This window comes from Erinaceus europaeus, chromosome 16 (genome assembly GCF_950295315.1).
Source record: "Erinaceus europaeus chromosome 16, mEriEur2.1, whole genome shotgun sequence".
In the NCBI taxonomy this organism is placed as follows: Eukaryota; Metazoa; Chordata; class Mammalia; order Eulipotyphla; family Erinaceidae; genus Erinaceus; species Erinaceus europaeus.
In genome coordinates, this window is record NC_080177.1 from 44,482,223 (window position 1) to 44,770,580 (window position 288,358).

The window sequence follows — 288,358 nt, forward strand, 5'->3', positions numbered from 1 at the left end:
TTCAAAAGTAAAACTATTGGGAGTCCAGAGATAGCGCAGCAGGTTAAGTGCACAAGGACCAGTGGAAGGATCCAGGTTGGAGCCCCCAGCTCCCCACCTGCAGGGGAGTCGCTTAACAAGTGGTGAAGCAGGTCTGCAGGTGTCTATCTTTCGCTCTCCCTCACTGTCTTCCCCTCCTCTCTCCATTTCTCTCTCTCCTATCCAACAACAAAGACATTAATCATAACTTCATAACTACAACAATAAAACAAGGGCAACAAAAGGGAATAAATAATAATATTAAAAAAAAAGTAAAACTATCAGGGGCCAGGAAGTGGCGCACCAGGTTAAGTGCACATAGTGCTAAGCGCAAAGACCCATGCAAGGACCTGATTCAAGCCTTCGATTCCTCACCTGCAAGGGCATTGCTACAATTGGTGAAGCAGGTTTGCAGATGTCTATCTTTCACCCTCTCTATCTTCCCCTCCCCTTTCAATTTCTCTCTGCCCTATCCAATAAAAATGAAAAGAAAAATGACGGGGGGGACTCCAGGAGCAGTGGATTCTTAGTGTCAGCACCGAACCCAGTGATAACCCAGGAGGCAAAAAAAAAAAAAAAAGTAAAATAAGCTTTACCTTTTTAGCAGTTCTTGTAGAGTGCTGGGTCTATGTTTTTTCTTGCTTTTATCATTTCTATTAGTGTCACACTTCATGGCTCTTATTAATTGTGAAATAATTGTCTTCCTAACTCTCAAACCTTATCTTCTCTACTTTGTTAATGTCACTGCCTCTGCAGTCACCCACTAGCCTCTTTTATTTTATAATTTAGAAAATGTCCACCTACATATTGCACCTCAATTGTGTCATCTGCCAGAAAGCAAGATGATTGGGAAAGAAAATCTTAAAAATACTTCCTACACATAAACACATTGCAGAGTCTTTACATCACAGGCATTTGGGAGTTTCACTGTGACTGGGAGAACTTTAGAACAATTCATACAGGAAACAACTTAGAGAAAAATGAATCTGAAAGATTCTCTTAAGTAGAAGCATTTCCTTTCTGATTTATGTAACAACTGAAATACTTAGAATTCTCTCTTTCCACATTTTATCCATACACACTAACATCTCATTCACTCACTTAATTCACTCATTCAAATGGTAACAAATACCTACTGTGCACAAGAAAGCAAAGATATATTTTTAGTCAACAAAAAGCAGTTTTTGTACAGTTAACAATCAATGATCATGATGACAATAAAACAGGAAAATATATTTTGTCTTTGTAGCTATATATGTGATTTCTTTTGTGTTGTTTTCTGTACTGCCAGATAGAACAATTTGACAAGAATCTAGAAAGTTTCAAGTAGAGCTGTACTTGTGATTTATATTTTCTGTCTGTAAATGAATATCTTTATAAATTGAATTGGAATTTGCTACAAATGCAAGGTGAAAGTTGGCAACTACTCAAGGATTATTTCTGAATTTTCCTTCAAATTATTTGTAAATAATGCCAAAATGTCAAGACATATTTTCTAACACTGAACCCCTTATATCTTTCCTATACCAGTATCTGTTAATAGTTGAAACATCTTAAGATGACAAGTAAGTATGTAGCATATTGATAGGGTTTAAATATATCTCTTAAAATATGTTTTTGAAATCTTATATACATGTTATTAATAAATGAGTAACACATAAAAGGACTAACTGATCGGTACTTCTCATTTCTGCAAAATGTAATACTTTTGAGGTTGACATTTCAGCAACTGAGCTATGTCTTTGAAGACAAGTGTTTGAGCCAGTACTGTATTAAAGTTTCAAATTTAAGTTGATTTTACATCTTGCTTTCTTAGAGTCAGAGAATAATAAAAGAACAGATAAATGCCTAAGTATTGAAGTTTTGATTATAGAAATAAGAGTAGAGCCCGAACAACTCAAATAAGGTAACTGGCATAGGTCTAGGAATAAATTTATCCCATATAAACAATATGCTTGTGGGCTGGGGAGATAGCACAATAGTTATGCAAAAGAACTTTCATGCCTGAGGTACCAAAGGTTCTAGGTTCCCCAGTACCACCATAAACTAGAACTGAGGAGTGTTCTGGTAATAAATAAATAAATAAATTAATTAATTAATTAACTATATGCTTGTCACATTTAATGAGTACTTAAAATTCAAATAGGTATAGCTTCAACAATTCAGTTTTAATATAAGTATTGTTTTAAATAGGCAATACTTGTATCTTAAAAATAGATCTGCTTGACTGAAAAATTGTGCCTTCTCAAGTAAACATTGTCAAGAACAAGCCAAGTAGTTAAATAACTTGACAACTAGATTTCTGAAAGTTATATGAGGCCAAAACTGTTAACTTTTAAGTGACAAATATATTTTTTTTCATAGTGGCAAAACAGTGGCTATCTGTGTTGCATATTGAATACTGCAAATAATTTTATGACTGTGTTAGCAATCTACAGGCAGATTTAGAGATCTGAATAACCAATGAGAATGTCTGATGGTTTCACATGAGTTGTTTGTCCTGGTATTTACTTTGCAAAGCAGGAGCTATAGTGAGTCTAAGAACTTAAGAACTTCAGGCTTCATATTTAGAATATGAATGATCTTGGCTAGTTTCCATAACCCAGGTCATTTTTTTTCAAAATGTTTAATAAAATAAATAAACATAGGGTCAGGATATAGTTTATCTGATAGAGTACACACTTTACCATGCCCATAAGGATCTGGTGTGAACAGAAATCATATAGGAGAACTATGCACTGAACTAGAAAAGCAATGTCAATGGTGTGGCAGTGCTGTGATGTCCCTCCTCTCTTTGTCTTTCTCTCCCTCTGGATCTCAACTAAAAAATGAAAGTCCACCAGGAGCAGTGGAATCACACATATGCAAAGCCATAGCACTTTTTTTTTTGTCACTGGAACTTCATTTCTCTGTAATGGTTTTTTCAGATAGAAAGATAAAAATAGAAAAAGGGAATAAGAGAGGGAAAGATACCAAAGGACCAAAACTTTCTCCAATGTGGTGGGATCCAGACTTAAACCTAGATCATGCACATGACAAGGAGCAATCTTGCTGATGTCCGCAGTGCAAAATTTATTAACAAAAGAAAAAGACAGAATATCACTGAGGCAAATGCAAAGCTAAGGATTGATCTCAGATCCCATACTTGAGAGATGACTGTTCTATGCACTGCACCACCTTCTGGGCCAACCCTAGTGCTAAGTTAATTAACTACTTAAAATTAATAAATGTAACCGATAAAAATAGAAGTACTTCTCCCATAACAATATAAAATACTTGTGTCAAACCATGTGCTCAGAAATATTCTTGGTAGAAAGCAAGGCCTCTATAAATGAGAGGCCTTTGTATTGCCCTTCTGATTTCTGCTTTGTTTTTACTTTGCCTCATAGAAGAGGTCACCATTAGAGTCTATAGTGTCAGATATGAGAATAGATGTTCCTGCCCTTTTCTGTGGTCCATTGACTTGTATGATAGTTTTCCATACTTTCACTTTGAGTCTGTGTTTGCCTTGTTGAGTTAGGTGGGATTCCTACAGATAACATATGGCTGAATTGTATTCTCTGTTCCATCTTCCTACTCTGTGCCTTTGAATAGGTGAATTCAAACTATCAACATTTATTGATGTTATAGAATAAAGATATTTTAACACCATTATCATAGATTTTTTAAAAGTGTCTGATATATGGCATGTTTATGGTGATCTGATTGTTTATAGGAAACCTTTCAGAACTTCTTTCAAGGCAGGCTTGATGATAGTTGATTGCTTCAACTGTTGATTATCTGAGATGATTTGTATGCCTCCATCTAGTTTGAATGACAGTCTAGCAGGATACAGTAGCCTTGGTTGAAAGCCTTTATTACTGAGCGCTTGATAGACTTCCACACCCCAAGGATCCAAAGCCACAGACTCAATTCAGCTGCTTCACCAGAAGCAGGAGCCAAGATAGGAAGCACTATTTGGCCCTGTGAGTTTCTAAACAAGTCCCGTTTATAATCTGTGGGTTCTGAGGCAATTATTCACTATATTCTTATCAGGAGAACAATGTGGAAAGGCTCCCACTATACAGTCCCACCTCTAGACCACCAGGGTGTAGATCTTCTTCTGAGTTTCCCAGACAGTTCTTTGCCCCCAGTGCCAACACAGGGCCTCCCCACTGCTGCTCCAACCTCCGAGGGGCAGCAACAATGGAGACTCACAGTTGCATTTGGTGAGCCTTAGGGGAGTACTCTCCTCCCTTCAGCAGTCTTTTTGTTGGTAAAACAGACTGGAAGTGGCACCTCAACTGACAAATTGCTGGACTGTTACCAGCTGTTCAGGAGTAGATATGGACTTTAGCCCTAGGAATATCTCCTTAGTCTCCTCTCTGTTCAAGAGCCACATGTGTTTGTACTCACCAGTGGCTTGGTGGGTTCCCAAAGTAGTCCTAGACTTATCTTGTTGCAGTCTCAGGTGATCTTCTTTGATATTCCTAGTCAACCAGTGAGAGGAGAGGAGAGAAATGTAGCTGCTGCTACTCTGTAGCCCCACCTCCCCACGTATCTCTCTCCCTCTCTATCTCTTCCTACCATCTAAATCTCTGGATGTCTCTATCCAATAAATAAAGATAATGAAAGTAGAATTGTATTAGGGCTAAAGAAGGGAATAGCTAGTTATTGCTGTAATCAAATTTGGCAATTGGGTTAACTTTGAAAATCCCACTGTTAGGTTTTCATGTATCATACACTATCTAACCATAATTTATGTCCTTTGATGTTATTTATATATAGTTACATCTTATAAAGTAACACCACCAGTTGCTTCTGTTCTCCCTGGTCTAAGCTTTTAGGAGGGTAAACATTTCAGAAAACATAGAATTGTGCTGCTATGAACATAGCTATACATACGTCTCTTGTAATAGTGTTTTGATTTCCCTTAGCTAAATCTCAGGGGATAAAATTTCTTGTTCATAGAACCGGTCCAATCTAGTGTTGTGAGATATCTCCACACTGTTTTCCACAAGAATTGGACCAATTTACATTCCACCAGGCAGAGCAGAATGTCCTTTTCACCCACATCCTCTCCAACATTTCTTGTTTCTCTCCTTTCTAATGTATGACATTCTCTCAGGTGTAAATTAGTATCTCATTATTGTCTTTATTTGCAAAAATATCCTTTTGAAGGAGTTACCAAGAAAGAGAAACAATGTTCCTCAGGAGGACCAGCTGAGGGCAAAGATGTGTGTTCAGTTTTTCTTGGTCATCTGAGCTACTTCTGTGTGACCATGTGTTTCTCACCAAACAAGCACTTTTCTTACTATGGATTGGATTGAGAATCTATGAACTCAGATCTTAGACAGGACTTGATTATCTTTTTCATCCCACTGACCTTCATGCTGAAAGTATTCATTAGAAACTTTGTTACCCATGTCAGTTCTCCTCAGTGTTTTCTTTTTCCTTGGCTTCTCTGATGGAATGGACAATATGATTGTCAAATATATCATTTTTGTTGCTTATTGCTTATTTCCTCTAACTGGAATGTCATATTTTTGGAGTGATAAATGTTTTTTTTGTGTCTGAGCCACTGGATAATTCTTGTTTCTTTTTTAAAAATTTTTTTATTTAAGAAAGTATTAATTAACAAAACCGTAGGGTAGGAGGGGTACAATTCCACACAATTCCCACCACCCATTCTCCATATCCCACCACCTCCCCTGATAGCTTTCCCATTCTCTATCCCTCTGGGAGCATGGACACAGGGTCATTGTGGGTTGCAGAAGGCAGAAGGTCTGGCTTCTGTAATTGCTTCCCCGCTGAACATGGGCGTTGACTGGTCGGTCCATACTCCCAGTCTGCCTCTCTCTCTCCCCAGTAGGGTGGGTCTCTGGGGAAGCGGAGCTCCAGAACACATTGGTGGGGTCTTCAGTCCAGGGAAGCCTGGTCGGCATCCTGACAACATCTGGAACCTGGTGACTGAAAAGAGTTAACATACAAAGCCAAACAAATTGTTGAGCAATCATGGACCCAAAGCTTGGAATAGTGGAGAGGAAGTGTTAGGGGGATACTCACTGCAAACTCTAGTGTACTTCTGCTTTTAGGTATATATTTTGCAGTAGTTTATGGATACATGTGAATGTATGCTCTCTGTCACAGAACCTGGTGTATATCGAGGTTTTGGGACTTTGTTAGAAAGTGAACCACCTGAGATGGAATTCGAGTATACTATGAAAGGAAAGGTCTCACCTGAGTAATGAAGCTGAAGGGTTGTCATTCCACACGTGTAGTCTCTGGACACAGTCTGAAGTGAAGCATGTTGAGGTGGCAATCGTTGTGTTGGTTAGGTTGTGATCGGCAGATGCAATATTATTTGATATGGATTGGGAGAGGCATACGGGAAAGTGGGCCCTATCCAATGGTTCCAGGACTGGGGGAAGTAGGGGCTCTATAGTGGAGATGTGAGGTTCCTGCTGTCTTAGGGTTCAAAAAGACAATCGATAGTTAATGTTATCATCACATTATTTGGTAATTGGGTTAACTTTGAAAAGTCCTTTTGTTAGGGTTTGCTGTACAGTACCCAGTATCTTGTATATAGCTGTGCTATTGGTTGCTTCTTATCTACTTGGTCTAGGCTTTTGAGAGAGTCTGCATATGAATTACACTGCATATATTGAGAAGATTCAGTTTGTGTTTTGAAAAACTTCGAGACATACAATTAATTTTCCCCCTCTCGTATAAATTAACTAGTGATGTATATGACTACATTTTACTAGAAGTGTACATAAACACCATTCCCACCACCAAAAGACTGTGACCCATCCCTCCAACCCACTCCCACCCCCCACTGTCCCAGGAAGCTGCCTGTCTACCCCTCACCTCGGGGTTATTACTTTGGTGCCCTACTTACAATTTGGTCAGATCCTGCTTTTAGTTTCCCTTTCAGATCTTTTTCCTCAACTTCTGTTGATGAGTGAGATCATCCCATACTCATCTTTATCTTTCTGACTTAGCTCACTTAACATAATACCTTCTAGCTCCATCCAAGATGGGTCAGAGAAGGTGGGTTCATTGTTCTTGATAGCTGCATAGTATTCCATTGTGTATATATATATATACCACAGCTTTCTCAGATACTCATCTGTTGTTGGGCACCTGGGTTGCTTCCAGGTTTTAGCTATTATGAATTGTGCTGCTATGAACATAGGAGTACACACCTCTTTTTGGTTGGGTGTTATGGAGTCCTTGCGGTATAACCCCAGGAGAGGAATTACTGGATCATATGGAAGGTCCATGTCTAGCCTTCTGAGAGTTTTCCAGACTGCTCTCCACAAAGGCTGTACCAATTTACATTCCCACCAGCAATGCAAAAGGCTTCCTCTGTCCCCACAACCTCTCCAGCATTTGTTGCTGCTGTCCTTTTTGATGTATGCCATTCTTACAGGAGTGAGGTGGTATCTTAGTGTTGTCTTAATTTGCATTTCTCTGATAATCAGTGACCTAGAGTAGTTTTTCATATGTTTGTTAGCCTTTTGGATCTCCTCTGAGATGAATGTTTTGTTCATATCCTCTGCCCATTTTTGGATGGGGTCATTTGCTTTTTTGGTGCTAACTTTGCTGAGCTCTTTATATATTTTGGTGATTAGTCTCTTGTCTGATGTCTGGCATGTAAAGATCTTCTCCCATTCTGTGAGGGGTCTCTTTGTTTGTTTAATAGTTTCTTTGGATGTGCAGAAGCTTTTCAATTTGATGTAGTCCCATTGGTTTGTTTCTGCTTTAGTCTTCCTTGCAATTGGGTTTGATTCATCAAAGATGTCCTTGAGGTGTAGGTAGGAAACTGTTTTACCAATGTTTTCCTCTAAGTATTTGATTGTTTCTGGTCTGACATTAGGTCTTTGATCCATTTGGAGTTGATTTTTGTTTCTGGTGAGATAAAGTGGTTCAATTTCATTCTTCTGCATGTTACAACCCAGTTTTCCCAGCACCATTTGTTGAAGAGAGCCTCCTTCTTCCATTTAATTCTTTGGGCCCCCTTATCAAAGATTAGATGTCCGTAGGTGTGGGGATTTATTTCTGGGATTTCAATTCTGTTCCACTGGTCTGTGTGCCTATTTTTGTTCCGGTACCATGCTGTTTTGATGATGATGGCTTTATAATATAGTTTAAGGTCTGGGAGTGTGATGCCTCCATCTCTGTTTCTTTTCCTTAAGATGGTTTTGGCAATTCTAGGTGTTTCTTGTTTGTTTCTTATTGCCTATTTCTTCTAACTGGAAAAAATTTTTGGAGTGAGGAATCTCTGTTCTGTGTCTGGGCCACTTGATAATTCGTTAAATGAACAAATAAACACAGACATATATTCATATTTGCTTGTTCATCTACAGAGAAGTTCTGGAGAACTTCCTGAGAAATAATACCAGTTATTGCTTGGGAAGAAAAAGTGGGTGAGGTGATTTATATGAATTGATAGCATATGTGGAACAACACTACTGAGTGTGTTCCCAGATCCAGTTCATTCACTTTTTTCAGAGAGAGAGAGAGGAGAAAGGAGAGAGAGAGAGAGAGAGAGAGAGAGAGAGAGAGAGAGAGAGATGAAAGACACCATGACATTGCTCCATCATCCATTGAGCTTCCTCACTGTCCCTTGTCATGTCACTGTTTGAATTCAGGGCCTTATTGATTGTAAGACCATGCTCTACCAGGTGAGTTATCTCCTGGATACCTTAGTTTAAAAGTTTTGAGCGATGATTTTGTTTTTATTATTATTTCTTTATTGGGGTATTAATGTTTTACAGTTGATAGTAAATGCAATAATTTGTACATGCATAACATTTCCTAGTTTTCCACATACCAACACAATCCCCACTAGGTCCTCTACCATCCTGTTCCAGGACCTGAACTCCTCCCCCCACCCCACCATTGACCACAGAGTCTTTTACTTTGGTGCAATACACCATCTCCAGTCCAAGTTCTACTTAATGTTTTCTTTTCTGATCTTGTTTTTCAATTTCTGCCTGTGAATGAAATCATCTCATATTCATCCTTCTGTTTCTGACTTATTTAACTTAACATGATTTCTTCAAGCTCCATCCAAGGTGAATGATTTTCCAATTATATTACACATCTCACTTAACTCATTTATTCCTTGTCATCAGCCATCTTTGACAAACCTGCCTTCCTTCTCTCCACATTCTCAAAAAAGACCCTTCTTTCTGCTTTTTTTCCCTATACCTTTAAAATTCTGCTGTTAAGCCTCAAAATAGCAACTTTTCTTTCTGCTACACAAGTGCATGCATGTGTACATATTCTTTCTGGGAAAATGAATATTTTAAGAAAAATATGAAATTGAACTTCATTTTCAAAACAGAGGTATTCTGCTGAAATTCAGAACAAATCCAAAGGGCTTTAGCAAAGTCATACTGAATAAAAGCTGCAACAAAATGTTGAACCCAAAGAGGAAAACCAAACATGAAAAACAGTGGTGATGTTTGAGGGTTTGATAAACTGAATACGCAGGCTCTGCCGATTATTATATGATCACAGGTATCATATAACATTAGGTTAATTATATCACAAGTTAAATGACTGGAAGCCTGGTAACAGGCTGGCAAAAGATTGGGAGTATACTCTCATCAGAGAGAATTCCCTCGTCCACACACCCCAAACAAGAAAATCTGCTCCTAGGCTCTACTGTCTACCATTCTGATCCAAGGATACAGTGGTGTTATGGCATCTGAGGCAAATGCCTCAGAGACTGAGAGAACACAAACAAGCAGTTCTACTGCATGGTGTGAAGAAAACAGAAGGGGCACATGAGCTGAGATGTGCTAAATATTCAGGACTCATTGTCATGGTCACCAGAAAAACAACACTAACAGCATGATCTCCAGTGTGTTGGAACATAAGTAAAAGACATTAAATATAGAGTATTTTGTTCTTCCCATCCAGATTATTTTCCTCTTCTCTCCATGTTTTCCAGTTAGTTTCAGGCAAATAAATTATTATTCTAGCCAGATTTCCTTCAAAAGAAAAGAACAAACTTAATCCATCTTCATTTCTCTCTTTTTCACAAAAAAAGTGAGACAGTGATAATATTGGTTCCTTAACTCACCGAATTATCTCTGGCATTTAATGAATATTCATTAATGCAATGTAATAAGCAACACATACACACACACACACACACACACACAAAGAAGAAATGAAGCACAGCAAAATGGTGAAAAGTAAATTAAAGATTCCTAAAGCCTTTATTTTCCAAAAGCTAATTTCTTTCTATCTCACTAAAATCCAACCAACCTTAAACCCAGAGCCATTTATATACTTCCATAAATGTTCATATGCAAACAATTAAAATCCAAGAAAAAGGAGTCATTTTTAAATATAAGGAATTATTTCTAATTTCTCACGTTATTTCTCTTTACAAAACGTGTTAGTGGTAAAAGTCCTCTGGCACTGAAAATTGTCACTTACATACCACAATGGCATGCATGCTATATTAGAACAAGGCGTAAAATGATTTTTAATTGGCTTGTTAGATTGTGTAATTATTTGATCCACAAACCTAGAGAATCATGTTAATGCAATTAGAAACTGAAAGCAGTCATTTCTAGTGTTTTGTGCTATTTGTCAATGTTGACTTTTGCTTCTACCCTGAGGCATTATAACGATACTACCTTTTGATATCATTTGGCAGGTCCCCAAAACAAAACTCTCATATGATTCCAGAGCAGCAAGTAGTTAGTTGCATATCATCCTTTGATTTTCCTCCTACCTAATCACCACCACAACCGTAGTTGTTGTTTTTTCTCTCTCTCTCTCTGCAGGATGGATACAGTGAAAGAGGATCAGACCCCTTCATATCTCTAAGTACCCAGCCCAAAGGGAGCAACCCAGATCCTGGGAACAGCACTCTCCGATAGAGGGCTTCATGCCCCCCAAATATCACTTTTGCTCTTTGAAGCAAAGCAAAGCTGCAGTATCATTTATGATATTCAGAGATTGCAATACAGCCTAATTGGCCATTCCTGGAGCAGTAAACAGAAGTCACACTTTGATGGCCAAGTGCTGAGGAAGGGCAGAGACAAAACCCCAGAGCTCTAGCAGTTACCATGGCAGCAGCAACAGGACTATGAGAGGTTTCCAAAAGCATGTCTGTCTCAAGATATAATGCAATCACATATTATCTGTGTTTAATACAAACTGAATGAAGATAGTCTGTTTTCTAATTCCCTTAGTTTGCATTAAGAGTGTCTGAGAAATTCTGGAGAGACAAATGGGATAAGTTCATTGATCCAGATATTTCAAGGCTAACTGCAACAAAGAAGAGCAAGTCTTCTTCCCAGCTTGTTCAACAAATGCAGCAGTAAGCCAATCAATGACATAGAGTTAACTCCATTGGCTGAAAATTTCTGGTCTTCAACTAAAGAGCAATTGATTTAACAGCAACACAGAAATTTGGAACACAGCAAAAGAAGAAAGGCCATGAATCAGAAATTTCTAAACCCTTATTATACAGCAAACTAATTTTTACTACATTAAGACCTAACCAGCCCTAGACTACTAGAATCTGATTTGATCTCTTTAATATTACATGGAAATATTAAAAGCTAATTCAAATGGTGCAGGGAATAATATTTGAATCTAAATTAATTTCAGAAATGGCAACAAGAGCATCTTTCTTTTTCTGTTTATTCTTCTCTGTAAGTAATTTGCAGAGGAAATTAAATTCAGATTGCAGATGTCTGCTTTTTTTTCCTGGGACAAAAAGCCATACCCCAGATGTAGGTCCAAATGTAGATAAATTCAATCTTTTCTAAATTTCAGGGGAGACCACATCCACATTACTTTATATATATGGCAAAGCACATGTAAATTAAAATGTATCATTTTGAGGAATACTATGCTTCAAAATATGGCAGACTCTTGCCTTTGCTACAACATGGATGGAACTAGAGGAGATTTTCCCAAGTGAAGCATACCAGGAGGAGAAAGACAAATATTGGATTTAGGAAGCAAAACAAGAAAGTAGACTGAGTGATACCCATGTCTATATATCTGGGGTCACTAAGGGGAGCCAGTAGCCTCCACTAAAAGAAAGGCATATAGGTGGTGGGCAATGAAGTAAAGTCTCACTGCTACCTACACTCAGACACAAGTTTACTCAAATGAACACATATACAGCACTGCTTCATGAGTCTTGAAATTCCCTCCTATAGGTGGGGGCTGGGGTTTTGAACCCAGGTCTTTGTGTATTGTAACATGTATGCTCTACTGGTATAACAGCACCACAGTTATAGCTTGTTAAAGGACTATGTGACAATATCAGCATTTGTAAAGTTATTAACAGTACTATTTATGAGAATGCCCCTACAGAGAAAAAAATAAGATCACTTTCATTTTGTTGATTAAAAAGAGGAAAAGAGTTTTTATTGATATGTTCATCATGGGAACTAACAACAGAAATGATTGTATCATTATTTATTTATCCTCACAGTATAGTTTTTGCTTATTCAAAACAAATGTTTATGTATTCTTCTTCAGGAAGCTTTCTTAGGTTATTCTGGTTTGGGGACTTTTTTGTTTGTTGTTTTGTTTTTTGCCTAGAGGGTTATTGTAGGGGCTCAGTGCCAACACTACAAATCCACTGAAAAGTTCTGAGAGAGGGACCTCCTAACATAATATATAAAAAGGTTAAACCAACAAGAAGAAATGTTGGAGAAACATTAAGGTTATTAGTCCAGCTAAAGCCCCCAAAGGTTGAAGCACAAAATAATGAGGTCAACATCCAAACACTAGTTAAAGAAATAATCACAGGCTTGAGTAAAGCATTTGAAAGAATTCTCATCAGAAATAGGGAAACAACAAATGAGATGCTGGAAGAAAACACTAATTATTAGTGTTATTAAGGTTATTAGAAAGCTGAAAGCTGAAAGCTGAAATAGCTGAGCTAAGAACAAAACTAGCTGAACAAATTAAAACAGTATCATAACAGGGTAACAAATAGTTGAACTACAGAAAACAGTAGAGGGGTGAGAGAATAGAATCAATGAGGCTGAAGACAGAATTAGCAAGATCGAGGACTAATTAGAGACAACTAAAAAAGAAGAGATCTCAAAAAGAGATTAAGAGATACTGAAAACAACAACAGAGACCAATAGGATGACTTCAAAAGAAATGATATATGCATTATTGGCTTACCAGAGGAAGAAACAGAGGGAGGGGAAGAAAGCATTCTTCAGGCCATAATAGCTGAATACTTCTCTAGTCTAGACAACATCAAAGACATCAATAAATGTCAATAGCCTAATTTGAGTTCACCTATTAAAAGACACAGAATAGGAAGACAAAACAGAAAGCTCAACCCAACAATATGCTGTCTACAGGAAACCCACCTAACTCAACAAGACAAACACCGACTCAAAGTGAAAGGATGGAAAACTATCATAAAAGCCAATGGCCCACAAAAAAGGGCAGGAACAGCAATTCTCATATCTGACACGATAGACTTTAAAATAGATGAGATTAAAAAAGATAGTAATGGACACAACTTAATGCTCAGAGGATCAATCAATCAAGAGGACTTAACAATTATTAATGTCTATGCATCCAATGAGAAGTCATCAAAATACATCAAACATCTACTGAAAGAGCTACAGCAATATATTAACAGCAACCCAGTCATAGTAGGGGACTTTCATGCCACACTCTCTCAACTTGACAGATCATTCAGGCAGAAAATCAATAAAGACATGAGGGAGCTAAATGAGGAGATAGATAAACTAGAACTATTGGACATTTTCAGAGTCATTCATCCCAAGAAACTGGAATACACATTTTACTCAAGTCCACATGGCTCATTCTCAAGGATAGACCATATGTTAGGCCACAAAGACAGCATCAGCAAATTCAAGAGCATTGAAATCATCCCAAGCATCTTCTCAGACCACAGTGGAATTAAACTAATACTTAACAATCAACAAAATATTAGTAGTAGTCCCCAAATGTGGAGGCTCAAAAGTACACTACTTGACAACTACTGGGTCAAAGAGGAAATAAATGAAGAAATCAAAATGTGTTGAGAGTTCAATAAAAATGAAGACACAAGCTATCAAAATATTTGGGACACAGCTAAGGCAGTACTGAGAGGGAAGTTCCTTGGGTGATCACTGTGGCAGAGGGGGAGGCTTTGGCCTCTCACAACACCCACTGACTTCTGGGAAACCATGCAGTCGCCAAGCCTTTCATAGTGATTGATTAAATCATCGTTTGTGCTAGTCTAAAACATACATAAGTCCAGAATATCAAGATACAGTATATATTGTATTAGATGTTCCCCAGCAAGGAACATTGCAGACAGAACTCATTTCAGGACCAGTCTTTTTTGAGTGGCAGGGTAGGATACCCTCAGCCTCTCTTGAGAGACTGGGGCTATCCCTACCATCATTGCTTTATGGTAAAGCCAAGGTCCTAGGGGGAGGTGGGCACAAGACACTGTTCCTTATGGAAGAGACCAGTGGTAGTGGAGAGAGGGACCTTTTAGAGATCTATGCCCATCATACATGTATGGCAACCCAAGGATTCCTTAACTTGGGCCCCAGATGATCAGGTGGTGTGATATTGACCAAATGGGGCATTTTTAAGTGGGCCAGTCTCTTGCCCTTATCCAACTTTTGTAGTCCTCTCTTTATCTATAAATCTTAGATTTTTCTCTCAGTTGATTAGGCATTGAGTATCATTTGTTGAGCCCAGCCAGAGTTAGGTTTTGGGAATATGTCTTCTGTGGGCCTTTCTGTTAGGCTGTCCTGCTAATTTGGTCTAAGTCCAGTCAGTTACAGAATTTATGATGCCTTCTTTAGGCACTTCAACCATTTTTGAGTGCTTTGACTTTGAGTTATATGACTGCCCTTGTTTATGTATCCAGTCTTGGTAATAATCAGTTAGGTAGGAGACTGAAACCATCTAGAGTATGATGGCCTAACTGGTTTCTCTAAATTTAAACTAGATCACCTATGGTATTTGAAACATACCCTCCCTTCTCCTGGAAATTGGGCTGTATTCCTTTTTTTTTTTTTTTTTTTTTTTGCTATTTGACAATGACCCCCCCACCAAAAAAGAAAAAAGTAAGTAAAAAAGAAGGAAAGACACTAATACTCAATGCAGGATGCTGATATTAAGAAAATAATCTCTCTGTCTCTCTCTCTTTGCCTCACTAATCTCCTTTAAACTAGTTTAGATTTATTTATTTTTATAAGAAAGAAAAAGAAGATAGTAAGCATGAGAAGGAAAACCAAAGTTTCACTTAATTGTGGTATAGTTGGTATCAGAGGTTGAGTCTGGGATCTCAGATGTGACAATCCATCCCATGCTCTAACACCACACTATCTCCCTGGCCCTTGCTTTCATATTTTTAGTCTTTTTCTTACCTGTCTGGGCAGGTTACAACAAAATATCTTATTTATTTTTCAATATAATCATATTTATGTTGTGGTTCTTTGAGTTGTTGAAAAACTTTCTCTTCTATATTCACTGAAGAGAGGTGTTATTTAAAGAGAGCTAACCAATCAATCATAACTCAGTCAATGGTAGAGCACCGAACTTACATGCATAAGATCCCAGGTTTAGTCCCTGACACCTCCTATGTGAGAGTGCTCTGGTCTTTATCTCTTTCATTAAAAAAAGAAGAAAAGAAAAAAGGAAGGAGGGAGAGAGGAAAAGAAGAAAGAAAGGAAGGAAGGAAAGAAGGAAGGAAGTCTTTAGAGGCCCAGAAGTTAGCACAGTGGCTAGAGTATTGCATTCTCAAACGTGAGGTTCCAGGTTTGATCCCCACCACTGTGTAACTGTGTAGCCCTCTCCTCTCTCTCTCCCTCTCTCTCCTCTTTCTCTCTCTCCCCTCCTACCCCCTCCCTCCCTCATTAGTGAATAAATAAATTATAAAAATATTTAAAATGAAGAGAAGGATTTCATTTCATAGTAACTATGAGCTATGTGCTTTACAAATGTTACCTGTTTGACAGTCCTCAAAATTACTCTGTAATTTCAGTTTTAGTACCTCTGTTTTGTAGTTGAGGAAATATAGACTCTTTAATAGATGAGGTAATGTTCCCAGGGCCTCATATGGAACCAGGGTTCGATTCCTCTAGGTTTAGACTCAAAGCCCAGTGGTCTTTCTCTTTCATCTAGTTATTCATTTAAGTAGTACCTAATTAAATGACATGCATAAGAAGACACAAAAATTAATCTCAAAAATGCTTGTATTTGGGCTTATTTTATATATTTTTTAAATTTTTTAAATTTAATAATAATCCACAAGACCATAGGATAAGAAGGGTACAATTCCACACAATTCCTACCACCAGAGTTCTGTATCCCACCTCCTCTATTTGAAGCATTCCTGTTCTTTATCCCTCTGGGAGTATGGACCCAGGATCATTATGAGATGCAGAAAATGGAAGTTCTGGCTTCTCTGCTGGACATGGGTGTTGGCAGGTCGATCCATACTCCCAGCCTGTTTCTCTCTTTCCCTAGTATGGAATGGCTCTGGGGAGGTGGGGCTCCAGGACACATTGGTGACATCATCTGCCCAGGGAAGTCAGGTTGGCATCATGGTAGCATCTGCAACTTGGTGGCTGAAAAGGCATTAAGACATAAAGCAGAACAAATTGTTTAATAATCAGGAACATAAAGATAAGAATATAGAAGATTAGATTTGAAGTCTCCATTTTAGAAAATAAACTAAGAAGTCTATTTTATGTATATTCCAAGGGACCCATGACTTTACTAAATTTTGCCTAAGCCTATCAGCTTACATGCAGGTGGGCTAAAGGTATCTGGGGAGATGTTATAGGTGAAAAAAGAACTAGGAAACTGGATCAGGGAAGAGAGTAGCTCTCAAATATGGGAAAAGGGAATAGTATATAAATATTATTAACTGTAAACCCCATCAATCTGACCTGGGGGCCTATATTCAGCACAGGAGTCTATATACTGTATCCCTGTAGGTCTGAGCTCATATTCTGTGGTCACAGCTAGGGACTATCTAGGTTGCATTCATTTCAAGACTCATCTTCCTCAAGTGGCAAAGTATGTTGACCCAACCTCCCTTCAGAGAGTGGGACAGTCCCTATCATTGTTGTTCCACATTGAGGGTAAGGCCCTGTAGAGGCCCACAAAAGTATCCACTGTGTTGTTCCTAATGGAGATGACCAGTGACAGTGGAGAGAGGGATCTCTTAAAGGTCTAGGCCCATCAAGTCTATGTGGGAATCCATAATTCCCTGACTAAGGTCCCAGATGATGGGATGGCCTGGTAATAACCAAAAGAGCTATCATTAAAGTATGTTGGCCACTTATCCTTATCCAGCTTTTGTAGTCCTTACTTTGTCTGGCAAGGTTAGCCTTGGAGTGATTGAGGGAAATGAAACAGGAAGTAGATGAGGAGGGTATCTAGGTCTAAGTAGAAACTATATAATTAAGTACTTTATGGTGTCTTTTTTAGGTCTTTCTACTGGCTTGCTGCACTTAATTGAATCACTGCAAACTATTGTATTAGGCATATTTTATCTTATTTACTCTACAACCTGATTATATTTATTTCATAAAGTCAGATTTGTTGTAGTTGTCCAAATTGTTAATACAATTAAACTATAGTCCTCTTTTACAAATACCAAAACTAATCTGACTTATAGGCAGGAAGTTACACAGACTCCTGTGCTGAACATGTATATATGTGAGCCCTGGGTCAGGTTGATGGGGTAAACAGTTAATCTATTCATAGATTTTCTTCAAATTTGGAAGCTATTTGCCCACCTCCAAATTAGCTATCAAACTCAAACAAAGGCTACAGAAGTCACAAGCCCCTAAGAACATACCTAAAATGGACTTCCTAGCTTTCTGCCACCCTAAGATCCTTATTCTCATCTGCTCTATTCCTACTTTTTGGTTCCTGTTCATTAATCATTTTGCCCTGCTTTATATCTTACTGCCTTTCAGCCACCAAGTGGCAGATGCTATCATGATTCCATCCTGACTTCCCTGGACAGACAACCTAGCCAGTGTGACCCAGGACCTCACCCCTCCCAGAGTCCTACCCCACTAGGGAAAGATAGAAACAGGCTGGGGATATAGGACAACCTGCCAATGACCGTGTCCAGTGGAGAAGCAATTATAGAAGCCAGCACTTCCACCTTCTGCACCCCAAAATAATTTTGACCCATACTCCCAGAGGGGAAGAAGTGATAGGGTAAGATGACCATAGGATTCTGAACTCCAATTCTATCAGGATCTGGAAAGAGAAGAGGAAAAAAAAAAGAAGTCCATCCCACAGTAGTTATAGATGTAGGTGTGATTTATAAAGGAAGAGATGTCAGGGCCATAGAAAAAACAAGGGTGTGTGTGTGTGTGTGTGTGTGTGTGTGTGTGTGTAGATAGTTATAGAAATAATAGTCAACACATATCTACAACCTTGAGAGAACTACTGTAGCTTCCATTGGAGGGACTGAGGATACAGAACACTGGTGGTGAGAATGCTGCACAATAACAATACCCCTGTTATCTTATTATTTTGTAAATCAATATTAAATCACTAATAAAATTTTAAAAATTAAATTCTAAATAAAAAGAGAGAGAAGTTTGCAAACATCCTGGTTCAGACTCCTGGTTTTATCACCAAGTAAACCTATTTCCAAATTCTCATCAGGTTCTTTAGAGACTGAATAAAGTAATGTAAGCAAGCATCTGATAGATGCATAATAAGCAGTAGTTTCATTTATCAAATACTTACAGAAGCACAAACAAAGCTGATCTTACTCCCATCCCAGTTAGGCCTTTGAAGAGGAAAAGGGGCATGAAAAGTGAAGAGAGATGTGGTTTAGGTGGCAGTGCACTGGGTTAAATGCACAAACACCCTTGCAAGTATGCTGGTTCTAGCTCCCCACCAGAGCTAACCCCAGAGGGGTTAAAGCACAAGCAGTGAAGCAGGTCTGCAGGTGTCTATCTTTCACTCTTCATCTCTATCTCCCCTCCCCCTCTCAATTTCTCTGTCCTATCCAGCTTGTGAGAGACAACTCTCATGACAGAGTGGCAGAGCCCAGAGGTGACAGTTGCACCCCAGGACAGGCTGGGGGCATCATATATAGGGTCTTAGTTGGATTTATGGTATGTCCAGGAGTATTTCTGGTGACTTGGGAAGATTGATCTTGAGGAAATCTCTCAAATGTATGTTTGATGCAAGCAGGAGCAAGGTAGTTCTTCCCATATGGGTGAGGGCTCTGCCTGGTTTTGAGCACATCTCTCTCAGTTTGTTTGAGCAAGATAAGTTCTTTCATATGGGTAAGGGGTTCGGGCCTCAGCATATTTCCATCAGAGAGAATAGGCAAAAATGCAAAAGACTTTAGGGTTGTGTCTCAAAATACAGCTGAGAACATACAGAGACACAACCTTTCACTTTACAAAATCAAGGACTATGACTTTTAATTATATCTGAGGCTTAGTCAAGCATTCTTCTCCTATTAGAGTTCCAATTCCCACTTGAGATAGAAATGATCAGAGTTGGCAGATAACACACAGTTCTATGATGACAGCAGTGCCCAAACAACAAGCTTGTTGACAGAACAAGCTGACAGGGTCATACCCTCTACGCAGGATTACCACCTTTAATGTGTCTTACCATCTTTAAGTGTGGACAGATGTCTTTGGAAGAAAATGACTTCATTACAAATTGGATTTTTTCATGTTACTGAGCAGCACCTGCACTTTTGACAGGTACAAGAGAGGTGGTGGAGGTAGGTTTGTAAATCTGACCACTGTGCCTCCCCCAAGCAAGTGAGATGAATGATCAGTAGCATGTGCATTTAAGTTCCTGCTGACATTTGTTCCATCAGGCTTCAAGTGGCAGTACTGCTTGGAGGAAGTCTTTATAACTAATTACTTGTTCCACCTCCATTGTTTGTCACTTATGGGTCACTTATGGTGAATACATTTAGGAGCATACTGTGTGCCAAACACTATTCCTAGTACTATTTAGGTAATGAGTCATTTTATCTTCACATCGCCAGTGAAGTAGCCACACCACTTATAAATGTCCAATTTACAAATGTGGAATCAGACACAGAGCATCTAAGACATGTGCCCTTAATCATTCTTATAAGTGGCTGGGACTTTTTTTTTTTTTAACTTTTTATTTATAAAAAGGAAACATTGAGAAAACCATAGGATAAGAGGGGTATAATTCCACATAATGCCTACCACCAGAGCTCCATATCCCATCCCCTCTCCTGATAGCTTTCCTATTCTTTAACCCTATGGGAGTATGGACCCAAGGTCACTGTGGGATGCAGAAGGTGGAAGGTCTGGCTTCTGTAATTGCTTCCCTGCTGAACATGGGCGTTGACAGGTCGATCCATACTCCCAGCCTGTCTCTCTCTTTCCCTAGTGGGGAAGGGGTCTGGGGAAGCAGAGGTCCAGGGCACATTGGTGGGGTTGTCTGTCCAGGGAAGTCAGGCCACATCCTGCTAGCATCTGGAACCTGGTGGCTGAAAAGAGAGTTAACGTACAAAGCCAAACAAATTGTTGAACAATCATGGACCTAAAGGCTGGAATATTGCAGATGAAGTGTTGGGGGGTCCTCCATTTTGTAGATAGCTAGTAGGCATATTTAGTTATATTCAAATGGCCTGTAGTTATACTAGTGTTGATTGTTTGTTTGTTTTTGCCTGAGCCTGAAATCTGATATGCAGGTGGATCCTAATTATTGACTGGTATAAGGACCAGAAAGCTGGACCAGGGACTAGAGTAGCTCCCTAATATGGAAAAGGGGTATAAATATTGTTGACTGTAAACCAGTGGGGACTTGATTTGAATCACACTACTTTGTAATTGAGAGGCTAGAGATGTTGGGATTCATCCCTGGCTTCAAGTAGCAATGGCTACATTCTTTGTGATTTTATTGCCTGTCTACCGCAATTCTGGCATTGCTCCTCTAAGGACAAGAAATTCAGCTTCATCCCTAATGTTTGGCACAGTATATGTTCATTAAATATGTGTGCAGGAGACTGAACTTGGGTCCCATATATGCAAGTTCTATACTCTAAATACAGTTATCCCTTGCTCCTTTGACCCTCTGGAATGGGTGCCTTGCTCAAATCTCATTGTTAACAAGTGGGTAGTAAATATTTTTAAATAAATTATGTCTTCTTGTGAATAAGCTCATAATTCTCTCATAATTTCTGATATTTTAACTACCATTATAGAGAACCAGCTATTTTCAGAACCACAGAGAAACATTTCTTTCAAACAAAAAACTCATATTACAGCTAATTTGAATCTGTAAGATTATTAAAAAGGGTATTCACTCAATCCATAAATAATTATTTGTTCTCTGCCTTGCACAGGGAATTATTTTAGGAGAATTGAAGGTCATGACAAAGAACCTAGTTTACATCCAAATTTGTGGAATGTTATTTAAATAACTAATCAATTTAGAGGTGACTGTAAGCAGTTCCAAGAGATTTTAACCACAGATTTGCACCAGAAAATTATCTTACTCATTGAAGCTCTCATCAGAAGTAATATTGAAAAAGCTAGGTACTCATACAAAGTAAGAACTACAAAAGCCAAATAAAGGCAAGAGACCGACATACTTTAGTAATGACTCTTTTGTCACTACCAGGCCACCCCATCACCTGGGGCCCTAGTCTGGAAGTCCTGGGATTCCCATACAGATACGATGGGCCCAGACCTCAAATAGATCCCTCTCTCCACTACCACTGGTCATCTCCATCAGGAAAATCATAATGGACCCCACTGTGGACCCCTATAAGATCTTGCCCTCAATGTGGATCAATAATGGTAGGGATTGATCCATTCTCTGAAGGGAAGTTGGACAACATACTCTATCACAAGAGGAAGATATGTCCTGAAATTAAAGCAGCCTGGAAAGTTCCTAGCTGTGACCACAGAACGTGAGCTCAGACCTACATGGATATAGAGGTTTCATAGGCTTCTGTGATAAATATGGGCCCCAGATCAAATTGATGGGGTTTACAATTAACAATATTTACATACTTTTCCCATATTTGGGAGTTCCTCTTTTCCCTAATCCAACTTTCTTAATTTTTTTATTTACTTATTCCCTTTTGTTACCCTTGTTGTTTTATTGTTGTAGTTATTATTATTGTTGTTACTGATGTCATTGTTGTTGGATAGGACAGAGAGAAATAGAGAGAGGAAGGGAAGACAGAGAGGGGGAGAGAAAGATAGACACCTGCTGACCTGCTTCACCGCTTGTGAAGCGACTCCCCTGCAGGTGGGGAGCCGGGGGCTCAAACAGGGATCCTTATGTCAGTCCTTGTGCTTTGCACAATGTGCGCTTAACCCGCTGCACTACCACCCGACTCCCTCCTAATCCAACTTTCTAATCCTTTCTCCAACTATGACACCATCTCCCCAAACAATAACCTGGGCCCACCTGCATATTAGCTGTCAGGCTCAGGCAAAAACTATTAGGGTCATGGGCTCCTTGGAATATAACTAAAATAGATCTACTAGCTTTTTCCAAATGGAGACCTCAAAGCTTCATCTACAGTATTCTTGCCTTTAGGTTCATGATTAGTCAACAATTTGCTCTAATTTATATCTTTTTCAGCCACCAGGTTCCAGATGCTACCATAATGCCAACCAGACTTCCCTGGGTAGATAACCCCACCAATGTGTCCTGGAGCCCCACCTCCCCAAACCCCTGCCTCACTAGGGAAAGAGAGAGACAGGCTGGGAATATAGATCAATCTGCCAGTGCCCATATTCATCATGGAAACAATTACAGAAGACAGACCTTCCACCCTCTGTACCCCAAAATGATCCTGAGTTCATACTGCCAGAGGGATAAAGAATAGGAAAGCAATCAAGGGAGAGGATGGGATACAGAGTTCTGGTAGTAGGAATTGTGTGGAACTATACTCTTCTTATCCTATATTATCTTCTTATCCTTACAAATATTTCCAATTTTTAAATTTTTTTAAAAAGAAAAAGCGAGGTACTTAAAAACATAAATATAATGAAACTATCCCCAAATCTTTTATTTATTTACTTATAAAAAGGAAACATTGACAAAACCACAGGATAAGAGGGGTACAACTCCACACAATTCCCACCACCAGAACTCCGTATCCTACCCTCTCCCCTAATAGCTTTCCTGTTCTTTAACCCTCTGGGAATACGGACCCAAGGTCATTGGGGGATGCAGAAGGTAGAAGGTCTGGCTACTGTAATTGCTTCCCCACTGAACATTGGTATTGACAGGTCGATCCATACTCCCAGCCTGCCTCTCTCTTTCCCTAGTAGGGTGGGACTCTGAGGAAGTGGAGCTCTAGGATACATTGGTGGGGTTGTCTGTCCAGTGAAGTCTAGTTGGCATCATGGTAGTATCTGGAACCTAGTGGCTAAAAAGAGAGTAAACATATAAGGCCAAACAAATTGTTGATCAATCATGAACCTAAAGGCTGGAATAGTGTCGTATGCTTTACATTGGTTTGTTCTAGCCCTCCCCCGCCAAGAGAATTGGATCAGTCCAGTTAATTTTGCGGGCCCGCTTGGCCCCGCCCCAAGGAACCCCGAGAGAGGGTTCCTGAGTCCGAGAGTTCCTGAGTTCCTGAGTTCGAGAGTTTCAGGGTTACAGAGTAAGAGAGAGTTCCAGTGTGCCAGAGTTTCAGAGGGTTCCCCAGTACGAGAGTTCCAGAGTGCCAGAGTTGGAGAGTTCCTGAGTTCCAGAGTAAGAGAGACAGTGCTTGTGCTGCCGCAAAGAGACAGCAGAGTTCTGTTTGGTGATTAGTTTGTCTTGGTTTATGAATCGTTGTTCCTGAATAAAGAAATACAGCTTCCCTGCCCAGCCGTTGTCTCCGCGTCTCTGTTACCCGCCGTGAAGCAAGCCAGGCCGGCCAGAGCCACCGAAATTTTAACAACAAATGGCGCCCACGTGGACCTGACCTGCGCATCTCTCAGATAAGTAAGGACAATTTGGCTACCTATGCACTATGGCCTTCTCTTCTGCTTGTGAAGAGATCTCCAAAGGCCTCTGCTCTTTCTTCACGAGACTGTTTTGCTGTTTCTGGAACATTTATCTCTGGACCACTCTGTGGTTTCCACTCGCTCGGGCGAACTCAGAACAGCCAGCGGGAAGAGCCAGCGGGAGGGAGGCGAGGCACAGAGCTGCCGTTTCCACCTGGTTAAACAGCCAGCCAGCCGGCTGCGCCCAGATAACCCCGCGCACCGCGCCCGCAGCCCCGCAGCCCGCAGGAGGCCGAAGCCAACACACAAGAGCCCCTGGAGCCCGAGGCCAACATGCAAGAGCCCGAGGCCAGCCCACAAGAGCCGGCTCTCCACCGCGTGGTGCAGGGCACTGGACGCGTGATCCCTCCATGCTGCTCGGCCACTGCGAGCAGGGCAGCAGACATGGCAGGGCCATGGGGCAGGGCCGCGGCGGCCTATCATGGCCACCACCCCTGGGCACCTAGGCCCACGCCTTCTACAAAACTGGCCTGCCTGCCCTTTTGCTATAAATTCTGGAACTATCCCAGGCCTCCCGGACCCCCGGGCTCCCTGCCGAAACTGGGCACACGAGATCTCCAGCCGCTGGTCCGGTCTGAAGGCAGACAAGCTGGAGTAGGCAGATATTTGTGCAGAGATCGCAACCTGCAATTCCTAGAAGTAAAGCTGCGCGGGAAGCCACCTCCGGATGGTGAACCCCCCCCAACAACTAAGACAGTACAGATATAAATTCATGTTTAAAACGACATGTCTTCGTAACAAAGGTTTCTCTCCTTGTGTATTAATGACCATGTTTATGTGTATGTTTAAAGTTTGGTAAACAGTAGCTTTAAGGCTAAACTCTTACTAGTCAAAGTTAAATGAAAAAGGTTTTCAATGTAATTCTCATAAAGATAAAAATTAACTTACATTTAAAGTCTAAGGTAAAAATTAGTTAACAATCAATATATTTTAACTAAGTTGGTCTAAACAAAAGGTTAAATAGACTTGTTGATATGTAAAACTCTCCATTACCTTCTCTATTAGAAATGGTAGATCGCACAATGGCTATGCTAATTATTCTCATGCCTGAGGTTTCCTCTCCGGCCCACACCTAGGGTGTGTCTCCATCTTGAATGGGTGTAACAAAAGGTTAAAAGACATTCTTGATATGTAAAAGTCTCAAATTCCTTCTCTATTAGAAACGTTGGATCGTGCAGTAGATATGCTAATAACAAGTTTTGTTTCATAGTAAGTAAGTTGCAGCCAGCTGCCTTTGGGACTCTAGGCCGTTCTCCGCCCCCATGCAAATGCCCGTCGAGGCAAGTAGCCCCCCAGAGGCAAGAAATGTTTTTTTTTAAGCTGATAGTTTAGTTTGTGCCAGTTTCTTTTTTAAAAAATGCCTGTACGATATAGGTTTCTGTTCACCCCACACCCTTGATACTGTAGCCATTTAGTTAAAAGAAAAGGGGGAATTGTCGTATGCTTTACATTGGTTTGTTCTAGCCCTCCCCCGCCAAGAGAATTGGATCAGTCCAGTTAATTTTGCGGGCCCGCTTGGCCCCGCCCCAAGGAACCCCGAGAGAGGGTTCCTGAGTCCGAGAGTTCCTGAGTTCCTGAGTTTGAGAGTTTCAGGGTTACAGAGTAAGAGAGAGTTCCAGTGTGCCAGAGTTTCAGAGGGTTCCCCAGTACGAGAGTTCCAGAGTGCCAGAGTTGGAGAGTTCCTGAGTTCCAGAGTAAGAGAGAGAGTGCTTGTGCCGCCGCAAAGAGACAGCAGAGTTCTGTTTGGTGATTAGTTTGTCTTGGTTTATGAATCGTTGTTCCTGAATAAAGAAATACAGCTTCCCTGCCCAGCCGTTGTCTCCGCGTCTCTGTTACCCGCCGTGAAGCTAGACCCACCCGGCAAGAGCCTCCGAAATTTTAACAACAGAATAGTGCAGATGAAGAGTTGGGGTGTACTCCATTTTGTAGACAGCTAGTAGGCATATTTTAGTTATATTCCAAAGGGCCTGTGGCTATACTAGTTTGTTGTCGTTGTTTTCCTTGAGCCTGAAATCTGATATGCAGGTGGATCCTAATTATTATCTGGGGATACGATGTCATGGATGGAAAAAGGACCAGAAAGCTGGATCAGGGAAGAGAATAGCTCCCTAATATGCAAAAGGGGTATAAATATTGTTGACTGTCAACCCCATCGATTTGATTTGGTCTAGGACCCATATTCAGCTTAGGAGCCTATGTGACCTCTGCATCCCTGTAGATCTGAGCTCACATTCTGTGGTCATGTGTAGGAACATTCCAAGCTGCCCCAATTTCATGACCCATCTTCCTCAGGTGTAGTAGCATAGAGTATGTTGTCCAGTCTCCCTTTGGAGGATGGAACATTCTCTACCATTGTTGATCCAAGTTGAGGGCAAGGTACTCTGACTATCCCAACACTAGCTGTATGATGCTGGGCACTCTGACATTTAGAATCTCTGTTTCTATAATATTAGGTTACTTATACTCACCAAGGTTATGAGGATCAAATGACATCAATAATATGAAAGTTCTAGTGAAGAACTATGTATATCATCAAAGATGCTATATATTCTCTAAGCTGCTATCTTATATTAAATCTATATTTTAAGGCATAGATAGACATTTTATTCTCAAAAAATAAACACTATTCATAGTAAAAGACAAAATTAATAAGATGGGTAGAAATTGTATAGTCATATTGTAGCAATTTTCCTATCTGGATGTGTTTAAGCTCTATTTCATCCTATTTAGATATTGTCAAGTAACAAATGGTTTTGCCCTTTCACTTATTTCAAGAAATTGTACAGGACACTGGAAGTATTCACAGCTTACCCATAGTCTTATTCAAGATGTGGAAAAAGTAACCTAATTTTTTTCTTTGGGAAATTAAAGAGCAGATTATCGTCTCCTTCCTCCTCCTCTTTCTTTATCCCTTATTCTTCTACTCCTCCTGCTCAGAAATTCTGACCATAGTCAAAATTCATAGAACTTCAGTGACTCCAAAGGTATCTTAGACAAGGCTGCCATAACAAAATGTCTCAGACTGGGTAACAGGTTTGATACATGGAGAGAACCTACATCAATATAGGTTATCTCACTGTAACCTCATTTGGTGAAAAGGGGCAAGGAGAACTTATAAGGGTGATAATTCCACTTGTAAAGGCTCTGCTCTTATGACAATCACCTCCCAAAGGTCTCATCTTTTTGTTTGCTTGTTTTATTAGTGCTATAATAATAATTTACAAATTTATAAGATAACTGGGGTATATTTCCACACCATTCCCACCACCAGAGTTCTGGTCCCCATTCCCTCCACTGGAAACTGCAGTAGTTTGCCCAGCCACAGATATGGGTTGACCATTATTTATATATATATATAAATAATATATATATAATATATTATATAAATATATATATTTTTCCCCCATTTTTTCCCCTATGGTCTTGGCTTTTATTCCTTTCTAAGTCACGCCTATACCTTTTACTACTTCCAAATATCTTTTTTACTTTTTTTATTCTCTTTCCAGGACCTGATGGAATTGGAGTTCAGAGCCCTCTTGTCATCTTCCCCTATCATTTCTCACCCTCTGGGAGTATTGACAAAAATTATTTTGGGGGTACATAAGGTAGGAGTTCTGGTTTTTGTAATTGCTTCTCTGATAGATATGAGTGTTGGTAGGTAGATCCATACCTCAAGCCTGTTTCTGTCTTTCTCTAGTGGGATAGGCCTCTAGAGAGGTGAGATTCTGGGACATATTTGTAAGTTCTTCTGCCCAGGAAAGTCAGGATGGGGTCATAGCATCTTCAATTTGGTGGTTAAAAGGCAGTAAGATATAAAGCAGGAAAAAATGTTTAATAAACAGAAACCAAAAAGTAAGAATAGAGAAGATGGGACTGGGATCTTAAGGTAGAAAGAGCTAGGAAATCTATTTTAGGTATGTTTCTAGAGGTCCATGACTTTAGTAATAGTTGCTTGAGTTTGATAGCTAACACGAAGGTGGACTAAAAATATCTGAGAAGATGATGTCAGAGTTAAGAATAGGGCTAGAAAACTGGATTAGAGTAGAGTGCCTCCCAAACTTGAAGAATGGATATGAATACAATTAACTGTTTACCCCATAGATCTGACCAAGGGCCCATATTTAGCACAGGAGCCTGTGTAACCTGAGTCAGTCTGAGCTCACAGCCCATGGTCACAGCTAGGAACATTCTAGGTTGCACTCATTTCAGGACCAGTCTTTCTCAAGTGGCAGAGTAGGATAACCCAGCCTCCCTTCAGAGAGTGGGGCAGTCCCTACTATTGCTATTCTACAGTGAGGGCAAGGTCTTTGAGAGGCCCTCAGGAGGGCTTATGATATAGCATTCCTGATTGAAGTTATCATTGATGGTGGAAAGAGGAATTTATTAGTGGTCTGGGCCAATCATATCTATACTGGAATCCAGGGATCCCCTGACTAGAGCCCGGATGATGGGGCACCCTGGTAATGGCCAAAAAGGCCATCATTCAGCCAGTCTCCTGCCCTTATCCAGCTTTTGTAGTCATTTCTTTTTAATTTTTTTAATATTTATTTTATTTATTTATTCCCTTTGTTGCCCTTGTTTTATTGTTGTAGTTATTATTGTTGTTGTCATTGTTGGATAGGACAGAGAGAAATGGAGAGAGGAGGGGAAGACAGAGAGGAGGAGAGAAAGATAGACACCTGCAGACCTGCTTCACCGCCTGTGAAGCGACTCTCCTGCAGGTGGGGAGATGGGGCTCGAACCGGGATCCTTATGCCGGTCCTTGTGCTTTGCGCCACCTGTGCTTAACCCGCTGTGCTACAGCCCGACTCCCTGTAGTCATTTTATCTACTAAGCTTAGACTTTCTCCCAGTTGTTAAAGTATTGAGTGCCATTTGTTGTATCCAAACTGGTAATAGGTTTGTGAGATCTGGCCTCAAGTTAGAAAGGAATACACCTATGATTTTAGGGGGGGGTCTAAAAGTTTAATTTCATTTAGTCGTTTGATGATTCTGATAAAGGTTGTCATAGGGAAAGTAATTATCCTTTAGTTGATAGAGATTTTTGTCTTTTCTTCTTTTCTAAGTCACACCTACAACTATCACTACTTCTGAATATCCTTCCTTTTTCTTTCTTCTCTCTCTAGGTTCTGATGGAACTGGAATTCAGAGTCCTCTGGTCATCTTCCACTATCATTTCTTCTCCTCTGGGAGTATGAACCAAAATAATTTTTGGGGTGCAAAATGTGGGAGTTCTGGCTTCTGTAATTGCTTCTATGCTGGATATAGACATTGGCAAGTCAATCCTTACCCTCAGCCTGTTTCTATCTTTCTCTGGTGGGGACAGATTGGTGACACATTGGTAAGGTTGTCTGCCCAGGTAGTTTAGGATGGAATCAAAAGTCTCATCTTCTAATAACACCATCCTGAGGATTAGAATTTCAATATTTAATTTTTTGGAGATCTCTAAATCCATGTGTAGCAGCTGGTAGACTGTGATAAACAGAATTTAAACTCATGAAAATATAATAGCTGTTTACTTTGGGATGTCTAAAACCCTACTTCAAGGATGCTTTGACTTAGGGTCAAATGCATAAAAGTCATGGAAAATATTGTAGATTCTGAGTAGCCCTGGCACTCTTTTCATGCCATTTTAAAAATAATTATTCTTAGCAAATTCCATGTGGACCAAACATTAGATATATCTTGAAGATATAATGTTCCAGTCACAAGAGGAAATTTATGTAAACAATATACATCTGTATTTCTTTGCTCTGGATTCAACTAACTGAAATCCAAGTTAAAAACATATCACATATTATCTGAGTTTGGTGTAACTTCAAGTAAAAGGAGAGCAGTTTCCCCTAATAGTGATCAAGTGTTTTTTTTACTGCAACTGAAGGTGTTATTTCTCTATAACAGCATTATAAAAAGTCCACTCCCCCATATAGTTTTAAATACTAAATGTAGTTACAAAACTACTGGATGGTTTCATTCATATTATTATCTAGAGAATTATATGAATTAGCAATAATAATAATAATAAGCAAACAAAGACTTAGTGATAACTGTGTTGGTTATCTTTGTTGTAAATGACATCCAATTAAAATCACTTATCAAGGCAAAAAATAAGAAGTTGAAACAAGGCAAAAGGGTGTGCTGCCAACAGTGGCTTCAGTCTTTTCCCATCTTTTATACCTGATGCAGAACTGTCTCACCTCCACTGAGGGGGCTGGGCTTCAGAGCTCACAATCTCCCTAGTTGCCTAAATAAGGAAAGGAGGAAGAGAGTTTGAGGGTCTCTGCTGGAGGATTAGCAAGCACTACAAGGAAACATGATCTGACCTAAAGAACACAAAAATACTGGCCACAGGTGGTCATAGATAACAATTTCTAAAAAGAATTTTTGTACTAAACAGTTATTCTATTCATGTTCTTTTGAAGAGAAGACCTAACCATCTATCACATTTGATAGGTGGGAACACAGAACTTTGGTGGTGTGTAACTTTACAATCTCATATCCCACTATGAATCACAAATAAAAAATGAAATAAGTGAATGTAGTTGTATATAATCAAACTATCATCTTTTTTTTGGGGGGGGGAGGTAGAAAATTGGAAAGAGGATTTGGAAAGAATTTTGCCATTTACTACTCAGGGAAAAAAAAAAGCCAAAGAACTAACTCACATATTACTGGTCTCAATATCACTAGACTTAAAACATGTTTTTCTTTTGTGACGATCCACCATCAAATCAACATTTCTGCAGGTAAGGGGCTGGACTAGTTAGCCTCCGCTATGTTTGTGGAGAGAGAGAGAGAGAGAGAGGGAGGGAGGGAGGGAGAGAAGGCTCTTAATATACAAGAACTAATACTAGAGCCACACCCCATACACACCCCACTCCACCAACTACTTTCATTGTCACCCATCCCCACACATCTCACCGGAAGAAACAGAAAGAACCCTACATTTTGAAAGCTGTGGTAGATGGTCAGGCCACGTGTCACTGAATGATGCTGTTTGGAGCCAAACACAGACTCAGCAGTGACACAGTGATTCATCCACAGAGCGAGTCACTAAAACGTGGGCGCTTAGAATTAGGCAACCCATTCCTGCCTCAACTGAACCAAGGGTCCTGCTTGTCTCTTGAAGGCGGAGAGCTGGCTGACAGCAGGTTGGAAAGGCAGGGAGAACCAGGACGCAGAGACAGGTTCACACCGTAGCGTAGGCCCTGAATTTGAAGCATAAAATAAACAGGGCATGCATTTCAAGTAATAAATGGAGCTTTTATATCAGGCAGCTAGTTAAATCTCAGCCCATTTGGTAACGGGGTGCGGGGGTGGGGCTGAGAGAAATGAGGTTCTTTAAGGGGCCCACTCCCGGGGGGATGCCGGAGGCCCAGTGACTGGCTTCTGCCATTGGAGGCGAGAGCCCAAGTGTCCAACACAGAAATCTAGGCCTGAGGCGGTAGGGGAGGGGGCTGTGCCGCTGCGCGCAGCTCTCACGCGGGAGGGGAGACTAGCTGGAAGCCAAGTGCAGACTGTAGTCGAATAATGTCAGCCCCCTCGCTTCGCGGAGGGCTTTCTCACGCCCCCTACTCTTGGGTGACTGCACCGGAGGTCGGAAAAATGCATGGCAAGGGATGAGTCATCCCGCCTAATTTCCCCAGTCCCATTCACCTCCGCATTCCAGGCCCCCTCCCGAAAGGAAGCTGTCGAGAGAGCCAAGACTTCCCCCAGCTTCAGAGCAGCTCCGAAGCCCCTGCGGCCTCTGGAGAAGAGAAGGACGGGAGGTGTGGCCAATGAGAGCCTTCCTCTCGCGCCGGACGTCCAATAAACTACTGTTTACATACGGGGGCGGGACTAGGCGGGCAGGAGGGGGCGGATTCGGGCTGGCGCGCTGCGCTGTGGTTTAGGAGCTCCAGGCAAGAGCACCTCGGAGGGACTCAGTGCTTGGGCTGGCGACGCCGGAAGGCGCCACCGCCGCCGCCAGCACCGCTGTTGCCTCAGCTGGTCAAGGTGCTGGACACGAAAGGCTGGTCGGCCTCTTCACCCGCTAAGGCGCCCGCTGCAGCCACCGCTGCCTCTCCCCACGCGGTCCTCATGGAAGAGATGGAAGAAGAGTTAAAATGCCCGGTGTGCGGCTCCTTCTATCGGGAGCCCATCATCCTGCCCTGCTCTCACAATTTATGTCAGGCGTGCGCCCGCAACATCCTGGTGCAAACGCCGGAGTCTGAGTCCCCTCAGAGCCGACGGGCCTCGGGCTCTGGGGTCTCTGACTATGATTATCTGGACCTGGACAAGATGAGCCTGTACAGCGAGGCGGACAGCGGCTATGGCTCCTACGGGGGGTTTGCCAGCGCCCCCACTACCCCGTGCCAGAAATCTCCCAACGGCGTCCGTGTGTTCCCGCCGGCTATGCCTCCTCCGGCCACCCACCTGTCACCGGCCTTGGCCCCGGTGCCTCGCAACTCCTGTATCACCTGCCCCCAGTGTCACCGCAGCCTCATTTTGGATGACCGGGGCCTCCGCGGCTTCCCCAAGAACCGCGTTCTGGAAGGAGTCATTGACCGTTACCAGCAGAGCAAAGCAGCGGCCCTCAAGTGCCAGCTCTGCGAGAAAGCGCCCAAGGAGGCCACGGTCATGTGCGAACAGTGCGACGTCTTCTACTGCGACCCCTGCCGCCTGCGCTGCCACCCGCCCCGGGGACCCCTGGCCAAGCACCGCCTGGTGCCTCCAGCCCAGGGCCGCGTGAGTCGAAGGCTGAGTCCCCGTAAGGTCTCCACCTGCACAGACCACGAGCTGGAGAACCACAGCATGTACTGCGTGCAGTGCAAGATGCCTGTGTGCTACCAGTGCTTAGAGGAGGGCAAGCACTCCAGCCATGAAGTCAAGGCTCTCGGGGCCATGTGGAAACTGCACAAGGTAAGTCCCAAGAAAACCCATCTCCAACTCCCCCACGCCTCCCATCCTCTGATTTTACAGCAATCAGTCTCTCTCACTGGGGGCGCAATGCAGGTGCCTCCTGTATCTGCTTCCCCCTCTGGTGCATTGCAGAAAGAGCAGGGGGAGTTCAGGCGGCGCATTGGGGAGTGGAATGCCTCCAGAGAGTTGGGGGGAATGCCTTCCAGGGCATGCTGCCTACTAGCCAGCCACAGGGCACCCACTTTCTGATGGGGGTGTGCAGCCTGTAGCTGCAACCACAGCTAACATGTAATAGAAGCATTGCGTAACTGCACAGAGCGGGTGATTAGGCCCCTTGGCTTCCTCCAGGGTAGAGTCCGTGGCAAGGCTCCTGGTGCTGTCACCTGGGAAGAGGTGGGGGTACTTTGGGTGGTTTGGATTGCCGGAAACTGAAGCTGCCTGATTACCAGGCATTGTGGATCTCAGTTCGGGCAGGAGAGACAATGCCGGTAGAATACTAATAAGTCTGAGTTGGCCCAGGTCCCTCACCCAGCCTGAAGAGGATGCTAGTCCTGGTGCCTCATTGAGCACCACATGCTGGTGAGAAGTGCTGTGGGGAAAATTTAAAAAAAAAAAAAAGAAGAGAAAGAAAGGAAAAAAGAAAGAAATCCTATGGTCGCTATGGCAACACAATTTTCAGGCTACTGTTCTGACCCTCCTAGGGAAGCAACTGGACTTAGAGTAACAGAACCCTAGAATCAATCCTCTTAGTCTCCTCCTGAAAGGCTCTGAGAACTGGGCGGGGCCTTTTTTCCAGATAATCTCTTTCCACCCACCTCTGCATCCCTATTTCTGTAAGACTCAACACCTTCCCCCTTTCAGTATGTATAAACTTAGAGACACCTGTTACCGGATTTATGTTTTCGATCTCCTTTGATGATGCTCCCACCAAACCTAACTTTAAGAAGAGAAGAGTGCTTTTAATGCTCTGGGTCCTGCCATACTTCTGCTCAAATCCTCCAATTGTCTTTCATGTTTCTCAGATGGGGCTTTGAAAGGTCCACCAGGAACTACATGACTGTTCCCCTTTGGCTTCATCGACTCATTTCTTTTTCAGATTTTTCTACTCAGACATCACCTTTACAATGAATCCTTACTGACCACAATTGCTGCCATCCATCTCAAATTCCTTAATTTCCTCCCTGAGTTGTTTTTCTCAGTAGTACTTATCACTATTTGGCATGATAAATGGCTTAGTTATCATGTTACTTGTATGTTTATCTATTGCTTTACACACAGAGACAGACACAGAGCTTACCAAGCTCATGAAAATTGGTTTCGTGCGGAGTGTTCATAATGTTATATCCACATTGCTTAGAAAGGAGACTTTTTTATATATGTGCGTGAATTCAACATTTATTTATTTTTACCCAAAGCACTGTTCAACTTTGCCTTGTGGTGGGGCAGGAAGTTGTGCCTGGAACTGCAGAACCTCAGGCACAAAGGTCTTCTTCTTCTTTTTTTTTTTTAAAGATTTTATTTATTTATGAGAAAGATAGGAGGAGAGAGAACTAGACATCACTCTGGCACATGTGCTGCCGGGGATAGAACTCGCGACCATCATGCTTGAGAGTCCAAAGCTTTACCACTGTGCCAACTTCTGGACCACCACAAAGATCTTCTGTATAACCTTATGCTGTGTCCCCAAGCCTTGATTTCTATTTTTAAATAATGTACTTCATTGACTATGTAAAGGATAGGGCAGAGGTTGAGGAATGTTGTAGGGAAGTTTTCTTTGCATCATTGAGTTGCAAGCCAAAAGATTAAGCAGGGCAGTGAAGATGTTGTTAAAGCCTCAGGTACATCCTGAGTCAGGGGCATCTCAGCATTCTATGGAGACTAGAAGGACTACCTTTGGAGAGAGGCCATTGGTATTTTATTTACAACAAGAAAAATAAAGCATCTTTTCTCAACTTTCTATTAATTGAATATCACTTGTGTTACAGTCACTTTGTTTACAGTCCTTTTGTTACAGTGTTTTCACATATAATCTCTTAAATTATATTGGTCCAGATGCAGGTAAATTCAGCACAAGTTTGAGGCTTACTAAATACATGTTTACTTTAAACACAAATTACTTTTCAAACATTTTTATTTAAAATTTTTGATGACATTTAATTTTTAAAGTTTACAAAACTTCCAAATTTTGTGCACAACCAATTTTTTTTCCTTCATGTCATGATTTGGCTTTTAAACTGCAGCCTATGTTGAATTGCCCTATTAAACTACCCTTGGACATAAAAAAAATTAGCCATCCCAATGAAAAAATTGTAACCTGCTAATTAGAATGACTAAGCTATCATTTTTTTTTTTTTTTATGAAGAAGACCCATTGAAAACTAAATGAAGCCTTTAACTCTCTGGCAAGCTTCATGAAAATTTGAAATATTAAACCATTTATTTTTTCAGTAGTAGAAATTTCCAGTGGATATCATAGTACTGGCTGGGTTGAAATTTGATCTCTGCTGAAAAGAATAATGTGAAAGCCCTTAAAAGATAACATAGTCAGGAAAGCAATGTTGATTCATTTTGTTAAAAAGACTCTGTTATTTTATAGGATTTTTCTCCCAAATAGCAAGTGGATATGAATCTTTTTTTCAGTCAATGTTGGCATTATTAAGCTGCCAGAATAATAACAATAAGGCAGAAGGGCCATATATTTAACATTCATTTATTATCTATTACATGAACATCAAACATCACTCCCCCACTTTTTCTCCTTAGGTAGGTAATATATTAAAACTCAGTTTTTTCGTAGTGTCTTTCTGTGCTCTATGCATTAGCCAGAATTTCTCTGCCCATGAAAACATGAAAGAATAAGGAGTTTCACTAAGTAGTTCTTCCAAAGTTGGGCAGGTAGTTACCAATACAGATTATTTCTCAGCCTTAACTTTGTTCATCAGTATTCTTACCAAATTAATCATTATAAGTAATAGAGAAAATCCTGTGAATAAGTATTTCTCTTGAACATCAACTTATCATCTTAAACATTCAAGACAAAATGGCTGAAGCTGATGTGTAATAGGTTTTAGAAACAGCTGACTAGTATTCACTAGTTGTCAGTTAGCCAAAGTAAAATATTTTTCAGATATATATGACCTCCAAAATCCATGAAAAATAACATGAAGTAGCATTATAAGATAAATATCAGAGTTCATTTTTTATTTGGTGTTAGCACTTGCTATATTCTATTATCCAACTTATATTGGCCTAGAAGAATTGCTACACCAAAAATTTATATTGTATACAGTTTCAAATAGGTAATTGGAACCATTACTATTACCTTATAATTTTGACAGTTCATATATCTAACATTACTTTCAAATTTCTAGTATTTTATGCTCAACCACTGAATTAGTAATACATTTATAACCATTCTTTTGTGTTGGCTCATTCTTCTTGCTGTAGCAAGGCTTTCTTTTTCCTTTCTACCATAAACACCAGGCAATTTCAATCTTGTCTTGAATTTTTATTTCTCTTATTCACTTTTAATGAAAATTTGCAATTTAAACATTTTTACACAATCAGTTATATGCTTTCATTTCCAAAGTATTGTGAAATAGATATCTGCTTTGTTAATGATGGCATCTTATCAAGTACTTGCATAGAAAAATTGTATTATTTAATGTAACTTAAATGATATTCAGCTAACTATATATTAGCAGTACACACAAATCTAACTTAGATAGTCCTGCAATAAATATAACAACATATATTCATCTTTTTATTATTTTATATTAATTTACTTCTGGTTCAGCCAAACTATTTTGTGTTCAGTGTGAATATTCTTCCAGATGTGAAAGAAATTTTACTGAAAAGTGAAATTTTCTCTTTGCACTGATACACAATGAAGAAAAAGCTAGATGACAGGAGATCTAGGTTCCTGATGCTTCTACTTACTTACTAGTCATTAATGCCAAGCAAGTCTACTAGCCTCTCTGTACTTCATATTCACAAGATGTAATGGAGCTCAAACTGTACTAGTGGATATATTTAAAAAAAAATAATAATAATGTTTATGTTTTATCACCCATCTGAAACTTGCACAGAGTAAATATTTAGATAGAATAGAATTTTTTTCTTACTAATCAACAATGAATATACAAATATCTCATCCTCCAATTTGTGGTGCTTTTCAGAGTAGACTGCTATAGAAATACCACTGGAAAGACAACCCCACCTATGTGTCCTGAAGCTCTGATTCCCCAGAACCCCACCCCACTAGGGAAAAAGAGAGCCAGGCTAGTAGTATGGATTGACCTGTTAATGCCCATGTTCAGCATAGAAGCAATTACAGAATCCAGACCTTCCATCTTCTGCATTCCACAATGACCTTAGGTCCATACTCCCAGAGGGATAAAGAATAGGAAAGCTATCAGGGGAGGGGATGGGGATAGGGAGTTCTGGTGGTGGGAATTGTGTGGAGTTGTACCCTTCTTATCCTCTGGTTTTGTCAGTGTTTCCTTTTTTATAAATACATGAAAAGAAAAAAGAAATACCACTCTGGAAGTTGAAAGGTGGCCTTAAAGAGTGAGCTATGGCTTGGGGCCAGGCAGCAGTGCAGCTAGGAGAATGAGCATGTTATAGTGTGAAAGCTCTGGGTTCAAGGCCCTTACCCCCATTTGCAGAGAGGAAGCTTCATAAGCAGTGAAGCAGGGCTGCATATGTCTCTCTGTCTCTCCCTATCTATCTCCTTCTTCTCTCTCAATCTCTCTGTCTACAGAATTAAATAGAATACTTAAAAATATGAGCTCAGTTGAATTAAGTTGAAGGGACAAGAGTGCTATATTATGTCTTATTTCCCTATTGTACAAAGATATTTTGATTTTCAATAACAAAACTAAGGTGATAATTGATATTACTTAATGAGAGGTTTCTCCAGTGAAGATATTATTACTTTTACATAGGAAAATTGTTCATCCGTGATATGCTATGAAAATATGCCATTCATTAGAATTTCAGGTCAAATAAGTTTGTGTAAAATAGGAGAAAAATCACCATAGCCATCTATTATTGAGTAACAAATAATGCACAGGTAAAAGTTATCTTTGCCATCAGTATTATAAATTGCATTTCTTTCTTTTACCTAAATACTCTCAAAGTTTGCATATATATATATAACTTTGTCATGAGGAGGAAATATCTTATTACATGATCAGTGTTTAAATACAAATTGTTCTTAATAATACTTCTACCAGTTTTATTAAGGACTTAATTTTAAGGAATAGAAACCCACCTATCAGAAGATTTTTTTAGGAACTGAAACAAAATCAAGGCAATAAAACTGGAAAACTAGAAGCTTATGTTCACCCTATGCATCAGTCAGATTGGAGTAGGCTATGGCACAATAACAAACATACTCCAAATGTCAGTATACAACAATAAACTATTTATTTTATTTTTCCCTTCTCTCCCTTTCTTCTGTCTTTCTATGTATGTGGCAATGGAGCCTCATGCATATATAGTTTTACCACTTTTCATTCATTGTTTTTTCATTCAGATAGAGAGGTAGGAAGAGGCTGAGAAAGAGGGAAAGACATCATAGCTCCAGGACCATGACACTCCCCTGTGGTAGTGAGGTTCAAACTTGGGCCCTGCACATGGCATGGCATGCTTCCTATTAAGTGAACTATCTCTCTGATCCCCATACAATCTCTCACATGAATTCCCATGGAGAGTCAGCTATGGAACCTCTTCCATATCTTCTCTTTATTTTGGTTCCAGGGTTACCACTGGGGCTTGGTGCCAGCACTAGGAATCCACTGCTCCTCGAGGCTATTTTCCCCATTTTGTTGCCCTGGTTGTGGTTGTTATTGTCATTGTTGCTATAGCTCTTGTTGTTGTTGGACAAGACAGAGAGAAATGGAGAGAGGAGAAGACAGAGAGGTCTGTAGATCTGCTTCACCACTTGTGAAGCAACACCCCTGCAGGTGGGGAGCAGGGGCTCGAACTGGGATCCTTCCTCCCTTCCTTGCGCTTTGTGCCATGTGCACTTAACCCGCTGCACTACCGCCTGTCCCTTCGCCCTGTCCTCTCTATTCTTAAAGTTAGACTAGAAGAGCCTACTTGGAACATACCAACTTTTTTGCCAGAAGGAAGGAAGGAAGGCAGAGCATTCAGTGACACAGAAAAGTTCTATTCTGACGTACATAGTATGGCCATTCTGCTTATGTTCCATTGGCTAAAATAATTTGTATGTGACCTAGCCTGGTATCTATGCTGTAAGAAATGCACTGTTCAAACAGAGAGATGCACCCTCTGAAGAGAAGGACAGAGAATACTTGGAACAAAGAACACAGTCTACCACATGTTTAGCTCTCACCTCTGTTTCTTTCTCTCAAGATAGACCTCCTTGGTCTGCACAAAATTTATCATGACTCTTCCAACCCTGGCTCAACTTGGCATTACAGCTTAAATCATCACTGTCATTGAACTAGTGTCATTATGCCTCTGGTCAGATTTTTAATTTATATAAATGATCTGATTGGTTCCATGTGAGGCAGCCTATTGACTATCACCTCTTTGATTAGGTATATGGAGAAGTCTAGGGCCAGACAAGTGAGGTACTCACTTCAAGTGCAGAACTCAGGAGGGCACAGGACATTTATTAATCAAGATTAAACTCATTTTCATTCACTACCTTAAATAATAATAATAAGGCTGTGAAGGCAGCATAATGACTTTCATGCCTGAGACCGAGTTCCCAGGTTCAATTCCTGACACTACCATAAGCCAGAGCCAAGCTGTACTCTGCTAAGAGAAAGAAAATAATATAATAAATGTAAAATTTCTGGGTTAAAAGAATATCAGCATTTTAAATCAAAGTCATATTAGTCTGAATCAAAAGAAAAACAGTAGTTTTGAGCTTATCTTTGTTTAAGATTGTGACTTTTTGTTCACTGTGGGTTTTGCACTGATTTTTACTGTAAATACATTGAGTTAAAATATTATGTTAATTACAAGGGTTTTTAACATCCCCTCAAATTCTGCACCTCTGGAGAGTACCTTACTGACTTTATTCTAGTCTTTGATGGACAAGATTCACTTGATACAGACCTGGCTTCTAGTTCAGGAAGAAAGCCCAGGGTCAAATGCCTTTGAGATCAGTAGGGCTGGGGAGGTACTAACCAGTACACTTTTATAAAGGATGCCTTTCTGCATGCAAAAGACAGCCCTTTTGTTCCACCTGCAGCCATGTTACTACTCTCCTTTCTTTAAATATTTGGAGGCAATGAAGGTCTTAAATTTTATTTATTTATTTATTTTTTATTAATAAAAAGGAAACACTGACAGAAATAGGATAAGAGGGGTGTAACTCCACACAATTCCCACCACCAGAACTCCCTACCCCATCCCTTCCCCTGATAGCTTTCCTATTCTTTATCCCTCTGGAAGTATGGACTAAGGGACATTATGGGGTGCGGAAGGCAGAAGATCTGGCTTCTGTAATTGCTTCCCCACTAACATGAGCATTGACAGGTCACAAGTCACAAGTCACAAGTCAGTCCATACTCCCAGCCTATCTCTTTCTTTCCCTAGTGAGGCAGGGTTCTGGGGAAGCAGGGCTCCAGGACACATGGTGGGGTCGTCTGCCCAGGGAAGTCCGATTGGCATCACGGTAGCATCTGGAACCTGGTGGCTGAAAAAAGAGTTAACATATAAAGCCAAAAAATTGTTGACTAATCATGAACCTAAAGGCTGGAATAGTACAGATGAAAATTTGAGGGTCTCTGTTTTAATAGGCCTATTTTAGTTATATTCCAAAGGGCCCATGACTATACTCGTGGTTTTTTGGTTTTTGTTTTTTTTTCTGAGCCTGACATCTGATATGCCAGTGGATCCAAGTTACTGTCTGGGGAGATGATGTCGTGGCTGCAAGAAGGACCAGAAAGCTGGATCTTTTCATTTTTATTACAGACCAGAGTACCACTCATATCTGTCATATATAATCCTGGGGATCAAATCTGGAACTGCCTCCATTTTTAAGGTGTATCAACTAAATGGAGAGAATGCTCTGTCATAAGCAGAATTTCGCTAACTACTCCCCACAAGTTTTCCATTAGCAGTGAAGACTCTTGATAGATTTAACCTAGCATTTTCCAAATGTATTAAACTTTGGAAAATAATTTATTCTTTTCATATTTGTTGCTATATGATTTATACATAACACATGTAAGTTTAAGATTTATGACATGAAGGGCTGGGCTGTGGCACACCTGGTTAAGTGCACATGTTACCATGCACAAGGACTCAGATTCAGTCTCCCATTTCCCCCCTGCAGTGGAAAGCTTCACAAATAGTGAAGCAGTGCTGCAGCTACCTCTCTATCTCCTTCTCTATCCCCCTTCCCTCTCAATTTCTGTCTGTCCTATCAAATTAAATAAATTTTAAAAATATTTGTGGCATGATGATTCAGTATAGATATATCTTTGAATGATTACCATACTGAGGTTCATTTAGTCCTTCCTCTCACATAATTACCTCTGTGTGTGTGTGTTAACTTTTAAGATCTATTAGCTTAACAGCTTTGAATTATAAGATATGATAGCATAATTATGGCACAAAATTATATGATAGATCCCTAAAACTTACTTATCTTAGAGTTGGAAGTCTGTACACTTTGACCAATACCTCCCCATTCTTCCCACCCACTCCACCCCACAGCCCCCAGCATTTACTCTTCTACTCCTTGATTCTGAAAGTGCAGCTACTTAAGTGTCCACAACCGTACAAGTGAGATTAGGGATTTGTCTTTCTTTTAAGTTATTTCATTTTGCCTTCAAGATCTGATCTTGTTGCAGAATTTCCCTATTTTTTTATGGCTAGAAAATAGTTTACTATATGTATGGTCACTTAACATTCAGAATAGGTTCTGGTAAATGCACTGTTAAGTGATTTTTGTCATTTTGTGAATGTCACAGAGTGTTATTACCTAAATCTAGACAATATAGCCAATTACACACATAGAATGGTGGTGACTAGAGGCTTGCACCTAGGGCATACGAGCTCTACCAGGTAAGTTACTTCTGTCTGTTTGTCCCTTTTCTAACAATGTATTACCTTAGCATTTATAGATAGAAATTCATGAAAGTATTAAGTAGACTTACTTGCCATTCAAGGTATCTTTATTTCTGCGGATTACAAATATTTAGGGGCCAGTGCACCAGCTAAGACATACTTGGTACCGTGCAGAAGGACTCACCTGCAGGGGAGAAGTTTCACAAATAATGAAACAGTCCTGCAGGCTTCTGCCAGAGTGGTGGACTTGTGTAATTGTCATCAATAACTCTGGTGGCAATAAAGCAATGATAATAATAGTCTGTCTTTGAGAACAAAAATATATTTAAACTCACAAGTAAGCTCTATGCTTGCTTTCAGTTTCTTCTTGTAACTTTTGTCAAAGTAGTCTGGAAAAAAAGGTACAGATATTCCCATTCAGGAATGTATACCTGACCACCAACTTACCACACATATAACATGGAACATGTACACTGGAAAAGCCTATTGTTTATGGATTGATTAAAGCTTTGCCAAATAAATTTTGTTTTCATAAACCTTGCATAGCACCCAAACTGCACATTTTATCTGATCAAAGAAGTAGGTTTAGAACTAGCATGCTGGGAGTCTGGTGGTAGTGCAGTGGGTTAAGTGCACATAGCACAAAGTGCAAGGACCGGCGTAAGGATCCCAGTTCGAGCCCCCGGCTCCCCACCTGTAGGGGAGTCGCTTCACAAGTGTTGAAGCAGGTCTGCAGGTGTCTGTCTTTCTCTCCCCTTCTCTGTCTCCCCTCCTCTCTCGATTTCTTTCTGTCCTATCCAACAACAATGACAGCAACAATAATAGTAACCACAACAATGATAAAACAACAAGGACAACAAAATGGAAAAAAATGGCCTCCAGGATCAGTGGATTCGTGGTGCAGGCACCGAGCCCCAGCAATAAACCTGGAGGCAAAGAAAAAAAAAAAGAAGTAGCATGCTTGGGGCCCTATTTGGGAGTCCTGAGATTCCCAGACTTGATGGGCCTAGACCTTGAATAAATCCCTCTTTCCATTGTTACCGGTCATCTCTATCAGGAACAACAGAACAGACCCCTCTGTGGGCCCCCATAGGACCTTGCCCTCAGCTTGGTTCAACAACAGTAGAGGATGTTCCATCCTCCGAAGGGAGAATGGACAACATACTCTATGCTACACCTGAGGAAAATGAGTCCTGAAATTGGGGCAGCTTGGAACGTTCCTAACTCATGACCACAGAATGTGAGCTCAGATCTATAGGGATGCAGAAGTCATATAGGCTTCTAAGGTGAATATGGGCCCCAGATCATATAATTAGTCTTTTTAAGACAAATTCCTTAATTTGCATAACTAAAGAGAATAATATATGTTTGCTCTTTGACAAAGGTACCCAGGCTATTAAATGGGGAAAGAAGAGTCTCTTCATCAAATGGTGTTGGAAAAAATGGGTTGAATTGTGCAAAAGAATGAAACTGAACCACTATATTTCACTAAACACAAAAGAAAATTCCAAGTGGATCAAGGACTTGGGTGTTACACCAGAAACTAAAATACTTACAGGAAAATATTGGCAGGACTCTTTTCCGCATAAATTTTAAAGACATCTCAATAAAACTAATCCAATTACAAAGAAGACTAAGGCAAGAATAAACCAAAAGGACTACATCAAATTAAAAAGTGTTTGCACAGCAAAAGAAACCAATACCCAAACAAAGAGACCCCTCACAAAATGGGAGAAGATCTTTACATGCATACATCAAACAAGAGGCTAATAACAAAAATATATAAAGAGCTTGCCAAACTCAACAACAAGAAAACAAATAACCCTATCCAAAAATGGGGGGAGGACATGGACAGAATATTCTCTATAAAAGAGATCTGAAAGGCCAACTAACATATGAAAAAATGCTCCACGTCATTGATTGTCAGAGAAATGCAAATAAAGACAACAATGAGATATCACTTCACTCCTGTGAGAATGTCATACATCAGAAAAAGTAGCAGCAACAGATGCTGGAGAGGTTGTGGGGACAAAGGAACCCTCCTGCACTCCTGGTGTGAATGTCAATTGGTCCAACCCCTGTGGAAAGCAGTCTGGAGAACTCTCAGAAGGCTAGAAATAGACCTACCCTCTGACCCTGCAATTCCTCTCCTGGGGATATATCCTAAGGAACCAAAACACACCCATCCAGAAAGATTTGTGTATACCTATATTCATAGCAGCACAATTTGTAATAGCCAAAACCTGGAAGTAACCCAGGTGTCCAACAACAGATGAATGGCTAAGTATTGTATATATATATATATATATATATATATATATATATATACACACACACAATAGAATACTACTCAGCTATTAAAAATGGTGATTTTACCATTTTCAGTCCATCTTGGATGGAGCTTGAAGAAGTCATGTTAAGTGAAATAAATCAGAAAGAGGATAAATATGGTATGATCTCACGGGTGAAGTTGAAAAACAAGATCAGAATAGAAAACACTAAGCAGAACTTGGACTGGAGTTGGTGTATTGCACTAAAGTAAGACTATGGGGTAGATAGGGAGGAGGCTTCAGGTCTTGGAACATGATGGCAGAGGACCTAGTGGGGGTTGTATTGTTGCGTGGAAAAATGAGAAATGTTACGCATGTACAAACTATTGTATTTACTGTTGACTGTAAAAAATTAATCCCCTAATAAAGAAAAATATATTATTTGCATAAATTTTAGATTAAAAATTGCTTTCATTTAGCAATTGTTCATATATATATATATATATATATATATATATGGAATTGAGTCATATACTAAATCCACTTTCTGCTTTTTAATTTTCCCTACTTTTTAATTTAATTTAATTTTACTAGACCACAGCTCAGCTCTAAACTTCTGATTAGTGTAGGGGATTGAACCTGAGACTTTAGAGCAGCAGGCATGAAGAATCTCTTTGTATAACCTTTATACTGTCTACTCCCACACATCTTAAAGCTATATATTCAGAGCTTCATCTTCACTGTATGTATCTCAAGGCTCCAGATTGTTTGAATGAGGCTCTCACTGTGGTTGATCAGATTCCTGATACTGGTTAGTATAGCATGAGATCACTGATTGTTTAATGGCACTAAGCTTTGGATTTATTTATTTGCTTAGATGAGGAAGTTCAAACAATGAGAGAGATTTCCGGTTTGATCACATAAACAATGCATTTTCATAAGGCGAGAAAGAAGATTGTATAATGGCTACACAGATAATGGTTTCTGACCATTTGAATTTCCAAGTGCCTCTGAGAAGAATTGATTCTTCGAGGGTATTAAAAGCCAAGCTTATGGAACCACTGTTTCAGGAACAGGATTTGCAATGTTAGCTGTGCTACAAGATGTGATTTTCTATCAGTATCTTCTACCATGGAGTATGTCTTTAACAGTAAGGATGATAAGACATGAGATAGGAGGGCTTTGTGCATATCTCCATTGAGACTGATGGACAGGACTTAAGTCTGACAGTTCTTACTCTTCTTACTTCATGCCATAAAATATTCTATCAAGTCCACAATATCACCCCTAGAAAATATGAGATTCCTTACTCCCTGTTCCTAAGCATAGTTGCTTATATATGCTTATATTTCCACATCAGTGTCTTGTTGGCTAAGAGCAAACAATGACTAGCATTTTTTTTAAAATTTTTTATTTAAGAAAGGATTAATGAACAAAAACATAAGGTAGGAGGGGTACAACTCCACACAATTTCCACCACCCAATCCTCATAACCCACCCCCTCCCATGATAGCTTTCCCATTCTCTATCCCTCTGGGAGCATGGACCCAGGGTCGTTGAGGGTTGCAAAAGGTAGAAGGTCTGGCTTCTGTAATTGCGTCCCCGCTGAACATGGGCGTTGACTGGTCGGTCCATACTCCCAGTCTGCCTCTCTCTTTCCCTAGTAAGGTGTGTTTCTGGGGAAGCTGAGCTCCAGGACACATTGGTGGGGTCTTCAATCCAGGGAAGCCTAGCCAGCATCCTGGTGGCATCTGGAACCTGGTGATTGAAAAGAGAGTTAACATATGAAGCCAAACAATTTGTTGAGCAATCATGGATCCCAAGCTTGGAATAGTGGAGAGGAAGTGTTAGGGAGGTACTCACTGCAAACTCTAGTGTACTTCTGCTTTCAGGTATATATTTTGCAGTAGTTTATGGATACGTGTGCACATAAGCTCTCTCTCACAGAAACTGGTGTATATCTAGGTTATGGGACTTTGTTAGAAAGTGAACTACCTGAGATGAAATTAGAGTGTACTATAAAAGGAAAGGTCTCACCCGAGTAATGAAGTTGAAGGGTTGTCATTCCACACGTGAAGTCTCTGGATACAGCCTGAGGTGAAGCATGTTGAGGTGGCAATCGTTGCTTTGGTTAGGTTGTGATCGGCGGATGCAATATTATTTGGTTTGGATTGGGAGATGCATACGGGAAAGTGGGCCCTATCCAAGGGTTCCAGGACTGGGGGAAGTAGGGGCTCTATAGTGAAGATGTGAGGTTCCTGCTGTCTTAGGGTTCAAAAAGACAATTGATAGTTAATATTATCATCACATTATTTGTCAATTGGGTTAACTTTGAAAAGTCCCTTTGTTATGGTTTGCTGTATAGTATCCAGTATCTTGTATATAGCTGTGCTATTGGATGCTTCTAATCTACTTGGTCTAGGCTTTTGAGAGAGTCCGCATATCAAATACATAGCGTATATATTAAAAAGATTCAGTTTGTCTTTTGAGAAACTTTGAGACATACAATTGATTTCCCCCTCTCATATTAATTAACTACTGATTTATATGTCTACATTTTGCTAGAAGTGTACATAAACACCATTCCCACCACCAAAGGACTGTGACCCATCCCTCCTGCCCACTCCCACCCCCCACTGGCCCAGGAAGCTACATGTCTACCCCTCACCACTGGGTTTTTACTTTGGTGCCCTACTTACAATTTGATCAGGTCCTGCTTTTAGTTTCCCTTTCAGATCTTCTTAGTCAGCTTCTGTTGACTAGCATTTTTATACTGTGTATAAGCTAAGAGAACCTCAATTGGTAGGACTCAGGATAACAGAACATAAAATAGTCAGGAAAAAAAGAAATAGAATGAGAATGGAGGGAATGAGTAACTTATTTCTGGTAAAGTCCTTTCATAGCAAGTACTAAGATGACAGATGAGGCCAAAGGACTAGAACTGATAGAAGAGGTTTTTTCATAATCAAGCTATGGTGAGGGCTGTTTTCATAACTTACATGAATGGGATCAGAAAAATAATTCTCTTCCTGCATCTTCTCTCATTCAGCTCAATAGGGGTGTTATCCCCCCTCAAAGAGCCAGCTACCAAAAGTGATGCAGAAAGGGGGCAAGTCGATAAGGGAAAACCAAGTGACTACTGCCAGACAAAATTTTACTGCTTATATATAAACAGAGGCAAATGTTTGTATAAAAAGCCTTGAAGAATCTTTAATGTTAATATAATATAACATATAACTGGCATGAAACATTGTATTATCATTATTTAAAAGTAATAGGGAAGAGTATCCATTATATGAATTATTGCAAAAATCTGATAAAATTTTTTTCATTAATTTTTTTTTTGTCTTGAAGCAAGATACCCAGGTTTAATGCCTGGGTTTAATACCTGTTAAGTGTATAAACTTTGACAAGTTATTTGATTCTATGCACATCCGTCTTCTCATCTGTAAAATGATGATGATATTCAGACTACCAATAAGATTTATTGTGAGGATGAACAGATAGTAAACAAAGCTCTTGGCACAGAGCCTGGCCAGGATAAGTGGATAATTCCTGTGAGCTGGTGTTACCTATTAAAAGGGACTGGTAATTTAAAGGTAATTTAAGCTTATACATAGGTATAAGCTTAAATTAAGGATTGTATTAGAATAAAATAAGAGTACATGAGAAAAGGTTTTGCACTCCAAGTTTTTCATAATTACTGAAGTCTTGCATTTGTTTCTCTTCACATATTGGCCCATGGAAGACTAAAGAAACAAAATTCTAGCAGAGTCACTCTTGAACTTGGGAAAATATCATTTCTTAAGAAAAGAGGACCAGTGTATTACAAGGAGCTCAAGGTTTAAATCCAGAAAAGTTTTGTTTCTTTCTAGTAAGTTACTTACCTTGTGTATGATTCAGTCTCCTCATCTGTGAAATAGGCATCTCACCACCACCCACCTTGAAGAGTTCTTGAGCAAACTCTCTAAGATTATCTTTAAAAACTGCTTATCATAGGTAGGTCTTAAATAATTCATAGTTTTTATTTTTCAAATACATATTGGTGCTCCAGTACTTTTGCAGGTGCTGGGAATATAGCAAGAAGAAAAATAAAACAGATTTTTTAAAAAATGTATTTATAAAAAGGCAACACTGACAAAAAACATAGGATAAGAGGGGTACAACTCCACATAGTTCCCACCACCAAAAACGCCATAACCCAGTCCCCTCCCTTAATAGCTTTCCTATTCTTTATCCCTCTGAGAGTATGAACCCAGGGTCATTATTGGGTACAGAAGATGGAAGATCTGGCTTCTTCTGTAATTGCTTCCGTGCTGAACATGGGCATTGCCAGGTCGATCCAATCCCAGCCTGTCTCACTCTTTCCCTAGTGGGATGGGGCTCTAAGGAAGCAGGGCTCCAGGACACATTGGTGGGGTCTTAAGCCCAGGGAAGTCTGGTTGGCATCATGTTAGCATCTGGAACCTGGTGGCTGAAAAAAATAGTTAATATATAAAGCCAAACAAATTGTTGACTAGGGGCCAGGCGGTGGTACACCTGTTTAAGTGCACACATAACAGTGTGCTAGGACCCAGGTTCAAGCCCCTGGTCCCTACCTGCAGTGGGGAGGTTTCACCAGTGGTGAAGCAAGGCTGCAGGTGTCTCTCTGTCTCTGTCCCTCTCTATCTCTTCTATCAATTTCTGGCTGTCTCTATCCAATTATAAATCAATAAAATATTTAGAAAACCAAATTGTTGACTAATAATGAACCTAAAGACTAGAATAATGAACCTAAAGACTAGAATAGTTCAGATGAAGAGTTGGGGGTCTCTGTTTTGTAGATAGTAGTCCTATTTTAGTTATATTCCTAAGGGTCCATCACTATACTAGGTTTTGTTTTTTTTTCTGAGCCTGGCATCTGATATTCAGGTGAATGCAAGTTATTGTCTGGGGAGATGATGTCATGGCTGGAGAAAGGAACAGAAAGCTGGATCAGGGAAGAGAGTAGCTCCCTATTATGCAAAAGGGGTATAAATATTGTTAACTGCAAACGCCATCGATTTGATATGATCTAGGCCCCATATTCAGCTTAGAAGCCTATGTGACCTCTGCATCCCTGTAGATATGAGCTCACATTCTGTGGTCATGAGTTAGGAACATTCCAAGCTGCCCCAATTTCAGGACCCATCTTCCTCAGGTGTAGCATAGAGTATGTTGTCCATTTTCTCTTTGGAGGATGGAACATTCTCTACCATTGTTGATCCAAGTTGAGGGCAAGGTCCTATAGGGGCCTACAGAGGGATCTATTTTGCTGTTCCTGATAGAGATGACTGGTAGCAATGGAGAGAGAGATTTATGCTAGGTCTAAGCCCATCATGTCTGTTTGGGAATCTCAGGACTCCTCGAATAGGGCCCCAGCTGATGGGGTGGCCTGATAGTGACTAAAGAGTCATCATTAAAGTATGCCAGTCCCTTGCCCTTATTCAGCTTTTGCAGTCCTTACTTTGACAAGTTTAGCTTTGGAGTGAGTGAGGGAAGTATAGTAGAAAGTAGGTAAGAAGGGTATCTAAGTCTAAGTAGACACTATTTCATTAGGTCTTTCTACTTGCTTGCTGCATATACTGACTCACTGCAGACTATTGTGCACTTTTGCTTTCAGGTACATATTTTGCCCTAATTTATAAATACATATGTAAATATACCTTATCTTAAGGGACCTGGTCTATATCTAGGTTTTGGGTCTTTGTTAGGAAGTGAACCACCTGAAATGGAATTAGAGAATTCTGTGAAACGAAAGGTCTCACCTGAGTAATGAGGCTGAAGGGTTGACATTCCACGCCTGACGTCTCTGGACACAGTCTGAAGTGAAGCATGCTGAGGTGGTACGTATTACATTGATTAGGCTGGGATCAGCAGATGCAATATCATTTGGTATGAACTGAGAGAGGCATGCAGGAAAGTGAGCCCCACCCTAGAGGTTCCAGGAATGGGGTAAATATAGGCTCTGTAGAGGAAGCGAGAGGTTCCTGCTGTCTTAGGGTTTATGAATGCAATAGTTATTGCTGTAATCAAACTATTTGTCAATTTGGTTAACTTTGAAAATACCTTTGTTAGGATTTGCTATATAATATACTACATCACCATAATTTATGTCCTTTGACATTATTTGAATATAGCTGTGTCTTATAGATTAATGCCACCAGTTGCTTCTGTTTTCCCTGATCTAAGCTTTTAGGAGAGTCAACATTTCAGAGACTCTGTCTGTGGTCTGTGCATTAAAAAATTTGAGACATTCAGTTTGTCCCCTTTCATATTAATTAAATAGTGATTTATATGACTACAAGTTATAGGAGTGCACATAAACACCATTCCCACCACCAAAAGACTGTGTCCCATCCCATCCCTCCCTGCCCTTTTTGGTTGGGTATTATGGAGTCCTTGGGGTATATCCTTAGGAGTGGAATTACTTTGTCATATGGAAGATCCATGTCTAGCCTTGTGAGAGTTCTCCAGACTGCTCTCCATATAGGCTGGACTAATTTACATTCCCACCAGCAGTACAGAAGGGTTCCTTTGACCCCACAGCCTCTCCAGCATTTGTTGCTGCTGTCCTTTTTGATGTCTGCCATTCTTACAGGGGCGAAGTGGTATCTCAGTGTTGTCATTATTTGCATTTCTCTGACAATCATTGACCTGGAGCATTTTTTATGTGTTTGAATAAAACAGATTTTTAAAACTCAGCTTGCTAAATAAAAGAGGTTTTTTAAAATGATTTATTTTTTAACTTTTTTGTATTATAGGAAATATAGTAATTAATAAAATAAAAGGCTTCAGGCACAGGTTTGGTGGGGTTTATGCGTAGGGGAATTTATAACATCACAGTACAGCAGTAAAGTATTATTTAGGTATAGCAAAATAGGTACTGGGACATAGCTAGGCCAGGGCCATGAATCCATACATTAATTACCAGAGCTTGGCTACACGTGTTCAATTTCCCTGGAGAGGTGGCATGGCAGGGGTCCTAGGTGAAGGAAAGTGGGCAGGAAAAGACCTTCTGATAGGCTGGCACTTAAACCACTTGGTTTACATAAGTCCTTCAGCTGTATGCTAATTAAATTCCTATCCCAACAAGGACAGAGAAATTTTTTAAGCAAACAGGGAGATAGGGAGAGAGATAGTGACACGTACAAACTTGCTTCATCACTTATGAAGCTTTCCCCCTCCAAGTGGGGTTGGAGGGCTAGAACCCAGGTCTTTGCACACTGTTATGTGTGCCTTTTTTTTCCTTTTATTGGGAATTAATGTTTTATAGTCAACAGTAAATACAATAGTTTGTACCTGCATAAGACGTCTCAGTTTTCCACATAACAATACAACCCCCACTAGGTCCTCTGCCATCCTGTTCCAGGACCAGAATGTAATGTGTGCATTTAACTAGGTGCATCACCACTCAACCCCAAAGGAGTATTTTTTTTTTTTTTAGAGGCAAGAGCCAGTGAGGGAGAAATATGGACAGGGATACTTTTAATGCTAGCTAGCAAGATAGGCCAACTCTCTACAACTTAGGGGATGACTTCTTTTGGCCTCTGGCCACAGGTTTTACTTCTAATTCCAATGGAGGGCGGCAAACCCCCCCCCCCTTTTCTTTGGTAATGAAATATTTGCTCATCTTTCTATAGTTCTCTTTTGGGTTGTATATTCTCTGATGAGAGCCCACAAAGGTTTTTTTTTTTTCTTTAGTGCAGTTCACACCAAAAGAAGGTAGATGTTGGGTGTTTCATTCAAGATTCTTTAAATAAATAGAATTAAGAGGGCCAGATGGTAGCGCACCAAGTTAAATACATATAGTATTATGTGCAAGGAAATTAATAAGGACTGGGGTTAGAGCCCCACATTCCCACTTGCAGGGAAAGTGGGAAGCTTCATGAATGGTGAAGCAGGTCTGCAGGTGTCTGTCTTTATCTCCTTCTCTCTATTTCCTCCTCCCCTCTCAATTTCTGTCTGTCCTATTTAATAAAAAAGGGGGGCATCAGAAGCAGTGGATTCATAGTGCTGGCACCAAGCCCCAAATACTGGAAGCAAAAAAAAAAAGAATTGATAGGAAATACATAAATAGTAGATAGGTAGTCTATTATTTTTAAAAAATGGTTCACATAGTTGGAAATTGGGAAGTCCCATAACCTGCCATAAGCAACTCAGAGATCCAAGTTTTTGGAGATGAAGTTCAGTTGGAGAACCAGGGGTTCTGGTGGAATAATTCCCAGTCCATGGAGAGAAGACCAGTGTTCCAGCTTCATCAGTCTGTCATAAAGAGCAAATTCTTCCTTTACCTGTTTGTTCTATTCAGGCCTTCAGTGGTGTTCACATTGGAGAAGATAATCTACTTTATTCTGGCTACCCATGCAGGTGCTAACCTGCTAACCTCACTCCAAAACATCATCACAGACATACCCAGGAATAATATTTGGGCAACTGTCTGGGCACTGGATAATCAAGTTCACACACACACACACACACACACACACACACACACACACACACACACTGCCTTTATATGAGTGTGTCAGACCATCAAGGATGCAGAGGTTTCACAGGCTCCTATGCTAAATATGATTAGACATGTGCCCTTGGTCAGATCAATGGGGTTTACAGTTAATGGTATTTATATACTTTTACCATATTTGGGAGCTACTATGCCATTATCTGGTTCTATTCCCAACTCTTGATGCTGTGTTCCCAGACAATATTTTTATAGCCTACTTGCATGTTAGCTGTCAGGCCTAGGCAAATATTAGTAAAGTCACAAGCCCCTCGAAATATATCTAAGATAGATTTCCTAGCTTCTTCCAACATGAAGACCCCAAATCTCATCGGCTATCCTCTTACCTTTAGGCTCCTGGTTATTATACAATTTTTTCTGCTTTATAATGTTTTTCAGCCACCAAGTTGCAGATGCTACCATGATGCCAACCTGACTTCCCTGGGCAGATGACCTCACCAGTGTGTCCTGGAACCCCACCTCCCCATAGCCCTTCCCCACTAGAGAAAGACAGAAACAGGCTGGGGGTATGGAGTGACCGGTCCAGCAGAGAAGCAATTACAGAAGCCAGACTTCTCACCTTCTGCAACCCATAAAGATCTTTGGTCCATACTTCCAGAGGGATAAAGAATAGGAAACCTTCCAAAGAATGGGATGGGATACAGAACTCTGGTGGTGGGAATTGTATGGAATTGTGCCTCTCTTATCCCACAATCTTGTTATTCATAATTAAATCACTAATAAAATAAAACAAGTTGACAAATAGTAATAAAATATATCAGCCCCACCTTCTGTCTTGAGAACTAGAGCAATTCAATTATCAGTATATATTTCTTCCTCAAGGTCTAGTCTAAAGCTACCTGATTCCCACTCATATCTGGTTGTTTGCAGAGAACTTTGCCCATGTCTTCAAGGAGAGCAACAAAAGGGGAAAAGAAAATAGGCAGCAAATTACTTAGGGATGCTTCCAAAACATATTGTGGAAATATGGGTAAGTGGGAATGTGTTCCCTGAAACTTTGTGACAACCAAATATCCTATCTAAATTTACTAAAGACATTTCCAGTATAAAGAAATTTGGTAAGCACCATTGTTAATAAGTCTTGATTTTTTTTAGAAAAACAAAAAAAAATTGCTGAATTTCAGAAACATTAACTTGGTGTAGGAATTTTGAGCCTGTCTAGGAAATCAGAATAGTGATGACCGAGTATCATAGAAGTATAGCAGAAGACCCAGATTTAGAAATCCCTGTTCTGATCTTGTTTCTACCTTTTCAGCAGCCCATTTGACTCTTCTGGCCCTCACTCTCCTCATATATAGATCAAGGAGATAGGAATATATGAGAGCTAAGTTCCCAGTCAGTGGCAAATTTTATTGGGATCTAGACTCATAGATTTTTCTTCTGTCTCAGATCCTGAAATTCTGTTTGTGCCTGTGTGAAGGGACATCTTAATTTTCTGTGTTTCAAATTTCTCAGTTGGCGTTTCAATATTTGGGGCTTAAAGGAACATGAACCAAACACGGCATCTTCTGTTCCCTTCATTTTATCCTGACCTTGGAAGTGCCACAGTGGCTCCATAGCTGTATGAGAGGGAGGCTGACTGCACACATATGAATAGACAGAGACAAGCTAAATGGGAGCAGGAGAGGAGGGTGTGCCACCCAGATTTGCATTCTGTTCTCCTCAGATGGAACAGCCCACAGGCAGATCTGCAGTGACTACTGTCTTCAGATGAGATCCATTGTCATTTCCTTGCAGAGAAAGACAAAGGAAGGGCTATAAGAACTATTTAGAGGCTCACATGCATGAAGTTCTGATTTTGATAATCAAAATAAATAATTTTGAAAAGTAAATTTAAAAGCTGTTTTTTTTTTTTTTTTTTTTTACTATTCTAAAATGAGAAGCAGGATTTGAATGGAAGTCATAACAAATGTGGGTGGGGGTGGAGATGGGAGGGATGGATAAATAAGTTTGCCCACTCCCTATCATGATAGAGATGGAGATTTGAAAAACTGAACCAGGCTGAGTTCCTTATTTCAAGACAAGAACCAGTTTTGAGACTTAAATCCTTTTCTTTATGATATTTAAATTTCATTTAATTTGATAAGACAAGAGAAATTGAGAGGGAAGAAGAATAAAGGAGAGACAGAGATACCTTCAGCAGTGCTTCACCACTTGTGAAGTTTTCCTCCTACAGATGGAAACCAGGAACTTGAACCCAAATCTTTGTTCATGGTAACATATGCAATTAATCAGGTGTACCACCACCTGGCCCCTTTAGTTTCTGTTTTGAGAGAGTGTGAGAGACAGAGAGAAAGGGAAGAGAAGAGTGACACCTGCAACACTGCTCTGTCACCTGTGAGCCTTCCCATCTGCAGGTGAGGTCAGGGGCTTGAACCCAGTTGTTGAACATCATGATGTGTGTACTCTATGGGCTACGCAACCACTAGCTCCTCACGGTTTAACTTCTAAGGGGAGTAAGGCATGTTCATTTCAGATGCCAATTTCCTGCAATCTTAAGTGATATTATTTATGTAGAAAAACAGATGTTTGCCTTTTGTGTTTGGTACCTGTTACCATTTCTGCGATTCAGTAGTGTATGGTAAATATGAAAAGCCTTGCAATATTTGTAAGACTGACTTTAAGCCACCCAGAGGTCAGGATGCTGACCTTGAAGCTGGGAAGAGTCAAACCAACTCCAGTACACCAACACTAGTTAGTTCTTTCTGCTTCATGTCAAATGGGAGGGAATGTCAAATTGCAGGTTTTCTAAAATAATTTCTGAAGTCATTTAATTCTACAGCTGCCAGGATAAAAGGATATGGTTTGGAAAATTTTAATGGAGAAATCATGAGTGTGCAACTCAGTACGTTTTCACAAACTGACTGCAACTTTGTAATTAGCATTAGATCAAGGTATAGATATCAGCTTCTGAGGGGCCAGGTGGTGGTGCACCTGGTTAAGCACACATGCTACGGTGTGCAAGGATCCTGATTCAAGCCCCCAGTCTCCACCTGCAGGAGGAAATCTCTGTGAGTGGTGAAGCAGTTCTGCAAATGTTTCTCTTTCTCTCCTTCTTTATCTCCCCCACCCTCTCAATTTCTAGCTATCTCTATCCAATAAATATAATAAATAAATAATATTGTTAGCTTCTGGAAGCTTTCCTCATACTCTCTTTCCAGTCAGTTGCCTCCCACCACCAACCTCCCATAGGTTACCCAGTGTCTTGACCTCTAACAGTAAATTAATTTTGTGTAGTACATTGTTTGAATGTGAGCAGAGGGCATGCTTTCCATAACTTATTTGGTCATCTTTACATATGTTGGAGTCATTCATATAGTTGTATGTTATTTAAGATCATCTATTCTCAAGGCTTTATCCCTTCTATCATTAATGGACACTTGGATAATAACCCATCTAAGTTTGAAATATATATATATATATATATATATATATTTGCAATTAGAGACATTTTATTTCCTTTAGAGTGTAGAGCTGAGCAATAATATAGTTGTATCCTTCAACAAGGGATTGCTGAATTAGAAGGTTTGTATAATCTCAGCTTTAAGTATAATAGATTCTACCAAATAGTGCTATCAAAGGGTAGTGTCATAGTACATCTCCACAGCAGTACTCCTCATTCTCACCAGCACATGTTATTATTGTGTTTTCATTTGAACCATGCTGATGAGTATATAATGACATCACAGTCTTGCAGTAACCAAGGGCATTAAACATTTTCATACATTTTCTGGCCATCCAAATATCTTCTGATGTTGCTGAGTCATTTCCCACTTAGCATTATGTTACCTGCTTTTCCCTTACATGTCTTTTAAATTTCTTTTTATCTGCAAGTACTACCAAAAAAGCTAATTCAGAAACAAGCTACTTTGTTTAAAACTGCTTTCTGTTTCTGAGGCAGAGACTAAATAGAAAAGACTTGCTACTTGTGCTTTCTCTAATAATTTCCTCTCAGTTCAGAGCTTCTCCTGTACCATTGATATCTCTACCAGTCTTTATCAGATTTTGTGCATTTTTCATAACTTCATTTAGAAACATTATAAAGCAATTAAGGAGAAACGGCTCTTTACTAAGAGCAAAAGGTGAAATGTAAATACATTTTCAGAGGACAGTCTGTCTTAAATGAAGCTAAGAGCTATTTAAATAGTCTTAAGGAAAGAAATAAATTGATGCCTCAAAATAGTAGTTCTGATTTCACATTAAATGTAAATTTCAGAAAGTTTCCAGTAAGAAGACTTCTTTTTATTTTCCATGATTTCAATAGAAAAGATTTTTCTGGTCAAAGTGGTAGATAACATAGTAGTTATGCAAAGAAACTCCTATACCTGAGGCTCCAACATCCCTGGTTCATTCTCCTGCACTACCATAAACTAGAGCTAAGCAGTGCTATAGTTAAAGTAGGAATAATAATAAATAAACTCTGTGTGGAAAAAAACGTGTTACTTATCTGCAAGTCTTCAAAAGAAAACTTATCCACTAACAACTGAATTCCACCTATGCAATGTGTTATTTGTCATATTTTTATAAATCGTTATTAAGATATGAGAGTGTAACCTAATTAATCCAAAACTGGTTCTGCAGCAAGAGAATAGAAGATTTTAAAGAATAACTCATTATTTCAGAAGGTTAAAGAAGTTTCCTGGTGTGACTGGATATGGGTCAAGCATATGAAATGGGTTTATCACAGAAGACTAATTGCTTTGCCTTTTTTTAAATGCTTTTATTCATGTTATAAAAATAACATTAAATATATAGACTTCTATTTCAGGAAAGTTGTCTTTCCAAATAAAGGTTAAAAACATTACCTGAAGTGTTTCAGAATTAGGGAGATTCCCAGTATCTCCTGAAGGCCTGGACATATTTTCCCTAAAACTCAGGTTTGCTGGTTCTGCCATGTGTACATTTCACATATACTGCACATGAAGTCCAGGGCAAAAATAGGGAGAAGATGAAACCTTAAACGTGATTCATCTGTATATTTCAGTTTGATGTAATTCTCAAATGAAAGACAAAAGGAAGCCTTTAAGTTGGGATAAAACATTCCTTCTGCCAAAGTTACTCCATATTCCTCTCCTAATTCTTTATCTATAACCTGGTTTCAGGGTTTTGCTAGTAATCAATAGTCTAATAAACCTACTCTGATGGTTAGATGTCCAAAACTGCAGTAGAGGAATGAGGCTATATATCAGTATTTTCCACAGCCCCTTTTATTATGGGCCCAATTCTGGACTTCCACTTTGAATATTAATCAATAATAAAAGTATTTTTGATCCTTGTTAATTACCACAATCTCTGAACAAAATACAAACTGCCACTTGGTATTTTTTACGTGTATGAGAAGAGAAAAGTTCTGCTTATAGATCACTAGTACTTTTTCATATTATTCAAATATCTCATAACAAATTCCATCTAGAATCTTCAGCACATTTGTCATTTTGAATTGATGTGATAGGTATGTGATATGATTGATACTGGTAGTACTATATGCTACTGAATTAATGGTGTTTGAACAAGGTATAAATGTAATGTAGTGGGCTAAGCTTGGAGTATAGCACCTTTGATTTTGTTGCCATCATATTCAAGGCCCAGAGTGACTTACCTACATACTGCATGCCCACCACTGCAGTGGGAAAGAGTATAAGGAGGGGAACAGCCACATTTAGCTGCAAGAGATGAGTGGCTTAAGAAATAAAAGGTTTATTTCTAGTGAAGAAAGTCTATTTGCGTCTAAATCTAATAACCAAGCAAGCACATATATGATTGCATTTGGTCTTCCTAACAAAAAATGATGGAGGCCTGGGGGTGGTACACCTGGTTAAGTGCATGCACTCAGTGACATGCAGATAGAAAATGGTTATTTCTGGATTATGTTGTGGCTTGGTTCTGAGTTCCAGTACCTAATTGTGCTGTGCCTTCAGGCGTACTGTGGTAGATGGAAGTACTAGCCTCAGCATGCTAGGTTACCATGGAGCTTTTTTTCATTTTTTAGTTGCTTCCAGTCTCTTTACTGATTAGGCTGTTGCCTCTTAAGTAAAATGTTTGTGAAAGCCTCATTTTCCACAGTTGTAGACTTAATAACTAAGTAATCAAAGTTATTAGAATTTAATTTAAGATCAGAGTAAATTGGCTCAGAATCAGAGCCCAAAGTTCTCCCCTTTGAGTAAATTATCTTTAATTGATCATTAGTGTATGAGCTTGGCACTGCAGAAATCTTTTTACTTACTACTTCTTTGCTGCACAGATTTCAGAGAAATGGTGTAGCCTTGTATGAATGTGTCAATTTCCAGAGAAGTTTTTTATGTGCATGGGTTTTATAAATCTGACCTAGTTCTTAAGAGAAACTATATTAGAGGATAGATGAATAAATTCAGGCTAAAAGGCCATGCTTTTGATTTTGTAACTAAAAATAAAGTATGATTTTCATACCATCAGAAAATTCTTAGTATGCTATGCTGTTCTGCCTATGCACATGATAATTTAAGTAGGCAACAACTGAACAGCTGCCATACTTTTTAAATGAAAAGCTTTTTATTTCAAATATTACTGGGTATTTTTATTTTAATTCTTTTATTTGATAGGAGAAAATTTTTTAGAGGGAAAAGGAGACTGGAAGAGAGAACTTGCAGAATTGTTTCACTGCTTTTGAAACTTTTCCCCTACGGTGATGACTTGAACCCAAGTCCCTGTGAGTGTTAACCTGTGAGCTCAACTGAGTGAGTCACCACCTGGCCCCTAAAATTTTAGCATATTTTAGGGGGTCGGGCATTGGCACACCAGGTTAAGCTCATATAGTGCAAAGCACAAGGACCAGCGCAAGGATCCCAGTTTGAGCCCCAGCTCCCTACCTCCCCCTGCAGAGGGGGTAGCTTTGCAAACCGAGAAGCAGATCTTCAGGTGTCTGTCTTTCTCTCCCCATCTCAATCTTCCCCTCCTCTCAGTTTTTCTCTGTCCTACCCAACAACAACAACAGCAGCAACCACAACAACAATGGAAAAAAAAAATGACCGCCAGGAGCACTGGATTCATAGTGCCGGCACCCAGCCCCAGTGATAACCCTGGAGACAAAAAAAAAAGTATATTTTATTTTAGGTAATATATTATTATGAAAGGTGGAGAACTTGAGGTATTTATTATTATTACTATTATTATTGGAAAGAGACAGAGAATTTGAGAGGGGAGAGGAAGAGAGAGAGAGAGAGAGACCTACAGTCTTATTTCACCACTCATGAAGCTTTCCCCCTGCAGGTGGGGGTCCAAGGGCTTGAACCTGAGACCTTGTGCACTATAACTTAACCAGGTGCACCACCACCTGGCTCTTTGAATTTTAATAGTATTAATTATGATGACTTCTAGGATATAAATCCTATCATCTATAAGAGGAAATATTACTTCAGTTAGAACCTTCTTGGAAACAACAAAGAAATTCTAAAATGTACTAAAATTTAAGGGGCCAGGTGGTGACTCACTCAGTTGAGCTCACAGATTAACACTCACAGGGACTTGAGTTCAAGTCATTGCCTGCAGGGGAGAAACTTCACAAGCAGTAAAGCAGTTCTGTAAGTTCTCTCTTCCAGTTTTCCCTTTCCTTTAAAAATTTCTCTCTCCTATCAAATAAAAAAAATTAAAATACCCAGTCATATTTTTTAGGTTATTTCAAAGTTTATTTTTATGGATTTTATATATCTGTCCTGTTTTTTTTTTAAACAAAACTGATGGAAGTTTCTCAATTATTTTTACATTTTATTTTATTAATGATTTAATATTGACCTACAAAATTTAAAGGCAACAGGAGTATAATTCCACACCACTCTCACCACCAGAGTTGTGTCCACATTCCATCTCAATTCTTAAGAGAAAAAGAACAGTATTCCTGGGGGCATATGGTGGCACACTTGGTTGAGCACATGTATTACAGTGCTCAGTGACCCAGGTTCAAGCCCCCAATCCCAGCTGTGATGAGGAAGCTTCACAGTCAGTGAAGTACTGCAGTGTCTCTGTCTTTCTCCCTCTCTGTCTTCCCCATCCACCTTGATTTCTCTCTGTCTCTATCCAATAAACAAGTAACAATACAACCTAAAATATATATCTTAAAAGTAAAAGAGTGCAATAGTCTGCAGTGACTCAATAAGTGCAGCAAGCAAGTAGAAAGGCCTAAAAAGGACACCATAAGGTACTTAATCAAATATACTCTTAGACCTAAATGCCCTTCTCATTTACTTCTTATTTCTCTGCATTCAATCACTCCAAGCCTAACCTTGTCAGATAAAGTAAGGACTATGAAAGCTGGATTACGGCAAGAAACTGACACACTCTAATGATGGCGCTAGTCAAGGAATCCTTGGATTCCCACATAGATATGATGGGCCTAGACCTCTAACAGATCTCTCTCTCTCCACCATCACTGGTCATATCCATCAGGAATAACATCATAAACCCTCTTGTGGGCCTCTACAGGACCTTGCCCTCAATGTAAAACAATGGTAGAAACTGCCCCACTCTTCAAAGGGAGCCTGGTCCTGAAATGAATGCAGTCTATAATGTTCTTAGCTATAACCATGGAATGTGAGCTCAGACCATTAGGGATGCAGAGGTTACACAGACATCTGCTTCTGTGTTCTACTTTAAGAGCCATGTGACTACATTGTAAGAACCAGATCCCTAGCTAATGGTGACTGTCTGACAGTATTTATTAGACTCTTGAATCCCCAAATGAGTGATTCTTAATCTTTCCACAGACCTTAATTCCATTGGCAATCTTAATTTCCTTTTGCCATATAACTTAATATAGTCATGAATTCTGGATATCAGGAAATATTTAGGGACCTTTATTCTGTCTACCATATATATGTTTTTTTCACACCTATCATCTATGCCATTAGAATTTATCTTACAAGCAGTGTGATAAGAACACTTCTATAGTTTAATTGGTGATCTATTTTCTTTCTTTTTTTTTTTGCCTCCAGGGTTATTGCTGGGACTCAGTGCCAGCACTGCAAATCCACTGCTCTTGAAGGCTATTTTCCCCCCATTTTTGTTGCCCTTGTTGCTCTTTTTGTTATTATTGTTATTGTTGTTATTGATGCCATTGTTATTGGATAGGACAGAGAGAAATGGAGAGAGGAAGGGAAGACAGAAAGGGAGAGAGAAAGATAGACACCTACAGACCTACTTCATCACCTGTGAAGCGACCTCCGTACAGGTGGGGAGCCAGGGGCTGGAACCGGTATCCTTATGCCGGTCCTTGCACTTTGCGCCGCCTGCACTTAACCCACAGTGCTACCACCCAACCCTTGATCTATTTTCTTTCTAATTAGAACATAAAAGTGGTGTCCTTTACAATTGATGGAATTTAGACTTAATAAAATAACTTCAAAGTAGCTATGAAATGAGTATAAATAAGCTATAATACTTTCTTTTGTGTTTGAGTTATAAATCATAGTCTCAAGATGTTATCAGAATTATTTCTAGAGAAAGATTAATCCTTTGATTGTCTCTGGACTTCAATTAATAAATTTAAGATGATTAATTTTTAATATTTAAGTTGCCATTTATCTAGCTTTAAAGATGATAGCTGATGAAATTAATAACTTCTACTAAATATTTTAAGAGAGCAGGGCCATAAATATTTCCTTTATGATTTATAGTTTCTTATCTTTAAATAACATCCTTAATCATACCTGTTCAGTTTTACAGCTGAGCTTGAATGTCTCCAAAGAATGAACCACAAACTGAATGTGAACTTTTCTGCATTTGAAGGAAAGTATCTTCAGTGTGCATAGTACATGGCTCAGGTCTTTAAAAGACAGTACACCTATGTGTCAACAACTGTACTGTAAATCTTCCTTTTCTCTTCTTTCCCTCTTCCCCCACAATACAGTGAAAGAAACTTTTTTTTGTTAATATAAAGTGCTGAATGGAAGCCAAGTGATGTCTTACTAGGTAGTGTATATATGTTATCATGTGTAAGGGCCTGGTAGTGTGTATATGTTATCATGTGTAAGGACTTATGCTCAAGCCCCTGGTCACTACCTGGAAAGAGGAAGCCACACAAGTGGTGGAACAGTGCTTTAGGTGTCTCTCTTTGTCTCTGCCTCATACCATCTATCAAAAATATGGCACTGGGAACAGTGAGGTCATGCAGCCACTGAGCCCCAGCAATAAATAGCCCTGGTGGCAAAAAAAAAAAAAAAGTGCTGGGAGGAAGCAGAGAGGTGAAAGGGACTGGGCATTTGAATATTCAATTCAAATTGTGATTCCTTAGAGACTGTCAAATAAATACAAGAAGAGTACCTAAAATAAATCTTATCCTACTACCATTAATAAAATCTCTAATAAAGTAAAAGTGCTATGTGAAAGGTGGTTTTCAATGTTTTTTTTTTTTAATTCTGAGTATGTTTTATTCTAAAGATAGCAAAATTCATCCTGTCTATCCATGTCAGGAGTGGCACAATAATAAAGTGATGTGATCTGCTGAATCACAACTCTCAACACTTAGTGCATCAGAGGCAGTGATGTCTGTATCTGGGATAAACAGTGAGGGCAAAAGAGGAATTTGTAAGAGGATCTGAGTGCAGAGTGGCAGCAGCTAAATTGAACGTTAGCGAATCTTGGCAGTGGCTGTGACTACATCAAAACTATTTTGAACTCTCAATGGAGAGTAATGATTGCCAGCCTAACTGCTACTTCAGATAATCAAAATCACTGTCTTCCCTTTCAAAATTAAATCGGGAAAATTAACAAATCAAATTTTGTTACTGGAAACAATAACCAAAAATAAATAAAACTAAGGCTACTAATGATCAGATCTAATCCCCAGAAGAGGAATTCCAGCAGACACGCAATAAGGGGTAAAATGATTTTTTTTTAGAAATTGTTAACTAAAAGACGGTTCCTAATTACTTGTTCTCAAGTCCTGGTGCTTTAGGGACTTGACAGTTTGCTTTGCAAAACTTACAGTTTTGTTTATTTCTTTGCTTACTTGTATTTGTGTAGTCTGGGAAGTGTTATTGTGGATTAAGGGTTGGACTCTCAAGCATGAGATCCTAAAGTCAATCCCTGGAATCATATATAACACAGTAATATCTGATTCTCTTTTTCTTCCTCCTTTCCCTCTCATCAGTAAATAGCTAAAAATATTTTTAAAATAAACTTGCAGAATTTTTACCACCACAGTAGTGATTTTACAAAAATATTTGTTAAGAGGGTTAACTTAAGATCAAGCTAGATAAGGATATTACTGAAATTCAGTAACTGCATCATTGTGCCTCTTACATAAAAGACCTTAAGTATAGATTGTTTGACTATTCCATCTTTTTCTTAGGGAGCCCACATTTGTGCCTCACTAACAACCAACTTTAGGATGACTTAATTATTTGCATTATACTCCTCTGTTAATTACACCCACACCAGCAAGTCCTGTGAATACATCTCTCCCTGGCATTTTGTACAAAAATCTCCTTTCTCCCAGCCTCACTGCAACAAAGAATTCTCCACCCCACTCACTTCAAATTTCTCTTTAATTCTCTCTCTTCAGTGATGGTTTTTGGCTAAGAGAGTCACAGTGCCTTTGAGTCCTTTGAGTACCCTTGGGTGGGTCTAAGGTAGAGATATCTGAAAGATAGCCAGCACAAATAGCTCACTTGTATAATGCAAAAGTTGAGTCCAAACTCACTGCACTGAAAGAAGCTATGATGCTGTAGTCTCAGTCTCTCTCCCTCTCTCTCTCTCTCTCTCTCTCTCTCTCTCTTTCTCTTTCTCTCTTTGCCTCACTATCTGCAAAGGTCAGCTTGGAGTGTTGAAAGCCTAGAGATAACAAAAAATAGTACTCATAGCAATAACAACAACAACAAAGAACTCCATAAATATCAGAGAGAAAGGAAGAAGAACATGGAATTCAGGAAACAAATAGCACAAGAAAGATAGAAACACTAAAGAGAAATCAAAGGTGGAAAAGAAAATTAAAAGGGGAAAGAAATAGATATTTTTTGTCTTCTTTTGTTCTCACTTACTTAGTAAGTACCTACGCACTTTGAGGCAGAACTTGTATTACCCTGGACATGAAACAGCAAGCAAGATACTTATAGCTTCTGCCTCTAAGATGTTAGAGCTAGTGAGGAAAACCAGTCATCACAATACAGTGTAATAAAAACTAAAATGGAGACAATCCAGGGCATCCATAAAACCATTAACAACACCTACCCTTGACTTTAGAACCAGTGCAAAAAAAAAAACAACTTTTTTTCATAACTGGTAAATCAGAGCATGTCAGTTCCTTGCTTAAGAAAAAAATCTCCAATGACTTATTACACTTACAATTAAATCTAAGATTCTTGCCATGAACTGAAGAGCCCTACATGATTTAGCTTTTAGACATTGATTAGTGAACAAAAAACAATTCATTATCTTTCACTATTTATTTATTTATTTATAAGATGGAAATATTGACAAGAGCATAGGATAAGAGGAGTATAATTCCACACAGTTCCTACCACCAGAATTCTATATCCCATCCCCATTCCCTAATAGCTTTCCTATTCTTTATCCTCCTGGGAGGATCATTATGGGGTACAGAAGGTGGAAGGTCTGGCTTCTGTAATTGCTTCCCCACTGAACATAGCCATTGGCGGGTCAGTCCATACTCCCAGCCTATCTCTCTCTTTCCCTAGTGGGGCAGGGGTCTGGAGAAGCAGAACTCCAGGACACATTGGTGGGGGTTATCTACCCAGGAGAGTTAGGTTGGCATCATAGTATCATCTGGAACCTGGTGGTGAAAAAGAGTTAAGATATAAAACAGAACAAATTGATGACTAATCATGAACCTAAAGACAAGAATATTGCTTATAAAGATTTGGGGTCTCCATTTTGGAAAAAGCTGGTAGGTCTATTTTAGGTATATTCTAAGGGGCCCATTACTTTGCTAGTTTTTGCCTGAACCTGACATCTAGTATGCAGGTGGACCCAAGTTTTTGTCTGGGAAGATGGTGTTGTAGCTGGAAAAAGGACCAACTGATTTCTCACTAATTCTATGTGTCAGAGCTCAAGGCTAGCTTGACTGGATGGCTCTAGTGCAGTTTCTAATAAAGTTAAAGTTAGATGTTCTAATGTCAGAGTCATCTGAAGGCTTAAAGAATTAGGATTAAAGAATGATTATTCCAAAGAAGTTCATTTATACAACTTGGAAAGGAGTGTTAGCTCTCTACAGGAAGCCCAAGTTCCTCTCTGCACTGACTTCTCTGAGTAGGCTTCCTCACAAGCTAACATCTGAGTTCCAAAGTTGAGCGTTTATGGAAAGAAAGAAGGAAGGAGGAAATGAAGAAGGAAGGAAGAATAGAGGTCATATGTGAGAAAGAAGAGGCAAGAGATACCAGGAAGGGATCCATATTCCCTACTCTTGAGTCTGAAGAGGGCCTTGGGATTTTTCTAGTCAAATGGTTATGTCAGAAAATTGAAAAAGAATCAGTGCTGTGGTGTCTTTACTTCCTTTGTCTCTCTTTATAAAGAGATAAACTTTATACTGAAAACCGAATTGCCTTCAGTGTAGTGAAATACACTTCAAATTCTATTTAGATTATTATATAGCTAAAGTCCTCATTCATTGGTTAAATAGACTTTGAAGGGGTCTGGTGGTGGGGCAACTGGTTGAGCACACATCACCATGTGCAAGGACCCAGGTTGGAGCTCCTGGAACCCACCTACAGGGGGAAAGCTTTGTGAGTAGTTAAGCAGTGTTGCAGGTATCTCTCTGTATCATCCCCTTCTCTCTTGATTTCTGGCTTTCTCTATCCAATAAATAAATAAAGATAATAAAATAAAAATTTTAAAGACAAATCAATTTTAAATAATTGCTTTATTGATACATAATGCTAATGCAATAAAATTTGGACTTGTAAGTATATAATTCTTTGATTGTAATACAATCATAGGATTGTACAGTCATCACCACTGATTTCAAATCTTTTCATCCCTCCAAGAAGAAACTACCCATTAGCAATCAGCCTCAATTTCTCTTCCTCTTGTGCACTCTTCTTTCTCTCTTTCTCTCTCTCTTTCTCTCTCCAGATCCTGGCAACTAACAATATTCTTTCTGACTCTACAGATTTTCCTGTTCTGAACATTTCATATAAATAGAACTGTATAATATGTGACCTTTTGCTTCTTGCATCTTTTACCTAGCATAATGTTTTCAAGGCTGATTTATATGGTGGTATATATCAGTATTTCATTTCATTTCATTGCAAAATAATACTCTATTACAGAGATATACCTCATTTGTCCATTTTTTTGTTTTTTTATTTCTTTATTGGGGAATTAATGTTTTACATTCGACGGTAAATACAATAGTTTGTACATGCATAACATTTCCCAGTTTTCCATATAAAAATACAACCCCCACTAGATCCTCTGTCATCCTTTCTGGACCTGTCCATTAATTTATTGACAGGCCATTTGATTTTTTTTCTCTTTTTTTTTTTTTTACAAATAAATAACCTATAAACATTCTGTACAAATTTTTGTATGGACATATGATTTCAATTCTTTTAGGTATATACCTAGAATTGTTCACTCAAATATAACTCTATATTTAACTTCTTGAGGAACTGCAAGCTATTTTCCAACATGCTATACAATTTAACATCCTTACCTGTAATGCATGAACATCTCAACTTCCCCACATCCTCCAATGTTTTCTTTATTGTCTTTTTATTTTTATTACATTTATCCTACTAGATATGAAGTGGTATCCCAATGGGTTTTACTTGCATTTTCATTTGACTTTTTACTTACACAGTGTTCTCAGTCCTTAAAAAATATTTAATTTTCCAATTCCATTTTTAAATATTTTCCAAATGTTTCTTATCCTTTGGTGTCAGTTATGGATCAGAGGAGATTTAGTTAAGTATTTATTTAGACTAAATGAGTTGGTTGCAAGGATATGATTTTACACAATGGTAGGAGAAACTGATTAAATAGTCTTTTTAATTTTTTTATTATCTTTATTTATTTATTGGGTAGAGATAGCCAGAAATCAAGAGGGAAGGGGGTGACAGAGAGGGAGAAAGAGAGAGAGAGAGAGACACCTGCAGCCCTGCTTCACCACTTGCAAAGCTTTTCCCCTGCAGGTGAGAACTAGGGGTTTTGAACCTGGATCCTTGTACACTGTAGTATGTATACTCAACCAGGTGCACCACCACCCAGCCCCGATTGAATAGTTTTTATGAGGTTGTTGTCTTTACATCTGGTCCTGGAGGTTGAAGCCTACAGGGCACAGCAAAACAAGACTGAAAAACACAAGCACAAGCTAGAACACAAAATGAAATCCATGTCAGTTTTTGCTTCTAACCTTTGTGGCATGATATAGGTATCATGAAGAATCTGGGACCTTCTTTTGTTCAAGAAGTAAGAATACACACACACACACACACACACACACTCAGTCTGGATATTGGAGAAACTGGAAAAGGATCGAGGGGTAGATAATAAAAAGTTCCTGGATCAGTTGCTACCTTATACTAACTACTTGAACCAGCAAATAAGTTACAAAGTAACTATTAATTCCTTTTCCTCTCCCAAAATTCCCACAAATAATATCTCTTATAGACTGGAACAGTTTAATGATGCCCTTTTTGGTCAATTCCAAGACACCCCATCATCTGAGGCCTTAGTAGGGAATCCTTGGATTCCCACATTGATATGATGGACCTAGACTTCTAACAGATCCCTGTCTTCACCATCACTGGTGGAAGACTGGTCCTGAAATGAGTGCAGCCTATAATGTCCCTAGCCATGGCCATGGACAGGGGCTCAGAGGTTACACAGGCTCCTGTGCTAAATATGAATAAATCAACAGGTCAGATCAATGGAATTAACAGTTAATGGTATTTATATACTCTGTTCATATGGAGGTACTCTCTGCCCTGATCCAGCTTTCTAGTCCTATTCTCAAATCTGACACCATCTTCCCAGACAATACTTTTAGTCTACCTGCATGCTAACAGGCTTGGGCAAAAATTACTAAAGTCATGGCCACATATGTTGGTCTGCTTCTAAATTCTGCTTCTAAGACCCCTTCTGTTTCATTGGTTTAATCCCCCCTGCTTAACACTGTATTCTATTTACATAACCACTGTTAACTAATCACCGCCCTGCCTCCAGGGCATTGGTTTAATCCTCATTGTTTTGCTTTTTCCTTCTTCCCACCCCCTATCCTACGTACATCCTCTTCTGACCTGACACTTCCGCCTCAGGAGATATAAAAGACAGGGCTTTCTAATGAACAGGAATTAGAAGAGATTAGATTGTTGAACTGCATCCCCTGCTTGTCAATAAAGATTGAACTGTGTTTCCAGCTCAGCCATGAGTCCCTGGTCATCTGTCTTCCGCCCATGAAGCTAGCCCGGCAAATGGCACCCGAAGAGGGACTGGCACACATGGAATATAGCTAAAAAAAAAAAAAAAATTAAAAAAAAAAAACTTTTCAGCTTTCTCCCACATGAAGACTCCTAGTTCCATTTGTCCTAGTCCCACTTTTAGGTGCCTATTTATTGAACAATTTGCTTTAAAAAGGCGTCTCAGCAACCAGATTGTATAAGCTACCATGATACCATCCTAACCTCTCTGGACAGATGACCTCACCAGTGTGTCCTAGAACCACACCTCTCTAGAGGCCTACCTCACTAGGTAATGATAGACACAAGCTAGGTGTATGGATTGACCTGAAAACATCCATGTTCAATGGAGAAGCAGTTACAGAAGCCAGACCTTCCACCTTCTGCACCCTGTAAAGAATTTTTGTCCATACTCCAGAAAGGGATTAAAGAATAGGGAAGCTTCCAGAGCCAGGCAATAGTGCAGCAGATTAAACACACATGTTGTAAAGCACAAAGACTGGTGCAAGAATCCTGTTTTGAGCCCCCAGCTCCCACCTGCAGGGGGGTCACTTCACAAGTGGTGACACAGGTCTGCAGATGCCTATCTTTCTCTCCCCCTCTCTGTCTTCCCCTCTTCTCTCAATTTCTATGTTCTATCCAATAACAACATCAATGGCAACAATAACAACAACAACAAGGGCAACAAAAATGGGAAAAATGACTTCCAGGAGCAGTGGATTCATAGTGCAGGCACCAAGCCCCAGAAATAACCCTGGAGACAAAAATAGGGAAGCTTCCAATAGAGTGGATGGGACACAGAACTCTGATGTTGGGAACTGCATAGAATTGTACCCCTTATCTTACAGTCTTATTAATCATTATTAAATCACTAACAAAAAACTTTGAAAAATATATTTCCTGTGCCTATGCTAGCTGGAAATACAGAAAAATGATTAGGGGTATTGTTCTGCACACACTGACCTATTTCAAAGACACTACATCTCCTCAGTTTCATTTTACAGCCAAAGGTCTGAAAAGCATTACTAACTCTGTATGCATATGCTATTGGGCAGAGAGAGGTTCTCTAAGTTGTTAAATCCTATTATTTGGTATCTGTCCAAATTTCATATAAAGCCTCTATAGTTTTACTGCCCTGTAATCTGTTAGTCCCATTGATACCAACCACCTGGTTTTCTGAGACATAGATGGGCCATAGATGACCCTTGCTCAGTGTTTATAGAGTCAACAAGCATAGTTTTACCTCAGATGATCTAAGATTTGATTCTTACTTATTCTCCACGATGAAACTGTTGACATAGACATGCACTATAGTTACAACATTCTTAGTCAGAAATTCAGAGGTAGAAATACTATAGGAGGTATTAATATGTACATTTTAGGAACTCACATAAGCAAGTTAAGTCATCTACATTATTAAATAAGAGCTTAATCCCAAGTGCAAGAAATATACCAGACATCAGGTGTATGTTTGCCCAGAGAAGGCTGAGGGTAGTTATGGAAGAAAAGAATGGTCAGGTAGATTTGTACCAGAGTAAGTGAGACTTGGCTCCTAGAAAAGACTCAATGAAGGGGCATCAACTCTACCTGCCAACAGGGCTAGAATTCCAGTGTCCTACTGGCCCATTCTTATCCTATGGAGGAAGATACCTAGTAGTATGGCTAGGAGGAAAGAGATTTCTCCCTTAAAAGACAGAATCAGGTTTACCTTTGTGACTAACAAATACAATTTCAATGTCCACTTTCCTCACCCAAAGCCTTGTCACTTTTCTCAGCATTACTGAAAACTCCCTGAACTACAAATTCTTCTTTCTTTTGACAACTAGAAATAAAAGATTTAAAATGGAAATCTTTTGGTTTAGATAAAAAATTAATGTAAATGAATTTCAATGAAGTGATAATGTTCATTTGGCCAATCACTCTTATGCAACTAATATCAGATCCTTCCTAAGCTTTGACATGAGGATGGAGGAGAATTGACACCAAGGGACTGGCTGAGGGGACAAGGAAGGTACATAAAGCAGACTTTGCCAGATTTGCCATAATTTTATGACCATAATTTTGAGAGATACACTGGATATTGAGGAGTTTCATCACATGATTACAATGACTTCTGAAAACCAGGTCACTACATTTGATATAGTGGTATATCAGGATGGAATTGAGTTTGTATTTTTCAGAGATTCCTCCTCAGTATTGTATACTCATTGCATTCTTCTTAAATTTTCAGCTTTAATGGTTTGGGCAGTGGCACAACTGGCTGAATGTACTTATTAAAATGCTCAAGGAACCCAGTTAAAGCCCTATCTGCAGGAGAGAAGCTTCACTAGTGGTGTAGCAGTGTTGAAGGTATCTCTCTTTCTCTCTCCCTCTATAATCTCTCCCCCTCTCAATTTCTCTCTGTGCTATCAAATTAACTAATTAAATTTGAAAAAAGAAAAATGTGAACATCAGCTCTATTTCACAATTTTTATTGTTATTTGTGGCTTAGGAAACAGGGTACTCTTTCCTTCCTCAGATCTCTACTGAGGATACTACCTCCCTCCATCAGAACTTTAGCTGCAGCAGAAAGTCCCACTATTTAGAAGGAAACTAAAATAATTCAAAAATAGAATTAATAAAATTCACTTTAACTGTACATCAAGAGTTTGATAGCAGTATCTATAATAATAATTACCCAATAGATCTGTATAAATAGTATTAGGAAAATAAATTTATAAAACATCAATTGATTTTTCCGGAGGCATGGCTATGAAATGGCAAAAGCTGCATTTTGCTCTCCTCAATCAACTGGGAATAGAAAGAAGATCACCTGAAACCGCAACAAGATAAGACTAGGATTACTTCTGGAGCCACTAAGCCAAGGGTGAGTGCTTAACAGAATTAGCAATATCAAGGATGAAATAGAGAAAACTAAGAAAGAAGTAAGATAATTAAAAAAGAGATTAAGAGATATTGAAAACAAAGACATAGGATGACTAAAAAACAAGTAATATACACATTATTGGCTTACCAGAGGAAGAAAGAGAGGGAGGGGAAGAAAGCATTCTATAGGGGATAATAACTGAGAACTTTCAAACTCTAAACAACATAAAGGACATAAAGGTTCAAGATTCCCAGAGAGTCCCAAACAGAATTAACTCAGAACTAAAAACACCCAGATATATCATATTTAGAATGGAAAGGAATAAGGACAAAGAAAGGATCCTGAAGGCTGCAAGAGAAAAACAGAGTCATTTATGGGTGGGGAAAAAACAACATAAGATTAGCAGCAGATTTCTCCACACAAAATCTCTAAGCCAGAAGAGAAAGGCAAGATATCTATCAAGTGCTCATTGAGAAAGTTTCAGCTGAAAGTATTGTATCCTGCTACACAGTCATTCAGACTAGATAGAGGCATAAAAACCTTCTCAGACAAGCAACAGTTGAAGGAATCAACTATCACCAAACCTTCCCTGCAAGAAGTTCTGAAAGGTCTCCTATAAGCAACCACAACATCACCATAAACATGCGATATATCAGACACTGTAAAAGTTTAGAATAATGACATTAACATATCTTCAATCTATAATATCCATAAATGCCAATGGCCTGAGCTCACCTATTAAAAGGCACAGAGTAGGAAGATGGATCAGAAAACACAATTTAACCATATGTTGTCTGCAGGAATCTCACCTAATTTAACAAGACAAACACAGACTCAAAGTGAAAGGTTAGAAAACTAGCATAACGAGCCAATAAACCACAAAAGAGGGCAGGAACAGCTATTCTCATATCTGACATGATAGACCTTAAAATAAATAAAATGAAAAAGATAGGGGTGGACATTTAATGCTCAGAGGATGAGCCAATCAAGAGGATTTAACAATTATTAACATCTATGCACCCAATGAGAGGCCACCTAAATATATCAAACATCTACTGAAAGAGCTACAGCAATATATTAACTGCAACACATTAATAGTTGGGGATTTCAGCATCCCAAACTGTCAGCTTGACAGATCATCTAAGCAGAGAATCAACAAAGAAACAAGGGAATTAAATGAAGAGATAGGTACACATATTTTTGTTTACCAAAGTTTGGTATGTGGGTGACATTGATTTGCCAAAGAGCATTGGCTTTTAAGCCTCGGGGGTTAACCCCAAGAGTTTGAATGGCAGGTGTTTTTATGAGACATGCACAGGAAGAACATGTAGCAAGGATATGTTTCAACTGTGGTAAAAGAATATCAGGAAATCAAGCTTGAAGGCCTTTAAGATTAACATGGGTTAGGGAATGAAAGTCAGCAGGATCAGAGACAGAGACTAGGAGAGTTCCTGTGGAGGCAAGGCAGTCAGCTGCAGCATTCCCTTCGGACAGAGAACCAGGAAGAGGGCTGTGGGAACGAAGGTGTTGAATATACAGTGGTTGGATTTGAGAACAGAGCGTAGAGGTGATTTGAATCAAGAGTGGGAAAGTGGGTTGTCATTAATTTTTACATAAGAACGAGCAAGCCATGGAAGTAAGTTAACAGTATACACACTGTCAGAAAAAAGGTTGAAGGATTCTGGTACAGCTTTTAATGCAAGGAAAACAGCATGAAGTTCTTTGTACTGAGGGGAATTATCAGGAAGCTCAGTAAAGAGAGGTTTAGGGGATTGTTTGTCTGGGTAATATATAAGAGCAGCAGCTTCCTTTATTCCACCATCAGTGAAGACTGTAGGAGCAGAGGGGATGGGATCTCGAGAGAAAAGTTTAGGTACTAGTAGAGGCAAAAGAGGTAAAGAAGCTATCAATTTATTAGAAGGAAAATGGTTATCTATTTGTCCTGGAAACCCCAGGAAGCTTATGGAAAAACGGGAATGATGGCGTATGAGCCACTCTGTATCTGTGAGAGAAAAAGGAAGAATAATTAAATCCAGTTCTTTCCCTAAGACCTGCACAGACCTATTTCTTCCTTGGCGAACCATGAATGCTAATGCGTCTATCTCAGTGAGGAGTCTTGGAGCTCCACCTACTGGCGTGTGAAGCCACTCGAGAACCCCATGGTTCTTCCACAGTGCCCCCACTACTGTGGGGATGGAGTTAAAGATTAGAAGGTTTACCGGAGAGGAGGGGGAGAATTGAACAAGGTGCATGTCCTGAAGGGCCTGGTTAACCCTTTCCAGTGCCAAGGAGGCCTCGGGAGTTAACATACGTTTTGAGGAGGGCTATTTGTTTCCTTTTAACAGGTCAAACAGTGGTTGGAGGCAGCTATTAGGCAGATAAAGATACTGCCTAAGCCAATTTAAATTTCCAAGAAAACTTTGTAAAGAAGCAAGAGTAAGGTTAGAAGGAAAAGTAACACTAGGTTTTAAGGGGTGAATTTGCATTAGAGAAATCTCTGAACCTAAGAAAGATATTGGATGAATTAGCTGTATCTTCTCAGTAGCTACATTAATGCCGCTTTTCTTTAAGGCAGGAATGAGAAAATCACATAGGGCACAGAGATCTGTATCTAATTCTCCCCATATTAAGACGTCATCCATGTAGTGAAAAACATTAAAGCCCTTATGAATATATGGCAAAAGGGCAGATTTAACAGCCTCTTGACAAATTGTAGGACTATTGGCCATACCCTGGGGCAGCACCACCCATTCAAATCTATCGGCAGGGCTATCATTATTAATAGAAGGAACAGAGAAGGTAAAATGTTTACAATCTTGTGGATGCAAGGGAATAGAGAAAAAAAATCTTGTGTATCAATAGCTATGATTGGAATTCCCATGGGAATTGCAGAAGCAAGAGGCAAACCCCTTTGGGGGGAGCCTCAGACCTGCATGGTTTTATTTGCCACATGGAGATCTTGGAGGAGGCGCCATTTTCCTGAGCACTTTTTAATCACAAAGACAGGAGTATTCCATGGGCTTCTGGAATGCCGAATGTGTCCCAAGGACAACTGCTCTCGGATGAGCTCTTTAAAAATTTCTAGCTTATCCCTAGGCAAAGGCCACTGTTCCACCCAGACAGGCTCATTAGAAAGCCAATCTAAGCAGGGAGTTTGGTTACGAAAAGTAGCAGTTAGTATTGGGGGTGCTGATTAGATCTAGTCTCGCAGGAGTGGGTGTTACGCTCTGCAGAGGTATCTGTGGATATCCTAACATCAAGACATTCCAGAAGATCCCTGCCCAGTAGGTTGGTACTAATATCAGCTACCAAAGGGCAGAAGTGTCCGGTAGTCCCTTCAGCGTCTTCCCACATGAGCGAATCTCATGTGAGAAAGGCTTGTGTCAACCCTCCAACTCCATGTAAACGGGGTCCTGGGAGAGTTCCCAATTTTGGGGAGCCTCTGCTTGCCTTAAAATTGTCTTTTCTGCCCCCATGTCAATCAAATATTTAAAAGGAATATTGCCAATCCTTACTGTCATAGTAGGGTGACCTCGTTCTAAAACAGGAGTGATCCACAGAATCTCAGGCCCTGAATTTGTACCATTCAGGGGCGTGCCATCTTTATGAAACTTGGACCAACAATCTCTCTTCCAATGAAAACCTTTCTGACATCTAGGACAAGGTGTTCGTGGCCTCTGGCTCCCTGACTGAAAGTGGGGTTTCCCTGACTGGAGGCATGGTTGCCCTGACTGGAGGTATGGTCACAGCTTATCTGGACATTGGTTACACCAATGCCCTTGGTGACCGCACTGAAAGCAGGCCCCGTTTTGATTATGTGGGGTAACTGCATAAGCTTGTGTCATAATGGGTGCCCCATAAGAGCCTGGTCTAAGTTCCTGTGTTGCTAAATTCCAATTATCTGGGTGTAGGTGTTTAAGATTAAGGCATGCCTGACGGAATTCTGGAATCATGCCATCCCAGACAATAGAATGCAGGAGGAGAGAACGGACTTCAGGATTATAAATCTTTCTCTCTAAGGTTGACCACACCCTGGCAATGAAGTTAGCTAAGGATTCGTCAGTTTCTTGGCGAAGGGAGTTAATGGGGACTGAGGCCTCTCCTGTGGATGGGGTTAACCTCTCCCATGCTTGTGTTGCGCAGATGCATACCTGTTCAAAATAACAGGTTGGAAACTTTGCTTCTGCCTGCTGAATTCCAGTTTCAAACTCTCCCGCACCAAACAATGCATTAAAATTCCATTCGAGCTGTTTGTGACTATTTTTCTGGGATTGATTTGAGCATTCATCATGAAAGCATGCCTCCCATTGCAGGTAGAGGGTGTCTGGGAGCACAGCAAGAGCTAAGTCCCTCCAATCTTGGGGGGTATTAAGGTACTGGAAAAAGCCTCATAAAATGGACGTGGTCCATGGGGAATGAATTCCATCCTCCTTCACTGCCTGCCTGAGTACTCTGAGTTCTATGGAGGAGTATGGATACCACACCTGAGGGTTTTGTTTATTGGGGGCCACATTTACTGGGAAGGTATGGACTTGGTTTGATTACAAGGTATCATCGGGGGAAGGAGTCACGGAAGTGGAAGCTGCTGGGGAAGTGGCTACCAGAAAAACTGAACAGGTGTCTGCTGGAAGAGAACTCTCAGGGAAAACTGCAGAGGAATTAGGGTGGTTAAGTGCCCAGAACATCTCTTTTAACTTTTGTATCTCAGCCTTAAGGTCTCTTAATGACAAGGTATCAGCGGGGGGAGGAGTCATGGAAGTGGAAGCCACTGGAGAAATGGCTGCTGGAGAAACCAAACACGTGTCTGCCGAAACAGAAACAGGAACAGAACTCTCGGGGCAAACTGCAGAAGGCTTAGGGTGTTTAAGTGCCAAGAACATTTCTTTTAACTCTTGTATCTCAGCCTCAAGGTCTCTTAACCTTTTGGCAGGGTGCCTTATACATATCCTGAAAGTTGCAAACATAGCCAAGAGAACCCATGGTGCAGCTCCAATTAAGGCGTCTCCGAGACAGAGAGCCTGTCCCATGAGAAAAGAATAGAATGTCTGGGACGCTTCCTCGTAAAACAGAAAGAAACCCATGGTGGCTGAAGTCAGGCAGCTGTTACTTACCTGTGTCTGGGTAGCTTTTCTGGACCTCAGGCCAGGCTGCCCTGCGGGGCATGAGTGTGGGACACGTTGGGCGCCAGGTGTCACTTGCGGCAGGGAGAAGAGAGGAGATCCAGAGCGAAGAGGGAACACAAATCTTTATTTGCACTGGCACTTCAGAGTTGGGTGAAAGAGAAGCAGCTTGGGCCACGTGGAGGTAGCAAAAATGGCTGCCTCACACAGCAACCATCCCTGCGTCTAACCACCGAAGTGAAGGGCCAGCAAAAGAGTGAGGTGTGGAAGAAGAAGGGCTTTTATGGGAATAGCTCTTGCGAGAATGAGAAGGGGGAGGAGTGACCATAGCACTCCAGGAATGGGAAGGGGGAGGAGTAACCAAAGCACTCCAACTATCGTGGGGAATTGATAATGCCCTGAGGACACAACATGGTGGAACAGGTGCTCCGAGAATGTCCCAACTCTCACGGGAACTAGCAATAGCCTAAGGGGACAACGTGGCAGATGTGACTGCATCTGCACAATTTCCCAGCAAATTTTGAACCTAGAAGACACAATTAGCCCACTCTTTCAATTCAAAGGTGAGGGAGAAGAAAGGTTTAGAAGGAATGAAGCTACTCTCTAATTACAGATTCCATAAAAAGGTCAAATATATGAGTTATAGGGATACCAAAGGAAGTAGACCAGGTCAAAGGTCCAGAGGTAATTTTCAGAGAAATTTTAGATGAAAATTTCCCTCACCTAGGCAATCCTCAGAATATACCTATTTTGGAAGCAGATTGATCACCCATGTTCACAAATCCAAAACAATTAACACCAACGCACATTATTGTATATTTATAAAAACTCAATTACAAGGAGAAATTTTGCAGGCTGCTAGGGAACGGAAAGAAGTTACTTATAAAGGGGTAATTATCAGACTTTCTTCAGACTTTTCTTTACAAACCCTAGAGGCAAGGAGAGAGTGGAATGACATGTTCAAGGCTAAAGGAGAGGGAATTTCAGCCACAAATTTTGTATCCTGCAAAATTATCCTTCAAGTATGAGGGAGAAAAAAGGTATTCCCAAAAACTCAAAAACTAAAGGAATTCGCCACAATCAACCTCACGTTACATGAAATACTAAATGGAGTCTTACAGGAAAGGAGGAAACAAAAGAACACATGTACTCAGCGAGGTGAACAGCAGTAGACTAAAACCAAAACCACAATAAAATAGGAAAGAACAATAAGCAAATGGGGAGGGAATTAAAAGACAAAGAAAGGGATGCAGAGGTCACATACGCTAAGGTGAATATGGGCCCCAGATCATATTAAATCAATGGAATTTACAGTCAACAATATTTATACAACTTTCCCATATTTGGAAGCTACTCTCTTCCCTGATCCAGCTTTCTGGTCCTTTTCTCAGCCATGACATCATCTCCCCAGACAATAACTTGGATCCACCTGCATATCAGATTTCAGGCTCAAGGAAAAAAAAACTAGTATAGCCACAGGCCCTTTGAAATATAACTAAAATATGCCTACTAGCTATCTGCAAAATGGAGGACCCCCCCCCCAACTCTTCACCTGCACTGCTCCAGCCTTTAGGTTCATGATTAGTCAACAATTTGTTTGGCTTTATATGTTAACTCTCTTTTCAGCCACCAGGTTCCGGATGCTAGCATGATGTCAACCAGACTTCCCTGGACAGACAACCACACCTATGTGTCCTGGAGCTCTGATTCCCCAGAACCCCATCCAACTAGGGAAGAAGAAAGGCAGGCTGGGAGTATGGATCAACCTGTCAATGCCCATGTTCTGTGGGGAAGCAATTACAAAAGCCAGACCTTCCACTTTCTGCCATCCCACAATGGTGTTGGGTCCATGCTCCCAGAGGGTTAAAGAATAGGAAAGCTATCAAGGGAGAAGATGGGATATGGAGTTCTGGTGGTGGGAATTATGTGGAGTTGTACCCCTCTTATCCTATGTTTTTGTCAGTGTTTCCTTTTTATAAATAAAAAAAAAGAAAAGTACTACAGCAATAAAACAACAAGGGCAACAAAATAGAATAAATAAATATTTTTAAAAGGTTAAAACAAAAAGTTTTGGAAAATTGTGCAGATGTGGTTGAGCTTGGCAGGGCTCAAAAAGCACCCTGCATTCCTGATACTTTGGCCTATCTACATAATCATTGTTTTGCCTGAAAGATCCCCACCCATTCCCTTACTTTTATCTATCTTCTTTCTACCCTGAAGACACCCCCTGCCCCAGGGCATTATTTTTAATCCTACCAGTTGAACACCTAGCAACAGTTGCTGGGGAGGTCCATACCATTCCCAGCCTCCTTTTGCCTTTCTCCACCCCTTTTCTAACCATGTATGGTATTGTCAAGCCACTTCCATTTCTGTCTTGTCTCTTCTGTGTCCCAACCAGGAGGAAGGTGGGTGTGCAGACCGAGAGGCTGACGCCGGCCATTGCAGTTAACACCATGTGGCTTAACCAGGCATGCTAGCACCCGACTCTGGGGTGCTCGAATGAATAAAGATCTGTATTGCTTTGCCACCACAAGCTTAGTCCCTGAGTCATCTCTGTCTCTCACGACTCTAGCCCAACAAAAAAGAATAGGAAAACTATCAAGGGAGAGGATGGGATACAGAGTTCTGGTGGTGGGAAATGTGTAGAGTTATACCCCTCTTATCCTATGGTTTTGTCAGTGTTTCCTTTTTTATAAGTAAAATAAAGACAAAGAAGCCTTATCAAATGTTTATTAATCAAGATCAGCTTAAAAAATTTAGATATACAACGCTAGTTATTACACACAGGGTAACCACAGAACAAAACAAGGAACAGAGATTTTCAGAGAACACAAGAAATATTAGTGAGGAATTCACTACAGAAACTCATCTACAAAATAGGTTATATAGAAACAAATGGGCAAAGACTCAACAATTTTTTTTGCCTCCAGGGTTATTGCTGGGGCTCAGTGCCTACACCACAAATCCACTGCTCCTGGAGGCCATTTTTTCCCTTTTTTGTTACCCTGGTTGTTTTACCATTGTTGTGGTCATTATTATAGCTGTTATTGATGTCATCATTGTTGGATAGGACAGAGATAAGTGGAGAGAGGAGGGGAAGACAGAGAGGGGGAGAGAAAAATAGACACCTGCAGACCTGCCTCACCGCCTATGAAGCGAACCTCCTGCAAGTGGGGAGCCAGGGGCTCGAACCAGGATCCTTCAGCCAGTCCTTGCACTTTGTGCCACATGCGCTTAACACACTGTGCTACCACCTGACCCCCAAAGACTCAACAATTTAAAATAAACTTAAAGCAAAATCAGAATGGACATAAGTAAACCACATATGTTAATAACCACCTTAATGTGAATGGCCTAAATTCACCTGTCAAAAGATTCAGAGTAGCTAAATGGATTAAAGTACAGGATCCATTTATTATATGTCTTCAGGAAACACACATCCAAAGAAAAGACAAATGGAAACATGTGAGATTGGAGCAAGATATCCCAAGATAATAACTCACAAAAAAGGGCAGGGAAAGCTATCCTATTCTCTGATAAAATAGACTTTCAGGCAAATAAAATAATCAAAGATAGAGAAGGACATTACATAATGGGTTAAAGGTTCAATCAAATAAGAAGATATAACCATCATTAATATATATGTCCCCAACTTAGGAACACCTAAATATATAAAACAAACACTTACTGAATTCAAGGGAGACATTGATAGCAACAAAATAATAGGTGGAGATTTCAACACACCACTCACAGCAAGAGACAGAACATCTGGACAAAAAAAATCAATAGATAAATAGCCAACTTAAATGAAAGCATAAATGAAATGGACCTAATAGATATATACAGAACTTTCCATCCCATACGTAATGAATACACATTTTTCCAAGTACACATGGAACATTTACAAGGGTTGACTGTATGCTGGGCCACAAAGACAGTCTAAACAGATATGTAAATATTAAAATAATAAAATTCATCCTCTCAGACCCTGAAGGCATGAAACTAGAAATCAACCAAAAAAGGAAAAGAAATTTCCCCAAAGTCTGGAGACTAAACAATATGCTGCTGAACAGTAAATGGGTCAGTGAAGAGATCAGAAAAGAAATTAAGAATTATCTTGATACCAATGTAAATTAAGAAACCAGTTACCAGACCCTATGGGATGCAGCAAAAGCAGTGCTGAGAGGGAATTTCATAGCAATATAGGCCCACATTAATAAACAGGAGAAATCAATAGTAAACCATCTAACAACCCACCCTAATCAACTGTAGTGGAACAACAAAAGAACCAACAGTCAGCAGGAGACAGAAAATTGTCAAAATCAGAGCAGAAATCAACAAAATAGAAAACAAGAAGGCCACTAGGAAGATTAATTAAACCAAGAGTTGTTTCTTGAAAGGATAAATAAAATAGATAAGCCACTAGCTACACTCACCAAGAGAAAAAAGAAAATGCTATGGTAAAATCACTCAAAAATAAAAGAGGAGATATTACAACAAATGAGACAGAGATTCAAAAGATTATGCAAGAATATTATGGACACCTGTATGGACCCAAATTTGGCAACCTAGAAGAAATGGACACATTCTCTAGAGTCATACCCACTACCAACCTTGACACAAGAGGAAGTAGAAAAAATTAACAGGCCAATCACTAGTAAAGAAATTGAAGCAGTAATAATAAGCCTACCCAAGAACAAAAGCCTGCGTCCTGATGGCTATAATAATGAATGTTACAAAACATTCAAAGAAGAACTAACACCCATCCTTCTCAAGCTCTTCCAGAAAATAGAAGAGGGAACACTCCCAAATACATTCTATGAGGCTAATGTCACCCTGATCCCCAATGCAGGAAAGGACCCCACAAAAAAGAAAACTATAGACCTATATCCCTGATGAATATCGATGCAAAAATCTTGGATAATTGAATACAACAATATATTAAGAGAATAAGCCACCAAGATCAAGTGGGATTCATCCCTGGGAAACAGGTATGGTTTAATATCTGTACGTCAATAAACATAATCCACTATATCAACAAAAGGAAAGATAAAGATCACATGATTCAGTCAATGCAGAAAAAAGCATTCAACAGGGTACAACACCCTTTTATGATAAATGCCCTCAAGAAACTGGGAGTGGAAGGAAAATTCCTTAACATAATAAAGGCTATGTGTGATAAACCCACAGCTAACTTCATAGTCAATGGGGAAAAATTTAAAGCTTTTCCCCTAAAATCAGGAACTAGACAAGGGTGCCCACTCTCGCCACTTTTATTCAACATAGTCCTAGAAATCCTTGCCATAGCAATCAGACAAGAAAGAGATATCAAAGGAATACAAATTGGAAAGGATGAAGTTAAACTCTCATTATTCGTAGATGATATGTTGATATACCTAGAAGACCCCAGAAACTCTACCAAGAAACTACTGGAAGTCATCAATAAATTCAGTAAAGTAGCAGGCTACAAAATAAATAACCATAAATCCGTGGCATTTCTTTATGCAAAAGATAGGTCAGAAGAAATGAAACTGAAGGAAGCAATATCATTCACAATTGAACCCAAGAAGATCAAATATCTAGGAATAAATCTAACCAAGGATGTAAAGGGTCTCTTTAAGGACAACTATAAGACACTGTTAAAAGAAACAGAAGGTGACACAAAGAAATGGAAGAACATCCCCATTCATGAATTAGGAAAATAAACACCATTAAAATGACAATTTTGCCAAAAGAAATCTATAGATTCAGTGAAATACCTATTAAAATTCCAATGATATATTTCTAGGAAATTGAACAGATTATTCAAAAATTTGTGTGGAATTCTAAAAAACCACGAATAGCAAAAACGCTCTTAAGGAAAAAGAAGAAAAATAGCGGCATCACAATACCCGACTTTAGCTTATACTACAAAGCAATAGTAATCAAAGCAGTGTGGTACTGGAACAAAAATGGTCATATGAACCAGTGGAATGTGATAGAGAGCCCAGAACTCAATCCATACATATATAGAAACCTTATATATGACAAAGGGGCCAAATCTGACAAAAGGGAAAAGAAAGACTCTTTAACAAATGGTGTTGGGAGAATTGGACAGCCACATGTAGAAAAAGGAAACTAGACTACTTATTAATACCATACACCAAAATTAACTCAAAATGGATCAAAGATCTGGATATCAGACCTGAAAGTATAAAATACATAGAATATATCGGTGAAACATTTCATGATATTAACACTAAAGATGTATTTGGAGACTTCATCCCATGGGCAAAAGAAACAAAAGCAAGATTGAACAAGTGGGACTATATCAAATTAAAAAGCTTCCATACATCAAAATAAAGCTCCATAAAGATAAACAGAAATCCCAGGAAATGGGAGAACATATTCACACATCATACTTCAGACAGACACTTGATATTAAGCATCTGTATAGAACTCATTCAGCTCAACAAAAAGAAAAAGAACAACCCAATAAAAAAGTGGGCAGAGGACATGCATAGACAGTTCTCCAAAGAAGAGATAGGCATGGCCCACAGACATATGCAGAAATGCTCTAATTCACTCATCACCAGAGAAATACAAATTAAAACCACACTGAGATACCACCTCACACCTGTTAAGAATGGCCTTCATCAACAAAACAGAAGAAAAATGTTGGAAATTATGTGGAGAGAAAGGAACTCTAATACACTGCTGGTGGGAATGCAAAATGGTACAACCATTGTGGAGAACAGTATGGAGAATCCTTAAGCAAATACAGATAGAAATACCTTATGACCCAGCAATTCCACTCCTAGGCATTTATCCAAAAGAGATAACACTATCACTAATTTGAAAGGATGTATGCACCTCCATGTTCATAGCTGCATTGTCTACAATAGCAAAAATTTGGAAGCAACCAAAATGTCCCTCCACAGATGACTGGTTAAAAAAGTTATGGGATGTATACTAAATGGAATATTTCTCATCAATAAAATAAGATGATTTTACATCCTTTGGGATAAAAATGGATGAAACTTGAGAACATTATGCTTAGTGAAATAAGCAAGGAGGTAAAGGAAAACTATAGGATGGTCTCACTTATATGTGAAATTTAGAGAACTGAACACACATACATAAAATAAACAACCAGACACAACACAACCCATATTTAAAATCAGAAAACTATTGTGGTTACCTAGAGGGGAGGGGGGAGGGCACAAACTTTCGGTGGCGGGGAAGATGTAAAACTCTAGTCTTATCACTATTTACTCTATCAGTAGCATTAGGACATGTGGGAAGGGTGGATAGATTTAATATCTCAAGTTCCCCAACTGCCTAGACTATAGCCCTAAGCACAAATACTAGCTCTTGCTAATATTTATCTTAGATTTACAAAATGATCATACTCTGATGAGGGGATTGTTTATGGATCTCTAAAAATGTATCGGAAAATAAAACTCTGCAAACATCTAAATCAATTAAAGCTTTAGATCAGATAGGTCAAGACCTTTTGACCTTGTAAGTATTTAAAATACAAGGAAATTCAGATACCACTAGGAGCGTTCAGATCATAGTGAAGTTAAGTATAATAACACAGATACTTAGGCCCCCAACTAACATGGCCATAATAATTAATTACTGATATTTTAACTTTCTCTAAGACTATAAGAACCCCCCTGCATCCTCTTTAAGACCTGCATTTCTCCTAGTCCTGGTACCTCTAGTATATGCCCATACTTCTTGAAATTCCTTTTCTATGATTCCTTACTGCCAAATCAACCCTGTCAACTTTAACCAAATCGATACAGCTGCTGCCACCCTGCATTATGCTGCTATTGAAATCCTACTGTGGACTGTACCTGAGATACCAGCTTGAGAAGTCAACCTGGCAACTCTTCAAATTTGATGCTCCACTCTGATACCATTCTCTCAGACAACATTCTCATCCAACCTCAGGTTAGTTACCAAACTCAAGCAAAACTATTATAGTTTTATGCCCCTAGGAACATGCCTAAAATGGTTTCCCTAGCTTTCTTCTACCCTAAAATCCCTAATCTCATCTGCTCTGATCCTACTTTCTGGTTCCTGTTCATTAACCATTTTGTCTCAACTTAGGTCATGCCACCTTCCAGATACCAGGCTGCAAATGATTCCATGATTCCACCCCAACTTCTCTGGGCAGATGATCTCACCAGTGTGGCCTGGACCTTCACATCTCCAGTGTTCTGGTCCACTAAGGAAAGATAGAAACAGGCTGGGGGTATGGATCAACCTTTCAATGTCCATGCTCAGTGGAGAAGCAGCTACATAAGCCAGAATTCCTTTCTTCTGCTCCCCATAAACAACCTTGATCCAAACTCCCAGCAGGGGAGAAGTGATAGGATGAAGATAAGGGGACACTGCACTCCAGCTCCATCAGCACCCAGAGAAAGAGAGAGAAGGAAAAGGAGAGGGACATATGGAGGTAGCTTTGATATCATGAGTGGTTTAGAGGGAAAGAGAGGATTGAATCAGGAAAAGACGGGGTAACACTGTATAAATGTGGACAAATAGTTGTAGAGAAGATGGTCAGCCCATGTCTACAACTTTAGGTGAACTGTGGTGGATTGCAGTGGATAGAGTGAAGATTCAGAACTCTGGTGGTGGGAATGATGTGGATTCAAACCCCTGTAGACATGTAATTCTGTAATTTAAAAAAAAAAAAAAAAGACACAAGCTATCAAAATATTTGGGGCATAGCTAAGGCAGTACTGAGAGGGAAGTTCATGACCATACAAGCACACATTAGGAAACAGGAAAAAGCTCAAATAAACAACCAGACTGCACACCTTAAACTTAGAAGAAGAGGAACAATGGAACCCTAAATCAACCAGAAGGACTGAAATAACTAAAATTAGAGCAGAAATAAATGACATTAAAAAATAAGAGAACCATACAAAAGATCAATGAAGCTAAAAGTTGGTTCTTCAAAAGAGTAAACAAAATTGACACACCCTTAGCCAGATTCACTTAAAAAAAATTGGGGTGGAGGAAGAATACTGAAATAACTTGGCTTGTAAATGAAAGAGGAGACATCACAACAGACACCACAGAAATTCAACATATCATGTGAGGCTTATATTAACAAGTATATGCCACCAAGCTAGACAATCTGGAAGAAACTGATGAGTTACTAGATAGCTACAAACTTCCAAAATTAAAGAGGAACTAGAAAATATGAACAGGCCAAACACAACCAAAGAAATTTAATTTAATTTCTCAGAAACCTTCCCAAGAATAAAAGTCATATCTCCACTTTTAAAACTCTTCCAAAAGATTTAAGACACAGGAGTGCTCTCTTTCAGCTTCTATGAATCAACATCACCCTGACACCAAAAGCAGACAGGGATACAATACAACAAGGAAAAAAAAAAACCTGAAGATCAGTATCTCTGATGAACATAGTTGCTAAAATATTGAACACAATTCTAACCAACTGGATACAGCAGTATATTAAAAAGATTGTTCATGGTATATGACACTAAAGTAAAAGACTTTGGGGTGGGGTGGGAGAGTTCAGGTCCAGGAACAGGATGGCAGAGGACCTAGTGGGGGATTGTATTGTTGTGTGGAAAACTTAGGGGTTGTATTGTTGTGTGTATTGTGAGAAATGTTAAATGTGTACAAACTATTTTATTTACTATCGACTATAAAATATTAATCCCCCAATGAAGAAATTTTTAAAAAAGATTGTTCATCATGACCAAGTGGGGTTTATCCCAGGGATGCAAGGTTGGTTTAATATATAAAAATCAATCAACATGATCACCACATCAGTAAAAGAAATAAGACCAGGGGGCAGGTGGTGACGCACCTGGTTGAGTGCACATTTCATTGTGTGTGTAAGGACCCAGGTTCAAGACCCAGGTCCCCACCAACTGCTTCACGAGTGGTGAGGCAGGGCTACAGGTGTCTCTCTGTCTCTTTCCCTCTCTATCACCCCCTTCCCTCTCAATTTCTGGCTGTTTCTATCCAATAAATAAAGATAATAAAAAATTTTTTTAAAGAAATAGGGCCAAAACCCACATGATTATATCAATAGATACACAGAAAGCCTTTGAAAAAATTCAGCATCCCTTTATAATCAAAACACTACCAAAAAAAAGGAATAGATAGAAAGTTCCTCAAGTTAGTGCAATCCATATATAGCAAAAGCACAACATCATACTCAATGGTGAAAAACTGGAAGCGTTCTCTCCCCTCAGATCAGGTACTAGACAGGGCTTTCTACTATCACCATTACTATTCAAAATGGTGTAGGAAGTTCTTGCCATAGCAATCAGGCAAGAGCAAGGAATTAAAGGGATACAGGTTGGAAGAAATATGGATTGGAAGAAGTCAAATTCTCACTGTTTGCATTTGATGTGAAAGTATACATAGAAAAGCCTAAAGAATCCAGCAGGAAGCTTTTGGTAGTTATCAGGCAATATACAATATACCTACAAAATTAACATACAAAAGTCAGTGGCATTCTTCTATGCAAACACTAAGATAGCCAAAGTAGAAATCCAGAAACCAATCCTTTTTATAACAGCAACAAAAAACAATAAAATATCTAGGAGTAAACCTAGCCAAAGTAGTGAAAGACTTGTATACTGAAAATTATGTCACTATTCAAGGAAATAGAAAAGACGCAAAGAAGTAGAAAAATATTCCATGTTCATGGGTTGGAAGAATTAACATAATCAAAATGAATATTCTTCCCAGAGCCATATACAAATTTAATGCAATCACCGTCAAGATCCCACTCGGGGCACACCTGGTTAAGTGCACATGTTATAGTGCACAAGGACCCAGGTTTGAACCTCTGGTCCCCACCTGCATGGGGAAAACTTCATGAGCAGTGAAGCAGTACTGCAGGTGTCTCTCAGTCTCTTTCCATCTCTATCTCCCCTACCCCTCTTGATTTCTGGCTGTCTCTATCCAAAAATAAATAAATATAATAAAAATTTTAAATCCCATCCATTTTTTAGGAGAATAGAATAAATGCTACAAATGTTCATCTGGAACCAGAAAATACCTGGAATTGCCAAAAACAATCTTAAGAAAGAACAGAACTGGAGGCATCACACTCCCAGATTTCAGTTATATTATAGGACATTTATAATCAAAACTGCTTGGTACTGGAACATAAATAGAATTGAAATCCCAGAAATAAGCCCCCACACCTACAGAGATCTAATCTTTGACAAAGGTTCCCAGACTATTAAAGGAGAAAGGAAAGTCTCTTCAACAAATGGTATTGGAAAAATTGAATTGGAACGTGCAAAAGAATGAAACTGAACTCACTGTATTTACTAAACACAAAAGTAAACTCCAAATGGATCAAGGGCCTGCATGTTAGACCAGAAATTATCAAATACATAGAGAAAAATATTGGCAGAACTCTTTTCTGTCTAAATTTTAAAGGACACAAATCCAATTACAAAGAAGACTAAAATATAAACCAATGGGACTACATCAAATTAAAGGGCTTCTGCACAGCAAAAGATACCACCAACCAAAGAGAGCTCCTACATAATGGGAGATCTTTACATGCTATACATCAGACAAGAGGCTAATCACCAAAATATGTAAAGAGCTCACGAAACTCAGCAATAAGAAAACAAATTACTGCATCCAAAAATGGGGAGAGCATAGGAACAGAATATTCACCACAGAAGAAATCTTGAAAGGCTAACAAATATGAAAAAAAATTCTCTAAGCTATTGATGATCAGATAAATGCATATAAAGGCAGCAATGAAATCCCACTTCACTCCTGTGAAAATGTCAGACATCAGAAAAGGTAGCAGGAACAAATGCTGGAGAAGCTGCGGGAACAAAGGAACCCTCCTGCCTTCTGCACTGCTTCTGAGAATGTCAATTGGTCCAGCCACTGTGGAGAGCTGTCTAGAGAACTCTCAGAAGGCTAGAAGTGAACCTACCATCAAGGTTAGATTCTGTTGCCTTAGTGTGCTAGAGTCCTCGAAGAGATGACTTTATTCACTGGCTGTGGCCCTCATGGCATAGTCAGTCACCAGGTTAGTGACATGTTTAAAAAAAAAAAAGTGGACCTACCCTTTGACCCTGCAATTCTTCTCCTAGGAATATATCCTAAGGAACTCAACACACTCATTCAAAAAGATTTATGTATACCTATGTTCATAGCAGCACAATTTGTAATAGCAAAAATCTGGAAGCAACCAGTTGTCCAACAACAGATGAGTGGCTGAGAAAGTCGGGGTACATATACATAATGGAATAGTACTCAGCTTTTAAAAATGGTGATTTCACTTTCTTCAACCCAGCTTAGATGGAGAATGAAGGAATCCTGTTAATTGAGATAAGTCAGAAAGAGAAGGATGAAAAGCAGATGATCTCACTAAGACAGAAGTTGAAAAATACTGCCATGACACCAGCCTGCCTTTCCTGGGCAGACTACCTCACCAGTGTGTCCTGGAACCCCACCTCCCCAGATCCCTACCCCATTTGGGAAAGATAGAGACAGGTTGGGGGTATGGATCAACCTGTCAATGCCCATATGCAGCAGAGAAGCAATTATAGAAGCCAGACCTCTGACTTTATGCATCCCTTAGAGATCTTTGTTCCATACTCTTGGAGAGATAAGGAATAAGAAATCTTCCAAATAGAGGAAATGGGATATGGCACACTTGTGGTGGGAATTGTACTCCTCATATCCCACTAACTTGCTGATCATTATTAAATCACCAATAATAAACTTTAAAAAAAGAAGTTGAGAAATTAAAAAAAAAAAAAACACAAAACAGGACTTGGGCTGGGTTTGGTGTTTTGTACCAAAGGACTTGGGTGGGGAGGACTGTTCAGGTCCTGGAATATAATGTCAGAGGACCTAGAGGAGGTTGAATTGTTATGAAAAATGTTATACATGTACAAACTACTGTATTTTACTTTTTGTTACTATTTTTATTGTTGACTGTAAAACATTAATTCTCCCCAATTAAAAAATTAATTGAAGGCTTGTAATGTAACTCAGTATTAGATTATAAGACTTGCATACCCAAGTGAGAGTTCTGTGAGTACTTACAACTTATATATGTTACTGTTGATAGAGCTGAATGATGCTCTGTTCTCTCTCTCTCTCTGTCTCTCTCTCTCTCATTCTTTATCAAAGAGAAATTTTAAAACATTATTTGAAATACTTTGGATCATCTTGGGTTTTAAAGCAAAACAATGCACCTGAAAATACATTTACATTTAAGATCAGTAAAATGAGTGATATTGCTAAAAATGGAAGTGATGGTAAAGAGAAAAGAATATTCTTTTTCTATATTAGCCTATAATTTTAAGTGAAATAGATAATAATCAGTTAAGTATATACCATACCAGTGGTATCCTTAGAACAGCTTCGGAGGACCAGCAAAATAATTCCCTTGGCAGGCTAGGCAGTGTTGAAACCAGTAAAGTGTTCGATCCTCGGGTCCCCAGCTATAGGGAGAACTTTCACAAGCAGAGGAGCAACTGCAATTGTCACTCTTTCTCCCTCTCCCTCTCCCTCTGTTGCCCAATTTCTCTCATTTTCTATCATAATAATAATTAAATAAAAGACATTTGGGAGTGGTGGGTTTGTCATGTAGGCACTCAGCCCTAGTGATAAACCCTGCTGGCAAGATGAAAAAATAAAACCCATTTGGATAGTGCACTGCTTTGCCATGTATGGAGCCCAGGTTCAAGCCTGCCCTCTTCCTGTCCCCCACCCCAAACACATACTATAATGGAGGAAGTTTCAGTGTTATGTTTTTTTTTTCCCCCTCTCTCTATGTCACACTCTTTCTAACTGAAAATTGGGTCAGAGCAATAAAACCCTGGATATGGGAAAACAAATGATGGATAGGGTAGGGTAAGGGAAAGGAGAAGAAAGGAGGGGAGGGGAGAGGAGTGGAGGAGAGGGGAGTTGGGAGGGGAGTGAAGGAGGGAAGGGAAGGGAAGGGAAGGGAAGGGAAGGGAAGGGAAGGGAAGGGAAGGGAAGGGAAGGGAAGGGAAGGGAAGGGAAGGGAAGGGAAGGGAAGGGAAGGGAATCTAAGATGATAGGATAGGGTAGGATAGCTCTGGAAATATCATCTTTTTGAGTAGTAGACAGTTTCTGGAAACCAGAGGAAAGGCATTTGTCAGTGAACACTTGTCATTTGCTATGAGGTACTCTAACATCTATTCTCTCTACCTGGGATTTGAACATCACTGAAATTCACAAGGACCTCAAGCTGTGCAGCCCACATTTGGTAGGTGTGGCGGAACCAGCTGTGTCTAAAGGCAGGTATTTCCCTACATATTGCCCCGTCTGTGATATTAGCAAAAGATTCTGAAGTCAGCTCCCATAACCTGCCATTCATGTGCAGACTTAGAACAGTTTTTCTTTGGAAATGGTTGCACAGTTATTTGGTCATTTACAAAATCAATTGATTCTCATGGTAAGACTTATTTCTATGGGAGTCAAAGCTTAGATTCTAACTAGTAGAGCGAAAAATCTGTTGTCATGGAAACCATCCCCATTTCACTAGGCCAGAGCTGCAATTCACATGCATGGAGATGGACTGACAAAGATTTCAGAGGGAGAGAGTGAAAAGAACTCAAAGATTACTTCAATCCATTATTATGAGCTATGTTGGTGATTACTATTTAATTACTGGACCCTAAAGAACCTTTCGATACTGGGATGAGGTTACAGAGGGAAACTAAATATGTAAAGACATCCCAAGAGTTTCTCTTTTACCAATGAAAAGAATTAATTATTAGAAGAAGATCGTAGTAAGCTGTTGTTCTGAGAAAATTTGAAGCAGAAGGCCAGGTAATGGTGCAGCTGATTAAGCACACATTACCGTGTTTATGGACCAAGGTTCTAGCTCCTAATCCCCACCTGCAAGGGAAAACTTCATGAGTGGTGAAGCAAGTGTCTCTTTGTCTCTTTCCCTCTCCATCTTGCCCTCCTCTCTCAATTTCTGTCTGTCTTTACCCAAAAATAAATAAATTAATTTAATTTTTTTAATTAAAAAAGAGAGTTGAGATGGAATTTTAGAAAGAATTGAAACAAAGAGTGAGAGGGAGCATATGGTCAGGCTAGTTTCATTACACTGAGACTATATACATTAACTGCTAGGACTGTGGAGGAGGGATATATAGGTTTAACAGCAGTATGAAAGGATTACCTACTTCTTTTTCATTTATTTTTTATTTATTTATTCTCTGTTGTTGCCCTTGTTTATTGTTGTATTTATTGATTTTGTTGTCATTGTTGGATAGGACAGAGAGACATGGAGAAAGGAGGGGAAGACAAAGAGGGGAAGAGAAAGATAGACACCTGCAGACCTGCTTCACCACCTGTGAAGCAACTCCCCTGAAGGTGGGGAGCCAGGGGCTTGAGCCGGGATCCTTTGCACCATGTACGCTTAACCCACTGTGCTACTGCCCAGCTCCCAGGATTACCTACTTCTAAAGCTAGTGGTTAGAGTACAGGAATTGTGGCAGTTGGGAAGGTGTGACTGAGGGCAGAGTGCATCCTTTGCATATATGTGTGAGTCCCTGAGTTTGGCCCCTTGTTGCCATCTCTTTAATTTCCTCATTAAATAATTGTTTTAAATTAAATAGAGCTGGGGCCAGGCAGTGGCACACTTGGTTGAATGCACATGTTATAATCTGCAAGAACCTGAGTTTGAGCCCCTGGTTCCCACCTGTAGGGGAAAGCTTTGTGGTTTTCAACTTCTGGCTGTCTCTAACCAGTAAATAAAGATAATAAAAATAAAGTAAAATAAGAAGAACTTATGTCATTGTGAGAGGCCACACAGATCAGAGTTAGCAGCTGTTATGCATCTGGCTTAGAAAGGAGTTGTCCACATGGTCATAGGAATGGCCTCAGAGAGGAGTGTCTTCACTGCAGGCAACAACAGCCTCTCTAATAACAAGTCTTAAAGATTGAGTGAAACATTTCTAATGGTCAACTATAAGTTAAAAGTACATTAAATTAAAAAAACAACAACCAGACTAAGGAAATAGGCTGATGGCACAAAAAAAAATTACTTTTTGTATAATTACTCTGTTTACAAAGACTCATGCTATGTAGAAAAAGTATTTATGTTTGGAAATAAATGTATCTTTTTAAAACATAATTTATAGTAAAATAAATAAATCTTGAAAGTAATTAAATAACTTTACACATATGTACAATTATATGTATGTATACATACATAAGTGTGCATGTATGTGTGTGTACCCGACTGCCACCCAAATCAAGATAGAGAATATATATCCCTACCTTGAAGACTTTCTTCTCTCTCTCTCTCTCTCTCTCTCTCTCTCTTCCTTCCTTTCTTTCTTTCTTTCTTTCTCTCCCTCTTCCTTCCTTTCTTTCTTTCTTTTTTTCTTTCTTTCTCTCTGTTGCCATCAGGGTTATTTCTGGGACTTGGTGCCTGCCTGCAACTAGGGATCCACCACTCCTGGAGGCCTTTTTTATTTTTCTCTCTACTTCATTGGATAGGACAAAGATAAATTGAGAGAGAAGGGGAAGATAAAAAGGGAGAGGGAAAGATACCTGAAGACCTACTTCACCATTCATGAAGCTTCCCTCCTGCAAATGGGGAGCAGGGACTTGAACCTCAGTCCTTACACATAGTAACAATAATGTGTGCACTTAACCAGGTGTTCCACTGCCTGCCCAGTCCCCTGCTTAAAGAATTTCTTCACAACAGCTTCTAACTTCCCTACCTCCAAAGATCACCATTTATCTAATTCCTATTATCATATCTGCAGAACAATCTTGAATGTAAACAAAGAAATGCAAAAAAATTCAATTCTTTCTTTAAAAAATTTTTTTTTATAAAATGGAAGTATTGACAAGACCATAGAATAAGAAGGGTACAATTCCACACAGTCTCCACCATCAGAGCTCTGATATATCCCATTCCTTCCCTTGAAAGCTTTCCTATTCCTTATTCCTCTGTAAGCATGGACCCAGAATCATTATGGGGTGAGGCCTGGCCTACTAGGGGAAGAGAGAGACAGACTGGGAGTATGGATCAACCTGCCAATGCCCATGTTCAGTGGAGAAGCACGTACAGAAGCCAGACCTTCCACCTTCTGTACCCAGTTCTTTCTTCTTTTCTTGATCTTTTTACCATTATTTTAGCTTTCTAGGTATATGAGAAGAGGAAAGGATTTTATTTTGTGTTTAGGAGGTTCAGGATAGGTAAATGAGTAAAAATTCTCTTGATTTCCCAAGTTCTATAAAAAAATACTATTTCCAGTGGGAATGATGTTACAAAGAATAAATTTCTTACCTAAACTGGAGTTAGTGCATTGCACCAAAGTAAAGGACTGAGGTGGGTGGGTGGGGGGAAGTACAGGTCCTGGAAAAGGATGACAGAGAACCTAGTGGGGTTTGTATTGTTAAGTAGAAAACTGAAAAATGTTATGCATGTACAAACTATTGTATTTACTGTCGACTGTAAAATATTAATCCCCCAATAAAGAATTTTTTTTAAAAAAGAAGAGATTTCCTAACTAGGCATATATACATATATGTATATGTATATATGTATGTGTTTGCATATATATTAAACATATTATATAAATGTCTGTTTTGGAAATATAGATGTTACCACCCAGCCTTTCCCCATCAAGGTTATAATAATGATATAGTATGTCTTGGGCTGGTACAACCCATTGAGCTTACATGTTACAACACACAAGGACCCAGGTTTAAGCACACAGTCCCTACATCCATGGGGAGAGTTTTATAAGTGCTGAAGCAGTGTTGTCTCTCTCCCTGTGTATAGTTCCCTCTCAACTTATCTCTAATAAATTAATTGATTAAAAACAAAGCAATTTTTTTAAATAGAAGTTGAAGGCTTTGTTTTTGTTTTATTTGTTTTATTTTTTAAAGGCTTTTAAGTTTTGGTTTTCCTGAATTGAGAACATTCTGCTTTTGAAATTGAGCTAAAGGTTTACTTATTCAAATAAAAAGTGTTGCTCCCATTAGCTGTTTAGTCATCATACCCTGAAATGTGAGGGCACGAATAAGAATTAATTCCTGATTTAGCACTTAACATTTAAGTCTCTGAAAGAGTGCATTAAAATAATTTCTTTATGAGAAATAGTTCAGAGATTTATCACTTTGTTACATATATTTCCAAATGCATGTTTTCACTTATTTTGTAAAAAGCCCTTATTTATATCAATAGAACTGAGCATTTCTAGCTAGGGCAGTTAGATACTATAGTGAACTGAAAATTCATTATCTCAATTCTGTTTTGCTTATTTTAATTCTGTCCCTAGGTAGTAGCAAAGAGAAAGGAATGACATGCCAGATTTGGGGGGGGGTCATGGGAGGTGATTCTGAAACAGAACTCAGAGCCTGTTGAGGTCCTTGAATTCTCCAAAGAGAAAGTACATAAAGAACACAAAGGAGAACTCCATCCCCTGGTCCATATCTGGGTTGTAAAATCGAATATTTACACAAATGCTTAGTCTACAGAAGGCATTTATTTTTATCTTTGGCTGTAAATACTTAGTTACTGCCTAACAACATACATATCATGGCTTAGATTTTCCAGGCTAGTGTGGGATGCCTCTTCCCGGGTGCATGTTCTCTGGGTTGGAGGGAATGTGACCGGAACCAGCCTGGGCTGCTACTCACTCAGCGATGCAGGAGATAGATGACTCAGGAACCAAGCTCGTGGTGGGCTAGGCAATGCAATGTCTTAATTGATCAGAGAGCAATGCTTTTAAATGCCAGACCCAGAAGTGACAAGTCGGAAATGGAAATGGCTAGGAAAGGGGTGGAGAAAGGCAGAGGGGCACTGGGAAGGTAGAAACTTCCTTAGCAACTGTTGCGAGGGTTTTAACTGGTGGGATTAATGATACCCTGGAGGCAGGGAAGGTCTTGAAAGATAGATCAAAGGAATGGAATGGGTAGGGATCTTTCAGGCAAAACAATGATTATGTAGATAGGCCATAGTATCAGGAATGCAGGGTGGAGCAGGGCAAGATAGCTTAACAATTTCCCAACATAAACTATGCAGAGAACTATGCAGAGAAAGTCATGCTGTCTGATAGAATTTTGGTAGAGTGATGTTGACCTTACAGCATGTCTGCCTGCTGTTTTATTAAAGTTTTATGCCTTTAATCACAACAGTTGCTGTGTGAATTCCCTCACAGCTTCCAGTATGCTAAGCAAAAGTCATAGAGACATGGAAAATCAATTTTCTCCCAAGAAACTATAAGCAGTGAGTAAAGCAACACTTTCATCTGATTGTTACTGTGTTCCAAGACAAAAAACAAAGAAAAATTATAAAAGGAGGGACCAGGTGGTGGTGTACCCGGTTGAACACAGACATTACAATGTGCAAGGGCCCAGGTCCAAGGCCCCAGCAGGGGGGAAGCTTCATAAGTGCTAAATCAGTGCTTCAGGTGTCTCTGTCTCTCTCCCTTTTAGTTTCCCTCTCCCCTCTCAATTTATCTCTGTCTCTATCCAAAATAAATAAATATTTTTTTAAAAAAGGAAAGAAAACAACAGGAGAGCAAAAAGAAGAAGAAAAAAGTGATCCTGTATTTCATGGCAAAAAAAAAAAAAACCTGGCATATTGATCTCCAGCTTGAGATTTTTCCATCTAAGTCATAGAATTCTTTAAGCATTGTCAATAAAGTCAATGCAGAGTATCTCTGAAATTCAAACTCTAGTTATAACTGTCTATACTTTGCTAGAAAAATAGCTTTCTCACTCCCCCTACCCTCCAGAGGCAGAGAAGCTATGTTTCTATTGTTGGCTGTTAGAGTATTGGTTTTGTTATAGAGCCTATAGGAGAGAACTTTCTTTTATTTTGATGAGTTCAGAACCACTCAAGCATCATGTGGGAGACCACTGCTCCTGTGCCAACTGTTTCATTCTTTTTTACTTCAGATAGAGGGGGGAGAGAGAGAGAGAGAGAGACATTCAAGCATCTCTCCACCAGATAGAGGGAAGAGAGAGAGAGAGAGAGACATTCAAGCATCTCTCCACCAGGATCATAGTGCTTTCAAATGGTGTTGGAATTCAAACTCATGCATGGTAATATACACTCTCTAGAAAGTGAACTATCTCCTGTTCCTATGGAAAACTTTAAATAGAAAGGGAAATTTTCCTCTTTGGGAGGCTGAAGCAGAGTGTGACACAGGATGTCAGACTAGGGGTTTGTGTTCCAACTCTTCCATGGGTTAGTGGTAATACCTTAACTTCTCTGAGCCCTCTGCAAAATGGGAAGATAGTGATTGAGATTCATAGGGAGGCATAGTAAAAGCACCCATCAGAGTTTTGGCTCATCAGAAATAACAAATATATTGTAACTTCATTTTTTTCCAGAGTCACATAGCACCAGCCATCAATTACTCATGTTTTTGTGTTGGTCTGTGTGCCTGGGAAGAAGGTTGAAGCATGGGATATAGTCCTGAGTGGTCTGTGGGTTTTCTGGCCTATGAAGCTGCCTTTGCTTGTTTGCCAACTCATCCATTTTGTACCAGTTCTCTGATTGACCCTATTTGACCCATCCATGCCTCTAATTTCAGACTTCAGACGTCCAGGAAGCTTCCTTTTAGTTGTCCTAAAGTACCTGCATCCAATACGTGTAGTAGATTGAGGGGGAGGGGTGACACATGAATAATATTTCTGACAGGGAAACTGTCTTCCATCTGCACATGCTTGGCAGCTGACCAGATGCTCAAGCAAGAAAGGAACTGGTTAGCGTGAAATGCTTTTAGCCCCCTTTGCTGGGCAGGTTCTGAAACATCCCTTTGAATAACAATGGATTGTGCAGCTTTCTTCAAAGTGCTCCCAGGTGAATCTCTTGGTCTTTGGTAACATTTACTCTTTTGGGCGAGAAAGGAAGGTGTAAGTGAAAAGCAGGAGAGTAGGAAGGAGGCAGAATGCTTTGTTTCTCTCTTTTAAGCTCTTTCCCTGAGAACAAATTGCTGTCTTTCCTGGAGATCTTGGTTATTCAAAGCATGTCCTGAGCTCTTGATTAGAAATTGGTCAGTGCTTCTTGGCTGCATCATTTTCTCACTCTTCATTTGTGAAACCTTTTCAAGAGATTTTGAAAACAAGTATACAAGAAATTGGAATATCATTGCTTGGGATAAACAGTTTCTAATGATTATGTGTACAGTCAAAGATGCCAGAATGAAAACAAAAACACACCCTATTTGCATCTTCAGTGCCCTTGCCACTAATTCACAGGGCTGCTCTATGGTTCAGAATACAGGATATTTCTATATTAAGTAAAGACCAGAAATTTAAATTCTTTTGGAAAACAAAATGTGAAAACTTTTACCCCAAATTATAGTATAGTGGAGACCTAGTTTTAAAATCTGAGTGGCTCTTTCAACCACTGCAGGCTCACTTGGTGCTTTTTCTTACTTGGTAGTGTTGCTCTTGCCTCCCAGAGCCTGAGAGCATGCATCAAAATACAAGCTGTAAAGGATATTCTCCACAGATGCTGTTCCAGAAATCTTCCCTGTGAATCCTCTGTTGGTCAGCAGGGATTTGTGAGCAAGAAGGAAAATGAATACGAGTTAATAACATCTTCACCGCTTAGCAAACATGTGTTTGCAGGATGCTGGGCTTTAGATATAATATCTTATGCAATGCCCAAAACATCCAGTAGTAGTCATGTTCTTCTTTTATGGATGAGGTTAAACTCTATAAAAAAGTGAATAGTCAGTAACTAACAGCATGTATGAATTAAGAATAATTCCCTTATTTCCCTTTACTAGCAGGAATATTCACATGGATAATGTATTAAACCCTAACAGAAAGCTAATTGCAAAGTATTGTGATTTTTCCCAGTGGAATAACTCAGATTGAGGTAATTTTCTCAAAGTCACACTAAGCAATCAAAATTTGAATCATTACAAAGCATGTGTTCCACCTCCATCAAACATTTAGCATCAATATTTTTTGAGAGATTGAGTGTCTGACTTTGTATTTGATGAAGAAAATTAAGAGGAAAACACTCATAGAACTAAGAGATATAATTCTAAGATCCTATCCTTTATTGAAAATGTGGATGAGACATTATGCTGGCAAGATTGAAAGTGAGTTTTCATTTTGAAAGAAGATATTGTGGGGAAAATATTTCATCTCTGTAGTATGCAGGAGGAATGAAAAGATATGCCTAGATTATGAAGGAGAAGTAACACTACAGTAAATACAGTGGCAATACAAAAACTTCAGAATAGGGACTTACTCTCCTCACATACCAAGAAGTCTAATGGCAGGAGACTTCAAGTATTGATCCAACTGCAGAAAAAATTCCACTGGAACTCAAATTTTCTTTTTTTTCCACATTTACCTTATTGACCTTTCCTTATAAAAGTCACAGACATTTGTCATTAGGTAAGATGGGAACAAAAGAAAAAGGGTGCACCAATGAGTGCTTTTCTGGACACATTGCCCACACATACTATAACATTTTTATGGAAACTCACTTAGCACTTAGGACAATAGGTCTGTACTTGGGAGAAAGAAGATGACTTGTTGAGGAATAGCACCCTTCCATTTGTATCTGTCATTTCAACCATGCAGTGGCTTTAAGTATCAAACCAGATACTCTAACCCTTCCTTCCTTCCTCCTTGTCCTTAATTCTTCCCCAGTGCCAGCTCTGCTCACTATTTTGTTTTGTTTTGTTTTGTTTTTCTGGGTAAACAGTAGCCATTAAATAAACTTTCTGAATTAGTTTCTTAATGAAATCAGGAAATTTCAGGCAGATACCAACTGGTAAGGGCCTTCAGTTGCAGTCACTGAATGTCTTCTTTGCCTCAGAGAAAAAGCCACTCAGAAGCTTGTGGAAGGAGTTTAGATGTAATTGTTACTAGAACCCTCATGTAGAAGCATCAGTTAAGTGGTTCTATCTCAGATGAGAGGAATCTGAGTAGGTTGAAGATTCTTGGGTCTTGTGACTTTATTGCTGCTTTGTGTGATTTTACTATGGTGTTTTCTTCTTTGTCATTGCAGAGCCAACTCTCACAGGCACTGAATGGATTGTCTGACAGGGCCAAAGAAGCCAAGGAGTTTCTGGTGCAGCTCCGCAACATGGTACAGCAGATCCAGGTACTAGCAGCATCTGGTGCAGAAGGCAACTTAGGTTAAGACATAGCTAGGTAGTGGGAGTGTTTGCTTCTTCTCTTATTTTTGGAGTTGCAGGGAAGTCTCTACCTGGTTCATAGCTGTCTCTTCTAAACCTACAAACCAATATCAATACCAAACATACCCCTTCTTGAGATGGTTACATTTTGCCAGCAGGACAGAAACCCAACCCGATTTGCAAAGTGATTTCTTTCTTCCACGCTGAGGCCTAGTATTCTACTACTGAGCACTTAGCAACATGACTCTGTGAATTCAGAGTGATCATTGTTGAGTTTAAAAACCTTTCTAGGTTCCAGAACACCTTGCAATAGTTAATATTTTAATGGTGATAAATGGATTACATTTTCTTTTTGTTTTCTACTTCCCTCCTTTCCTTTTGGTCCCATAACTAACTCTTCTCTTCTATTTACATACTCAAGCAATTTTTCATTCCAGACTGCAGATTGCTCCATTTGAACACAACAGCCAGTGGATCAGCCAGCATCTGAAAATTGGGGAATTCTCTACTATAGTAGAAGGGATGAAGCTATAAACTGCATAAGATACTAAAATAATAACCCTCTGTACTGTTAATTAACTTACTTATATTTTGAAGTTCACCTCACAGAAGTAACATGAGCTGTGGCCTCTCATAAATGGGTTTCTGGGTAAATATTTATATGAAAGCAAAAATGATTTTTCTGTTTTGTTTTGTTTTTTCCTCCAGAGTTATTGCTGGGACTCGGTACCTGCACTAGGAATCCACTGCTCCTGGAGGCCATTTTTTTCCTTTTTGTTGCCCTTGTTGTTTATTGGTGTTGTTGTTACTATTATTATTGTCTGTCGTCATTGTTGGATAGGACAGAGAGAAATGGAGAGAGGAGGGGAAGACAGAGAGGGGGAGAGAATAGACACCTGCAGACTTGCTTCACTGCCTGTGAATCAAACCCTCTGCAGGTGGGGAGCCGGGGCCTCGAACCGGGATACTTATGCCTGTCCTTGCACTTTGTGCCACGTGCGCTTAACCTACTGCGCTACTGCCCAGCCCCCAATTTTTCTGTTTTTATGTGGTGCTGGGGAACAAAGCATGAGGGCTTCACTTATGAAAGACATGTGATCTGCTGCTGAGCCCCCTCCCAAGACTCCAGAAATGACTTCTTAAAGAGCATCTAAAAATAAGTTTATTTTAAAAATATTTCCCTTATGCAAAGAGACTCATGCCTGAGGCTCCCAAGTCCCAGGTTCAATCCCCTGCACCATCATAAACCAAAGCTGAGTAGTGCTCTGGTTAAAAAAAATAAAATAAAAAATTAAAAAAAAATTTCCCAAATGTACACAATTATCCAAAACATCTCACAGTAATTACACTTTTTTTTTGGCATGAAATGCTTCTGTTAAAAATTTTAATTCCCTAACAAAGGAGTTCATCAATCAGTCTCCTCTTTGTTTTGCTGGCATAAAATATTATAACCATAGGCTTACCTCTGCACCTTGACACTTCAGCATAAGTGAAGCTTTCTTTCTATTCTATCAATTTACAAGAATCCCCCCAACCCCCCACACACACACACACATACACACACTCCCATAATATACAGCAAAGGACATAAAGAGGACAAGTGATTGCTTTCTCAGAACTGATTGTTGTGAAAGTCCAAACTTAACATTTGTAGAAGTCATTTCTCAAGAAGTCATTAATACATGATTATACAAAGAGAATCTTGCATTTAAAACCAGCTCCCAAACTGTTAACATGACATAAAAATAGTTAACCAAACACCAGTTGCCAAACATACTAAGGAATTATACTGCATTAAGAGAAAGAATTCTTTATGACTTTGGGAATGCATTAAATTTTGACAGGTAAGTTGTCCCTTCCTTGCCAACCCCCAAAAGTTTACAGTTTACTTAGTGAATCACTTCCCCCCACCCAGTGTTCTTAGTGTATGTGTAAGAAATTTGCTTTCTATTTTCTTTCTTAAGATAGAGACAGATACACAGAGAGAATGAGCAACTACAGAACCGAAGCTTCCTTCAATGGGGTAAGGGCTGGACTCAAACTTGGGCTGAACACATGGCAAAGAAGGACACTATCCAAATGAGCTACTTCACCAGTTCAGAAATCTCTTTTCATTTGCTGTGAAGTATAATTGTTTTCAGATTGTAGTTTGTGAATCAAAATGACTTAGGTAACTTAGTGAAAGGATTATCTTTATTAGATGCTTATAATTAATGAAAGAATTGCTTTAAAGAAATGTCTGTAGCATTAGAGCCATCATTCAATTTAAACATTATGGGAAGGCTATAATTATGGTTTAGAAGATGGTTACCTTTTTCTTGCAGTCTGTTGATTCATGTTTGATTTTTTACAGCAGAATGTTCTATACATCATTACCTACCTACACTCACAATTTACTTTCCTCGGTGAAAGAGTCAAGTAGGCTTGCCCATGATTATTCTTATAAACTTCTATTGATCTGAATTGTTTAATATTTAAGATAATTTCTATCCACTTTTTCTTCCTCTAATTATAATGATTCCTTGTCTCTTATGGCTTAGTAGTCCTCTACATCCTCAGGCAACTCATCTTGCAGAATACCGCCTTCCACTGTACATAAATGGACATATGCCCACCGTCAAAAGTTCATGTTCAGCTTTACAAACAAAAATTTTGTTTTACTTATATTATTTAAACAGTGGAGGTTATTTCTTTTTGATAATCATTGCATTATGCAATATGCGTCCTTTGTAATATACCTTTAAAGCAAAGAAACTACCACTACAGAATAAAATTATTAATTTGTTTTTAAAATGCCAAAAGTGGGGTTGGAGAGATAGCTCAAAGATAAAGTACTTGCAAGTACGTGGTAAAAATATTAATTCCCAGCACTGCATATGCCAAAGCTGAGTTTGGTTTTTTTTGTTTGTTTTTACCAGAACACTGCTCAGTTTTAGTTTATGGTGGTGCAGGGGATTGAATCTGGGACTTCAGAGCCTCAGGCATGAGAGTCTCTTTGCTAAACCATTATGATATCTATCCCTGCCCTCATTTAACTTTTTTTATTTTAATTTTTATTTATGAAAAGGCAACACTGACAAAAACCATAGGGTAAGAGAGGTACAACTCCACACAGTTCCCACCAGCAGAACACCATAGCCCATCCCCTCCACTGGTAGCTTTCCTATTCTTTAACCCTCTGGGAGCATGGATCAAGGGTCTTTATGGGATAAAGAAGGTGGAAGGTCTGGCTTCTGTAATTACTTCCCCGCTGAACATGGGCATTGACAGGTCAATCCATACTCCCAGCCTGTCTCTCTCTTTCCCTGGTGGGGCAGGGCTCTGGGGAAGCAGGGGGGTCTTTCATTTAAAAGAAAATAGAAATAAACTGCCAAATGTGTATTATAAAAAGAGTTCATTCAGCAGGAATGTTCACCCCCCGCCCCCCAAAATGGTTGGGAGCTCTCTTTCCTCTGGCAGCCCAATGTGCCCAGAGACCTGGCAGCTATGAACTGTGTTCTTTTACACAGGAGAACAGTGTGGAGTTTGAGGCCTGTCTGGTGGCCCAGTGTGATGCCCTCATTGATGCCCTTAACAGAAGGAAAGCCCAGCTTCTTGCCCGAGTCAACAAGGAGCATGAACACAAGCTGAAGGTGAGTACCATGCCCTGGAGGGGCTCTGGAATCAGAAGGTTGGGCTGAGAGAATGCCCTCTGCTAGAGAAGGGGCAGGATTCCACAGTCTTGAATAACCAGTGACCTGATTCACAAGGAGCAAAACTTACCTTCATTCACTGCTCATTCCTTCACCTCTCCAATATCAGTTGAATGTTAACTACTCTGGGTCATGTATCATTCTTGTTGCAGGTTTAAGTAGATATTCTTTTCTTTATATTTTATTAGGTAGGACAGAGAGAAATTGAGAGGGGAGAGGAGATAGAGAGGGAGAGAAAAAATAGACTCCTACAGACCTGCTTCATCACTCCTGAAACATCTCCCTTACAGGTAGAGAGAAGTGGTTGAACTCAGTTCCTCGTGCATGGTAATGTGTATGCTCAACCATGTGTGTCCCTACCAGGCCCCCTAAGTAAATAAAATTTTAAAAATTCTTTTTCATCCTTTCTTCCTCTGTCCCTCCTTTTCTTCTTTTCCTGTAGCAACTCAGCTCATTAGTGCTTATATTCTACCAAAAGAAATAAGTAGTTTGCCAGATTAGTACATATATTCATTTTTTAAAAATGTAAAAAGTGATGAGGGAAAATATAAGCAGCGCGGGTGTGGACAGTGGCACACATGGCAAAACACATATGCTACAATGCAGAGGGACCCTGGCTCATGCCCCTGGTCCCACCTCCCACCTCCATGGGGAAAGTTTCACAAGCAGTAAAGTAGTGCTGCAAGTACTTCTTTTTAAACCTTTCCCTCTCTATCTACCTCTTCCTTCTCAATCTCTCTCTCTCTCTCTGTATCCAAAATTAGAAAGGGAATGGAAAATGAAGAGATTAGATGTTGTACTTATATGTCAATGAGTATAAATCAGATGAATTTAGACACTGTGTCCAGGGTGGTCATACAGATACAAAAATTGGGGGTGGGGTTGCAAAATATAATCAGTTCTTCCCAGGAAACAACCAAAATTTGTCTTGACTTCTAAAGTGACTGATGCACTTGGACAGCTATATATACACCTTTGTCATCATAGAGTAGAATCAAGTGATTATAAGTCTGGAGTCCTATCGATAGAAAAATGGGCTCTCCTGGAGACACTCAGCATCTTATCTATTGCTGTCTTAGAGCAGGGTGACAAGATGTGAAAGGAGGAGCCCAGCAAAAGGGATTTCAGAAGATACCAGTCAGCACAAGTCAGCAAGATCAGCAAGCCTCAGCTACCTACTAGTGCATGTTGGATGGGTGGGGTGCAGTGTTGGCCTGGAGTGGGGGTGAGAGAGAAGATAGGTAGTCAGCATCAGGAAGCTTTAGTAGTGGACAACAGTGAGTGTACACAGCCTCAGGGGAGCTGGTGAACAGCTGCATTGCAGTGGATATACTAACTGGTTTGGGATAGACTCTAGTCCCCAAAGAACAAGAGAAGGTTCTGTTGCTAAAAGAATGAGGCCACATAGGGGAACCAGGGATGAATAGCAAAGTGAAGAAATGAGAGGTCATAGCTCACAAGTTTGAGGGTCAAAAGTTGGTGGCAGGGAAACTTTGAACTTGGCCAGTACTCATTTCCCTCAGACAAGGCAATAAGCCAATTGCTAACTGGGTCATGAGTTCTGGACAAAACCTATGGCAAAACTGGCAATGTTCAGCCCTGAGCAGCAGAATTTTCAATCCTTATTTTGTGCCTCCTATCCCATAGGAGGACTCTGAGCCTGTAGCAAATTTTGCCAGGAAACTGGCAAAATTTTAAACAGCATGATAAAAAAATTTAAAAAAAAGAAAAAAAAAACATTACCCTAGGGAAACTTAACAGTTCTCTCCAAAGGTACAGAAAATCCCCCACTCAATCTGCCTCCTCCACTATGCTCCTGCTGTTTTTCAGAACATTTTCCGCTTCTTCTCCAAAGTCAAGGAAGCAATGTGATGAAATATAAGCCTGTGTGACTCTCCTAGCTGTTAGTGCTGCACCTGTGAAGAAGCTAGCCCACCTGTCCTCTACTGGCACTGAGTCAGTGCCATGCTGTTTAGAGTGTTCTAAGTGGACAGAAAAAATATACTTTTATCAAAAAGAGTCACAGCAGATTCCTAAATTTTTAAAAAATGTAATTTGAACAAAGATTTTAGGGGGGAAAAAGTGCTTTCTCCAATTTAGAGAGTCTCAGCCTGTTGTTTTGAACAGCGAATCAAGACTGGGAATACTTTCTTTTTTTCCTTTTTTTCCACCAGGGTTATTACTGGCCTTGTGTCTGCACAACAAATCCATGCCTCTTAGCAGCCATTTCTCTCTCTTTTTTAATTTTTTATTTGATAGACAAAGGGAAATCAAGAGGGGTAGAGATAGAAAAAGACACAAGCAGCACTGCTTCACTGCTCATGAAGCTTTCCCCACAGGTAAAATCAGGAGCTTGAACCTGGGTCCTTGACTTGAAATTTTAATGGTCCTTCTAAAATGGCCCTTATTGATTTCTGGTTGTGGGTCTAACTGGAAGACCCTAACCAGGTTTATTTTAGAATAAACTAAAGTCCCTGAGGGGCACCATACTATCCTGCCTCAAGGTGCCTCCCAGCTGGAACAATTCAGAAATATGGGCTTCCTGAAGGCACCTCCAGTGGTCTGTACTATGCATAATTCACAAAGTTCCCAACATGGCATATTTTACTTAGAGGGTTTTCTCTAGTCTCTAGGTTTCTGGGCTTTTATATGCTAAAGTCTGTGATCAAGTTATCTTTTTTTTTAATTCCCTAATGAGCCATAGGTCTTCACAGAAATATTTGTAGTAATTGATAAAGCATAAGGGAGGGATGTCAGAATGCTATTAAAGATACTATTTCTTAACTAAAAAAGGTACCTGTGGATTCCATCAAAACATAACCTGCAACCATCTGAGAAATTATTCTACTCTGTAAACATTGCCTTCCAAGATAGTCATGTGAAGGTTTAATGAAAGATCTTCCAAAGTTGCTATTTTTTTTTTATCTGAACTAAAATCTAATCTAGAAATTTCATAAGATGTGACAGCAGCACAACTGTCATCCTTGGCAGCCACGTGACAACTTTTATGATAACAATAGGTAACATGTGAAGGCATTCTAAGGCAGCACTGTATAAATTGTGCTCCTAGGTCTCACAACAGGCATATGATTTCATTATTACTACTACCCCCAATTTAAAGGTGAGAATTAAGTCCATTGTAGCCCAGAAGGTGGCACAGTAGAGTTATTCCAGAATGGTGCTGGTTCTCTCTCTTTATATGTTTTATAAATAAATGAATGAATCCTTTTTTATTTTATTTTTTTATTTAAGAAAGGAGACATTAACAAAACCATAGAATAAGAGGGGTACAGTTCCACAATTCCCATAATCTGATCTCCATATCCCATCCCCTCCCCTGATAGCCTTCCCATTCTCTATCTCTGTAGGAGTATGGATCCAGGGTCGTTGTCGGTTGCAGAGGAACCTGGAAGGTCTGGCTTCTGTAATTGCTTCCCTGCTGAACATGGGCGTTGACTGGTCGATCCATACTCCAGTCTGCCTCTCTCTTTCCCTAGTAGGGTGGGGCTCTGGGGAAGCGGAGCTCCAGTACACATTGATGGGGTCGTCTGTCCAGGGAAGTCTGGTCAGCATCTTGTTGGTATCCAGAACCTGGTGGCTGAAAAGAGAGTTAACATACAAAGCCAAACAAACTGTTGAACAATCATGGACCTAAAGACTGGAATAGTGCAGATGAGGTGTTGGGGGGTATTCCCTGCATGCTCTTGTGTACTTTTGCTTTCAGGTATATATTTTTCCCCTTGTTTATGGGCACGTGTGAACCTATGCTCTATCTCAGGGGACCTGGTCTATATATAGGTTTGGGGACTTTATTGAGGAGAGGAACACCTGGAATGGAATTAGAGAATACTATGAAAGGAAAGGTCTCACCTGAGTGATGAAGCTGAAGGGTTGTCATTCCACACCTGAAGTCTCTGAACACAGTCTGAAGTGAAGCATGTTGTGGTGGCACTCGTTGCGTTGATTAAGTTGTGATCCGCAGATGCAATATTATTTGATTTGAATTGAGAGAAGCATGCAGGAAAGTGGGCCCCACCCTAAGGATCCAGGTCTGGGGGAAATATAGGCTGTATAGTGGAAATGTGAGGTTCCTGTTGTCTTAGGGTTCAAGAAGACAATGGATAATTATTGTTATCATCACATTATTTGGTGATTGGTTGGAAACTTTGGAAAGTCCCTTTCTTAGGGTTTGGGGTATAATACCCAGCATCTTGTATATAGCTGTGTTACCAGTTGCTTCTGTTCTCCCTGGTATAGGCTTTTGAGAGAGTCCACATATCAAAGACTCAGCCTATGTATTAAAAAGACTCTGTGTTTTAAGAAGTTCTAGAAATATGATCAATTTTTCCCCCTCGTATTAATTAAATAGTGGTTTATATGTTTACACTTTAATAAGAGTGTACATAAACACCATTCCCACCAACAAAAGACTGTGTCCTATCCCCCACGGACCCCGCGCCCACCCCCCATCCCCTCATTGCACCAGGAAGCCCAATGGCCATCCTCCCCTTTACCACAGGGTTTTTACATTGGTGTCCTGCTCTCATTTTAATCAGATCATGCATTTAGTTTCCCTTTCTGTTCTTCTTTTTCAACTTCTGTTGATGAGTGGGGACATCCCATACTCATCTTATCTTTCTGACTTAGATCACTTAACATAATTTCTTCTAGCTCTGTCCAAGATGGGTCAGATAAGGTGGGATCATTGTTCTTAATAGCTGCATAGTATTCCTAGTGTATATGTACCACAGCTTTCTCAGCCACTCATCTGCTGTTGGGCACCTGGGTTGCTTCCAGGTTTTAGCTATTATGAATTGTGCTGCTATGAACATAGATGTACACACACCTTTTTGGTTGGGCATTATGGAATCCTTGGGGTATATCCCCAGGAGAGGAATTACTGGGTCATATGGAAGGTTATGTCTAGGTGAGAGTTCTCCAGACTGCTCTCCAGAGAGGCTTGACCAATTTACATTCCCACCAGCAGTGCAAAAGGGTTCTTCTGTCCCCACGGCCTCTCCAGCATTTGTTGCTGCTGTCCTTTTTGATGTATGCCATTCTCACAGGAGTGAGGTGGTATCTCAATGTTGTCTTTATTTGCATTTCTCTGACAATCAGCGACCTGGAGAAGTTTTTCATGTGTTTGTTAGCCTTTTGGATCTCTTCTGAAGTGAAAGTCTTGTTCATATCCTCTGCCCATTTTTGGATGGGGTCATTTGCTTTTTTGGTGCTAAGTTTGCTGAGCTCTTTGTATACTTTGGTGATTAGTCTCTTGTCTGATGTCTGGCATGTGAAGATCTTCTCCCATTCTGTGAGGGGTCTCTTTGTTTAATAGTTTCTTTGGATGTGCAGAAGCTTTTCAATTTGATGTAGTCCCATTGGTTTGTTTCTGCTTTAGTCTTCCTTGCAATTGGGTTTGTTTCATCAAAGATGTCCTTGAGGTGTATGTGGGAAAGTGTTTCAACAATGTTTTCCTCTAAGTATTTGATAGTCTGACATCCAGGTCATTGATCCATTTGGAGTTGATTTTTGTTTCTGGTGAGATAAAGTGGTTCAGTTTCATTCTTCTGCATGTTTCAACCCAGTTTTCCCAGCACCATTTATTGAAGAGAGCCTCCTTCTAACATTTAATACTTTGGGCTCCCTTATCAAAGATTAGATGTCCATAGGTGTGGAGGGTTAGGTCTGGGCTTTCAATTCTGTTCCACTGGTCTGTGTGCCTATTTTTGTTCCAGTACAGGGTGTTTTGATGATGATGGCCTTATAATATAGTTTGATATCTGGGAATGTGATACCTTCATTTCTGTTTCTTTTCCTCAACATGTTTTTGGCAATTCTAGGTGATTTCTGGTTCCATATAAACGATTGTAGTTTTTGTTCTATTTTCTTAAAGAAGCTTGGTGGAACTTTGATGGGTATTGCATTAAATTTGTATATGGCTCTGGGGAGAATATTCATTTTGATGATATTTATTCTTCCAATCCATGAGCATGGGATGTCTTTTCTATTTTTTTTTTAATTTTTTATTTAAGAAAGGATTAATCAACAAAAACATAAGGTAGGAGGGGTACAACTCCACACAGTTCCCACCACCCAATCTCCATAACCCACCCCCTCCCCTGATAGCTTTCCCATTCTCTAGCCCTCTGGGAGCATGGACCCAGGGTTATTGAGGGTTGCAGAAGGTACAAGGTCTGGCTTCTGTAATTGCTTCCACGCTGAACATGGGCGTTGACTGGTCAGTCCATACTCCCAGTCTGCCTCTCTCTTTCCCTAGTAAGGTGTGTCTCTGGGGAAGCTGAGGTCCAGGACACATGGTGGGGTCTTCAATCCAGGGAAGCCTGGCCAGCATCCTGGTGGCATCTGGAACCTAGTGCTTGAAAAGAGAGTTAACATACGAAGCCAAACAATTTGTTGAGCAATCATGGACCCAAAGGTTGGAATAGTGGAGAGGAAGTGTTAGGGAGGTACTCACTGCAAACTCTAGTGAACTTCTGCTTTCAGGTATATATTTTGCAGTAGTTTATGGATACGTGTGAACATAAGCTCTCTCTCACAGAAACTGGTGTATATCTAGGTTATGGGACTTTGTTAGAAAGTGAACTACCTGAGATGAAATTAGAGTGTACTATAAAAGGAAAGGTCTCACCCGAGTAATGAAGCTGAAGAGTTGTCATTCCACACGTGAAGTCTCTGGACACAGTCTGAGGTGAAGCATGTTGAGGTGGCAATCGTTGCGTTGCTTAGGTTGTGATTGGCGGATGTAATATTATTTGGATTGGATTGGGAGACACATACGGGAAAGTGGGCCCTATCCAAGGGTTCCAGGACTGGGGGAAGTAGGGGCTCTATAGTGGAGATGTGAGGTTCCTGCTGTCTTAGGGTTCAAAAAGACAATCGATAGTTAATATTATCATCACATTATTTGGTAATTGGGTTAACTTTGAAAAGTCCTTTTGTTATGGTTTGCTGTATAATATCCAGTATCTTGTATATAGCTGAGCTATTGGATGCTTCTAATATACTTGGTCTAGGCTTTTGAGAGACTCCGCATATCAAATACACAGCCTATATATTAAAAAGATTCAGTTTGTGTTTTGAGAAACTTTGAGACATACAACTGATTTTCCACCTCTCATATTAATTAATTACTGATTTATATGTCTACATTTGGCTAGGAGTGTACATAAACACCATTCCCACCACCAAAAGACTGTGACCCATCCCTCCCACCCACTCCCACCCCCCAATGGCCCAGGAAGATGCATGTCTACCCCTCACCACAGGGTTTTTACTTTGGTGCCCTACTTACAATTTGATCAGGTCCTGCTTTTAGTTTCCCTTTCAGATCTTCTTACTCAACTTCTGTTGATGAGTGGGATCATCTCATACTCATCTTTATCTTTCTGACTTAGTTCACTTAACATAATTCCTTCTAGCTCTGTCCAAGATGGGTCAGAGAAGGTGGGTTCATTGTTCTTGATAGCTGCATAGTATTCCATTGTGTATATATACCACAGCTTTCTCAGCCACTCATCTGTTGTTGGGCACCTGGGTTGCTTCCAGGTTTTAGCTATTATGAATTGTGCTGCTATGAACATAGGAGTACACACCTCTTTTTGTTTGGGTGTTATGGAGTCCTTGGGGTATAACCCCAGGAGAGGAATTACTGGGTCATATGGAAGGTCCATGTCTAGCCTTCTCAGAGTTTTACAGACTGCTCTCCACAGAGGCTGTACCAATTTACATTCCCACCAGCAATGTAAAAGGGTTCCTCTGTCCCCACAACCTCTCCAGCATTTGTTGCTGCTGTCCTTTTTGATGTATGCCATTCTTACAGGAGTGAGGTGGTTACTCAGTGTTGTCTTAATTTGCATTTCTCTGACAATCAGTGACCTAGAGCAGTTTTTCATATGTTTGTTAGCCTTTTGGATCTCCTCTGAGGTGAATGTTTTGTTCATATTCTGCCCATTTTTGGATGGGGTCATTTGCTTTTTTGGTGCTAAGTTTGCTGAGCTCTTTATATATTTTGGTGATTAGTTTCTTGTCTGATGTCTGGCATGTGAAGATCTTCTCCCATTCTGTGAGGGGTCTCTCTGTTTGTTTAATAGTTTCTTTGGATGTGCAGAAGCTTTTCAATTTGATGTAGTCCCATTGGTTTGTTTCTGCTTTAGTCTTCCTTGCAATTGGGTTTGATTCATCAAAGATGTCCTTGAGGTGTATGTGGGAAACTGTTTTACCAATGTTTTCCTCTAAGTATTTGATTGTTTCTGGTCTGACATCTAGGTCTTTGATCCATTTGGAGTTGATTTTTGTTTCTGGTGAGATAAAGTGGTTCAATTTCATTCTTCTGCATGTTTCAACCCAGTTTTCCCATTACCATTTATTGAAGAGAGCCTCCTTTTTCCATTTAATCCTTTGGGCCCCCTTATCAAAGATTAGATGTCCCTAGTGTGGGGATTTATTTCTGGGATTTCAATTCTGTTCCACTGGTCTGTGTGCCTATTTTTGTTCCAGTACCATGCTGTTTTGATGATGATGGCTTTATAATATAGTTTAAGGTCTGGGAGTGTGATGCCTCCATTTCTGTTTCTTTTCCTCAAGATGGTTTTGGCAATTCTAGGTGTTTTCAGGATCCAGATAAATGATTGTAGTGTTTGTTCTATTCTCTTAAAGAAGCTTGGTGGAACTTTGATGGGTATTGCATTAAATTTGTATATGGCTCTGGGGAGAATATTCATTTTGATGATGTTTATTCTTCCAATCCATGAGCATGGGATATCTTTCTATTTCTTGGTATCAGTTTCTATATCCTTGAGTAGCGACTCATAGTTTTCAGCATACAAGTCTCTCACTTCTTTGGTCAACTTTATTCCTAGGTATTTGATTGATTTTGCTGAAACAGTAAATGGGAGTGATTTCTGGGTGTCTTCTTCTTCAGATTTAGTGTTTGCATAAAGAAATGCGACTGATTTTTGTACATTGATTTTGTAGCCTGATACCTTGCTATATTACCTAATAACTTCCAGTAATTTTCTACTGGATTCTTTGGGTCTTTCTATGTATACTATCATATCATCTGCAAATAGTGAGAGCTTGACTTCTTCCCTTCCAATCTGTATTCCTTTGATTTCTTTCTCTTGCCTGATTGCTATGGCAAGAACTTCCAATACTATGTTGAAGAGTAACGGTGACAGTGGACAGCCCTGTCTAGTCACCGATATGAGGGGGAATGCTTTCAGCTTCTGCCCATTGAGTATGATGTTGGCTGTAGGTTTGCTATATATAGACTCCACTATCTTGAGGAATTTCCCATCTATTCCCATTTTTTGTAGAGTTTTGAGCATGAATGGGTGTTGGATTTTGTCAAAGGCTTTCTCTGCATCTATTGAGATAATCATGTGGTTTTTGGGTTTGCTTTTATTGATGTGGTGAATGACATTGATTGACATACGGATGTTGAACCAGCCTTGCATTCCTGGGGTGAATCCCACTTGGTCATGATGAACAATCTTTTTGATGTGTTGCTGTATCCAGTTGGCCAAGATCTTGTTTAATATTTTGGCATCTATGTTCATCAGAGATATTGGTCTGTAGTTTTCCTTTTTTGTTCTGTCCCTATCAGCTTTTGGTATCAGGGTGATGTTGGCTTCATAAAAGGTGGAAGGGAGTATTCCTGTTTCTTCAGTCTTATGGAATAACTTAAGAAGTATGGGTATTAACTGTTTCCTGAAAGTTTTGTAGAATTTGTTTGTGAAGCCATCTGGTCCAGGACTTTTGTTGTTGGGGAGATTCTTAATAACGGTTTCAATTTCTTTGTCTGTGATTGGTGCATTTAGATTTTGTAGTTCTTCTTGGTTCAGTTTTGGAAGTGCATAGGTTTCTAGGAATTGTTCCATTTCTTCCAGATTCTCTAGCTTGGTGGCATATAGTTCTTTACAGAAGTTTCGCAGGATTCTCTGGATTTCTGTGGTGTCAGTTGTGATAACTCCTCCATCATTTACAATTCTATTAATTTGAGTCTTCTCTCTTTTTTGTTTGGTGAGTCTGGCAAGGGGTTTGTCAATTTTGTTTAATCTTTCAAAGAACCAACATTTGGCTTCATTGATCTTTTGTATGGTTCTTTTATTTTTGATGTTGTTTATTTCTGCTCGAACTTTAGTGATTTCTGTCCTTCTGGTTGCTTTAGGGTTCCTTTGTTCCTCTTCCTCTAAGTCCTTGAGGTGTGAAGTAAGGTCGTTCATTTGAGCTTCTTCTAGGTGTTTAATATGTGATTGTATCGCTATAAGTTTCCTTCTCAGTACTGCTTTCGCTGTGTCCCAAATATTTTGATAGGTTGTGTCTTCATTTTCATTAGTTTCCAGGAACATTTGAATTTCCTGCTTGAGTGAGTCTCTGACCCAGTGGTGCTTAAGGAGCATGTTGTTTAGTTTCCAAATTCTGTGTCTTTTAATAATTTTCCATTGTTGTTAAATGTTAGTTTTACTCCACTGTGGTCTGAGAAGATACTTGGGATGATTTCAATGCTCTTGAAATTATTGATGCTGTCTTTGTGGCCTAACATGTGGTCTATCCTTGAGTATGTGTTATGTGGATTTGAAAAGAAGGTGTATTCCAGTTTCTTGGGGTGGAGGAGTCTGAAAATGTCCAAGAGGTCAAGTCTGTCGATCTCTTCATTCAATTCTCTTGTATCTTTATTGGTTCCCTGCTTTGTTGATCTTTCTAAGTGTGAGAGTGGGGTACTGAAGTCTCCCACTATTATTGTATTACTATTGATGTATTTTTGAAATTATTTCAGTAGGTGCTTAATGTATTTAGATGGTCCCTCGTTGGGTGCATAGATGTTAATAATTGTTAAGTCTTCTTGGCTGATTGATCCTCTAATCATTATGTAATGTCCTTGCCTATCTTTTTTTACTTTATTTAATTTAAAATCTATTGTGTCTTGGATGAGAATGGCTGTTCCTGCCCTTTTTTGTGGTCCGTTAGCCTGTATGATAGTTTTCCATCCTTTCACTTTAAGTCTGTGTTTATCTTGTTGTGACAGTGGGATTCTTGCAAGCAGCATATGGTTGGGTTATGTTTTCTGATCCATCCCCCCACCCTGTGTCTTTTCATGGGTGATTTTAAGCCATTGACATTGATTGATATTATGGATTTAATGTATTGTAGTGCCATTGTTCTAAAAAAAAAATTTGTTTGCTCTGATATATTGTAAGTATTATAGTGATGTTCTTGTTTATAAGAGGTCTTTTAGTACCTCTTTCAGGGCCGGCTTGGTGATGGTTTCCTCCTTTAACTGTTGTTTATCTAAGAAGGTTTTGATCCCTCCATCTAGTTTGAATCAAAGTCTAGCAGGATATATTATCCTTGGTCGAAACCCTTTTTCATTCAGGGCTCGATAGATATCTTGCCACTCCCTTCTGGCTTTTAGAGTTTGAGTGGAGAAGTCTGCAGATAATCTTAGGGGTTTTCCCTTGTATGTGACTTTTTGTTTCTCTCTTGCAGCCTTTAGGATCCTTTCTTTATCCTTACTTCTCATTGTGACTATGATGTGTCTTGGTGTCTTCAGGTCTGGTTTGATTCTGTTTAGGACTCTCTGGGCCTCTTGGATCTTAATGTCCTTTCTGTTGTTCAGGTCTGGGAAGTTTTCTTCTACAATTTCCTCTAAAATGTTTGCTTCCCCTTCCTCTCTTTCTTCCTCTGGCAGGCCAATTATACGAATGTTACTTCTTTTGTGATCATCCATATGTCTCTACTGTTTTTTTCTGTGTCTCTCAATCTCTTTTTGAGCTCTTTCACCTCTTTCTTAGTTTTCTCTAGCTCATCCTCTGTCTGGCTAATTCTGTTTTCTGCTTCTGCTAGTCTGTTTTCCCTTCCCTCAGCTGTTTTCTTCATTTCAGCTCTTTCAGCTTTCAATTCTTTAATTGCCTCAAGGTAGTTAGTATTTTCCTGAGGGTCTCATCTGTTGTTTCCCTAATACTGCTATTCCTTTCCTCCAAAGTTGTTTTCATTTCTGTGATTAATAAATTTATTATTGCTTGCATTCTTTTCTTATCTATAGTTACTTATGGCTGATTTGTAGTTTCTTCTGGGCTCTTGTCTTCATTCATTGTAGTAGCAGTTTTACTTGCTCTTGATCTACCCATTTTTTAATGTGTTTTATTATTTTTATGTTCTGTTGTTCCTCAGTTATTGTGTTTTGTGTACAGGCCACACTAAATTAAATGCCTTTATGACAAATGCAATCACCACACTCGGAAATTACAATAGTAACTAAAGCAATGACTGAAGCAGTTTAACCAATACCAGTTAGTCCCACAATGTCTCCAGTTCATGAAAAATAGCAACCAAATCCAAATGAAAAAGAAAGAGAAAGGGAAAAAGTAGATAGCAGGAATAGACAAGTATGCAAATCTACTGTCCACTGTAAATTCTAGGGTTAGCAAGAGGCAAAGGGGAAGTAGAGCAGAACAAACACAGAGTCTGCTCTGAGTCATTTTTCTTCCCTGAAATAGTTCACAAATGAGTATCAGTGAATTCAGAAGGCAGAAGGAGGAGGAAGGGAGAAAGGAAGATAGGATAAAAAGAGAGAAAATAAAAAAGAAAAGAAGAAAACAGTTAAAAAAACAGTGAAAGGAGAGTTTTGTTTTGTTTTTTTTTAATTGGCTTGGAGGTGGGAGAAAGGCGAGAGTGGATAGAGGAGGTATGAAAAGTGAGACAACGGAGTCGGGCAGTAGCACAGCAGGTTAAGCGCATGTGGCTCACAGTGCAAGGATTGATATAAGGATCCTGGTTCAAGCCCCCAGCTCCCCACCTGCAGGGGGTCACTTCACAGGTGGTGAAGCAGGTCTGCAGATGTCTATCTTTCTTTCCCCCTCTCTGTCTTCCCCTCCTCTCTCCATTTCTCTCTGTCATATCCAAAAACAACGACATCAATAATAACTACAACAATAAAACAATGAGGACAACAAAAGGGAATAAATAAATAAATATAAAAAAAAGAAAAGTGAGACACGTTTCTCTGACAGTGAGTGATACTTCTTGTCGCCTAGCAATGGAAGGTATACTAAGAGTTAATTTTGGTCAACCTGAGGGAAGGGGGGCAAAGGGATATGCGTGTATATATAATAGTATTAGTAAAATAGAACAGAGTAAAAAGCCCAAGCAGTGGGTCCACAGCTTGGACAACTCCCAGTTAGTATATGCACATTGAGTCTAGACAACTGATTGAGAAAGAAAATACAAAATCAAACAAAAGAAAAAAAAACTTTCAAGCAGTCTTTCCCAGGCTGGGTGAGGCTTGCTTGATTAGCTAATTGTCACTCCAAATGGGTCTAAGTGGCTTACTCAGAGGAAAAACAAAATTATCCTAGAAATTTGGAAGACTGGTTGGAGTGGCACCCTGGTGGGTCAGGAATCTTGGTAAAGAAAGGAGCTCAGCAGGGAGCCTGCTAGCAGCAGCTCCCAAACCCAGGGTCTGGTTATGGGGAGAGAGGAGCTGAAAGAAATAATCAAGAAATTTGCTTTCTTTTTGCTCGAATTTTTAACCCAAATTGAATTATAGTCACCTCCTTGGACTCACATTTAGGATGCCTCGTTTGTATCACTGAAGGCCAGGATTTCTAAGGCTTTCTAGCAGTTGTTGTCAGAGCTCATACTGGTGCAGCTACTGTCCAGTTGCCATCTTGGCTCCGCCCATCCTTTTATTTTTTTTAAGTGAAGCTAGACAAACAGCATAATGATTATGTATTCATGCCTGAGGCTCCAAGGTCCTGAGTTCAGTCTGCAGCATTCAGCCAGTACTGAATAGTGTGCTGTTCTCTTTATGTGTATGTTTCTCTTTCATTAAAATAAAACAAAAATGAGTAAGTGGGTCTAGGCAGTGGTGCACCTAGTATAGTATACATGTTGCTATACCTGAGGACAGAGGTTCTAGCCCCTGATCCCTGCCTGCAAGGGAAAAGCTTCACAAATAGTAGAGAGTGCTGTATGTGTTTCTGTTTTCCTTTCTCCTTTCTGCTTCTCTCTTTCCCTCTTGTTTTCCTCTGTTAGAAAAATGAGACAAGAAAGAAAGAAATGTCACTGACAATGATGGAGCTATCATATAGGCATTGAACCCAATGAATAATCTTGGTAACAATAAAAATGAATAAAAAATAGATTAAAAGAACTGGTGTAAGGATTGAGAATTCTGATGCTAGTAACTTGGCTTCAAACCTCAGAATCTGGACCATGCCTCTCAACTGCCTCTGTATGGTAAAAGTTCCTCTCATTGCAGAGGAGCATCTCCCAGTCATCCATCATTCAGGCAGGCAGTCAGAACCTGATGCACACCTGCTAGTATCTAGGGGTTGGGCAGAGGAGCAGAGCTCAGAATGTAATTTAAATAACACAGAGCTATGCTAGCTATCTTTTGGGAAATAAGAAGAATGGCTAGGCTTTCTCTCTAAATAGGAAACCAATCATTTTTGTACATCATGTTTTTTTTTTCTGTTTTTCTTTTTTTAATTTCTTTATTGGGGAATTAATGTTTTACACTAAAAGTAAATACAATAGTTTGTACATGCACAACATTTCTCAGTTTTCCATATAACAATAGAACCCCCACTAGTTCCTCTGACATCCTTTATGGACCTGTATTCTCCTCCACACTCACCCCAGAGACTTTTACTTTGGTGTAGTACACCAATTCTAGTTCAGGTTCTACTTATGTTTTCTCTTCTGATCTTGTTTTTCAACTTCTGCCTGAGAGTGAGATCATCCCATATTCACCCTTCTGTTTCTGACTTATTTCACTTAACATAATTTTTCAAGGTCCATCCAAGATGTGTCTTTAGGTCTGGGTTAATTGTTTGGGATCCTCTGGGTTTCTTGAACCTTTATGTCTTTTGTGTTGTCAGACTAGAGAAATTTTCCGCAATTATGTCCTGAAGAATGCTTTCTTTCCCTCCCTATCTTTCTTCCTCTGGTAAGCCAATAATGTGTATATTATTTCTTTTGAAGTCATCCCATAAGACTCTGTTGTTGTTTTCAGTATCTCTTAATCTCTTTTTGAGATCTCTTCTTTTATAGTTGTTTCTAATTCATCCTCGATCTTGCTAATTCTGTCTTCAGCCTCATTTATTCTCTTCTCTCTCCCCTCTACTGTTTTCTGGAGTCCAACTACTTTTTTTACCCTGTTCTGATATTGTTTTAGCTTGTTCATCTAGTTGTGTTCTTAAGCTCAGCTATTTCAGCTTTCAGCTCTCTAATAACATTGAGATAACTGGTGTTTTCTTCCAGAGTCTCATTTGTTGTTTCTGCATTTCTGATGACAATTCTTTCAAAGTCTTTACTCACTCCTGTGATTATTTCATTAACTAGTGTTTGGATATTGACCTCATTATTTTGTGCTTCAACCTTTGGGGGCCTTTCAGCTGGACTTTTGTCCTGGTTCATTTCTCCAATATTTCTTCTTGTCGGTTTAACTATTATATATAGTATGTTATGAGTTCCCTCTCTCAGAACTTTTCAAATTACTGATCACTCTTCCCTGGATTGACTTGTGTCTAAGTAAGGTAGTTAAAGGATTCACAATTGTGGAAATTGACAGTTGTTTCAATATTATTTTAATCCCTATGTTGGAGCTCAGTGGCTTAAAAACCTTTTTTTTTCCTCCCCTGTAGGCTATGGGAACCTGAGGGCTTTTAAAATATAAGTAGGCCTCTTAGCTTAATCATTCACTGCTGACCAAGAGATAAAGTAGGGTGTGGCAGAGATAATCCAGTGGCTATGCAAAGAGACTCTCACAGCCCCACTGCTAGGCCACCAAGGTATAGATCTTTTCCTGAGTTTCCTGGTCAGTTCTCTGTCCCTTGATGTCAGCACAGGGCTTCCCCACTGCTGCTCCAGATTCTGAGGGCAATAGCAGTGGAGACTCACAGTTGCATTTGGTGAGTCTTAGGGGAGGCCTCTCTTCCCTTCAGCTCTCTTTTTGTTGGTGAAACAGACTGGAGGTGGTGTCTCAACTGGTAAACTGCTAGACAGTTACCTGCCACTTAATCTCTCTTTAGGCTCCTCTCTGTCCACAAACCACATGTGTTTGCACTCACCAGTGATTTGGTGGGTTCCTGAAGTCGTTCTAGTCCTGTCTTGTTGCTGTCCCAGGTGGTCTCCTTTGGTATTCCTAGTTGACCCAGGAGAGAAAAGGAGAGAAACACAGCTGCCACTCAGTACATCATATTTTTTTAATTGCCTCCAGGATTATTGCTGGGGCTCACTGTCTGCATGATGAATCTCCCACTCCCAGCAGCCATTTGTTTTTCTTTTTTTCTTTCTATTTTTAATTGATAAGACAGAGAAATTGAAAGGGAAGTAGGAGATAGAGAAGAAGGACGAATAATAGACACCTGCATACCTATATCACTACTTATGAAGCATACCTCCTGAGGAGGGGATCAGGGCCTCAAACCTGATGTCTTTGCACATGGCAATGTGTTGCTCAACTGGGTGAACCACGACCTGGACCTTCATCATAAAATATAAGCAGTTTGGTATGTCTCTTTTTACAAACATGGAAGATGCTTTTCTGGCATCTTTGAACAGACCACGATGAGTAGTTTGTGGTAAGTCATACAGTGACTATAATGACAATACCAGTTCTTTATATGGGAGAGAAAAAAAAAGGCAGCAATCTAGACAGAAAATTACATATAAAAACAAGGGGATTTAGACAGTAGTGCAGTGGGTTAAGTGCACATGGCACAAAAGCACAAGGACCAGTATTAGAATCCTGGTTCAAGCTCCTGACTCCTCACCTGCAGGGGGCGTCACTTCACAACTAATGAAGCAGATCTTCAAGTATCTATCTTTCTCTCCCCTTCTCTATTTTCCCCTCCTTTCTCGATTTCTCTCTGTCCTATCCACCAGCAATAACAATAATAACAAGGGCAACAATGGCAACAAAAATGGGAAAAGTGGCCTCCAGGAGCAGTGGATTAATAGTGCAGCAGGCACTGAGTCCCAGTGATAACCCTTGAGGCAATATATATATATTAAAGCAAAGGGGGCTAGGGAAGTGGCTTAGTGGTACAATTCATGCCTTGCATGCATGAGCTTCATCACTACTGTTGTGTAAAATGATGGAACAATGCTCTGGTCTCATTCTCTTCCCATACAAAAAAGAAAAAATGGAGAAAATCATTTATCTACACCAAAAAAAGAGGGTTATTATTCCCGCCCTCCTTCATGCTGCCACAACAGGATGGAACTAAGTGGAAATGGTGGAGCTCTGCTGTAGAGACACATGATGTGGTCCATCAGTCCTGAATGACCTTCCTGACAGGGCATACTGATGCACTCACTCATGGGCTGCTGAACCAAGGCAGCTGCCTGCCCTCATTTCCCCTGCCCAGGCTAGTTACCTACCCCAGATCCCAAAGGGCTCTAGAAACTAGAGACAGGTGGCTGGTTGGCCCCCATGGCAGCAGAGCCATTCTTTCTTCTGTCTCTAATGATTTGTTTCTCTGCTGTTTTCAATTTATTATATCTGTCACTACATCTAAAAACAGCAAGAAATGCTAAAGCCATAACTACTGATGCCAGCCTCCGTAGTCCTCTCCCTCTGCTTTTCTCCCCCATCTTATCCCTTTTTTTATCACTTCTATTGCTACTAAAATTTGTGCAGAAAAAAAAAACTGGCCTTTTATAGACATCACTCCCAGGCACAGTACTTCTTTCTGTCTTCGTTGGCTAACCCATCACTCACAGGTCTGTAAGAAAAATCTTATGGTCTCCTGCCTCCCTTTGGCCAAATTCTCCAGAGGCCTCCTTGTTGCTGACAAAGAAGAGAATTACGAGTGTTTTTCTGGCAACTTTCTCTCTTGAGCTATCCAAAAGCCTATAAAGGATGGAAAGTGATTGTGTATAAAGACAGTCTTTGTAATCTACTCATGTCCCTCTCTGAAAGAACTGATTACTTGAACAGATTGAATAGTTCTGTTGCTGAGGCAAAATGGAACTGAATGGTAAAGAGCTCAATCTATTATGGGGACCCAAGTGTGTGGATACACTTTATCACTTCCCAGTTTCTAATCTTGGAAAAAAATCCATGACACAGTTTCTTTCATTTGTGGATAAAGTAGTTCTCACTCCAGAGGGCATTGAAGAACATTCTACATAGTGATCAATATGTTATTAGCTATTACTGTTTTTGTTATCATTGAGGGAGAAGGATTGGGAATATAGTTTCATTCAAAACATCAAAGAAGTGCTCCTAGAAACTTATTTTCTGTAATCCCAGAGTTCACAGTGTAGAATTGCCATACACATAGTATGACTGATTGCTTAGGAACCCAAGAAATTCTTCACTTACCCGAGTTTACAATTGATTATTAAATTAGCATACCACTAGTGATAAAGTATCACTGAGTTTGGTGAGCTATTTTTAAAGGCTTATAAAAAGACTTTTGAGACATATGTGTATGTGACCATATTTTAGGAACACTATTTGAAATGTAAGTTACAGCTAATACTTTTCTGTGCTTTGAAAAGAAAACACTGGAACCAAATATCTATTTTCAGGATGTGGTGAGCTCTAAAGCAAATGTCAGACAGCTACTGGAAGGAAAATGCTTTTGAACTTTTAAAAAATATTTTTAAATTTACTTTTATTATCTTTATTTATTGGATAGAGACAGCCAGAAATCTAGAGGGAAGATGGGAAGAGAGAGAAACTTGCAGACCTGCTTCACCACTTGTGAATCTTTCCCCCTGCAGGTAGGGACCAGGGACTTGAACCTGGGTCCTTGTGCACTGTAATGTGTGCGCTCAACCAGGTGCACCATCACCTGCCTCCACTTTTGAACTTTTAAGAAACATAACTGAGTCACATTTAGAACTACTGGATAAGAATCTCACAATCAGTAGAATAAATTGGAGCCCCAGGTTTCTTGTCCTATGAGTATGTTTTATTAACATATCTCCAAATTTATCCTTAGTTGGGTCTCTCTAATGTTCTCACTGTCTGTGATCCTCACAGGGACTTTGTTGCAACATTTAAAATCTGGCACTAGAAAAGGCTGACAGAGAACCTAGTGGGAGATTATATTGTTATGTGGAAAACTGAGAAATGTTATGTATGTACAAACTATTGTATTTACTGTCAACTGTAAAACATTAATCCCCCAATAAAGGAAAAAAAGTAAAAATAAAATAAAATCTATTGAGGTCTGTACCTTATTCAGTAACTTTACAAATGTCTTTTATTTTAAGTAAAATAAAAGGAAGGCTAAATGGTAGTGCACCTGGTTGAGTGCACATGTTACAATGTGCAAGCATACAGATTCAAGCTCCCAGTGCCCAACTGCAGGGGGAAACTTTACAGTTGATGAAGACATGCTGCAGACGTCTCTCTATCTCTCTTCTTCTTTATCTCCCCTCAATTTCCTTCTGTCTCTATTGAAAAACAAAAGGCTTTCTGGTGTTAGGGGTTAGTTAAAATTGGCAGTTTTGTTAGATTATGAAAACTACAGTGAAGGCTTAACTTTTCAGATAATAATGCTAAGTTATGTTGGAAATAGTGAAAGGAAAAACCTAACTAGCCAATATTTGGCATGAGTTACTTCCTGCCATAAGTCCATTCTCCAGCCATCAGTTTCCAAACAGCCCAGATCCTAGGAGAAGGGGCAAGAGCAGAGAACTGGATATCCAGAAGACAAGGCTGTTTCTGCAAACTCACTTTTAAGTCATCTTCAATTTTTGAGATATTAAGTCTGTCTTTTCCCAGCATTATGTGTATGCTAATGCTAAAATGAGATCACATGGCCCCACTTTCCTCTTTGTTTATTGACTCTGATAAGTCACATATTTCCAACATGTCTCTATCCAATAAATAAATAAATATTTAAATAGATAAGATAAAAAATACCAAAGATTGACATTATCATTCATATAGCATTTATAATTTGAAATAATTCTACAATTGTCTTTTCTAAAAGTTACTTTATTTATTTTTAATGATATAGATATGGAGAGAAAAACAGAGAGAGACCAGAGCACTGCTCAGGTATGGTTATGATGGTGTAGGGGGTTGAACCTGGGACTTCAGAGTCTCAGACATGAAAGTCTTACATAACCATCTCCCCAGCCCTACAATCATCTTAAATGTGTTGTCTCTCCAGTATTTTAGAATGAATTCATATTTTGAATAATATTAAATGATAGGTCACTTCTTCATTGCCTTTCAACTCTAAAATCCTCAGGGAGAAAAAGAAAAACAGAAAATAACTAGTTTTTAGTGTCCATGTGTGGTTGGTAATCCCAGTGTAAGGCAATCAGACTATCTGCAATGCCCTTTGCCTTAACCCAGACAGGACTGATACTTATCTCCAGAAGATACAGAACATATACTTTGAAGATGATAGAATCTGGTGACTCCACTGTATAGCCTTTAAACCACCATACTCCATCAATTAATGTGGCCCATCATAAACAGTAAATGTCCTCTTCTGTGTACGGAGCCACACTAGGATGCTTATCTCTCCAAATGGCTTTTTTTTTCATTCATTAATGTCGCCATACAAAGACATAGTATTCTATAAACTAAGGCTTGCATATTCCACTTAATGTTTATTGATGAGGCTGGTAGTGGCTTTCACACTTCTGGAATAGAAAGGTCACAGCTTTTCTGTTAACATCTCAAGCCTCCCTAAAAAGCAGACATGCATTTTATTTAATAGGCCTAAATGATGCTTTTCTAAATTCAAAGCCTATGGCTTATTTCTGAAAGGATGCACATGCATTAAAAACACTAGTACTTAGAATGGGGAAATATTTGCTTAAAATCACATAGGAGAATGGTCACACACAAGAAATTCAAAATACTCTTCAAGAGCTGATGAGATAGCAAAATGGTTATGCAAAAAGACTTTCATGCCTGAGGCACCAAGGTTCCTAGGTTCAGTCCCCAGTACCACCATAAGTCAGAGCAGAGCAGTGCTCTAGCAAAAATAAGTAAATAAATAATTACTCTTCATTAATTTAAGTGCCTGTAATTTTCAGTGGATACAAATATATTATTTCAACTCTAGGAAAAAATAGAAAATTCTATATTTTACAAGACAAATCTTCTAGCCAAAGTACTTAATACCACATCCAGGGGACATGATTCACAAATGTTGGAGCAGTGCTACAGACGTCTCTCTCCTCTCAGTCTTTACCTCTTTACTTCCTATCTTTAAAAAAAAAAAAAAAAAAAGGTTGCTAGGAATGAGGAGCTGCACAGATACCAAGACTCAGAGATCACCCTATTGGTAAAATAAATAGAAAGGGAGAAATAAAGAGAAGAAGAGAAGTGTGTTTTACCTATAACTTACAGTTGAGTCATTTCTAAGCATCACTTAGTCATCTGGCTTCCGTATGTGATGAAACATGTAGAAAGTCTTCCAAGTGATCAAAAGGACCTATGAAGAACAAATTCTTTAAGCTTGCAACTTAAAAGTAGTTGTACAATAAATAGAAAAAAATGGTTAAAATATAAGTATACTTAAGGGAATTTGTTTTAAGAAGTAATGTAATTAGTTCTACTTAAGGTAGTATATCTTGGAATAGAAGGAAAACAATCCTGATGCTTATTTAGTCTAAAAAATACATTATATCCTTCCCGAATCCATAATGAGTAAGAATACCATAAGAAAAGGTTAAAAGAAAAAGAAAGGAAAATATTTAAAGAGCTCCATGTAAGATGGAGGGATGCATGAAATGGAAGAAGGATGTCAAGGTCAAAGTTTATTCATTGTCTCCTGAAAACTGGCTTGAGCTTTAATGCTGATGAAAGCAGGAAAACTGTTCTTCAGTCCCCATTATTGTCATTCCTGCAAGTTGCACATTTCCTAAGAAAACGAGTTCTTGATGCCAGTGTTTTCTATGGAGCATCAGAACCACAGCAGAGATATGTGGGACTAAAAGAAAAAGCACTATGGTTTGGCTTCATAGGAATTGTTATCCATGAAAAATATAATGTGGGAATAAATAATAATACTAGCAGTAAGTGGTAAAATAACACTGAGTGAAGAAGATAGAAACTACAATAACTAATAAAGATGCTCAGAGAAAAAATATTCTCTCAAAAGCTCTAATGGCTGACTTCCATAAAGTGGGAAATTTTGCTAAATTAATTCAGAAACTGGAAATCAATAAAAACATACCCAAAAGTAGTGTTTCTGGAAAACCTGTAGCTAAGCTGTTAGCAGTAATTTCACAGACAATTGTGGTCATAGTGAAATGGTTGATCAAAATGTAAAAAAAGGAAGTCGGGCTGCAGCACAGCGGGTTAAGCACAGGTGGCGCAAAGCGCAAGGACAGGAGTAAGGATCCCGGTTCAAGTCCCCGAGTCCCCACCTGCAGGGAAGTCACTTCACAAGCGGTGAAGCAGGTCTGCAGGTGTCTTTCTCTCCCCCTCTCTGTCTTCCCCTCCTCTATCCATTTCTCTCTGTCCTATCCAACAACAATAACAACAATAATAACTACAACAATAAAACAAGGACAATAAAAGGGAATAAATAAATATTTTTTTTAAAAAAATATCTATTTGTAGTAACTAAGAGCTGAAAAGAAATTTCAGGGACTTTGAGTCCTTCCAAGAACCTTGAACCATAGAATACAGGAGCCAATGGCAAGCTACTACTGAAACTCACTCTTTGGCAGTGCAACAATAATGCTTCTTAAAAGTAGTCAGAGAGCTCCAATATTCAGATAGCAACTTTGGCACTAGGTAAAAGTTGTTTGAGAAGGAAGTTTATAGAAGTAGACATAGAATTTTATGAGGAATGAATAATGTATTTGTCTCAGCACATACAGGTCATAAAATTTTTACTAAGCTGAATGTTTTGGAAAATAAACCCATATCAGTTTGTTTTGCCTAATTGCTGTGGGTTACAGTGCTCTGACAAGATTTGTGTATGTTATTCAGACAATAAGAGCCAATTAGATATTGTTCTAGAGTAAAATTGTAAATTTTGAGCAGGGAACATAGCATAATGGTTATGCAAAAGACTTTCATGCCTGTGTCTCTATCCAAAATCCCAGGTTCAATCATATATACCACCATATGCCAGAGCTGTACTCTGATCTTCCTTCCATCCATTCTTTCTTTCTTTCTCCCTTCCTTCCTGCCTTCCTTTTTTCATTTTTTTTTGCTCTTTCTCTTGGTATCTCTCTCATTAAAATAAAGTAAATATATTTTTAAAGTGGTAAAGTTTAAGTATTATACCACAATAAATCAGTTAGAAAAAGAGACCTGTAATAATGAATTGGCAAAAATTAGAAAGATGTTTAATGTGAAAATATAGAGGAACAGGAATAGTGAAATTATGATAACTCATCAGTGGGATAGTTATGTAACCATTAGCATATATTACGGGGGAAAATTGGAAAATACCTGTGATATAATGTTATATGGGAAGAGAGTAAAACTGGCATGTACTATGATTGCAAATACTGTCTAAATAATAATAATAATAATAAAACAGCAAACACTTTAAAATTTGATATTAGAGTGATGAGATAGTTTGCATTTTCCCATCAACTTTTCAGCTGTTTAGGAAACTGGATGTAATTTAACTAAAAAATATATAATAAAATTAAAGAACACTGATATTTTTTACATTTATATTTTTTTCATTTGGGGGTGGATTAATGGCTTATAGTACAATTATTTACACATGGGCACAATTTCCCATCTCCATGTGATGGGTGTCTGCAAAATACCTCCAACCTAGAACCCCAAACCTTCCCCTCCCCACTTAAACTCCCCTCCTGACTTTTTAAAGTAATTATTGGGGTTATTTTGTTTTGTTTTGTTTTTAAATTTAATTTTATTTATTTGTTTCCCCTTTTGTTGCCCTTGTCTTTTTTATTGTTGTTGTAGTTATTGTTGTTGTTATTGATGTCATTGTTAGGACAGAGAGAAATGGAGAGAGGAGGGGAAGACAGAGAGGGGGAGAGAAAGATAGACACCTGCAGACCTGCTTCACCGCCTGTGAAGCGACTCCCCTGCAGGTGGGGAGCCGGGGGCTTGAACCGGGATCCTTATGCCGGTCCTTGCGCTTTGCGCCACGTGCGCTTAACCCACTACCTAAAGTAATTATTGTTAAGACTCCTTTCAGTTTTCACCTATACAGTCTGTAAATCTGGATCTCTTTGAAACTTTTGCAAAAAACATATATAGATATCAAAGATGTAGGTAAGGTTTCTAGAGAACCCGATTGACTCCAGGCTTCAAAAATCACTTCAGAACTTGAAGTCACTGAACCGAGAACCTCTAATGAAAGAAATTTTTCAAGGACTATGAAAGTTTGACACTGAGCAAAGACTGGGACCCAGGGAGAGTGGGGATACAGAACTTTGGTGGGGGGTGTGGTGTGGAACTATACATTATAATCCTATAATCTTAAACCATTAATGAAAAATTTAAAAAGTTAAAAAAAAAAAAAAAAGAGACAACTTCCCAGGGCCAGAAATGTTCATGAGGTCTCTTACTAGGTGAAAGCACACTCACAGCTTGTCAAATAGAACAGCCTTAAAAGTACTTTCAAGGGGCCATGCAGTGGTACACCTAGTAGAGTGTACATACTACAGTGAACAAGGACCCTGGTCCCTACCTGCAGGAAGAAACCTTCATGAACAGTGAAGCAGTGCTGCAGTTCTATCAATCTATTTCCCTCTCTCTCCTCCTTCCTTAATTTCTCTCTGTCTCTATCCTAAATAAATAAATAAATATATAAAGGATAGACTTTAAAGAAAAACACTTTCAAACTAAAGCAGTGATTCTAAATGGATTATTCTCAAATTTTAATTCTGCACCCATATTTCTCTGATTTATTGGTTACTAAATTATTGTCCTTCAGCAAGTTCTACCCCAAGCTATTCCACTCACCTAAGAAAGAAGAATCAGAAAGAAAAAGAAGTAGATTTAGATGGTAACATTGGCTGTTTAGAAGGGAGAGGCAAGGATCAAGTGTGATCAAAAGTGGGTAACTGTGTTCTAGAGCAGACACTGCAAACACATTCTGGTTTGCACACTTCCTTTACAGACTCTACGAACTCCTGCTTAGGACAGTTCACAGTTGTCAGTATCTCTCAGTATTGCTTTTCTAATGGGTCACAAGTTCCTGTAAATCCATTACTCCATCTGTTCCAGGGCCATTATCCATAGCCAGCTTTGCCATGAAATATTCTCATGAATTCAGTTCTGTGTTATCACGCTCTTGCACTCCAGTTTGAAGAAGCTTAATAAATTCCAGTTTGTGGGGGTGGGATGGTGGCGCAACTGGTTAAGTGCATACATTACCAAGTGCAAGGACTCAGGTTCAAGGCCCTGCTCCCCACCTGCAGTGGGGAGGCTTTATGAGTGGTGAAGCAGGACTACAGGTGTCTTTTTATCTACCCCTGCCATCTAAATTTCTCCCTGCCCTATCAAAAGCGAAATAGAAAGGAAAAAATGAAAGAGAAAAAAAGGAAAAAATGATAACCAGGGAGTGGTGGATTCATAGTGCCTGCACTGAACCCCAGCAATAACCCTAGTGGGGTTGGGGGGAATACCAGTTTTCTTCTTTTTGATCCTCCCCCACTTTGAATTGTTCTGTTTCTCCCATCAACCCTAGGTGGTTCGCGATCAGATCTCTCACTGCACAGTAAAATTGCGCCAGACCACGGGTCTCATGGAATACTGCCTGGAGGTGATTAAGGAAAATGATCCTAGTGGGTTTTTACAGGTAAATGTCAACTGATTTCTGCTTCATAGTTTAAGTGTCCCGTAAGACTGAGTCTACAACACAAAGACCAAAGACTTAACAGCATAAGTCGCATCATAGGCAAACCACCTTCATACTGCATTGTATATGTGGGTGCTAAACTGCACTGACTTCTTGGAAGTCTCTGCCACTGTATGCAACAAGACTGAGAGGCACATGGGCTTTGGTCTGTTTATGTTTGCTCTTGCATTTAATCACAAAAGAATAATTCCAATTCCCTTCAAGTTCCATGAAAATAGAGGTGTTACCTTGTCAAAGAATTGGGTCCTTTCCCACTAATATCTCTAAGACATTTTAGTCAGCATGAAATGTTTAAGTATGAAAGTTTTCTACCTTCTAAAAGACTTCCAACTATTCAGTAAATCAGTGATTTCCCAAATAATGTGAGGTTTTCTGATTTCTTGGGTGTTTATGATTTTTCAAAAAATGTTATTAGTGACTTAATATTTATTTACAAAATTATGACAGTGGGGGCTGGTTAGTGGCACACCTGGTTGAGTGTCATGTTACATTGCACAAGGAACTGGGCTTGAGCCCGTGGTCCCTGCCTGCAGGGGGAAAGCTTCACAAATGGTAAAGCAGGGCTGCAGGTATCTCCCTATCTTTAACCCATTCTATCTCCCCCTTCCCTCTTGATTTCTGGCTGTCTCTATCCAATAAACAAATATAGATAATAAAAAAATTTTAATTATAATGAGGTATAATTCTGTACCATTCTACCACCAGAGTATCCCCATTCCCTCCATTGAAGGCTACAGTAGTTCTCCCAAGGTATAAGTCTCCCATGGTTGAATATTATTTCTATTAATTGTTTAGATATATTTGTCCATTTTATTTTCTTTTTTAATTCTTTTTTTATTTTTACTTATAGAATGGAAACACTGACAAGATCATAGGATAAGAGGAGTACAATTCCCACCACCAGAACTCTATATCTCATCCCCTCCCCTGATAGCTTTCCTATTCTTTAACCCTGTGGGAGTAAGGACCCAGGGTCATTATGGGGTGCAGAAGGTGCAAAGTCTGGCTTCTGTAATTTCTTCCCTGCTGAACGTGGGCATTGACTGTTTGATCCATACTCCCAGCCTGTCTGTCTCTTTCCCTAGTGAGGCACAGCTCTGGGGTAACAGGGCTCCAGGACACATTGCTGATGTCGTCTACCCAGGGAAGCCCGGTTGCCATCATGGTAGCATCTGGAACCTGGTGGCTGAAAAAAAGAGTTAAGATATAAAGCAGAAAAAAATGTTGAATAATCATGAACATAAAGGCTGGAATATTGCAGATGAAGATTTGAGGTCTCTGTTTTGGAAATCGCTAGTAGGTCTATTCTACATATATTCCAAAGGGCCCGGGACTTTACTAGATTTTGCCTTGCCTGACATATAATATGCAGGTGGTCACAAGTTATTGTCTGGGGAGATGATGTCATGGCTGGGAAAAGGGCTAGAAGCAGGATCAGAGAAGAGAGTAGCTCCCAAATATTGGAAAGGTGTATAAATACTGTTGATTGTAAACCCCATCAATTTGATCTGGGGCCCATATTCATTATAGGAGCCTATGTAACCTCTGCATCCTTATAAGTCTGAGCTCATATTCTGTGGTCATGAATAGAAACGTTCCAAGTTGCAATTTCAGGACCTATCTTCCTCAGGTGGTAAATAGAGTATGTTATCCAACCTCCCTTCAGAGAATGGAACATTCTCTACCATTGTTGATCCACATTGAGGGCAAGGTCCTATAGGGGCCCACAAAGGGGTCCATTGTGTTGTTCCTGATAGAGATGGCCAGTGACAATGGAGAGAGGGATATATTCAAGTTATAGGCCCATAATGTCTGTGTGGGAATCCCAAGACTCCCCGAGTAGGGCCCCAGATGATGGAGTGGCCTGATAGTGAATAAAGAGTCAACATAAAAGTATGCCAGTCTCTTGCCCTTATTCAGCTTTTGTAGTCCTTACTTTGACAAGTTTAGCTTTGGAGTGACTGAGGGAAATGTAGGTGAGGGAAGTAGGTAAGGAGGGAATCTAGGTCTAAGTAGAAGTCATTTCATTAGGTACTTTATGATGTCTTTTTAGGTCTTTCTACTTGCTTGCTTCCTTTATTGACTCACTGCAGACTATTGTGCACTTTTGCTTTCAGGCATATATTTTGCCCTAATTTATGGCTACATGTGTACATATGCCCTATCTCATAGGACCTGGTCTATATCTAGGTTTGGGGGCATTGCTAGGAATTGAAGCACCCAAAATAGAATTAAGGAGTCATATGAGAAAGGAAAGTTCTCTCCCGAGTAATGAGGCTGAAGGATTAACATTCCATGTCTGACGTCTCTGGACACAGGCTGAAGTGAAGCGTGCCGAGGTGGTACTCATTGCATTGATTAGGCTGGGACCAGAGATGCAGTATCATTTGGTATGAATTGGGAGAAGCATGCTGGAAAGTGAGCCCCATCCTAGAGGTTCCAGGACTGGGGGAAATATAGACTATCTAGAGGAAGTGGGAGGTTCTTGCTGTCTTAGGGTTTAAGAAGGCAATACATAGTTATTGCTATAAACACATTATTTGGCAATTGAGTTAACTTTGAAAATCCCTGTTAGCCTTTGCTGTATCATACATGATGTCATCATAATTTATGTCCTTTGATATTATTTATATATAGCTGTATATTATAAAGTAACATTACCAGTTGCTTCTGTTCTCCCTGGTTAAGTTTTCAGGAGAATCAACATTTCAAAGAACAAGTCATTATTAGAAATGTACTAAAAATTTGAGCCCACTGTTAAAATTCAGTCTGATTACCAATTTGAAGTCCTAAGTGCTTATATTGAAGGAACATATACTCAGCCTATGCATTAAAAAGTTTGATACATTCAATCAATTTTTCCCTTCTCATATTAATCATATAGTGATTTATGAGACTACAAGTTAATAGGAGTGTACATTAACACCATTCCCGCCACCATAGGACTGTGTCCCGTCCACCACCCCCACTCCCCAGTGAAGCTGAACATCTACTCTCACCCTCCACTCAGAGATTTTTACTTTGGTGACCTACTCCAAACTCAATCAAATTCTGCTTTGGGGTTCCCTTTCTGTTCTTCTTTTTCAACTTCTGTTTATGAATGGAATTATCCCATAATCGTCTTTGTCTTTCTGAATTAACTCACTTAGCATAATTCTTTCTAACTCCATTAGAAGGTGGGTTCATAATTCGTAATAGCTGCATAGTATTACATTGTGTATATACCACAGCTTTCTCAGCCATTCATCTGTTGTTGGGCACCTGGGTTGCTTCCAGCATTTAGGTATTACAAATTGTGCTACTATGAACATAGGTGTACACAAATCTTTTTGGTTGGGTGTTAGGGAGTCCTTGGGGTATATCCCTAGGAGAGGAATTACTGGGTCATACAGAAGGTCCATCTCGAGCCCTGTGAGGGTTATCCAGACTGCTCTCCAGAGAGGCTGGACCAATTTACATTCCCACCAGCAGGGGTTCTTTTGTCCCCACAACCTCTCCAGCATTTGTTGCTGCTGTCAGTTTTGATGTATGCCATTTTCACAGCGGTGAGGTGGTATTTCAATGTTGTCTTTATTTGCATGTCTCTGATAATCAATGACCTGGAGAAATTTTTCATATGTTTGTTAGCCTTTTGGATCTCATTCTGTTCATATCTTCTGCCCATTTTTTGGATGAGGTCATTTGATTTTTTTGTTGCTAAGTTTGGTGAGCTCTTTATTTATTTGGGTTATTAATCTCTGTCTGATGTATGGCATTTGAAGATCTTCTCCCATTCTATGAAAGGTCTCTTTGGGTGACAATTTCTTTTGCATAGTTTCTGGTCTAGCATACAGGTCCTTGATCCATTTGGAGTTGATTTTTGTTTTTGGTGAGATAAAGTGGTTCAGTTTCATTTTTCTGCGTGTTTCAACTCAGTTTTCCCAGAACCATTTATTGAAGAAAACCTCCTTCCTACATTTAATAATTTGTGCCCCTTTATCAAAAATTAGATATTCATAGGTGTGGGGGTTTAGTTCTGGGCTTTCAAATCTGGTCCACTAATCTGTGTACCTATTTTTGTCCCAGTACTAGGCTGTTTTGATTATGATGGCCTTATTGTAGTGTCTACTTAGACTTAGAGACCCTCCTCACCTACTTCCTATTACACTTCCTTCACTTACTCCAAAGCAAACCTTATCAAAGAAAGGACTGAAAAAGCTGAATAAGGATAAGAGACTAGCATACTTTAACGATGACTTTTTAGTCACTATCAGGCCACCTCATCAGCTGGGTCCCTAATCGGGGAGTCCTGAGATTCCCAAACAGACAAGATGGGCCTAAACCTCAAATAAATCCCTCTCTCCATTGTTACTGGTCATCTCTATCAGGAATAACACATAGGACCCCATAGGACCTTGCCCTCAACTTGTATCAACAACAGTAAAGAATGTTCCATCCTCCAAAGGGAGGCTGGATAACATACTCTACGCTACACCTGAAGAAGATGGGTCCTGATATTGGGGCATTTTGGAATGTTCCTACTCATGACCACAGAATGTGAGCTCAGATCTACATGGATGCAGAAGTCACATAGGCTTCTAAGCTGAATATGGGGCCCAGATAAGATCAAATCAATGGGGTTTGCAGTCAACAATATTTATACCCCTTTCACATATTTGGGAGCTACTCTCTTCCATGATCCAGCTTTCTGGTCCTTTTTCCAGCCATGACATCATCTCCCCAGACAATAACTTTGATCCATTTTATTTTCTATGGTCCAGCCTTCTCTAAAGTGTGGTGTTCTCCCAGTTGTTAGGTTTCCTATTTATTCTTATGGAATTTTTCTTTTGATGTATAGAAGCTTTTTAATTTGATGTAGTCCCATTTGCTCAGTCTTGTTTTGGCTTCCCTTGTCCATGGGGTGGAGTCTCCAGATAAATCCTGAGTGTTAATGTAATGAAATGTTTCACTGATATCTTCTTCTATATATTTTATACTTTCAGGTCTAATATCTAATCCTTTGATCCATTTTGAGCTAATTTTGGTGTATTATGTTTATCGGTGATTTATTTTCATTTTTCTGCATGTGGTTGTACAGTTCTCCCAGTACCACTTGTTAAAGATGCTTCCTTTTCCCATTAGCCAGTTTGGGCCCTTTTTCATATATAAAGTACCTATAAAGTATGGTTTAGTTCTGAGATGTATATCCTATTCCATTGGTCCATATGTCCATTTTGATCAATACTGCAGTTTTTTTTTTGTTGTTTTGTTTTGTTTTTTTCTCAGTATTATCACTGGGGCTTGATGCCCGCATTATGAATCCACTACTCTTGGAGGCCATTTTTTCCCATTTTGTTGCCCTTCTTATTATAGTTATTATTGTTATTGCTGTTGTTGTTAGATAGGACAAAGGGAAATTGGATGAAGAGGGAAAGACACAGAGGGAGAGACAAAGATAAACACCTGCATACCTTTTTCACCGCTTGTGAAGCGACCCCGCTAAAGGTGGGGAGCCAGGGGGCTTGAACACCAATACCACAGTTCTAATTACTGTTGATTTCTAGTATAAACTGAGTTTGGGCACTGTTGATGCCTCTATTTTTCTTCTTTTTCATCAGGAGTGCTTTTGCTATTCGTGTTTTCTTTTAATTTCTTTATTGGGGAATTAATGTTTTACATTCAACAGTAAATACAATAGTTTGTACATGCATAACATTTTCCAGTTTTCCATATAACAACACATCCCCCCTACTAGGTCCTCTGTCATCCCTTTTTGGACCTGTATTCTCCACCACACCCACCAGAGAGTCTTTTACTTTGGTGCAATACACCAACTCCAGTTCAGGTTCTACATGTGTTTTCTCTTCTAATCTTGTTTTCAACTTCTACCGGAGAGTGAAATCATCCCATATTCATCCTTCCATTTCTGACTTATTTCACTTAACATTATTTTTTCAAAGTCCATCCAAGATCGGCTAAAAACAGTGAAGTCACCATTTTTTATAGCTGAGTAGTATTCCATTGTATATATATACCCAACTTGCTCAGCCACTCATCTGTTGTTGGACACCTGGGTTGCTTCCAGGTTTTGGCTATTAAAAATTCTGCTGAAAGAAAATATGTGTACACAAATCTTTTTGGATGTGTGTGTATCCTTAAGATATATCCCCAGGAGAGGAATTGCAGGAACATAGAGTAGGTCCTAGCCTTCTGAGAGTTCTCCAGACTGTTTTCCACAGAGGTTGGAACAATTTACATTCCCGCCAGCAGTGTAGGAGGGTTCCTTTGACCCCACAACCTCTCCAGCATTTTCTGCTGTTACCTCTCCTGATGTATGACATTCTCAGAGGAGTGAAGTGATATCTCATTGTTGTCTTTATTTGCATTTCTCTGACAATCAGAGACTTGGAGCATTTTTTTCATGTGTTTCTCAGCCTTTTGTATCTCTTCTATGGAGAATATTCTGTCCATGTCCTCTCCCCATTTTTGGATAGGGTTATTTGTTTTCTTGTTGTTGAGTTTGGCAAGTTCGTTATATATTCTGGTTACTAGCCTCTTGTCTGATGTATGGCATGTAAAGATCTTCTCCCATTCTGTGAGAGGTCTCTTGGTTTGGGTAGTGGTTTCTTTTGCTGTGCAGAAGCTTTTTAATTTGATGTAGTAGCAAAGGTTTATATTTGCCTTAGTCTTCTTTGTAATTGGATTCGTTTCATTGAAGATGTCTTTAAAATTTATGGGAAAAAGAGTTCTGCCAATATTTTCCTCTAAATATCTGATAGTTTCTGATCTAACATCCAAGTCCTTGATCCACTTAGAATTTACTTTTTTATTTGGTGAAATATAGTGGTTCAGTTTCATTCTTCTGCATGTTTCAACCCACTATTTCCAACACCATTTGTTGAAGAGACTCTGCTTTCCCCATTTAATAGTCTGGGCACCTTTGTCAAAGATTAGATGTCCATACATGTGGGGGCTTATTTCTGGGCTCTGAATTCTATTCCACTTGTCAGTATGTCTATTCATGTTCCAGTAACAAGCAGTTTTGATTAAAATGGCCCTATAATACAATCTGAGATCTGGGAGTGTGATGCCTCCAGTTCTGTTCTTTCTTCTCAAGATTGTTTTGGCAATTCTAGGTCTTTTCTGGTTCCAGATAAACATCTGTAGCATTTGTTGTGTTCTCCTAAAAAATGTGATGAGGATAGCATTACATTTGTATATGGCTCTGGGTAGTATATTCATTTTGATGATGTTAACTCTGCCAACCCATGAACATGGAATATCTTTCCACTTCTTTGTGTCTTTTTCAATTTCCTTGAGTAGTGACTCATAATATTCAGTATACAAGTCTTTCACTTCTTTGGTTAGGTTTATTCCTAGATATTTTATTATTTTTGTTGCTATAGTAAAAGGAATTGATTTCTGGATTTCAATTTCTTCTACCTTAGTGTTTGCATAGAGGAATGCCACTGACTTTGAATGATAATTTTGTAGCCTGACACTTTACTATATTGCCGTACTTTTTTTTTATAGTTACACAAGAAATTTTTGAATAAGTTGTTCAATTTCCTTGAAACATGTCATTATGACATATCTGTCTCTTGCTGTGAGTGGTGTTTTTAGATCTTCTAGTATGATTTTTTTGCTGTCAATGTCTCTCTTTAGTTTAATAAGTATTTACTTTATATATTTGGGTGTTCCTGAGTTTGGGACATATATATTTATAATAGTTATCTCTTCTTGTTGGATTGATCTTTGGCCATTATGTAGTGCCCCTCTCTGTCTCTGCATACTTTCTTTACTTGAAAGTCAATTTAATCTGAGAAAAGAATAGCTGTCCCTGACATTTTTTTGAATTATTGGAATAGCTTGCTCTAGCTTCTTACATTAAGCTTCTGTTTGTCTTTTCTTTGGATGTGTGTTTTCAGAAGACATATAATGGGTGGATCCTGTTCTTTAATCCACTTAGCTACTCTGAGTCTTTTGACAGGTGAATTTAGGCCATTCACATTTAGTGTAATTATTGATATATGTGATTGACTTATGTTCATTCTAATTTTTGTTTTGAGTTTCTTTTAAATTGTTGACTCTTAACCCATTTGTTTCTATCTGTCATTTTGTGTGGATGGGTTTCTGTAATGAGTTCCTCATTGATTTCACTTATACTTTCTATAAATCTCTGTTCCTTGTTTTGTACTGTGGTTACCATAAGTGTAATAACTAACATATGGTATCTTAAAAAGTATTTTTAAGTTGGTCTTACTTAACTAACATTTGATAGAACTGCTTTGTCCATTAATTTACCCCCTTTCCTGGTTTATTGTTCTTTTCTTTTTTATTGTGTTCTTAAATCTAGTCTACTGATGTTTACCTCACTTAGAATGTGTATTCCTTTGCTTCCTCTTTTCTTATTGGATTCCTTTTACTAATTCTGGTAAGGTGGGATTGATGATGACAAATTCCTTTAGCTTTTGGTTATTTGACAGGGCCTTTATTTTTCCTTCATATTTGAAAGATAGTTTTGTGGGATACAAGATTTATAGTTAGAATTCCCTCTCTTTTGGTACTTTGAATAAGTTGTTCCACTCTCTCCTTGCCTCTTGGGTTTACGAAGAGAAGTCTAATGAATGCCTGATAACCTTTCTTTCATGTAACTCTTTTCCTTTCCCTAGCAGCCTGCAAAATGTTTTCCTTGTCATTGAGTTTTGATAGTTTTACAATGATGTGCCTTGGTGTCAGTCATTTTACATTCATATAACTAGGTGTATACTCTACCTCTTGAATGAATATGTTCTCAGGATTGCCTGAATGAGGAAAATTCTCAGCTAAAATTACCCTGAATAGTATCTCTGTTTCTTGCACCCTGTTCTCTTCCTCAGGAAGTCCCATCACTCTTACATTGGACCTTTTGATGGAGTTTGTGAAATTACAAAGAGTCACTTCATTCTTTCTAAACTTTTCCTCTTCTCACCTTTAAATTGCTAGAGTGGGTTAAATATATCTTCTAGATTAGATACTCTTTCTTTTACATGAGTGAATCTACTTCCTAAGCCTTCTACATGAGCTTGTACTGCATTCAAAGTGTCTTTTCCTCTATGCAATTCTGTTTGAAGTTTTTCTTTCACGTTTCCTAACTGTTTAATGAACTTTGATTGTAGTCCTTTCATGGCTTTTAGTTTCTTAGAGAACTCTGATTAAAGTTCTTCTTTGATGTTTTCTTGTTTCTTAGAAAACTCTGTTCAAAGCTCTTCTTTTGTGTTTCCTAACTCCTTAGTGCAATATTCTTTCAACTCTGAAATATACTTTTTCCATACTATGTTTAGATTCTTGGTGAGTCCTCATAATGAGCTTTCTGTATTCTTCCTCTGATAGTCCCTCTATGTCTGTATTTCCTTAGTGTTCTTCTGTTTCATTTCTGTTTTATTTGTCATGTTTGGTAGTTGGTTTCTGCAGTAGTTCTGCATATGCATTTATTGTGCTAGTTATTGCTGGCTATCAGGTGTTGCTTTTGTTGTGGACTCTAGGCTTTGCTTTTTTTATATGTTGTGTGGTGGAGGGGTGAGTTCTAGGGTAAAGTTTTTTGTTATTTTTTTTTAGTTGTTCTGTGTTCAGTGTGGTGTGCCATAGTTTCTCTGTATGATTTAAATCTGAAACCCAGGCAGCTGTGTTTATAGAAACAGGGCTGACCTTACCCTTTAGCCATCACCAGGTGATGCAAATTACCTTTATGTTTTGGTGACAGACTGGACTTCTTTTGGTCACAAATGCACCCTGCTTTTTTGGTGTGTCCTTGCCTCTAATTCATTATGCTAACTCCCCTGAAGTCATGGATTAAAAGGTCATAAATTCTCTTCTCTCACCGCCACCACTGTGTGTTCCCTTGACTTCTGCTATGTGTAGAGGGAAAATGGCATCATGCTCTGCAAAGCTCTAATTTATTTTTTGTGTGTTTAACTTCAGTCCCATGCCCCTCCTCACCCCAAACTTTTGCACACACATCCACCTGAGGCTGTGGTGTTTCTGCCGATATCTCAGCTATAGTTGGTGAATTTTGTTTGAATTAAGTTCAGTAGTTGTAGATATTTGTTGTTTGGGGGGAAGATTCCTGTCTGGTAGCTGCTACTCCATACCCATGCCTTCTTGTTTTATGATTTCTTCATTGCTTTAGCGAGATGCCATGGTGATAGATGAACATTACTCAACTTTTGATCTAGTGACTATGACAGCCTTTCTTAAGAATATGAAATTCTGGGAGTCAGGCAGTAGTGCAGCGGATTAAGTGCAGGTGGCACAAAGCTCAAGGACTGGCATAAGGATCCCGGTTCAAGCCCCTAGCTCCCCACCTGCAGAGGAGTCACTTCATAAGCAGTGAAGTAGGTCTGCAGGTGTCTATCTTGCTCTCTCCCTCTCTGTCTTCCCATCCTCTCTCCATTTCTCTCTGTCCTATCCAACAACAATGACAACTACAACAATAAAAAACAAGGGCAACAAAAGGGAATAGATAAATATTTTTAAAAAGAATATGCAATTCCCTTATAACCAAACTGGCAAAGCAACCTAGTGAAGACTAAATATAAGAAATGGAAGTATTCCCTAGCAAATAGAGTGATAGGAAGAGGATGTGTTTAAAGTATAAGAAATTCCATTTTACAGATTATTATATGCAGCCTCCTAAAATGTTTTATAAAACTAATTTCCAAGACTGGACAGGATGCTATGCCACATATTATAAATTTAGGGCAGCTGTGTGTAGTAAGATTAGCTAAATGCCAATATATTATTATTTAATATTGTTAACTTTCAGTTGATCTGTCATAGATAGCATAGTCATATATCCATATTTGCCTATTAAATCACCTAAGCTGTTTATTATTTCTAGTGCCCTTTTCTGACTCACAAAATTGTCCATATTTGCATCATAAATATTGAATTACCCTCATTATCACAAGTTCCTTACCTTACGCAGAGAGACAAAAAAGTTGTGAGTCCCAAGGTATTTAGGTGCTTTTATTCCTCAGAGGATGAACGTGCAGGGTGTGGTATCTAGTATGGTATTGTATTTCTTTTTTATTTTAATGTTTTTATTTTATATAAAAAGGAAACACTGACAAAACCATAGGATAAGAGGGGTACAGCTCCACACAATTCCCACCACCAGAACTCCATGTCCCATCTTCTCTCTTGATAGCTTTTCCTACTCTTTAACCCTATGGAAGTGTGGCCCCAAGGTCATTGTGGGATGCAGAAGGTTGAAGGTCTGGCTTCAGTAATTACTTCTCCACTGAACATGGACGTTGACAAGTCAATCCATACTCCCAACCTGCCTCTCTTTCTCCATAGTAGGGCGGGGTTCTGAGCAATCGGAGCTTCAGGACACCTTGGTGGGTCGTCTGTCCAGAGAATTCTGGTTGGCATCATGCTAACATCTGGAACCTGGTGGCTGAAAAGAGAGTTAACATATAAAGCCAAACAAATTGTTGACTAATCATGAACCTAAAGGCTTTCTGGTCCTTTTCCCATCCATGACATAATCTCCCCAGACAATAACTTGGATCCACCATATCAGATTTCAGGCTCAGGGGAAAAAGACAAAACAAACAAACAAAAAAAAAAAGGTATAGCCACAGGCCCTTTGGAATATAACTAAAATATGCCTACTAGTTATCTAAAAAAATAGAGACGACCCCCCCCCCAACTCTTCATCTGCACTATTCCAGCCATTAGGTATTGTATTTCTTAGGCTGTGGTCTTTGATGTGATTAGATTTCTGACGCCCTCATAAGGAGAGTGCACCTGACTGAGGATCAGTGGGGAAAAGGCACACTGACTCCTAGGATGACCACTGACTTCGACTTGAGTCTGGACAACAGCCCTCTTCTGCAATCCATTCACCAGCTGGATTTTGTGCAGGTGAAAGGTAAGTGCCTACAATCTCCTAATTATAGCAACATGCTCAGCCCATTTCTTCCCATTTGTTGTCTTTCTGATTCATGACTATCTTTCCATTTGGAGCCTAGGCCATTCAGCAGGATGGTAGCAATTGTGTTAGAATAAACAGTATCCTCATCTGGCATGAAGACTGTATGCTCAAGAGATCAAGTTCCTATAGCATTGTCATTTGTTCATTTAGATAAGGTTGCATACAGAAGTAAGTATGAACACAGTTGTGTGGCTTCTTAACCACCATACACACAGCAATGAATACGAAGTACTCTATGCAAGATTTTCTGACAATAAAAATGTATCTGAAACACAAAACTGTTTGGAACAGTTATTTATGAAGTTAATATAATTGGTCATTTTGTATGACACTTTTTTTTTCCTCTTTCTTTTTAGCACTTCATCTTAATTTAATTTTCTTCTGATTAGTACTCCTCTACAGAGTTAATTTATATGCTTTGCTTTGTTCTCATTAAGGTTAATTAATTCAGTGAGAGCCCAGTCCTCTTTAGGATCTGAATAATTTCTGTCACATGCTCATTATGGAAAGAAAGGTCACCAAGTCATGACATCATAGAACTTGATTGTAGTTAATGATATCTGTTAACAAATGCTCAGTTGTGCCTGAGGTAGTGTGAGTCTTTAGTTTTTTAAGGAAATTTTTAGTCACTTTAATAAACTGCATATTCACATCTTGTTAGTGAAAAAAAAACTCAAGGAACTACACCTGCAAATTCACATGCAAATGTCGGTAGCATTTCAAATGAAATTAAAGTAACCTGGCCATTGTGAAACACACAGCTATTTTAATCTCATAATCACTCATGGACATCTTTGTTTCACCTAAGTAACTCTTCTCCTCAACTGATCAAAATTCTAATACTTATTAATAGCATCCTTTTGGCCTGTAAAATCAAATTCAGGGTTAAAAAGTCTCTTAGATATATGGGGGCTGTTCTTATTGACCCCCCTGGAAGGGATTGGTATAGCATTAGCTCACATTTAAATTCTCCAACAGTAAATTGTTATTCTTGAGTTTTCAAATGTCTTACCTTCTTAAGGGTATTCTAATTCAAAGTATAGATCATTTTTAATATGTTTTATTTTTTTCTCTATGGACACTCAAAAACTATCCAGAATTCCTCTGTGAAAATTAACAGAAGTCTTTTGAGGACATGTGAAAAAAAATATAAGTTGGAAGAGGATCTTTATACAACATACATCAGATAGGATGTATAAAGATGTATATAGGATGTATAAAGGGCTAGTAAACAAAATACTGGGGCCAGGTTGTGGTGCACTTGGTTAAGCACACACACTACAGTAATAGGACCTGGGTTCAAGCCCCTGATTCCCACCTGCAGGGGGAGAGCTTCACACGTGGTGAAGCAGTGCTGCAGATATTTTTCTTTCTTCTCTACACCTTTTCTCCCCCTTCCCTCCCAATTTCTCTCTGCCTCTATCTAATAAACAACTAAAATATAAAAATAAAATGAAGTAAAATAAAATAACTGTGGCATGCAGGGAGATAGCATAATAGTTATGCAAATGACTTTGATGCCTGAGGCTCCTCCAAGGCCCCAGGCTCAGTTTCCAGCACTACCACAAACCAGAGCTAAGCTCTGGTAAAAATTTAAATGAATGAATAAGTGAGTGATTCAATGAGTGAGTGAATAAATAGATGAATGAATGAATGAATGAATGAATGAATGAATGATATAGCTGTGGAAGCCTCAATGACAGGTATGTCAGTTAACTAAAACTTTTTTCTTAAATTCAATCCAGGAAATACGATGCTACCCATTATCAAAACACAAAAGATGAACTAATTTGGAAACACTTTGGATTCTTGCATATCATTTCTTTTATGTCTAGTAAAGTGAAATCAGATAATATAATACTGATTATAAAATCTGTTTTTCTTCTAAAATGTCAGCTTTAGTCTTTGCTAATAAGGCTGTAATTTTGTCACATTTGTCTTTTAAACAAAACATCATTTTGGGGTAAATAAGGAAAAAGAAAAATGTTTCTCAGCACTTTGGGAAATAGACACATGCAAATACCTCTGAATTCCTTTGTTGTTATGCTCACTTTGTTTTTTGATTTATTTGCTTAAACCTAGGATATATTAAGATCTGAAGATTAGTAAGTGATCAAAATTTTTCCCATATATTTGGTCTTTTGAAGTATACTTACTAAGAATGCATGTGACTTCCACATATATTAGTTAAATGTGGTATGATATTACTATTACTTTAATTATACTGTTACTTTATAGCAACTATTAATTTAATTTTACCTATCATGTCTATACAGGACAGTAAAATACAATAGTTTGTATATATGTAACAATACTCAGTTTTCCACATTTCCATTCAACCCCCACTAAGTCCTCCTCTGCTATCATGTTCCAAGACCTGAACCCTCCCCCCCAACCCCAGAATCTTTTACTTTGGTGCAATACACCAACTCCAGTCCAATGTCTGCTTAGTGTTTTCCCTTCTGATCTTGTTTTTCAACTTCTGTCTATGAATGAGATCATCTCATAGTCTTCCTTCTTTTTCTGGCTGATCTCATTTGACATGATCTGTTCAAGTTCCATCCAAGATAAAGTAAAGGTGAATTCACCATTTTTAATAGCTAAGTGTATATATACCACAACTTTCTCAGCCACTCAAGATGTATTTTTTAATAAGGAAACAATTTATATGACAAATGGATTCCTAACATGTATAATGACCTAAAGTTACCCATTTCAGTTTTGATTCATGTTTGTACCTGTTTGTGTGTAGACGATCATTAGAATGTTGGGAGTTATGTCTGCTGTCTCCTTTATTTTCCATCCAGTCCTGTCATCTGTAAACAAGGGCAAGACATTTATCTTACTTCCCCCAAATCCAGATGTTCTGAAACTTCCGTAGTCTCTGAGGAAATACTACCTGAACTCTTGTCCATTGAACATTGAAACGTGATTTCCCTTCCTAAATTGAGCACCTCTGACTGAATTCTGTTTGGTCTAATAACTTCACATGAATATATTATAGTAATTGTAATAAATCAAAGATTTTCCTTCAACATCAGATAACTGACCTGATTCACCTCCAGATCTTCAAGTCTATTATGGTACAGTCACTGCTGATGTTTTATAGGTTTCACCATAGAGGTTGTTTTCTAAACTGCTGTTAAATTAAGTACTTTCTTGGTTAGGGTGACTAGAAAGAAGATTAAAATCAATGTGTAAACTCAGAGTCCAATTCTGATACAGTAGAATAGGTGTTTTACAGTTAACATTTGTTCATCTAAACTGTTCTGTTATTAATGTGTTATAAAAAGAAGTTTTAAACAATTACTAAAACATTCTTTTCAGATACTTATTTTGAATTCGTATGTTAAGAACTGGGATTATTCTTCATGTAATATGTGTATGTCTCTGTGTTTGAATGTTCAACTAACCTGCAATTTTAAGAAATATGAGACACTCAGCAAAAAATAAGGAAAGGAGATGTTGTGATTGGTAACATTGTGACAGAGTCTTCCAGGGGCATGAAGATACTTTGTTCTTCCTCTGACAGGCTTTATCTGATCTCTTCTACTTTCTAGACTCACAGTGGGCTGTTCTATATTGTAGAAACTGTGAGAAAGTGTGAACTTGAGCTAGGGCTCAAGCTATCTTGAAGGAATGCTGTTGAGTTCCTCAAACATATCAAAACTGTTTCAATCACTATATCACTTCAATAACTCTGTTACAATACCACTTATGTGTATAATCAATTGTGTAGAATTTACAGCTCAGAAAGATAAAAGACCTCAGAAATATGGTGGTTAGAGAGTTTTCTTTTTTCCAGGGTAGGCAGTCCCCAGTTTATACCTTGGGTCTTAAGATCTAGAATAAACTTTACAATAAAGTTATTAGCCATATTATGGATTAATTAGGTTTTAGTGGACTAAAAGAAAAATCAATTCCCATGTAAAATATGGGTGGTTTCTTCAATGCTCAAGAGGATGAGAACAGAACATTTGTCTCCCCTCCAGTTAAGGTAGAATGGGTGAAGGAAAGCACAGGAGGTCAAGAATCAACCCCACTTATACAAATTCTGCTTGGGCTCCCCACTCAGTGTCCCCATGCACTAAGGCTAGCTACTCAGTCCTGTCACATATTTATCAGAGGAATGTTAATTATTCCAAGATTTGGATGTGTTTGCAATGCAGCAGAAACCAAAGTTACATTAATTTCTGTCTAGCTTCCTCTCCAGTCCCAGCAACCCCCATCCTACAGCTGGAGGAGTGTTGCACCCACAACAACAGCGCAACACTGTCCTGGAAACAGCCACCTCTATCTACAGTGCCTGCTGAAGGATACATTCTGGAGCTGGATGATGGCAATGGTGGTCAGTTTCGAGTAAGTGAATCTATTGCTTATTAAGACAGTCCAATGGCTACTTCTGATCACCCACCATGGAGTTCTCCTAGTGGCAAAACATTAGCAGTGTCTGCTTTCCCCATGTACCATCCACAGTGGATGAAGAAAAGGACCAAAGAGATACCACAGTGGTTTATGCAATAGACTTTCATGCCTGAGGCACCAATGGTGCCTTGGCACCACCATAAGCCAAAGCTGAGCAGTGAGTGCTCTCGTTAAAAAAAATAATAATAATTAAATTTTTTAAAAAAGATGGAGTATCTGAATAGATACCACCTTGCCCCTGCCCTCTTTTAAAAGAAAATGCATACTGTGTTGCAAGCTCTGGAATTAGATTGTCTGCATTCAAATCCAGATTCCACCAGTTGGGGGTATAGCTCAGTGGTAGAGCATAGACTACAGATTCCACCAGTTAGCTGTACAATTATGCCCATTTCTAACCTAGTCAAACCTGTAAGTTCTCAACTGTAAAATAGGGATGATAATAAGAACCTATCTGTTACATAGCCTTTTGCATTGTTAAGAGTCAACTAGATGACTATGTAAAATTCTTAGCATGATATAATTCCTGAACTTAGTCTTTCCTAGTTCCTCACTGGATAGGTGTTATTTCTTTTTTAAAAAAATTTTTTAGTTAAGAAAGGTTTAATGAACAAAAACATAAGGTAGGAGGGGTACAACTCCACACAATTCCCACCACCCAATCTCCATAACCCACCCCCTCCCATGATAGCCTTCCCATTCTCTAGCCCTCTGGGAGCATGGACCCAGGGTCATTGAGGGTTGCAGAAGGTAAAAGGTCTGGCTTCTGTCATTGCTTCCCCGCTGAACAGGGGCATTGACTGGTCGGTCCATACTCCCAGTCTGCCTCTCTCTTTCCCTAGTAAGGTGTGTCTCTGGGGAAGCGGAGCTCCAGGACACATTGGTGGGGTCTTCAATCCAGGGAAGCCTGGCCAGCATCCTGGTGGCATCTGGAACCTGGTGATTGAAAAGAGAGTTAACATACGAAGCTAAACAATTTGTTGAGCAATCATGGATCCCAAGCTTGGAATAGTGGAGAGGAAGTGTTAGGGAGGTACTCACTGCAAACTCTAATGTACTTCTGCTTTCCGGTATATATTTTGCAGTAGTTTATGGATACGTGTGAACATAAGCTCTCTCTCACAGAAACTGGTGTATATCTAGGTTATGGGACTTTGTTAGAAAGTGAACTACCTGAGATGAAATTAGAGTGTACTATAAAAGGAAAGGTCTCACCCGAGTAATGAAGCCGAAGGGTCGTCATTCCACATGTGAAGTCTCTGGACGCAGTCTTAGGTGAAGCATGTTGAGGTGGCAATCGTTGCGTTGGTTAGGTTGTGATCGGCGGATGCAATATTATTTGGTTTGGATTGGGAGACACATACGGGAAAGTGGGCCCTGTCCAAGGGTTCCAGGACTGGGGGAAGTAGGGGCTCTATAGTGGAGATGTAAAGTTCCTGCTGTCTTAGGGTTCAAAAAGACAATCAATAGTTAATGTTATCATCACATTATTTGGTAATTGGGTTAACTTTGAAAAGTCCTTTTGTTATGGTTTGCTGTACAGTATCCAGTATCTTGTATATAGCTGTGCTATTGGATGTTTCTAATCTACTTGGTCTAGGCGTTTGAGAGAGTCCGCATATCAAATACACAGCCTATATATTTAAAAGATTCAGTTTGTGTTTTGAGAAACTTTGAGACATACAACTGATTTTCCACCTCTCATATTAATTAACTACTGATTTATATGTCTACATTTTGCTAGGAGTGTACATAAACACCATTCCCACCACCAAAAGACTGTGACCCATCCCTCCCACCCACTCCCACCCCCCAATGGCCCAGGAAGATGCATGTCTACCCCTCACCACAGGGTTTTTACTTTGGTGCCCTACTTACAATTTGATCAGGTCCTGCTTTTAGTTTCTCTTTCAGATCTTCTTACTCAACTTCTGTTGATGAGTGGGATCATCCCAAACTCATCTTTATCTTTCTGACTTAGTTCACTTAACATAATTCCTTCTAGCTCTGTCCAAGATGGGTCAGAGAAGGTGGGTTCATTGTTCTTGATAGCTGCATAGTATTCCATTGTGTATATATACCACAGCTTTCTCAGCCACTCATCTGTTGTTGGGCACCTGGGTTGCTTCCAGGTTTTAGCTATTATGAATTGTGCTGCTATGAACATAGGAGTACACACCTCTTTTTGTTTGGGTGTTATGGAGTCCTTGGGGTATAACCCCAGGAGAGGAATTACAGGATCATATGGAAGGTCCATGTCTAGCCTTCTGAGAGTTTTCCAGACTGCTCTCCACAGAGGCTGTACCAATTTACATTCCCACCAGCAATGCAAAAGGGTTCCTCTGTCCCCACATCCTCTCCAGCATTTGTTGCTGCTGTCCTTTTTGATGTATGCCATTCTTACAGGAGTGAGGTGGTATCTTAGTGTTGTCTTAATTTGCATTTCTCAGACAATCAGTGACCTAGAGCAGTTTTTCATATGTTTGTTAGCCTTTTGGATCTCCTCTGAGATGAATGTTTTGTTCATATCCTCTGCCCATTTTTGGATGGGGTCATTTGCTTTTTTGGTGCTAAGTTTGCTGAGCTCTTTATATATTTTGGTGATTAGTTTCTTGTCTGATGTCTGGCATGTGAAGATCTTCTCCCATTCTGTGAGGGGTCTCTCTGTTTGTTTAATAGTTTCTTTGGATGTGCAGAAGCTTTTCAATTTGATGTAGTCCCATTGGTTTGTTTCTGCTTTAGTCTTCCTTGCAATTGGGTTTGATTCATCAAAGATGTCCTTGAGGTGTAGGGGGGAAAGTGTTTTACCAATGTTTTCCTCTAAGTATTTGATTGTTTCTGGTCTGACATCTAGGTCTTTGATCTACTTGGAGTTGATTTTTGTTTCTGGTGAGATAAAGTGGTTCAGTTTCATTCTTCTGCATGTTTCAACCCAGTTTTCACAGCACCATTTATTGAAGAGAGCCTCCTTTTTCCATTTAATCCTTTGGGCCCCCTTATCAAAGATTAGATGCCCATAGGTGTTGGGATTTACTTCTGGGCTTTCAATTCTGTTCCACTGGTCTGTGTGCCTATTTTTGTTCCAGTACCATGCTGTTTTGATGATGATGGCTTTATAATATAGTTTAAGATCTGGGAGTGTGATGCCTCCATTTCTGTTTCTTTTCCTCAAGATGGTTTTGGCAATTCTAGGTGTTTTCAGGTTCCAGATAAATGATTGTAGTGTTTGTTCTATTCTCTTAAAGAAGCTTGGTGGAACTTTGATGGGTATTGCATTAAATTTGTATATGGCTCTGGGGAGAATATTCATTTTGATGATGTTTATTCTTCCAATCCATGAGCATGGGATATCTTTCTATTTCTTGGTATCAGTTTCTATATCCTTGAGTAGCGACTCATAGTTTTCAGCATACAAGTCTCTCACTTCTTTGGTCAACTTTATTCCTAGGTATTTGATTGATTTTGCTGAAACAGTAAATGGGAGTGATTTCTGGGTGTCTTCTTCTTCAGATTTAGTGTTTGCATAAAGAAATGCGACTGATTTTTGTACATTGATTTTGTAGCCTGATACCTTGCTATATTGCCTAATAACTTCCAGTAATTTTCTACTGGATTCTTTGGGTCTTTCTATGTATACTATCATATCATCTGCAAATAGTGAGAGCTTGACTTCTTCCCTTCCAATCTGTATTCCTTTGATTTCTTTCTCTTGCCTGATTGCTATGGCAAGAACTTCCAATACTATGTTGAAGAGTAACGGTGACAGTGGACAGCCCTGTCTAGTCACCGATATGAGGGGGAATGCTTTCAGCTTCTGTCCATTGAGTATGATGTTGGCTGTAGGTTTGCTATATATAGACTCCACTATCTTGAGGAATTTCCCATCTATTCCCATTTTTTGTAGAGTTTTGAGCATGAATGGGTGTTGGATTTTGTCAAAGGCTTTCTCTGCATCTATTGAGATAATCATATGGTTTTTGGCTTTGCTTTTATTGATGTGGTGAATGACATTGATTGACATACGGATGTTGAACCAGCCTTGCATTCCTGGGGTGAATCCCACTTGGTCATGATGAACAATCTTTTTGATGTGTTGCTGTATCCAGTTGGCCAAGATCTTGTTTAATATTTTGGCATCTATGTTCATCAGAGATATTGGTCTGTAGTTTTCCTTTTTTGTTCTGTCCCTATCAGCTTTTGGTATCAGGGTGATGTTGGCTTCATAAAAGGTGTAAGGGAGTATTCCTGTTTCTTCAATCTTATGGAATAACTTAAGAAGTATGGGTATTAACTGTTTCCTGAAAGTTTTGTAGAATTCATTTGTGAAGCCATCAGGTCCAGGACTTTTGTTGTTGGGGAGGTTCTTAATAATGGTTTCAATTTCTTTGTCTGTGATTGGTGCATTTAGATTTTGTAGTTCTTCTTGGTTCAGTTTTGGAAGTGCATAGGTTTCTAGGAATTGTTCCATTTCTTCCAGATTCTCTAGCTTGGTGGCATATAGTTCTTTACAGAAGTTTCGCAGGATTCTCTGGATTTCTGTGGTGTCAGTTGTGATATCTCCTCCATCGTTTAAAATTCTATTAATTTGAGTCTTCTCTCTTTTTTGTTTGGTGAGTATGGCTAGGGGTTTCTCAATTTTGTTTAATATTTCAAAGAATCAACATTTGGCTTCATTGATCTTTTGTATGGTTCTCTTATTTTCGATGTTGTTTATTTCTGCTCGAACTTTAGTGATTTCTGTCCTTCTTGCTTTAGGGTTCCTTTGTTCCTCTTCCTCTAAGTCCTTGAGGTGTGCAGTAAGGTCATTCATTTGAGCTTCTTCTTGGTGTTTAATATGTGATTTTAAGGCTATAAGTTTCCCTCTCAGTACTGCTTTAGCTGTATCCCAAATATTTTGATAGGTTGTGTCTTCATTTTCATTAGTTTCCAGGAACATTTGAATTTCCTGCTTGAGTGAGTCTCTGACCCAGTGGTTCTTAAGGAACATGTTGTTTAGTTTCCAAATTCTGTGTCTTTTAATAATTTTCTGTTTGTTGTTAAATGTTAGTTTTACTCCACTGTGGTCTGAGAAGATACTTGGGATGATTTCAATGCTCTTGAATTTATTGATGCTGTCTTTGTGGCCTAACATGTGGTCTATCCTTGAGTATGTGTTATGGGGATTTGAAAAGAAGGTGTATTCCAGTTTCTTGGGGTGGAGGAGTCTGAAAATGTCCAAGAGGTCTAGTCTGTCGATCTCTTCATTCAATTCTCTTGTATCTTTATTGGTTCCCTGCTTTGTTGATCTTTCTAAGTGTGAGAGTGGGGTATTGAAGTCTCCCACTATTATTGTATTACTATTGATGTATTTTTGAAATTCTTTCAGTAGATGCTTAATGTATTTAGATGGTCCCTCGTTGGGTGCATAGATGTTAATAATTGTTAAGTCTTCTTGGCTGACTGATCCTCTAATCATTATGTAATGTCCTTGCCTATCTTTTATTACTTTATTTAATTTAAAATCTATCGTGTCTTAGATGAGAATGTCTGTTCCTGCCCTTTTTTGTGGTCCGTTAGCCTGTATGATAGTTTTCCATCCTTTCACTTTAAGTCTGTGTTTATCTTGTTGTGACAGATGGGATTCTTGCAAGCAGAATATGGTTGGGTTATGTTTTCTGATCCATCCCCCCACCCTGTGTCTTTTGATGGGTGATTTTAAGCCATTGACATTTATTGATATTATGGATTTAATGTATTGTAGTGCCATTGTTCTAAAAAAAATTTGTTTGCTCTGATATATTGCAAGTATTATAGTGATGTTCTTGTTTATAAGAGGTCTTTTAGTACCTCTTTCAGGGCCGGCTTGGTGATGGTTGCCTCCTTTAACTGTTGTTTATCTAAGAAGGTTTTGATCCCTCCATCTAGTTTGAATCAAAGTCTAGCAGGATGTATTATCCTTGGTTGAAACCCTTTTTCATTCAGGGCTCCATAGATATCTTGCCACTCCCTTCTGGCTTTTAGAGTTTGAGTGGAGAAGTCTGCAGATAATCTTATGGGTTTTCCCTTGTATGTGACTTTTTGTTTCTCTCTTGCAGCCTTTAGGATCCTTTCTTTATCCTTACTTCTTCTCATTGTGACTATGATGTGTCTTGGTGTCTTCAGGTCTGGGTTGATTCTGTTTGGTACTCTCTGGGCCTCTTGAACATTGATATCCTTTCTGTTGTTCAGGTCTGGGAAGTTTTCTTCTATTATATCCTCTAGAATGTTTGCTTCCCCTTCCTCTCTTTCTTCCTCTGGCAGGCCAATTATACGAATGTTACTTCTTTTGAGATCATCCCATATGTCTCTGTTGTTGTTTTCAGTGTCTCTCAATCTCTTTTTAAGCTCTTTCACCTCTTTCTTTGTTTTCTCTAACTCATCCTCTGTCTGACTAATTCTGTTTTCTGCTTCTGTTAGTCTGCTTTCCCTTGCCTCAGCTTCTTTCTTCATTACAGCTATTTCAGCTTTCAGTTCTCTGATTGCCTCAAGATAATCAGTATTTTCCTTGGGGGTCTCAACTGTTGTTTCCCTAATACTGCCATTCCTTTCCTCCAATGTTGTTTTCATTTCTGTGATTAATAAGTTTATTATTGCTTGCATTCTTTTCTTATCTATGGTTACTTATGGCTGATTTGTAGTTTCTTCTGGGCTCTTGTCTTCATTCATTGGGGTAGCAGTTTTATTTGTTTTTGATCTACCCATTTTTTTTATTTATGTGTTTCTTTTTTTTATGCTCTGTTGTTCCTCAGTTGTTGTGTCTTGAGTACAAGTAACACTGTACTAAATACCTTTATGACAATTGCACTCACCAACCTCAGGAATTACAGTAGCAACTGAAGTAAGTATTGAAGTAGTTTAATCGTTACCAGTTAGCCAAACAATTTCTCCAGTCGGTGAAATAATAGTAACCAAATCCCAGTGAAGAAAGAGAAAAGAAAGAGAGGATAGCAAGAATAGACAGTTATGCAAATCTACTATCCACTGTATATTCTAGGGGTAACAAGAGGGGAAAGGGAACTAGAGCAGAGATACACACATAGAGAGTCCACTCTGAGTCAGATTTCTTCCCCAAAATAATTCACAAATTCAGAAAAGCGAAGAAGAAGGAAGAAGTGTATGACAAGATTTAAAAAAAAAAAGAGAGACAAGAGAGAGAAAAGGGAGAAGATAATTAAAAGAGTTGTAATTAAAGAGCAGTGAAAGGAAATTCCCAAATGTGTATCAGTGAATTCAAAAAAGTACCCTGTTTGGTGGTGTGGGGTATCCTGCTAGGAGCTGGTCCCCAGGGACTGCTTATGGGGGGGGGGGGGGCGCGGGAAGGAGGTATGCTTGAAAATTAAAAGGAAGAAAAAAGAATTTTTTTTCCCTTTTTTCCCTACTCTAATTCTTAACCCAAATTAAGTTATAGTCACCTCCTTGGTGCCTAAGGACCCTTTATTGGCTCGCCTGCTAACGGCAGAAAATCCTATTGTTTCTAGGAGATGTGTTCGGAGCTCATCGACTTGCAGCTTCTCAGTCAGCCATCTTCCGGGAAACCCCCCCCCCAGACTTTTTTTTAAAGGATTTCTCGAAAATGAAAACTAGCTCCAAGTCCTTTGATCCAATGAGAGCTATACTCAAGAAGTCTTTGGATCCGCCCTCAGGGTTGCGGTGGTCCCTGGAGACTCCCAAGAGAAAGCCTCCGAGCTATAGTGTTCCCTCCCGGTCCCCTGCGGCCACCCAGCAGCGCTCTGCAACCGGCGGAGGAGCCGCCTTCCCGGGCGGAGGACAATGCCCGGCCCACCCACCTTGCCCGGCGCCGCCTGGGAAGTCTCTAGCAGCCGCCCGCTAGTTCGTGCCACCTTTACTCTAATTCTTAACCCAAATTAAGTTATAGTCACCTCCTTGGTGTCACCAATAGGGCCCCTTATTGACTGGCCTGCTAAAGGCAGAAAATCCTACCGTTTCCAGAAGATGTGATCAGAGCTCACGCTGCTAGCATCTTCCAGGAACCGATAGGTGTTATTTCTAAGACTGTGCTTGAAATACAAATCACTTTTATTTATTACATCAGCATAAGATTGTGAAGTATACAGATGAAGAAGGCCTGTGTTAAAGATGCGTATGCTGAGATTTATTTTAAGCCGTTGAAATGTCACTGCTCCTCCTTTTTTGCTTTCCTCCCCTTCCCTCTGTGCTGGGATGAAACCTAGACTCCTATGACTTTGAGTGTACTCTTTATGGCAGTCTCTAACATGGAGTCATAAACACAGAGCAGAGACCACCCTTATGTTTTCAAGTCTGTTATTTACAAATAACACTGATGTCTAAAGAATCCAGTAGGCATAGTATACTGTACGTTAATAATAATAAGCACCATCTTAACTGTAAACACACAATTTTAACTTTAAGCCCTAGATAGTAATTGTTATACACAAAGCTGTCAGATCCTTCTAAAGTCCAAAGCATTATGCTAGTCAATTTGCACACAAGCCCTTATGTAGTCTTCATAGCATCTTCATCAAACAGATAAGGAAACTGAGGTTAAAAGAGGTCAGTTAAAAGGCCCGGTATCTCACAGGGTTCACATCCAGATCAGGCTGACACCAACCTGCCTAATCTCTCACAAGTGTTTGTATTAAGTGGTCTTATTTATTGACTCTCAGGAAGTATATGTTGGAAAGGAGACAATGTGCACTGTGGATGGGCTACACTTCAACAGCACATACAACGCTCGAGTCAAGGCCTTCAACAAAACAGGAGTCAGCCAGTACAGCAAGACCCTGGTCCTCCAAACGTCTGAGGGTAAGGCCCTTCAGCAGTATCCCTCACAGCGAGAACTGCGAGGCATCTAAAGTGGCTGGCAAGCCTGGAGGTAACCCCACTACTGCCCACATTCTGAAGTGTTTTCATGACTTGCTCTCCTGCCTTTAGAGAGCCTATGCTATGTGGATGTGATCAAACCAGAGTCCACAACGGCAGTTCCAATGGCTTGGGCCATCACCTTCCTTTGATAACACTCTAAATAAGCTGCAGTTGAAGAACCTGGAAAAAAAAAAAAAAATGAAGGCCTGTATATGCCCCCGTTGTGTGAGACAAATGTATCTAGGCTCTAGGACAGACTCCCATTCTCCACAACAACCATCACTTGCCAGTTTTGCCCAGATGACTCTAAATTGTATTGTAGTGAGTGCTTGCTCCTATGGGTAGGGCTGAGGTTCTTTTCAACTGTGGGTTTGCCTGACAACACATTTCCAGTGAGTATGGGGTGCTAGAGCTCTCAGAGAGGAGCTATCAGCCACTCCTGGCTTAACCAGCACATAGCACTTTCATTTTACACTTAAAACAGAGGCCTATGGCACCAGGACTGAGGCTTCTTATCGGCAACAGACAGGAAAAGACCAACAACTCCACATGGCCCCACCATTCTCATCTTTGTCAGTCCCTCTAGACTTGGTTAGGCTGCCTAAAGCCACTGTAAAAAGTTGATCTCTAGAGAACATATGCTTCTTGGCTAGACTAAATATTTTGACCACCAAAGGCAAGCCCAGCAAAGAGGCTTGAAGTTGATGGCCAGATATAACCTTTGAGGCTTTTGACATTTTCATCTTGAAAGCAATCACAACACATGAAATAAACCCTTTGAAGAAATACTATGATTAGTGTCAAAATGTTTTCAGATTTTCTGTGTCCTTTTAATCAGAGAAGTCAGCCCCACACTGCCCATTCCCTCCAACCCCTTTTGCAAATCAAATGTCAATTTTGTTCAAATTCAAGGTGTTCACCATAAGAATAATGGCATTGTTCTTTTTTTCACTCTCATGAGTCTTGGCATGTGCCAATCACCCCTGAAATGGTTCACATGGTTAAAAATAAGCACAACTTTAAATCCCACAGTGAGATTAATGGGCCTTAGCCATGAAAACCACACTGGGGGAGCAGTTTTGAGCATGTTAGTGAAGTGATGCAAAGAGAAGGATCTGTTGAAGGGAAAATGCCCAAATGACTGAGCCCCATTGGAGTTACAGTGATGTCAAAATGATAGTGTCCTCTGGGATGCTTACTTTTTAGCAACTTCTCTTGAGGCTCATTTGTCAGCTTGAGAGTAGTTGCCTCTTTTCCCAAAATACCATGGTAAATGAGAAAACCCTCCAAGAGTTTTTCCTAGATGCAATGCAGAAGGCCCTTGACATTGGTGATGTCATTTCCCACATGTGTGTTTGAAGAGTAAAGTGCATGCCACCAGAGTAGGGAGGTTATTTTATTGCTAATATGTGTCAGCAGTCCTATGAGAAAGCTACTTCTACATGCATCATGGAAACCATACATTCTGCTTAAAAAAAAAAAAAAAAAGCTCATAGCATAGCTTGAACACTTATGTCTCTCTTTTCATCCTGTAGGAGGATGTAGTTTCTCAGTTTCTCTAAATGTTCATAAGATTATGGTGTATAATAAATTACAGGATTGGAACTGCGATCCTTGGTACCACAGTCACAGAACTGGGGGTCATTTTCTAAAAGAAACTAATGGAACAAGTCCTCTTCTAACAAAGAAACTGTACTGTAGAAATTACTTTCCTCCATGAATTTTATATATTGTGTAAAAATATAAGGTATGTATCTAATAACAAAGAAAACCCTATCATCATGTAGATATCAGTATTCTCTGTTACTGCACAAAAGTGATTTTTCTCATGATTAAATAAAGTTCACACACATAACTTTCTCCATAACTTTGGTTCGTTCTATTTGTTTTTCCCTCATTCTAACTCAAACAGTCAGACAAGACTTAGAATCAAGAAAAATAGATAATAATTTCTTTAAGAAAGATTTATCAATCTGTAACAATAAAGCCTATAAATTTAATTATAACTTCTTTGTGTTTTAGAAATCAGTGACAAAAATGTAACCAACAATCTTAATAAGTTAATTTATATTTTTATTAATCTTATTTTTGACAGTTCCAGGAAAGGTTTGCTCTGGGATTTTTCTTTGCTGCTATTGGGGGTTATGGATGGGGTGGTGGGCTTTGACTTTCTACTGTAACAAAATATTTTGTGTTATCCTTAGCAAAAGTTAATTCTACTCTAATTCAAAATGAAATGCCTATATCAGAGGAAGATATGATTTCATATGTGATAGCAAAAAATCTCACTTGTGTTTACATGCATTTAATCTAAAATTTAAACAATTTATCATATTCTTTACACTACCACAAAACCTTCTGCTGACCTGAAGGTAAAATTATGTAGGAGATGCTCACATTATTATCAATTTTGAATTTTTTAAGCTAAATTATACACCTCTTTATTGAGCACTATTTGATAAGTGCTCCCTGTAAGTGACTCTGAGATTGTGTTAAGCAGATGTCACCCTGTTGTCAAAGAGCACACAACCTAGGAAGAAAGACAGACATTAAATGGAAATAGACACACAGATAGCTATATAGTTACAGGATATAGTAGGCACTATAATAGAAAGACCAACAAAAGACATTCACTATTTGGGGGAATTGATCAAGAAACATAAATAATTTCAATAAGAATTGTAAAGAAAGGCTGGGCAGTAGTGCATCTGGTTGAGCAGACGTACTACAGTGCACAAGGACCCAGGTTTGAGTCCCTAATCCTCACTTGCAAGAGGCGAGGGTTTCATGAGTAGTGAAGCAGTGTTGCAGGTGTGTCTTTCTCCCACTCTACCCCTTCCTTCTCAATTTCTCTGTCTCTAGCCAATGAATAAAATATTTTTAAAAGAAATTATATAGAATGTGGTATTAAAAGAGGAAATGGAAGGAAAATGCATGAATTCAAGTTTGTTTAGTTCCCTCAAAGCAAAGTTCTTGGGTATGTACCTAAGGGAGCCATTAGAATAAAGCCAGACACAGACCTAAACCAGATGACTAATGAAGAAATAATAGTCATAAGCAGTTTAGAATTTTAATGGGAATTTAACAATAAGATCCACAATCCTGATTGTATTTATCTTTACAGTAATGCACTTGATAGCCATCATGGCCTTGTAGTAGTCTGTGAGATGATCTAAAAACATACTCTACCAAAACCATGAAATAGAAAGGTCCTCTTAACAATAGTGTGCTGGGGCTCATTCTGTGTCTAAGACTACTCTCCCCACCAAAAGTCCTTTTTAAACAAGGTTGAGAATAGGATAAGAAAATGTTCTGATTTCCACAATTTCCCATTATCTATCTAATGCAGGTGTGGAAAACCTACTTTCTGCTAAGAGCTGTTTGGATATATTTTTTTCAATTTATTTCTAAAATAAAAGATATAGACAAGACCATTGAATGAGGGATACAATTCCATACAATTCCTACTACCAGAATTCTGTATCCCGTTCTCTCCCTTTAAAGCTGTCCTATTTTTTAACCCTCTGGGCCCAGGATCATTATGGGGGATAGAAGGTAGAAAGTCTTGCTTCTGTAATTACTTCTCCACTGAACATGAGCATTGGCAGGTTGATCCTTACTCCCAGCCTGTTTCTATCTTTCCCTAGTGGGGCAGGGATCTGGAGAGATGGGGTTCTAGGGTACATTGGTGAGGTCTTCCCAGGGAAGTCAGGTTAGTGTCATGGTAGCATCTGCAACTTGGTGGCTGAGAAAGAATTAAGATATAAAGCAGAACAAATTGTTTAATAATCAGCAACCTAAAGGCAGGTCATACAAAAATTATCAACTTAAAATCTAGCACTTAATGTTGCTATGAAAAACTCCAGTTGCCTTGCCAAGGCCAGACATGATTTCTCTAGCTGTATAGTTAGTGTCTATGGACTGGAAATTTCCCACTGAATAAAAGAAATAATACAGTTTTTAATCCTGAGAGAAAATGAAATAGATCAAAGGTCATATTCCTTGGACTCAACTCCCTGAGCCTAATAAAGAGGTCTTTCTCTGACTTCCCTTATTTCTCAGAACTGGGAAGTGCTTCATGCATCCTTTTCCTTGGAGGTGAAGGGTCCTATCCAATGCCCAAAAGACCAGCAATAGCCTTGTCAATCCCAATATTTGATAGACCATAAATTGATACCTCCTGGTCCCTGTTTTATCCCACTGCAGCTGGCAGTGTGACTTGAATGTGTCCCATAACCTCTCTGGACTTCAGTTTAGGAGTAGGGAAAGACTGTCTCTAAAAACTATGGACAGAGCAGATGACCTCTGAAGTTCATTACAATTAGTTTCCTCTGGTTTTCTCTTCAAAGTATTGCTGAAAATCACTAACCATTGTAGAAAATTCTATTGACCTACTTCCTCCAAGTCCCTTAATAGGCCTTAAAGATTTGTGATATTATAGTTCAGTACTAATATGATATGGCCAATACATGATCATATAAAGAAAACTATATTATCCACTGAAGAGATTCGCTTTGCTTTGCTTTGCTTTGCTTTGCTTTGCTTTGCTTTGCTTTGCTTTGCTTTGCTTTGCTTTGCTTTGCTTTGCTTTGCTTTGCTTTGCTTTCCCAAAGTATCAGAGCTTCCCTAAAAATCAGTTTACTTAGAAGGATATTCATTTCCAGGTAAAAATCCTCAAAGTAATTAAATAATACTTTATAAAGTTCAAGGTGAGAGGTATAATAGCAAGTTTCATAATCCAGGGGGAAAAAAAGGAGTGTATGTCGCAGTAGAAATTCATAAAACTGGAAATTTCCATAAGCCTGAGTTGAATTCAGACTCTGTTTTTGGCTTGGGTAATGTGATTTGCAGTTGGTACTTGGGGGAGTTTACTCCTCTTGTGTCTATTTGAAATATAGAAAAAAAATCAGTTTTTCTTGTGATAGTTTCTTATAGATGCTATAGTATCCCAAATTGGAGTAGAAGTCTTGGTGATATAGTGTACAACTGTGCCAGAGTGGTAAGAAGCTATTCATTTCTTCTTGTAAAAAGGAAGTTGTCAAAACAGACTTGCTTCCCACTTTTCAACTACAATTAATGCCATACTTTAGAAAGCTGAAAATACCACCTTTTATTGTAAATCATGTACCAGTTGGACCTAACTGTGACGTTGGATGATTATTAGGTAGTTTAAGGAAATGCAGCCTCTTTCATTATGTCTTTATCTCTTTTTAAATCTTTCCACAAAAGCAAATTATTTACAGCTGGTTTATAATTGAACTGAAACTCATCTTTACCACTGCTTGTGCAGTTCTAGTGACACATTCTCTTTGAATGCTGTTGGAGCAGTGCCCAAAGCTGCTTAGGTTATGAAACTGTTCACTAAAAGGCAGGAAGACAACTAAGAATGTTACCAGAGCACAGAGGAAGCTGTGCTGGCATGCACTGCCATAAGGAATCTTTCCATTTCCTCACTGGTTTCCAAAAATAACTCTTCAAAACTTGTATTTTTGCATTTGCAAAATATTGTACAACATCCATAGAAATCTTTCATGCTCTGTACATGTTGGGATCTGTTAAGAAACCCCACCTGTGGTAGTGTAAAAGTCAATAAGACACAAGTATACTCTAAATTATTCTTGTTCTTATGATTAGCTTTCCTTATGTTTCCCAGATATTTTTCTTCTATAATATTTTACACAGTGTAGATCTTCAATAAATGTTAGTTAATGAACAGAAAGAAATATGCTCTAATCCAAACTGTAGTACATCACCTACACATTCATTTTTTGCATCAAACCCAAAAGTAAGTAAATTAATTATCTGAGTGTGGCCTCCCAACTAATCCTTGCTTTAGTAAGTCTTATTTTTTTCAAGCAGAGGTCCCAAGTCTAAAACCCAATTGATGATGCCAAATGTGAAGGAAAAACAGTCCAGTAGAAGGGAAGAAGATATTATGGTCATTGACAAAGTTGATAGAAAGCATGTATTGACATATTCCTGTTATGAGTACAGACATTTCTTATCCCAGAGCTACAGATTTGTCTAGAGACTGCACCAAAATTCAGCTGACATGCTGCTTCCCAAATCACTGGGCAAAATTCTTCAAAACACAGTTACATTGCTTGCAATAAATTTGATGAGAAAATAATTTTTTTAATTTTTATTTATAGGCTCCTAAGCTGAATAAAACTCTTAGAATTATTTGTCTTCCTCTAATGACATATGAATTAGAAATTAACTATACCATCCTGATTATTGCCTATGATATGAAACATAGCTTTGCATCATATATCCTAGGGCAGATCGGAGTTGGGGGGAGCAACCATAATTACTTCCCTCTTTGACTTCACTAGCAGAATACTAATGGCTAAGAAACCTCCATATCTCTAGAGCTGTGCTTTGAAGTAAAGGTCAGGAAATGAATTGTATATCCTTTTCTTTCTTGTTTTTTTTTTTTTTTTTTTACCTCCAGGGTTATTGCTGGGGCTTCATAACTATACTATGAATCCACTGTTCCTGGTGGTCATTTTTTTTCTATTGGGTAGGACAGAGAAAAACTGAGAGGAGAGGGGTGGATAGAGAGAGACACCTGCAGACCTGCTTCACTGCCTGTGAAGAGACTCCCCTGCAGGTGGAGAGCTGGGAGCTCGAACCAGGATACTTATGCAGGTCCTTGTACTTGGTGCCACATGCGCTTAACCCGCTGCACTACCACGCAACTCCATATTACCTTTTGCTTACATCTTTCAATATGTCTGAAGGGGCATGACATATTGATAAAGACAGAGAGAAATTGAGAGAGAAGAGGGAGATAGAGAGGAAGAGAGACAGAGAGACGCCTGCAGACCTGCTTCACCACCTGTGAAGCAACTCCCCTGCAGGTGGGGAGCCAGGGGCTTGAACCAGGATCCTAACCGGTCCTTGTGCTTTGCACCACAGGTGCTTAACCCACAGCACTACCACATGACTCCCAAAAGGAAAGGTTTTAAGGATACTAGTGACTACCTTTAAATATGTGGAGAACTAATGCTCTGTTTGGTGAGGCCCGAGGGTCATGCTGCATGATAAATGGACCTCCCTAGGAGGTATTTCCAGATCAATATAAGCAATAACTACAGTACAAACTGGAGGGGCTACTCAGAGGCAATGAGTTCCTCAATCCAGTGAATTTCAAGAGTTTTAATAATTGTTCCTCTAATGTTATAGACATAAGTGGTAGCTCCTTTCTCAAACTTCTGAAATATAAAGTGATACAGATGACACAGGGCCACATGGGATCCAGTAGTCTGCTTGTTCTATGACTCCATCTACAGCACCCCTCAATTCATCATTGTCATTTGGCTACATTTGTATTCCCTGAAACAATAGACAAGCTGCTGCCTCAGAGCACTTGCAATGCTATTCCTGTTTTGTTGGATGCTAATAGACACTGACCAAACATTTGTATTACGTGCAGAGACATAAAAGGGCACTGCTTATTTAGTCTGGCTAGGATTATGTGGAAAATACTCTAGCTCCCGTAATTTCTTTAGAGAAATGTCAAAAGAAGGTAGGTAGGAAAAAATGTGAGATTCATAGGAAAAATAGGGAAAGGGCCCAGCTGGAAAGGGATAGGAGAACATAAAGGGGGTGCGATGGTTTGATGACATTGATAATAAAGAAACTTGCCTGAATATAGGGAAGATTGAATCATCAATAAATAATTGATCTGCATAAAAGGATAGAAAAAGCAAATGTCAGGTTATTAATTATATGAATTACCACAGCAACCCTCAGCCCCTATCCCAGTAAGTGGTGCCATCACCAACTCCAAATTCTTCCTGGTACTGAGAACAGAAACGGTAAGTATAATTCCTGATGGGCCTGGATACAGTCCACAAGAGCTGAGTTCAGTACACATTGATTCATGACTTTTAGATGATTATTCAGGGGTTCAATACATTCAAATTCATTTTGCTATGTGTGGCTTTTCCCTTAATTTTTAAAGCAGAAGTATTTTCAATATAGTGAATTGATTGTTATCACCTCATAAAAAAACACATTTCCAAGAAAATTCTTGAACATACAAAAATGTTTACAAAAACAAAGCTATCAGCGCCTGCTCTCCCTAAGAAAAAGCCCATTCATGTTTTCAGATAGTGCTGTGTTATTATATTTCAATGCTTTTCATTAAATTAATTGTCCTTTGAGACAAGTATAGCAGAAATTGTTTCTGATTCTCCATTTCTGAACAAAAAAAAAAATCATGCATATCAATTATTAGCCAAATCATGTACAGTTTAGCAGACAAAATTTTGGATGTAGTGTTACTAGGAGCATAGGAAAAGAAAAGTCTGGTGATCTAACATTTAGCTCCCAGCCTGAAAATATAACTTAAATAATATAAGTTGAGACGTAAAAATGTGCCTGGCTCAAGGCAATATTAAATTTAGACCCACCAATTCTCTTGTTCTGAGGTCTTCAAATAGGCTCATGTCTTATACACATGTACTCGTTATTTTTGCTTGAACATCTCCAGAATGGCATTTTGATGTGTTCAGCAAAGAGGAGCGTGCCAGTGGACAAGAAATATATTTCCAGGAAGACCCTCTGGTCTCCAAAACAAAAGTTATTTTTCAATGAGGAGAAAGTTCCCTGGTGGCATTTGAACATAGAATATTACTATATCATGTTATCCATTTTTCCTGAATTATTACTGTCAAGCTGGGTTCTAAGAAGTCCCCAGTTGTTTAAAAAAAAAAATGTCTCTGACCAGACCATCCTGAAACACAGAGCCAAATTTTGTTTGATAAGAGGCTTTAGAGAAGTCATACATAAGTCTTTCTAAAACCAGATAAGCAACTGATGAGTGCTTACTATCTGAAAATAAGGACATTTTTACCACTAGTACACTTCACCATGGCCCAAGGCCTGTTTATTGTTAGAGCAACAGAAGTTTTCATAATTCAGAAACAAAAGTGAGGCTCTTGCCCACATGACTTTCAACCTGCTCTTCCTTTCCTTCCTATTCAAAGAGCAAGTCTTGAGTGCACCACCATACAAAAAATATCTTGTCCTTTTAGAAAATAGGAAAAATAAGGAAATGGTATGGAATACCAAAAAAAAAAGTTTGGAAAAATTATGATCTCCTAAACAGAAACCCTTTAAAAGGCCATTGTTACACAGAGAGTAATTTCAGAGACAGCTGATAAAGTTTAATATTTTACCTGAAAAATATTAAACTCCTCTTGGTCATCAGTAGGTAACACATATGAAGTTTCATTTTCCAATTCTACAGATGTTTCATTTAACTAAGAGGAAACCTTCTCAAATGCTTTTTCAACCACTAGAAATTTGGGGAAACAAATGAAAATGAAAACAATTGTCTGATATTTGAGGAGTTCTGCGGTCTTGGAATCTGACCTGTGGAAAATAGCCTTCCAACCCCCCAGCCAGAGTTTCCTGTGGGGTGAATGAGGCTTTGTGCATATGCACTAGGAAAGCAGGTCTTAGGGAACTGTGCACAGGCAGCAGCAGACTTCTGATCTCTAGTATGCGTTGCTCTTACATTTAGACACAGACTCAGAAGAACAGACACTCCCTTTTCCAGTGCCTTCGGAAAGATTGCCGCTCCGTAGAATGAGTCCTTTCTCCTCCACCCTTAATCTACAACCCAGCTTCCCCGGGAGATCCTACTTTGATTTGAGATCCTCACCCCACCAGCTGAGCTTGCATTCTTCCTTACAGTCTCTCAATGCACCGGGTGAGCTAAGCTCCTCTGACCTTTTCTCTTGATCTCTGTGCCTTGACAGGCATCTCTGAAATACCTGTTTTGTTCTTGCCATTCATGTGTATGGAGAGGGCAATGAGCTGGTCTCTGTGTCTGTGGGCCTGCTTCGGGTATGAAGAGCAATTTGGATAATGTAGTTTTGTGGCGTTCTTGTTTGTATGGTGTAAGAACCAACCATTGAACTACAGTCAGTGTGTAATGGCATTGGAAAGTGATAAGTGAAGTTCTTCTTTTTGCACAAGCTGGTAGCATCTGCTTTGTCAACACATGCAGTGGCATAGCACCAGCATGGGCTGGCTGAGTGGAGGCTGGGACCTTAATTTGCATATTTGCAACCTGCTGTATCCAGGAAACCAGCTGTGTCTGGGAGACTGGATCAGCACATCCAGTCCAGAGTGGTCTGATTAAACATAGACTCAAGAGATCTTAACTGGAAAAAAAAAAATGAAAAGAGAAGGTCAGAGTCAAAGCACACCACCATCAAAATGCATCCTACACAGCAGGCAAACCAGAGAGCAAAGAGTGAAAGTACTTTCTACAAAAACTCTGCTCATGGACTTTTTTCCCCAAGGTGGAAGGCAACCATTACCTAAATTAGAAGCCCTTAGTTGCTCTAATACCCAAGTATCCCCAGTAATTGATAAGTGTGATTTCCATGAAATTTTCCAGAGTTGAGTGGGTTTTTAATGGGTCTTTAGGCTGATTTTGGGAAAGCTAGACTTATATATTTGTGCAGAGAATTCTGTCTAGCAAATAAAATCTTAAAACAGCTAAGCTACAGACCAATTTGATCTCTTCAGGACTATATTGTAATCATGAATATACATGATGCACATTTCACATTTCCAAAAGGTTTCTTTTGTGTTTTATTTTATTCTTTTTGCTCACCCCACATTCTGGAATGAAGAAGGCCACAGCATGACAGTGCAAAAAGGATTCAGGGACTTCAAGCTCTCTTTAAAATGACATTTTTCTTTGTGCTTTTATGTTCCTTATTGTTTTTCTGTGCACTACTAGCTTTCAAACATGCTTTGTTATTAAATTTTTTCACTTGTGTCTAATGTACTAAAATTGTTACAGTCTTTGTAATGTATATTGTCTCAAGAATAAAATGAAATGGGGGTTTGGGATATTTGACAGTTGTACTTGACAGCATTGTTCAAGTTGTATCATTGAATCTTAAATGTAGTGTATTTAAAGTAGTGTTTAAAAGGTTTCAGAAAACTTGTTTTGCAAAAGAATTGCACCAGGCATGATTCATTTAAAATGTTAAAAAGCCCTATTCAGATTCAGTAAATTAATTATCAAAACTCCCTATGAGACTCAGCTTTAAAATTCCATATTCCTACCCCCAGAGGGGGGGAAATATTAGAGGAAGATGACCAGATGGCTATGAATTCCAATGCCATCAAAACCAGGAGGGGGGGTGGAAAATAGGACATTCAGAAGTTGCAATAGATGGAGGTGTGACTTAGAAAGGAAGAGAAAGCAGAACCATAGAATAAATGGGCAGGTATATATACCTATAGTTATATAAATAATAGAAAACCCATTATCTTTGACCATGGGAGAATTAATGCAGTTTCCAATAGAGGAAATGGGGCACAGAACTCTGGTGGTGGGAATGGTGTGGAATTATACCCCTGTTATCTCATAACTTTGCAAATCAATATTAAATCACTAACAAAATAAATAAAACTATATTTCATATTCACTAAGTTTTAACATGATAATAAGTGGATAATTGATAAAAAAAAACTAACAATCCAAATCAACTATGAATTGAAAGTTGTTTTGTGTGCAGATTATCCCAAAGTAAAATAAAGTAACCAGAAGTCAGATCATAATATTAGTATTTCATTTTTTACTTTCATTTTTCACTTACCCTAATAACAAGTTGATGTCATAATGCTTCTAAAATTATTTTTAACATATTATCTCTCAATTGTTTTAGAAATTAGCTAATTTCTCAGTTGTAAAAATTAACTAATCTTTTTTTAGTTTTACTACACTCAACTCATGTCATCATTTTAACAATTATCAATTTTTTGTTAACATTACCTATTTTGTTATATATGTCATTTAACCTGGGCAGCCCAAGTCACAACTTGTAATTCATAACCAGAATTACAAGTGCAGGAAATAATGAGATGATAGGGTTTTATCTTGATCCAATGGCTTCTCCATTCCAGTTGGGTAAATTTTTCTCCCCATTTTTAAACAGTAATCCTTCTTACTATGGAAAATTTAATGAAAAGATTGAAATTTGAAGACTATGAAAATTAAGCTGTAGAGTTTAGAATCTAGCAGAGAAGTATTGTGTGTAAATGGGGGGAATGTACTTTTTGTTTTGAATAAGCAGAGATGCAAATTTTACCCAGCAGAATGAAATAAAGTTAAAAGTGGGGTAGGGCTTGGATTTTTCATGAATCAGGCCTCTGGTGATTCTTTTCAGCTGATGCTTTTTAGTGTATACAAATAATTTTTATCAGCCTAATTGTTGTTTCATAGCTTTGATGTGTAGTATCTCTTTATAGGATGCAGTTTTGAGACACAATCTGCACCTTATTCTCAACTAGGCAAGTATACCTACTGTAACTGTCATCTTTTACTTATGTGACTGGTATGCTTTTATTTCTTTCATAAAATAAATGGTGCAGCTTGTTTTGTGTCAATAAAATTGTCTATTTGTCTTTCAAACCCCAGTACAACAGCTCCTCAAATACTCAGGGAAATATTGGGAGGAATATCAATATATTTAAAATTTGTTAGTATGTTTAAAACTTTATACCACAAAGATTTCAATTCCCCCAGTCTTCTTAAACACCAGTGCAAAGCACTCTATGAGAACAAAATGTACGTAAAAGTACAAATCAGGCCAATTGCCATGTGTAGCATTTTAAATTGAGGTTTGTTTTTGGTTTTGTTTTTGTATTAGTTTGTCAAAAGAGACATGTTTTCTTATCAATGTCAATTTTGCTTCCTATTTCTCTCTCCCATGCCTTTCACTTGGAATGACAACAGTTGACATTAAAAAGCTGTTGGCAGGTATGGAATAACCTTACTCTGTTAAAAGTTAGCAAAGCCCAAAATGCATGTGAGTTGACTCACAGGTTAAATAAATCTGCAATGACATTTCTCCACCATGTGGTATCAACAGGCAACACTGAAAACTGGGAGACATAACAGTGTGTACAAAGACATTATTCTGTCTACACCAACATCAAAAAATAACTGCTGCTCCAGCAAAATGTTACAAGTTCATTTTAGGAATAACAAGCAAACTGTATCTTTAACTTATATGAAAGGAACAATCTGTCTTACATCCAAGTCACAATCACTTATAAAACCAGTGTATATTGCTAATAACTGCACAGCTTTTGAGCTTTTGATAGTGCTGAGGGACATTTCAGAACCAGATGTTAGCAATTCTGTCAAAGGGATGTTCCTGGTTTCACTCCATGTGTTTTATCCTTCCTTCATCTAGGACTCTAGTTCTAACCTCCCTGCCTCAGGGTAACCCAAGCATCTTAGAGCATCCCTCTCCCTTAATGTCTCTGGTGTACTGTTCTGTCAGTCACCAGGTGAAGGGACTTGCACCTTCCAAAATCGTGCCACTTTACTCCCGGATCACCTGGTTGGGAGTGAAGTCTGAGCCAGGTAACCCCTGCTGAATCGGTCATGTGTGCTCCATCTGCTTCTGAGAGCAGAGAATACCAGCTCCCAGGACGTGCTCCCTTGTCTGCTCATCCATGTCCTCTTCTGGCCCTGGACGCCTCTTCCTGCATGGCAGCATGAAAGTGGGACACAAGGCTCCTCACCTACCCAGGACTGTTTGATGTTGTGGCACTCCTTGGGTCTTAAATTAGTAATCCCATTCACTTCTGTTGTTCCCAGTGGCCTGGTTTGCTTTCGATCCTGGCTCAGCGCACTCTGACATCATCCTCTCCAATGACAACCTGACTGTGACCTGCAGTAGCTATGATGACCGGGTGGTGCTGGGGAAAACTGGCTTCTCCAGGGGTGTCCACTACTGGGAGCTAACCGTGGATCGCTACGACAACCACCCAGACCCTGCCTTTGGAGTGGCCCGCATGGACGTGATGAAGGATGTGATGTTAGGAAAGGACGACAAAGCCTGGGCAATGTATGTGGACAATAACCGGAGCTGGTTCATGCACAACAACTCGCACACCAACAGGTACCCTGCAGCCCCCAAACCAAGCCATCTTCATGTTGGCTTCTGGTCAAGTATGAAAACTCAAGTTCAAAGACCTATTAAGTAAACATTATTAAAGATGTCAGACAGGAGTGGACCCTTAGCTTGAATCCATTCTAGTGACTCTTTATTGATTTTTTCCATAATAACAAAGACATGAGAACTTTTCTGGACTCTTCAGTGCTATGTTTCACACATGTCTAGAAAATAAGAATGTCCATTATAGGATAACATGCCAGGATTCGAAAACACTGACATACAACCTACGAGAAAAATGTTTGAACAAGTAACTGAGTTTTTCTGAACCTGTTTCCAAATCCACCAAATTAAGATAGTGACATTTTTTCTATGCTAGAATATTCTCTACATTAAATTAGGATGTGCAAAAATGTCTCCAAGGCAACTGAAAATAATAACCATTGTTTTCTTCTTATAATCAGTATCAATACCACTGCTCAGAATATAAGCCATTCATTAAACCAAATGTTATGGATACCAATTTGAATGTCTTTATGCTTGAAGAGCTATCTTACTGTACAAATTCAGAACACCTGCACTGCTGGCAAAAAAGATCACAGTGATCTCAAATTTTCCACTGCCACCAAAATATAGGTGGCTATAATTTTATGACTCCTACTATATTATTTCTCTAGATTTCCTTTTTCATTTTGTTTGTTTTCTTCTTTTCTTCCTTAAAAATTCCCTAAGGAGAATTTTTCACAGAGACAGGTTCACATTATGTTTGAAAGACTTACCTAAGATACTTTCTTTTTGATGTCTCTGAAAAATAAAAATGTTATATTCTGACAGACTACAATGAGTCAGGAAGTGGTAGAAGGGTGGACTGCTCCCTTTAGCTTCTTCAGTACATTCACCACTGTTCATTCTCTAGCCAGCTTGGTTCCCAGAGCATCCACTTCCTGTTCATGTAGGTATTTTCTATGCATCTCCATTTAGTTATGTATTATGTACCATTATTTGAAGAAAACACACATATCATTTCAGTCTAATATAGATTCATATTAAATATAAGTGATGATCTTCAGTGGTTTACATTTACATCCTCTGTTACTGTAATCCTGATGCTATCACTCCTGTACCACATGAACTTTTCCCTTCTAGTCTTTCTATTTTGGAGCAAAGAAGTGAATAATAACATGACAGTCACACTATGCAGGAGTACACATTCGTAAAGCAGAACACACTTGTTCGCATGAAAACTGCATGTCACTGTGCTGCTGTTAAAAGCTTTGAGTTAAGATGCAGCTTATAAATCTTTCAATAGCTATGTATGTAGTCTGCATCCTGGGGGGGCAGAGGGGAGGCAGGGAGAGAACAACACACTATTTTATTTAATCTTTGCTCTGCTAGTATGAGGATGAAATTAATACTGCTAGATGTCAAAGAGGAAGGGAAAACCAAATTTGGCCATGCTTAATAGCTTTTGTGAAACCATCAATTGAAATATAATACACAGTTCTTTGTAAAATGAGATTTGAATTCAGGTTCTCTAGAAATCCTTCATCTCTTATACTATAATTATTTCATCTTGCAAAGGAGACTTTCTTTCTTTTAAATATTTATTTATTCCCTTTTGTTGCCCTTGTTGTTTTACTGTTGTAGTTATTATTGTTGTCGTCATTGTTGGATAGGACAGAGAGAAATGGAGAGAGGAGAGGAAGACAGAGGGGGGGAGAGAAAGATAAACACTTGCAGGCCTGCTTCACTGCTTGGGGCTCAAACCAGGATCCTAACACACGTCCTTGCACTTTGCGCCATATGCGCTTAACCCTTTGTGCTACCACCCAACTCCCAGGAGACTTTCTTCAGTGTTGGCATTTTATAGAGAAATTCTAGCTTCTTAATTCAAATTCAACATGCTAAAAAATTACCATTTTCTGAACCAAGCTTTTCTATTTGATGGGTAGCATAAGATCCCCAAATCCAAGTTTTCATGTGTATGTTTTTGGTTCAGCCTATATCATCTTTATTTTTAGATTTAGTGTTTCATTTACACAGTTTATGCTAAATGATTAACATATATTTAAGCAAAACTCTGATAACCCAAAGGCTGCTTTTATCTTTAATATTCTGTTTTCTACTGTTGGGGCTCAATCACCCATATGATGAGCTCACCCTCATCATACAGCAACAGCAGAGCAGCATGGCATTCTCAACTTGAGGCAACAGCTCCCAATGAATATAAAAATGGATAGGGGAAGGAGAGGCTAGGTGGTGGCACACCCAGTAGAGCAAACATGTTACAATGTGCAAGGACTGGAATTCAAGACCTCTGGCCCCCACTTGCAGGGGTAAATCTTTATGAGAGGTGAAGCCATGCAAACGGTGTCTTTCTCCTTCTTGCTTCCTTCCTTCTTGATTTCTCTTTGTCTCTACCCAGTACATAAAATAGTGGTCTGAGGGGGTGCTAAATGGTGGTACACACAGTTGAACATATATTAATGCCATGCACAAGGACCCATGTGTGAGTTCCCACTCCCCACATGCATGGGGGATGCTTCAGAAGCAGTGAAGTAGATCTGCAGGTGCCTCTCTCTCCCTGTCACCCCCTACCCTCTCAATTTCTCTCTGTCCTACCCAATAAAGTAAAGATAGAGAGAGAAAAGAAAAAAAAGGAAAAAATGGCTGCTGAGAGAAGTGGATTCCTAGTGCTGTCACCCAGCCCCAGCAATAGTCCTGTTGGCAATGTAATAATAGTAATAATAATGATAATAATAATTGGTTTGGGGGATGAGAAAATTATATATTATATATAAAATTTATGGTATATGGGAGTGATAAGAAGAAAAAGATGTCTGAAAAAGCCCTTTGAGGTGGAGGTGAGGAAAATCATTTTGGACAGGTAGAGAAATAGGGTTTAATCATACATAAATGGAAGCTTCTAGAATGATGACAGACAAATGAAATCTAGTTGTTTTCTTTTTCCACAGAACTGAGGGAGGGATCACAAAGGGGGCCACAATTGGGGTCCTCCTCGACTTAAATAGAAAAACTTTGACCTTTTTTATCAACGATGAACAGCAAGGTCCCATTGCATTTGAGAATGTGGAGGGCTTGTTCTTCCCAGCAGTCAGTCTGAACAGGAATGTGCAGGTAAGAGCCAAGTCTTGGGTGGGAACACAGTACCCTGGGTGGGTCCCCCAGATCTGAGAGCATGAAAGCAGCTTGTCAGGCCACAACCAAAACATGAAGCAAAAAAGGAAGGAGAGGAGTCAACATGGCAAACGAGATGCTTCCAAACCCACATAAGCTACTGTCTATACTGGAATACTATCTCATTGACAGTAACTAGGAATCTAGACTTATCTTCATGTTCTGCTAATAATTGCCCATCAGAGCCCATTTTCATCCTTAGGAGGAAATAAACTCTGGAACGAGCTGACATGAAAACAAATAAAATGACACATTCTCAGCTCCATAAGTACCATAAAGGTGTAAAAATGAAGTGTCAACACCATTAAAAGAAAATGAGTGTTTTTTTCTGACAGTTTCCCTACCAATGAACTAGTTATTTATGACTTATTGTAGGTATGAATGCCAGGTTCTGGTTCACTCATTCAACACATATATACTAAGTGTCTTTAGCATACCAGGCACTATTATTATACACACCAGAGATATCTTAATGGGCGGGCAAAGCACCATAAAATATTTCCCTATAGAACTTACATCCCAGTTATAGGAAACACAATAAATAATAATCATAATTGCTACATTAATTCCAGTGCTTTAGAAAGCAATAACTGAAATGGGGAAAGACCAAAGGTGGGATCAGGGGACCAAGAGTTCCCAGGTTGGGAGGGAAGTTTCACTCTTAAATAAGACAGTCAGTGTAGGGAGCACTTCCGATAATCACAGAATCTGAGCCTAGAAAAGCATGAGGGACTCCCAGCCTTCAGGGAGAAAGCTTCGAAAGTGGTAAAGCAGGGCTGCAGTGTCTATCTTCCCCACCCCTCTCAATTTTGCTGTCTCTATCCAATGATACATAAATATATTTTTAAAAAAGAAAGACATGAGGGACTAAGCTGTCAAGATTTTTCAGGCAGACAAGCACCTAGGCAAAGTTTCTATGACCTGACTGGCCTCACTTAAGTAAGAAAGGGCCAAGAGACCATTAGGTATGGCAGATTTCTTTCTAACTGAGAGGCAGGTCAGAGCAACACTGCTTTCTGTTTTCTGTTTGTTTCTGTCTTGTGCTTATGCAATATCAGAGACTAAACCCAGGGCTCCATGGCTAAGCCACCTCCCCAACCCTTCTTCACTTCCCTCTTAAGCTGGACTTTGCTTTATCAGCCTCCATCAGCAAATGAGGTTCTTAAGATAGACAAGACTTGAGAATAAAAACACATCAGGTGACCTTTGCACTATTAAGAACCAGTCTAGGACGCTAGTTGTTTTTATCTTTAGTTTTTGATTTTTGACATTACTTTTTAAAGTCACTATTGTTTATTCATCTATATATTAATAGTAATTGTGAGCCAGTAACCTCTGCCCTTCTCTCTTCCTACAACTGAACCTGGTGCTTTGGGAGGCTGAAGTCTAATCTCTTAGAGTAGAGAATTGAGCCTTTACACTAGAAAGAGGAAAACCGTCAGTCTCCAAGAAATCTCACTCAAAGATTTCCATATGGTCAGCTGTTTCCCTTCCAAAGAATATCTTAACTTAATGCTCTTTGGGAGTTTGCAGAACATTTTGAGTATCTTGACATAAAGATACTTTTGGACTAGAGGAGACAGGAACCAAAAAAAGGGGGGGTCAATGGATAGTAGTGCATGCAGTGGTTCCAGTGTTGTTTCTGATACCCTTCTCTGAGTTATGGGATTGAAGTGAAGTCATTTAAGCTTTCTGCTTCTTAAGAGCCAGCAATCATCTAAGTGTATCCCAATTGGAATGACTAGCAGGCAAATAGTAAGGGGGAAGTTGTCTTTGCTCATTTGCTTTCTACCAATAAATATGGCAGCAATCACTGCCATGTGGCCAATAGGCTTTGTTTTCTGCACATCAGTTAGGGTATTTTTAGTCATGAGGAACACAAGCTCCCCAGAATCTTTAAAAGAGGCCTTTAAGAAGTCTAGAAGATTCACAAGGTCCAAAGTTCATTTACTCATACTGCTTATGTCAAAGCTGATCCATGCTCTGGTCTCTCCCCCATAAAAATACCAACAGCTGTATTTACTATAAACTATTAATCCCAATAAAAAAATAAATAAATCTGTTTTGAAGAGGTAAGTAGATAAGGATCAAATTATTAAGTGTCACCAGGATTCAGGAGCCCATCATGATGACAGCAATCTCCTGGAATTTTCTTTAGTATCTTGTATAATCAATGTTAAATAGAAGTGAACAGATCCTCTTCTGAATTAGGAATATACTCACCATGCCTGGGAGGGGGAGTTGTGGGGGGAGGTGGCCTCCTTCAGTAGCTCCAGGACTCATGGTCTCTCCCTCCAGGTCACTCTCCACACCGGGCTTCCAGTCCCTGACTTCTACTCCAGCAGAGCATCAATAGCCTAAGGACATGCTATGGAAGTAGCAGCTGCCTGTCCTTACCTCCACCAGACAGAGTGGCAAGGAACTCAGCCATCACTGTAGGGATGCCACAGAGCTGAAAGGAGAGGGAGGAGAAAAGAGAAGCTGGTCCTTCACCATCTTCACACACCACAGTTCTGCCCCTTCCTTGTCCCATCTCTCCACAGCTGTGATGCTTGCATTTGCATCCATGTTCAGCAATTCTAACCAATAAAAGACGTAGACTGCCCACCAGGCCACTCAGTTTCCACTCCCAGATTTTGCTTTTATTTAAACTAGTTTTTATATAGGTGAGTTATATTTTGTTTGTTTTGTGATAATGTTCTTGGCAATTTACTGGCACTGCCAAGAGAAAATTCTCCTGATAACTCTTTTTTCCTTATGCTTTCTGTCAAACAAATAGAATGTAGAGAGAGGCAAAGAAGAAAGAGCTGAATTTGGAGCTTGTAGGTTACCTTCCAGAATGTTCTTTTCCTGTGGTCTCTCATGCAGTGTTAGCTCTTCACAAGTAATATTTGAGAGATGGACAGTATAAATGTTGTATTGGGAAATGTCACTGTCTTTGAAGCACAAAAATACCAGCTCCACAGATTCACAAAGGTTCACAGTGGGGTGGGACCACTGAAACAGGCCAAATCCCTGATCACTGAATGAAGCTAAACATTCTCTAGACATGGGCATAATAGAAAACTTAATGATTTAACTCATTTATTTAACACATGTTTTTAATTGAGAACCTACTAAGGACCAGGCACTGTTCTAGACACTGGGAACACAGTAATTAATAATACATGGTGGGTGGAGGCTCTGCCCTCCTGGAGCTTATATTCTTGTAGGAGAACAAACCAAAAATAAACTAATTAAAATTGCTATAAGTATGAGAAAGGAAATAAACAAGTGACAAAGATTCTCATTAGCAAGATCTTCCAGGTCCTCTAGCAGGATGCTAAAGATCCACTCATTCTGGCCTCATCACCAGAAATGTACCAACTCAATGCCTTTCAACCATGCTGTTTTAATTATGGTACCTGCTGCTATTCATCCCAAAGCCCTTCTTTGGTAGTACTGGTGTCAGCATTCTTATTTGTGAATGCTGCAGTGGTACTAAGCCTTAATAATGGGTGTGTAAAAAAAAAAAACATTTTTTTTAATATTGGCCAGAGGGAGAGAGCCCATTCTCAATAATGGGGGGGGGGGGCTGTCTTGAGTTCTAGTCCACGGCATTCATGTTCTCAGAATAAACATGCTTGTCATTATGCATACATCTGTGCCTGCTATAAGTAAAAGAAAAATCATTCACTATGCTGCCATTCACAACCCAACTTTCTGGAGTGGCTCAAATACTATTTGGGAGGAATTGAAATGGTATGCCCTTGCTTGGACTGATAGCAGAGTAGTAATGCTTATTGCTTCTGTATAGACATAGGCTTATGTAAGTTACCCTTCAGATTCTTCAGTTTGACATAAAGTTTTAGAAAATACAGGACCAGGAAGAAGTTCTGATTAGTTGTCTAAATATTTGCCAGTGAGTCAAAAATTCACCATGAAAGAAAAAGTAACATAAAATGGAAGAAGTAGGGTGAGAAAGCTAACAAAGTTTTGGCAAACAAGTAATATGTGTAAATAGCTCATTATTTACTTTCATGCTTACTTAAGACTATTTCATTAGTTACAGTGTTTTTCTAGTTCAGTCTACCTAATTTATTGAATGGGTGCTATACTGTTTATGTCTGTCTTGGTTTTTCTTGGCTACAGAAAACTGTTGCAGGACAACACTACTTTGATATTTGATTTACTCTCCAAACGAGACTCGATGGCTGAGCCGCTGTAGACTCATAGTTACTCTTGCTCCTTATTAAATCCATCCTGCTAACTAGATTTCTAGTAACTTGTAACATGTAGTTTACACTGAGATACAATTATTTTTCCCTACTGTACTAGGGAAAAAACTGATATTTCTCGTGTACTAATAAAGATTTTGTTTTGAGAGAGAGCATAATGTCTCTTGAATTTCTTACTTTTGCTTATTTGAAATGATAATTAACCTTTGCCAGAGCATTATTTCTCTAGCAGTGTCCTTGGAACTGCCCCCAGAGTTCTACAAGTAAATTCTCATACATTTCCTCCCAAGTACTAGCACAACCTCCTGGTGTTACCTCCTGAATTTCATCCTTTTTTTTTCATTCTATCTTATTATTTTTTAATTATTTTGTTGAAGGGGGTTAATGGTTTACAGTATAGTTGGTATATGGGTAAAACATCTCATTATGATAGGCATCTTCAAAACACTCACCCTAACTTAGATCCTCTTCCACCATCATGTTCCAGGATTCCAAACCCCTCCACCCACAAGCCCCTCCCTACCCTCCTTCCCCAGAATCTCTGCTTTGGTGTAAAGCACCAAGCCTGGTGCAAGTTTTATTTTGATTTTCCCCTTCTGTTCTTGTTTCTTAATTGCCTACAAGTGAGATCATCTTATTCACCCTTGTCATTTTAGTTTATCTCACGTAACATGATTCCTTCAAGCTCTATTCAAGATGAGGTGAAGAAAGTAACTTCATTATCCTTAACAGCTGAGTAGCACATGGACTAATACTACTCAGCTGAATCTCATCTGAGTAGCAAACAATGATAGTTTATATGCTCTTGGAGCTCTGGCTCAAAACACTGGTGATGTGTTATAACAAATCTTATCTTAAATACCCCCCCAACACTGCAAAATGTAGTATCATTGATTTTCACAGCCGGTCCCTTTAATATCTGTAAGTTTAAGACACACTTAAAGCACTAGAAAAAACTGTGGTGTCTGTCTCTCCAACTGAATGAAAAAGCAGCCCAGAGCTATGAAATCATGTGTGTGCAAGCTCCAGCTACACACACACACACACACACACACTCTCTCTCTCTCTCTCTCTCTCTCTCTCTCAAAGCCACAATAATGAAAATGGTATAGTGCTACTAAACACAAATACAAAATAAAGTAATATTCTTTTTTTAATTTCTTTATTGGGGAATTAATGTTTTACATTCGACAGTAAGTACAATAGTTTGTACATGCATAACATTTCTCAGTTTTCCATATAACAGTACAACCCCCACTAGGTCCTCTGAAGGACCTGTATTCTCCCCCCCCCACCCCAGAGTTTTTTACTTTGGTGCAATATGCCAATTTCAGTTCAAAATAAAGTAATATTCTAATACACTTCAACAAAGAATCACAAAGGAGGAAATTTTTAAATGTTGAGAAATATTATTTGAATATTGGTTCATTATTTGGAAGCAAAAATATATTGTTTTTGTTTGTATCCTGGAGCTTCACAGTTTTGAGCCATATTTCTCAGGTAGTAAGGGAAAGATGGAGAGAGGGAAAGGTATGGCAACACTAAAGCTTCCTCCAGTACATTGGGGCTCAGGCTCAAATCTATTGGATTGTTGGAAAGCCATGACACATTTTTACATAGGAAAACATATCTATGTGGGAAACCTAGGATTACTTGACTACTTGACCCCAGATGATGGGGTGGCCTGGTAGTGACCAAAAGGGCCATCATTAAAGTATGCCTGTATCTTGCCCTTATCCAAGCTTTTGTAGTCCTTACCTTATCTGACAAGGTTAGCCTTAGAGTGGTTGAGATAAGTAAAATAGGAAGTAGGTGAGGAGGGTATCTAGGTCTAAGTGGAAACTATTTGATTAAGTCCTTTATAGTGTCTTTTAGGTCTTTCTACCTGCTTGTTGTACTTACTGAGTCACTATTGTGCACTTTGATTTGAAGGTAAATGGTTTCACCAGAGTACTGGAGCTAGAGGGTTGACATCACAGGCCGGGCATCTCTGAACACATTCAAGAGTGAAACATGTCGAGGTAGATAAAGATAGGAACAGGATGAGGGTATGGATCAACCTGTAAATGCCCATGTCCAGCAGAGAAGCAAATACAGAAGACAGACTTTCCACCTTCTGTTCCCCATAAAGATCTTTGGTTCATACTCCCAGAGATATAGAGAATAGGGAAACTTCAAAGGGCAGGGGGGGCATGGAACTCTGGTGGTAGGAAGTGTATGGAATTGTACCCCTCTTATCCCACAATCTTGTCAATCATTATTATATCACTAATAAAAAAATAATTTAGTGTAAAAAAAAAAAACATCCATCTACATCTATCCATCTCTATTTCTGTCTCCAAATAGCCATCAGCTTTATACCATCAGCTGATGCAATCAGCATCATTACATCAAGTGTTAGTTAGCATTACATCCATCCATCAATCAATACATCAATGGATAACATTTACATCAGGTATACTACATCATTTATATCAGGTGTATATGGTACTGAATGCAAAACATGAGTTTTAAGCTAAAGCTAAACACAGGCTTCCAGTTAGGGCATAGCCCTGTGCCAACAATAACTTTTCTGACAACTCAGTGAGTCATGAGTCTGACAAAGCTGGTGCACTAGCCAGGGGAACTATCTTGCCGGCTTGCAAAACTATATTCTTAAACATGTCAAATACTGGGGGCTGGGCAGTAGTACAGTGGGTTAAGCACACAAAGCACAAGGATTCCGGTTCAAGCCCCCAGCTCCCCACCTGCAGGGGGGTCGCTTCCCAGGTGGTGAATAAATACAACAACAATAACAAACAAGGGCAACAAAAGGGAAAATAAATAAGTAAATAAATAAATATTAAAATATTTAAAAAGATGAATGCTAAGATCCCATGCTTTTTTATTTTTCTTTTTTTTGTTTTCTCCCGTGTTCACTGTTAAAATATTAGGGACTGGGCGGTGTCACACACTATTATGCACATTGTCATGCATAAGAATCAAGCCTCCAGACCCTACCTACATGGGAGAAGTTTCATAATCGGTGAAGCAGTGCTATAGGTGTCTCTCTTTCTCCCCTTCTCTGCCTCCCTCTTTCCCCTAAATATCCCTCTGTCCTATTAAATGAAATAAAAAATAATAAAAATAAATTATTTCTCTAGATTTCAGTTTATTTACATCTAACATTCTGAAGGAAAGTGCTGCCTACCTTATGTTCTAGTTAGAGCTATAAAAATAATACACTTTATTTTTTCTTCCAAATTTGAGTAAATTTTTAGATTGCTTTAATGCTTCAATATCTGGAACAAAAAGAGGAAAATAAAAGGTTGAGTAAAATTGTAGTCACCTTTGTTTGAGATGTTGACTTCAAATGGCAAACTGCTCCACCTGCCGGTATTGACTTGTTACTGCAGTTCTCTCAGGGAACTTTTCCTCAAAAATATAAATAACTTGCCATGAAAATTATGACTGGGGTGAAAACTGATGTTTTTTGCTTTTTTATTTATTGATTCATGAGACATTATAGGAGACAGATAAAGAACCAGACATCACTCTGGTACATGTGCTGCCACGCATTGAACTCAGGACCTCCTGCTTAAGAGTCCAATGCCTTATCCACTGTGCCACCTCCTAGACCACTGAAACCTGATGTTTTCATCTGAATCTGGAATTCTATTATGATTTTATGACTGAGACACATTAATTAAAAGTAGAGGAGGAAGAAGAACTTCTCTGTTGAGCTTCAAGACAAATCCATCATGATTTTTCCTCTGTGAAGTTAGATGGCAATCAAACCCTGGGCTAGTTACTTTTCTTTTATCATATTCTGAATTTTATTTTCATATGAGTGTAGTATCTTAACCCTTTTAAGTAGAAATATATATTATCAAGGACTGGGTGGTGGCACCTAGTTGAGCACACATGTTACAATGCATAAGGACCCAGGTTCAGACCCCCCATCCCTACCTATAGGGGGAAAGCTTTGCAAGTAGTGAAACAGTGCTGCAGGTGTCTCTTTATCCCTCTCTATTTCCCTCATCCTCTTGATTTCTGGTTATATATATCCAATATATATATATAATAAAAAATAACACCCTCAATTTAATACCATCAACAATAAACATTGTACTTTGTATACAACAATTACTTGACTTTCCAAATTGGCCAATAATTCAAGATTTTACTCTCATACCATGACTAGAGGATAGTCCTATAGCTGTGACTATAAAATCTACATCACATTGTATGTAAAATGATCACTCTCTCACTAAATATATAGACTCAGATGAGTATTAAAGGAAAGGAAGCAATTTCCAGAAGCCATAGTACTGGAGAAGTTGTGTATCTAGTTGCCCTATATTCAGTTTGATTCACTGATTATTTATTTATTTATTGCCTCCAGGGTTATTGCTGGGGCTCAGTGCCTGCACCATGAATCCACTGCTCCTGGAGGCCATTTTTCCCCTTTTTGTTGCCCTTGTTGTTGTAGCCTTGTTGTGGTTATTATTATTGTTGATGTTATTCGTTGTTGGATAGGACAGAGAGAAATGGAGAGAGGAGGGGAAGACAGAGAGGGGGAGAGAAAGATAGACACCTGCAGACCTGCTTTACTGCCTGTGAAGCGACTCCCCTACAGGTGGGGAGCAGGGGGCTGAACCGGGATCCTTGCACAGGTCCTTGAACTTTGCCACGTGCACTTAACCCTCTGCGCTACCACCCGACCCCCCACTGATGCATTCTTAACATCCAGAGCAATACTCATCCCATATCCTAGACTCCTTCCTAGAAAATATTAAGTGAAAAGAAGCTATTTTTTCTCTGCATTACAGTTTAAGTGAATAAGTCCCACCTCTCAGTGGGGGAACACCTTACTAGCTAGAGCTAGAAAGACAGGCAATTAACTCAAAGAAGTTAAAGTATTAAACATCTGGAAGCTTGGTACTGGTGATTCCTTAGGTGTATTTCTTAATGGAACAAAATTCTAAAAACCAATAATGTATGTATGGGAGCTTATATCTTATGTGGTTCATGGCTAGAAATAATCAATCATGTACAAAGAGCAGGTCAAATTGTGGACTCAACTAGGGGATGGTATTGACGAGGCAATGAGATAACTGACAGTCTCTGGGGCACATTGCATCACAGTTATCTGCTAAAATCCTGAACATAGCACATTTGTCGCTTCCCTTTTCTTGTCAGGATTTATTCATCTCTTTGCAAAATGTCCTCAGAATGAATCTCCTCATTCCTTCCCATAAGGAATTGAAAGCTCTTTCTGAAACATGGGTCTTGTTGGGGTGGGGGGTAGATAGTATAATGTTTATGCAAAGAGATTCTCATGCCTGAGGATCCGAAGTCCCAGGTTCAATTGCTCACACCACCATAAAGCAGATAGTAAGTGTCCTGCTATAAAAAAATAAAATAAAATTAGGGGGAATCGGGCAGTGGTGCAGTGGGTTAAGCACATATGGCACAAAGTGCAAGGATTGGAGTAAGGATCCCTGTTTGAGCCCGGGCTCCCCACCTGCAGGGGCGTCCCTTCACAGGCGGTGAAGCAGGTCTGCAGGCGTCTATCTTTCTCTCCCCCTCTCTGTCTTCCCCTCCTCTCTCCATTTCTCTCTGTCCTATCTGACAATGATGACATCAATAATAATAATAACTACAACAATAAAACAACAAGGGCAACAAAGGGGAATAAAAAAATTAATTCTTTTTAAAAATTAAATTAGGGGCTGGGTGGTGGCGCCCCTGGTTGAGCACACGTTACAGTGCACAGCGACCCAGGTTCGAGCCCCCAGTCCCCACCTGCAGGGGGAAAGCTTTGCAAGAGGTGAAGCAGTGTCGCAGGTGTCTCTCTATCTCTCCTTCTCTATCACCCCCTTCTCTCTCGATTTTCCGGCTGTCTCTATAAAAATAGAGACCAGTAAATAAAAAAGTAAATAAAAAAATAAATATAATTTAAAATTTTTTTTAAATCTAAAAATGTTTTTTAAAAATTAAATTAAATTAAAAAGAAACATGAGTCTGTTACACTAGTAATAAAATAGCAGAAAGTAGTCTATATATTTATGTGTGCATGAACTGTGGCTTATTTTTCTTAAAAGTAATTTAATTCCTAATCTGAGCCCTCCTTATTCTCCCAAGAAATACAAAAATGTAATTCCATCTATTGATCCATTCAGTACAAACTATCAGTGGCAGAGAGAATAAGGAAAAGTCCCAAGCCTGTCTAACTCTCCCCTTGGCATTCTCTGAGTCAGCCTTCTGCACCCCATCTTTAAGGAACAGCTGTGGGTTAAGTGATACTTTGTGACTGTTTATCTCAACCCCCCAAGCAGCCAGTTCCTTCCTAGGGTCGGTCATACTGCTACCTCCCACAAATTGTACCAGGCAACAGGGAAAATACTTAGGCACTCAGAGAGACTCAGATGCTCTGGCTATTTGGGCGTTTCTGTTGCTTCCCCAGAGAAGCAAGCTCTGGGATCCCCATTCCAAAGCCTTGATGCTCACGCAAACTTTCTCTCTAAAAATACATATATATTGGGTTGTTAGAAAAGTCATGGCATGGGAGTCAGGCTGTAACGCAGGGGTTAAGCGCAGGTGGTGCAAAGCGAAAGGACCGGAGTAAGGATCCCGGTTTGAGCCCTGGCTCCCCACCTGCAGAAGAGTCACTTCACAGGCGGTGAAGCAGGTCTGCAGGTGTCTATCTTTCAATCCCCCTCTCTGTCTTCCCCTCCTTTCTCCATTTCTCTCTGTCCTATCCAACAATGACGACAACAATAATAATAACCACAACACTAAAACAAGGGCAACAAAAGGGAATAAATATTAAAAAAAAAAAAGTCATGGCATATTTTTCTGCTTTTCTATGCAAAAATGTATCATGACTTTTCCAATAACCTAATATATGCACAATTTTATTCTCACATTCCCATGAAAATAATGGCCTAAAGTCCCATAAGGAAACACAATGTAAAATCCATGAGTGATGAAGAATTTGAAGAAATGTTCAAGTAGCAAGGGAGTCGGGCTGTAGTGCAGTGGGTTAAGCGCAGGTGGCGCAAAGCACAAGGACCGGCATAAGGATCCCGGTTCGAACCCCAGCTCCCCACCTGCAGGGGAGTCACTTCACAGGCGGTGAAGCAGGTCTGCAGGGGTCTATCTTTCTCTCCTCCCCTCTGTCTTCCCCTCCTCTCTCCATTTCTCTCAGTCCTATCCAACAATGACAACAATAATAATAACTACAACAATAAAACAACAAGGGCAACAAAAGGAAATAAATAAATAAAATAAAATATTAAAAAAAATGTTCAAGTAGCAAACTTATTCTGGTAAATCACAAGTCACAGCAAATTGGGTGGTGGGAATTGTGTGGAGCTGTACCCCTCCTACCCTACGGATTTGTTAATTTATCTTTTCTTAAATAAAAAATAAATTTAAAAAAAAGTCACAGGAAAATGCCCAACCTTTCACAGAAGACTATGATCTTCAACACTCCTACTAACTACTACATGTATGTGATCATCAAAACTATTAACACCATTAGTACAACTGCACAGCTTAAACCCACATGAAATAGAAATTGATTCATTATGATCATCTTTATATTCACAGAGAGCAGTTAATTTATAAATTAAGTATCCAGTAAAGTGTATCTACAATATATTTTTAAAAGCAGAATTTTTGTGTTGCAGTGTCTAAGAATTGGAATCTCAAGCTTGAGGTCCTGAGTTTGCACCAGAGTGATGGTCTGTTTCTTTCCCTCCTCTTCTCCTCCTCTTCTTACTCCTCCTCCTCCTTCTGTCTCTCTCTCTCTCTCTCTCTCTCTCTCTCTCACTCTCTCATTAATAAATAAACAAAATATTTTAAGAAACACACAATTTACTTTCCTATAAACACATTTTCTCCTAACCAAACTTCATTTTGCTTTCATATCTCTTGATAGTGTTTCAGTTTGTTGGAACACGTTTACTTTACACTACATGTCAGTCATTCAATATAAAGTATACAGATGTGACAAAAATGTAAATACCAATACTGAAATAATATTTAACTCTTATGGAACACTTTAGATATCAGGCAAAGTACTAAATTTACCTGCAAAGTAGAACAGATAGCTGAATTTCAAAATTTAATGTCACTCTGAACATTGGTGCCATTGCTTCTAGGGAAGTGTTTCAACAGAACTGTTCAAAAGGCTCTGGCTTCTCTATTTTTCTCTCTCCCTTTCATAAAAGTAAACAAGAAACTCTTTTAAAAAAAAAACTGGCGGGAGTCGGGTCGGTAACGCAACGGGTTAAGCGCAGGTGGCATAAAGCGCAAGGATTGGCTTAAGGATCCTGGTTTGAGCCCCCAGCTCCCCACCTGAAGAGGAGTCGCTTCACAGGCAGTGAAGCAGGTCTGCAGGTGTCTATCTTTCTCTCCCCCTCTCTGTCTTCCCCTCCTCTCTCCATTTCTCTGTGTCCTATCCAACAGTGACATCAACAACAACAATAACTACAACAATGAAACAACAAGGGCAACAAAAGGGAATAAATAAATAAATATTTTTTAAAAACTGGTACCATTACTTGAAATCAAATGTATAGTATTTATATAGTTGACTAAAACATTTAACACTTATAAGAGTAAGTCATAATTTTTTATCATAGAGATATCATAAGGAAACATTTGGGGGGTCGGGCTGTAGTGCAGCAGGTCAAGCACACGTGGCATGAAGAAAAGGACCGGGTAAGGATCCCGGTTGAGCCCCTGGGTCCCCACCTGCAAGGGAGTTGCTTCACAGGCGGTGAAGCAGGTAGGTCTGCAGGTGTCTATCTTTCTCTCCCCCGTCTTTCCCTCCTCTCTCCATTTCTCTCTGTCCTATCTTACAATGATGACATCAGTAACAACAACAATAATAACTAAAACAATAAAAAAACAAGGGCAATAAAAGGGAAAATAAATAAATATAAAAAAGAAAAATTTGAAAATGTTTCCCCAGTCTTCCCTAGTAAAGTCTATTTTCATCACAAATGAAAATAATTGTCAAAAGTTACAACACTGAGATCCTTCCGCACATTATTCTATTACATTTATGTGACTTAAATGCTACATAATCTGCCTATCTTAAGGAGAAGCATTTATGAAAGTAAAGCTGAATTTCCATTAAAACACAAATACCAAAAATAAGTACTCTAGATAGATGCTAACATGCTTTGTCTCTCCAGGATTTACTGACACTCCACTGTCATTTTCTGGAAATAAGCAAATACTCTAGAGCCCTGATGCTTCATTTGTCTACTTTTTTTTTCCCTCCAGGGTTATCACTGGCGCTTGGTGCCAGCACTATGAATTCACTACTCCTGGAGGCTATTTTTGCCATTTTGTTGCCCTTGTTGTGGTAGTTATTGTCCTTATAGCTGTTGTTGCTGTTGTTGGCTAGGACAGAGAGAAATCAAGAGAGGAGGGGAAGACAGAGAGTAGGAGAGAAAGACACCTGCAGACCTGCTTCACCGCTTGTGAAGCGACTCCCCTGCAGGTGGGGAGCTGGGGGCTTGAACCTGGATCCTTAAGCCAGTCCTTGCACTTTGCACCATGTGTGCTTAACCCATTGTGCTATGGCCCAGACCCCATTTGTCTACTTCTTGTGGCCCTACCTATTTTTTCCCCAACTTCTAAAATTTTATTGAAGTAACTGATTTACAAGCCTGCATGTTTCTAGAGTATAATTTCACATTTCTTAATATAAGATATCTCAGATCACTGATTACAAATAATCCTTCACTGAAGTCTATCATCACCCTCCTCTTCATTTACATTCCCTCCCCCCCTCCTCCTTTGGTGACCTCAGTTCAGCAGAGTTTTATGTCCCTTTAGCATTGTCAGTTCCCCTACTTTGTTTCTCTATGTCCCTAGATGATCTAAGTGAGATCATCTAGTAATTGCCTTTTTTCCTTCTAAGTTATTTCACTTAGCACAATCCCCCACAGGTCTATCCACATTGTCACAAAAGGCAAGATTTCATCTTTTCTCATAGGTGAGTAGTATTTTATTGTGTTTCTACACCACAACTTATTCATTCACTCATTTATTGTTCATCACTTGGATTGATTCCATATCCCTGGTTACTGTAAGTAGTACTGCAATGAACATATAACATTTCAGCAAAGAGTCTTTGTCTTCTTCAGATACATATATAGAAGTGAAATTGCTGGTTCATAAGGTAGTATTTAACTTTCTGAGACCTTCATACTGTTTTCCACAAGAACTGAACCAATCTACATTTCCACCAAAGGTATAGGAGGGTTTCTATTTCTCACCCTAGAAGAACTTCTGGCTTTCAGCCTTTAGTCTTTTTCGATATAGGCCATTCTCACAGGTGGTAGTCATATCTCATCTTGTTTGATTTGATTTGCATTTCCTTGATAATAACTGATAGTGAGCACTTTTTCATGGGGCTGTTGGCTATTTGTATGTCATCTTCAGTGAAGTAGCTGTTCAGCTCCTCTCTCCACTTTTTAAAAACATTTTATTAGTGATTTAATAATGATTGACAAGATTGTGGTATAGGAGAGTTACAATTCCCACCACCAGAATTCCATATCCCCTCCCCTCCCCTCCACTGGAACTTTCTCTATTCTTTATCCCTCTGGGAGTATGGACCAAAGATCTTTATGGGGTGCAAAAGGTGGAAGGTCTGGCTTCTGTAATTGCTTCTGCACTGGACATGGACATTTGCATTTAGATCCATACCCCCAGCCTGTTTCTATCTTTTTCTAGTGGTGAAGTTCTCTGGGGAAATGGGATTCCAAGACACACTGGTGATGTCATATGCCCAGGGAATTCACATTGGTGTCATGGTAGCATGTGCAATTTGGTGGCTAAGAGCCATTAATATATAAACTAGAACAAATTTTTTAATAATCAGGAACCTAAAGATAAGAGTATAGCAGATGAAATTTGGGGTCTTCATGTTGGAAGAAGCTAGGAAGGCTATTTTAGGTATATTCTAGGGGACCCATGACTTTACTTATTTTTGCCTGTGTCTGACAGCTAACATGCAGGTGGGCTAAAAGTATTGTCTGGAAAAATGGTGTCAGGGTTGAGAATAGGACTAGAAAGCTGGATAAGGGCAGAGAGAAGTTCCCAAATATGAGAAAAGTATATAAATATCATTAACTGTAAACTCCATCAATCTGACCTAGGGCTCATGTCTATTCATATTTAGCATAGGAGCCTGTGTAACCTCTGCATCCCTGTCAGTTTGAGCTCACATTCCATGGTCATAGCTAGGGACATTCTATGTTACACTCATTTCAGGACCAGTCTTCCTCGAATAGCAGAGTGTTTTCCCAGTCTCCCTTCAGAGAGTAGGGCAATTTCTACCACTGTTGCTCTACACTGAGGGCAGTGTCCTGAAGAGGCCCACAAGAGGATTTATGTTCTTGACAGAAATGACAGAGTGACGATGGAGAGAGGTATCTGTTAGAGATCTAGGCTCATTATATCTCTGTGGGAATCCAAAGATTCTCTGAGTAGGGCCCCGGATGATGTGTGGCCTGGTAGTAACTAAAAGGGCCATTATTAAAGTGTACCAGTCTCACCTGCAGTGCAGAAGGATTCCTCTGAACCCACAGCCTCTCCAGCATTTGTTGCTGCTGCCCTTTTTCCCACCTAAACATCAAGGGCATCTTTGAAGAAATAAACCCAATTGCAAGGAAGACTAAAGCAGAAACGAACCAATGAGACTACATCAAATTGAAAAGCTTCTGCACAGCCAAAGAAACTATCACACAAAGAAAGAGACCCCTCACAGAATTGGAGAAGATCTTCACATGCCATACATCAGACAAGAGACTAATAACCAAAATTTAGAAAGAGCTCAGCAAACTTAGCAACAAAAAAGCAAATGACCCCATCCAAAAATGGGCAGAGGATATGAACAGAACATTCACTACAAAAGAGATCCAAAAGGCTAACAAACACATGAAAAATTACTACAGGTCACTTATTGTCAGAGAAATGCAAATAAAGACAACACTGAAATACCACCTCACCCCTGTGAGTATGGCATACATCAAAAATGATAGCAGCAACAAATGCTGGAAAGGCTGTGGGGGCAGAAGAACCCTTATGCACTGCTGGTGGGAATGTAAACTGGCCCAACCACTGTGGAGAGCAGTCTGGAGAACTCTCACAAGGCTAGACATGGACCTTCCATGTGGCCCAGTAATTCCTCTCCTAGGGATATACCCCAAGGACTCCATAACGCCCAACCAAAAAGTTATGTGTATACCTATGTATACACACCTATGTTCATAGCAGCACAATTCATAATAGCTAAAACCTGGAAGCAACCCAGGTGCCCAACAACAGAAAAATGGCTGAGAAAGCTGTGGTATATATACACAATTGAATACTATGCAGCTATGAGGAACAATGAAACCATCTTCTCTGACCCATCTTGGATGTAACTTAAGTCAGAAAGAAAAAGACGAGTATGGGATGATCCCTCTCATAAACAGAAGTTGAGAAAGAAGAACAGAAAGAGAAACTCAAAGCAGGATTTGGCTGAATTTGGAGTAGGGCACCAAAGTAAAAATCTCTGGGTTGAGGGTGAGCACGGAAGTTCGGCTTGGCTGAGGGTGTGGGGCAAGGATGGGATGGGACACAGTTTTTTGGTGGTGGGAATAGTGTTTATATATGCTTCTATTAAATATAGCCATATAAATCACCATTTAATTAATATGAGAGGGGAAATACTGATTTAATGTCTCAAACTTTTTAATGCACAGACCATAGACTAAGTCTTCAATATGTTGACTCTCTTAAAAACTTAGACCATGGAGAACAACAACAGAAGCAATCGGTGGCACAGCTATATACAAATAATGTCAAAGGACATAAATTATAGTGATGTTGTGTATGATACAGCAAATATTTACAAAGGGATTTTCAAAGTTAACCCAATTGCCAAATAATATAACTATAGCAATAACTATCTATTGCCTTCTTAAACCCTAAGATAGCAGGAACCTCCTGCTTCCTCCATAGAGCCTATATTTCTCCCAGTTCTGGAACATCTAGGGTGGGGATCACTTTTCTACATGCTTCTCTCAATTCATACCAAATGATATTGCATCCACTGATCCCAACCTAATCAACACAGTGAGTACCACCTCAGCATTGTGAAGTTCTTCACTTCAGACTGTGTCCAGAGACATCAAGCATGGATTATCAACCCTTCAGCCCCATTACTTGGGTGAGACCTTTCCTTTCTCATAGGATTCTCTAATCCCATGCCAGGTGATTTACTTCCTAATAAAGTCCCAAAACCTAGATATAGACCTGGTTCCATGAAATACGGCATATGTTCACATGTATCCATAAATTAGGGCAAAATATATACCTGAAAGCAAAAATACACAGTAGTCTACAGTGAGTCAGTATAAAGTTCAAAATGAAATAGTGTCTACTTAGACTTAGATACCCTCCTCACCTACTTCCTATTACACTTCCCTCACTCACTCCAAAGCTAACCTTATCAAAGTAAGGACAGCAAAAGCTGAATAAGGGCAAGAGACTGGCATACTTTAACGATGACTCTTAGTCACTATCAGGACACCCCATCAGCTGGGGTGTCATCAGTCGGGTCCATCAGTTGGGGAGTCCTGAGATTCCCAAACAGAGATGATGGGCCTAGACTTCAAATAAATCCCTTTCCCCAATATCACCAGTCATCTCTATCAGGAACAACACAATAGACCCCTTTTTGGGCTCCCATAGGACCTTGCCCTCAACTTGGATCAACAATGGTAGAAAATGTTCCATCCTCTGAAGGGAGGATGGACAACAAATGCTCCATCTGAGGAAGATGGGTCCTGACATTGGGGCAGCTTGGAATGTTCCTACTCATGGCCACAGAATGTGAGCTCAGATCTAGAGAGATACAGAGGTCACATAGGCTCCTAAGTTGAATATGGGCCCCAGATCAGATCAAATTGATGGGGTTTACAGTCAACAATATTTACACACCTTTCCCATATTTGGGAGCTACACTTTTCCTGATCCAGCTTTCTGGTCCTTTTTCCAGCTATGACATCATCTCCCCAGACAACACAGCTTGGATCCACCTTCATAACAGATTTCAGGCTCACAGAAAAAAAAAAAAAACCTAGTATAGTCACGGGCCCTTTGGAATATAACTTAAATAGTCCTAGTAACTATTTACAAAATGGAGACCCCCTCCCAACTCTTCATCTGAACTATTCCAGCCTTTAAGTTCAAGATTAGTCAACAAATTGTTTGGCTTTATATGTTAACTCTCTTTTTAGCCACTAGGTTCCAAATGCAACCATTATGCCTACCAGACTTCCCTGGACAGACAACCCCACCAATGTGTCCTGGAGACCCACTTCCCCAGAGCCCCGCCCCATTAAGGTAAGAGAGAGACAGGCTGGAAATATGGATCGACCTGTCAATGCCATGTTCAGGAGGGAAGCAATTACAGAAGCCAGACCTTCCACTTTCTATACCCTATAATGACCCTGGGTTCATACACCCAGAGGGATAAAGAATAGGAAAGCTATCAGGGGAGGGGATGGGATATGGAGTTCTGATGGTGGGAATTGTTTGGAATTGTACCCCTCTTATCCTATGGTTTTGCCAATGTTTCCTTTTTATAAATAAAAAATAAGTGTAGGTATTAACTGTTTCCTGAAGATTTTGTAGAATTAATTTGTATAGCCTTCTGCTCCTGGACTTTTATTGTTGGGAAGGTTCTTAATAACTATTTTATTTCTTTGTCTGTGATGGGACCATTTATGTTCTGTAGTTCTTCCTGTTTCAGTTTTGGGAGGGTATATATTTCTAGGAATTCTTCCATTTCTTCCAGGTTGTCTAGTTTTGTGGCATATAGTTGTTCATAGTATTCCCACTTTTTTTAACCAGAGAATATCTCAGCTATGTCTACTAGTGGTGCTGGAGATTAAATCTCACTCCTCCTCAAAATATCCTGTGCACTATTCCCTGTTCCAAACTTATTGATGGAATTGTTTGGGGGGGGTTGTTATTTTTGTTGTTGAGTTTTGTATATTCTTTTCATTTTTGGATATTAGCCAATTATCATGTATATATTTTGGAATACTTTATCCCATTCAGTAGGATATCTCTCCATTTTATTGATACCTACATGGGCTGTGCAGAAGTAGTTTTTGTTGTGGTTGGTTTACTTGCTTCTATTTTGTGTTATTTGAAAAGCCAGAGCCTCACAAATGCACTATCTCTCTGTTCCCATATACTTTTCAGTTCAGAAACAGAGAGATGTAAGGGAGAGACACTATAGCACTGGAGCTTTCCCTTGTACTCTGGCACTCCCATATGGTGCCAAGGTCTATGTGCATTACAAGACAGGGACCTACTTGCTGAGCTTTCTTTCCTTTCTTTCTTTCTTTCTTTCTTTCTTTCTTTCTTTCTTTCTTTCTTCCTTTCTTTCTTTCTCCCTTCTTTTGAACCCTTTTGAGGTCTATTTTTTATTTCAATAAAGGGGGACTAATGGTTTACAGTTGACTGTAAAATACAATAATCTGTACATGTATAACATTTCCACATAACAATACAATCCCCACTAGGTCCCCCTTGAGCTATCTTTATGATCCAGAAACTTTTAACTTTAATGTAATCCAACTTGTTTATTCTTTTTTTAAATATTTATTTATTCTCTTTTGTTGCCCTTGTTGCTTTATTGTTGTAGTTATTATTGATGTCATTGTTGGACAGGACAGAGAGAAATGGAGAGAGGAGAGGAAGATAGAGAGGGGGAGAGAAAGACATCTGTAGACCTGCTTCACCTCCTGTGAAGTGACGGGTCTTGAACTGGGATCCTTACGCTGGTCCTTGAGCTTTGTCTCACATGCGCTTAACCCACTGCACTACAGCCCAACTCCTCTTTTTTTTTTAATATTTATTTATTTAAACAACTTGTTTATTCTTACTTTATTCCTTTGCCACTAGAGTTAAGTCACCTAGGACATCCCCAGAACAAATATCACAGTGTTTTGTCTACATTTTCTCCCATGTACTTTATGGTTTCATATCTAACAGCCAAGTCTTCAAGCCATACATTTTGAGTTAACTTAGGTGCATGGTGAGATATAGTGGCCTAGTCTCTTTTTTTTTTTTTTTTTGCATGTGGCTATCTAATTTTTCCAGCACCATTTACTGAAGAGCACCATTTTATGCTTTTGGCTCCTTCATCATAAACTAGCTTACCATCAAATGTGAAGATTTATTTCTTGAATTATATACTTCACTGATTTGTGTGTCTTCTCTAATTCTCATATAGTCCTCATTCGTAATGCATCTCCCAAATGCTAGCTAGGTTAATAGGACAAAAGCAGGAAGGCTAATATCCACCCTTAGAACCTAGAACCATAAAATGGAGGGGCTCCTCAGGAGACCTGGGAAAACAGTAACAACCTAGACAAAATTATAACATTGGCTCATATTTTTAAAATATTCTCCCAGCTCACAAATGCATATCTTACTATCTCTTTCATTATTCCTGCCATTTGATGGAATGAATAGAACAGCTCTGCAGAAGTCAAAATTGAGGAACCAAGTTGCTCTGCAATTACTGCACTGTCAGTGACTGAAGAACAAGAGAGAAAACAGCATATTAAATACTTTTGCTTTTCAGGAACTGCCACTGGACCACACTTTATAAGTCCAGCTACTGTATTAATGAGAAAATCAAATATTACAGAAACCATAACTGCCAGGAAGACCTGCTCACTTCAAGACAAGTCACCTATATTAAGGTAATAAGTGGACGGGCCAATTATAGAGATGGCAAAGCAGTCAGCCATGGGTCAGCCTGCTTGCAGAGCATTTAATAGTGCAATATACCCAGGCTCCTAGTCACTGTACTAAATATTTAAAACAGCAGAGTCTAGGAAGTCACCTCAGTTGACAGATTCATATATTAAATATACTAAGTGAAGTGCACTTAAATTTATTCACTGGGCATAAAACCCAGCTCTTTTACTACACTACCCAGTTCAAGAGTACAAATGATGGCTTGACTGCAGAACTCTGGACCTCTGACATATCCCTGGATTTCAGAACTAATTAAAAACAGGTCAAAATGTCAGAAAACAGTACAAACCAAACCAAGTGAGAAGGGTAAACAGGTCAACTCAGGTGCAAACAGAATTCAGGGTTGCTAACATATCCCAACCCCTATTTCAGAAGAGCGAAAGCTATTCAAACATTCAAAGACCTCTTCAGCCACTAATTGTTCAGTGATTTAAGCAAACAACCTCTCTGAGCCTCAAATTCTTTATCTGTAAAACAAGAGGACAAATGGACTTCACCTTAGAGTCTGGTAAGAGGGTAGAATGAGGGAATACATATTAAACATTTGATGAGAGTTCTTGGAAAATACTGGTGCTCTTTGGATGATTCTGTAAGTGGTATGTCAATACAACAGATCCTACTTTGAAACTGTCTATAAACCTATGTTTACTTACCTAATATCTTTTTTTTTTAACTTTTCTAGAGGAGGAGGTGCCGTTAATGGGTTACAGTACAGTTGTTGACACCTCCCCACAATAGGTGCCTGCAAAACATTCTCACAACTTAGGTCCTTTTCCACCATTATGTACTAGGATCCCAAAGACTTCCCATCCCCAACTCCTTCCTGTCCCCTTCTCCCCCAGAGTCCCCTGCGTTGGAGCAATACAGCTATCTAATGTCTTTATGATCACTGAGTATATTATATCCATATTTAGTACACAAGGAAATTGGTTTATGACACAGGAAAATGGTAAAGCTGAAATTTGTTGTTTTTTAATTGTGGGAGAGGTGACTATGACACTATTTTAAGATGTTCAGGGATTAAACCCAGGGATTGAACCCAGAACTCATGCACTGATGAGCCACTGCCTCAGGCCCTCTGGTACCTTTCTATGGAGGTCAGCAGTGTAGCCAGACCTCCATTTGCAGGGAGTATAATTAACCAATGACCAAGATATATCCCTCCCAATGTTAATGTGGAAAACACACCCTCCCAGGGGTGTCTCTACCAGTGACAAAGAGACCAGGGGGATTCCTCTGCCAGTTGACTTGAGTTCCAGAGCAGCCCATGTTCCTGGTGGATATTCTTAGGAATACAGAAGTCCAGGTGGTCCCTCTGTTCTAGGTTCACTCTCTTCCTCACTATGGGGTCAGATTTGCATCACAGGCTAAGTTGGCTTTCTCCTCACCTTCTCCTCTGTAGGCATATGTCCCTATAAAAGTTTTGCACATTTAATCCTGCATTTGCATCTGCTTCTCTAAAAGCTCAGGTTACCATATTTTCCCACAGTTCTTTTCCAATAGTGAGCAACTTATATTTGTCCTGTGAGGCCTGGACAGTATGTTTGGTTATCCTAACAAAATGTTTCATCATCACAGTCAAGGGGAAGCAGCAGGTGAGAACAGGAATACCAAAGGTCCTTCCTTGTTGGCAAGGCTGATATAAATGTGAGCAACTTAAGGCTGATACCTTTTCATGTGAATCATAGATTCTGGCATTTCAAGTCAGGGAAAGATTTCTACACAGGGAAATATTTTTCTATTTCAAGAAAAGATTTTCTTTTAATTTTTTATTTATAAAAAGGAAATTGACAAAACCATAGCATAAGAGGGGTACAACTTCACACAATTCCCACCACCAGAACTCTCTATTCCCTCCCCTCCCCTGATAGCTTTCCTATTCTTTATCCCTCTGGGAGTATGGACCCAAGGTCATTGTGGGCTGCAGAAGGTGGAAGGTCTGGCTGCTCCCCCACTGAACATGGGCATTGGCAAGTCAATCCATACTCCCAGCCTGAATCTCTCTTTCCCTAGTGGGGAAGGGCTCTGGGGAAGTGGAGCTCCCGGACATATTGGTGGGGTTGTCTGTCCAGGGAAGTCTGGTCTGCATCATGCTAACATCTAGAAACTGGTGATTGACAAGAGAGTTAACATACAAAGCCAAACAAATTGTTGACCAATCATGGACCTAAGGGCAGGAATACTGCAGATGAAGGGGGGGTCCTCCATTTTGTAGATAGCTAGTAGGCATATTTTAGTTAAATTCCAAAGGGCCTGTGGCTATTATAGGGTTTTTTTGTTTGTTTGTTTGTTTGTTTTGTTTTGTTTTCCTTTTTCTTTTTGCCCCTGAGCCTGAAATCTGATAAGCCAGTGGATCCAAATTATTGTCTTGGGAGATGATGTCATGGCTGGAAAAAGGACCAGAAAGCTGGATCATGAAAGAGTAGCTCCCTAATATGGGAAAGGGGTGTAAATATTGTTGACCATAAAGCCCATTGATTTGATCTGACCTGGGGCCCATAATTAGCTTAGGAGCCTGTGTGACCTCTGCATCCCTCTAGATCTGAGCTCACATTCTGTGGCCATGAGTAGGAACATTCCAAGCTGCCCCAATATCGACCGATCTTCTTCAGGTATAGCATAGATTATGTTGTCCATCCTCTCTTCGGAGGATGGAACATTCTCTACCATTATTGATCCAAGTTGAGGGCAAGGTCCTATGGGGGCCCACAAAAGGGTCTATTGTGTTGTTCCTGATAGAAATGACTGGTAACAATGGAGAGAGGGATTTATTCGAGTTCTAGACCCATCAAGTCTATGTAGGAATCTCAGGACTCCCAGATTAGAGCCCCAGCTGATAGAATGGCCTAATAGTGACTAAAGAGTCATTGTTAAAGTATGCCAGTCTCTTGCCCTTATTCAGCTTTTGCAGTCCTTACTTTGATATGGTTAGCTTTGGAGTGAGTGAGATAACTGTAATAGGAAGAAGGTGAGGAGGGTATCTAAGTCTAAGTAGACACTATTTCATTATGAACTTTATACTGAATCACTACAAACTATTGTGTATTTTTGCTTTCAGGTATATATTTTGCCCTAATTTATGGATACATGTGAACATATACTCTATCTTAAAGGACCTGGTCTATATCTAGGTTTTGGGACTTTGTTAGGAAGTGAACTCCTGGAATGGAATTAGAGAATACCATGAAAGGACAGGTCTCACCGAATAATGAGGGTCAAGGGTTGGCATTCCATGCCTGACATCTCTGGACACAGTCTGAAGTGAAGCATGCTGAGATGGTACTTGTTGCATTGATTAGGTTGGGATCAGCGGATGCTCCTCAATCGCTATCGAACAGGCCATGGCCGGTGCGCCGCTATGTTCCATCGCTGGGGAGCCAGAGACGAGCCGAACTGCCCCTGCGGCTACAGACAGACTATGACCCACATAGTTAACGACTGCCACCTCTCCAGATTCAAAGGAGGTCTCGAAACTTTACATCAGGCTCAACCTGACGCTGTTGACTGGCTACGGAAAAAGGGCAAACGCTAGAAGAAGAAGAAGTGGATGCAATATCATTTGGTATGATCTGAGAGAAGCATGCAGGAAAGTAAGCCCCACCCCAGAGGTTCCAGGACTGGGGGAAATATAGGCTTTATAGAGAAAGTAGGAGGTTCCTGCTGTCTTAGGATTTAAGAAGGCAATAGATAGTCATTGCTATAATAATTTTCCTCTCAAGAAAAGATTTTTAAAGATGGTAAAGACAGTTTGCTCAGTGTCTGAGAATAATACAGAACCAGGAGATTTCAAAGAGACTGAGAGATTTCAGGTCCTCTTTCTCAAATCTCAAGTGAACCAACACTGCATTTAATTCAACCTAAATATCACTCAAACCACTTGGCTTTTAATTATATTCATTTAAATTTTTAAAATTAGTTATATAAAATTTTCTCTATCGGTCTCTCAAAATTTATCACACAAACCTGGTTATAATATATATATATATATATATATATATATATATATATATATATAGAGAGAGAGAGAGAGAGAGAGAGGGAGAGAGAGAGAGAGGGAGAAAGAAAGGATGAGAAAGAAATAGGCAGTAAAGACTCAGAGGAGACATGGATCAACTGCAGCACTGTTCCAGTGCTCACGACTAGAGGCTGAAAGTTTTTCTATATAGTAGCTTTACCCAGTGAGTTACCACCTGGCTCCCAAAATCAATCATTTTGTAGTACCACTCTCACATTCAAACTGAGGTATTTTCTGATCTTTTCTGAATGATCAAACCCTCATTATGGGTCTACTATAAATGTTTTCCATACTATAAGTGCTTCCCCATACAAGGGCTCAGTGTCATAGATATTGCAAAATACCCAACTCAAAGTCTCAGTTATGCCAAGGGTCTAACCCCCTGGAGTTGGAAGGACAAGAGCTTGGATATTTATCATATCTGTGAGGTTTGAACTTCCATTTTAGGGTAAGGGCTGTGTTTAACCCAAGCATAATACACACACACACACACACACACACACACACACACACACCACGGCAGTAGTAGCAACAACTCAAAATGATCAAACTTAGCTTATTATTCAAAGTCAATTAGTAAATTGCATTACTATTTTATTTGGAAAAGGCAATTCTAGTAATTCTGTTTCTAAAATAATAGATGAATACTGCTTCCTATTTAAGAAGGAAAAAGGTTTCTGACTTCCCAAAATAGCATGGGTTTGCCTTTGCCAAGGTTTAAACACAAACACACACACACACACACACACACACACGCATGCACATGCACTGCCCCACCACCATGAAGACAGTAGGTGACCAGTGCAAAGATCACCCTGTACAGCACATGAACACTGGCTGCTCTGTTTTCTGTAAACAAGACAACCGGCTCTGAGTTACCCCTTCATTCCCCTCGCACAGACCCTTCTCTTTTCTCCTTGGTCCCCTGCCCTCTGGTTAAAAAGTTATGCAAACAAGAGGCCTAAAATAAATATCCCTGCTCCCTGACCAAATCCCTCCCACTCTGGCCTTCTGATTTTGATAATCAAGCAGTAGAGAGTATGAGTTTGAGGAGCCAAGTTACCTGAATCCCTGGGTTCAAGAAAAAGAAAGAAAGAGAGAGAGAGAGAGAGAAAGGAAGGAAGGAAGGAAGGAAGGAAGGAGAAAAAAGGAACAAAAGAAGGCAAAGAGCCTCCCAAGGGTCTAGCATCCAAGATGAGGCAGTGCAGAAAACTGACGAGAGTTAGACAAGTGAAGTAAAAGCATTCTTTTTTTTTAATTTATAAAAAGGAAATATTGACAAAACCATAGGATAAGAGGGATACAATTGGGGGTCGGGCGGTGGCGCAGTGGGTTAAGCGCATGTGGCGCAAAGCACAAGGCCTGGCATAGGGATCCTGGTTCCAGCCCCAGGCTCTCCACCTGCAGGGGAGTCGCTTCACAGGCAGTGAAGCAGGTCTGCAGGTGTCTATCTTTCTCTCCCCCTCTCTGTCTTCCCCTCCTCTCTCCATTTCTCTCTGTCCTATCCAACAAAGAACAACATCAACAATGGCAATAATAATAACCACAGTGAGGCTACAACAACAAGGGCAACAAAAGGGGGGAAAATGGCCTCCAGGAGCGGTGGATTCATGGTGCAGGCACCGAGCCCAGCAATAACCCTGGAGGAAAGAAAAAAAAAGAGGGGTACAACTCCACACAATTCCCACTACCGGAACTCTGTATCCCATCCCCTCCCCTGATAGCTTTCCTATTCTTTAACCCTCTGGGAGTATGGACCCAGGGTCACTGTGGGATGCAGAAGGTGGAAGATCTGGCTTCTGTAATTGCTTCCCCGCTGCGTTCCCAGATCTTTTCTCAAGCTGCCGCAGAAGCTATCCCAAGTAAGAAGTAACTCAGCAGAGAAATAACTGTAAACTAAAAATTTGCTAGCTACATGCTTTCACATCCAGACACCCTCCTTGCCTCCAGAACTCCAGACTGGGAAGACAGGACTAATGCTGCCCTCCTAGATTCTGCACACCCGGAAGAGAGCTTCTAGGTGTCTACGTGACCTGCCTGAGGTCCCCACCTTCCACTGCCCAGCGGGCTCAGCCCACTTCCCCAGCCAACAGCCTTGCACGCCCGCCCCCTTGGGGGCGCGTCTGGCACAGCCAGGCCCAGCGGACCCGCTCCCACCCTGCGTGGCCCCACTGTCCTAGGAGCGGCTAGGTCCCGCCCCCCGACACCCGGAACAACGGGCAGGAGCCTGGGAGGCGCCGAGTGAGGGGCGGACCCCAAACTTTGCTCCGAGTCAAAAGCCTGGAGCCCAGCTCCGCCCCTGTCCTGCTGCCGGGCGCCCTAAGCCTGTCGTTCCGCTCGTCCAGCTCGCTCGGCCCGCTCGCTGCCCTCCGCCCGCAGACGCCATGGCCAAGCCCCTGACCGACCAAGAGAAGCGGCGGCAGATCAGCATCCGCGGCATCGTGGGCGTGGAGAACGTGGCCGAGCTGAAGAAGGGCTTTAACCGGCACCTGCACTTCACGCTGGTCAAGGACCGCAACGTGGCCACCCCCCGCGACTACTTCTTCGCGCTGGCGCACACGGTGCGCGACCACCTGGTGGGGCGCTGGATCCGCACGCAGCAGTACTACTACGAGAAGCGCCCCAAGGTAGCGGCCCGGGCGCCGCGGGCTGGCGAGCGCGGCTTCTGGCCGCGCGGGGGCGCGCGTCCTCGCTCGGTGCTGGGGCGGGGGGCATCCGCGGCGGAGCGGCAGCAGCCGGCTCTCAGCCCAAAGTACCGGGTCCGTGTCTTCCAAAGTTCTGGCAGTTGTGACCCGGCGATAGGTAGGCCACTTGGTCAGCGCCCCTTCGGGGCTCGTCCGCGAGCCACCAGCACCCCCTGAAGCTCGGTGCCGCGCCCCCGGGAACCGCCCTTGCGCTGACTCCCGGGTTTGCCTCACCTGGCCACCCACTTCAAGTTCATGGAGTTTGTGCTCTGGGCGTTAAATAGAGATGTACCGAGCACCTCCTGAGTGCATACCAGGCCCCTGACTGTGAACTCGGGGAGGGAGGCAGCAAAGAGAAGTTGCGTGGAAGGTCCCTCACTATTTGTGACTCTGGAGGGCTAGATAGAGTGTGTGGCGAATACCCAGAGCACAAAGACTGACAGAGTGTTGGATGAGAAAGGGGGTGAGGGGTGCGGAGGGCATGACCCAGGGGCAGAGCTTTGCCTGCCCCCTCGCCTCAGGAATAGGTCATTGAGCTCCCGGACTGATTTAATTGCTGTGGAATAGTCGACATGGGCCTGGACGTGTTGTGAGCCCTAAAACCGCCCTGGCAGCTGAGAAAGGGCTCCCTGCACTTGAAGCAAGGGCTGAAGATTGGAGAGTGCCGTGGGGCACACAGTCACTTTCTGCCCCTGGCTAATCTCTGGAGGCCCTGACAGGAGGACGGATTATGTTGTGCAGAGAAACCAGCTCTGAGGGCTCGAGGGAAGTGGGTGTAAATCTGTATTGGGAAAGGAAACCGCTGGTTGGAGGCCTGTTGGAAAAGGTGAAAGTTATATATTAGAGGTTGTGCATAATACATATAAACCTCCCCTGGAAACGTTCTTGGTATGTAAAGGCATGAAGAAGAATGAAAGAATAGACTGGAAACTCAATGCTGAAAGATTTCCTGAGCAAACGAAGTCTCACAGTAAGAAATTATAGTTACAATGAAGATTTCAAATGGGAAATAATTCTTCCTCACTGCAGATCCTAGGTTTCTGCCCAGAGGTAGCAACTGCTATATAGAGCCTTGGGAAGTGCTTTTGTATATTATATATTTACTGTATCTTTATTTGCATGTCTTAAAATCATTTTTAGGGAAAAAAATGGTTTTAGAGCAGGAAGGATAGCATAATTGTTATGCAAAAGACTTTCATGCCTGAGACTCCAAAGACCCAGGTTCAACACCACCACCACTATAAACCAGAGCTCTAATTAAAAAAATGAAAGAAAGGTAAGGAAGAAGGAGAGAAGAAAGAAAAGAAATCATTTTAAAGCTGGGGAACTACATCAACACTAGAGCACAGGACTTGCATGCCTAAAGTCTGACAAATTCTAGGTTCAGTTCCTTATTATCACCATATGACAGAGCTGAGCTATGCTCTATTTGCTCTTTCATAGCAATACATAATAATCTTTACAAAAAATATCTTTTAATTTTTTGAGCTGAAAAGTGAAATGATTAGGCATATTACAGAACCTCTCCCCCAACTCATCAACCCCAGTCTCCTCCATTGTCATTTAATACCATTTCCTCTTCAGTGTCTTATATAATACTTTCTAGTTTCCTTGGCTCCCTGGCTACTTTCTTCCCTGAACCCTCCTTTTTCTACATATTATGATGGTAAACATTGAGGGGACAGCAGACCTAGCAGGCATGCCAAATCTTATTTTCCACCTCCACTACTCTACTCAAAGTACAGATGAATTCCAATTCTGAATTTCTAACTTTAATTTTATTTATAACTCAATGCCTGTGTTTCTCAGTGCATGGGAGCATACCTAGATCTCTTCCTGTTTCCTTGAACTGAGATCATTACCCCACGAGTACACACACGCGGTCCTGCCCTATCTTCTGTGTTTAGTGGCATTGTCATCCTAACATCTAACCAGGCAGAAAACTTTAACTTCGGGAGCGGGGCTGTGACTCCGCGGGTTAAGCGCAAATGGCGCAAAGCGCAAGGACCCGTGTAGGGATGGATCCCGGTTCGAACCGCCTGCTCCCCACCAGCAGAGTGGCTCCTTCACCTTCACCTTCACAGGTGGTGAAGCAAATCTGCACGTGTCTGTCTTTCTCTCCCCTCTCTGTCTTCCCCTCTTCTCTCCATTTCTGTCTGCCCTATCAAACAACAACGACAGCAACAACAACAATAAACAACAAGGGCAACAAAAGGGAAAATAAAATAATAAAAAAAACTTGAACTTCAACTTTGATGGCTAGCTGCATTTTCCATTCAACAGGTTGCCACATTCTATTAATTTCTCAAGACCCTTGGAATTACCCACTCACCTTCACCCTTACTTCTTCACCTAAATAACACCCTGACTACTGATTTTCTAGATGGTTTTCTTACTTCACAAAAGTGGTCAAGTTGGCAGCATGCAGTTGACTGTTCCTAGCAAACATAGTTTACTCAGCCAGTTTGACATCTTTAAACAGTTTCATTTCCAGTATCTTTGGGCAAATTGTATACATACCAGTTCTTGACCCAGTACTTATTTCATCTAACCTCCATTGCACATTTCTTTTCTTTTTATTCACACCCCCATCCCTCAGAGTCCTTTACTTTGGTTAATACACCAAACCCAGTCCAAGTTCTACTTTGTATTTCCCCTTTTTGTCCTTATTTTTTCAACTTCTGTCCATAAGTAAAATCATCCCATATTTATCTTCCTCTGACTTATGTCAACATAATTCCTTCAAACTCTATCCAAGATGAAGTGAAGAAGGTGAATTCAACATTCTCCCCAACCCCCATTTTATTTAATAGGACAAAGAAAAAATTGAGAGGGAGAGGGGGAAGTAAAGAGGGAGAGAGAAAGACTTGCTACACCACTTGTGAGATATCCCTGCTACAGATGGAAGGCTCAACCCAGTTACTTAACTAATATTTTACAGATGCAACTAATGAGTTACTTATTGTGGTAGGTATTTATCATATTGAAATATATTAATAACTTTTATGACTTGGACTTCCTCAAACACTTTTCCTTCTCATTCTTTCTTTTGAAAAATGGGGAGCCCCTAAAATCTGAGGTGATTTTATATTGTGCATTTACAGATTTTAGATGTTTTTATTTGTATTTGTAGAAATTGAAGCTGGTATTGTCAAAAGGGATGATAAAGTTACTGCTCTATTTTTAATTAGTAAACTGTGCTTGTAGTTTTAAATTTTTTTAATTTTTTATTTGTTATTGGATAGAGACAGAGAGAAATTGAGAGAGATGGGGGAGATAGAGAGGAAGAGATACAGAAAGACACCTGCAGACCTGCTTCACCGCCTGTGAAGTGACTCCCCTGCAGGTGGGGAGCTGGGGGCTCTAACCGGGATCCTAACCAGTCCTTGAGCCACGTGCGCTTAACCCGCTACGCTACTGCCTGACTCCCAGTTTTAAATTTTTTAAGTTGTCTGATCTTTGCATCTCCCATTTTCAGTTCTGATAGTACTTATATAACTTTTGCTATGCGACAAGTATATGGTTTTTAAATTAGCAGCTATTTCCCCACTTTGTCAAGAACAAACATTAATAAATCTAACATAGTCTACAGTTATTACCAAATCATAAATTTTCTATAATAATTTAAATTCTGGGGCAATTAATTGTAATATTAATTGCAGCAGTTGGTCAAAGAGGAATAACTTTCTATTCATTGAGTGAATATCCTGAGAAAATTCATTTTTATCTTTCTTAGTTGACTTGAGATGGTCATAGCCACCCAACCTGGTTCTCATCCTACAAGTATTTTATAAATGAATGATGAACTAGGACACTAACTTCTTTTTTGCCTTAAAATATATGCTTAATTCATAATTCTCATGGACAGAAGAACATACACACACACACACATTTAATTAGTTGAGCATGTGCTTTTCACCCATGGGTAGAGGATAAAATATAAGTACTGAGCCAGGAGTCGGGCGGTGGCGCAGTGGGTTAAGCGCACGTGGCGCAAAGGGCAGGGACCGGCGTAAGGATCCCGGTTCGAGCCCCCGGCTCCCCACCTGCAGGGGAGTCGCTTCACGGGTGGTGAAGCAGGTCTGCAGGTGTCTATCTTTCTCTCCCCTCTCTCTCTCTGTCTTCCCCTCCTCTCTCCATTTCTCTCTGTTCTATCCAACAACAAAGCAACGTCAACAATGGCAATAATAACCGCTAGGAGGCTGCAACAACTAGGGCAACAAAAAGGGGGGAAAATGGCCTCCAGGAGCGGTGGATTCATGGTGCAGGCACTGAGCCCAGCAATAACCCTGGAGGAAAAATAAATAAATAAATAAATAAATAAGTAAATAAAAAATATATATATAAGTACTGAGCCATAGTAGCGTGTAAAATGGTTTTGACAAAGCCAGTCATCAGTAATGGTTTTACTTATCCCATTATACATATAGAGGAATATATATCTCATTTGAACCTAAGCTAAAGTAGACCCACCTATATTTTTCTTATTGGTGACCTTAAGTTTTTATGTTGATAAGTAAAGTTGACCCTATAAATTTAATGTGACATCTCTTTTCTTTGCTTCAGAGGGTTTATTACCTCTCTTTGGAATTTTACATGGGTCGAACATTACAGAACACCATGATCAACCTTGGCCTGCAGAATGCCTGTGATGAGGCCATTTACCAGGTACATTGTCTCCATATTGCTAATGCTCTCTCCCATTAAACTTCAGTTCAACTCAGAAAATCATTTTTTATAGCAAAAATGGTGAAAATTTGTTTCTAAGGACAGGGCCAATAAAAACTACTAGAAAAAGAAACTATTGATGATCTCTGGTTTAAGAAAAAATGAAGGAAAACACTTTGGCCTCTTGGAATTTTTTTTTTCAAATAAAGTTTTTGGCAGTATTTCTCAGAAAACTACATTTTAAAAATTATCATCTAAGGAATGTGAGGTCTTGCCTTCAAGCCCCTGACACATTAAAGCATTATGCATGGCATTAGAGGAAGCTCCGTGAACCATATCTCTCATTTTCTCTCTTCCTCCTCAATCTAAAAGGAAAAAAAAATGTATTTGTAAAAGCTTTTTAAACAGCACTTGAGTCTCTGCTATCAAAATAATAAGCTTTACAGTTTTTCATTGATGACCACAACTTGACTGTTACTTACATACCAAAGCAATTATATATGGAAATAATAAACCTTTAAAATTCCATTGTTACATACATTCTTTATTGCTTAATGAGATGAGAACTACATTCCCTCCTTAAGTCTAATACACTAGTTTTTTTAACATATTTAATTGTTTTTTTTCCCGAGAGTTAGCTATTTCTGTGCCAAGAACAAACAATCCTTAACAATTTTGAGGCACTTGGAAGGAGAAATTAGTACAGCATTTGCAAAGACATATTCTACATGAGAAAAAAAATGTTTGAACTGCACCTTTTTCTTGGTGTGAGATTGTCCCCCACATGTAACCAGCTGCTTGTTAGTGTTGGTTTCCTTCATGTGAAGTGGCTTTTCATTTCTTTTGAAAGAACCATCATATCTCCTTTCCACTTCCCTTTTGTTTTTTTCTGCTTCCCTTGATATTAGCTGAAAAGAACATAGCTCCTTTGGACTAACAAGTAACCAGATAGAAGTAATAAATGCAGATTAGGAGATGGTTCAGTATGTGAAACTCATGCCCTATCCTGGATTTGATACCTGGCACCATGTGAGAGCACTGAAAACAGCTCCAAGGGAACTCCACGAGCACTGGAGCTGTGCCTTTCCCTCTTCTTTCTTTCTCTCACTGAAAGTAGAGAATAAAAACTGGGCCAGGAAGGCCACTCAGTGTTAGCACACATTAGTAAGGCCTTAGGTTCATTACCCAGCACCACATATGAAAAGAAAAATAATTAAATGACTCATGTGTACTTGCTCAAGTTTTTTAACCTACTTTATACCTCTTTTTTATTATTTAAACAGTTCTGAGTGTTGACTTTAGTAGTTGAGTTGCCCAAGGGCCCCAGTAAATTTTAGTCATAGGGAACAAATTTGAAATGTCTTCCACAAAGAACAAAAATAAGTCCATTTTTGAGCTCTTAGAAAATTGACTTATCTTGACTTGTGTGAGAAAAAAATTTCTTGGTTTAAGTACATGGATCCAAATAGGGGTTCCTGGAAAATTGAGTCATCAGTCATAGCTACATCAAATGTATACTTTTCCAAAGTGGTAGATTATGTTGCCATTTTAAATGACATCCAATATACTGTATTGTACCATTTTCAGATAAGAATGCAATTATTTCATAATTTACCATTGTTAGACAAACCTTAGCTAGATTGTTATCTAGTCAGTATAGGACATGTCACTTAATTTATCAAGCCATCAATTTCCTCATTATAAGGTGAACAGTCCAGTATAATCACCAGAGCTCCAAGATTCTAACATGATTGTGGCCTCCAGCTGTGTGAGTGAGAAAGAGAGCTGCCTGGCAGCCATTTCTATCCATGCTCAATGTTACAGGCGCTTCTTGGCCTCTGATAGCCTGTTACTTACCCCCAGAAAAGAGGATTCTAGCCTCATCCAGCAGGCCACAGGGTCTACAGTCCCTGACTTAATTCTGGCCCCAGGTCCTATAGCTAGTGAGTCACTAAGTAGTTTTAGGTTAACAACCCAAGCTGATCCTACTAAGTAAATATATTCTGTTTATGAAAAGATGAACTTTAATCAAATCCAGAAAGTTTATACCTTTTTATAGCTTTCAAAATCTTAAGGCTATTTCTGAGGTTTTATCTCTATAGAACACTCCTACACAAATGATTTTAAGGACTACCAGTAGCCAATATTTATTAAGGATGTATCTGTACAGGAATAATTGTAAGGGTTTTCTAATCTCATTTAATTTATAATAACTCAAAAGTGGTACAGCTTCATGTTTTTAAACAAGGGAAATAAGTCATAGAAAGATATAGTAGCTTACATAGGATCCTATAACTAAAAAGTAACAGTAATAAACATTGAAAGCATGCACTCACTCTTCTCCAAGTTGCTGTTGAGCCATCTTTTATAGTTTGCACCTGTAGTCACCAGCCTCTGTCAAGGCCAGAAGTAGTTGCAAGAGAACTGATAGGACTGAGTGCACAGATAAGCTGGAATGCCTTTCCCAGAGCTTCAGGCTCTCTCAGAGATTCCCTGAGTTTATATCCACATCCAGTCTCATCTTCCTTTTTCACCAGCTTGGATTGGATATAGAAGAGTTAGAAGAAATTGAAGAAGATGCTGGACTTGGCAATGGTGGTCTAGGGAGGCTTGCTGGTGAGTGGCATTTGAATGTGTTGTGTTCTCTGGCTATTGTGCACTCTCAGGTGGCATATATGATCATGCTTAGAAGTCCCAATGGACTTTTTAGGAGAAATACAAATAACTTAGTTATAGTTTGGTTTTGAATTGGCACTTTGGTTTTAGACAGAGAAGGGAACTTGAACAAAAGAAGCATTGCTTAAAACCCTAGAGATATTGCTTAAAACACCAGCTAGTCAGATCCTTCCTGTGAACTTATAGGTTTCCAGAGTAACCCCATTTACTTCACTGCTATTCAGAGCCACTTTAGCATTTTGCTAATATCTTGTGAACTGGAGGGTTTGTATTTTGGAAGATTAGCAAGCAATGATATACCTGTTACATTATTGGTATGATTTAGTTAATTAATGTCTTTTTTATGTTGGTGCAATTTGACTTCTTTACACAGGAAGTGACTTTTCAGCAAGCATAGAGGGAAACATTAAAACACTAGCTCCATTAAATTGGAAGCATACATCTCTATGAGGAAGCAATTTTAATTCCTGACATCTGCCATAAAGAAACACACAAACATACACAAAGAAACATGTGAAAAAACTATATATTATTGTTTGTATAGGCAAAGATTATAAATGACCTAATGTCCTGTTGTGATAGGTACTTAAATAAAAGGATATCATGTAACACAGTGACATGCAACAACTGAAAAGAATAAAATTGATCTAAATGATTAAGTAGACTTACAAGAGGGGGGAAATGCAGGTTGCATTAAAAACACAGTGCTATACTGTTTGTAATTTTTAAAAAACAATGTCTTATGTGAGTGTGGATACATGTAAATCCACAAACAGATGCTGGAATTTGGAATACTAAACTGCTCTCTGTGCCCTTGCCAAGTGTCCAATGCAGAATTGTAGGTAGAGCCTAAGGGAGAAGCTGGCTTCATCTGCATCATTTTGCTTTTTTACAAAGAGTAGTCACTATGTAGTACTTGTGAAATTTAAATTTAACAATAAAAATGCACTATGACACGTGTGTCAGGCTATAGTCTGAAAAGTAACTACTTCAAAAGTAAATTTTACATTATTAGCATTAAAAATAGTATCTATTCTTTCTTTTAGAAATGGTTCTAATATCTCTTAATATTATGCACACTAGTTACTAGAAGTCCATTTATTTGTGTTTCATATTATTTGATGCTTGTTTTAACATTGCAACTACTGAAAGAATACATTGCCTTTGAGATTATTCTCAGCTGGTGGACTGACTCATCTAGTGATTTAATAGTTCCTCCATGGAGACAGAGGAAGACCAACAGAGCTGGTACCATGCACATCTAAGTATGATAATCATTCTGCCCTCCTTTTATGCAAAACCCCAAACCTACATTATTTGTTGACTGGGTTAACTCAGCCTTGCACCTGGCATTAAGTTTCTTCTTCAGTTTGCAAGTTGAGATCAAGTAATAAAATTGTGAATGAGCTGAGTAATTCTTGTTATAGGACCTCATCTCCTACCTGTTATCCAGCTAGTCAGTCATGTGGCCAGATGTGAATTATGCTCTCCTGGGACTTGTCTTTTCATATAGGGGCCTTCCCTTATAAAGGCCAGTATGCATGATAGACACAATAACAGACATACCTAATGCAGGCCAGCTTCTTTGTCACTTCTCAAATTAAATGCCAACTTGTATACATACAGTGGTTATTTCTAGACGCTGAGGTAATGAACTGTGTTTTGTCCTTGTATACATTTGCATTTTCTAAATTTTCTATAGCATTGAATTTATATTTAAATGTCACTAGAAATTAATCACCAGCTGTGCAGCAACCTCTGCTTTAAAATATAAATGCGATTTCTCTTAGAAAAAAATATTTTAAGATTGCTATGTTTTTAGAGAACGACCTGAAATGTTAACTAACCTTGGTGATACTGCCTCTCACTTGTGCTCTGATTAATTTAGCCTGCTTCTTGGATTCCATGGCAACCCTGGGACTTGCTGCCTATGGATATGGCATTCGTTATGAATATGGGATCTTTAATCAGAAAATCCGAGATGGATGGCAGGTATGTGAGCCAGCTTTTAAATTCTTGCCATTTAGGCACTTCTCTGGGTGATTTGTTGCTTACAGACACTTATCAAGGAACTTCACTGACTTCTCTGACATTTGGTTGACATCAGTGGATACTGTCAGTCGCTCCCTTTGGGATTTAAATTTTCTAACAGCAAAAAGCCTTCCAGTGGCATTCACCACCTTGTGCATTGCCTGACATACAAGAATGCTCTGAAAATATTATCACTGACTGCCTGAATGTAGCCCACCAACAATGTGAGTTTTGTTCTCTGCAGCATACAGAGAATAGGCAGACACATATTTTGATACATCATCTCCCCCTGAAACATTGATAATAGAAAGCATAGTGTCACTCTCATAGATGAGAAAACTATGGCTCTTTTTAAAGGTTTTTTACAAATTATTTATTTATTTTATAGGGGCAAAGGGAAGTCAAGAGGGGAGAGGGTGATAAAGAGGGAGAGAGAAAGAGACACCTATAGCACTATGTCACTGCTCATGAAGCGTCCCCCTGCAGGTGAGGTCTAGGGAGTTTGAACCCAGGTCCTTAAGCAGAAAACTATGACTCTTTAAGAAGTGATTACCGGGAGTCGGGCAGTAGCGCAGCAGGTTAAGTGCAGGTGGCACTAAGCGCAAGGACCAGCATAAGGATCCTGGTTCAAGCCTCCGGCTCCCCACCTGCAGGGGAGTTGATTCACAGGCAGTGAAGCAGGTCTGCAGGTGTCTATCTTTCTCTCCCCCTCTCTGTCTTCTCCTCCTCTCTCCATTTCTCTCTGTCCTATCCAAAAACGGCAACAACAACAATAATAAAAAAAAAACAATGAGGGCAACAAAAGGTAATAAATAAATAAATAATATTTTTTTAAAAAGTGGTTACCAGATAGCTTACTGGGTAGATACATGCCTTGACATATGCAGACCCCAGGTTCAAACCCTAGAACCACAGAATCATGTGGATGGTATAATCTTAGCTATCCAAAGGATGCCAAAAAGATAAATGCTGGGGGAAGTGGGAAGAAGCTTCAACATTAATTACCTCTGGGAGATAGGATTGCTGGTAACTTTCACTATTCCCTATTTACTATTCCACACATCTCATATTCCATAAGAAATGTGTATGTTATAATCATTAAAAGTTACAAATACAAAGGACAAGAGATACTGCAACTAGTAGGGCTCACACTTTACTATGTTTAAGGACCTGAACTTGAGTCTACAGTCACCACAATAGGAGCATCTGCACCAGAAAAGTTTCATGAGTGGTGTAGTGCTATGGTGTCTCTATTTCTCTCTTTTCCCACTCTGTTTCCTTTCTTCTCTGTCCTCTAGCTTCCCTCCTCCTCCTCACCCTCCTCCTTCTCTTTCTCTCTCCCCCTACCCTCTTTCTTTATCTGAAATTTAAAAAAAAAGAAGAGGAAGACGGGGAGGGAAAAGGGGGAGGGAGGGAGTGGGAAGGGAGAGGGGAGGAGAGGAGTGGAGAGAAGAGAAGAGAAGAAAAGAGACAGGAAGGGAAAGGAGGGGAAGAGGAAGAGAGGGGAAGGGAAGGGAAAGGAAGAGAAGGGAAGGGAAGGGGGAAGGGGAGGGAAGGAGAGGGTAGGGGAGGGAAGAGAAGGGAAAGTCTGGGGAATAGTGGAATCATATAGGTGCAAAAACCCCTAAGAGTAAGAAAAAAAGTTATAAATGCAAAGTAAATGGTTCCCTTTCCCCTATAAAGTAATCTAGAGTTCATGGTTAAGGACCTAGTTGGGCAGGCATTTCCAGTATAATCAGTATTTTAACCAGTCTGACCAAATCATACACAGTATCCAGTTTCACTCTTTGAAAGGATATTTGGTACTCATTATATATCAGAAAGTTTGAGAATTTTCTTTCATCTTTTAACTACTGTTTTAGTGGAAGATTTAAGAGAAACTCAGTAAATCAATCTCAGTTATTGCAAGTACATCCCCTCAAATTTTTAAATATATTTTATGATACATTTTGCTTTATTTATTATTGTTTTTCTTTTGCCAACAGAGACAGATAAATTGAGGAGGAAGAGAGAGGTTGGGAGAGAGAGGGAGACAAGTGCAGCACTGCTTAACCACTCATGAAGTTTACTTAATCATACAGGAATCTGGCTCTGTTCATGGTAACAAGTGAACTCTATCCCACAGCCCATTTTCCCCAGAATTTTATGAGAGGTCGGTCATTCTGTTAATTATACCTACTTTTAAATGTTATTTATTCTAGGAAACTATTCCTTTTTCTCCTATCAGTCTAATAAAGTATCCATTTCTGGTGTTTTTCAGACAAAAGCAATTAAATGGGCTTTGCTAGTCTCCAAAGTTAGCCTCACTGGCTAATATCAGGTAGTTCATTATGACTTGAAATTGGATCAGAAAGACTCACAATTTTATTGGCCACAGTCATTGTTTATTAGGATGTTATTTTTTTAAATTATTTTATTGTGGAGTTAATGATTTACAGTAGAGTTGTTGGCAAACGCTAGAAGAAGAAGAAGTAGAGTTGTTGACACATGGGTAAAACTTCTCATCTCACCATGATAGGACTTTTAAGGACAAACTTAAAATATATTTTACTGTTAAAATGAAACTATTTCAAGAAAATAAGCATCTTCTAGGAAATCAGCACTTCTATTCAGGGCAAGGTCATGCCCTCAGTGACTGCATCTCTCTTATGACAGAAGACTGATAAAATTTCACAAAAGGGAGACGGGCGGTGGTGCAGCAGGTTAAGCGCACCTGGCGCAAAGCGCAAGGAACAGTGTAAGGATCCCGGTTCGAGCTCCCGGCTCCCCACCTACAGGGGAGTCGCTTCACAAGTGTTGAAACAGGTCTGCAGGTGTCTTTCTCTCCCCCTCTGTCCTTCCCTCCTCTCTCCATTTCTCTCTGTCCTATTCAACAACAACGAAATCAATAACCACAACAATGTTAAACAACAAGGGCAACAAAAGGTAAAATAAATTAATTAATTTTTAAAAAGCTTTAAAAAAACTTCACAAGAGGAGTTGGGCAGAAGCACAGCGGGTTAAGTGCAAGGACCGGCTTAACGATCCCTGTTCCAGCACCCAGCTCCCCACCTGCAGGGGAGTCGCTTCATAGGTGGTGAAGCAGGTCTGCAGGTGTCTATCTTTCTCTCCCTCTCTCTGTCTTCCCCTCCTTTCTCCATTTCTCTCTGTCCTATCTAACAACGATGTTATTGATTTATAACAACAACTACAACAATAAAAACAAGGGCAACAAAAAGGAAAATAAATAAATGAAAAACTTCACAAGAAGGGGAAACTTCATAAGAAGGGGTGATTTTTTCAAAAAAATTTTATTATGATTAATGTTTTACAGCCAACAGTAAATACAGTTGTTGATACATGCATAAAATTTATCAGTTTTCTCCAAAACACTAACCCCCCCCACCTAAATCCTCCTCCATCATCGCACATGAGACCATGAACCCCCCCCCCAAAAAAAAGTCCTTTACTTTGGTGCTAACCTAGTCTAAGTTCTGTTTTGTGTTTCCCCTTTGTTCTTACTTCTCAATTTCTGTCTACGAGTGAAATCAATGGGATGATTTCTAAAGGTTTATGAATTCCTTTAATTTTTTTTGAATCTCCAAGGAAGATTTACTGTAATTGTTCACTATAAACCTCCCCCAAAGAAAATAAATGCTGCTAAAATTATTTTTAATATCACTTTATTGGGGGTGTTAATGGTTTAAAGTTCAGTTGTGGAACATGGGGAACATGTTCATGGGGAATCAGTTTTCATCTATGATAGGTGTCTATAAAAGACTCTCACTCCCAACTTAGGTCCTTTTCTGCCATCATGCCCCAGAACCCTGATCCACCGACCCTCCTTCCTCAGAACCCATTGCTTTGATACAATATACCAAACCTAACTCAAGTTTTATCTTGTGTTTTCTGTTTCTGCCCTTGTTTCTTAAGTCCCACCTATGAGTGAATGACTTAACCTTGAACTCTAAGGAAGATGGTTGGAACCTTATCAATAATAATCCCTTATAAGAATAACTAGCCACGGGGGGGGGGGGAAATAATAATTGGCCACTGGAAAAAAAGAGGAAAAAGGTGGTTGTAATAAGCTCACATTAAACTTTGACGGTTAAAGACTAACAAAAGAGCTCACTTGGGTAGTGTTCCTACTTTGGCATACACATGACCCCTGTCCAAGACTGGCTCCCATAGCACTAGAGGAAGTTTTGGTACTATTTTATCTTCTCTTCTTATGTTGCTGTCTCTCTTTGTCTGAAAAAGTTGTGCCAGAGCAGCCCTGGTGACAGCGAAGAAAATAATAATAAAATGTAACAGCCACACACTAAAGATTCTCACAGTAGGTTTCTTGCCATCGAATCAGAAAGTATCTTCAGAAAGCACACTCTCTGCTAAATCTGCCAAGTCTGCTGTAACTAATCGTGCACAGTTCTTGCTGTTCTAATGCTTCTATGCCAGATAATGGCTGAGTTCAGTTTCACTGGGTCAGCTAGAAACAAGTAGTAACTCAGTAAGTTTCTGGTTTTCATTGCTGAATTCTTGGTATCCTTCAGCAACATTTTCCAGTTATTTAGTCCACGCGGAAACAAAGTTTGTTGACTGCTCCTGATATTTGTTCACTGGTTCTTCATATCCTAGGTTCTACAGTTGGAGGTAGAGGGAAGCATTTCTTAGGACTGTTACTGACAGAGCCCCTAAGCTGATCCCTTTTTTAAAAAACTTTTTTAATTAAATCACACCTGAAGGTGGTCCATGAAACCAGAGGACAAGGAACCATAAATAGCTTTCTTCTCAAAAATCTTTTGCTCAAGAGAGCTGAAACCATGTTTTCTGCTAAGAAATGCAACAGGATAGGACTGTTTTGCCCTCAAGAAAAGCCTGAAAAGCTCACAGACTAGAAGAGAGTTCCCTGGGTACCTATTGGGGTTCACTTTGAGACTCCTATGGAAATTTGAGACTGCATTTGTTCTTTTTTAATTATCTTTATTTGTTATCAGATAGAGACAGCCAGAAATTGAAAAGGAAGGGGGTGATAGAGAAGGATAGAGACAGAGAGACACTTGCAACACTGCTTTACTACTCATGAAGCATTCCCCATGCAGGTGGAGACCAGGGGGTCGAACCCAGGTCCTTGCACATTGTAACCTATGTGCTTAATAAGGTGTGCCACCCTCCCCAAACACACACACACACACACACCAGCTGATCTACATACACACACACCAGCTGATCTACACACACACACACCAGCTGATACACACATACACACACACACACACACACCAGCTGATACACACACACACACCAGCTGATCTCCACTTCCATGCTGGCTGGATGGAATACAGAATCCATTGAGTAATTCCCTCCAGGGAGATGCCAAATCCAGACTGCCACCTTCAGCCAGATTGGCACATTACTCTTCACTCTACAGACCCATACTTGCTTTTTCTCATCTGTTTCATCTGGGATGTTTATACTGAGCAGCCTGCTTGAATACAAGTGAAAGGTCATCCCCCCCCCCTTTTGCTCCAACCCCTGTCATCATAGGACTTCACATATTAGTGCTATATGGAAATCTAACTTCGCTGACCAGCCTGCTTATTTATTGGAATCCCACAGCTTCTGTGAATTTAGCTAGGGGAAGCATTAGCCTTTTCTCTTCAGATCGTCTTATAGTTACGAAATGTCTATTTTTCTTTCTTTATCAGCGCCAGGATTATCACTGGGGCTTAGTGCTGGCACACTGAATTTGTTACTCTTGGAGGTGATTTCTTTTAGAAAGGCAAAGAGAATTTGAGAGAGAAGTGGGAGATAGAGAGGGAGATCAGGGAACCCGGTGGTGACACATTCAGTTAAGCTCACATAGTACTATGTGCAAAGACCTGGGTTGGAGCCCCTGCTCCCCATCTGTAGTGGGGATGCTTCACAAGTGGTGAAGCAGGCCTTCAGGTGTCTCTCTCCTTCTCTATCCCCCCCCCACTCTCAATATCTCTCTGTCCTATAGAATAAAATGAAGGGCAAAAATGGCCACCAGGAGTAGTGGATTGTAGTCCAGCACCAAGCCCCAACAAAAACCCTAGAGGCAAAAAAAAAAAAAAAAAAAAGAAGGAGAAAGAAAGAGATTCCTGTACCACTGCTTTACCAGTCCGGAAACTGCCACCCAGCTCCCACAGGTGGGGACCAGGGATTTTAACTCCAGTCCTTGCACATGATAACATGAAGCACACCTTTGCCTCAGCCCTGAAATATCTATTTTTCAATTTATCTTAAAAGTTTGTTAAATTAAGCTTCTTATTAACTGTTTCTTCATGAATCAGGAAGAGAATCAGAAGAACAGAAAGCTGGGAATTCACCTACAGAACTTGTTAACCCAAATTGAAATAGAGATCTTTCATCACTTGCCAAGGAAAAATTAGACCAGCATTCGATGACATAGAGTGACCAACTGGACTAGTCCTTCATTTAATAGTATATCCTCAAAAGAACAAGTGCAACCTCAAATTTCCATAGGAGTCTCAAAGTGAACCCCAGTAGGTACCCAGGGAACTCTCTTCTAGTCTGTGAGCTTTTCAGGCTTTTCTTGAGGGCAAAACAGTCCTATCCTGTTGCATTTCTTAGCAGAAAACATGGTTTCAGCTCTCTTGAGCAAAAGATTTTTGAGAAGAAAGCTATTTATGGTTCCTTGTCCTCTGGTTTCATGGACCACCTTCAGGTGTGATTTACAACACTCCTGCATGTTAAGATGAGGCAAAGGGGCCTTCCGGTTCTTTCTTTTTATGGGAAGCAGTGACCGACCACATTGACCAGAATTTTAAAACCCATCCTTGCCTAAGCACAGCATAAATTTTGTAACCCAGGATGTTTTGACCCTATTTGGATCTCCTAGTTCAGTTGCCACAGTGTTTCTAATTGTTAATACAAGCTAGGAGCTTTTAACTTAGTGTCTTACCAGTTGAAAAAATCAACCCTTTCCATAGTCAAATTTTATTTTCCTTGTTCTCTTTCTGACTGGAATAGATGAAGTCTGATTTTGAATTCCAAATTACAGTTTCCAACTTTGTATACCAGGTGGTTGCCCCTGGGAACTTGTTAAAACAGTAAAATTTTAAGCCCCTTCCCAATCCTATGGAGAATCTGCATTTAAAATTTTTTTATTATATTTATTTATTTATTTATTTATTTATTGGATAGAGACAGCCAGAAATTCAGAGGAAAGGGGGTGATAGAGAGGGACAGAGACAAAGAGACACCTGCAACACTGCTTCACCACTTGCAAAGCTTTTCCCCTGCAGGTGGGGACTGGGGCCTCGAACACAGGTCCTTAAGCATTGTAACTTGTGCTCAGCCAGGTGTGCCACAACCCAGACCCCCAGAATTTGCATTTTATTAGTGATTTTTTTTTATTTGTAAAAAGGAAACGATGACAAAACCATAGGATAAGAGGGGTACAACTCCACACAATTCCCACCACCAGAATTCCCTATGCCATCCCCTCCCCTGATAGCTTTCCTATTCTTTATCCCTCTGGGAATATGGACCCAGGGTCATTGTGGGATGCAGAAGGTGGAAGGTCTGGTTTCTGTAATTGCTTCTCTGCTGAACATGGGCATTGGCAGATCAATCCCTACTCCTAATCTGTCTCTCTTTCGCTAGTGGGGAAGGGCTCTGGGGAAGCAGGGCTCCAGGACACATTGGTGGGGTTGTCTGCCCAGGGAAGTCCAGTTGGCATCATGGTAGCATCTGGAACCTGGTGGCTAAAAAAAGAGTTCATATAAAGCCAAACAAATTGTTGACTAGTCATGAACCTAAAGGCTGGAATAGTTCAGATGAAGAGTTGGGGGCAGTATCTGTTTTGTAGATAGTTAGTAGGCCTATTTTAGTTATATTCCAAAGGGCCAATGACTATACTAGTATTTTCCTGAGCCTGACATCTGATATACAGGTGGACTCAAGTTATGGTCTGGGGAGATGATGTCATGGCTGGAAAAGGGGGCTAGAAAGCTGGATCAGGGAAGAGAGTAGCTCCCAAATACGGGAAAGGTATATAAATACTGTTTGACTGCAAACCCCATCGATTTGATCTGATCTGGGGCCCATATTTAGCATAGGAGCCTATGTAACCTCTGCAACCCTATAGGTCCAAGATAGTGTTCTGTGGTCATGAGTAGGAACATTCCAAGCTGCCCCAATTTCAGGACCCATCTTCCTCAGGTGATAGATAGAGTATGTTATCCAGACTCTCTTTGGAGGATGGAACATTCTCTGCCATTGTTGATCCACAATGAGGGCAAGGTGCAATGGGGGCCCACAAGGAGTCCATTGGCATTACTGTCAGGCAACCCCATCAGCTGGGGCCCTATTCGGGGAATCCTGAGATTCCCAAACAGACATGATGGGCTTAGACCTCAAATAAATCCCTCTCCCCATTGTTACCAGTCATCTCTATCAGGAACAACAAAATAGAACCCTTTGTGGGCCCCCCAAAGGACCTTGGCCTCAACTTGGATCAACAATGGTAGAGAATGTTCCATCCTCTGAAGGGAGGATAGATAACATACTCTGTGCTACACCTGAGGAAGATAGGTCCTGAAATTGGGGCAGCTTGCAATGTTCCTACTGATGACCACAGAATGTGAGCTCAGATCTATAGGGATGCAGAGGTCACATAGGCTCCTAAGCTGAATATGGGCCTCAGACCAAATCAAATCAATGGGCTTTACAGTAGATAATATTTATACCCCTTTCCCATATTAGGGAGCTACTCTCTTTCTTGATCCAGCTTTCTGTCCCTTTTCCAGCCATGACATCATCTCCCCAGAGAATAATTTGGATCCACCTGCATATCAGATTTCAGGCTCAGGGAAAAAAAGAAACATAAAATTAGTATAGCCAGAGGCCCTTTGGAAGATAACTAAAATATGCCTACTAGCTATCTACAAAATGGAGGACTACCCAACACTTCATCTGCACTATTCCAGCCTTTAGGTCCATGATTGGTCAACAATTTGTTTGGCTTTGTATGTTAACTCTCTTTTTCAGCCACCAGGTTCCAGATGCTAGCATGATGCTGACCAGACTTCCCTGGACAGACAACCCCACCAATATGTCTGGAAGCTCCGCTTCCCCAGAGCCCCACCCCACTAGGGAAAGAGAGAGACAGGCTGGGAGTATGGATCGACCAGTCAATTCCCTTGTTGAGCAGGGAAGCAATTACAGAAACCAGAACTTCCACCTTCTGCATCCCACAAGGACCTTGGGTCCATACTCCCAGAGGGATAAAGAATAGGAAAACTATCAGGGGAGGGGATGGGATACGAGAACTGGTAGTGGGAATTGTGTGGAGTTGTACCCCTCTTATCCTATGGTTTTGTAATGTCTCCTTTTTATAAATAAATAATAAAAATAAATAAAAATAAATTCAGTGCACCCAGGAAAAATTAAATAAAGTATGCCAGTCGCTTGCCCTTATTCAGCTTTTGTAGTCCTTACTTTGACAAGTTTAACTGTGGAGTGACTAAGGTAAGTATAATAGGAAGTAGGTGAGAAGGGTATCTAGGTCTAAGTAGAAACCATTTCATTAGGTACTTTATGATGTCTTTTTAGGTCTTTCTACTTGCTTCATTTATTGACTCACTGTAGACTATTGTGTACTTTTGCTTTCAGGTATATATTTTGCCCTAATTTATGGCTACATGTGTACATGTGCCCTGTCTCATGGGACCTGGTCTATATCTAGGTTTGGGGACTTTGTTAGGAAGTGAACCACCTGGAATGGAGTTAAGGAGTCCTACGAAAAAGGAAAGGTCTCTCCTGAGTAATGAAGCTGAAGGGTTGACCATTCCATGCCTGACGTCTCTGGACACAGTCTGAAGTGAAGCATGCTGAGGTGGTACACGAGTTGCATTGATTAGGTTGGGATCAACAGATGAAATATCAGTTGATATGAATTGAGAGAGCATGCAGAAAAATGAACCCTACCCTAGAGGTTCTAGGACTGGGGGAAATGTGGGCTTTATAGAAGAAGTGAGAGGTTCCTACTATCTTAGGGTTTAAGAAGGTCATAGATAGTTATTGCTATAATCAAATTATTTGGCAATTGGTTAACTCTGAAAAATCTGACTGTTAGGATTTGTTGTATCATGCACAACTTCATTATAATTTATGTCCGCCATTGCATTTTAATAAATGCTTAGTATTCAAAATGTTTCATTCATAACTACTTTTAAATAGATTAACTAAATGTGTTTTTATAGTTCTTGTGTTGGCATTTTTGCCCTTTCCAAACCAATATTGATTTACTGACCTTAATATAAATTATAATTAAAAAATTACAAGGGGTCAGGATATAGCAAACCTGATACAGTGTATGTTCCAGACCCTGTGTTTGTACCTCAGACACCACCTGGGAGACCAAGAGGAGATTTATGGATGGCTAAGCAGGGTTGTGATGATTTCTTAAGAAAAAAAATTTATGAAAAATTTGGGTTAGGAGTAGGTGTCCCTGGGGGCCAGGTAGTGGCACACCTGGTTGAGAGCACATGTTATAATGCACAAGGACCCAGGTTCAAGCCCCAGTCCCTACCTGCAAGGGGAAAGCTTTCTTTTTTTTTTAAATTTATTTAAGAAAGGAGACATTAACAAACTGTAGGATAGGAGTACAACTCCACACAATTCCCACCACCCGATCTCCATATCATATCCCCTCCTCTGATAGCTTTCCTATTCTTTATCCCTCTGGGAGTATGGACCCAGGGCTGTTGTGGGTTGCAGAAGGTGGAAGGTCTGGCTTCTGTAATTGCTTCCCCGCTGAACATGGGCGTTGACTGGTCAATCCATACTCCCAGTCTGCCTCTCTCTTTCCCTAATAGGGTGGGTCTCTGGGGAAGCAGGGCTCCAGGACACATTAGTGGGGTCATCAGTGAAGGGATGTCTGGTCAGCATCATGCTGGCATCTGGAATCTGGTGGCTGAAAAGAGAGTTAACATACAAAGCCAAACAAATTTTTAAACAGTCATGGACCTAAAGGCTGGAATAGTGCAGATGAAGTGTTGGGGGGTACTCACTGCAGACTCTTTTGTACTTCTGCTTTCAGGTATATATTTTGCCCTGGTTTATGGACACGTGTGAATACATGCTCTATCTCAGGGGACCTGGTCTATATCTAGGTTTGGGGACTTTATTAGGAAGTGGACCACTGGAATGGAATTAGAGAATACTATGAAAGGAAAGGTCTCACCCGAGTGATGAAGCTGAAGGGTTGTCATTCCACACCTGAAGTCTCTGGACACAGTCTGAAGTGAAGCGTGCTGGGGTGGCACTCGTTGCGTTGCTTAGGTTGTGATTGGCGGATACAATATTATTTGATATGAATTGAGAGAAGCATGCAGGAAAGTGGACCCCACCCTAAGGTTCCAGGACTGGGGGAAATATGGGCTCCATTGTGGAAATGTGAGGTTCCTGCTGTCTTAGGGTTCAAGAAGACAATGGATAGCTATTGTTATCATCACATTATTTGGTAATTGTGTTAACTTTGAAAAGTCCCTTTGTTAGGGTTTGTTGTATAATACCCAGCATCTTGTATATAGCTGTGCCACCAGTTGCTTCTGTTCTGCCTGGTCTAGACTTTTGAGAGAGTCAGTATATCAAAGACTCAGCCTGTGTATTAAAAAGACTCAGTCTGTGTTTTAATAAGTTCGAGACATACAATCAATTAGGGGAAAGCTTTCGAGAGGTAAAGCAGTCTGTCTCTCTCCCTCTTTATTTCTCCTACCCTCTATATTTCTGGCTCTCTCTATCTAATAAATAGAGGTTAAAAAATAAGAGTAGGGACACAAGCAGTAGTGCAGTGGGTTAAACGCACATGGCGCAAAGCGCAAGTACCACCATAAGAATCCTGGTTCGAGCCCCAGCTCCCCAGCTACAGAAGGGTCGCTTTGCAAATGGTGAGGCAGTTCTGCAGGTGTCTGTCTTTCTCTTCCTCTCTGTTTTCCCCTCCTCTCTCGATTTCTCTCTTTCCTATCCAACAACAACAGCAGTAGCAACAATAACAACAACAAGGGCAACAAATTAGGAAAAATGGCCACCAGGAGCAATGGATTCGTAGTGCAGGCACCAAGCCCCAGAGATAACCCTGGAGGCAAAAATAAATTAATTAATTAACATGAAAAATAATAAATTATTTTATAATAAATATAATTATAATTTATAATAAATTAATTTAACTTTAAAAATGATTAGGTGTCCTCAACAGTATGTGCAAACCCTTGAATTCATTCACTACATTAATAAATTTCTAATAAATACTAACAAAACATTAAGAGAAATATATAGGAATGAGTGAAAGTTGTCCATGAATTTTTTACCTCTTACTATATATTGTTAAATAAACCTTAACTATTAGCTTATTATTACAACACTCAGCTAATTATTAAACAAAAACAACAAAATGTTGATGACCTACATTAAAATAAACTTTACTAATAGAGTTTCTTTGAGTAGCATTTCTTAACCAATTTATGAAAAAATATCTTGACTGGAACCATGATAAAGGACCCATCAAATCCTTGTATCCAACTGTGATACCTCGCTCTTTAGCTCAGGCTGGACAATTGGCTTCAAAAATGTTAACACACAGTCCTTAGGTCTAGTCTTAGTTGTACCTTTTACTATCTGTATAACTTTGAGCAAGTTACAATTTTTTCCTATATTTAATGAGGGTGAAATCATAGTTCTTTCCTGTATAGTAACTCTGGAGACTAAATGCAGTAAATCACATAAAATATTTAGAACGCTATTAGCAAATACATTTGGCTTAGGCTCCAAGTTAGACAAAATAACAAACATCAGTTCAGATTGACAGAATTAGAAATAGACATGCTTTCTTGCCAAAGTCACATTTTTTAGTTTAATTATATTTCTTCTTCTTTTTTTTTTTTTTACCATTTCATTGGGGGTTAGTGGTATATAGTACAGTTGTTGACATATGGGTATAATTTCTTGTCTCCCCATGAGAAGTATCTGCAAAGCACTCTTATCCTCAGTGTAAGTCCTTTTCTACCATCATGCATCCCAATGCCATCCCTAACTTCTCCCTTCTCCTTCCCCCAAAATCCTTTGCTTTTTTACAATACACTACACTGAGTCAAATATGAACTTGTGTCTTCCCTTTTTGTCCCTGAAGAAAGGTATTCTTGAGTTGATTCAGTTAGATATTTTTATTTTGACATAATTCAAGACCTAGGTCTACATCTCCTAAAGAAATAAACCCTAAGTCATGTTTCTTTTGAAGGTAGAAGAAGCTGATGATTGGCTCAGGCATGGAAACCCCTGGGAAAAGGCCCGCCCTGAGTTCATGCTGCCTGTGCACTTCTATGGTAGAGTGGAACACACCGAGGCTGGGACCAAGTGGATTGATACCCAGGTATTCACAATGCCCTCAGATTTTTGCCACGTGTGCTTAACCCACTGTGCTACTGCTTGACCCCCGACCAATAATCTTTTTAAACTTTACTGTGCTGATCTATATAGAGCTAGTCACAGTTTAGAAAAAAAAAACTTAAAAAAATTTAATCTGAATATTAATTCATTCAGTGTATAAGATAAAAGATTAGAAGGTGGGGGGTTGGGCGGTGGCACAGTGGGTTAAGCGCATGTGGCGCAAAGTGCAGGGACCGGAGTAAGGATCCCGGTTCGAGCCCCCAGCTCCCCACCTGCAGGGGAGTCGCTTTACAGGCGGTGAAGCAGGTCTGCAGGTGTCTATCTTTCTCTCCCCTTCTCTGTCTTCCCCTCCTCTCTCCATTTCTCTCTGTCCTATCCAACAACGAATTGCGTCAACAAGGGCAATAATAATAACCACAATGAAGCTACAACAAGGGCAACAAAAGGGGGGGAAAATGGCCTCCAGGAGCGGTGGATTCATGGTACAGGCACCGAGCCCAGCAATAACCCTGGAGGAGGAAAAAAAAAGATTAGAAGGTAAAAATAGATAATCATAGTGTTTTGGTATATGTAGTCTCTTGCTCTTTTCTTTTAATTTTGGTTGAATACTTGACTACTGTCTAATATACAATTGGTTATAAATATAAATACAAGTATAAATACAAGAGTTGAAACAAATTAATCATTGATATGTCCTCCAAATTACATATGTGTTTGGTATTAAATTATCATGTAATTTGGCATAGATTTTGGTGTCTAAAAATTGTATCAGTGATTTCTGATCTATTTAAATACGTGCAGTTTACACAGCTGGAGGCATTATGTATGTGAGTCCTGCTGTTGAATTACCTTACATTTACAAAGCATCCTTAGATGTGTTTATAACATCCAGCAATACAATTAGAGTGTTTTTCTGTGCCAGAAATGGCAGTAATGTGGAACAGAAATCATGTAAAGTGAGTAGTTAGCCCAAGGTATACAGAACCTTATGAACTGAAGCCATCTCCTAATTTAACCCAAGATTTGAAGCTAGTGAGGTCAAAGAGCACCAGGTCAGGCATGGTGCATGCATGCTGTGGAAGGCTTCCAGTAAACCCACTTTCATCTCATTCTTCTGCCAGTTCAAGTCCTCTGGGAAGCAGACCTTCCACAGCATTGAAAGTGTAAGGAAGTGCCTATAAAGATAAAAAGGAGGGGAGATGGGAAGTGGGAGTTTTTCAGTTAGTGGTGCAGATGTGAAGCCTGTGAAGAGAAGGGAAAAAGAGGGCCCTGGGGGGGCAGGTAGTGTTGCATCAGGTTAAGCACACATAGTACAAAGTGCAAGGACCTGCCCAAGGATCTTGATTGGAGCCCCCATTTCCCTACCTGGAGGGTGGGGGATTGGGGACCTTGGTGGGGGGGCTGCATCGCAAGTGGTAAAGCAGGTCTGCAGGTATCTTTCTCTCCATTCTCTGTCTTCCCTCCCCCTCTCAATTTTTCTCTATCCAATTAAACAAAAAGGAAAAAGGGAAAAGTGGCCACCAGGAGCAGTGGATTTGTAGTGCCAGCACAGAAGCCCAACGATAACCCCTGAAGGCAGAAAAAAAGGGGGGGTTGTTCCTCAGGATAAGCCTCAGACTGCAGTGCAGTTCTGAGCAGGCAGCCAAGTTTATGTGGCCTGAGATTAAAGAATGCCCAGGAGAGAAGTCCCAGCTCTTGTTCTCCGATTACAATGGTGCATCCCAGAAAGAGTACACCTTCATCATGAACTCCAAAGTCGTAACCTCTGTGTGACGTTCTAAAGGAACTTCCAAGTCACTTGTATCTCCAGCTATCTTAATTGTGCCTTAAGGGTTAGAAAGATAAAACATGTTTGAACCCAGACGCAATCCCATTCTATAATGTCTTCTCCTGACTGATCACAAATTTTAAAAAATGTTCAGAGACCTTTATTTCCTAATTAAATATTTCCAAATAAGAATGATTTATTTCTTATTACCAAAAGCATTCCTGAACATATATAATGGACTGATGCAGGGTATAATGCTTCTTTTATTCACAATTCTACAGGCCAAATTAAAGACATTTCTTTAGGCTTTAACTCATCACTAACTTGGACAAGGTATTTCTCTCATCTTCATTCCACTCATGTGTCAGCTGCACTGAATGATGTCTAACATCCTTCCAGTTCAATTAATTCATTGTTTCTTTTCTTTGTGCTTGACTCTGATAAGGTAGGAAATAGAAATGATTCTTTCCTCACTATAATTTTTAATTAGATTATTACTTTTATTTTTATTATTATTTTTATGAGTGATTTAATATTGATTTACAAAATCACATGTCAACAGGGGTATAATTCCACATCATTCCCACCAAGAGAGTTCCGAATTCCCAGTCCCTCCACTGCAAACTACTGCAGTTCTCCCAAGGTTGCTGCCATGGGTTAGCCATCATCTCTACAACAATCTGTCTACACTTGTACATAATTGCCCCCATTTTCTTCCAGATCTAGTCTTCTCTTCCCCTCCAAGCCACTCATGACCCTATTACTACATCCAAATGTCCCTCCCTTTTTCCTTCTTTCTCTCCGGGTCCTGATGAAGCTGGAGTTCAGAGCCCTCTTATCCTCTTCCTCCTATCACTTCTCCCCTACTGGAAGTGTGGATCAGAATTGTTTTGTGGGTGCAGAAGGTAGGAGTTCTGGCTTCTGTAATTGCTTCTCTGCTAGACATGGGCATTGGCAGGTTGATTAATACCCCCATTCAGTTTGTATCTTTCCCTAGTGGAGTAGAGCTCTGGAGAAACAAGGTTCCAGGACACATTGGTGAAGTCGTCAGCCCAAAGAATTTAGGGTCAAATCATAGTAGCACCTGCGAATTGGTGTCTGGACATAAAGTGAGACAAAATGGTTAATGAAAAGGAACCAAAAAGTAGGAACAGAGCATATGAGATTAGGGATCTTAAGGTGGAAGAAAGCCAGGAAGTCCATTTTAGGCATCTTTTCAGGAGCCCGTGACTGTCGTAATTTTTGCTTGAGTTTGATAGCTAGCATGAAGTTGGATAAAAATATTGTCTGAGAAAATGGTATCAGAGTAGATAAAAGAGCTACAGAGTTAGAATGTGGCAGAGAGTAGCTCCCATTCTTGAAAAAAATCTGTGGATAAAATTAACTATTTATCTCCATCCACCCGATCCTGGGCCCATGTATTTATATTTAGCACCAGAGCCTTGTAACCCCTAAATCCCTCTTGGCCTGAGCTCATAGCTCATCCTTTCCATAATTTTAAATTCTTATGAAAACACAGTTTGTCTTTCTAGTCTTCTCTATTTTATTGACTGTCTGTCTGAGAAAATAGTGTCAGAGTAGAGAAAGAGCTAGAGAGTTGGATTAGGGCAGAGAGTAGCTCTCATTCTTAAAAAAAGAAAAAATGCCATGATCTAGCAATTGAGCTAGACTTTCCGAAGTCCACCACTCAGACCCATCTCAGTTAACTTTCAGATCCTTTGTAGATCTGGAGTGAATTTTTCATACACCTTTGAAAATTTGGGGTTAACATTTTAAACTCATATTTAATATTCTATCTTCATAAATGTATTGTTACACTTATTTTTATCATATCTAAAATCAGATCACTGAATAGCCTACACAGAGTTTAGCCTATTACTGTATCAATGGATAAAGAAGCACTCCTCTTCCATTGTTTGCAGGCATACTGTAATATTTTTAAAACAGTGACTTGGTCTGAAGCAGGAAAGATCTACATCTATATCATAGTAAGGGACATGAGTGGGAAGTCAGCATGGAAATGACATAGAGGGTGAGCGGTCTGGAAGGTTCCAACTATCCAAATTGTTCCAGTTGGGGGACTACCCCAAAACTGCTAGTATTTCCTTCAACCCAGGTACTGCCATTTAGGTTTAGGCCTCAGAAAAATTGAATAAATTGAATTGGTGATGGAGCCTGAAACAGAAACAGAATTTTAGTTCCTGTCTCCCAGCTCAGTTCAACCTGTGGCATCACACATGAAGAACAATGAGCAGCTGCTTCCATTTATTCCCACAGGTAGTCCTGGCTCTGCCATATGACACCCCAGTGCCTGGGTATATGAATAACACTGTCAACACCATGCGCCTCTGGTCTGCACGGGCACCAAATGACTTTAACCTCAGAGACTGTGAGTACAGTTTGGGCTCTCTTTTCACTGTGTGTATATGTTAATTTTTTTTCTTTTGATCAGTGGTTAGAACCAAAATGAGCTTATGAAGGAAAGCCTTGAGTTTCTGTTCCAACCTCTTCAGTGATTAAGCAGCCATTTTGTAGAGCAAACACAGGACATTTTAAAAGTAATCTTTCAGTGTAATCCTCTTATGCTGTCATGTCAATTATAAAGATTTGCTGAAATGCTTTTGGATTTTTAGGAATGGTACACGGTAAGCATCATTTACTCTCTAGTGACTTCTGATAACATGGGCTGCATTGTCTATTTATTCATTTTTCTCACATTCCCTTCAGTTAATGTTGGAGACTACATTCAGGCTGTGCTGGACCGAAATCTGGCTGAGAACATATCCCGTGTTCTCTATCCCAATGATAATGTGAGTGATCAAGGTTGCTTTCTCAGTGACAACAGAAGCTAATCTCAGATATACCTGCTTGGTAACTCTGTGAAGCATATATTTAATACTGTTTTCCTTTGTTTGTTTTGTCTTTGCTTTACTTCAGAATAATCTCTTCTTGAATTATCTAGATTTCCCTTCCCACCCAAGTAATGGAAACAAATATGAACTGGTATTTTGACCTAGATGAGTGATCTCCAATGCTGATTGAAAGACCACAAGAGCTATCAGGGATGTTTTGACCACTTAATTCTGAGAGCCATTCTTACCAGTCTCTTTGATTTGAAGTTTTTTGAAGGGAAAGAGCTACGATTGAAGCAGGAGTACTTTGTAGTGGCTGCCACCTTGCAAGATGTCATCAGACGTTTTAGAGCTACCAAGTCTGACTCCACTAACAGTTCTGGAACCACATTTGATACCTTTCCAGATGAGGTATGCTATCTGTGAACTCAGACAAGGACTACTGAGGGTATCAGGACTTCCTACCATGTTTCACCTCTGCCTTGGTGCTGAAAAGGTTGAGTAGGTTTGATAAGCTTAGATAAGTATATATTTTGCTTGGTGCCTGGCCCAGGCTATATGGGGACAAGAAAGCTGGCCTTTCTGTCCCTTTCATGTTGATGTCTTTCCTCTACACAGGTTGCCATCCAACTGAATGACACTCACCCTGCACTTGCCATTCCTGAAATGATGAGGATTTTTATTGATATTGAAAAATTACCCTGGTCCAAGGTCAGTTAGCCTGGATACTTTTTTCCTCTAACTAATCAGAATATCTGTGGTTGATATTTTTCTAAACCTTCTCTCCAAGTTTTTCAAAGTTATAGATGCTAGCTAGCAACTAAAGGTATGCTTTGCCCAAGACTGATATTTCTTTAGCTTTACTGTTTTACTGAGTCTAGTACTAAGAAATAAGTGCATCCCTAAAGGCTCCAGCTCCCTAACTGTATTATGCCTTTTGTGTCTAAAAGAATTCTTAAACCCTCTAACCTCAAACTATAGCTCATTGAAAGTGACCCCACTGTTTTGAAAGTCAACATTTTAAGCATTCTTTGTATCTTTCTGATAACATTACTCAAGTTTTCCTCATTTTTTTAAATTTTCAAAGATTTTTTAATAATTAAAATACATGAAAGGAGCAGTCCGGGAGGTGGTGCAGTGGTAAATCTTTGGACTCTCAAGCATGAGGTCCCAAGTTCGATCCCCGGCAGCACGTGTGCCAGAGTGATGTCTGGTGCTTTCTCTATCTTTCTCATAAATAAATAAAATATTTTTTAAAAATACATGAAAAGAAAGTAGAAATATTTATCAGCATGCTGTCTTAAGTATTATCATTATTACAAATAGTTTTATAATTTTTTTTTTTCAAAACCCATGTTCCAACTCTTTGAACCATTCAGGAACCTAGTGGAATCAAGTGTAGTTAACTATATACACATAGAATTGTCCTGTTGTAAACAAATTATTCTGTTAAAAAGGCAGGAGTGGAAGGACTGTTTTACTCAATAGTTTGGAGGCATGCTTTCAGACAGCCTTTCTTTCAGAGGAAAGCAACTAACACCACCCTCCCCCTCAGGCCTGGGAAATCACCAAGAAGACCTTTGCTTATACCAATCACACAGTGCTCCCAGAAGCCCTGGAGCGCTGGCCTGTGGAGCTAGTGGAGAAGTTGCTACCACGACATCTGCAAATCATTTATGAGATCAATCAGAAGCATTTAGATGTAAGTCATTTTGAGAGATATGTATCCCTTCTGAGAATGAGATCTTGAGCTATTATGGATGGCTACAGAAATTTCCTCTTAGCAAACATCTTTTATGAAGATACTAACATGGAGGGATAGCATCTCTCTAAGGCTAAATCAATTCCCTCTCTCTAGAAGTGAACTAAATATATTCACTCCATCAAAAATGCGCAGGAATCCTGTAAACTAGCATAGTGATAGTTTTGGACTTGCAAGCATGAGGTCCCCACTTCAGTTCCCAGCACTGCATATGCCAGAATGCTTTTCTAGCACTTCTCTCTCTCCCTCCCCCACCTCTCAAAGTAAAATAAATCTATTTAAAAGTATATTCTGCTTATGAAATGATGTAGAAATTATCTCAATGTTGCTTCAAATCAGAGTAACTAGCAAGATCTTTTCCTCTTACTAGAGAATCGCAGCCTTGTTTCCTAAAGATGTTGGCCGTCTAAGGAGGATGTCTCTGATAGAAGAGGAAGGAGGCAAAAGGATCAACATGGCCCATCTCTGCATTGTGGGCTCCCATGCTGTGAATGGCGTGGCAAAAATTCACTCAGACATTGTGAAGACTCAAGTGTGAGCTTCCATCCCTATGGTAGTAGATCTGTCATTGCTCCATCAGTGGAGCCATACTAGTAGAATCAGAGCAGCCACTGGGGATGAGGAAAGGTGTGTTGATACATTTTAAAGTGTCTTTCTTAGATACAAAGACTCTTATAGAAGGAAAGGCCATCTATGAGCAATTCTAGTCCTAGATTTAGGAGGGGGAAAAAAACTATTTGGCTTTTAAATCTGATGTATATGTCAGTGTCAGAGAATCACATGGAGGTGGTGAGATTTGGAATTTTTCCTCTAGTTATTTTGAATCAAAAATTCATTTCTAGTTAGAATTGACAGCCATAACTACTTGCAGCTACTTCCTCCTCCACCTTTAATCTTTCTATGACTCTTGCACTTGACTTCTTTACCCTGCATGCAGCCACTTGTCATTTCTGCCAGATTCAGTGCCATGTCTCTTCCCCTTTCCAGATTCAAGGACTTCAGTGAGCTAGAACCAGACAAGTTTCAGAATAAAACCAATGGAATCACTCCAAGACGCTGGCTCTTACTCTGCAACCCAGGGCTGGCAGAGTTAATCGCAGAGGTAACTGGGAAGTGCTGAGAGGAAGGAAGACCTGACTGGAGTGTGAGAGATAAGTGAAGAATGTTAGCAGTTCCCCCACTTAAGATATCCAGACTCAGTCTGCAGCAGGACCAGTTTTTTCAGCATGTGACATGTACAACCCCACAGTTGGTTGGGGTTGGTCTAAATCCACTGTAGCTGTCTTGAAGTTCTTACTTTGTTGAACAACAAGCCAACAGGTCTTGTGGCTGGTCTTAGCTAACAAAGTCCATATGACACAAATGGGCAATACTTAGTAGGAGGATATTGCAGAAGTCATAAAAATAACTAGAATTTTGGGGGTTTATCACCCTTTTAGACTTCTTGTTTTAACACTTAATACCACTGAAACCACATTTAATAAGTTATCAAAGTGTTCTCCCCACACTGCAGTTCTAGCCTCTTCTGTAACTGAAGCTATTCTGGGTACTATGTAATTACAAATGCTAGTACCCACCACAGACTAACAGAAATAGTGTATTTGGGCTTGATTACCTTCCCTAAATTAAATTCACCTTTTCTATTAAACTGAAAGAAAATTGGAGAAGACTACGTGAAAGATTTGAGCCAGCTGACAAAGCTCCACAGCTTCCTGGGTGATGATGTCTTTCTTCGGGAAATCTCCAATGTGAAGCAGGTGAGGCTTCCCAGTGTGGAATCTTCCACTGGCTCGGAGGATCTTATGCTCCAGATTTTAAAAACAAGCTACCCATTGCTTCTGAATCAAAGAACTCTGGCTTCATGCACTGTCTCAACAGGAGAACAAGCTGAAGTTTTCTCAGTTCCTGGAGAAGGAGTACAAAGTGAAGATCAACCCTTCCTCCATGTTTGATGTGCATGTGAAGAGGATACATGAGTACAAGCGGCAGCTACTGAACTGTCTTCATGTGATCACAATGTACAACCGTGAGTCATCCTTGGGGCCACTGCTGGGGTACAGAAGGAACCCTTTATGTATCCCTTTATGTTCTTCAAGGCTGTACAAACAATTAAACAAGCTTGAGGCAGACTGATGAGTGAAAGTAGAGAATTTCATTTATAAACCTTCTATACACATGAGAGAGCCGTGAAATCAGAGTAACCTGCATACATTGTCTTAGATGTGATCTTTATGTAGCTTAGCTAATGCATAGGACTGGGGAAGAAGAAAAGGAAGGTCTGTTGAGGAGGTTACCCCCCCAAAAAAGACACAGTAAAACAACAGCATGTAAACTAAAGTTCTGCTCCATTGGTTAGTTCTCCCTGTAAGAGGGCTTTATCCCAAAGGTAATCTCCATTCTGTCTTTAGAGAGTCCCCCACCCCACTCTAATAATTCTAACTTTCAGCCAAAGATAGGTATTTGTTCATCTATACCAACAAGGCCCCCAGAAAGAAAGCCATGTTCTTTTTATAGTTCTCACCACTCCAACCATCAACCATCCTCTGTTTCATCTACCTCTCCATCTTTTTCAGGCATCAAGAAAGACCCTAAGAAGCTTTTTGTGCCCAGAACAGTTATAATTGGTGGCAAAGTACGTTGGTTTTTATTCAATGGGGATTTGGAGCCTCTAGTCTCTTACCATTTCTCCATATGCAGCATGACTACATTCGATCATTCTTCCCCAAGGCTGCCCCAGGATATCATATGGCCAAGATGATAATAAAGCTGATCACCTCAGTAGCAGATGTGGTGAACCATGATCCTATGGTTGGTAGCAAGTTGAAGGTCATCTTCTTGGAGAACTACAGAGTATCTCTTGCTGAAAAAGGTAACCCCTTCACCACAAACCATGTGAGGTCAGAGCAAATTCTAGTGAATGATTGCATGGTTTGGAAAATGGGGTGCTGACCTCAGGGGATCAGTAACTTAGGATCAAACATGTCACTTGGGCAAAATAAGGACCTTAACAAACCCTTAGCAAGACAACTAAAACTTAAGATCATTTGAGACAGTTTACTGGGTGCTTAGTACAGTGTAACAGGCACAGCTGGTGGTGGTTGGAGGTAGCTGGGAGAATGCGTGATAGGTGGTTAAGTCAGAGCTATGCCCATGGTGGGGTTGGGGTGTAGTAAGAGTGAGGTGTGTTTGGAAGTCTGGAAGGTGACCCCCCCCCCCCAAAAAAAAAGATAAGAACCTAAACCAAAAACTTTTATAGTAACCCAACTAACAATGAGATTGCTGTTCCCCATTATCAACATCATAGTACTGTATTTGCAAGCACATTCTCATCCCAAGCAGTGAGAGCGGGGTGCTGGAAGAAATACTCCTGGGGATTTTGTAAAGTGAAGACTGTGCTTTACAAAAGAAAAAGTCTTCAGTTTCCAGCCTAGGTTTTATAATAATAGGACATCAATAACCCAGATCCCAGCTGTTCATCTGGTCATGCCAGGAAAGGAAGGGCTGACATTTGTTCATGTAGCAACAGTGTGTGAGTACAGGTGTCAGACTGCCAGAGCATGAGGTTTAGATGTGGCTCAGATGGACACTGTCAGTGCAAGCACTGAAGAGGAACATCCAGATGGGCAAGAAGTTAACTGGAACATTTGCCACTAGGACCTTTGTTTGTTTATATCACAAAAGACAATCTGTATGCACATTTTTCTTGTAAAAAGGGACCTTTCTCTTTTTGAGGTGGTGTTGGGTCTATTGAGTATGTTAACTACTACAGAAAGAGCAAAAGTATTAGGTTACCATGTATGCAAGTAAGCTCTCAAAGCAAGGCAGAAAATTTATCCTGACCTTGTGAGTTAGAGGTTGGGAGACTTCAGACAGCACTAATTTGTGTGGAAATCAGCTGAAAGGTTACAATCTTAGTGTCTATCTCCTGGAAAAGCAGCTTGCTTCATATTATTCCCCTGCAGTGAAAGTAAAAGGAAGGAGATGAGAAGTGGAAGGAACAATCTAATTGCCTCATATTGGGGGGAAAAAAAGGTTGGGTTTTGAGAAACTTTGAATTTTAAATATCAAAAATGAGAGGTTTCAGTGTATTTTATAAAGTAAAATATATCAAAATAAAACACAAAATTTGGAGAAAAGAAAGGGGAGAAATATAGTGCTAACTTTTATAGCAGAATAAATAAATTTCCTTTAAAGTCTGTAAACCAGGGTCAGGTGGTGGTACACCCCATAGAGGATACATGTGGTAATGCTCAAGGACCAGGGTTCAAGCTCCCAGTCCCCAACTGCAGTCGGAAAGTTTCACAAGCAGTGAAGCAGTGCTACAGATGTCTGCCTTTCTCTGTCCTCTATCACCCCCTTCCCTTTCAGTCTCGCTGTCTATATCCAATGAGTAAATAAACTGAAAAAATAAATAATAAAGTCTATAAAACAAAAAAGTCATATAAGCATAAATGTTCTTTAGCATTGTGGTCATAACTAGCAAAATAGCACATTAAAAATGGGCAGAAGTCAAGAGGAGTGAGGTCCGTCTTTGTACACCATTTGAATGTTTGCTCTGATGTACATGTACCACTTTCATGCCCAAAATGGCTAGAAAAAAACAGTACAAGCAGATCTAAAAAGATAGGGGAAAAACTCATTTTACATGTTTTCTTTGCAGTCATTCCAGCCACAGATCTATCAGAGCAGATTTCCACTGCAGGCACAGAAGCCTCAGGGACAGGCAATATGAAATTTATGCTGAATGGGGCACTCACCATTGGGACCATGGATGGAGCCAATGTGGAAATGGCAGAGGAAGCTGGGGAAGAGAATCTGTTCATCTTTGGCATGAGAATAGATGATGTGGCTGCACTGGATAAGAAAGGGTGAGAGAGCAGCTCTTCCTTTTGGGGAAGGTACCACTCATCCAAGAAAAAAGTATTTTAATACATAAGTGCAAAGGGTTCCTGCCCACCTAGGTATCTCCCTGAGGTTCAGGTACATGCAGTATGGCAGCAGGACATGGAAATTCTCCTAACCACAGGTAAGTCTCACTAAAACCAGCAAGTGAAAGCACAAGCAGTGTGGCCTACAGCCATTGTAGACTCGACCTGAGTTAAGCCATTTACTTCTCCACCTGTAATTTTAACTGTTCAAAAGATGATGCAGGAACTCATGGAGGCTCACTTGGTAAAATTTACTGGCACATATTACTAGCCATAAGGACCTGGGTTCAAGCCCCCAGTCCCTATCTGTAGGGGAAAGCTTCTCCAGCAGTGGAGCAACACTGCAGTATCTCTCTGTACCTCTCTGTCTCTCACCCTTTGTTAAAGAAAAAAAAATGATCACCAAGAACAGGGGAGCCATGCTGGCATTGAGCCCAAGCAGAAAGAAGTTTCTAGCAGAAAATTTTTCTTTTAATCAAGCCATCTAGTATTCCTTTAAGATCTCAAAGTAGGAGATAAGTATAGAGAAACTATCTGCACTGCTTGTTTCACTTAAAATCCTCAAAAGTTTATTAGCTTGGACTCCAGAAGCTAAGAAAAAAAAGCATTTCCCAAAGGAACTATGAAGATCACAAAATTTGAATGGTTGTTTTATACACTTGCTGACCACTGGAAGTAAATGTTCATTTAGTAGCAATATTTGACACATTTGTGGATCAAAAAAGCACTTATCACATTTCCTTAGATCCATGAAGCATGCTTCAAAATAAATCTTACTGTATTATATTGAACAATTGCTCTGTGGCTAGAACTTTATATGCTTTACTATTCTTAGTATCATCAGTAATAAGGGACTAATCCAATTTGGGGGTAGGGGTTGGGTAATGTCAGGATTTAGCCAAATGTTACTTATACCCATATTGAACTCTATAAATGGTGGTATTTATGAATGCATTTCTCACAGATAATGTAGTTTTCCATGTATTGTTTATCACAAACAATAACAAAATCTTTATTTTAATTATCCAGATACAAGGCCAAAGAATATTATGAGTCACTTCCAGAGCTGAAATTGGCTATTGATCAAATTGATAATGGATTTTTTTCTCCCAAGCAGCCTGATCTCTTCAAAGACTTAATCAACATGCTATTTTATCATGACAGGTGAGTTCCCATAAAACAGCAGTGGTTTGAGAAAAGGGAATGTGAACTTCTTAAAATAACTAAAACTCAACCATGTGTATTAGCATAGATCTTTGATCTGATAAGCTATCCTAGGCATGGAAAGAAAAAAGATATTCTCCACTAGCATTATTAGGGTTGTTTAAGAATAAAATTCATGAGTAGGGTATTATTTTTTTTATTGATTTAATAATGATTGGCAAGACCATAGGATAAGAGGGGTACAATTCCACACAGTTCCTACCACTGGAGTTCTGTATCCCATCCCCTCCATTGGAAACTTTCCTATTCTTTTTCCCTCTGGGAGTATGGACCCAGAATCATATGGGTTACAGAAGGTGGAAGGTCTGTCTTCTGTAATTGCTTCTCCACTGGACCTGGGCGCAGGTCGATCCATACTCTTAGCCTGTTTCTATCTTTCCCTGGTGGGGACAGGCTCAGGAGAGGTGGTGTTCCAGGACACATTGGTGAAGTTGTCTGCCCCAGGGAAGTCAGATTGGCATCATGGTAGTATCCCCAACTTGGTGGCTGAAAAGCATTAAAATATAAAGCAGAACAAATTGTTTAATAGTCAGAATCCTAGGTAAGAATATAGCAGGTGAGAATTGGGATCTTCATGTTGGAAGGATCTAGGAAATCTATTTTAGATATATTCCAAATGGCCCTTGACTTTACTAATCTTTGCTTGAGCCCAACAGTCAACGTGCAGGTGGGCAAAAGCATTGTCTGGGGAAATGGTGTCAGAGTTGGGAATAGGACTAGAAAGCTGGATCAAGGAAGAGAATAGCTCCCAAATACAGGAAAAGTATATAAATACCATTAACTGTAGGCCCCATCAATCTTATCTGGGGCCCATATTCAGCACAGGAGCACGTGTAACCTCTGCATCCCTGATCTGAGCTCACTTTTCTTGGTTACAGTTAGGAACATTGCACCCAATTCAGGACCAGTCTTCCTCTAGTGGCAGAGTTGACACAGCCTCCCTTAGGAGAGTGGGGCAGTCCCTACCACTGTTGTTTCACCTTGAGGACAAGGTCCTGTAGAGGGCTACAAAAAGGTCCACGATGCTGTTGCTGATGGAGATGACCAGTGATGGTGGAGAGAGGGATCCACTAGAGGCCTAGGTCCATCATATCTATGTGGGAATGACTGGGGTATTCTTTTATCCTTCCATTGATATGGTCAGCTTTCAAGTATATTCATCTGGTGGCATTGTTACACAGGAAGAACCATAGAAAGGTTGATGACTGGTTAAAATTATCATGGTGAGCTGGAGAAATAGCATAATGGTTATGTAAAGAGACTCTTATGCCTGAGGGTCCAGAGTCCCAGGTTCAATCCCCTTACCATAACCCAGGATAAGTAGGGCTCTGGGGGAAAAAATATTATAGAAACTTATATTATAGAATTATAAGTTGGGAGGGCAGTGGCACACCCTGTTAAGTGTACATATTACCACATGCAAGGACCTGAGTTCCATCCCCCGCCCCCTGTTACGCTTCATGAGTGGCGAAGCAGGTCTGCAGGTGTCTTTCTCTCTTTCCTTCAGTCTTCCCTCCCCTCTTTCTCTCTGTCCTATCCTATCAAGTATAACAGAAAGCATGGGGAGAGGGGGGAATAGCTATTGGGAGCAGTGGGGTGGATTCACAATACCGGCTTGGAGCCCCAACAATAATCTTGGTGGCAAAGAGAGAGAGAGAGAGAGAGAGAGAGAGAGAGAGAGAATAGGATAGGATAGGATAGGATAGGATAGGATAGGATAGGATAGGATAGGATAGGATAGGATAGGAGAAAGTTTGGTAAATTAGTGTGCCTGGGATTAAACAAAACAGATTCTTAAATGGAGTTATAGATAAAACCTATTAATGAAAGTGTTTGGTTTTTTTCTCTCCCCAACACACACAAAAAAATCAGATTTAAAGTCTTTGCAGACTACGAATCCTATATCAAGTGTCAAGAAAAGGTCAGCCAACTCTACATGGTAAGTATATTGCCTAGATTTATCATGGAAACCAGTTTACTATAATTAGTTAAAATTTTTGCTTCTTGTGATAAATCTAAATCTCAGGCCCTTACTAGCCAACCCAAAAGATAAGTGAGACAGCTGTTCATGCCAGAATCTGAGTTTTTCCAAGTTTAACAGAGGTTGCTGAGCAGTAGCACACCCAGTTAAACACACATATTTCCATGCTCAAGGACCCAGGTTCAAACCCCATATCCTCACCAGCTGGGGAAAGGCTTCATAAACAGTAAAACAGGTTTGTAGGTATCTATCTTTCTCTCTCCCTATTTCCCCTCCTCTCCCAATTTCTTTCTGTCATATCCAATAAAAATAAGAAGGGGGGGGAAGAAAAATGGCCATCAGGAGTGGTGGATTCATAGTCCCAGCACTACAAATTTTATATTCCCCCACCCCCGTGGCAATATAAAGAAGAAAGAGGAGGAGGAGGAAACCATATTCCACATAATTGAGAGAAGAGACTTTTTGGGTTTTTTTATTTAAATAATTAAATTGAAGGAAGTTTTTCCCTCTTTTTTGTATAAATAGAAAATTGAGAGAGAAGGGAGAAGTTAGAGAGGGAGATAGAAAGAATGACACCTGCAGATCTGCTCCACCACTTGTGAAGCCCCCCTCCTGCAGGTGGGAACTGGAGTCTTGAACCTAGAACATTGCACATGTTCATGTGTGCACTCTACCTGGTGCATCCCACTCAACCCGGGGAGGAAGCTTTTACTGTCTTATTTCAGTAACTTCTGAGGTTGGGTGGTAGCTTACCCGGTCATCATGCAGAAACACCAAGCCCTACTGATAACTCTTGCCACAAGTAGAAAGGAAGAGTGGGTGAGTGAGAGAAAAAGGAGAAAAAGAAATGAAGGAGGAGGAGGAAAGGAAGGAAACTTTCCAAAGTCTAAGTAAACTAATTTCAGATTTTTGTATTCAGTATTTAATTTTTTTAAGTGTTTTGTGAGAGAGAGACCAGAGCATTCGATGCATCATGTGTGGTCCTGGGGGTGGAACTCAGGGCCTTATGCATGCAAGGCTCTACTGCTAAGCCCTCTCCCCTGTACCTCATACACTTTTCTGGCTTTGGATAATGTTCTGTGCATTATCAGTGAACTTTTAGAATTCTATACAAAATTATGAATCTCTAAAATAAATAGTTAATTTTATTCTTTTACATAAAAATTATGAGATTTGTATATTGTATATTTCATTAGGGACAAAGTTCTTTTCCTAAAATGTACAATTTGTATAATTTCCAAAATGTATCATTTTCAAATAATTTATTTGAAATTTTTAATTAAAGGACATATACATATATCCTATCAGCATTAAGACAGTAAAATAGTACATACAGATTTTTTGAGGTTTTCTTTGGGGATTAATGGTTTATAGTACAATTGTACAATTTCTTATTTCCCTATAGTAGGTATTTGCAAAGTATTTTCAACTTGTGTCCTTTTTAAGGATAAAGTCTTAAATTACCCTGTTTTGAAAATCAGTTGACTACATTGGTCAGTATAAACTTTCTGGGCCATTTATCTTCAGGAAAAAAATATAGCAAGAGAAGCAGGTCATTACAGTTTCTCATTGGATTTATTGCCTGAATGAAAAATAATATTCTAGAGTAATATCTTTCTAACTTTGACTGTGAGCCACAGGTTAATCTTCTTGATATGGCATCGAGTAGACAACAAATATTAGTTCTTTATTTCCCCTTTCAGCTTAAAGGAAGATGAGGAATCTTCATTCAAAATAAAGTATGGGAAATATGGCTGTCATGCTATAACATTACGGCCATAGCAAAAATTGCCAAGCAATTGCCAGTGAGAAGTAATTTATTTCCATGGTTTCTCCTGTAGTAGAAAATGCTTTTTTTTATTCTTAAGAGAAATAATTTTTAAACAGGAGAAAAGCAATCTCTCATGTGTAACACCCAACTGTGAATAATGCATTTATGTTTCACTCTATACAGTTTACTCCTGCCACTTTACTTATAAAATGTGCTTGAATGTACCTGGTTTGATGTTTGTCTTAAAAGACATATAGGCCTTAACATATATATATATACACATGTATTGTTTACAGAATCCTAAGGCCTGGAACACAATGGTACTCAAAAACATAGCTGCCTCAGGGAAATTTTCCAGTGACCGAACAATTAAGGAATATGCCAAAGACATCTGGAACATGGAGCCATCAAATCTGAAAATTTCCCTTTCCAATGAATCTAGCACTGGGGAGAACAAAGTAAATGGGAAGTAAATTATAAAATGTCTCTAGAAAAAAATAGCTTCTTAGTGAATTTGAACATTTTTTTATTTCATTTTGTTAGCTAATATTCTCATTAAGTATCTTTGGGAATTGAGAGGGAAAGTATATGACTGTATTGGGATTAAAAATAAAGTGTTAGTGTCCAAAAGTGTTAGTGTCCCAAAACTTCATATTTTATAGCAGACAATAAATGATAGACTAAAATGATAGAACTTTCCCCAACACCATTTAGAAAGCTAGAAAACAACTTGTAACTGTTTAATACTGCTTAGTGAAATTAAAATGCAAAGTATTTAATTCCATTGGAATGCAGTCTACGGTCAAACCAAGAACATCTTCAGAAAAGAAAACAGAAGTAGAACCTGAAATGGAATTGGTGTATCGCATCAAAGTAAAAGACTCTGGGGTGGCTGGGTGGGGAGAATACAGGTCCAAGAAGGATTCAGAGGACCTAGTGGGGGTTGTATTGTTATATGGGAAACTGGGGAATGTTATGCATGTACAAACTATTGTACTTACTGTTGAATGTAAAACATTAATTCCCCAATTAAAAAAAAAAAAAAAGAAAAAAAAAAAAAGAACAACTTCATCCACAAATGCCCCCAGGATGTTTGGTGGGAAGCAAAGTTTACTAAGTTCTGGCTCTCCATGGTGAGATTTTAGCAGATTTCAGGAAGTAGAGACAATGGTAAACTAAATTAGAACATTCCAAATCACTAGCATCCATGCTTTCCCTTACTAAAATGGCAGGTGACTTATCAAAAAGTCAACAATTTCAACTCATCCAAGCAGTCCAGCAAAATTTCACATCAAAAAATATAGATCACAAGTAGTGTTGGGGCCAAGTCTTCCTTGAAGATTTCTGCTGCTCTCAGACCTCATGCCCACTGCTTGCTCAGGAAATCTCTGCAGAAAAAGGACAAGTCAGCACATGTGCCCTCCACTTCATGGTTTAAGTAGGCCCAAACAAGTCTCATTATCATTACAGGAAAGCTCAACATATTTAGCAAGGCACCTCTTACCTCACAGTTGGTAACAGTGCTGGGCTATTACAAAGGAGGTTGTGCCGGAAACCAGGGGGAAAGATCACCATCTTGACCCTCTCTTTCACCCTATATGCATTGTGTGCAATTTCATAGAGCTACAAGGGACAGAAAGACATAGACTCAAGAGGATGTCCAATCAAAGTCATAGTTTTATTAATCTAAATTACCCCAAAGGGTGCACAAGTATCCAATTAAGGGAGATAGTCACAGTAAGTCAGAAATGTGGGACCTCTCCACATCCCCCACTGGCTGGCTGCCTCTACAGCTAAGGAAATACAAAGCTCATACCAAATGCTGGCAGAACTTCATCCCTCAATGCCCTAAGCCCAATGCAAGGGGATGAGGAATGGCAAAGAACCCACTCTGTTTAAAAGAAAAAAAAAACTACATTCCCATTTTTGGATACCACCACCACTCCACAGGAAAGTCTACATGGAGATTTTCGTAGCAACCTTGTATCTTCTCAATACCACAGACTCCCAAATGAACAGCCAGGTTCCACCACCAATATCCCTTTGAGCCAATTAGCACAGGGCATTGATACTTATTGTGTACACCAAACAGAATGACTCTTTAAGGATGTAGAGGATTATTTATAGTATCAGATATTTTCTTTGTATTGTAATCAAACTAAGGCTAGAAAGAAATAGTGAAATCTATATCCTATGTTACAGTCGTTATGGAGCTCTTTGTTTACCTGTTTTCCCAACTCCAGAGGCACTGTCTTATCATCCTCACCATGTAGCATGAGCAGGGGAGAAGACAAATATTTAACACTAAGGACAAATATAAAGCATTCAGTTTAAGAATTAGACAGTCGGGTGTTTTTCCCTCTTTCAGTTACAATTTTAGCAAAGCCTAAAGTTTGCTCAAAAGATAGACTCTCCTTCCCTCTAAAGTATGACAACCTCATATTTAAATTTCATACAATGACTTGTATCTCCAGGCAAGTTCTCCTCTATTTTATACCCTCAGTTTTACTTATTTCTATGTGAATTTTTTAAATAATGAAGGAAAAACACTGCAGTTAGAAGAACCTCATCTTTTCCCCATTCTACCTTATTTTATAACATTAATAATTAACTAGAAGCATGTAAACAAAAATTAAATAATTCAAACCCCAAAACTAATAAGAATTATTATAGAAGAGCAACAAGAATTCGTTGCAGCAATTTATTTACCTCTCTCCATAAATGTACAAAATGGGTATACAGTTAACAGGCTTGATTAGCTTCTTGGTTCACCTAGCCTAATAACCCAAAGAAGGTATTATTGAAGAGTGGCTTGTTCTTACTCCAGTAATAACTGCCTGTTTAGAAAAATTCTCAAAATTGCCAAATTCTAGTTATTGGACTTGCTGTCAGGTTTTATAGAAGGCTGAATAGCCTTGAGCTACATAAGAAATAAAGCCTACAAGTCAGTTATCTCCCAATGTATATTAGATCAGATCCAAAGGGAAAAGAAAAAGATTCTGATTGATCTTTCTCTCCCCCTCTCTGTCTTCCCCTCCTCTCTCCATTTCTCTCTGTCCTATCCAACAATGATGACATCAATAACTACAACAATAAAACAGCAAGGGCAACAAAAAGGAATAAATAAACATTAAAAATTTTTAAAAGATTCTGATTGGCCCTAAATCTTAAGCTCCATTAGTCAGTTCAGAGGGGGTACTAAATTGGTGAAGCTATTTAACATGAGGAAAATATCAAATGATTAAAAAATTTAACTGGGTAGTGGTACACCTAGTAGAGCACAAATGTTACCAGGTTCAAGCCCCCAGTCCTGTAGATGGGAGAAGCCTCACAAGTGTGAAGCAGTGCTGCAGGTGTCTCTCTCTCTACCTCTCTATCTTCCTCTTCCCTCTCCATTTCTGTCTTTACCCAAAAAAAGAATAAATAAAATAATATTTTTTCAACTCAGATACCGTATATCAAACCCTAGTCCCCCTCTAAGAATGATTTTCATGCTTTTCATTACCTATACAGTAGCTCACATGATAACTCTATAGCTATAGAAACAATTGACATCTTTTATCATTGGCTTACTTTTCATCACTAGGGAAGACTATTTTGTCTTTTTTCAGGGCATCCATAAGCATGAGTAAAAATCCTGGAAATTTCTGGTAAATCTATTTTTGACAAAGGAAAACAAATTAAAATTTGGTGTATAATTACGTCATAAGTTCTAATTTCCCACCAAGAACTACAGTAGCATAGAATAGTAAATTTCTAAATATAACAAACTTAGAAAACTAAAAGTCACAAGATTTTTAAGAGTAATTTGTATCTTCATGGAAAAGTTGAAAAATACAGAAATGAACAAAAAAAGAAAAGAAAGGAACAAATCACACTTAATCCCTCCATCCATAAAAAAAAAAAAATCATTGTTAATGTTTGTTTTGTTTTGGATTTGCCTCCAGGGTTATCACTGGGGCTTGGTGCCAGATATGAGTCCATCACTCCTGGTGGCCATTTTTTTCCTTTTTTACTTCTTCCATTTTATTTGATAGCACAAAGGGAAGTCAAGAGAAGATGGGGAAATAGAGAAGGAGAGAGAAAGATATAATAGATACCTGCAGACCTGCTTCACTACTTATGAAGCATCCCCCACTGCACGTGGGAGGCACAGGCTCGAACACAGATCCTTGCACATGTGAGCTTATGTGAGCTTACCCATGTGTGCCACTGCCTGGCCCCTGTTTTGTTTTTATTCCTGTCTTTCTCTAAAATGCAAAGAGTATAACCTGGGAGGTTACTCCATGGGTAGAGATCATACTTTGCATACATGAGGCCCCAGGTATATGCATATCATCTGAGTGGTGCTCTGAGCTCTCTCCTTCTCTCCCTCTCTTTTAAAATAAGTAATATTTTTTGTCATCTATGGGGCTTCACCACTCTGAGTTGACTTTTTTGAAAAATCATTGTGCCTCAGCCATTGTGCCTCCTTTACTAACAACTGACAAATAACCTATTTAAGGTTAGAGTATTTTGGAAATGCATAAAACTAGGTAATAAAAATGAACATGAATAGTAAATGTGTGTAAAAACAGCTAACATGTTCACATCACATGAAAATGAATCAGAGACTCACCTTAAACAAGGGATAATTGATAGTTGTATTCCACATGTTGGTAAATGGAGCTTCCAGGACAATCGCATCAGCTGGGGCCCCTTGAAAATAACAAAAAGGAATAACTCCCCTATTGCATTCAAATGCCACTTTCTCTAAATAAAGAACCTTGAAGGTCTTATACATGAACCACCTACATCAAAAGTATTTGTGACACTTATTAATACTGCAAACTCCCTGACCAAACAACAGATATATTGAATCAGAAGTTGGGCTTCAGAGGACTAGGTGGTGTGAGAATAAGCATTTGTAACAAGTTTTCCCTACTCAAAAGAACATGGTAGTAAAAATCCACTGCCTTCTAAAACACAACCAAGTTGTCATGACACCTGCTGACCTGATTCACCACCTGAGAAGCAACCCTCTGCAGGTGGGGAGCCAGGCTTGAAACAGGATCCTTATGCCCTTATGCCATCCTTGCACTTCACGCCATGTGTGCTTAACCCACTGCGCCACCGCCCAACCCCCCGGGGATATTTTAATACAAGTAGTTTTGATAATTTAGCCTATTATTTCATAGTGTATTATTTTCTTCTCCTGTAACCCACAGTACTCCAGAACAGTATTTATTGTCGCTCCCCAAAAAGGATTTGTTCAAAGATAAGTTTATTTATTGGTGATTTACTGGATAGAAACAGAAAAGATGAAAGATAAAGGGGAGATAGAGAGGGAAAAGGGGAGGGATTGAGGGGGAGAGAGAGGGAGAGAGAGAGAGAGGGAGGGGCACAGGACCATTTCCCTCCCTGTTCACAATACTTTCCCTCCTTAGGTGGGGACCAGGAGTTTGAACCAGTATCCTTGCATATTATAACATGTGAATTCAATATTTTCAATTTTATAACCCTAAAGAGTGGCTATTTTTTTTATTAAATAGAAAATAAAAAAGAAATGTCATATTCTCAAATGTTACATTCTCATAAACTGTCTAAAGTTAGGGTGTTTTATTTCCATGTTCAAAGTATATGCAATAGTTTTTTTTTATCCCTCAAGACAAGAATATCATGTAAGTGTTTATAGTACCTTTCTCTTCTAGTACTTTTGCAGCATTTGTTGCAACTCTGTAAATCAAAGAAAGATTAGTACATATGTAGAATAGTGATTTAAGAGTCAAGTAAATAGTACAAAAAGCAACATCTAATCTGAGCATCTGATAAGAGTTCCAGACCTTTTGGTGAGAAAATACACATAGACATGATTTACCCAGGATTATGAGGGGTTATCCTGGCCCTAAATAAAATAATACTTTCTCTTTTTAATTTTTTTAATGATTATTTTTTAAACCAGAGCACTGCTCAGCTCTGGCTGGTGGTGGCACAAGGGGTTGAACCTGGGACTTTGGAGCCTCAGGCATGAGAGTCTCTTTGCATAACCATTATGCTATCTACCTCTACCCAAGGAATGCTTTCTTTAAGACTCTCGTCTACAGCCATACCACCCTGAACATGCCCAATCTCGTCTTTAAGACTCTCAAGTAGAGCTTTGGAATCTTCTTCTACTAGCGTTTGCCCTTCTTCCGTAGCCAGTCAACAGCGTCAGGTTGAGCCTGATGTAAAGTTTCGAGACCTCCTTTGAATCTGGAGAGGTGGCAGTCGTTGACTATGTGGGTCATTGTCTGTAGCCGCAGGGGCAGTTCGGCTGTCTCTGGCTCCCCAGCGATGGAACATAGCGGCGCACCGGCCATGGCCTAATCGATAGCGATTGAGGAGGGCCCAATCATAACATGCTAGGTCAAAGCAGGGGTCTGTGATGAGGTGTTTGTTCTTTACCTCAGCTGACTGCCAACTCTGTTTCCAAGAGACTGGAACAGGGAAGTTCAGTGTAGGCATAGGGGACCAGATTGGGTGACGAGACGTCAAGCGTTGGACAGGGTGGGCAAAGATATCCACATATATTGGCAGGTCCGGTCGAGTGTAGACGTGGGAAATGAACTTAGATGATGCCGCATCCCGACGAATATCTGGCGGGGTGATGTTGCTAAGAACTGGCAGCCATGGAACCGGGGTGGAACGGATGGTTCCAGAAATTATCCTCATGGAGGAATATAATTTGGAATCGACCAAGTGGACATGGGGGCTACGGAACCATACTGGGGCACAGTATTCTGCAGTGGAATAGCATAATGCCAGAGATGATGATCGTAGTGTGGAAGTGCTCACGCCCCATGAGGAGCCGGCCAGTCTTGCAATAATGTTATTCCTCGCGCCCACCTTTGCTGCAGTTTTTATGAGATGTTCGTGATATGACAGAGTGCGATCGAGAGTAACGCCAAGATAGACTGGCTGGGCTTCATGCCGGATTCTCATATCGCCAAGCTGCACATTAAGCTCACGCGAGGCCGAGGCATGGTGTAGATGGAAAACAGATGATATCGTTTTTGCAGTGCTAGGGATTAGTCGCCATTTTTTACAGTAATCAGATAACAGAGACATGTCTTTCGTGAGTGTTTCCTCGAGGATGTCGAACTTGGATGCCTGAGTTGCACAGCAGATGTCATCGGCATAGATGAACTTCCTTGAAGAAGTTTCTGGGAGGTCATTGATGTAAATATTAAATAGCGTAGGAGCCAGAACAGAGCCCTGGGGGAGGCCACTTGAGACAAGTCTCCATCTGCTAGACTTGTCACCCAGATGCACCTGGAATCTTCTGTTTTGGAGAAGAAACGATATAGTGTTGGCCACCCATGGAGGCAGGCATCTTGAGATCTTGACTAGGAGACCACGGTGCCAGACAGTGTCATAGGCTGCTGTGAGATCAACAAAGACAGCACCCATCTTTAAATTCTTCTGGAATCCATTTTCAATGTAAGTTGAGAGGGCCAGGGCTTGTTCGCAGGTAGATCTTCCTGGGCGGAAACCAGCTTGGGTGGGTGATAGGAATTTCTCTGTAAGATGAGAAATACATGACAGAAGCAGCCTCTCAAGGAGTTTGTAACACACGGAGAGGAGAGAAATTGGTCTATAGCTGGCGGCCAGTGTTGGGTCTTTCTTTGGTTTCAAAACCGCTATAATCTTCGCACGACGCCAAACTTTGGGCATAGACTCAGATTCCAAGATGTGGGACAGGAATGAAGCAAGCCACTTCTTTGCCACGGGACCCAGGTTAAGAATGAGTTCTGGGGTGATGTTATCATAGCCAGCAGCTGTTCCCGGTTTAACCCTCTTCAAAGCGTCTTCCAGTTCAGACAGTGTAAAGGGAGAGAGTTTTGGAGATGGACAAGATAACCGGAAGTGGGATGACCACTCATGGGAAATTTCTCTTTTCCAGACTGGGTCGATCTTAGCATGTCCAACTTGAGTTAGGTGACTGGTCACTGAGTTTGGAGATATGGGAGGATGGGAGACGGGAGGGGGATGGCTACCGGCACCCAGTCTGTGAAGAAGCTTCCAGGCCTTCCTACTTGAGTGGGTGAAGTTCAGACTTTCCGTGAGTTGTTGCCAGCGGGCTTGGCGTGCTGCATCCAGGGAGGCAATGAGATGGTCAGCCACATCTGGGTCGCCTGACTCATCATACTGCTTTAGTAGTTGCTCGCATTCAGCATCAAGACAAGGCATATAGTTAGCACGTCTCCCACGAGGAATAGCTTGGGAAGCTGCTTTGAAGATGGCTTGGCGGAAGCGCCTGTAGGAATCTTCAGAGGGGATAGAGTTAATTGGAATTGCAGGAATAGATTTGTTGGTAAGATCACTGAACAGACGCCAGTTTGCTTTCCAAAAGTTCCATCTTAGTTTCTCCGAGCACAGAATCAGTGGGAGCTGGAGACCAATGTGGATGATAGCTGGGCGGTGATGACTGTGCGGGAAGATCTTGAGAACTTGTCTCGTAGCGGGAAAGGCTTGGCCGTTGACTGTGCTAATCCAGTCAACGGAATGATCTTCAGTATCACAGATAAGCAGAGAGCTGACTAGACTCTCCTTTTTAGCCAGGCCTACTGGCATAGCTGGTTTCCGGCCACATGTAGTGTAAAAAAGACCCTCTCTTCTGCCAGGGTGACCCTTCCACTGCTCACTGCTATCTTTGATGTGACACTAAAGCCCCAAGAACCCTTGTTCCAACCCTACTTACCCTGTACCCAGAGAATGGCCCCAGAGACACACAGGGGTGCCACCACTTCTCGCCTTGGTCCACTCATAGACACAAACAGCATCTGCAGTCAGTGCCTCTTCTGTGGGATCACCAGTAGAGTCCCCAAACCCTGGCACCAAAGAGATGCTTTGTCACTACCTTCAAAGTCAGGAATCAGCAAGAGTCCCTTGCTTCTGGAAACATCTCTTTGTACACCGTCTTAGCACTTACCTCTATAGTCAACATTCAAGACATGAAAGCCACCATCACTCAGCACCTACATGAAAAAGAGGCTGTTAACAGTTTAATTGGGAGTTGCAGACAGAAATAGTGACATAAAAAATGGCCACTTTTCAACACAGTCATAACCCAATATGCTATAGATAAGGAAAAAAATTTTAATCTAGTGTCTGACTTCACATTTGAGAAGATCAAAGAGGAAGATGGATATCAGCATAGCAGAGCAGGTCAGAAAAGCCCACACACACCCTAGCTCTGGCATGGACCAGCTATGAGACCATGGACAAGCAACTTACCATTCAGATATGTCAGTACTGCTCTGAAAAGTGAAAAGCAATAGTTGTTGCCTGTGGAATTGCTAGAAGATTGCATGTGACACTATATTCAAGCATCTGCTTACATTATGATGTCCTTTTGATAAAATCCCTTGGGAATAAGCACTTTACACAGAGTTGTAGTATGGGTAATCAAATAATGGAAAGATATTTGTATGAATTGATAACAGGTTAATATGGCTGAATATGGGCCCCAGATCACATCAAATCAATAGGGTTTACAGTCAACAATATTTATACACCTTTCCCATATTTGGGAACTACCCAGCAACAGCAACAACAACAATAACAGCAACAACAACAATGGGGGAAAGATGGCTACCAGGAGCAGTGGATTCATAGTGTAGGCATCCAGCCCAGAAATAATCCTGGAAACCAAAAACAAAACAGAAAGAAAAGATGATGAAGAATGTCTAGTCCTTGACAAGGACTCAGAGGTTACACAGGCTTCTGTGCTAAATATAAATATATATAAGCCCTGGGTCAAATCAATGAAGTAAATAGTTTAGTTGTATTTATATGTTTTCTTAGAGTTTAGTAGCTACTCTCTACCCTAACCCAACTTTCTAGCCTTTTTATCAACTCTGATGTCATCTTCCCATACAATATTTTTAGGTCACCTGCATGTTAGCTATCAAGCTCAAGCAAAAATTACTGAAGTCAAGGGCCCCTAGGAACATACCTAAAATAGACTTCCTAGCCTCTGTCTACTCTAAGGTAGAATAAATCTAAGGAATAATTCTCATCTGCTCTATTTCTTCTTTATGGCTATTGTTTATTAAATATTTTGTCCTGCTTTATATCTCATCAGCTTTCATTCGCTAAGTTGCAGATACTACTATGATTCCATCCTGACCTCCCTAGGGAGACCTCACAAATGTGTCCCAAGACCTCACCTCTCCAGAGCCCTGCCACATTAGTGAAAGATAGAAATAGGCTGGGGTTATGAATCGACCTGCCAAAGTCCATGTCAAGTGTATAAACAGTTACAGAAGCCAGAACCCCCACCTTCTGCATCCCAAAATAATTTTGGTTCATACTCCCAGAGGGGGAGAGAGGTTCGGGAAGATGATCAAAGTGTTCTGTAATCATCAGTGCCCAGAGAGAAAAGAGGAAAAAGGAAAGAGATTCAGAAGTACTAATAGGCCCCACCTAAACCTCAAGGACATTTTGATGATTCAAACCCAATTGCAAGGAAGACTAAAACAAAAACAAATCAATGGGACTACATCAAATTGAAGAGCTTCTGCACAGTAAAAGAAACCATCACACAAGCAAAGAAATCTCTCACAGAATGGGAGAAGATCTTCACATGCCATACATCAAACAAGAGATTAATAACCAAAATATACAAAAAGATCAACAAACTTAGCAACAAAAAAGCAAATGACCCTATCCAAAAATGGACAGAAGATATGAACAGAACATTCACTACAGAAGAGATCCAAAAGCCTAACAAACACATGAAAAATTTCTCCAGGTCACTGACTATCAGAGAAATGCAAATAAAGATAAAACTGAGACACTACCTCACACCTGTGAAAATGGCATACATCAAAAAGGACAGCAGCTAATGCTGGAGAGGTTGTGGGGACAAAGAAACCCTTCTGCCTTGCTGGTGGGAATATAAACTGGTCCAACCTCTGTGGAGAGCAGTCTGGAGAACTCTCACAAGGCTAGAAATGGACCTTCCATATGGCCCAGTAATTCCTCTCCTAGGGATATACCCCCAAGGATTCCATAATGCCCAATCAAAAAGATATGTGTACTCCTATGTTCATAGCAGCACAATTCATAATAGCTAAAACCTGGAAGCAACCCAAGTGCCCAATAGCAGATGAGTGGCTGAGAAAGCTGTGGTAGATATACACAATGTAATACTATGCAGTTGTTAAGAACAATGAACCCACCTTTTCTGACCCATCTTGGATGGAGCTAGAAGGAATTATGTTAAGTGAGCTAAATCAGAAAGACAAAGACAAGTATGGGATGATCCCTCTTATAAACAGAAGTTTAGAAAGGGAAACTCAAAACAGGATTTGAGTGAGTTTGTAGTAGGGCACCACAGTAAAAATCTCTGGGTTGAAGATAAAAGGTGGATGTTTGGATTCACGGGGGGGGGGGGGGGGGGGATGGGAATACAGTCTTTTCATGTTGACAATGATGTTTATGTACACTCCTATTAACTTATTGTCATATAAATCACTAATTAATATGAGAGGGGAAAATTTGATTGAAACTTTTTATTTATTTATTTTTTATTTAAGAAAGGATAAATTAACAAAACCATAGGGTAGAAGGGGTAAAACTCCACACAATTCCCACCACCCAATCTCCATATCCCATCCCCTCCCCTGATAGCTTTCCCATTCTCTATCCCTCTGGGAGCATGGACCCAGGGTCATGGGTTGCAGAAGATGGAAAGTCTGGCTTCTGTAATTGCTTCCCTGCTGAACATGGACGTTGACTGGTTGGTCCATACTCCCAGTCTGCCTCTCTCTTTCCCTAGTAGGGTGGGTCTCTGGGGAAGTGGAGGTCCAGGAATGTCTAAACTTTTAATGAAACGCAAAGACCATAGGCTGAGTCTTTGATATGTTGACTCTCTTAAAAGCTTAGACCAGGGAGAACAGAAGCAACCAGTAGCACAGCTATATACAAATAATGTCAAAGGACATAAATTATGGTGATGTTGTGTATGATACAGCAAATCCTAACAAAGGGATTTTCAAAATTAACCTAATTGTCAAATAATTTGATTATAGCAATAACCCTCTATTGCCTTCTTAAACCCTAAGACAGCAGGAACCTCCCACTTCCTCTATAGAGCCCACATTTCCCCCAGTCCTGGAACCTCTAGGGTAGGGCTCACTTTCCTGCATGCTTCTCTCAATTCATACCAAATGATATTGCATCTATTGATCCCAATCTGATCAATGCAATGAGTACCACCTCAGCATGCTTCACTTCAAACTATGTCCAGAGACTTCAGGCATGGAATGTCAACCCTTCAGCCTCATTACTCGGGTGAGACCTTTCCTTTTTCGTAGGACTCCTTAACTCCATTCCAGGTGGTTCACTTCCTAACAAAGTCCCAAAACCTAGATATAGACCAGGGCCCATGAGATAGGGCATATGTACACATGTAGCCATAAATTAGGGCAAAATATATACCTAAAATAAAAGTGCACAATAGTCTGCAGTGAGTCAAATGAAGCAAGAAAGTCGAAAGCTCTGAAAAGACATCATAAAGTACCTAATGAAATGGTTTCTACTTAGACCTAGATACCCTCCTTACCTACTTCCTATTACATTTCCCTCAGTCACTCCAAAGTTAAACTTGTCAAAGTAAGGACTACAAAAGCTTAATAAGGGCAAGAGACTGGCATACTTTAATGTTTACTCTTTAGTCACTACCAGGCCACCCCATCCATCATCTGGGGCTCTAGTCAGGGAGTTATGGAATTACCACACAGACATGATGGGCCTAGAACTCAAATAGATCCCTCTGTCCATTGTCACTGGTCATCTTCATCAGGAACAATACATTGGACATCTTTGTGGGCTCCCATTGGACCTTGACCTCAATGTCAATCAATAATAGTAGAGAATTGTTCCATCCTCCGAAGGGAGGCTGGACAACATATGCTATGCTACACCTGATGAAGATGGGTCCTGAAATTAGGGCAGCTTGGAACATTCCTACTCATGACCACAGAATATAAGCTCAGACCTATAGGGATGCAGAGGTTACATAGGCTCCTAAGCTGAATATGGGCCCCAGATCAGATCAAATCGATGGGGTTTGCAGTCAACAATATTTATACACTTTTCCCATATTTGGAAGCTACTCTCTTCCCTGATCCAGCTTTCTAGCCCTTTATCCAGTCATGATATCATCTCCCCAGACAATAACTTGGGTCTACTTTTATATCAGATGTCAGGCTCAGGAAAAAACTAGTATAGTTATGGGCCCTTTGGAATAGAATTAAAATAGGCCTACTAGCTATCTTCAAAAATGGAGACTCCAAATCTTTTTTTTTTAATTTATTTCCTTTTGTTGCCCTTGTTGTTTATTGTTATTATTGTAGTTGTTATTGATGTTGTTGTTGTTGTTGGATAGGACAAAGAGAAATGGAGAGAGGAGGGGATGACAGAGAGGGGGAGAGAAAGACAGACACCTGAAGACTTGCTTCACCGCTTGTGAAGTGACTCCCCTGCAGGTGGGGAGCCGGGGCTCAAACAGAGATCCTTACAGTGATCCTTGCACTTTGCACCACATGCACTTAACCTGCTGTGCTACCACCCGGCTACCTTTTAATTTTTTTAAATTTATTTATTCCCTTTGTTGCCCTTGTTGTTTATTGTTGTAGTTGTTATTGATGTTGTCGTTGTTGGATAGGGACTCCAAACTTTTATCTGTAATATTCCAGCCTTTAGGTTCGTGATTAGTCAACAATTTGTTTGGCTTTATATGTTAACTCTTTTTTCAGCCACCAGGCTCCAGATGATGCCAACCGGACTTCCCTGGACAGACAACCCCACCAATGTGTCCTGAAGCCCTGCTTCCTCAGAACCCCACCCCACTAGGGAAAAAAAGATACAGGCTAGGAGTATGGATTGAACTGCCAACACCCATGTTCCGTGGGGAAGCAATTACAGAAGCCAGACCTTCTACCTTTTTGCACCCCAAAGTGACCCTGGGTCCAAAGTCCAGAGGGATAAAGAACAGGAAAGCTATCAGGGCAGGGGATGGGATATAGAGATCTGGTGGTGGGAAGTGTGTGGAGTTGTACCCTTCTTATCCTATGGTTTTTGTCAGTGTTTCCTTTTTATAAGTAAAAATTTAAACTAATAATAAATAAATAATAAGTACTACAGGCATAGATATGACTTAGAAGAAAGGACCATAGAAGAAATGGGCAAATATATATACACAAATAGTTATGGAAACAATAGTCAACCCTTATCTGTGACCTTTAGATAATTACTGCAGTTTCTAGTGGAGGGATCAGGGATACAGTACTCTGGTGGTAATAACAGTATGGAATTATAACCCTGTTATCTCATACTTTTATAATTCAGTATTAAATCACTAAGAAGTTTTTAAATATTTATTTATTCCTTTTTGTTGACCTTGTTGTTTTATTGTTGTAGTTATTGTTGCTATTGATGTTGTTGTTGTTGAATAGGACAGAGAGAAATGGAGAGAGAAGGGGAAGACAGAGATGAGGAAAGAAAGATAGACACCTGCAGACCTGCTTAACTGCTTGTGAAGTGACTTCCCTGCAGGTGAGTCCTTGAGCTTAGCGCCACCTGTGCTTAACCCGCTGCACTACCACCCAACTCCCCAAGAATTTTTTTTAAAAGAATGTCCATTCTTTAAATTGGTGATTGTGATGAATATTTAAAATCATGAGGAATGATTTTAGACGATCATTAAGTGAAAGAATACAACATAAATTTTAATTACCTTTTATTTTAAATTATATTTTATTACATATATATATCCTATAGTACTTTATAACTTCATAGGATCACCAAGATGCTCACCTGGGAAAGTACCTGTTTTGCCATGTGCACAACCGAGATTTGATCTCCCAACCCCCACCTCACTCTGGGAAACTTCTGTGCTGCGGTGTGTTTCTCTCTCTCCACCCCCCCTCCATCCCCTTCCATCTGACAATATCAACCCATAGTAGTGATGCCCTAGGGATAAGGATGCAAATAAATGAAAGTAACTGTGTTACTGATTGTAGTTATGAATAAAGGAATGTGAGAGAAAGAGGAAAGTGACTAGAAGAAAGAAAATTATTATTTGAATAATAAAAATCTGGTTTAGGGAGTCGGGCAGTAGCGCAGTGGGTTAAGCACATATGGCGCAAAGCACAAGGGCCAGTGTAAGGATCCTGGTTCAAGCCCCCAGTTCCCCACCTGCAGGGAAGTCGCTTCACGGGCGGTAAAGCAGGTCTGCAGGTGTCTGTCTTTCTCTCCCCCTCTCTGTCTTCCCCTCCTATCTCCATTTCTCTCTGTTCTACCAACAACAACAACATCAATAACTACAACAATAAAACAACTAGGGCAACAAAAGGGAATAAATAAATAAATATTTTTTAATCTGGTTTAAACAATCACCTATTCAAAGAAAAAGTGTTCATGTTGGGAAGTGATGACTGTAGCAGCTGGTACCCAGAATCTTATCTGCCTTGGGGAAGGAGTCCATCATACAGAAACAACAGACTTATCACTCCAGACAAACTGCACCCAGTCCACCATTACTCTTCAAGAGTCAACCCTAGGAAGGCTGTGCTGGGGAGGAAAAGAGCAAACAGGTGAGGGAAGAGAAAGGTCAAAGGAGATTTAGTAGGTCAGGATTCTAAGCTCCACTAGTACTGTCAAATCAGAAAAGAGCTATGAGATGAGAGCTAGAATATGAGAAGTAGATTAGATTTTGTGGTCAGTAACTGACCCAACAGCCTGGTAACCCAAACTTACCTAACTGGAATGTGGGAGAAGATAAACAGAATACTTGCCCATCCAGCTGTGAGTCAGATAGCCTGCCATGGTCTTCACACTTCACCTGCCTCCAACAGGCTGGAGTCATATAATAGGTAAGGGAGGAGAGCCAGGTATGGCCACTAGCCCCCCACCCCCATTCTACCAAACTTCATATGGGGCTGAACCCAAGGCCTAAGTGACTCCTTAGAGAAGACTCTTTGTATTTATCTTAATTACAGAAAAAGGAGGAGGAAGAGAAGAAGAAAAAAGTAGTTTCTTAACACAAATACCCAACAAGAGATAAATGGATAAGGAAGTTGGGAAATATATACACTATGGAATACTATTAAACTTTAAGGAAAGGTGAGATCTTGCCTTTTGTTACAACACAGATGGAACCAAGTCAGATGAACAATGAAAAATACCTACCAGATGATCTCATTCATACATGGGGTTGAGGAAACAAAGCAAAGGAACAGACAGGGTATAATATCTTTGCAGATCTGGGGTCTCTCAGCGGGGAAGTGGTTGTACAAAGACAGGCAATGCCCTGTACTGGGTGGGAAAGACACACTGGTGGAAAGGCACTAGCACACATTTTGGGGAGATATAAAATTGTATACCTAAAACAACAACATTTGCTCAATAAAAAATTATTTTTAAGAACAAAGATGGCTTCTTGTTAAAAGAATTTAATTTTGGACTTAACATTATCTGAGTCCCTTCCTAAGAAGCAAATAAAAGTGTCTTTAATTCCATCCGGCCACAAAGATACTACATAGGGAACTGTTTGGGGCCTGCCAAATGCTCACATGTGACCCCTGACCCCAAAGTCAATGTAGGAAAAGCAGTTCACTCAGGGAACTTTAAGCCAAGCCCCAGCCCCACAGCCCACCCTGGAGATCTCTCTGTAGACAACCACATTGAGTGTTGAGCAGGAGGATTTTATGGTTGCAGGTCAGACAGAATACATAGTCTTTTAAGACTGACCCCTTGAGGGCTCTTCAGACATACCTTTGCTAGCTTAAGTCTATGAGATGCTGCCCTGTAGAGAAGGTTAAAAAGAAAAAAAGAATTAGGAATTATGATGACAAATTCAATAAAATCATTATAATGCTGCTGGCATCTGATCCTACCTTTCTTTTCCAGGTGAGAGAAATAAGTAACTAGGAAAATTGTGTGTGTGTGTGTGTGTGTGTGTGTGTGTGTGTGTGTGTGTCTGCTCAGCCAAGTCAGGATGAGTGGTTGATGATTTCCCATTGCTGCCATGTTTTTTGTTTGTTTGCTTTTTCCTAGGGGGAGTGCTAGGGGCTAGTGCTTCTCCATCTGGACATTTGAAGAATTACTCACAATCTGCCTTCTTTCACTTGTAACAGCAAAATTTATTTCAAAGAATACTTTCAGAAACTAAAGGAAAATAATTTTCATAAAGTGACTTTCCAGAATAAGAAGTGATAACAATCAAGTTCATTAAACTAAGGTCTGCCTGTATACTGTCCACACTGCCCATAAGTGCAAGAGGAAATTGTGGCTGGGGGGAGGCTCAGAGGGAGAGCTCAGGAGTTGCATATGTCAAGCTCCTACATTAATCCCTACACCACACATACCAGGGTTATGACCTGACCTCTCTCAGACTCTCTCTCCTCTCTCTCTCTCTCTCTCTTCCTTCAGGGTTAATGCTGGTGCTCAGTGCTAGCACTACAAATCCACTGCTCCTGGAAGACATTATTTCCATTTTATTGGATAGGATAGAGAGAAAGAGAGAGAGACCTGCAGACCTGCTTCACTGCTTGTAAAGTTTCCCCTTTGCAGGTGGAAAGACAGTGGACTTGAACCTGGAACCTTGTGGGGGTCCTTGCACTTTGTACTATGTGGACACTATCTCTCACAAATAATTAGAGGCTTGGAAAGATTGCTCACTTGGATAGTGTGCTGCTTTGTTCTATACACACAACCAAGGTTCAAGCCCTGACACTACTGAACTAAAGAAAGCTTTGGAACTGTGTGTTTTTTTTTTAATATTTTTTAAAATTTTGTTTTTTTATTAATGAGAAAGATAGGAGGAGAGAAAAAAACCAGACATCACCCTGGTACATGTGCTGCTGGGGCTTGAACTCAGGACCTCATGCCTGAGAGTTCAGTGCTTTATCCACTGAGCCATCTCCCAGACCATGGTGTATTTTATTCTTTATTCTCTCTCTCTCTCTCTCTCTCATAGACACTCTCCATAAATGTGACTCGAAAATGGACATCATTGAGGCCAAGGAGATATGCAGGACTTCCATTGCCAGAGGTTCACTCCCTGGTACCACCACATGTGGCTAGAGCTGAGTAGTGCTCTGGCTTCCCTCTCTCAGTCTTTCTCTCTCAGAAATAAATCAGTCTAAAAACAAATGGATCCACATAGTCTACAGATAGAATATATAGACAGACTTTCATGAAAAGTCCGTTCATAAATACTCTCAAATTTTAGCAAACAGAAAAAAAATTCATGCAGGCATGCTAGCAAGATGAAAACTAAGCCCTAAGCCCTACCTTTTACAGGGCTTAAATGTATTCTTTGTTTAAAAAAAATCCAATTCCAAGTGAAGACACTAACCTGTGCTGTGCACTGCCATGAAGATAAACAATTATTGGATTGCCATCGTGAAGAGCCGCTTCATACCAGCAACGGTCCTTCCCCTTAGCATCTTCCCCCCTGCAGCTGGGAACCGTGTGCCTGCAGAGAAAAGGAAGGTTGTAATAGGCATGTGCAGCAAGAATTATCTATTCTTGCCAACACCGGAAATAATCTTTATATCAGTGTCATGTGTACATGGGTACATGCTGTACATATGATGATGTGCACTGAATGCATTATCTCATAGTTCAAATAAGATATATTGTTATCAAAATAGTAGATGATATATATTTATTACTATACAATAAAATTATGTATATATAAATATACAAATGTGCATTATTTTTTGAGCAATGCATACACATGTCAAGAATTAAAACATAATACCACAGTCTTTTAAATTGAAACTCACCATATCAAAGACTCATCCTATGTATTAAAAAGATAGTCTGTGCTTTAAAAAGGTTGAGACATTCAGTTTTTCCCCCTCTCATATTACTTAGTGATTTATATGACTACAAATTGATAGGAGTGTACATAAATAACATTCCCACCACCAAAAGACTGTGTCCCATCCCATCATCCCTTCCCTCCCCTCCCCCCAACCCCCCACCCCCATCCCATGAAGCTGAACATCCACCCTCACCCTCAACCCAGGGTTTTTACTTTGGTGCCCTACTACAAATTTAGTCAAATCCTGCTTTGAGTTTCCCTTTCTATTATTCTTTTTCAACTTCTGTTTATGAGTGGGATCATCCTATACTCATCTTTATCTTTCTGACTTAGCTCACTTAACATAATTATACCCCTTTCCCATATTAGGGAGCTACTCTCTTCCCTGATCCAGCTTTCTGGTCCTTTTTCTAGCCATGACATCATCTCCCCAGAAAATAACTGGCATATCAGATTTCAGGCTCAGCGGCAAAAAGAAAAAGGGGGGGGGACTGGTTTAGCTACAAGCCCTTTGGAATTTAACTAAAATATGCCTACTAGCTATCTACAAAATGGAGGACCCCCCCCCCCCAATTCTTCATCTACACTATTCCAGCCTTTAGGTCCATGATCGGTCAACAGTTTGTTTGGCTTTGTATGTTAACTCTCTTTTCAGCCACCAGGTTCCAGATGCTAGCATGATGCAGACCAGACTTCCCTGGACAGACAACCCCACCAATGTGTCCCCAGAGCCCCACCCTAGTAGGGAAAGAGAGAGACAGGCTGGGAGTATGGATTGACCTATCAACGCCCATGTTCAGCAGGGAAGCAATTACAGAAGACAAACCTTCAACCTTCTGCATCCCACAATGATCCATTTGGGTCCATACTCCCAGAGGGTTAAAGAATAGGAAACTATCAGGGGAGGGGATGGGATACAGAGTTCTGGTGGTGGGAATTGTGAGTTGTACCCCTCTTATCCTATGGTTTTGTCAATGTTTCCTTTTTATAAATAAAAAATTAAGAAAAAAAGAAACTCACCTCCTGCAGGTACAAAGATAACCCCTTTTAACCATGCTCCTTTTCAGTTCTTCTTCTAACTGATACATCAATTATTAACTTCCAAGATTGTAATTCTTTTTTTTTTTTTGCCTCCAGGGTTATTGCTGGGGTTTGGTGCATGAATCACGAAGCCACTGCTCCTGGAAGCTATTCTTTTTCCTTTCGTTGCCCTTGTTGTTTTTTTTATCATTGTGGTTATTATTATTGTTGTTGGATAGGACAGAGAGAAATGGAGAAAGTAAGGGAAGACAGAGAGAGGGAGAGAAAGATATATGCCTGTAGACCTGCTTCACTGTTTGTGAAGCGACCCCCCTACAGGTGGGGAGCTGAGGGCTGGAACCGGGATCCTTATGCCAGTCATTGCGTTTCATGCCATGTGCGCTTAACCTGCTGCCCTACCACCCAACCCCCAAGATTGCAACTCTTAGGTGCATTTTACTTGATGGAAGCAAATAGAAGCATAATATATATTTGCCACCTGCCATTGGTTTAACTGAAGTGGGAAGCTGGAAAGAGATTTTTGCTATGTTTTTGTTTTATAGAGACAGAGAGAAATTGAGAGTAGTGAGATAGAGGAGATAGAGAGAAAGAGATAATTGCAGCACTGCTTCACCACCCATGAAACTTTCCCCCTCCAGGGACTTTAACCCAGGTCCTCAGGCATGGTGATGTGTGCACTAAATTAAGTGCTCCACCACTCAACCCCTGGAGAGAGTCTAAAGGGATTTTTTTTTATTTTTTATCATCTTTATTTATTTATTGGATAGAAACAGCCAGAAATTGAGAGGAAAGAGGGTGGTAGAGAGGGAGAGAGAAAGAGATACCTGCAGTACTGCTTCACTACTTCTGAAGCTTTCCCCTTGCATGTGGGGACTGGGGGACTCAAACCTGGGTCTTTGTACATTGTAACATGTGCACTCAATAAGGTGTGACACCACTCAGCCCTTTTAAAGGTAAATAACTTATTAGAAAAACTTAAGCTTAAAGCAAGACTATTGTACTCAGGAAACCCAGTGACTTGTCTGAGCTCCAGTTCCTCCACCTTGTTAAATCAATGAATGGACTTTGAAAATGCAAACACTTCCATATGGTGTGTCACATAGGAACTTGAAGAATTGGTCACATGATAGTAAATCCTCAGTCATCTCCATCTAGGGTGAGAAAGTCCCACACCAAATCCCAGTGTCTGTACAAACAGACACACTCCTAGAAAAATAGGCTAGTCACAAGGAATGTTGAGTTCTCAAGCCGAAGTCTGATGGGGCAATAGCAAGAATAAAATGACTTTCAACTTCCAACACTATTCACTGGACTGTGCCTTACAGATTAAGGAGAAGTTATGTGAAGCACATTGGTCTCTGCACTTTCTGTGATCTGTTTAAATTCAGGAAGTACTAGAAAATTAACAACCAAGACAACTAGTAGAATCAAACTGAAGTGTCAGGCTAGCTTCACGGGCGGGAGAGAGAGACGAACAGGGACTCATGGCTGAGTGGTATGCAGTTCAGTCTTTATTCATGTGGAACGCAGCACAATCTAAGCTATCTCTAATCACAATCTTGTCCTTATATATCCTGAGGCGGAAGTGACAGGTCTGAAGAGGATATTCATAGAATAGGGTGTGGGGAGAAGGAAAAAGCATGCAAAACAGTGAGGATTAAACCAATGCGCTGGAGGCAGGGTGGTGCTTAGTTAACAGTGGTTATGTAAATAGAATACAGTGTTAAGCAGGAAGGATTAAACCAATGAAACAGAAGGGGTCTTAGAAGCAGAATTTAGAAGCATACCAACACTGAAGCCCATGCCAAAATAGTTGAGTTGGTAGAGTGTTAGACTGAAGAATCAAACTGAATAAAATCAAACTGAAGTAAGAATGTTCAGGACTTGACCTGATAAATATATGTCCAGTGGCCTCTCTGTACCAACCACCATGCTAAGCAATGAAAACCTACCAGCAAAGTCTCTCAGCTATAAACACTGTAGCATATAAGGAAGAAAAACACCAACCAAACAATTGCTCAAATATTTATTTAAAGGGATGGATGCTATAAAGGACAAGCTCAGACTGTCAGTGAGAGCATAAGCTTAAAAGAGAAAGAAAGTCATCCCTGAAAATCACCAAACTGAGATCCAAATATGAGTAGATAGCTAGGCAAAAAGAGAGAAAGGAGTAAACTGAAAAATACTGCAGACACTTTGGTTTGCTATGCAAGAAGATTAAGAGGTCTGGAGTAGAGTGGGAAGGGTGGTGTAGGAAAAGGGGTCAGGGGGCTGAGGAAACCCAAAGCACAGGGCAGGTCCTTCACACTCTAAAGCAAAGCTCCTGAAAAGCAAATTCAAGTATGCCTACTACTAATATAAGGAAAGGTGAGCAGGGAATGGGAGTGTTAGGTGGTTGTACACTCAATAGAGCACACAGGCATTGCCACATGCAAGGACCAGGGTTCAAGTTCCCAATCTCACACTTACAGGGCAGAAGCTTCAAGAATGATGAAGCAGTGCTGCAGGTGTCTCTCCCTGCTCCCTTTTTATTTTCCCCTTCCCTGACTCTTTCTCTCTGTCTCTATAAAAAATAATAAACATCAATAAAATGGCCACCAGGACTGGTGGATTCACACTGCTGGCACCAAATCCCAGTGACAACCCTGATTGCATAAAATAAAATAAAATAAAATAAAATAAAATAAAATAAGGAAACTGGGTATAGCTTTCAGGTACTTCTAAGCACATCAACCTCTCCACAGCCAAGAAAGAGGGTTCTACTCACCCTTGCCCTTGTAACAGGAAAGCCCTGCCACAAGGAACCCCAGTGCCCAGTTATTGCACTCACCAGATTCCTAAAATCACCTTTGGTTCACATCTGATATAGAAGTTCACTGTATGAGGAATCTTTAGCTCTGGTTTTTTAAAATCCACAAATGGTATTTTGACTGTTAAATAGAAATCATTATCAACTCCTAAATTCCATGTTTTCAAATTCACAATCAACAAAAGTAATCCCAGGGTTAACATGTTTCTAAGCTGCAAGTTACTAAGCTAAATTCTTATTAAATTATTTTCTTTTACAATCTGGGACTAGCCAACAGTATAGTGCCCCTACCCCAATTCTCATCCTCATCCTACCCACTCCCAAAAAACTATACCAGTGTGGCTCATAACAGTGTTTGTTCAGTCCTTAACTTTGTCTCAAACTAAAAGCAGAGACCACTCTCCTAAACAGGTAAGAAGGTCTAGTAAAAGGTAATGAATATTCTGTTACTTGAGTCAAGTCTTGCTTTTTCCGCTAAGTAAAACCTAATCATGAAAAAAACATATACCTGATGACAAGCAGTGAGAGTGTTTCCTGTGCACTGTCAGAAGATCTATGGGGAAATACATCTTAACAGCTCATTCTCACTCCCCCACCCCTTGGGATATTAGGAAGAAGAAAACAGAATACAATAATACATCAGGTACACCTATGAATAACTGTTTAACTCCTGAGCTGAAATTCCACTATTTTTCTACCTGTCCTCATCAGTTTTCAAGGACTCATTATAGACCCAAAATCCAATATTAAATGGGCTTCAGACCATTTAATTCTAGCCACAATATTAAAATTGCTACGTCTTTTTCATTCAGTCACAACCTTAAGGACAATTAATTACTTACTGGGAAAGAAATACAGAGGTTAATTTATGAAAGGGCTATACTTACACCAATTAAAATAGATAAGCATGTTCATCAGAGGAGGAAAAATGTGTTCTTTTAATGATTTACTAGTAAAGCTGTCATACAGAGCGGCAATTTTTCTTCCAAGTGTTGGACAGGAGTGTGGAATAGATCTGCAAGAAATTTTGACACAAGCAAAATTGGTACTCATATTGCCCTGGTTATTGCTGTTGTCATTGTTTTAAGGTTCCAATAAAAGTCCAGAAATTAACACCAGGAATGAAAGGTAACTTGGGATCAATGTATACTTTTTCGCATAAAACAACTGTATTTCAATACATATACTTTTTTTGCATCAAATGACTGTATTTCAATACACATCTATACAAACAAAAATGAAACACCATAGCAAAATAATGGCAAAAGCATAACATTTTATTTGCCTTGCACTAAGAATGATTAAAATTCTTAATCATAAATGAGCTGTTGGAATACAGTTATAAAGCAACTAACATCCTTAGGGAAATGCCATGTATACTTTTTTAAAGGACTGTGAACTACTTTTTTAATTATTATTTGCTGAGTAGAAACAGAGAGAAATCAGGGGAGAAGAAGACAAAGAGGGAGAAGGAGAGGGGTCAAGTGGTGGTACACCTGGTTAAGTGCACACATTACAGTGCACAAAGACCCAGATTTAAGCCCCTGATGCCCACCTGCAGGGGTAAAGCTTCACGAGTGGTGAAGCAGGGCTGCAGGTTTCTCTATGTCTTTCCTTCTCTCCCCCTCCCTTCTCAATTTCTGTCTCTATTCAACAATAAATTAAAAGATTACAAAGAAAAAGAAAATATATATTTAAAAAGATAGAGAGAAGGAGTTGGGTGGTAGTGCAGCAGGCTAAGTATAAGTGGTGCAAAGTGCAAGGACTGGTGTAAGGTTTGAACCCCCAGCTCCCTGCCTGCAGGGGAGTTGCTTCACAAGTGGTGAAGCAGGTCTGCAGGTCTCTGTCTTTCTCTCCTTCCTCCTGTCTTCCTCTCCTCTCTCCATTTCTCTCTGTCTTATCCAACAATAATGACATAAATAACAACAACAATAACTACAACAATAAAACAACAATGGTAACAAAAGGGAATAAATAAAATAAATATTAAAAAATAAAAGAGCACATTCTAAATTAAAAAGAAATAGAGAGGGAGATATACCTGTAGAACTGCTTCACCACTTGTTAAGCTTCCCCTCTGTGGGTGGGAACTAAGGGCTTGGCTTGAGGTCCTTGAAACTATAACATATGAGCTCAACTATATATGCCACCACCTGGCCCCAGAACAATGTATACTTAATGCAGATGAGAATGAGTCACTTAGGAAACTAAAGTCACTAAGGCTGAAAGTGAGACATCACAGGATGGAGGAAAAGGAGCATGGATGCACCAGACTTGCTCCCTTCCTGCAGCTTCATTTGAAAAGGTCAAGGCAGGACCCCAAAGTCATTGGGCTGAATCCCAGAGCAAAATTCAGACTGTTCAAGAGTTGTTACTATTTTTCATCATATCATAATGCAATGATATATATGTAGGCTATTATTTTCATTACTCTTTCAGTGAGCAAATAATCATCAGATTCCCACTATTACGGTTGAATCTTAATAAGCATCCCAGTGAGAAAAAAAAACAAAAACACTGTTGATATGGCATTCCTACAGGAGAGGGATCATGAGTAGCAAAAGAGAGAAAGCATGGAGATTAACTAGATCCAGGCTGGACCTAGGCATGGGGTAAGGCAGGTCACAGACACATTTATTCTACTATTCCTTATGATGCAAATTTCCCAAACCAGGAGAACATCAGAGGAAACGTTATGATATATCCATGAGGAATGGCAGTGTCTCTGGTCACACTGCGTATGGTGGTCAAGAGTAGTGTCTCCTCAGGCAGGGAGTATGAATCAACCTGTCAACACCCATGTTCAGTGGGGAAACAATTACGGAAGCCAGACATTCCACCTTCTGCATCCCACAATGACCTTGGGTCCATACTCCCAGAGGGTTAAAGAATAAGAAAGCTTTAAGAGGAAGGGATGGAATACAGACTTCTGGTGGTGGGAATTGTGTGGAGTTGTCCTCTCTTATCCTATGGTTTAGTCACTGTTTCCTTTTTATAAATAAAAATTTTTTTTTAAAAGAGTAGTGTCTCCTACCTTTAAGAAATGAGGTACACAAGAGATCAGTGTCACCACCTGCTGCTTCCAATTTTTGTCCACATGATAAATCCCTTCCTCTATTGTAAGTGTTTAGTGTGAAAACTGTCCAGTGTAGTCACATTATTTTCCCTGCCTGACTTCTGTGCTTGACCAGAGGTATCTGAACAGTTAACTGTTATTACCTGTACTTTGCAATGAAGAGACCACAATGTAAAGTAACTTGGCCAGGGTCACACAATGAATGACAGTGATCTGGTTAGCTTTCTGGTACCCTCCCCAGTTATCAGGGTTCCAGTGAGTTCTTCCATTTGTCATCTATGCAAATGAAAATGAGCCCCCAGGAACAAGGTTGGCCTATGGCAAAATTCAGCTTTAAAGGAAAGTTGTGTTAAACTCTTCACCCCTATCAAGGTCACTTCTTTTACTTCCCTCCCCCTTCCTGCTCCTGTATCCTCAGTAACCCTCTGATACTACAGGCATCAAAGAACCACTCATGAAAAAGTTAATTCTTTCTCAAGTGTTAGTTTAAAATTCAGCACACTTTTATATATGTTTGGAGAAGGCATGAAGGGAAAAGATAACGGCTCCCCAGCAGATTTGCTGCAGTTCTGCAAGAGTGGGAGACAAGACATGGGCGAAGGGAAACTGACAGCTTTTTAATGGCATCAAACATGGACAACTGCCTTTCTAGAAGATGAGCAAGGACATGAAAATGAGTACTTCATAATATCTTAAAAATATCATCCATGAAGGTGGTAGGAAAGAGAAGACATTGTGATTTTGATTTTGATTTTAACAGTAAGAAATCAAAACCCAGAGAAGCCACTTTGAACCACAGATCAAGTCCAAAAGGGCAGAACAGAACACAATCAGAATCTGTGTGTTGCCTTGTACTTGCTGGACTCCTGCTGGCTTTCTCTCAACTCTCTGAACTCTACCCTGCCTTTTAGCCTCACACTGTTATCTTTTGAAGGTAGCAGGGTGCTTAGAAAGCAGAGGCAGCAGAGGAGAATATGTTTCTGTTTCTAAAGAATAATTCATATAGGATCTTTCTCTCAGACAGCCCCAGGCACTTCTGTGAGAAGCACCACTGGCAGACAACAGTGACCAGAGCCCTCAGCATATTAATAATGCACATCACCTTCTTTTAACTAGGGGCTGTCAATTTAGCTTCCCCCAGATCAGTAGTGGATCAAAAGTCACCAATGGCTAATAGACCTTATTTGAGTAGAGGATACAGTTTCAATCAAATCCCTGCCTCTTCTCCCCCAGGCCCCTGCAAATAGCCAACCACATCAAACAGCCACCTTGGTGTTTCACTGTTCTCTCACCTGCCCTTTGATCAGCTGTGACTATAACTGCACAGGGGCCACAGAACCTAAGTGGGTGATTCTTACTTCCCAAAGCTGGTACTCACTTACAAGACAAATTATGCTCAGAGGTGCCAGCTTTGGCAAGTTCAAATCAGCTCTGAGATATGCAACTCTAGCCCCATTTGACAAAATAACTGTTCCAAATATTAAGATACACTCATAAGTGGAACTTTAGAGACAAGGACAGAAAGGGAAAACACAAAGTAAGATTCAGTCTGGATATGATGTATTGCACCAAAGGAAAGGACTCTAGGGAAGGAGGGGCAGGGAGGGAGGGAGGACCTGCTTTCAGGTGCTGGTGCATGATGGTGAAAAAAAGACCTAAGTTGGGCATGAGGGTTTTTTATAGACAGCTATCATGTGAAGATGAGAAATCATGCCCATGTATCAACAACTATATTGTAATCATCCAATAATCCTCCAATGGGGTTTTAAAAGAAAGAAAGAAAGAAAATTCAAACAACTTAATAATAACAACAATAACAGAGGCATGCTATACATTCAACTTATGTGCCCATTAATTCAGCCAGCATGTACCAGGCAACTAGGCATATTTGTGTCCTCTTCCCTTCTTGCCTCCCAAACAAATCTTCCTTCACACCTACTCAAATATCTCTTCTGAGTCAGAGCCTCTCTAGAAAGATCTTCCCACACTGACCTTTCCTCTCTTCCCTCTCCTCTTACTGATTATAACCAAGACATCAGGTTGGCCCTTTATAGTTCTCTGACTTTCCCCACTATTTGCCCCATCTTTTCAATGACCAGAACCACAAAGCATATAATGCTTCTATAACATTCCATTCTGTCTGGAAAACGATATCGCTTTCTTTAATAAGGGATAAAAAAACAATGCTTACTGGTAGCTTTGAGAGAGGGCATTTTTTCTAAATTATAGTAGAAAATTAAGTGATGTGAACTACATAAAAGCAAGTTTTTTTTCTTTCTGTTTTATTTACTGCTGAGTGCTCAGGACCTAGACTTATATCAGATAGGCAGACAGATAATCAATACTTTGGAGAAAATGAACAATTCTATCAGCCCCCTTTTTTCTAAACACTATCTAGAAATGTTGACTTAGGGTGGGGCAGGGGAGACAGCATAATGGTTATGCAAATAAACTCATGCCTGAGACTCAAAAATCCAAGATTCAATCCCCACACACCATAAACCAGACTTGAGCAATATTCTGGTAAAGAGAAGAGGAGAGAAGAGGAGAGGAGAGGAGAGGAGAGGAGAGGAGAGGAGAGGAGAGGAGAGGAGAGGAGAGGAGAGGGGAGGGGAGGGGAGGGGAGGGGAGGGGAGGGGAGGGGAGGGGAGGGGAGGAGAGGAGAGGAGAGGAGAGGAGAGGAGAGGAGAGGAGAGGAGAGGAGAGGAAGAGGAGGGGATAAGGAGAGGAGAGGAAGAGGAGGGGATAAGGAGAGGAGAGGAAGAGGAGGGGATAAGGAGAGGGGAAAGAAAGGCAGGGAAGGGGGAGGAGAGGAGGGCAGAGAGACTTGGCTGGACTAGGGTGTAATAAAGAGGGAAATTATCCTTTGACTTCCCCATCTTCTTTCCTGGACACATTTTCCATCATTGGAATTCCAAGAAACAGTTGTAAGTGTAGATCTACACTCTCTGCCCATCTCTCCGATGCGGAAGTTACACCTGATAAAATAAAGACTCCCTGCAGACCAATTTTATTCTTTCAGATAACAACTCTGGCAATTAATTTTTTAGTAAGACAAGAAAGAGTTCCCAACTTCCTCTCCATCATCAGCAAAATGGGTTGCCCCAAAGAGAATGAACAGCAGTCTCTATTCTCTGTCTAATAAATGCTCTTTGCTGCCAAATAAGTGTTAAATAACCAGCCATAAACTCTACAAAGAGCACAGAAAGGAAAAGTGGTAAATGCCAGCTTTTCCAGAATAACTCCATGGGAATAAGTCTCTGAAGTATGAAGTTCCAAGGTGTTGTCAGTCAGGAGGGGGTGTGGTCTTCAGTGGAGTTCCTGAGCCTAAGTACAGCTGCTTTTCACCCACCTGTCCTGAAGTACAAAGATTCAGAAGAGAGAAGACTTGAGTTTGGCTTCAGTATTCTGTGCCTAAATGTGATTCTTGGATATTATGTGATGAGGCATAATTAAAACAAAACCAAGGAATAGAAAGAATAAAGGTAAGGGGAAATTATGTATAATTATATATATAATATATATAATTAGAAATTTTATATATATATATAATTTCTACACCAAGAATACAAGTTACCCTGATATACTGGGCACAGTGACTGCAATCAATACCTGGCTTCCAGGTATTGTCAGCAATACCTAGCTTCCAGGCCAACAAGACTGGTTGTCATTGCTGGTTGTCAGCCACTTTAAGATTCTGTTTGAGTTGAGTTAAGAATTGATAGAAGGGTATCCATAAACTAGTGCAAAATATATACCTGAAAGCAAAAGTGCACTAGAGTTTGCAGCGAGTACCCACCTAACACTTCCTCTCCACTATTCCAACCTTTGGGTCCATGATTGCTCAACAATTTGTTTGGCTTTGTATGTTAACTCTCTTTTCAGCCACCAGGTTCCAGATGCCATCAGGATGCCGGCCAGGCTTCCCTGGACTGAAGACCCCACCAATGTGTCCTGGAACTCTGCTTCCCCAGAGACCCACCCTACTAGGGAAAGAGAGAGGCAGACTGGGAGTATGGACTGACCAGTCAATGCCCATGTTCAGCGGGGAAGCAATTACAGAAGCCAGACCTTCCACCCTCTGCAAAGCACAATGACCCTGGGTCCATGCTCCCAGAGGGATAGAGAATGAAAGCTATCAGGGGAGGGAATGGGATATGGAGATTGGGTGGTGGGAATTGTGTGGAGTTGTACCCCTCCTACCCTATGGTTTTGTTAATTTATCCTTTCTTAAATAAAAAATAAATTTAAAAAAAGAATTGATAGAAAGAAGAAAATATAAAAACTGTGGCCCTGTGGGGGTAGCAAAAGTGGATAAAGAGTTGGAATCTCAAGCACGAAGTCCAACTTGACACTTGGTATAGCATGTGCCAAAGTGATGCTGTGGTATTCTCTTTCTCTCTCTCTCTCCTTGCCCCTCTCCCTCCCTCCTTCCCTCCCTCACTCATTTGTAAATACATTTTTAAAAAAGAAAAAGAATGCGGGGTTTGGGCAGTAGCACAGCAGTTTAAGCGCACTTGGTGCAAAGTGCAAGGACTGGTGTAAGGATCCTGGTTCGAGCCCCAGGCTCCCCACCTACAGAGGAGTCACTTCATAAGTGGTGAAGCAGGTCTGCAGGTGTCTATCTTTCTCTCCCCTCTCAGTTTTCCCCTCCTCTCTGGATAGCTATCTGTTCTATCCTACAATAATGACAACAATAACAACAATAATAATAACAACACAAGGGCAACAAAGGGGGGAAAATAGCCTCTGAGCCCCAGTGATAACCCTGGAGGCAAAAAAAAAAAAAAGAAAGACAAAGAACATGAAAAACCCTCCAACTAGATAATGATGTAAGCAGTGAAAGAACCTGACACAGGCAAAGTTAGGTTATTGTTCCAGTGTACTTGCTAAATCTAACCTAAGACAACAGCATCCAAGATAATAAAAGTTTTCATTGTTACCTTTACTCATTTCTCAAATAGGTTCTGCACGAAAATAAAATGGTCAAGGCAGGTAAGAGATTGGTTATGAGAAGCTGAATCATCTTTCTAGGACTTCTATTTCAGAAACCAGAAAGGTGGGTGAGTTCCTGAAAAAGCTGAGATCTAGAATAAAGTCAACTAGAGAACTAAAGAGCTGAGGAGTGGCTGGGTGGGGAGGGGAACTGTTCAGGGACGGGTTGGAAGGGGGCTGTGCTGGGTCTTCAGTCCCACCTGGGAGCCCACCCATCACAGACAGCACCCGTCCTCAGCAGGAGTCGCGGCTTGGAGCACTCACCGCAGGTTCCTCACCACCATGTCCCACCAGGAAGCCACGCAGTTCTCGGTGTCCCCCTCCATTCCTGCCCGCGTCCCTACCGCCACCGCTGCGGCTGCGGGAGCTGCACCCTGAAGTCCAGAGGCAGCTAAGTCCGCCCCAAAGCCCACGACCCGCCTCTTCCCCAGCGGACCGCCACCTGCCCCGCCACCTACTGGGCTCCCAGTGACCTGACCTCACCACTGGAGGACTTAGCCCCAAACGCAGGCAGGTGCCTCCTGAGCTTGCAGCCAACTATGTTCAATATTATGTTCTATGTTGCTCCAAATTGCCTAGTTTATACTTCTATCTGCTCATCGGGGACACACCCTTGCAGTGACGTGTCTTTTTTTTTTTTGTTATTTTGTTATTTCTTTTTTTGTTATTTTGTTTTGTCTTTCAGATACAAGCTGAGAGTGAAAGAGAGCGCAGGACCAAAGCTTCCTTCAATACAATAGCGGCTGGCCTTGAACTTGGGTGGCCACGCAGCACAGTTCACAAGTGAGCTATTATGCCAGCCTGTGATGACTATTTCTTAACCATGACAGTAATAAAAGAGAAATTTGATGGTCAGAACTTTAGAAGATCTCCATGAAAAATATAAGCTTGTAAAAGTAAAGAGGTGAATAATAACTACCGAATAAGTTCACTCATATGTAGAATAGAGATAACTAGAGCAAAGAAACTGGCAAAAGAACTTAAGTAACCAAACTGTCACTTAGACTGTAAGAACAATGGTAGTTGTGTGGAGGATTGAGAGAAGGTACAGAACTTTGGTAGTGGGTAGGTGACTTGCATGCATAGATAGGTAAACTATACTCCTGACATGTTATAATTTTTAAATAACTTTTAAATCACTAATAATAAAATTATTATAAGCTTTGCTCTACTTTGGCCTCTTTTCTTTCTATTTACATTTATGTGTGTACTTATTTATTTTACTCACTTACCATAAGAAAGAACAAGAGAGGAGCAGGTGGAGAAGACCAGAGCACTGCTCAATATTGGCATTAGGTGGTGCCTGGAATTGAACATGGGACCTCTGGGACCTCAGACATGAAAGCCAGAGCTTTAGTATGTTCCTCCAACCCATTCTTTCTTGCTTTGTCTCCTCTCTCTCTTTCTCTCTCTCTCTCTCTAAGTTTACCTATATCCAGTCCCTCTCTTCACACACACACACACACACACACACACACACACACACACACACACCTGTCATCATTACTATAGAAAGAATTTCTTTGGCATCCCTTCAATTTAGTAATGGCTTATTTAAGAGGTTGTGAACACATGCAAAATTAACATCTTGGTGCTCCTCACTTTGGTGTTTTGAGTTTGAGGGCGTTTGTAACAGGTAACAGGTCACAGAGTCTTACCCTTGCAGCAATCAGGCACTCACACTTGAAAAGGTTTAGCACTGGATATTAGTTTACATAATGCATTGTTTCCTAGTTTCAGGAATGGCTTTCAACCAGAGAAGCTCCAGGGACATCACTAGGCAAAGTGTGGAAGCTAGAAAGAAGAAAGGGAATGAGGTTTTGTTTGAGACTAGAATGCAGCTTGAGACTAGAATGAAACTTCATCTTGAAGGTGAGGTACAATGTTTCCAGAAGAAAAATGTGCTCTCTCTCCTAGCACCTGAACAGAGGGGTCTCTAGCAGGTAGACAGAGTCCTGCAGGGACCCACCCACAGCAAGTACAGGAAAGCAACCATACCTTTCAGGAATGACAGTTAAGGACTAGGTCCTTTTCTATAGGTGGTAAGGCAAGATGGAAGTTTTTCAGTACATATGGCTCTGAGGATGCCAATTTTCTGATTCATATCAAGATAGAAGAGGAATGAAGTCAAGAAGAACCCAAGGAATCTAAGCTGGACTGATGAGTAAGCTGCAGGTAAGTTTCCACAGGGTCACACCCTGCATGATAAGCAGGTAAAGGTCTGGCTTCAACAGATGTCAGATTCTAATCCCAGAGTAGATTATGATGTTGGTCTGGTATTGCCTAGCTTTGGGAGACTCTCCAAGGAGGCAGTACAGAATGCATATTTTTCACTAACTTCATCTTCTCTTTCTCCTCCTTTAAAACTGTTTCACTTGCTGGAGTCCCTGGTTTTTGTTGTTGTCCTTGTTTGTTTTTACTGATGCAGGGGGATCAGAGATTGTAAGCGGAAGGAGCAGGGTGGAAGAAGGCAATAAGAAAGAGAAGCATTTGCATTTGGTCTCAGATTCTATTTCTACCTGTTTATTCAGGTTGAAAGAGGAAAGGACCACATGCCAGTTGAGCAAACAAAGTTGTAAACTCCAAGAATAGGGATTTACAATGCTCAGCAAAATTTCTGAAGTTGGAAATCACTATGTATTGTATAACAAAAATATTTGTAAATTAAAACTCTAAGAAAAAGCTTTTCCTGACATTAATAGCTCCATTCAAACGGCAAATCCTGGGAAGAGAATATTTGATGTGATTTGTAGAATCTAAAAGACAGGTGATTTGTTCATTTATCTCACACTTACTGAGCATCTTTTAGGTGTCAGATCTCACTGTATTGATACAAAATAGGATCCTGCCTGATAAAGAAATTTATCTCAGAATAAATCTTGAGAACAAAGACTAGAAATTGCAGACAGCCCAGGACACAGGTGTGTCAGGTGAGCTTAAATAGAGATAGGAAGTGGTTGGATTCTTTTGAACTCTCTTTTTCCCCATCTATCCCACTAGCATAGGCAAGTTACATGAGAGGTGAAAAGTTCTATTTGAGTACGAGGGAATATCTAGCTTTTCTAGTTCCACAAGCTTTTGCAAATGAGTCTGATCACCTTGTTGTATTGGGAGGAAAGCAAAAGATGTCTGTGAGATGAATTGTCATGAATGTTTCTTCACCTGGTTGTTTCTATGGGATCCTCTTTGTTCAAATCATCCTGTCACAGGACTCCCTCAACTCTTGTTGCTTCATTGAGAGACAAGGAATAGGAAATTTCATATACATGGCCATTGCTGCTGGTGTTAAAACATAGAATAAAATAATCCTCTTATCCTATGGTTTTTGTCAGTGTTTCCTTTTTATAAATAAAAATTATAATCATAAAATAATAAAAAATAATAAAATGATCCTCCTAAGTTCCCCATTTGTTTAGCTAGCCTGTTCAACACTATTAAAGCTTTGGGATTAAAACTCTCTCCTACCTCTCTGGAAGTTCTTTTCTGAATTCCTTCAACAACACTTTAAAAGTTAGTTGTGTGACCAGGAGGGTGACACAGTGGATAGTGTTGAATATTTAATCATGAAGGCTCAAGTTAAATCCCCAGAATACACATACCAGCATGTGATGCTCTGGCTTTCTTTTTTCTCTTTCCTCTCTCATTAATAAAAATGTTTAAAGGGGCTAGGTTGTAGCACACTTGTAGAGCATACACATTAAAGTACTCAAGGACCTGGGTTCAAGTCCCCACTTGGAAGGGGAAGCTTCATGAGTGATGAAGATCTGTTGCATATCTCTCTCTCTCTCTCTTCCCACCCCCTGTTGGGAATACATTGTTTTTACTGACTGTAAAGAGAAGTAATTATGGGCTATGTACATAATTAGCATATGGCTGATGTCATGAGCATAGGACAGACATATAGCATAAAACATAAACTCAAGGGATTGTGGGCATGAGAAATTACTTAAGCAAGAATCTGGTGGAAGTGCACCCTTTTCTGTGCCTCCTTCTACTGTGAATGTTTCTGTCTCATCTTCTCCTAGGACCTGCGAGTGGTGGAGCTTAATGCTGGTACTAATGCTTTTGCCTCATGGCTGGATAGTTTTCTCTGCCATTGTGGTTTTTATGTACCTAATAAACTTGCCACTTTTTTAACTTTTTATTTATAAAAAGGAAACATTGACTAAACCATAGGCTAAGAGGGGTGCAACTCCATACAATTCCCACCACCAGAACTCCATATCCCATCCCCTCCCCTGATAGCTTTCCTATTCTTTACCCCTCTGGGAGTATGGACCCAAATTCATTGTGGGATGCAGAAGGTGGAAGGTTTGGCTTCTGTAATTGCTTCCCAGCTGAACATGGGCATCAGCAGATGGATCCATACTCCCAACCTATCTCTCTCCTTCCCTAGTGGGGAGGGGTTCTGGGGAAGTGGAGCTCCCAGACACATTGGTGGGGTTGTCTGTCCAGGGAAGTCTGGTCGGCATCATGCTAGCATCTGGAACCTGGTGGCTGAAAAGAGAGTTAATATACAAAGCCAAACAAATTGTTGACCAATCATGAACCTAAAGTCTGGAATAGTGCAGATGAAGTGCTGGGAGGGTACTCCATTTTGTAGGTAGCTAGTAGTCATATTTTAGTTATATTTCAAAGGGCCTGTAGCTATATTAGTGTTGTTTGTTCGTTTGTTTGTTTGTTTGCCTGAACCTGAAATCTGATATGCAGGTGAATCCTAGTTATTGTCTGAGGAGATGATGTCACAGCTGGGAAAAGGACCAGAAAACTGGATCAGGGAAGAGAGTAACTCCCTAATATGGGAAAGAGGCATAAATATTGTTGACTATAAACCCCATCAATTTGATGTGATCTGGGGCCCATAATTAGCTTAGGAGCCTGTGTGACCTCTACATCCCTCTAGATCTGAGCTCACATTCTGTGGTCATGAGTAGGAACATTCCATGCTGCCCCAGTATCGACCCATCTTCCTCAGGTGTAGCATAGAGTATGTTGTCCATCCTCCCTTCACAGGATGGAAGATTCTCTACCATTGTTGATCCAGGTTGAGGGCAAGGTCCTATGGGGGCCCACAAAGGGGTCTATTTTGTTGTTCCTGATAGAAACGACCGGTATCTGGAGAGAGGGATTTATTTGAGTTCTAGGCCCATCAAGTCTGTTTGGGAATCTTAGGACTTCCCGATTAGGGACCCAGCAGGTGGAATGGCCTGATAGTGACTAAACAGTCATCCTTAAAGTATGCCAGTCTCTTGCCCTTATTCAGCTTTTGCAGTCTTTGCTTTGATAAGGTTAGTTAGCTCTGGAGTGAGAGAACTGTAATAGGAAGTAGGTGAGGTGGGTATCTAAGTATAAGTAGACACTATTTCATTATGAACTTGATACTGACTCACTACAGACTATTGTGTATTTTTGCTTTCAGGTATATATTTTGCCCTAATTTATGGATACATGTGAACATATGTTCTATCTTAAGGGACCTGGCCTATATCTAGGTTTTGGGACTGTGTTAGGAAGTGAATCTCCTGGAATGGAATTAGAGAATACCATGAAAGGAAAGGTCTCACACGAGTAATGAGGGTGAAGGGTTGGCATTCCATGCCTGACGTCTCTGTATACCGTCTGAGGTGAAGCATGCTGAGATGGAACTCGTTGCATTGATTAAGTTGGAATCAGCGGATGCAATATCATTTGGCTTGCCTTGAGAGAAGCATGCAGGGAAGTGATAAACTTGCCACTTTCATAGACCCTAACAAAAGTACCCTGGTAGTTTTTCTGTACTTCCCCTCTCAATTTTTCTGTCTCTATCCAAAATAAGTAATTAAAATATTACTCTTAAAAACAAAGTTTAGATTTTTTTAATTTTACAAAGAAAAAAAAGTAGTTGTTCTGTAGAATTCTGCTCTCTCTGCTTCTCTTATGTAGCAACCAGTGTTTCTAACATGATGTTCAATCATTTAGGATGCTTTGGACCAACAGTAAAATCTATTACTTTGGCCAAGAATCTCAAATCTTAAATGGATCTTGGCTAAAAATCTTTGAGTCTCTCCAAGAAGGCAGTACAGAATGCATATTTTTCACTAACTTCATCTTTTCTTTCTCTTCCTTTGAAACTGTTTCACTTGTTGGAGTCCCTGGTTTTTGTTGTTGTCCTTGTTTGTTTGTTTTTACCAAAGCACTGATTTGGTAAAAACTCTATTTATGGTGGTGCTGGGCATTGAACTAGGGGATTTGGTGCCTCAAACATAAACATCTTTATGCATAACCATTATGCTATCTCCCCAACCTGGAGTCTGTCTTGATTTCCAACATGAAGTTTCCCAACCTACACACTGGGGATTCTTCTGTTCCCTGTAAGCCTAGAATTCCCTCTAGAGAGAAATATGGCTTTTCTGTTGATGGAGTATTTATTTAATATTTCCATGAGTACATCAATATTAAGTCACTAGTAATTTTTTTTTCCTCCAGGGTTATTGCTGGGCTCGGTGCCTGCACCATGAATCCACCGCTCCTGGAGGCCATTTTTCCCCCTTTTTATTGCCCTTGTTGTAGCCTCATTGTGGTTATTATCATTACCATTGTTGATGTTGTTCGTTGTTGGATAGGACAGAGAGAAATGGAGAGAGGAGGGGAAGACAGAGAGGGGGAGAGAAAGATAGACACCTGCAGACCTGCTTCACCGCCTGTGAAGTGACTCCCCTGCAGGTGGGGAGCCAGGGGCTCGAACCGGGATCCTTATGCCGGTCCTTGCGCTTTGCACCACGTGCGCTTAACCCACTGCGCTAGTAAATTTTTAAAAAATCAAACAGGAAAAAAGAAAATAATATCATTTGAATTTATGAAATATATCCAGTGGTCTCTACTTCCACCTATGTTTACATTGTTTGTGGGTGAGAATGATCTTTAAAAGTGTCTGTACAATAACTTGGATCCACCTGCATATCAGATTTCAGGCTCAGGCAAAAAAAAAAAAAACTGGTATAGCTACAGGCCCTTTGAAATATAACTAAAATATGACTACTAGCTATCTACAAAATGGAGGACCCCCTCATTTGCACTATTCCAGACTTTAGGTCCATGATTGGTCAACAATTTGTTTGGCTTTGTATGTTAACTCTCTTTTCAGCCACCAGGTTCCAGATGCTAGCATGATGCCGACCAGACTTCCCTGGACAGACAACCCCACCAATGTGTCCGGAAGCTCCACTTCCCCAGAACCCCTCCCTACTAGGGAAAGAGAGAGACAGGCTGGAAGTATGGATTGACCTATCAATGCCCATGTTCAGCAGGGAACCAATTATAGAATCCAGACCTTCCACCTTCTGCATTCTACAATGACCTTCAGTCCATACTCCCAGAGGGGTAAAGACTAGTAAAGGTAGCAGGGGAGGGGATAGGATATGGAGATCTGGTGGTAGGAATTGTTTGGAGTTGTACCCCTCTTATCCTATGTTTTTGTTAATGCCTCCTTTTTTAAATTAATTTTAAAAAGTGTCTGTAATCAATGATGTATACAGTTAACAGTATTTATATAGTTTTCCCATAATTGGAAAAGACTCTGTCCTGATCCAGCTTTCTAGTCCTATTCCCAACCCTGACACTATCTTTCCAGACAATACTTTTAACCCACTTGCATGTTATCTGTGGGGCTCAGGCAAAAATTAGTAAAGTCATGGGCTCCTTAGAATATACCTAAAATAGAATTTCTAGTTTCTTCCAACATAAAGACCCCAAATCTCATCTGTTATAGTCTTACCTTCAAGCTCCCAACATGAAGACCCCAAATCTCATCTGCTATAGTCTTACCTTTAGGCTCCCGATTATTAAACAATTTGTTCTGCTTTATATATTAATGGTTTTCAGCCACTAAGTTGCAGATTCTAGATGCCAACCTTACTTTCCTGGGTAGGGGACCTCAACAATTCTGTCCTGGAACCCCACCTCACCAGAGCCCTACCCCACTAGGGAAAGATAAAAACATGCTACAAGTATGGATAAACCTGCCCATGTCCAGCAGAGAAGCAATTACAGAAGCCAGACCTCCCACCTTCTGCACCCCATAAAAATCTTTGGTCCATACTCCCAGAGGTATAAAAACTAGAGACCCTTCCATTGGAGGGGATGATATATGAAACTCTAGTGGTGGTAATTATATGGAATTGTACCCCTCTTATACCACAATCTTGTTGATCATTATTAAATCACAAATAGAATTAAATTTTTAATAACGTTTATAAAAGCTGGATAATGAAAAAAAGCTGGATAATGAAATAGTAATTATTAATAAACGAAATTGCACCAATGTGGATCACAGAATTATATGTTAAATTTTTTTCTTTTTAATGAGCACATTATACATAGCATCTACCTTGGCAAGCTTCACTCTAATTGTAAGGCAAGACTTACCCCTACGAAAAGCTAAACAGCAACCTGAGCTGTACCATCAGATAATACATAATACATAAATAAATGAACCAGAATTACTGACAATATAATGCTATGAGTGCTGTGAGAATCATCTTTGTGCGTTGAAGAGGTCAGGTCAAGAGTCCAGGGAAGCACAATTCTGTTGCTTAGAAACAATCTTGCAGCCGAAATAACTCAGTTGGGAGAGTGTTAGGCTGAAGAAACAATCTTGCAGGTGAAATATTTCTTAAAATAGCTATTTAAAGAGACCTACAGGATGTTAAAACAAGAAGATATAGAAATGATCATTTGCCAATATTCTCTCTGACGCAGAAGAAACTGAGACCCAGAAGACCAAAAGAACAATGATAAGCTGCATTCTTTCATTCAGTATTTACTGAGTGCCCTCTGCATGCAAAACCCACTCAGAGCATGCTACACTTATTCAAAAAAGCAGGCAATGTGAGACTCATGCTCTAATGGCACATAGTATCCACTGAGAAACCATACCTGTGCCAAATCATCCCTAGGGACAGGGCTATGATAGCAAGGGCCAGCTGGCAGTTGTAAACTGGGTTATGAGAGTCTTTCCACTTGCCCTTGAAAATAGAAAAATCAAAATGTTTAATCACAGGTTAGATATTTCTGCTTCATGAGTAATCAGGGTGGAGTAAATTACTGCCACCTACAGTGTCCGGACGGCTCATCAGATTCCAGGTCGGAGATGCTGAAGCAACCTGCACAGTGTCGGCTTAAGGGGAGGTAACATAAGCCTGAGTTTTTGTATAGTAGATACATTGCAGTTGCATCCAATTTTAGAATGCTATAGACAGTGAGACAGAGAGAGCCTCTTCTCATAAAGGGCTTTATTTCTTGACTTCTATGTGAGGTATATTTCAAATTGAGTGATTCCCCTTACATACCACATTTTATATCACCAATAACATACCCTAGTCTGCTGTCCATCATAAACATTTATTATAAACTTTTTAGGTGTACTTCCACAATTCTCTGTGCCTAGAGCAGAGAAAACCTGAGGGAGCCAGGAGGGGCTGCTTGTCGGCCAAAGAGACTATAGAGTAGCCTGAGATGGCTCTAATTATCCTCACCCCTCCCAGCTCTGGGCCCTGAAACAACCTGCCCCTAGAGAGAAGTTTTAAAATAATAATAATACAGAGTGTGAAGTGAGATCATAGATATGAAAGCTCTTCTTTGAAGTTAAAAAACAAAGTCAGCCTACAAATGCACAGCACAGCTATTATTTATTACTGAGTATATTTGATACTGTTTTTGTCAGGCTCCTAGGCATTGATACACTAACTTATTTGGAAAGACTAACACAGAAGTGTAATTAATAACAGATACTAATCACACAGGAGTACCACCAACCCAAAGGAATCAAACCATTGCTATCAGCTCCCTCCCTGCCTTCAGTGGGAGACAAAGGAATGTGAGGAATGGGGGCGGGAGTGCTCTTTCCTCTCCAGGCAGCTAAGAATCAAATAGTCCCTTAGCACACATTGAGCCTTGAAGTCAATATTGGTTAACAATATGAAGTCACCTGCTAAAAATGCTTAAAACGAAGGGCTAAAGTTTCTAGCGTGTAGTCCCATAGACTTGCACTACATGAATCCAGAATCCTTTTTGTTGGGCGCTATTTGTCTAGTGTGGAACTTAGTGTCCTATCTGCAGGCTACATGTGTTCCCAGCACATAGCATAACACCTGGTACAAAACAGATGCTCCCCAGTGTATTCTGCAAAATGAATAATTGAAATCTGGAATCTGTACCATAGCCAGGCAAGCACCCCAAAATGCCCCATCTCTACATGTTATACATTCTCAAAAGGCCCCTCTAGCATTTTTCTGATTCATGCTGTCAAGTTTTGAACTGTATGACAAGGAAGGAAAAAAAAAAAAGGGACAAGTGAAAGTACTGGAAACTGGAAATTCTGCTGAAAAATTCTGGCCTCAATTTTCCTAGCCAAAACCAAATCCTAAGCTTAGTCTGGTCACAAGCCACAATATAAAGGTGGGATCCTGTCCTCCCCTGTCTTATATCCTTCCCAAGATCCAACAGATATTGCTTCTCTTTGAAGGAGAGTGAAATGTAAGATATAACCCTCCCCCCCATCTCAAGAACTAATATTGTAGATAGGGAGACTACTGTTAGGATTGTGGGACACTAAATGAGACAAAGAGAGTTAGGAGCATAGACAAAGGAAAAGTTTGATCAGGCTGGTTACACCTCTCCTGTTAGGGTAAAGAGCCAAGAGAGGTGAAAATCACACACCTTGGGGTTGGATGGGGCATTTTATAGTGTATTGGGCTTATTTACTTTTGGCATAGGGGTCAGTAGTATCCCAGAATTTATGTCCCATTTCTGGTTGGATGTGTCCAGTGCAGGCAGGAGTAAATCTTCCTGTGTAGATTAGGGGTCTGCTTACTCTCAGGATGTCTTCTTCTGTTTCAGCAAGTTCTTCCAGTGAGCGTAGGAAGTCAGGCCTCAGCATATTTCCTTCAACTAATCCAAAGACTTCATTCATTCTGCAAACATATATTAAGCATCTGTGCTAAGTACTATCTAAGTGATAGGGATTAATGTTGATCAAGGTAAATAATTTGCTCTCATGATACTGACTCTAAGGGTGGGAGTGAAACAGTACCACAAACATATGCTATCAAAGCAAATTAAGTCATACAGAAATAATTTTATCTGAGACCTTAAGGACAAGGTTTGAGGGCAGAATTTTCAACAGAGAAATAGCAAGTTCACAATCATTTAGTTGGCAACATATTCTGGGAGTGTTCATGGGGCCTTTTGATATATTTTTTCCAACCATAGATTATAAAGTGTCAGGTGCCATGCAGCTAATGCAATAAAAACCACTTCTCCAAGTCTCTCTTGCAGACAGTTTGAGCAAATACTCCCCAACACATGGGGGGAAGCTTTAGTGTGATAGCATCTCTCCCACTCTTTCTTTCTGTCAGCGGAAAAAAAGTTATTTCAGAGCTGTAAAGCCCTGTTGATGACTAAAAGAAGGGAGAGGAAGAGGAGAAGGAAGAGAAGAGGAAGGAAAAATGAGGAGTAAAAAAGTGGAGGAGAGGAACTTCCATTTTCTTTAAGGTACTGATAGTCCAGATTTTTCTGTTACTTTCAATTAGTCCCACTAATCAGCAGATCCACATTCTTATTATTACTTCTCTTATAAACCTACCCACCCCTACCCTCAACTTTTGAGTGACAACAGCAGTTTAAACTTTTTTTTTTCCACCAGGGTTATCACTGGGGCATGGTGTCTGCAGGTCTCCACTGTTTCTGGCAACCATTTTTGTTTTGTTTTGTTTTGTTTTGTTTTGTTTTGTTTTGTTTTGTTTTGTTTTGTTTTGTTTTGTTTGGGCTTGGCTTGGCTTGGCTTGGCTTGGCTTGGCTTGGCTTGGCTTGGCTTGGCTTGGCTTGGCTTGGCTTGGCTTGGCTTGGCTTGGCTTAGCTTGGCATGGCTCGGTTTGGCTTGGTTTAGAGATAGTGAGAGAAGAGAGAGATTTCTCATTGTGATGGGGCCCAGGGCCTGAATCTAGGGTTTCAAGCATGGTTATGTGAGTACTCAGTGAGCTACCACTTAGCCCCAATATACTATATTCTGGAGCTTCAGATAATTGCCATTAAACACCGTAACTCCTCCGAGGAGAAACACATAGCAGTTGAATAGCATGAACAGCATGACTCCCACTGCACAGTGGCAGAGAGGATGGACACAGCAGATATTGGTGGGAAATGCACAAGATGGGCTTAGGGACCAAGTTTCGCTGTTCCATTCCTGAGAGTACTGGTGAAATGGAACCTTCCAGACTCAGTATTGCCCTCTTCCCCCACTTCTAAAATTCTTCAGCCATCACAGATCTCTTATCTTGTTGAATAAACTTAAACATAGACAGATTAAACTGTTCTCACCCTGTTTATATACTTCAAAATAGACTTTTACTTGGAAAACTGAAGTAATGACCAACTCAGTCTCTTCAATGATCATTGTTGAGGGTTAACTTTAATGAACTCTGGCACAATAGATGAAAACCGACCACACACTTCTGAGCACATTCTGTTTTTACATTCTCATCTCTTGTTTTCAAAGTATACATTTTTCCAGTCCATCCTGTTTCCTGGTCCTGTTTTCACAATGTATGTCTCACATATGTGTGTGTTTTCCAATGTGAACCTAACCAAGCAGAACACCAAGGTCAAACATCACTGTTTCCAAAATGAAACTGGTCATGGGACAGACAACTTACAAAGTAAATCAGAGGCAAACCAACAAAAAGAAAGAACATGGGAGTGGGGGTGAGGCAGTGACACACCTGGTTAAGCGCACATATTACCAACAAGGACCCAGGTACAAACCTGCACTCCCCATCTGCAATAGGTATACTTCACAAGTGTGGTCTTCAGGTGTCTCTCTATCACTCTATCCTATCTCAATTTCTCTCTGTCCTATGTTATAAAAATTAGAAGAAAATAAACAGAAAAATGACTGATGGGAGTGGTGGATTCATAGTGCAGCTGGCCGCCAGCTATAGACCAATTTCTCTCCTCTCCGTGTGTTACAAACTCCTTGAGAGGCTGCTTCTGTCATGTATTTCTCATCTTACAGAGAAATTCCTATCACCCGCCCAAGCTGGTTTCCGCCCAGGAAGATCTACCTGCGAACAAGCCCTGGCCCTCTCAACTTACATTGAAAATGGATTCCAGAAGAATTTAAAGACGGGTGCTGTCTTTGTTGATCTCACAGCAGCCTATGACACGGTCTGGCACCGTGGTCTCCTAGTCAAGATCTCAAGATGCCTGCCTCCATGAGTGGCCAACACTATATCGTTTCTTCTCCAAAACAGAAGATTCCAGGTGCATCTGGGTGACAAGTCTAGCAGATGGAGACTTGTCTCAAGTGGCCTCCCCCAGGGCTCTGTTCTGGCTCCTACGCTATTCAATATTTACATCAATGACCTCCCAGAAACTTCTTCAAGGAAGTTCATCTACGCCGATGACATCTGCTGTGCAACTCAGGCATCCAAGTTCGACATCCTCGAGGAAACACTCACGAAAGACATGTCTCTGATATCTGATTACTATAAAAAATGGCGACTAATCCCTAGCACTGCAAAAACGGTATCATCTGTTTTCCATCTACACCATGCCTCGGCCTCGCGTGAACTTAATGTGCAGCTTGGTGATATGAGAATCCGGCATGAAGCCCAGCCAGTCTATCTTGGCGTTACTCTCGATCGCACTCTGTCATTTCACGAACATCTCATAAAAACTGCAGCAAAGGTGGGCGCGAGGAATAACATCATTGCAAGACTGGCCAGCTCCTCATGGGGCGTGAGCGCTTCCACACTACGATCATCCTCTCTGGCATTATGCTATTCCACTGCAGAATACTGTGCCCCAGTATGGTTCCGTAGCCCCCATGTCCACTTGGTCGATTCCAAATTATATTCCTCCATGAGGATAATTTCTGGAACCATCCGTTCCACCCCGGTTCCATGGCTGCCAGTTCTTAGCAACATCGTCCCGCCAGATATTCGTCAGGATGCGGCATCATCTAAGTTCATTTCCCACGTCTACGCTCGACCGGACCTGCCAATATATGCGGATATCTTTGCCCACCCTGTCCAACGCTTGACGTCTCGTCACCCAATCTGGTCCCCTACACCTACACTGAACTTCTCTGTTCCAGACTCTTGGAAACAGAGTTGGCAGTCAGCTGAGGTAAAGAACAAACACCTCATCACAGACCCCTGCAAGTGTCAACCCGGCTTTGACCTGGCACGTTATGATTGGGCCCTCCTCAATCGCTATCGAACAGGCCATGGCCGGTGTTGTTCCATCGCTGGGGAGCCAGAGATGACCCGAACTGCCTCTGCGGCTCCAGACAGACTATGACCCACATAGTCAACGACTGCCACCTCTCCAGATTCAAAGGAGGTCTCAAAACTTTACATCAGGCTCAACCTGACGCTGTTGACTGGCTACGGAAGAAGGGCAAACACTAGAAGAAGAAGAAGAAGTGCAGGCGCAGAGCCCCCAGCAACAACCCTGGTGATGGTGGGGGGAGCACATGGAGGGTTCTGGTTTATCCAATAAAACAGAAAGAAAGGAAGAAATAAATAAAGAGAGAAAGAAAGAAAGAAAGAAAGAAAGAAAGAAAGAAAGAAAGAAGAGAGAGAAAATGGCCACCAAGAGCAATGGATTTGTAGTGCTGGCACTGATTCCTAGCACTAATTCTGGTGGCAAGAAGAAAAAAAATAAAAAGAAAGAAAGAAAAGAGAAGAGAAACTAGAAAAATACCATTGTAAACCAGGTATAAGTTTTCCTATATAAGTGTTCATTTTTTTCTGCATCTTTATAGTTAGCTATGTGGTGGTGGGAGTAGAACAGCTGAACAGCTACTATTACAATTTTCTGCCTTTGTTCACTGTACCTCTATGGTCAGTGTATTCCCAATAGCTCTCTCTCTGCCTCCTGTTCACTACTGTCTTTCAGTAAATAACCTAGTTCACAGGAGCTTCGGATGCCTCACTTAAGAATCTGCAAAACAAAGTCAGGCAGTGCACATTGAGCACACATATTATCATGCTCAAGGATCCAGGTTCAACTTCCTGGTCTCCATCTGCAGAAGGGAGATTCACAAGTTGTGATGCAGTGCTACACATGTCTCTCTCTCCCTATCTCCCCTATTTTCCTCAACCTCTCCCTAGTCAATGAATAAATAAATTAAACACTTTTAAAGAATTTATATTACATGTGGTCCTGGAGGTGGCGCAGTGATAAAGCTTTGGACTCTCAAGCATGAGGTCCTGAGTTCGATCCCTGGCAGCACATGTGCCAGAGTGATGTCTGGTTCTTTCTCTCTCCTCCTATCTTTCTCATTAATAAAGAATAAATAAATAAAATCTTTTTTAAAAAAAGAATTTATAATACATAATGAACACCCCACCAAATGTTTTCCTTTTAGTAATACTAACTGCCGTTCACACCATGCTTCCCACAGATTTTCTTTGGAGCAGATCTGAGATTAGGGCTAAGATCTAATCTTCCCCTAAGGGCACTATGTAGCCCATGAATTTGATCAGACATGTTTGACTGACTTACAGGAGATAGAGTCTGAGCCCTCTAGAGATATTTCTGTACTGAAGAGTGAAAATCAGTGAGATCTGTAGATGAGCACATAGGAACCATAGGAGGTTGTTTTAGCAGGTGACATGAAGGCCCAAGGTTCTATTATAGTAAATAAGATTCTGAAATGATTATTAGGCAAAAATAGCCATTTTCCCCTGTGCAGGTATGTTGATGCATCTTTTGTGCATAATGGAACACTTCTTAGGTCTACTCAGGATGAAAGGCATTTTCCAAATTCTATCAAAGACAACATGATTTTGTATAAACCCCAGTTTCTACAAAGTAACTCAGATTGCTGCTACATAAATGAGCATGAAAGAAACAGAAAGAATTGGTTCTTAATATGACCCCACAGATGCAGACCAGTTTCATATAAAAATGGAGTTGCAATCTGCTCCAAAATGCCAGGTAGGCGTAGGATGTTGCACTTTGATGTCTATTTCTTTGAGCCATTTCTCAAAAATTCTTTCATTACAGAGCTCCCTAGAGTAAACTTTCAGTCACTCTGAATATAGGAATTTTATCATAAAATATAAAATAAGGACTTCTGGAGGTGGGGCTACAGAGCAGCAGCAGCTATGTTTCTCTCCTCTCCTCTCCGGCTCAACTAGGAATACCAAAGGAGATCATCTGGGACCACAACAAGACAGGAATAGAATGACTTCAGGAACCCACCAAGTCACCAGTGAGTGCAAATACATGTGGCTTGTGGACAGAGAGGAGCCTAGGGAGAAATTAAGTGGCTGCTAACAGTCCAGCAGTTTCCTTCTTGAGACACTACCTCCAGTCTGTTTCACCAACAAAAATACTGAAGAGAGGAAAGGACTCCCCTAAGACTCACCAAATGCAACTGTGAGTCTCCATTGCTACTGTCCTCAGAAGCTGGAGTAGCGGGGGGGGGGGGGGGGGGAGGCCCTGTGCTGACACCAGGGGAAAGAGAACTAACCAGGAAACTCAGGAGAAGAGGTATACCTTGGTGGCCTAGTAGTAGGGCTGTGAGAGTCTCTTTGCATAACCACTGGATTATCTCTGCCAAGAAAGTGGAATACACATTTTACTCAAGTCCACATGGGTCATTCTCAAGGATAGACCATATGTTAGGCCACAAAGACAGCATCAGCAAATTCAAGAGCATTGAAATCAGACCAAGCATCTTCTTAGACCACAGTGGAATTAAACTAACACTTAACAATCAACAAAAGATTAGTAATAGTCCCAAAATGTGGAAGCTCAACAGTACACTACTTAACAACTACTGAATCAAAGAGGAAATTAAGGAAGAAATCAAAATGTTTTGAGAGTTCAATGAAAATGAAAACATAATTTATCAAAACATTTGGGATAGCTAAGGCAGTACTGAGAGGGAAGTTCATAGCCCTACAAGCACACATTAGGAAATAAGAAAAAGCAAAATTAACAGCCTGATTACAGATCTTAAAGACATAGTAGAAGAAGAACAAAGAAACCCTAATGCAACCAGAAGGACAGAAATCACTAAAGTTAGGGCAGAAATAAATAGCATTGAAAATAAGAAAACCAAACAATAGATCAACGAAAGTAAATGGTTCTTTGAAAGAGTGAACAAAATAGACAAACCTTTAGCCAGACTCACAAAACAAAAAAGGGAGAAGACCCAAATAAATCGGATAGTAAATGAAAGGGGATATCACAACAGACACCACAGAAATTCAACATATCATGCAAGGCTTCTATGAACAACTATATGCCACCAAGCTAGAGAACCTGGAAGAAATGGACAATTTCCTAGATACCTACGAACTTCCAAAATTATGTAAAGAGGAACTAGATAACATGAACAGGCCCATTACAGCTAATGAAATTGAAATAGTTATCAAAAACCTTCCCAAGAATAAAAGTCCTGGACCAGATGGTTTTACAAATGAATTCTACAAAACCTTCAAGGAAGAGTTAATACCTCTACTTTTAAAAGTCTTCCAGAAGATTGAAGACACTGGAATACTCCCTTCCAGCTTCTATAAGCCAATATCACTTTGATACCATTAGCAGACAGGGACACAACCAAAAAGGAAAACTACAAACCAATATCTCAGATGAACATAGATGCTAAAATATTGAGCAAAATTCTAGCCAACCAGATACAGCAGTATATTAAAAAGACTGCTCAGCATGACCAAGTGGGGTTAAATCCCAGGGATGCAAGGTTGGTTTAATATACGTAAATCAATCAACATGATCCACCACATCAATAAAAGCAAGACCAAATAGATGCAGAGAAAGCCTTTGCCAAAATACAACATCCCTTTATGATCAAAACACTACAAAAATGGGAATATATGGAAAATTTCTGAAGATAGTGGAGTCTATATGTAGCAAATCTACAGCCAACACCATACTCAATGGTGAAAAACTGGAAGCATTTCCACTCAGCTCAGGTAGTAGACAGGGCTGCCCACTATCACCATTATTATTCAACATAGTGTTGGAAGTTCTTGCCATAGCAATCAGGCAGGAGCAAGGAATTAAAGGGATACAGATGGAAAAGAAGTAGTCAAACTCTCTCTATTTGTAGATGACATGATAGTATACATAGAAAAACCTAAGGAATCCAGCAAGTAGCTTTTGGAAATCATCAGGTAACACAGTAAGGTGTCAGGGTACAAAATTAACATACAGAAGTCAGTAGCATTCCTTTATGCAAACACTAAGTTGGAAGAACATGAAATCCAGAAATCAATTCCTTTTACTATAGCAACAAAAACAATAAAATATCTAGGAATAAACCTAACCAAAGAGTGAAAGACTTGTATACTGAAAATTATGAGTCACTACTTAAGGAAATTGAAAAAGACACAAAGAAGTGGAAAGATATTCCATGTTCATGGGTTGGAAGATTAACATCATCAAAATGAATATACTACCTAGAGCCATATACAAATGTAATGCTATCCCCATCAAGATCCCAACCATA

At 39.8% G+C, this 288,358-nt stretch overlaps 3 protein-coding genes and 1 long non-coding RNA gene across 9 annotated transcripts; 2 read left to right on the forward strand and 2 right to left on the reverse strand.

Annotated features, from left to right (window-relative positions):
- Nucleotides 1–31,905: 31,905 nt before the first annotated feature.
- On the forward strand, nucleotides 31,906–176,592 carry TRIM9 (tripartite motif containing 9). 5 transcript variants are annotated; one of them, XM_016193852.2, is made up of 13 exons: nucleotides 31,964–32,944; nucleotides 100,201–100,296; nucleotides 103,840–103,962; nucleotides 129,666–129,776; nucleotides 141,579–141,732; nucleotides 145,997–146,154; nucleotides 154,881–155,019; nucleotides 164,615–164,803; nucleotides 167,368–167,409; nucleotides 167,855–167,878; nucleotides 168,728–169,031; nucleotides 172,001–172,163; nucleotides 174,522–176,592. In XM_016193852.2, the coding sequence occupies exons 1-13, from the start codon at nucleotides 32,123–32,125 to the stop codon at nucleotides 174,582–174,584; spliced, it is 2,388 nt and encodes a 795-aa protein (XP_016049338.1). In that variant the 5' UTR covers nucleotides 31,964–32,122; the 3' UTR covers nucleotides 174,585–176,592. The 5 variants fall into 5 exon arrangements, with proteins under 5 accessions (XP_007536102.1, XP_016049338.1, XP_060030960.1 ...); XM_060174977.1 differs by having other exon boundaries at nucleotides 168,728–168,977; XM_060174978.1 differs by lacking the exons at nucleotides 167,368–167,409; nucleotides 167,855–167,878.
- On the reverse strand, nucleotides 140,858–174,544 carry LOC132533443 (uncharacterized). The gene is made up of 2 exons (XR_009545333.1): nucleotides 174,447–174,544; nucleotides 140,858–141,255 (listed from the first exon to the last, which is right to left on the reverse strand). It is a non-coding gene; the product is annotated as an uncharacterized LOC132533443 (long non-coding RNA).
- Nucleotides 176,593–199,450: 22,858 nt separating the features above from the next.
- PYGL (glycogen phosphorylase L) lies at nucleotides 199,451–239,680 on the forward strand. Its single transcript, XM_007536037.3, has 20 exons — nucleotides 199,451–199,921; nucleotides 204,545–204,646; nucleotides 207,184–207,262; nucleotides 209,211–209,314; nucleotides 222,618–222,749; nucleotides 226,812–226,923; nucleotides 227,262–227,344; nucleotides 227,654–227,797; nucleotides 228,005–228,097; nucleotides 228,942–229,088; nucleotides 229,519–229,682; nucleotides 230,136–230,250; nucleotides 230,804–230,905; nucleotides 231,027–231,174; nucleotides 231,722–231,780; nucleotides 231,876–232,017; nucleotides 233,809–234,016; nucleotides 235,106–235,240; nucleotides 237,173–237,239; nucleotides 239,349–239,680. The coding sequence occupies exons 1-20, from the start codon at nucleotides 199,679–199,681 to the stop codon at nucleotides 239,523–239,525; spliced, it is 2,556 nt and encodes an 851-aa protein (XP_007536099.2). The 5' UTR covers nucleotides 199,451–199,678; the 3' UTR covers nucleotides 239,526–239,680.
- On the reverse strand, nucleotides 235,651–270,344 carry ABHD12B (abhydrolase domain containing 12B). 2 transcript variants are annotated; one of them, XM_007536042.3, is made up of 14 exons: nucleotides 270,100–270,337; nucleotides 262,652–262,779; nucleotides 261,786–261,885; nucleotides 257,441–257,560; nucleotides 255,856–255,886; nucleotides 248,003–248,048; nucleotides 247,772–247,901; nucleotides 244,730–244,767; nucleotides 243,671–243,750; nucleotides 242,626–242,708; nucleotides 241,278–241,356; nucleotides 240,557–240,675; nucleotides 240,117–240,440; nucleotides 239,720–239,933 (listed from the first exon to the last, which is right to left on the reverse strand). In XM_007536042.3, the coding sequence occupies exons 1-13, from the start codon at nucleotides 270,159–270,161 to the stop codon at nucleotides 240,413–240,415; spliced, it is 1,044 nt and encodes a 347-aa protein (XP_007536104.1). In that variant the 5' UTR covers nucleotides 270,162–270,337; the 3' UTR covers nucleotides 239,720–239,933; nucleotides 240,117–240,412. The 2 variants fall into 2 exon arrangements, with proteins under 2 accessions (XP_060030963.1, XP_007536104.1); XM_060174980.1 differs by lacking the exons at nucleotides 239,720–239,933; nucleotides 240,117–240,440 and adding an exon at nucleotides 235,651–235,786 and having other exon boundaries at nucleotides 270,100–270,344.
- Nucleotides 270,345–288,358: the final 18,014 nt, after the last annotated feature.

What these genes read in the sequence shown, in the direction of transcription:
- TRIM9 (XM_016193852.2), top strand. Translation starts at nt 32,123, where the DNA reads ATGGAAGAGATGGAAGAAGAGTTAAAATGCCCGGTGTGCGGCTCCTTC. An exon ending in ACATGGTACAGCAGATCCAG is followed by an intron (nt 100,297 to 103,839) that starts GTACTAGCAGCA and finishes TCTTTTACACAG; the next exon opens with GAGAACAGTGTGGAGTTTGA. An exon ending in TGCACCTTATTCTCAACTAG is followed by an intron (nt 167,410 to 167,854) that starts GCAAGTATACCT and finishes GAATGACAACAG; the next exon opens with TTGACATTAAAAAGCTGTTG.
- PYGL (XM_007536037.3), top strand. Translation starts at nt 199,679, where the DNA reads ATGGCCAAGCCCCTGACCGACCAAGAGAAGCGGCGGCAGATCAGCATC. An exon ending in TCAATCAGAAGCATTTAGAT is followed by an intron (nt 229,089 to 229,518) that starts GTAAGTCATTTT and finishes TCCTCTTACTAG; the next exon opens with AGAATCGCAGCCTTGTTTCC. An exon ending in TGGCAGAGTTAATCGCAGAG is followed by an intron (nt 230,251 to 230,803) that starts GTAACTGGGAAG and finishes TTAAACTGAAAG; the next exon opens with AAAATTGGAGAAGACTACGT.
- ABHD12B (XM_060174980.1), bottom strand. Translation starts at nt 270,161, where the DNA reads ATGGAGGGGGACACCGAGAACTGCGTGGCTTCCTGGTGGGACATGGTG. An exon ending in AAGGTGATTTTAGGAATCTG is followed by an intron (nt 257,561 to 261,785) that starts GTGAGTGCAATA and finishes TTTTCTCTGCAG; the next exon opens with GCACACGGTTCCCAGCTGCA. An exon ending in CTCTGGAGTTGGGAAAACAG is followed by an intron (nt 240,676 to 241,277) that starts GTAAACAAAGAG and finishes TGTCCCTTGTAG; the next exon opens with CTCTATGAAATTGCACACAA.